We start from the raw sequence: 288358 nt of genomic DNA, 5'->3' as shown, positions 1-288358 counted from the left end.
TGTTGCCCTGAAATCCCACATCATGAAGGTCCTAGAGAGACTTCTCTTGGTTCACAAGCAGGGCAGACCTTGCTTTTTAGGGTGTCTCAGGTCCTTTAGCGTTTGCTGTAAGATGCTGCACATGTTTTTTAAAGCCCTTTTTTAAAGAGTTTGTGTAAAGAGTGTGATCTCTTCTGTCATCATCTGCTGGGGTAACAGCATTAGAGCAAAAAAGCTAGACATGGTAATAAAAATAAAAAAACAGCACTATTCCAAGAACTCCTCTAGAAGCCCTGGGAAAGATTTACAAAAGAAAGCAATTATCTGTAAACTGAAGAACATTTTGGACAACATTATATCTGTTGAAGATTCTCAGTCATCCAGGTCAGTCATTCCAAAATAAGAAAAACAATCCACTGGACTTTGTTCCCAAGTCTGAAGATATTTCACTTCCCATCCAGGAGGCTTTTCCTATTCTAAATGTCAGGAGTAGTTGGCTATTTATTATAGTCAATTGATGGGCTACTGTATAAAACTTCAAACTCAACAAAAGAAAAATCAGGGTCACCACTCTCTTTCGTTGTTAGCCTGAAGGTCAGAAACTAAACATTAAGAATACACTGCTCTAGAAAATGTGTGAACAAAAGCTCATCTAACCTATCAGAGAAAACACAGTTTATCCTTAGAGATGGATAGAGGTCTAGTTTTTTAAAAGATTTTAAAAGAACCCCACAACAATTAATTATAGGTTGAGCTGTATTTTTATTTTAGCGAATAAAACTGGGAATTATATGTTTATAGGTCAAGTGGAACATGCCTACATTAAAAGTGCACATTCATAATCTGCCTTTCTCAGTCTGTGACAAGTTTAACTGGTGTTTAGCTCCTGCAGGCATCCATGTTCTTCAGTGAATAAAATGAATGCTGTTTTCCAAGAAACACTCTGACATCTAAGATCATGTTGCTTTTCTTACCCAGGGAGAGACCTTATCAAGAGAATATCGTGCCACATGTGTAATTGGCTGGATGACACCCTTTCTTTCAGAGTGTATATTAAGCATTCAGTAAAGAATACAGTATGTACTTGTATTATCATTTTAAAAGGCATAAATGTATATTGCAGAGAAGGAGAGAGAGAGGAAAGCACCTTGCCAGTGAGCTGGAGGTAGGACCATGAAACAGTCCTTGTAGATACACTGTGCCATTTGTGGTTAAGTGGAGGATGGGAAGTGAGCTGAAGGCATTTATGTCATATATTATTAAACTTGTCATTTATATAATTTGGGTTATGTAAGTTACTGGATGATTTGAATTAGCATTTTGGGATGAATAAAGTATATTTATTACTTTTCTTCTTATGGAGATGTTCTCACAGCAACAAATCACATGCTGAACATTGCGGAGCAAGCGGCTGTGGGATGACACCACAAACTTGGGTCTGCACTGGCAGCATATTTCAAATGTTTCTACATTTTCAACATGGTGTACCATTTTACATTTTTCAGTACATATAACGTGGTGTCATTGTTATCCAACTCTCTGCAATTCCATTGTATTGCATGTATGCATTATCTATTGCACATCTGCCTGCCATGGGTGAGGGATACTCCCTTTTTTTCCCTATAAAAGGTTTTTGGGAGTTCTTCCTCAGTGGATGTGAGTGTCTAAGGGTAGATGATGATACCACAATGCTTTGTAAAGCCCTCTCAGAAAAAAGTTTTTTAAAGATAAGCTAAATTGCTTTGCTTCGCACATCTGCAATCAAGGCAAATATTGGTTTTACGTATTTGAAAAACCGACAAGCTTGTCTCCAAAACTTGATGAGTTCTACTGCCTCTTGTAAAAAATTTATTGCGTTAATTGTTCTTTTTTTTGATTATGTGACTGCAGATGGGAGAGTGTTGGCCTAGTGGTTAGAGCAGTAAACTTGTGCACTGAGAAGGTGGCAAATACCTCGTTCGATCCCTGCAACCCCACACTGCTTCCCCGGCGCCACAGAATGGCAGCCCTCTGCTCCCCAAGGGGATGGGTCAGATGCACCGAGTGAATTTCTCCATTGTGGGACAATAATAGGATTTACATTTAATTAGGATCAATCCAACCTCTTGCACCAAATCTATCAACTGGATCAATCCAAGTAGCAGGAAGGTAAATCAGAAGAAAAGCAGCAGGTCCAGCCCTCATGTTTCTGCGCTTTTCTGAAGACTAATAAACTTCCAATGGCTTTGAGTCTGTCACAAATGAAAGGGTAATGGGAAACTGTACTTCATTACCAAAAAATGTGGTACATGTTATACATGTTTGAATGAAGTACTACACATAAAGTTATATAAGTTACTGTACAATAATTGGCTGCAATAGTTTTGTGCAATCTGTCTTATCTCTAGGCATCCTATACCTGTTTGAGGTTGTTTAAAATATAGGTGCGTTGTGGTCACCTCAACTTCTATACATTTAACTGTATTAAATCTTATTAAAAAGTTTTGCTTTTGCAGCACTCATGCTGCATTAAACTCATGTTTAACCGAAGAAGATAATCTTACAATTACAATAAAATAAAATAAAGTTTTATGAAAACACAGCTTTTTACTCACAAATGCCATTGCTAGGTAACACTAATAAATTAAATGGAATAAAAGATGTTATAAACTAAAAATACAATTAATGGTCGTTCCTAATCTAAAATAACAAAATATTATTGTAATCTATATGAAACCAAAAACTTTAAATACTATCCAATAATATCCTGTTTTTGCCTGTTATTTACTGTAAGTTCTATAGGAAATGTGTGACAGTGTATGCATGCAGTCTCTTTACAAAATGGCTGTTTTGATCCTTTCTTTATGTTCTTATCATATATCATAATGTATATATGTTATTGAGAACTTCTGTTGTTTGTGTAAATCTGGATTCTTGACTTGCGTTAAGCCTGTAGGTATCCATTCATCCATCTTCCGTCACTCTTATCCAAAGTGGGGTTGCGAGGGGTGCTGGTGCCTATCTCCAGCTGTCTACAGGCGAGAGGCGGGATACACCCTGGACAGTTGACCAGTCTATCGCAGGGTAACACAGAGACAAACAGGACAAACAACCATACACACTCATACCGAAGGAGAATTTAGAGAAGCCAATTAATCTAACAGCCATGTTTTTGGACTGTGGGAGGAAGCCAGAGTACCCGAAGAGAACCCACAGATGCTCAGGGAGAAAATGCAAACTCCATGCAGAAAGACCCCGGACTGGGAATCAGTAAGGTAAATTCCTCTTTAATCTAAATAAATGTTTTAATGCTCGTCAGAACAATTCTTTCTTATTTTAACATCAGTCATTGAATACTCATCAGAAGTTACAACAGTTTAATTCTCCTTTTACTTTAACTGCTTTCTTAGGGTGTGGCGTTTGTGCTTATATTATATGACTCTTGACTTGTTTTCTTTCCTTTGTTTTAAATATGAGGTCCATGTCAAACTTATTTTGTTTTTCAAGACAAAGAAAAAAAAAAAAAAATCTCCAAATATTATTTGAGACTTATTTGTAAAATATGATAAAAACAACAAATGCTCATATAAACCGGTGTTCCATTTTAACTATGAAAGACAGATGGATTCTAGGACATCCGTGTGTGCATTTTTGTCTTCAGAACAAGAAAGAGGAAAAAAGTGTATGCATGCGTAACACTAACCACATCTGCTTTGTGTTTTTTCTTAGGTAGCAACTGCCATATGAAAGCAATGCAATGTGAAGAGCTTTACAACCATGTCACTTTGATATTTAGGAGCAGGTTGACAGAGACACTGACTCATTAGGCCAATTATAAATTCTGCAACTGTCACTATGCCATTTATACCAAACACATCCAGGAAATAGCCAGCACCCGAATAGACTATGTGCTATTTTTTATCACTGCTTTCTTTCTCCATTTTTTCAGTCACATCTCCCCTTGAAATGTTCGTCCAGGTGAATGAATAACATCAATTTTGCCCGTCAATGTCGACTGTAGCTGGAGGTGAAAACTAATGGCTGCTCAGGAAGATGACATGGGCTCTGAACAGGCATTATAATAGATATTAGATCCAAATTGCACCATGTGAGAGGATGGTTTATGGACCACAAAGGGCAAAATTAAATAGTCTTGCAGTTGCATGCATCAGGGCTTCACATTATCTGTTTCAGAATGTAAAATTCATCGCTGCTTTGTGCTTTTTTTTTTGCATTTTCTCTGTATTAGTATAGTTGGTTAACTTCTGCAGAAGTCCAGATTTTTGTTTTTGATTTTTTGCACTATATTATGTATTCATATCGAAATAAAAAAGCAACATTCCATAAAACAATTCAAAACTAACTTAGTTATATATCTAGAAAGGAGGAAAGTCTTGCTGACAGCTTTATTCATGCTCAAAGAAAGATCCTTCTGGAGTCACAACAAAAGTGTCCCATTATATGTATAATGCATGATGAATTCTGATGTAACACAAGAACTGCATACATTTAGCATATTGTATCTGTACTATAAGAAAAATTGCTTAGGGGGTTAAGGAGTTGAAGTTTGTATCAAAAACAGAAAAAAATATTTTTTTATTGCACCTGGCAAAGAAAGTATTTAGCAGCTTTTTATAAATATTTTTTGAATATATTATTATTTATATTTTAGGTATGCTTTATTAGCTTTTGTAAGTGACAGAGTTAACAAACAAGTATAATGCTTTATAGTAATATTTCATACTAAGTTTAGTATGTTGGAAAGTGTTTTCAACCCCTATGAAATCATCTAAAACCTTTTAAACTGAACTCCAAAGTTCTGGTAAGACTTATTCTAATGGCACCATCCTTCACATTTTAAGACATAATAGGGTCTGTGGAAGATGATCTGTAAGGGCTCGACTTGTAACCAGAAAACACAATGAAGCCATTTTGGAATTTATCAAAACGCATTTGGACAAAACTCTAAAGATGTTTAAAAAAACAACTAAAAAAACAATTTTGGACGATGCTTAACAAAAGTTGCTCAAAATACAAGGCAGACAATTATCTGCTGTGGCTGCCAAGGTATTAATTTGGAAAGTTAGATAGGAAAACTTTTATAGAAAAAGGTGGTGCAGCGGTATTCAAGCACAAGAGATAGATCTTTTATTACATTACATCCATATTTTACCTTCAAGGTATAGTGGAAGATTTTAGTGAATCCATGCAAGAGGAGTTGCATGGATATTTGAATCATGGGGTCGGCCTTCTGCAAAAAAGGATGAGGCTTTTTTGTAAAGGTTAAGTACCAGCACTTGGAAGAACCCAGCCTTAATGTGAAATAAACATTTTAGGACAGCTTTGTTGTCTCTGTCATGCACAACCCTGTTTCTTTAAAAGGAAAAAATAAAGTCTGAAGACTTCCAAGGCTTCCTGAAGTAAAACATTTGGCCTATTGTCAGAGACTTTAGCCTTGATTGCAGGTCATGGCTTATCAACATGGCAATAGGCCAAACTACAAGCCCTTTATAAACGAGGATTACATTAAATTCTATTAAACATCTACTGAAATGTCAAAAGAAAACTACAATGATGAGACCTTAGACAATAGGGCGGAAACACTTGTTTGTAAATGCAGACTTTTGTTTAAGAAGTGAAGAGAATTTTAGCTACAAAAGATTTCTACAGAATGTGCTTCCGCAAAATATTAATCCATAGGCATTTTTTCTTAAGATACTTGTATTTTCTTGAATATGATAGGTGTGACTTATGTTAAATATGGAACAACCAACAGATGTGTCAATAGACTTCTGTCAGTACTGCTTTTTTCTTTAGTTTTTTTTTTTTTTTTCATCTCAGGATTGTGCCAAAAAAATTACTTTCTAACTAATTTGGCTTTTGGGTAGAATGAAAAACTCAGTTTCATTTGTCTATACAACCAGTTCTGTTATTCTCAACGTATCTTGTACTTTTACCTAACTTGTCCCAGGCACAGCAGAGGTCAGAGGCCAGGTGTCATGTGATGCCAACAGAGACCTGCTGCCTAAGCTGCTCAGCATTAAGCACGAGGTTGTGGGATCTGACAAACCCATTAATACAGTTCACTCACACACAAACACAGAGGCCTTGATTAGAAGTGAGCTGCACGTGAGGATTTTGCTTGTAGTCGGATTAAAGACATTTGCCTCGTGGCAGACTCAGATGCGTAAAAACAAAACAAAAACAACAAAAAAACACGTGTGTGCATGGACAACAGTTAAGACGGTAATTTATCTCTCTGTTTACCTGTTGATTGTTAAGTGCTGGAACAAAGAGCCCACTATACCCTGCTACGCAGCAGCTTTTAATGTCAAACAAGTCCTCTGTTCTCTTTCTCTGGGATTTGTATTTTTTTTTATCAATTATTTAGCTTGTAATAAAATACATAGGTAGACAGGTTGATAGCATGTCTGCCAATCAAACAGTGGGGATGAGAGCACTTCCATTACAAACAATAAAAAGCATTGATTAATATTCCCACTCTCTCATAGCACTGAGGCACAAACCCTGGGGAAGAGAAACCTGACTGCAATCCAAAAATAGTTCAGTGGCAACTTCTTTCTTGCACTCTGTCTCCGACAAGCCCAGGCACTTTCCTTCCATTTCAAGTGATGAACACTTACATAAGGGCTCTGGAAATAAGGTCAGATTCTGAGTGGTTAAAATATTTATTTCAAATAACTCTGCACAACTGTGCAACATCAAAAGTAAAGACATGAGCTGATTATAAACACACAACCAACTGCAGTTAATTGTGTACATAATGTGGTCTATAGTGGGTTATGACTTCCCGAGGAAAGTATTTGACATTTGCATTTTCCAAGCCACTGTGGCACCTATTGCTGAGCTAGGGTAGGAGTGACCAACCAATTATGTGAGGGGATGACATTAGCGAGAGCTACTAAGCAGGGTGATGATCAGACACAGGTGCAAGATGGTTGGTGTAGAAGGATGCATTAGTAAAAAAGATAAAGTACATTTGTCTTTGCATGAGAAATATTTGTGGTTAGTGTGTACGACCTATGCACAGAGGCCGTAAAAGACCAAAAATTGAATGAGTTAACACAAATTGAGTTGTATACACATGCTGTTGTTCTTTTCTATTGCTGCCAAATCTACACCGACTTGTAATACAAAAAAATAAAAATAAAAACAACAGAAAAATTGTAAATATTTAAAAATCATTTAGCAATAGAACTTTATTAATCTCACAATGGAGAAATTAACTCTCTGCATTTAACACATCGCTTTTGGGGAGCAGCGGGCTGCCACGGTGGGGTGCCCAGGGAGCAGTGTGGGGTTAAGGGTCTTGCGCACAGACCCAGAGTTCCGGGTGTGGGAATCGAACCAGGCACTTGCAACCATCTCAGAACACAAGCGTTCTGCTCTAACCACTAGGCAACACTCTTTATAATATTTACCCCATTGTTCTATTATTATTTAATATGAAATTGCTATAGACAGTAAATCTAGGGACAAATCCAATGATAGCTAGTCCAATGCACTGGGTTTCAATTCTTAAGGACTACAGAATTGCAGCCACAAACTTAGCACTTTTATTATAATTCCCCTGATATTATTACAGTCAACAGACTTTCCCTAAAGCAATTCACCTGGCTTCCCTCCCAATATGCTGGTATCTTTTCTTCACTAACCACCATCAACATTGTACTTTCAGAACCTATGAAGGATCTGAGGTAAACAGCAAGTTTAAAGCAGAAGTCAAAGCAAGCAGTGATATTTTGCATTGACGCAGCACTAAAACTATTTTATTTAACAACACTCATACTGCTAAGGTTATGAGTATAGGTGTGAGCCCTTATTGACGAAGAGCTCTGGATGACAGATCACATGTTGGGTTTGTTTGGGAAAAAAATTCCACGAAACGAAACAAAAAATTCTACAAACTAGCAGGCAGAGGTTGTTTTTTTCATGTTTGAAGGTTAAACATGCTATTACTGACTGGCGTTCCTTCATAAAAGTCTGATTATAAAATGTCAGTAGTAGGAACCTGCTGGTTACATCAGCCGTTTATCCGAAGAACTTCAGAACAGTTTAATTTTCAAACAAGTGTGTTGAATCACTAAACTTACAGAGGCGTTGTTCTCTAAAAGAGAGAAAAAGGTTTTCTGAGTGTCTTTTTTTGTCAAACCATCTTACTAGTCAGGCAAACACCATTCCAAACTAAAGACTGACTTAAACAGCAGTCTAGCACTCCCTCCAGTGTCTGCAGAGCCTTACAGCAATAAAAGAGACATTTATCCCCAAGCTCCACTTGTGCCACACAGTCTGTAAATCAGAAGGAAAAATGTTTGCAGAATTTATTGTCATTCATGGTTTGGCCTTTTTTGTATTTACTATTAAAATTTATGATTCAGACCATTGCAAAAATATTCATATAATCTTTTTATGATTTTTAGTCACTTGAGAATAGTGCATTAAAATATTAAGAATCTAATTTGCCATTCTGAGACATTATAAAGCAATAACAAATATGTTTAATTAAGAACAAACATGCTATTTCTGGCAAACAATATGTTATACAATATGTTTTGTATGGTAAAAGGCTGACACTGCACTCACCCTGTGAGCAGTCAGCATGGTTATTGAGCATGATGGTGGCGGAATCATCATGTGGGGATATGGATTATGAACATAAACACGATTAATTAAGCTAGGTATAGGCCCATTATAATGCTGAGATGTTTGATATTTTAACACTAAGTGTTAAATGCTTAAAAACGCGTCATTATTTAAATTCAGCTATGTTGGCTTTTTTTTTTTTTTTTTTTTGGTTTTGGTCCAATTGCATGAATATTTTTTACAGTCCGGCTGTATTAATTTGTTCCGGCCTCCCCAAACATATTTTTTCCCATTATTATTATCCTAGTTTTTTTTTCTGCCAGTCCAAATAACTTTATAGTCAAACAGAATTCATCTCCATCATCTGCCTTTAAATAAATATCTCCTTTGAGCCTGGAACAACCGTGGAAATGTTAGCATATTGTTACAGAAATCGTGGCCGTAATCTGTTTCAGATTTGATACATTTGCTTGTGGGTGGAAATAATTCATATATGTGCATCCTTCTTTCCAGAAGCTTGCTTAAAAAATATGATTTGCATATTCATGAAGGACACTCAAGTTTGCAAAAGGTATTTCATTTAGTGCAACGCAAGCAACATCAATTGCACCTGATCAGCTTTGTGAATGCTAACTAAGTTTTCCACTGTTTTAAGACATGAAAGACTTGTTTGCATGGTTGTCGTGTTGCCTATTTGGCCTATGAAAAGATTCTAATGACTTTTTAAGGCACAGGAGGAAATAATTTATAAATAGCACAATTATCAATAGCAGACACTAAAGATCACATTTCGCAAACATTCCTCTTTTTAAAAAAAAGGTAGTTGCTAGTACTGTAGTCTCATTTGTGTGAACTGTACACCATCCAGATCATTTTAAGTAGCAAGTTAAAGAAAAACTTAAAGCTTCAGGTGTCCTTCTTTTTCACCTAAATGATTTCTTTCACATGTAATCAGTCATATCCATTGCAGATTGACACTCTTTGTGTCACACTAGGACAACATTCCTGTAAAAAGATACAGTGTGGAAACCTAAAGTAAATCATTGTGAGTCTGGCTTGAATTCAGAACATTTTGTCCAGGCAACTCTTTATCTCAGCACGTCTTTTCTCTTTTTGCCAAGTCACTCCTGTCAGAGTATCTTTCTCTCTCTCTGTATTCTCTCTCTGTATTACCCCTCTCTCTAGTTATTAGACTGGAGTTAAAATGTTGATTTTCATTGTGCTTTCTCTAATTACGTGAATTGCATGTTGCTGTGCTGTGCTATTTGAAACCAAACCAATGTAAATATCTCTGTGTGTATCAGTGATGTGTATGAACACTACGTAGATATGTGGTGCGACATCTAATTAAAGAGACAGTGCCCCTGCTGAAACAACATAGCAAAATTTATATTTGCTATGCTTCTAATGCTTCTAAGAACAGGCATATTAAATTCATTATCTCATCGAATGTCTTTTTTGTATTTCATAAGCTGTAACACTATAACTTTGTTTTCTGAGGCTGTAATTCATGATAAGCTTCTTCTAAATGAGTATGATTTAATCCAATTCAGTTTAAAAGCACTTTATTGATTTAAAAGGAAAATGAAGTGTTCTCATTGCTTTGTTTTTTTAAGTTGTGTATACATTAAAAGCTGTAGCTTGAATCAATCCGTCTTGCTTCAGATCTAGAGAAGCTTTAACTGAATGCATTCCATTTTTGTTTAAGTCTTCTAAAGAGAGAGTTCATGGTTGTCTGTAATGTTCTTCATTTTATGAAAAAATCATTTTGAATTCATCTGCACAGGTTCTAGAGGAGTTCCTGGAACAGAACAGAGCCAACCTTTATTATTAGCTTTTAGCTTATTTAAGTAATTTGCTATGATACTGTTACCCCAGCATCTGATGGCAGATGATTATCTCTGAAAATTACTTTCTTGCAATGTTTCTTGATTGTAGATTTTGGAGTGTCACATTAGAAGAGATTGATAGAAACAGGAACATTTGAATAATTTTACTGAATTTTGCAAAACGAAAAACATTCTATGCTCGGCTATGGCTATGTTTGATCCTTTTTATCCTTTTTTGAAAAAGAGTTAATGCACCAAGAGGTGGAAATACATTTGCAGAAGTTCTGATGGAGAGAATATTTATATCACATGACATGGCTGATCATACATTTCTGCTGTCATGATCTTGAATGCAGGCATTAGAATTGTACTTCTTTCTTTACATCCATGGGTGACATATACAATCTTCAATACTAGCTGACATGCACAACTTGTCCAATTTAAAACATCCGTCCTTTATGAATAAGTGGTCTGGGCTAGCTTGCTACCTCTATTCCCTTTTCATTGAAAGCAAGCATAAGCTAAATGTATGACGACATTACGCTTTGCATTGCCAGGTTAACCACATGGCTGCACTCCCCAAACAGACTAATAGGATGTGTAGCACGTAGCTGCAAACACTGAAGGACCTAAGCTTCCTTAAGGAGTAGTCTATTTTGGACCCTATTTGCAGATGGCTTCACTGTTACATCTCTTGTTGAGTCTGTTCTACAATTATATCCCAAGTCTTTCAGGATGAGAGATTATTATTTCAACAATACAAAGTGATTCACCAGATTACTGTTCTCAGCATCTTGTCAATCTCAGAGGCACCCAACGACTGAAGACTGTATTTCCACAGTTACCAGGTCTCTGATTTGTACTTGAAGTCGGAAGAAATCTTGAACTGGAGACTGGAAAATCCTGCTACAATAGAATTGGGAAACAGCGTAACTGTTAACATGATGAACTGTGTTTTTTTTATTTTCAGTAGGTATCCATCCAAGAACGAACAAAAAGATATAAGATAGGCATTGGATTCACATTCAGTGTCAGCAGAGACCTTCTGAAGACAAAAATGCTGCTGATGCAGAACGCTATGATCCCTCCACTGAAACAGTTTATTATTGCTTAAATAAAGTGAAAATATCAAAAGCTGCTGCTTTTATTATTATGGTGCTTGCAGTTTGAGCCACGTACATGAAAAATATCTACTTCCAGCCGTGATGACCAGTAGGGGAAAATCCCCAAGAGGCGAATGGGTCTGAGTCAGCTGCTGGATGCCCAGTGACAGCGCACCGCCAGTATATGGGGTCTGAGCGGCTCCGACAGCAAAATGATATTTTAAGGCAGAATCGTAATCTTGATTAACTGACTCCACAGATAACATTTTAGGTGGACTTTCTTGCATAAAAATATAATAAAACTACTTTTTACCCACTTCTCACAGCAAATATAGCAGTTACTCTGTCATTGAACACAGGAGCAACACAAGCATTAGATGCATCTGGACACACTTTATTGGACGCACTTCAGGAGCATCAAAGATGCTCCTACAGTGCGTCTGACCTTAATGTGTTCAAGCATAAAAAATGAAGCAGCAGGCACTTTTTTGCAGCTTTTTTGTCAACGTAGTATTTCACTTTTGGATTTTTCTGAATTGACCTATGAAACATAATATTCTAGCTAAAATTAATCTTGTCTTCCTCAAAGGAAATTTCGTTCTAGAGGGTCAAAATTTCAAAATTTTCCGGGGGATAACACCCCTGACCCCTCTTCGCCACTAAAAGCCTAAAAATGTGATACCCCATGGTGTACACCCTATGAAATATCGCTAGCTAAAATCCTGTTCTTAGTACACTCAGAGTTCTAGTGGACAGTGACAATAATGCAATAACAATGGAGGTCGGTGGTAAAGGTTCATGGAGAAACTCTAGCAAGCTTTTTCTGGACTTTGGACTGGAAGCTGGATACCACAAAAGAACCCTAGGGAGCTAAGAACATAAATAAAAGCTGTAGACTTGGATCCATAGAAAAGCTTTGAAAATGCTGAGCTAATGAGAAGCACTTCGAGACTTGGACCAAAGATTTGCTAAAGCTCTGAAGGCTGGTACTCACAGAGGAGCTCAGATGTCAGATACCTTCTTCATACCCTTTTTCAGACAAAAGCACTAAACTCTACATATAACATAATTGTATATATGCATATAATATCTGTATGTAATACATTTGTAATTTAACTAGCAAGGAACCCAAAAGGTGGCTCAAGAACAGCATCACAGGGGGAATCCGCCTGGACTCAAGGGATAGAATACAAAGCATGCCCACCCTCATTGGAGACCATGGACCAGAGGCATAAGATAAAAGGAGTAGCTGAAAGTGACAGGTGCGCTTATGGGCTGTCAGACACGGTGATGCAGGCTCTAGGACTAGAGAGGTCCCAGAATAGATTTTTTTAACGCTGAAGGGACAATTCAGCCTCTAAATCAAAATAAATGGACATGTTAAATAATTAAAAATGCTGGAGTTACAGACACAAGGGGAACTTGGGTACTGGGATAAAAATGGAGACTTGAAAACAGATTGACAAAAAAAAAGAACTTAGATACAAATATCATGAGAAAAAACTACATGGAATACAGTGGCTGCAATTAACTGAAACTCAAAACAAGTGCTATTCATGGCAAGCTTAGCTTTATTTTTGTAAATTAGTGTCTTCCCCTCCTCCTTCTAAGGGTATTTAAAGTCCTGGTTTGCCATTGTTATTTGTTGGATCCCCTGTTACTTCACTCTCGGCATCATTCTGCATAAGCTGCTTTATTTCTTTTTATTAGCCCCTTTAGATCTATAGTTTTTTCTAAGTGCCTCAGGGTTTTGAAGCTGCTGGTTTGCCATTGTTTTCTATTGGATTGTACCTTCTTTACTGTCTGATCAATCCCATTTTCATCTTTCTATTAGACTTTTTTTAATGTCCTCTTCTCTAATCTATGTGCAAGACACACTATAAGATCATTTCTATTTTATAAATCAGATAACTCTATTTTGCCAGTTACATCTTTGCTTTTCAGCCATTCACCAAACCAGAACAGGACAACTGTTTGTTTTCTAGACATGAAGGTTAATAGAAGTGATTAAAGCAAGCATGCTCCAGACCAGGCTAACAGTCAGATTAGGTTGGACCCGATGCGTTATCTGTTTAATCAACGGTCTTCCAACATGCAGAGCTCAATGGCCTTTGGGAAACAGATAAAGCCAGGAAACACTGATTTCACTAGGCCAAGTCTAACTTAATTGCTTATCCTGAATTTATAAATGTCGCTTTTTTTATACAACACTCATTTCTGTTACTATTATCTGTTACTTTAGTCATTAACGTTACTCATATTCCTGGAAGGTTTAGATTTCAATTGGATGTTTTTCAATCAAGAAGGATAGAACTGGGTAAAATGGGTATATATTTTAATAAACTAAAAGCAATATCTGCTTTTATTTACATTTTAATAGGTCATAATTTCTGCCTTTCAAAAGTTAGTAGGGAAACCTTTATTGACATCAATCAAACCCTTTCATTAATTGTTGACCAGGTTTCTTTTATGTCGCCACTGGTATTCTGACCTCTTGCCTAACCCAATCTAATGCTTTCCCCACAGTTATATATGAGATCTAAGTCAGGACTTTGGCTTAGTCACTCCAAAATGTTAACATTTCTACTCGTCAGAGAAAACATTAAAACCAAGACTAATTTCACTCCTAAATCAACCTGGTGATCTTTATATATAATAGTGCAATGGAATGTTAATATAAAACAAGAGCGTAGTTTTACAAGAGCCCTCACAATCTGCCTACTAGAGTTGTGTAATAGGAGTTGCCTGGTTAGTACTAAGCCTAATCGAGTTCTACATTGAAGTGTAATAGAAAATTAAATACAGCTTAAGCAACCTGTCAACTTCTTGAACTTCTGCATTAATGCTGACAGTGCAAATATTTACATTTTCAACATACTACCTCTGAATACGAAGCTGAGCAAATTTGTTGTATGGTCTCAGTCACCTACCTGCAGCTCAATTTCAGAATGAAACCAATCTTGTTGTAGTCTTTGCCATCTTCATGCGAGACAAATAAAATCTGTTATGTAGATTCTCTGAGCGTCATTTGCCAGAGATGCCAAGTTTATTTTAACCACTGATAACAAAAGTGGGTACACTCATGAGTGAATGTCCACACTAAGCACAATCAGCCATTTTCCTCGTGTGGACAAATTCTCAGCTGAATGTGGAGAAGGTGGGTTAAATTTGAAGTTCATAGTTTAACAGTCTCTCACACTGGTCATTTTGTTTAATTGCTGTGTTATTTTGATAAATTAACAAATGTATACTTTTACGTATATAAGGTCTAGGCTATATTATATAGAAAAGTAATATTTTCAGCGTTGTCCAATTAAAGACATGTATTAAAATATTTGCAACAACTGTGAGGGGTGGATTCACTTATGTGAAGTGAAACTTTGATAAAACATGGCCTTTTTTGTAGTTTTTTGTTTGTTTGTTTTTTTGGTTTTTGTTTTTTGTCTTTGCTACAGCCCCCCTCTTACGACGGGGGCTGCACAGTGGAACAGTGGGTAGCACTGCTGTCTTGCAGCAAGAAGGTTCAGGGTTTGACTCCCGGCCGGGGTCTTTCTGCATGAAGTATGCATGTTGTCCCTGAGCATGGGTTGGTTCTCTCCTTCTTCCTTCCTCCACAGTCCAAAAACATGACTGTTAGGTTAATGGATTCTCTAAATTCGCCTTCGGTGTATGTGTGTGAATGGATGTTTGTCTCTGTGTTGCCCTGCGATGGACTGGCGAGCTGTCCAGGGTGTACCCTGACTCTCGCCCATTAACAGCAGGAGATAGGCAACAGCACCCCTTGCGAACCCAGCAGGGATAAGCTTGACGGAAAATGGATAGAAGGGATGTCTCTTACAATGAACGATACTCTAATATCTTAGGTATACTAATTGGGCAAACTTTGATTAAACTTAACTTTATTATTGTAACTGTTTGCAGAACCGAATAATACCACAAAGGATGTGGACATAATAAGAAAATCCAGCTCACAACTCACTATATGATTAATAAACTGGATAAATTAGAATACATTTATATTTATTTATACTAATCTCGGTATATGAGTGTAGTGCAATTCTAATTTGAGTCTGAACATGTATGACTTTCTAGATCTGTGCCTGATCCTCTGTCAGCTTCATTCCACCTGGCAAATTTTTACCCTGAATAGACACCAGATGTGTTGTGCAGAGTTGTGTGTGGGTAGATGTGTGCGCTATTGGGCCTAATATTTATTGTAGCACTCCATTCAGTAATAGATTCCTGCATCCTGCTGAACCAAACTAAATCCATCAGACCATCTGACTGAATGCTATTGTAATCATTCAAATGGCATGTGACATTGTAAGTGAAGAGGTTTGGAAGTGGTTGACAGGAAGTATGGGAATCAGAAGAGAATTGGCTTCAAAGATTTGATAATGTACACTTTAGTCTGCTGCAGAACATTTTTCTAGGATAAAATTATTTTCTTTTAAAAAAATCAACCATATTAAATCTGCTATCACCCTGAAAGTAATCCTGTTCTGTAACAAATTATACTTGCATTGTGAGGTACTTTACTGCCATCTTGTGGACACAATTACTGATTTCAAAAAGTACCAACAACCTTGGTTTCTGCCAAGCAGTCCAAACAGAGGAAGGAAGGAAGGAAGGAAGGAAGGAAGGAAGGAAGGAAGGAAGGAAGGAAGGAAGGAAGGAAGGAAGGAAGGAAGGAAGGAAGGAAGGAAGGAAGGAAGGAAGGAAGGAAGGAAGGAAGGAAGGAAGGAAGGAAGGAAGGAAGGGCATCCTAGGCTGTGTGTTTGGGGTCATTGTCTTGCTAAAATGATTTCATCTTCGTCATCTTCGTCACCCAAACCTTTCTGTTGGTATGGTGTTTTTAGGGTGATGTGCAGTGCCATTTGACCTTCAAACATGATATGTATTATGGCATCCATAAAGTTCAATTTAGACTACATTCTCCAAGACACCTTTTTATTCACCATCATTTGCATTGACAAGGGGCAGAATTGCTTTCTAATTACAGAGATTTCGGCTGGTTTCTTGGCTTTCCATGCCTTTTTGTAGTTTCCTTTCTTCAAATGTTCAATACTTTTTCTCTGTGCCATTCTTTACAAATAACTGATAATTTCTGGACAACTATGGTTTAATTTCTTGGCATGTGTTTATTGTCAATAGCATCGCTATAAATATATTTACTTAGTTATTTTATATTTAATAGTTATTTTATGCACTGTGTATATACATATATATATATATATATATATATATATATATATATATATATATATATATATATATATATATATATATATCTTTTAGTTAGCACTTTACTTACCTGCTCAGAAGAACATTTGACAAATTACATGTGATTCCAGAGTCCCTTTGCTACAGATGTTTACTTTTTTAAGCTTTTTTCTCCCTGTTTTTTTGGGCTTGATTTTAATTAATCTAATTAAATTTTACACAAATATTTATAAGCTCTGTCATGGATCTACTAGGATTTGGCAATACCTGAGCTCCATGTCAGCTGTTATTCCTATAGGTGCAAAAGCTTTCGATATCAACGTTGGCCTGATAACCAGAGATACATTTATATCTTTTGAAGCTATCAAAATGTATATGAAAGATACTTATGTACTTTTTTTTAATACAAAATCAGTACTGTTAGTATGCATCTCTCTATACATTCTGCGGAGAGAATTGTAGCTATGACTGTTAAGTATTTAATTAAGTCATAGCAAAAACATTTAAAACCCTAACTTCTAATATTTAGTTAAAACATATTTTGCAAGGTTTTGAAGCAATTTGATTTTTACATACTAGTCAGTAGCTTGGCTACTGCGGAAGAAAGAAAAACAGGATTTGACAAAAAAAAAGTTTTTTTTATTAATGTTCTCTTTTAACTAATGTTTTTTAATGTGTGAATGTCTTTGTGACTTTGTGAATTTCCTCTCTGGATTCTACTTTTATCAGTTCTTTATCTCTGACTGTGCTCCCTATCTGTACCTGCAACTGCTGTATTATTATAGTCTATATGGCAGGTTGCCTAGTTGGTGGTCTCCAAGTGAACTTGATACTGAAATCAGCAGCCAGCTGTGATTGGAAGAACATCAAGGAGGCTGTGTGGAGTTCAGTCTGGAGGGCAGCCAGTTACTTAACACTTGTCAACAGCTCTAATGAAAGTGACCCTTTTCTCTGTGGCCTCTTTTTCATTAGCAGGGTCAAAGTTCATCCCCCAAGTATGGGTGTCTGTCGCTCCAAGGAGGCAAACGGTTGAGGAAACAAGCTCAAGAACAGGTTTTGTCAATATAACGCCAGGGGGGGAAGGGAGACATCATGCTTTGGTTAGTGCATGCTTCATATATGATAAGCTGGTCCTTCAGACAGATTTTTAATTAATTTATGCTAGTGTTGCATCCCAATCTTCTCGGGCAAAATCTTATTATAAAAAAGATGTAGGAATCTATACTGATATCCCTTACAGCCACCTTATGTTTATGTTCTTTTCAACGCTCTGTTTTCTATTATGTCTTCTAAACACAGATGTGAACTGCAGACTGAATGAAAGAAAAAGAATCAGCCAGCGTCCGCTCCTCCTCCCTTTCCCCTTCACCCGGGCCTCTTACAAATGAAAGAGGCCGCACAACGCGAATGGATGGCCGACGGGGTGTGTGCTATGCGAGGGCCCCAGACACAACACAACACACACTGCTCGGCAGGCCACTGCAGCTGGGCTGGAATGCGACCTGTTTTAGACTTTAAATCTAGACAAGAGCCTGAGTGTTTCAGTGTTAAATACAAGAGTGTGGAGGAGGACAGGGTTGGGAGATTGTCTTTAGAAAGCTCAATGGTAATTTGTCCAAGCACTTGAATTGTTTCCCTTATAGCAGAGGAAGGAGTTTACAGAAATGAAGAACCGAGAATGAATTCAGAAACCAAACCTTTTTTATTTTCTAATCTTGGCTATAGAGGGTAAAAAAAAAATGCTCTATAAGTAATTAGATTCATATCCCTCTTTACTGCATATATTCATTTAACACAACTTGAATATAGAGAAAAGGAATAATAAATATTACAAACATAAGTCCATGAACATATTCAGTGTTGTAAATGAAAAACGATTCCAAAAAAATGGAACCTAAGAGCTTATTTGATTCTGGCAGATATTTGAGGCTTTGTTTTGCATTACTGTGGTCTCAAAGGGGTAATTCAGGAATTTTGAGTTAAGGTTTTGTTACCTGCATTAAAAAGTCCTGTGTAATCCTTATTAAGATCCAGATTAGTTTACAATTTCTTCTACACAGTCTATATCAAGACTATGTCTATGTCAAAAGGGGCCCGATTGCAGCATTATTTCACTTTAGGTGCCCTAAAGTGGACCACTACTGTCTTAAAGAATGCTATCCATACTTATTAATAACCCTTTGTCTCACTAGCATGTCCTTAATGCATAGTAAGCAACTTTTATAGCATCTACATACAGTATGAATCTAGACAAGGTGGTCCTAAAGACTATTGTCTAGAATAACAGGGACCCTCACTTAAGTAGCTTCTTCCTGTTATAAGACAACTACAGTCACAAAATTAGTCCCAGTGTTTTTTAAGCAATTTCGAAATATTGTCAATCTGGAGTATGACAAACAGAAGCTGATTATTAACACAGAGAATGGAGGTAGGAGGCGGTATGTCACCAGTGATCTGCATACCAGAGGCAGGACATTTAAAGCATCCTGTCAGAGTAGCTTCCGGATATAAAAGTAAAGAGTTCTTAAAGGTAAACATATTAGAAGAGTCAACGAAATCTCTACACCTATTCAATTATATGCTGCTGCACTATTAATTTGGTAGATACCTTAGTTTAAATGTTCATGAAATAGCATACACTATCACAATGCTTTGAACTTTAATGTTTCCAGAGGTTCTTACCTTGATGTTATTTTAACCCCTCTTCTATGAGCTGTTATCATAACTCTTTGGGATTAACTAAATGAAGACAGTATAGGAGTTTTCTACAGTCAAATGCAAATATGACTATGGACAAAACCTTAATTAAACAGTGCTTCCATGACTACAATTTTTTTTACAACACTGGAACTGGTTTATTATAGTAGAACCTAGGGATGCACGATATAATCGGCCCCCTATCGGTATCGGCCTGTATCGGCCTTAAAACTGAATATCAGACATCGGCCACCCCACCGATATTTAACCCGATATTTGATCAGCTTCTGAGTTTCTAAAGTCTAAAAAAAAAAATACTACTTCTTCTTCTTCCTCAAAGACTTATTTTTTAAAGACTTAAAAACTTCTAAAGACGAGGGAAAAAATATTGATACATTAAAATATCCTAATATCTTCATATGCTGATATATTGCCATTTAAAAACACCATATCAATCTCTTTTACTAATGAAATATTGCTATATGTCATCGTTATGCTACGAAATCCCCCGAAAATTCACAAAATTCTGCCATATTTTTATATGTTGATATATTGACGCGGTATCGATCTATTTTACTAACAAAATCTCACAAGAATTTGCAAAATATCACAAGAGTTTGTAACAGAACGATGAAATATCAAAAATCTATTTGATATCAGCATATGAAAATATATTTGAGTATATTATTTTTCAAAGTGTCAGAAATGGATAATAAAACTGCTATTTTCAATGACTACTTATTTTTGTCCAGCTTTAACATCGGTATCGATATCGGTTATCGGCTACATGAGTTTTAAAATATCGGCATATCGGATATCGGCCAAAATCCCAATATCGTGCATCCCTAGTAGAACCTCATTTTTATGTGGGCCAAACTCAGATGATATTTATCTAGATTTAAATTAAATGAATTTATAGAAGGTAAGATGCTAACTGCCATTAACTTTTTATCAGGACCTCTTTTCAAAAATCCTTAACTATCCCCTTAAGTTGGTAGTTTGGTTGTTCTGTATGAAGAGGTTAAGAGCAGTAATTGTTTTACTAAAAGGTTTTAGCAGTCTATAGCATGGCAGTCTGCAGAAATACTATTTTATGAACTCTTAAACCATATTAGGAGAGAGTCATGTATAGCAGGTAAAATACCGTTCCTAATCTCTTCACAGCCTGCACACGTCAATAAACTCAAACGATCCTTTTATGTGCTAAAGACAGCTGTCACACAGTGAAGACCTAAGATACTCATCAGAACAAAAGATAAGCTTTCCGTATTAAAAATATTACTAAACAAATAATATTAGTGTACAAAAGATTTGTTAAGGTAAAATATTAAATACTTTGCTCAGGGTAAATACTTTTTATAACAGCTTTTCTAAGATCTGTTGATGAAAATTTGACCCAAAAAAAAACACATTTGAAATGCAACATAACTGGCCACCATGCAGACTTGTGAGGTCACAGGAGCTTTAAGTAATTTGAAAAATAAAAACAGAGGAGCTGTACTGCTGGTATTATATCAGGCTGCAGAGAAATCTTTGAGGAAATCACAGGTTTTCTTCTGAACAAACTCTCTTAGCTTTCTGATTCTGCGAGCACTGGATGTACCCACAAAGCTGTCAGGCTGCAGGACGGCCATCCCGTTGTGAACATCCCCCATGATGATCAGCTGCCCGTCAGATATGGTGATGTTAGGACAGGGGCAGTTCCAGTCCATGTTCAGAAGGGTGACTTCCAGCGGTTCCTTGCCAAAGAACCTTAGACCCATTTTCTCATCCTTCAAGATCTCCTCTACGGTCACCAATGCATGCCCTGATTCTTGCTCTTCTGTCAGCTCAGTTACACGGCCGAGGATCACGAAGTCACTCTTGCAGAAGCTGGAGACCATTTTACCTCGAGGCTTGCATGCCTTGCAGTTGTGGTTTTTTGGAAAGGGGCACATCTCTTCACAGGCTTCTTTAGACACAAAGTTGTTCTCATTTCCTCCACAGCCCCCATACACAAAAGACTGGCACTTTTTAAGGGTGGTGCTATAAGCCCAACGGGGCTCATAAGCCTTGCAGGGACCCTGTAGGCTTGGGAGGCTGCAGGGGGCTGCCAGCTCCCCCCCACAGGACAGCATGCATGCTTCATAGGAATCAAAATGGTTTAGGTTTTTATTGCAATTGCTGTAGGTAAAGGTGAAGCAGTTGTTTCTCTTCGGCTCGTAGTACCAGCTTATGCTTTCTTCTCCGCAGTCATCTGTGTCGGGACCCTTGAGGCATTCTGCCGCTGGGAATGGGAGGTTAGTATTATTCCCCTCTGCATTTTTACCCCTCGATTCTTTCTTGAGCACCGCCAAGGGGAAGTGTGATGACACACTTCCCCCGACATTTCTAGCCGTGCATGTGTAGATTCCGGCATCATCAACTTGGGCGTTGTATATGACCAGCTGGCCAATGTTGGTTACCACAATGTTACCTCGTACATGATTGGGTCTCATTATTACATTGTCCTTGCCTTTCATTTGTTTCTCCCAGGTAATTTCTGGTTGTGGCTTCCCGGACACCTCACACAGGAAGCTGGCCGTCTCACCCACAAATACAGTCTGTTTGATTGGTCCATTGTGTATGGCAGGAAGCTGTATGTCAGTTGGAATGGTGGTTTGAAGGGCGGTAGTGGGATGTAACGTGGTCTCCACAGGGATTGGACTTGTGTTTGGCCAGGACAGGTGATACCTGTTGGTATATTAAATGAGATAATAAAAATACAAAGAATATATTTACAGTGTTTTAGAAAGGTATTCATACCCTCCTTAAAGATTTTGTTTTAGGTTTTGTTGGGATTTGTGTATTAGACTAACACAAAGAAGTGCATCATTTTGTGGAGAAATATAAGGATGTGTGGGTTTAATATTTCTCATAAATCAGCATAACTGAAAAAGATAGTCATACATTTGTTTCCAGATGCTTGAGTCTCTGAAGAAGCCCTAATGGTCAGATTATATGTACAGGTCTTTTGGCGTACATCTCAAACAGCTTTCCAATTCTAGAGACAGAAATTTCTGATATTTTTTCCTCACAAAACAGCAGCAGCTGAGTCGGATTGAATGGAGAATCACTGTGAACTGCAAATCAAATGCTTTTACTCATACACTTTGGTCTAATTTATTCCACTGCAGCTTGATGTCCTTCCTATTTTCTCCATTTTCCATTCAATTCTTAGAAGTTTTCTGCTCCCGTTAAAGAAATTGACCACTTCAACATATCATCACTATGTGCCACCATGAAGATAGTGTCTTATGACAATGACATTCCTTCTCACACTGTTTTGTGCAGGGTCAGTTTGACATGATTATTAGTTATCTTGTGAACAGACTCATGAGGTGTGGGCACTTCAGGTGGAGAGCTTTTATTCCACACCTTTAATATTATAGAATAAGGATGTGATTATAATTTGATGTAGTATTCTAAATACCTTCTTCTTCACTATCAGACCTAAGCCTCCATGATGCACTAATAATAAAATCCAAATGATTGCAACAATGCGTTATCGAGGGCTATTACATGTTGTGGTAAGTCATTATGGTGTTTTTTTTTTTGTTGTTGTTTGTTTTTTTTGTCAAACAAAGGCCACACTATGATGGTTATAGCTGTGGGCAGGAAGGATCTCCTGTAGATGTCTGTGTTTCAGTGGGTCTGAAGAAGCCTCTGGAAGAAGGATTTTATTTAGAAATTAAATTCCGGGGGCTATATCCTATAAAAGTGAGCCGAAAAACAAGCTTGCCAGATGTTTCACATTTCTGTTTGCAATAATATTTGGGAAACTATGAATGATCAAATCCAATTTGTTTTTCTATCACATAAAATTTTGCAAAACACTACATTTTTTGACTGCAAAGTGACAAATGTAAAAGAGAAGACATTTAAAATACTTAACATGTTACCTGCAGGTGACCTCAGTGATTGAGACACCCTTGGAGCAGGCCTCTGCGTCCATGTAGCACTTGTTATAATAAGTCATGCCGTCAGACGCACACGTGAAGTGGGGCTCCCGCTCACAGCGGTCTCTGCACTTACAAACAGGCTGGCCATCCCAGATGTCGCACTCAGAGCCTTGCTGGGTGCACATGAACTTGTCGCAGGTGGCGCCCTTTGGCATTCCAATGGGGCCCTTGTTGCCCTTGATGTCTATATAGCGTGCTGCCACACAGCTCTTGTTGCCGCAAACGTTAGGGCAACATTTTTCAAATGCCTCGCAGTCCTGAAGTTAAAAAAGAAAACACAGGTTTTGGATGATTTTTTTTTTTTTTGCCACCTCTGGTAATGATGTTGAAAAAGTGTGTCAGAAAATGGATGGATGGATCATGGATATATATCACAGGCGCAACTTTCTGAAGGACTGGTGTGGACATGTCCCCACCAACTTTGGCTTGGTGGCGACAGTCCCCACCAAATTTCTAAATTAGATTTTGCTGCGTTTGAAGGAGGACATTTACTAATATAGCTGAAAGGATAAACATCCATCGATCAATCCACATTTTTCTGGATGAATTGATGAATGGATGAAACTAAAATTGTGTGCATACTAGGGTAGGGAGGCATGATATATTGCTGTTGGCATCAGAATTGGCTGTTATTCATCCTTTTTATATATACATTAATGCCCAAATACCTATAATACTGTATAAATAGGAAAACAATAGGAAAGCACTGAATAAATATGTTTGAGCTCATTTTTTGGAAAATAAAAACCCTTGAAAGCGTTTGTGTCGAGTAACTGAAGGTCCATCAGCCCCCACCCTAAGAGTGTCCCCAGCAACACCCCAGCAAGTGACACCCTTGATATATATATATATATATATATATATATATATATATATATATATATATATATATATATATATATATATATATATATATATATATATATATATATATATATATATATATATATATATATGCGCCCTAATGTAAAGGAATGCTGTACATATTTTTGAATTCACTGAGAAGAAATCTAAAAATATATATATGTATGTATATGTATGTATATATATATATATATATATACAGGTGCTGGTCATAAAATTAGAATATCATGAAAAAATAGATTGATTTCAGTAATTCCATTTAAAAAGTGAAACTTGTATATTATATTCATACATTACATACAAACTCATATATTTCAGATGTTTATTTTGTTTAATTTTGATGATTACAAATGACAACAAATGAAAATCTCAAATTCATCATATCAGAAAATTAGAATATTACTGAAGACCAATAAAAACAAAGGATTTATAGAAATGTTGGCCAACTGAAAAGTATGAACATGAAAAGTATGAGCATGTACAGCACTCAGTATTTAGTTGGGCCTCCTTTGGCCTGTATTACTGCAGCAATGCGGCGTGGCATGGCGTCGATCAGTCTGTGGCACTGCTCAGGTGTTATGATAGCCCAGGTTGCTCTAATAGTGGCTTTTAGCTCTTCTGAATTGTTGGGTCTGGTGTATTGCATCTTCTTCTTCACAATACCCCATAGATTTTCTATGGGGTTAAGGTCAGGAGAGTTTGCTGGCCAATTAAGAACAGGGATTCCATGGTCCTTCAACCAGGTACTGGTAGCTTTGGCACTGTGTGCAGGTGCCAAGTCCTGTTGGAAAATGAAATCTGCATCTCCAAAAAGTTGGTCAGCTGCAGGAAGCATGAAGTGCTCTAAAACTTCCTGGTATGTGGCTGCGTTGACCCTGGACCTCAGAAAACACAATGGACCAACACCAGCAGATGACATGGCACCCCAAACCATCACTGACTGTGGAAACTTTACACTGGACTTCAAGCAACGTGGATGAAGTGCCTCTCTTCTTTTCCTCCAGACTCTGGGACCTTGATTTCCAAAGGAAATGCAAAATTTACTTTCATCAGAGAACATGACTTTGGACCACTCACCAGCAGTCCAGTCCTGTTTCTCTTTAGCCCAGGCAAGACGCTTCTGACGCTGTCTGTGGTTCAAGAGTGGCTTGACACAAGGAATGCGACAGCAGAAACCCATGTCTTTCATACGTCTGTGTGTGGTGGTTCTTGTAGCACTCACTCCAGCTGCAGTCCACTCTTTGTGAATCTCCCCCACATTTTTGAATGGGTTTTGTTTCACAATCCTCTCCAGGGTGCGGTTATCTCTCTTGCTTGTACACTTTTTTCGACCACATCTTTTCCTTCCCTTCGCCTCTCTATTAATGTGCTTGGACACTGAGCTCTGTGAACAGCCAGCCTCTTTAGCGATGACCTTTTGTGTCTTGCCCTCCTTGTGCAAGGTGTCGATGGTCGTCTTTTGGACAACTGTCAAGTCAGCAGTCTTCCCCATGATTGTGTAGCCTATAGAACTAGACTGAAAGACCATTTAAAGGCTTTTGCAGGTGGTTTGAGTGAATTAGCTGATTAGAGTGTGGCACCAGGGGCCATCAATTTTGAACCTTTTCACAATATTCTAATTTTCTGATATGATGAATTTGAGATTTTCATTTGTTGTCATTTGTAATCATCAAAATTAAACAAAATAAACATCTGAAATATATGAGTTTGTATGTAATGTATGAATATAATATACAAGTTTCACTTTTTAAATGGAATTACTGAAATCAATCTACTTTTTCATGATATTCTAATTTTATGACCAGCACCTGTATATATAGTCATTTTGTTAAACTAAAAGAAGCACTTTTTATGGTGTTAATTATACAAGCAGATTTGGTAATGAAGCAATAATTAAGTAGCTTTCAGCATGTGAACCTGATTATAGAAAGTCTAACATGTAATTTATTTTTGAAATCTTTGGATAGAATATGCATTTGCTTTCGCCTTTACATTATTTTGATTCACGTTTGCTATTCTAATCTCAAAAACTACCGTCAGCCCTTCTATAGAGATTATTACTCATGAAGCGCTCTGCAACACGGGCGCGCTCACCTGGTCGGATTCGCACTCTCGCATGCAGGTGCTCATCGCATCCACCCACAGGTTCGGGTTCAGATCATTGGGACACAGACCTGCGTGGGAGTACACCACCTTTGCCACGGACATCATAGGCATCGCTGTCACACGATAGTCCCCACAGAGGAATACAGTCCAACAATGTCCAAGAACAAACCAGATCCATCGGGGAAACAGCATCCACCACATCTCGATAGTGGAAGTCCTCAATCTTGGTCTTGCAAAAATGCTAAGACGAGAAAAACGCTTAAAACGATCTGAAATCGGTTGAATTAATCTGAAATGTGCGTATCGTGGGTAATGTAGCAGGTTTGGAGCCGATCTGCAGAGTTTTCGGGTTCACTTGTTGCTCCAGCGTGCAGAGAGGGTTCAGTTTAGGACTGAGCGAACCCCCCTAATGACTACATGAATTACAGTGGCCTGTCTGCTTGCACAGAAAACCCCAGCTGAGTTACAGTCATGATCAACTTCATTAAAAAAAGAAAAAAGTCCGCCAACAGTTTGCCTTTTTTTTAACGCTGCAGCCTTAACCCTTAGCAGGCAAAGTCCTTGGAGAAAAAGGCAATATTTAAATATAATATATTTAAAAAATATATAAAAATATATTTTTTTAAATATCTTCACAACAGATGAGTGATTATGATATTATTTTAGATTTCATCCTTAATCAATTCCTTAAAAATAATTTAAAGGCTCTATTTCTCGTTGTTTGATAAATACAAAAAAGAGAGCAGAGAAAGGTGGAGAGGAGAACATGTCTCCAGCAGATGGCTCCAAACTGAATCCACTATTGTATTTAAATTTAATAAAATGTTAAGACATTCATTTGGATCTTATTTGTCATGCTATGTCTCAGACATCCCTTTATTTTCTTTTATGAGAACACGCCCTCTTGCATAGACCAAAAACCTGCTCAGCCCCTGATCACTGGCATACTTGAGTCCAGAATGTTGTAAGTCCATACTTATGGTAGCCTGTTAAACCAGACTAAATGTGAGATTAAATATGTAATTTAGTCTGGCCCCGATGAATGAGACATCGGAAGATTGTTGATGAGAACAACCCGTTGTTTGCGTTGTGATTGGGCCAATTCTAGGGCCTGGGGCATTGATTGAGGCTAGACCAAACTCAAAGGCAAAAATGATTTTGGCCGCTGGTGGGTGGGGCTAGTTTACTACGCTATACTTAGGGTGTAATTTTATTTTTAAGATTCAGAATTTCGAAGCCTCTAGACTTAAAACAAACAAACAAAAAATAACCCCCAATATGTTGATCATTCAACTAGGACCTGGTCGCGCATTCCAGAGTTCAACATCAAATATGTCTGCACCCGTACAGAATGTAATGAATGTTGCCCTTTAAATGAAATGATCGAAACAGCTAAGCTCCTCTGAGGGTTTGTATCTAATCCAATCAATAGAGAGAGAAAAATAGAAACAATAAATTAGCTTTCCAACTTCAAGTCTCAAAGAAGGGTGTGATGTTGCTTATAGCTCTAAGCAAGGATATGCAAGGAAAGTCAAATGCAGCATTATACCTACATATTTATATGCAAACCCAAATGGATGGATTTATGGTAGACTTTAGTTCCTCAGTTTCAATATGTCTGAAAAAACAAAAACAAGCAAACATGGAATTATTCTTTCCAATAAGTAAAAACATCTTTAAAAGTCCTAAAAATCCTTTTAAGGAATGCATTTTTCATGTCAGTCAGTGGTGTTCAGCATTGCAGAGAAGATGTTGGTTTTGCCCCTTTTAAACAAGATGATTGACCAACAAAACAAAATTGTCACTCTGTATTAGCGTAAAGCATGGTAAATATTGCAGTGTCCTTACTTGAAATACTTGAAACCTATACCACTTACAATATTACCACTAGAGCAGGATTTTTGACAATGATAGATTTCCATACACAGTAGTACATTTGTATGTGAACAGAAACTCATTGCTAATTTATCAATTTTTAGTGGCTATGCAGTACAGCTGCGTTTTTATTTCTGAAGTTTGTCTGATTTCATTGAAACCTGCTACAGAAAGTATCAACTTTAAGTATAAAAGTAGCCTATAGTACTACAGACACCATCTGCTGAGAGCACAATATTGACATGCAAGGAGTCACAAGTAGTGCAGACAACTTGAAGTCATGCTGTTAATAGCGGTGTTGTTCCACAAAATGTGATTCCGGGAAGAGAAAGCTTCAAAACAAACAGCTGGCGGTGAATCCCTCAGCTTTTTTTTTTTTTTTTTTAACAAAACAAAAGATAAATACGTTTAAAAAAAACTTTTTTATATATGTGCGGTATAACAGATAAGATTATCTTAAAGGCTCATTTAAAATATGTATTTGTATTAGGGAAGAAAAAATGTTGATCCTATTAAGAAACAAAAGTGAGTTCAATTTCACAAGATAAATCCAGGTCTAATAACAACTGGAGCTTAAGAATCAAGTAATAATTTAAATAGCACCTAAATAAAAATATAGTCAATGGTCTCTGTCAGTCTTTAAGGGGTCAAAAATCTATTTGGGTTTTCAGTAAATTCTCTTTAAAGGCTATTACCCACAAAAAGAAAAACATGAAACAGCATTTAACCTTCCCAAGAGTCCTGACTTTCTGAAATGGCTCCTAAGCCAGAATAGCACCAAAGGCAGAATTTCACCTATTACCTTTTGTAGTGTCACATGGGAGATTACATCAGTCTCACTCAGCGGGTCGTCACACTGACAACATCATCTGCAGGCCTCACTTGATTGAACAAGACTGACCAAAAATGGCAACCATAGGTAGATTGCAAAGAAAAATAAAATAAATAAACTAAGAGAAATCAAAGTAAAAGCTCATACACACCCAACTCTACTGCTGCACCCTAAATGCACCAGAGAGCGTTATCACAGATCCTTCCTCCCGGCAGCTTTAAGACTTTTTAACCACCACTGTTCCCAACAACCTCAATAAGTTATGTTCATGCTGATTTTTCAGTTTCTGTCTTAGTCACTTAAATAACATGCTGCTGTCATTTAATTTTTTTTCTTTGCACATCTCTGGTTTTGCTACTTTTTTTCACCATATCAATTACTGTAAAATATGTGCACAGCTGTTATTGATTTTTTTACTCTCCAGATACAGAGTATTATATTATAAAAAACACTGTAAAGTACAATACTATTGTTGTTTCATTTTCCTACCAGTTATTTTTATACACTTTTCTAAGGTGTACATTGTGTGTTTGCAGCATTGCTCTTTAATATTTATTATCCTTATTGGAGAAAAGCATTTTGTATTTACTGATATAACAAATTGTTTTATAGTTTAAAACATAGCATGAAAGATACTATGAGGGAAACCAGTGAGAGGATGGAAAAGACATTTAAATGTATGTTAATGTTTTTAAGTTAAAAACTTGTTAGTGCGTTTATGAAGGGTTACAGTTGAACATATGGATTCTGTGCTTCCCAAGCCGATCCCCTGCTGCGTCTAATGAGGCCCAGAGCTGTTCAGACCAAACCCTGCCGTCTCTGTCTGGTCCCTGTTGTCTGTGAGGAAATTTACATTTAAACAGACTACACATCTATAGATATTAAAAGGAAATATGGGAACTACAGCAAAGATGGTGACGTCTATTTATCTTGCAGCTAATTCAAATCACTAATTATTACTAATATTCTGTTACAGGAGAGTGGGCATGCTCACAAACATACAAGTTTAATTGGTTTCAAATGTGCAAACAGTCAAGCTGTGTTTTCACTTTATGCTCACCAACTTGTCCCCCACAACCGTTAGGCCCCCCACCCTATACCCTCACCCCTCAAGAGTCTTGAGCTGGGAATGCAGGGTCTTGAGTCAAGACCCTGCATTCCCAGCATTGTCAGCACTGAGGCTAAAGGGGATGTAGCATATTGAATCAAGCTACATGCAGGACCCCACACAGGGGCCACTCTGTCAGCCTTCAGTCATGCATTGTCTGAAATCAGACCTTGACTTTGACCTTCTTTCTTGCAGACTTACCATGTTTGTGAGCCACAGCAGCTCAAACAGTAAGTATATTCAGAGTTTATTGCAGTTTCATGATGCGGAATAATATGTGGTTAAAATATCTGTTCAAGGATCTCTCATTTACAGCACCATGAAAAAAACTACTGTGCTCCCTGAGCTGGGTTTTGACATTCTGCAGGCACAAGCCATGACATATTGGTTCTAGATTTTAGGAAATGGACCAGCACAAGTCAGTGCATACAAAAAGGAAAACGCTACAGTTTTTTCTTTCTTTTTTTTACAAATAAAATATGAAGATGCATTTCTTTTGAGCCCCAACACCTCAATAAACTGTAACTGTTTCTTTTTACTGTGGTGCTCTCAATCAGCTTTGCCCTTCTAGACACAGATTTTTTTTTCTGATCAAATAAAAAGCATAACATAAATATGTTTTGATCTAAATCTATATTTTGTAGTCCTGTATGCATGTTTCCTATCCTGCAGGAAGGCCACCTCCCTCCCATGCCTCGAATATTTTAGTGTCTGAAAGGTTTTCCTCGATTAACTTGCTCTATCTATCTTCCTGTCAGCTTCGACCCAAACAAACTAAAGCACCCCCCACAGCAAGATGCTGCCACCATGGTAATGAGATGCTACAGATAAACCTGTGCATGTAAGCCAACAAGTTCAATTTTAATGTCTTATAGCGGAGGTCTTCAACAGGGTGTCTGCAACCCCTAGGGGGTACACGGAGGTATTGCATAGGAGTCGTGAAAGTTTTGGTTGATTAGACTTTTTTTTTTATTTCCCCCCTGCAATTTTCCCACTAATTGAAATGTCTTTAAATACACATTAACATGAATTCAACAAACTGTTGTAAACAGATAAATGGAGGCAGAAGATCATCAATGCACACTTTCAGCAACACACAGGGGCTATTTCAAGCTGGGCACCGTTTCATTCACAAAACCTGTCCCATCAACCATCCATCAACCATTCCTAAGTGAGACCACTCACCATGGATAAACTATCCATCAAAAGTTACCACTGCAAAAAATCTAAATCTAGATAAGTATTTTTTTCTTAAAATAAGTGCATTTGTTCATGAACGATGAGGTAAAAGCGACATTTTGCCAATGTAACAAGACAATTTACACTTAAAATAAGAAAACACAATTGCATTGTCTTATTACAAGTGCATATTATCTAATTATCTTATTTTAACGGTAAAATTACCCATTCCATTGGCAAACTATCTCATTTACCTACTCAAATTAAGGGTGAATACACTTAATTTAAGAATTTTTTACTTACAGTATTTCTAGATTGTTTTTGCAGTGCAACTGCTCAGTCACAGTCAGTAGGGGGTGTAATGGGACAGGCCCTTCACCAGAAAACCCTACCTTCTCTAAAAGTAAGTAATTTTAGCCTATATCAAAGCAAAAAGTTGTATAAAGTTAAAATTCAAGCATTAAGCAGGTCAGAGTTAAAGGCAAATGATGGACATACTGTAACTGACCACAAAGCTGTCTGTTCCCAAAACTCTTTCGGCGTCTCTATAACTTATCAAGCTAATTAATCGAGCATAGTCCACCCCCCGCCCGCAGACACAAAAATCAACTTAACTACGTACTTCATTCCCCTTTGCCTATTATTTTATTCAATAATCTGCTGTTTACAGAATTTTTTATTTTGTTTTGCCCTCAAAACAAATGTTAGATGACTTCACTTCATCAATGTGGTTAGACTTGGTCTCCAAATGACAAACTGTGAACTTTTTTTAGGGTTAAAGTCATTTATGATGTCTTTAAAGTCTAATTTCTTGGCAAGCTCATGCTCTATAGACAGCATTGCCAGACCATTGAACCTTTCCTGGGTCGTCCAAGAGCCCAGGCAGTTTTTATTATTATTTTAATTTTACTGAAGGCCTGCTCTCTTCCAGCCAGTCACAGGTAGAGATAGGAAAATATGTTTCAGGTTCCAATAGCAATGTTTGTGTGCACAGTTTCTTTAATGCCTTGGAAATCTGTCATAAAACTCTTTGTTTTTTATGTTGGATATTTTCATTCCATCTATTGAATTTATTGCACTTGTTGATCTTTTCTCCACTTGATAGGAGAACAGCAAGCGAGGCAGAAAAAATACGGCATTTTTTCAACTACTGTATATTAGCCGGTCCCTAACAATTTTCCCCGTCCATTGTGGGAGGTAGAATTGGTTAGATAATTTGGAAATTCTCTGCCCTCTTAATCTGCTGGCAGTTCATTTGCCATCTCTAACAATGGCTTCTTTTTTTCCATTAAATGCACAACATTCACCCGATCAGAATCAGTCATTTTTGCTGGCCGAATCAACAACATTGAGTAAAAAATTCCCGTGGCGCCAAGATGGGTCCACTGTTTTTTTGAATGGGGGCACAGAAAGAAGAATGAAAAAAAAAGAAGATGTAATAAAACTAATAAAATATACTCCTGTTTTGAGACACTGCAATTAGGCCAATCTGCAATGATGTTGAAGTACTGACTGCTTTTTACTTCTTCAATTAGTTCAGAACGGACCATTTTTGCCAAACAATTCAGAACGTAATTCTTAATTGTCTTGCTTGTGTACTTTGCGTTGTGAATGGCTGTTAGTCTGTATTTAACAACTGCATTGTGATTTGCAACTGTTTCCAGAATTTCCCTGAAATTTCCTCTGTTATTTGATTACTCAGATTCATTGTGTCCACTCTATGCTATGTTTTGTCCAGCTGTGAATTATTTTAATATACTGGTTGTTTTCTTTTACCTGTTTACTGTGTTCCTGGTGAAACATATTTTCCTATGTTTTTTCTAGCTTTCACAGCCCTTTGGTAGTCCCTCCATGCTATATTTGTTTGCTCATGCTTATCAGATTTCGCATGTATTGAAAACCCTCCGTCTTTTTGTTGCTTTTTTCCAATTCCCAAAGCCTGAACCCACCTTTCTTTATAGATGTTTGACTAACTGACTGTGACTAACTGTATGTGCTCTCTTTTATCCTCTGTCCTTCCTGATCTCCTAAATATGAAATATTGTCTTATACTTATGAGTAATTACGAGATAAAATCTCCTTATATTGAGATCAGGATCTCATAATTGCGAGAACGGGGAAAGGTGACGTCATTTGTCCTAGTAAGAATTACATTTCAGATATCTGAAATGTTTATTTTAGATAGGAAGAATACTATTAAATATATCTGAAATACAAACAAATATATAATAAAACGGCCAACTAAAATAAGTAAAGATTTATAGATATCTGAAATTAATTTGTAGAAATCCAGAATGTTTATTTCAGACAGGAGTAATGTCATTTCGGATGTCTTAAAGTACCGGCCAAATACACATAAATGGAGAAAAGTGACGTCATTTGTCCTAGTAAGAATTACAGTTCAAATATCTGAAAGGACATTAAAGATATCTGAAATACAAACAAATATATGTTAAAATGACCACCTAAAATAAGTAAAGATTCGTAGACATCTTAAATGTAGGTCTTACTAGTATAAATTTGATTCCAGAGAACTTAAATTTTTATTTCTACTGGTAGAAATGTAATTAGTGATATCTAAAATATGATTCTGACTAGGAGTATCGTAATTATGACTAGGAAGAATGCTTTAGCCCTATCTATAATAGAAATGTGAAGTGGTCTAGTTTTGAAACTTCATGTAGTTTTAGGGCTAGACCACTTCTAGTCTATCTTGTTTTTTCAAACCTTTGTGCGGTTTGGTCTCTCTTGACACAAAGTGCTCCACTTCCAAGGCTAAAGAAATGTTTGCTTGGGCATTGTAAAAATGACCCCTTCATTCCCTATTATTATCTGCTTCTTTTCAAATTAATTCGTCAAATTGTGTCGACAAGTTTTTTTTTCTTTTTCCTTAAAGTTAATCCAGTTATATGACATATATAGATCTAAATATTTTTCTCAAAATTATAGTTTTCTTGTATAAAGCATAATCCAAATTGATAGATTTTTTATTCAAGCTTAATTTTCTGCAATAAGTAGGTTTATATTCTTAGAATGGCCCACACATGGACAGCTCTTGAGGATCCCGCCTGTCTTGGAGGTGTGTGAAGACAATGAAGGAGTTATGGCCAGTCATGTTAAGCTTATTACAAGTTTCTCATTTCCAAACAAAGGAGAGGGACACGTCCAGTCTCAGCAGGACTCCGCTTATCCCCCAGCTTAGTCTAGACATGCAACAGCACACAGCAAGGCCGGTAGACCCATAGTTTTTCATGAGGGAAGATTTTGGGTCCTCTGTGTAGATTTTGTATTATTTGTGCCCTGCAGACTGCAGTGCCTGGACATCTGGTCACCCATTGAACACAAATAGAGCAGTGACTATGTGACTGAAAGGAAGGAGGTGTTTGTGTAATTTAAATCAGAGATGGAACATAACAAAACCTCATGTTCAGTAAGATCATTACATAATAACACAACAGTGGTTTGCTATGCAAATGCATGCCGTTAATCTCCAGTCAGCTGTTCGAGAACTGTGTCCTTACTTAACTAAAACTCTGTAGTGCTGTAAAAATATAGCACTTTGTAAAGAGTTATTCGAATATAAACTAGATCTTCTGGTAGAATAGAAGGGGAAAAAACAAGCTATAAAAAAAACAGAAGTATTCTATACGATGTTATACAATGGCTTAGCAGCATGAAAACAGAGACATGGTTGATTCAACATGAAGGATGAGGAAAAAGTGCTTCATTTAACATGCTTTATCAAAGAACAGTTAGAAGTTTCCAGAACAAAAACACCATTATAACAGTGCCTATTGTTAGATTATTTGTACACAGGTACATGTATACAGGTCCTATTGCATATAAAAATATCACTCTGGATGCATAGGTATTTCCCCCAGTCCGGTGGGCAAATTGAGATAATCGTCTTAGTGTCTTGGTTTTTGTTCAAAAGAGAACCTTTCACTGAACCTTTCAAACTGTTCTCTGGTTTTCAAACAACGGGAATCCAACAAATACAAACATAGGCATCCCTTTTCACACACTTCACTCAGGGAACAATGTCTGTCCGGGTTTACATCTGCTTCATTGTTTCAAGCTTCAGTTCGTCATCACTCAAGGCACGACTCCTTAGGTTGTCCTGCTCTTTTGACTGAAAGAAATTCCTCTTCCTTCACATTGCAGTTCAGAAAAAGCCTTTCAGTAATTTTCCATCATCGGTGGGGAAACCCGTGGACAACAGATTTTTTTTTTTTTTTAAGCAGGTACCTTACCAGTGCCTAACCTAGTTAAAACACTCACACATTACCTAAAACCAAATTAAAAAGGAGTTAGAGGCTCAAGTATACTCAGAGCAAGAAACTCTCACCATAAGGTAAGACTTTGATTGTAAGACATGTTTAGTGTCTACTTCATCGAGGAGTCCCAGTAAAATGTTAACATAAGCAGCGTAGACGACACCGCCACCTAACATAAGCCTCTGCAGAAAATATGTATTTTAGTCAAAGAGTTATTTTTTTTTAAATTGTCAAGCTATAAAAAAGTGTCAAAGGCAAATGTTATTTTCCAAATAATAATTTAAAGAAAAAGGAATCACACTGTGGCTTTGAATAGCAAACCGTAGCCTTGTAATATAATATTCTGGTCTTTAACTATTACATTAAAAACGACTTATCTCTCCATTTTTCTTTTCCATCGGAAAGGAAAAAAAATAAAACAAAGCTACATTCCTATAAAGCAGTGATACGTTGGTGAAATTGATGTCTGGCTGGTTCAGTTTTTCTTTTTTTTTGGTCTCGATTCTCAAAGTGAACAGCAATTGCAAATATGTTTAACAAAAGGCTTGATTACAAACATTTAAGTTGGAACCTCACAACACCAGCTTTGCCACTAGATATGGCTCTGATCTGCCATCAAAGACCAACAAGACTTTAATATTACTCTTCACATTAGATGGCTGCTGAAAATAAGGTAAAAAAAAAGCTATGTAGTGTTTATGTGCGAGAGAATTTTACCACAGTGCACAGCTTTATGATTTTCTAAATCTGTTTATCTAAAATGTCTCTATCCACGAGGATACATGTAAAAACAAAGTTTGATTTGCAGCCAACAAATGCACCACCCATACTTAAATGTTAGAGGATATGAGATAAACCTTGCTCTAATTTGGCTAATAACGGATAACGTCTGTGAGAAGACACTACGGTTTATCAGAGGAGTGTGTTTTCACAACCAAAACTATTTCACATCCTTCCATAGATCGCTTTTTTAGAACCTAAAGTTGCTATCTGCTCCACTGTGCTCTAACTGTGATGAACCGTGATCATCTGATGATGATCTGATTAGAAAAAGTTGTGTCAATCCTTCCTGATGTCCTCTTAGCCAGTTCTTAAGCTCACAGCCAGAGTAGAAACTTGTCCTTATAAGGCGATTGCAGAGTTCAGCCCGTTAGGAAGACACATCAGCTTCCCCTCAATTGACCCACTCGGGCCTTGGCACAAGGTGCAGTGGGAGATCTTAAAAAAACAAAACAAAGAAGAACAAGGGGGTGCAACACTTTGCACATATATTCCGAAGATACCATGCACCAGGTTTTGCTTCGAATTGATTTGGGTACACTAAAGCAGCAGAAGGCCCAGAAGAGGACAGAAGGAGGACAATAGCTACAGTAGAACAAACAAATCCCAGCAGGAATATTGGTAAAACATCAAAGCTGGAGCAAAGCTGGAACAAAGGCGCTGGGCAGGGCCACTATCTGAGGTTGCTTGAGGGAAGCTACAGAAGCCTGTCACTGAGAGCCGTCAGGATCACGGTGGATTTCAGTAAGTGAGGCGAGAAGCCTTCATGTTGTAGCAGGGTCTGTCTGTTAGGCTCCCGGTTCCAGAGAAAAGGGACAGGCCTTCTGCTTTCTCCAGCACAACCTCCAGCTCCTGAAAGTCCTGCAGCCGAGCCACGTCCTTGTCCTGGATAGGAAAGACAAAGTCAAATGCACAAAATTCTACCTCCAATTTAACTTGTATAACTAAAATGGTCTTTTGAAAATTATTTAAATCTTCAAAAAGCTAAAAATGTTGGGGCATTGGATTTACACACTAAAGCATTGCATGATGTATCACTGTTGACAGCAAAAAAAAAACAACTGAACAGCCCACTACTCAACTCAAAGTGATGCTCAACAATAGTGAATAAAACAAAACAAAAAAAAACCAGAAAACTCCCTAAACAACTACAAACACATTAGAAAGCAGCCAGTCTTTCACTATTAACTTTTTCATTCAAATAAAAGTTTGGAAAATATGTTTTTATATATAAATGAGGAAAATCATGTAATCCCCATTTACTGTTGAATTTAAAACTATTATCTTTATAAAGCAACCTTCAGCAAAGATGATTAATATAAACATAATTTCAATATATTTTGAATGCATTGCCAAAAATAAAAAATAAAAACACTGCAAACATTCTACTATTTTAGGTTGTAAATTGTTAAATGAAGAAACTATAAATTTAAACATCCCAAACCTGCAGCACAGTTCCTTTAGTTTTTAGTTTAGTTACATTTTTAAATCTTAGTAATCTAACATTAATAACCCGACAGGCTGTTCAATCTAAATGTGATGATGAAAAGATTTAATGTTTATGATGAAGACGCACATTTTTAACCTAAAAATATACCATGCAGTTTGGAGTCTAAAACAACTCTATCATTAGATTCATTTCTACATCTTGCCTTGAAGAAAATGCTTACTGACAGACTGACTTTCTTGACATGACTTTTATCTATAGGAAAATGTTTAAAGAGGGAAATAATGTACAGCCTGGTGGGCTTTCACTAAAATATGATTGTTTTAGTGACAGTATAATAATTTCTGATCAAATTAGAACCAATCTTAAATATGTCAACAGAAAATTATCGTTGTAAAAGAAAAAAAAAAAACTCAGCAGCAACTACCTTTTCCTATGTCGGCTTCAGGATTGGAAAAACAAAACGTTTATTATCAGGCCTGTGATTGTTTAAAAACAGGACGGTTCTCTTTTTGTTGATTTCCTGCTGTCACCATGTTCCATAATGTTATGGAAGGACCTGGAGATGAAAACTTAAGCAAATCCAGAGAGAGAGAAAGGATCCAAACATGGTCTGACTCAGTAGAAGTAAAATGTGCACAGGTTTTAGTCAAACCAAATTCTCTATTTCCACAACAGCCACTTGGAGAGATTAGCTTCATTTCTGCAGGATTATGTTGTATGTTGATTTATCCCTGTGCCATGAATGGTTCTGACTAAGACAGAGAAAAGGTGATGGTTGCTCTGACTTATGAAAATGTAAACATAAAAAAACACCTAATAGAAGAAAAAGAATTAATAATATAATCTAATAGGATAAAATCTAAAGATATGTGTCCTTTTGATCTGAATTAGATTTTTCTAAATGAAAATCTAAGAGAATTTGATTTTCTTTCCTCCAAAAATATTAATACACATGCATATCACTTAAAACTTATGAACAATAAAATGAGTGATTTTCATCCCTTAAGCATTAAAAATCAATGTTGCCCTACAGATTAGCAAATATATGGGGTGCAGTTTGCAAAAATGCAACTAAAATACATAAAAGCTATGAGTTTATTAAATAAATGGTAGATTTTCAAAAGATAAATATATTCCTCAGGATTTGACTCAAAGTAGCATATTTTGCTGAGTGAAATAATAATAATATTCCATTTTGGTACATTTAAAACAAATACGTTTAAAGAGAGTGAAACCTAAAACCTACTTAATGGATTTAAATGTAGGATGATAAAAAACAAAAAACCTCACTTTTAGAAAAAGGACTAAAATAGCAGCTGACATAAAGTTATAAATGGTTTATAATGCTTTCTACTGGGACTGGGAAATAAAAGGCTATTAGGAGTTTTCACCTGAGACCACTCCACCCCCCCCCCTTCAGTCTTCTGACTTTTCTGTCATATTATACTGAAATAAAATTTAACGATCAGTTAACTTTTTTTTTTTTTTTCAGTGGCCTAATCCTCTTCCGTGGTGTACATTTTTTAATGATAAAGTCAGTAAGATTATTGTTGGGTGAACATTTGGGCTACTTGCACAAGATTTATGTTATGAGTATTTAAATTTAAGTTTTTTTACAAATGTTTTTTAAAAATTCTTTATTTCTGGCTAAATATTTGTTACTTTGCGCAATAGATTTTCTTTTTAATACTTCAATTATGTTTCAGAAATGAAAAAATGGAGGGAAAATAAATCAATAAAAAAAAATAAAAAAAAAATTTTTTTTTTTTACCATATTGCCCAGCCCTAGTAACAAGAAATTCAACTGGACACATGGTAAAATGCATGTGTGTTCTCTGTACCTTCCGTAACAAGGTGTTTGGCAGCTTGCGAATCTTCTCCACATGCTCAGCACTGATATCCAGCTCACGGCAGCAGACTCTCAGAAGGGAGCGGTAGGTGAGCTCCTGACGATCCAGTTCTACTTCGATGAAGTCGTTCTCCCGGGCATTTGGGTTTTGGATACGAACTTTCAGAACCAGCTCTAGAAGGAAAGAATGAGACATACTTCTTTACTACAAACATAATGTGGATTATTCAACAAAAGACAAAGGACATCAGAATAAGTGAGTCACTAATTTATCATACTCCTTTAAAAGAAAGACCAGATAAAATTATCTCTAACTGTCTCTTTAGGAGGGAGCCATAGTTTAAAGCGGGTGACGTTAAATCTACTGAGGGCCTTTCAACAAGTAGGACGCTGCATGTGAGTGTTTTTTAATTGCTCTATTTATGTAAAGTGCATAGCATGATCTAACACACCTTGTACATTGACGGGAAAGGTGCTGGTGAAGAAGAAAGGCTGAAATGCCGGCATGGACCCGATGGCCTGGTTGTAGCTCAGCTGTTGTGGAATAGACTGCTGTCTGCTCATGGTGGGGTTGGGGCTGGCCACTGGAGCTTGAACCTGGCTCGCGCAACTGCTAGCCAAGCCTGGGTGAGGTGAGGCTGACGGAGGTGAACTCACAGTACCATTGTGGGCCACCACGTGAGAGTAGTCGGTGTGGTTGGCCAGATGAGGCTCGACTGAGAGGTCCATAGGCACTGTGCGGTCGACGACAGTGTGACTGTGGGAAGAGGTTGTGCTGGATGACACGCCATTTTGCTCAGGCACAGGAACTAGCTCAGCAGCTGAAGGTTGGCTGTGATTGACGACTGGATTCGTTGGAGGGGCGGGTCCATCACTCTGGGGTTTCTGGAGCTCTTCAGTGGAGGAAAGCGAGGCTGAATCGCTCTGCGTGTCTTCACTGAAGTCCCTTGAGCCGTTCTGTGTGAGGTGCTGGTTTTGGAGCGTCTCTGACTTATTGTCCATCTTGGAATACATGAAGGGTGGGTTGGACAGGTAATTCGGGATAAATGGCAAGTTGGACTCCTTGACCTCAGGCACTTCCTCCACCTCAACTATTCAAGTGCAGAGATGAACATTAATGACAAAAGAATTGACATAATAACACAGACAGACCTTAAACAAACAGCTTTCAATAAATTATACCATGGGTTTTAGCTGAATATACCAAAAATGACAAATAAAACAACAGGATCATTGTGACAAGACATACCTCCTAAGAGTCGCTTGATCTCTGGTTTAGATGTAAGCTGAGAGGCGAGCTCCTCTTTAGCTGTGAGGATTTCTTTGTCTGCTCCACAACTGAGTAAGTAGGACACTATGTGCTTATGGTTCCTCTTGCAAGCCCAGTGCAGGCATGTCCTGGAAAAAGGATTGGAAAAGCAACAGGGTTTATTCCACTCTTTTATCCTCTATAGAACCTTTGTTAGACAATGTAAGAAAACAATCAACAATAACTACCAATAATATGGCTACATTTATCATGTCTGACAACAACCAAGTGTGAGAGTTTAAAATGAACATGCTGCTACTATAAGATGAAGGTTTTAATATCCAACAAATATAGCTTAGATCATATATATATATATATATTAATCTCAAACCTTCTCTTTAAAGGGACATTAATTTGATTTGATTAAAAGTTTCTTAATCATTCTGTATTAAAATCTAAGCTTGACAAATGATATTCATTTTTATCAAGCTATAAATAATGCTTTATAGCTTGATTTATCAATATCTTTCATTTTGTAAAATAGCACTAAGAGATATTTTTACATTGGTATGGTTTTTATTTTCCAAAGCACATTTTAGAATTTAATCCTAACATTTTTATGCCTATTTTATTATTTTTGCCAATCTTGGCTATACAGATCCTTCAGTAGAGAAATGCTATGCTCCGGCCTACACAACTATGGGAGATACCTCTGATTTGACAGTGCAACTCATTAACAGACATCATCCAGAAGGAGGGCAAGCCACACAAGTAATGTGTCTAAGGAGATTGTTGAAAGATGAGGGGAAGGACAAGGTGCACAAACAATAATAACCATTGTAGCTTTTGAGATAGCCTGATAGACAAGACTAAATGTGAGATTAAATGTGTAATTTAGTCTGGCCCTGATGAATGAGACACCGGAAGATTGTTGATGAGAATACCCCGTTGTTTTAAAAATGAATGAGCGTAGAGCCTCTTCCTGCTCACGTTTCAATGAAAACCCCAAGTCTAATCCTTCCAAAACTGATTCCAAAGCTCAGTCAAACGAGAACTGTTCAATAGTTGTTGCCATCTTCCTTTTTGTGCTTTCTCCAGCGTTGTGCAGGTTTGTCGTCATGCCTTCAAAACCCTGTCCGCTTTTGTAACCTATATTAGATTTTTGAAATATTAGGATTATCAAATAAATAATCCAAGTTAGAGTAAATTCAAATAATTCTTAAATTAGGTTCGTCTGCTAGAGGAAGTGGCAAATTGTAAAACACAAGAGACAATCAGATGGTGCAAAATTGGTGAATTGTATTAATATTTACAATATATACAGGTTATCAACAGTTGAAGAAGTCCAGAATGTTTCCTTAATCCAAGGAACTTAAGAGTTCATGCTGGTGAAGAAAGGAAAGAAAAAATAAAATAAAATAATCCAATTCTTTCTGGAGCAGGTCAGTCCAGAGTGAAGATTCTATGGCTGGATGTCTCCAACCAATTAGAAGAGTTATCTTTGATAGAAGGTGTAGTATTTTAGGATCTGCTTATTGGTTAGCTCGCCAGTCTGGTCAGCATACCAGACAATCCATGATTTATCCCAGCAGCAAATTCCTTTGATTGGGAATCTGTAACACACCTGGCCAGTTCCCTCTTGACAAACCGTGATCGCTACAACGTTCGGTCGAATGCTCACACGTCTACATAACAGAGTCCGACAGCGTCTCCTACCTAAGGTGCTGATAAGCAGCCATATATGCGGCAGCTGTTACTTTGGGACGCTGACATGCAGCGGTCACGTGACTTCAAAACCGTGCGAGAACAATATTTTTCTTGCTTGGTTTGTATAGGATAATTGAAGAAAAGGAGGATTTTTAATTAAATCTTTAAATAAGTTAAACAAAATGGAAAAAAAATAAATAAACTGAATCCAACATGAAAATTTATCCTGGTTACACTTTGCATCCAGAAATTCAAAACACATCTCTGCGTTGTGATTGGCCTGCCAGTTCTAGGGCCTGGGGCATTGATAGAGACTAGACCAAATTTGTGGGCGAAAATTATTTTTGCCGCTGGCGGGTGGGGCTAGTTTACTAGGCTAGCTTTGAGAGGTTTCTGACACACAGCACATCCAAGAGCATGGGGGGAAATTTACAATACAAACTGCAGCTTGAATCTGTGTGTCAAGTGCCACTGGACATAAATTATATCCAGGACATTGGCTTTAACTGCTACATCCCACCAGTACACAACAAACATCAGGAATTTCTTCCTATGTTCTAGAGAGGAAAAAACAAGGACTGGACAGTTGTGAAAGTTTCCTTTTATCGTTTAGAAATCGAGGTCCTAGAGTTTGGAAGAAGAAAGGGAAGGCACAATCCTCTGGGTTCAATGTGAAGTTTCCAAAGTTATATATGTTTTTGAGAGTCGTATCCCCTGCTGGTGTTGGTCAACAATGTTTTATCAAGTCAAAAAGTCAGTGCAGCCATCTACCAGGCAGTTTTAGAATACATCCTGCTTCGCTCTGCTGTTAAGCTTTATGGAAATCATGATTTTAGTTTTGGAAAGGAGCTAACACCTGCCCACACAGCAAAAGAACCAAAAGCTGCGTTTAAGCCCCTGGTTATTGCTCTACCTGACTGGAAAGTGGTCTGGCTGAAACCACATAGCGAAATTATAGAGTGTAGCCAAAGCAAACAGAAGCCAAAAGTGTGAGTCCAGAAATCTCTGCAGTTAACTTTAAAGAAGCCAAATTTACTAAGTAACTAAATCTTATGTTTACATTAGCTGTAAGCTATGATCATTGCACGAACAGATATTTAAAAGGTAAAATTATAGATTTGAAAACTAAAATAAATATTTTGAATAATAATATTTGATCTACACCTATTTAGAACCTTTCTAAACCCCTGGATTTTGCTTATTGAATTTAAATAAGTTTCACAGTAAATACTGTCAACTGAATATGATGTCATACATGTTCATGCAAGCAACAACAAACCTGTTTGACCATCGACATGCAAAGTGACAAAAAGGCATTTGGATAAAGCAGATCAAAGCAGATAAAAGGGCAAGGCTGACCGGTTAACAGGATTAGTGTCGCCAAATAGGATAAGGCTGACCGTTTTTATCCCTGTACCAACATACTTGGCTCATTGATTCCCACGAACCTTTAAACTGACACCAATATTCAGACGCAAACAGATGTTTGTTTGTTTTTTCAGAAACACTTACCAACCGTTGATCTCGTTCTGTGAATTGACATTTACGCCGCTCTCAACAAGCGATCGCACTTCGTCGATATCCCCAATAGCAGATGCTTCTCTTAGCCGCTCCTGTAATTCTTTATCCAACGAAGTTGTGGACATTTTGACAGAGACAGGTCGCGGAGTGGGACCATATGACGTCGCCAATGACTCGCAAATAAATTGGCTTTAAGTTATCAGTGAAATATTGCTGTCCTCACAGCTCCACTGACAGAGTGGTCAGCTAACATTAGCTAACCGAGCTAACCTTACCTACTAGTGGCTAGCTTGGTCGGGGATGCTAACCTCTGACAGCGAATAGCTTTTGACTAAAGTCACTTCGTTTATGAAGCGTTCTTTGTGTTAAACCCTAAACATTTAAATGCACTGTTAGTTCGTGTTATACTACAACTGTCCACGGGTCATTCAATCACACAGTAATGACGGTGTTCCGTCAAACCAACGCCTGGTCGGAAGAGTTAGGATGTTACACCACCCCCTGGTCGGAAGAGTTAGGCTGTGACAACAGCGCCCTGTCAAATAGTTCCGTTTTCTCCTACTTTACATCAAAATACATTTTTGTTTTTGCCCTTACTCTTTATAAAATGTGTCCCATTTATTTGTAGACTTGACAGATGAATCCAGTGTAAAAACACAAAGAAAAATATAATTGTTTGATTTATCCAACACCTGTGGCTGTCTGACTTTTAACATAAACAGTGAATCTTTTAAAATAAAACTCATGAAAATAACTTAAATATTAGCTCACAGCTCCTTGTGTCCAACTAATAAGATGCTTAAATTATAAACTTGAATGGCAAATATATTGTTTTATCTCTAAAATATGACGGCTTGACTTAGATGTTTTCATCCAATGATGACTACATTCATTGGGGTTTCCAAATTGACCTGGTCTAACTTTTTTAATTGAGGCCTTCAGACATATAACGTAATTATCGGTTTCTTCAATTATGTCAAATTAACTAAGCAGCAGTCAAAGAACAGTTACAATCCATACAATTACGCCATAATAATTATGCTTGACTTTCAATATAATGATCATTATAATATGTTCTGAAATGCTTTATGATGCTCGCTTTTGAATAAGTTCCTTTTTCCGTCTTGATCAGAACATTTCCCAAATGTTCAGAGGTGTCAAGTAACGACGTACAAATAATTTTTTACTGTACTCAAGTACTCATTACATTTTCACACAAGTATCTAGAGTTAGACTTAGAAAGATTTAATTTGTCATTTTGTTTACACAAGTGTAAAACAAAAAGAAATTTCTTTAGGAAACAGCTCACTGGACAATTTCAGCTTTTAAAAGTGCAACCTTGAAAAATAGAAAAAATGACTATAATTTTACAATTCTAACAACATTTTGGTGATTTTCTTTATATACAAATAAATAATGATAAAATATAATAATAAAATACAATACAATAATCCATTTCTACAAAACATTCAGCAGTCTAATGGCAGTGGGAAAGAAACTGTTGTGGAATCTGCTGGACTTTCATCCAATGCTTCGAAGTCTCTTCCCAGAGGGCAGCAGGGAGAACAGTCCATGGTGGGGGTGTGAGGGGTCATTTATGATGTTACGGGCTCGGGACACGCAGTGCTGGGAGGAAATGTCTTTTATGGAGGGAAGAGGAACCCTGATGATCTTCTCTGCTGTTCTCACCACTCTACTCACTTTCTTCCAGTCTGAGGCGCTGCAGCCTCCACACCACACCACAAACGTTACTCTTGGCTTCGGTTTACTGTTTATAAATATTTATTTCACGTCATGTGCGCCATCCAATGCAGATCATTGGTGCCGTCCACATCTAGTGAAAAATTGTGTAATTGGATGAGTCATATAACGCAAACACTCATTGGTTAGCCAATGGAAATCATCAGAAGCAAGTGTTTTTAAATTGCTAAATAATCCTGCTAAATAAGAGACTTCAGCTGTCATATATATATATATATATATATATATATATATATATATATATATATATATATATATATATATATATATATATATATATATATATATATATATATATATATACCGGTATATATATATATATATATATATATATATATATATATATATATATATATATATATATATATATATATATATATATATATATATATATATATAATGAACATATAAATGAACATATATATGTAACAAGTAAATTTTTCGGCTTTGATCAATAAAGTCAATCGCTCAATCAATCAATTACATATTGGTTTATTATACCATAGATATTAAGTAAAGTAGATAAATCTATTGTGAGTATACTGTCATTTTTGTGTTGCCCTGCCCCAGCACCCCTTGCAACCCCAACTGTGATTAAGCGTGACAGAAAATGGATGGGGAAGGGAAAGGTAGATCAATAATCAAAAATAAAGAAACAGAATTATGGCAAAAATATGGGATGAAGATGAGAAAGGAAAAAGATTATATAGAGTTAAAAAAATCTGTAATTGTTAAAAATTATGGAGAAAGAAGCAGAAGGGAAGATATAATTTATACTAGATTAAGAAATGGACATACCTACTTGAATGAGTTTTTGTTTGTACTAGGGAAGATAAATAATGATATATGTGAGGGTTGTAAAAGAAAAGAAAATGTGGATCATGTTTTGATGGATTGCATTAAATATGCAACTGAAAGAGAGAGAGGATGAGGGAAGTAATCATGCAAAAAGGGAGAGAATTGAGTATTAAAGGAATTTTAGGGACAGATGGAGATAAGGAGGAAATTTGGTTATTAAGAAAGCATTGTTTTTATTTTTTACATAAAACAAACATAAAAAATAGAATATACAGTAGTAGGTGGAACCATAGAAATACGCACTCATGTACAGTAGGTGGCGGCATCTAAGTTGTTTGCAATCCGCCAATCTAACAAAGAAGAAGAAGAAGAAAATCGATCAAAAATCCATACCAGTAGGTGGCGGTAATGCGTCTGTAAATTGCATGCCAACCGCAATTAAACACCCCAGAGGAAAAAAAATGAACGAATGCATCCGGTTCAGACCCAGCTCTTTGTAGAGGAGCCAGAGCGGGCGGTGTTGCTAGCGTCTGCCATTTTGGTTAGAACTAGTTTGCGTTATTAACAGGCTGTTGTGGCACTCCGAAAGAGGGCAACTATATTCTAACAAAATGCTGTCTGCAGCCCAGTTACTCGATGAGTTAATGGGCCGAGACAGAAATCTGGCCCCTGATGAGAAGCGGTCTAATGTGCGATGGGACGATGAGTGTGTAAGTTAGCGTGGTAGCCACCGTTAGCTTCTGATATGTGAGGAGCTAACATGCTTTAAAGAGAGTGGTCATTTTATGCCATGGTATCTTAGATTAGGAAGTCACATTCTCTTCACTACCATCTAACTTTGCTTCGGGTTTAATAAAGATTAATAAGATAAAATAAAGAGGCCTTAGCGTTGCACGGTGCGCTATGTGCGCATGTAATGAGAATTAACCTGGATTAGCTAACAGTTAAGCTAGCAAACTAGCCTGTAGCTCACAATGAAATGTAGCAAAGGCAATTAAACGATTAAAACCTTTGTTTGGGTGCAATGTATTGGGGTTTTTCTGGTATTTAGTTATAAAATCAATTATTAATGTGTCAAAATGCGTGTTGCCTTTAATGTTACCCCACATGTTCACTTGCTCTAACCTCTGCTTCTTTATCAAACTTCATACAAGAGTTATCACAATTGTTTAACCAATGCTAAAAGATGCTAAAACTGTTAAGTCTTTTGTTACACGTAATGTTTTAAGTTATTTAGCCCAATTGCCATATTACTGGATAATAAGTTTTGCCAATAAAACCGCAAGGAAAAACTTTTTTACCAGGACCAGGCATTTTAAGATATCTTTATCGCAACAGTTTTGGTTACAAAGAACTTGTTAGATATTTGACTTATTTATTTATTTTTTTATCAAAGATGGCGATACTGTATCATATTTTGGGAATATTATTATTTTTTTGTATTTCATACAAAGTCCATTGTACAATGTTGCAGCTTGTAGCCTTATCAGCGTTCAAACAATTGGGGCAAAAATGGAAGATAATGATTACTTCTATCTACTGATGCTTTTGTTTCTTTACTATTTTGTCTTAATGAGGTAGACATAGGCTCATATTATCCTTTATATTTCTTGTTTTCTTTGATCAAGGTCGTAGGTTCAGGAAAACTGATATTTCTGTTTTTCCGTTTAGGTCTGTCGATACTATCTATGCGGCTTTTGTCCAGCTGAGCTTTTTACAAACACACGCTCTGATTTGGGTAAGGACCTGTTAAGCAATAATATTGTATTCAGTACTGTATCTAATGACTTTAGTTAAAACTTTGGCTTAATGACACATTTCTGTTTTGTTCCAGGACCTTGTGAAAAAATCCATGATGAAAATCTAAGAAAACTGTAGGTTCACCAAAATGTATAAGAAATTATTTTTTGTTTTTATTTTGGATGTCTTGACCCCGGTGAACTTCTCTGTCACAGATATGAGAAAAGCTCTCGGTTTATGAAGGAAGGCTATGAGCGAGACTTCCTGCGGTATCTACAGTCCCTCCTTGCAGAAGTAGAACGGCGGATTCGAAGAGGACATGCTCGTCTTGCACTTTCCCAAGCTCAACAAAATGCGGGGGTTTGTATATTTATTGTCCTTTTTTGGAAGATGGACTATTCATAACAAAAAAAACAAACAAAAAAAAACATTGGAAAACAAATGCACCATATGTCTGATGTGTTGTGTCCTCATTTTTTAGGGCCCAGGTCCATCTGGAAAGAATGAAGAGAAAGTTCAAGTTCTTACAGAGAAAATAGAAGACCTCGTTGTACAGGTTCGCAACTCATTTCTTGACAGAAATATGCAACCATATGTCTATATAGTTGCAGAGAATAATGTTTGGGAAACCAGGGGAAAAAAAACAAAACAAAAACTTCAAACTCTTCCGACTACTATAAACAAATGAAACCCATCTGATGCTTTCCATCTATGAATTCAGATTCATTTCATCACTAAATCTGAAAACGGTGGTTTCAATTAGGAGTTACTTTTTTTCATAATGTTTGAAATAGTGCTGTCAATCGATTAAATTTTTTAATCGCGATTAATCGCATCAATGCCTGAGTTAACTCGCGATTAATCGCATTTTAATCGCACATTTTTTTTCCTGATTGAAAATCATTTAAATACTCTGGATGACATACAAAAAAATACATACAGGCTAGGTTTGTGCCAATGTTCTTTTTTTAAAATGAAAACAGGTCACAGATACTGATTTATGCCATAGAAACATATGGCAAGAAGATGGGGAGGCATGTAGCAAAAAATAACAAATATGTAGCCAAAAAAAAGGCCCTGAAAACAGGCTGATGTAAAAGACAGTCTTTACAGTTAATACAGTCTTTTGAACAAAGACAAGCATTTTACCCTACTGCTATAAAATTTAGTAGAATTAACATTAGATGTTAATTAACCAAGGTAATAATGAACAATTTTCAATCAATACATCAAAATCAATAGACCAACATCACTAGATGAAGGTAGTCTATGCTCTCTAGAAAGTTACTTTTCAGCCTCTTAACAAAAATGAGAACACACACACACCCACTCACCCACTCACCCACACACAGACACACCCACCCACACACACACACACACACACGATACCGACAAGAGTGCCGTAGCAGATTCCATTTCACCTCAGTAATCTGTTTTCTCAGCGTATTTCAGGTTGCTACTAGTTACCAGACACTCAACTTGTTTGTTGGTGGTGGGGCTTAAAGAAAAGGCACTAGCGCCACCCAGTGTATGAGCGTCTTTTTTCCTTGAGGAGCTCCGCTCTGGAAGCCTATGAGAAATGCATAGACTGGGGGAAAATAGCCCCGCCTTCCCGCAGGCTGCAGCGGGATGCACTTGGAAAATTGTACCATAAAACCACATAGCGTTAATCTCGCGTTAAAAAAATTATCGCCGTTAAAATGGCCTCGCGTTAACGCGTTAATAACGCGATAATTTTGACAGCACTAGTTTGAAACATTTTGATACAATGTATTTATACATTTTGTATAATTTTATAATAAAGTTTTACAGAAACATTTGATCATTTATTTTATGTCAATTATGTATCCTCTTAAAATCCCCCTGATTGCCGGCGACAGTTTTTAAAGCTTTTACAACTAACAACTCAGAAAACATGAAAATTCCAACAGTAACATTTTTACCAATATAGACATGTTAGCTATCGTTAGAAAGCTTTGATGTTTCCATAGTTCAACCACCAAGTTCATTTTATGGATACACCGAGCACAATTAACACAGATATAGCAGCATGTCAAAATGTAAACATGATAAAAGAAGCCACAACAACATGGCTTTAAAGCATCCAGAAGTCATATTATAAATTAAATCCTCAATTTTTTCAACTCCGTTGGTACATAAGGGTCCATAAGATTAAAAGTAATCCAGAATATTCATAATGACAAACTTCCATGATGAGAAAACCAGCACATAACGTCTGTTTTTTGACATCAGAAAAGTTAGCTGGTCATAGCTAATGCTTTTAGCATCTTGCTAATAAGACTGACTTCCTGAAATGTTAGCCTGCAGTGTTTTTTTTTTTAACATCGTCTTCCTACCTACAAGACAAGTGTCCACATCTTTGTATGCCTCGATTTGATTTAGGGACAGCCGAGGAACAAGCTCCTTGTCTGTCAACCAGTGATGCACCGTGTAGTTATTTATCAAATGAAATGTTTTATCTGTATTTTTTATATAAAAAAATTATTAAAGTTATTTTATATAATTTCTTATCTTATCTTTTATATATATATATATATATATATATATATATATATACACATACAGAGACAGCAGTCAGTAAGCAGATTACAATGGGTCAGTGTTATTCTATGGGTCAATTGGCTCATTTGGCACAATCTAGCTAGAAGTTAAAGGCCCCACATCTCTGAAATTAATACCAAGAGGTCTGAAAACACAATGAGACAAGTCTATTCTCAAGCATTCTCTATTGCTGCTGTTAAAAAAGACCTATTATTTTCAGGAGAAAAAAAACAACTTTGAGTCTTGTTTGAACTGATGCAGTTTAAGCTGTGTTCTACTCGCACTATTTTCATTTATATTTCAGAAACTAGAAGGTGTTCACTTTCAAATGATGTATCACACATAGTTTGGGCTTACAGTTCCTCAGTTATTTGCTTTTCCAGTTGGGTATGCAAAATAGGCGAGGATTGCCCAAAATTAGGTGGGTTTTAAGAGGTTATAACATTATTTTGGCCTTACAGCCTAATGCTTTACTTGAGCGCTAATGTGAGTTAGCTGGTAACATTAATGTAAATTGGTAAATTTAAATCTAAAACTCTTGCGTTACTAATAATTCTTCTTTGCCTGCTACTCAACTTGGCCATGTACTTATCTGTCCTTAGATTGAGGAACTGGGTTCAGAAGGACGTGTTGAGGAGGCTCAGGGAATGATGAAGCTTGTGGAGCAGCTGAAAGAGGAGAGGGAGCTGTTAAGCTCCACCCCCTCGGTGAGTCACGTAACGCAGGCTAATCGGCCTACTGATGCCTCAAGATAGTAGGCACTGCTTGTGTAATACCGTTTGTTTTCGAACAGCAGTTTGTCCTACAATGTGCTCAAATACATCAATGTAACATTAACACATACTGTAGTTGGTTGACCAAAATCCAGTTTTTGATGAGTTGAATATTTTGTTTTCTTTAGACCATAGAGAGTTTTGCTGCTCAGGAGAAGCAGATGGAGGTGTGTGAGGTGTGTGGGGCCTTCCTCATCGTGGGTGACGCACAATCCCGAGTGGATGACCACTTAATGGGCAAACAGCATATGGGCTACGCTAAGATCAAATCTACCGTAGAGGAGCTAAAGGTAACAGATTAGATGATATTGAATTAAAGGAGAAGTTCGGTTTTTTACACTTTAAGCCCATTTTCTGTAGTGTCCAGGATGAAATCGAATGAAGGACACCAAAATTTTGACAATTGGTCCTGTCTCTGCTTTTTGGCTCATTTAGAATCAACCCCTGGCTGCTTTAGAATGGCTAGCATAGAGCATGTCCGATAATGTCCTTAAAACAACCTTAAACGTTCTTTTTTTAAAATATGCTACTCACCGTGTCGTCAGCGCTGTTCAATGACGTTCCAAAAAAAAGTTTCGTGAAGAAAAAACGTTCCTGTAGTGTTTTATTTAGCATTTTGTAATCCCATTGAGTTCTGTAGGAATAGTCAATATTCCGCCGCCACCGGAAACGGAAATGGGGCCTGTTTACACAGTTGTAGTCTTTTCGCTTCACTCTGTGTACTCCGACGTCGAGAATCAAGAATCCACCTTTCGTATTCCATTTTCAGAGTTTTTTAAAGTGTTTAACAGAGACGTTAGCACCTCGACGTCGGAGTACGCAGAGTGAAGCGAAAAGACTACAACTGTGTAAACAGGCCCCATTTCCGTTTCCGGTGGCAGGGGAATATTGACTATTCCTACAGAACTCAATGGGATTTACAAAATGCTAAATAAAACACTACAGGAACGTTTTTTCTTCACTAAACTTTTTTTGGAACGTCATTGAACAGCGCTGACGACACGGTGAGTAGCATATTTTAAAAAAAGAACGTTTAAGGTTGTTTTAAGGACATTATCGGACATGCTCTATGCTAGCCATTCTAAAGCAGCCAGGGGTTGATTCTAAATGAGCCAAAAAGCAGAGACAGGAGCAATTGTCAAAATTTTGGTGTCCTTCATTCGATTTCATCCTGGACACTACAGAAAATGGGCTTAAAGTGTAAAAAACCGAACTTCTCCTTTAACTGAGCATTGCTCATCTCTGATGTTTATAAGCGGTTAAATGTCGAGCTTTGTTCAGTTTGGATTTTTATTAAATTTTTTTCCTTTATTTCGGATCTTAGGAAAAACTCCGTCGCCGCTCTGAGGATCCTCAAGTTGAAAGCCCTGCTCTCAAACGGGACAGAGAAGAGCGAGAGCGCGAGAGGGAGGAGAGAGAGAAGAAGCGCAAAGAGGAGGAAGAGAAGGAGAAGGAACTGGAAAAGGAGAAGGAACGTGAGCGGGAGAGAGAGCGAGACAGAGAGCGGGAGCGTGAGAGGGAGCGGGACAGAGAACGAGAGCGGGACCGGGAGAGGAGGGCGAGGCGAAGCCACTCCAACAGCCGGCACTCCAGCCGGGCGTCTGAAAAGAAACGCAGCAGATCCCGTGACCGCCGGAGGTCAAGGAGCAGAGACCGGGATAGGGAACGCAAGCGCAGCAGGTATGCTATGCTACCTTTTTTTCCCCCTTTTAATAGCTTCAATACAACTAGATTGGAAATGAAAATAATCAGATTGGTAAAATGGTGCTTCCTTAATACAGGGAACTAAACATTATGAAATTATTTTTAAAATAAAACACCAAATCTTTCTTTTCTATCTCAATCAGCAGACTTAAAATTACGACAATTAGAATTTTCAGCAATTCTAAAGATAAAACAAATAACACTAGATGGCATTAAGGAGCAGTTATTTGATGTGTAAAAGGGAGGAAGTTATAAGGAGGCTTTCCTATAATGTTTGCTTTGATTTGTCACTTTTTGTTTGTCAGGAGCCGCGACAGAGAGAGGAGGCGCAGTCGTGAGCGCTCCGACAGAAAACGTCGCTCCCGAAGCCGCGACAGGAGGAGGTCTCGCAGCACAGAGCGAAAGTCTCACCGTCACCGCAGCCGAAGTCGCTCCCGCAGCAGGGACAGAGAAAGAGACAGGGACAAGGATAGAGAAAGAACCCGAGACAAAGGGAGGGAGAAAGACAAAGAACGGTCACCAAAAGAAAAAGGTAAGAGCTCGGTTCCTCACTCAGCTCCTTATTGGTCAGTGTCCAGCATGCTGCTGAAGCTGTCACATTTAGTAAAATCTGAGATCTTTGTTTTATTCACCTTTTAGACTAAAGAAATCCTTGTAAATATTTAAGTATTATTAAAAGCTTATGCTACGCTCACACCGCAAACAGCAAGAGTAGCAAAAACACTCGTGCTGCTTCATTTTTGCTGCTTGTACAAGTTTAGTTCTGATGCACGGCTGCGCAATGGAAAAGTGGGTCTGATGCTCGTTGGGGGGCGTTCTTTTTTTTTTTTTTTTTCCTGTAACAATGACAGTTATAAATGCTGTGATCAGTAGGTAAAGAGTAGTTTTAATGTTTTTTAGTGAGAAAATCCACCTGAAACCACTCAGACCCCCGCATACCTGCGGTGTGGTGTAACCATGAACACATGGTACATGAGGACCAGAGAATATTTCTTACTAAATATGACTTTTAAACACATTTTCAATATACATTAAACTTGATGAATGATGCATTTGTCACCGTCTGATGTTCTGGGTTTTATATAGTTTTTTTTATAGAGAAGATATTTCTAAAATGTTGCACTAGATGAGTTTTGCAAAATGATAGTACTCAGTTTTTACACGCTCCCTAAGCCTTTTATTCATTTCATTTTGTAGTAATATCATTATTATATCACTTTGTTTCATATAAGGAAATGTATGATGATATAAGTTTTGGTTTATGGTGGTGCATTAGTGTTGTTTAGATCAAAGCACATGGATATGTAATGTAAATTCTTTTATTGTCCCACAATGGTGAAATTCACTCTATGAATTTTTACCCTCCCCCCGGGTAGCAGTGTACGGTTAAGGGTTTTGCTCCGGAACCCAGAGTGGATGCTGTGGGGATATTAAAGTGGCCTAGTCAAATCCTGATTTAAACCTATAAGTAGACATTGTAACAAGACTATTTCCTGATCCTTGTGTCAGTTGTAACTCTAATCAGGTCATGGGAACTAAATATAAATGAATACCATATTTTACTAAGTTAATATCTTTAAAACTGATGAAGTGGAATCCATTTCCCCGTCCGTCTGCTTCATGATTATTAGGCCTCTCTCCTGGTATCCAAGAAACCAGCTCTTCTAAGTGAGCCATTTGCCCTTGTAATAGATGTTGGACTGATTAATGCATTAATATCTGTAATGTTTTGTCAGACCGTAAGGCGACAGAGGAGAAGAGCAGCTCTAAAAAAGAAAGCGATTCAGCCACCATTAAGGCTTCGTCAGAGCCGGAACCGATGCAGACCGAGGCTGCCGCCTCCTCCCCTCTGCTTAACGGCCAGCAAGAGCTCCTCCAATCTGAAGGTGACACTCAGTCCAATTAAAACTGATCTGATAGGACCTCAGATCAGGCTCAGGTAAGTGCGCCCTCCTCTTCACTCCCCCTGGCTCTCGCCCTACCCTCTCACACTCTGTCCCCTTTCCTTCAACCCTCCCACCTCCCTTCACCCTCCCTTTCTGTCCCTCCGTTTCCCACCCTGTTAATGTTCAGTTCAATGCCTATGATTTTTGTCAAATGTACTGTATGCAAATATCTTTATCCTGTTTTTGATTAGTGCATCGTAAGTATGCACTGAAGATGAAGGACTAGGCCCGATGAATGAGAAGAAAATAGAAAACATTCACACAAAGCCAAGAGGGAAAGACCAGTGTAGCCCTGAGCAAACATGCCCAGAGGTACCCCTCGTTTTGTATCAGTTTTTGATCCTTACAGATGTTTCATTTCACTCTGTGGAAGAATTTTCAGAACCAAAATTTCTTTAGCTGTATATACATGTTTTTTACTTTTATGAAATTATTTTCTTACTTTGAAACAGGAGAACGTAGTAATTGCTGTTTTTTTCTATCCAGGGATGTTAAGTTTTATCTTGGGAATTTGCCCAACACGTGTAAACACAAAGTTTTCTTACTAAAGGTGTTGGCGAAGATCAACTCATGGATTTATTCTCCAGCTTACTGTGCCTGATAATGCCATGCACTGTGTTTTTCTTTGGGGAGGGGGTTTTATAGCACCTGGGGAGGGGGTGGGGGAATACTAAGGACACTAACTGGAGGTGTAGGGTTTATCGGATGAATTGCAGCTGACTTCTATACCTCACACAGCGTTGGTGTTGTGAGCGAGACCACATGAGAAAAAGGGCAAATTAAAAATCTTGGATACTCTCTGACTGTCAAACTGTGCAGGTACTCACCCCAGGTACTCCTTTCTCTACCCACATCCATTTCTGAATGCTGTTGCCTGTCTGAAAAACAAGTAGTTACTTCTTTAGAACATGTATCCATTGTGTGTATATTTAAATGGTCTGCTTTGCTTCTGTATTTGGTGCCATGTCGGGGGAAAAAACTGTAATTTGAATGGATTATCTGAGATTATAGGCAGCTTTTATATCCTTTTACCATTGGTTGAAATTGTCACTGACATGTTTAGAATATTATTATTATTTTACAGTTCTGCTACATGTCAGACACATTTCCACTTTGGTGAAAGGAATATTATTGAGGTTTTTAATTAGTTTGGAAAAACTGCTAAATTTGTAGTTATACAGCAGGTAAAATATTTTAAAGTTGAATGAGAACGAATTTAGAATTTCCAAATACATTGGAACTCGAATGCTTATAATAGGTAAAATTATCATTTTTGTTTTCCTTACTGTTAAGGTTAATGATCTACATTTCCCCCTGTTAATAAATGGCTATATTTGACCAGCAGATAAAGTATTGCCTGCATAGCTGGCTGTCTTTGCTACGATGCTATGTTGTGGGACCCTTGCTAACATTGAATGTTGTGGCCGTTTTGCTCTGCAGGGGAAGCTGGAATATCTTGTGGAGGAAGAAGCAGAAGAGCGCACCCATCTTTACTCTGAACCTGACTACGCTGCTTAAAAACAAGGTGAACCACAAATGTGTAGGGATCGTTTAAAAACAAACAAAACATGTATATATCCAAACGAGGAGAGAAGGTTATTTGATTTTTGTTGCTCTGGAATTGGCTGGATAAAGGCAGTTGTGGTTCATCTGATAGAAACTTAGAAAAAAGTTCTCATTGGGCTTTTTTTCCTTCTGTTAATCTTTACACATCCCCTGTTTCTTGGCATCTAGTGAAAATACAATAAAAATCAGTGCTCGTGGTTTGTATTCATAATCAGGTTCTTCTCCTGCCTTTTTTTTTTTTTTTTTTAAGAGCTTAAATTAAAAGCGTTTGTATTATGTAAGGACCTTGGTAGGGAGTTTTATGTTTTCTCCTCCACTTAGAGCTCACATTTCATGCTCTTGTCCCATAAATGTAAAATATACTGATTTAATTTTGATCTGAAGCTTTTCATAATTTGAGATTTGTTTATTTTTTTTTGCCTTGCTTTTAATGTACATGTCATGATTAATTAAAAAGTAAAAAGTCTTGTTTTGTCTTGTGATGTTTTTTAGCTTCTTGTTAAAATGAAAATTAATAAAGGTTTTTATCATAGGGTTAAATAGGGAAGGCTAGTTCTGTTGTGGAGGTGAAAAAAAAAAAAAAAAGCCTTGCGGATGATCTTCATGAGACCGCAGCACTTCCCTTTCTCCAGCCAGAGGCATCTTTGGAGCTGATACTGCAAGAAGTCATTTTTGCCCACAGTTTTCTTATTTGAAGAACCTTAATGTTACTACAGCATTTCATGTTATTTGGGTTCAAAATGTAAGTCTAAATTGAGGTATATTATTCTAGTCCTGAAGGGGGTTTGGGTTAGACCCATTTTAGCTCCTTTAACAGATCATTTTCAGATCATTTATCACTTTTTTTTTTTTTTTTTTCCCTTTGGGTCTTGGAAGTTTCTAATATGTTTCTGCCATTGAATGTAGTCCTTTAGAATTTCCATAGGTCAAATTATTTGTAGATATTTGACATCACATGTTTACGGATTAGTAAAATTCAGGGCTTTCATTCTATGTTGTCTCATTTATCACTCTTCTAGATCATTAAAACTTAAGTCTTTTTTTTTTTTTGTCCATCAAAGTGTGGCTTTATTAAAGCACTTTTTTTTTCTTTTTGAATATGTTATCTGATTACAAAACTGGTGTTTGAGTGCCTTGTACTTGATTCAGCATTGATTCAATATGAGCCTGTTTGGAATACCTTATAAGAAATGGTTTCAATAAATAAAAATGGAGCCAATGATCAGCTGCAGGGTAATAAGAGAAGCTCTGAAATCACCATAGAGTCCTGGAACGAGAGGAAACCTCATTTGAGAAATGTCACTGGTGAAAGCTACCTCTATGGTGTATGGAGGACCAACTCTGCCATATTTAAAAATGAATACAGAAATAAACATACAACGACTTGCCACCAAAAATACAATAAACAAATGTAAGTATAAAATAAATTATACATTGAGACATAAATGTATAAACTCTTTAATTAGCTTCTTTATTTGCCTTTGTAATATTTACCTTATTTTTTGTTCTTTATAATCTTCAACTCTATTTTTTAATTATATTTTTAAGTATTTATGTGCATGTCATATTTTTGTCGGTTTTATTCTTTGTATTTTTTTAACCTAGTTATCTCTTCGCCGCTATTTATTTCTGCCTGCCCTTTTTACATTTCTGCCTCATTATGCAAATGAGGAGGGGGGGTGTCCTAGAGAGTCGACTTCTGCCCATTGGTTGGCGGTCCATCTTAACTCAGAACTCAGAGTACTAAGTTAAATGTTCTCTTTTCTGTTGCCGTTGTTCAATAAAAGTAGGTTTTAATATTATTTCAGGCGAGAATATTACACTTTTAAGCATCACCATATGGCCCATTCACAGATTTAATGCGTAATTTAAAAGAAAATGTTCCGAACTTGAGATGACGGCGGCAACCAGCGGAGCTCCGAAGCTAACGACAGCCAGGTCTAACGGCAGCCCGTCTGCAGCGGCCCTCTCTCGGCATAGCCCTGTGTGAAGGACCGCTGGCTATGATGCCGATTTTTTTGTTGTATTTGGCAAAGTTTGTCAACACAAGTCCCTACTCGCGTTCTAATGACTTCAGACTGTCCTCTCCTGTAGATTCGACCGATGCAGTAAAATGCTAACCAAGTAATAAGCAGAATTTGACTCTCTAGGATACACCCCCTCCTCATTTGCATAATGAGGCAGAAATGCATACAGAAATGTAAAAGGGGGCATGCAGAAATAAATAGCCGTGAAGAAATAACGGCTAAAAAAATACAAAGGAAGAATAAAACAGACAAAAATATTATAACATGTGCATAAACAAATAATAAATATAAATAATTAAAAAATAAAGTTGAAGATTATAAAGGACAAAAAAATAACGTAAATATTACAAAGGCAAATAAATAAAGAAGCTAATTAATAGAGTTATATACATTTATGTCTCACTGTATAATTTAATTTCTACTTACATTTTTTTGTTTATTGTAAATAAGCATACAATTAATTGGTGGCAATTAATTGTATGCTTATTTATTTTTTGAGCATTTATTTATTTCTGTATTTATTTTTAAATATGGCAGAGTTGGTCCTCCATAATGGTGGTGGTTGGGGACAAACTGCTGGTATTTAAAAGATATCCAAACTTGCCAAAGAGCACTTGGCCTTCCTAGAGTTTAGAGGTAGTTTTGAATCAAAGTATTGTGCATTTCTCTCTTTAGGATTCAAAGCTACCTTCACATGGGAAAGAAGTACATCCTATGCAGTGATAAAAGTAAAAAAAAAATTAAGGCAACTTCTACCCACAAACACTGCTTTTAAGTGGCAAAATGCCACAAACCAATGTCTTAAGGTATTATGCTGATGTAAATGCTTTTATAAAAGTGTTGGAATTTTGACACCAACTAGGTTCCATTTATCAAGTTAAATACATTAAGTCTAAAGGAGGCCATATTGCCTTATGAGGAAATTTCTTTTTGATATACTTTCCTACAGATTCCAGACATCAATTAATTCTTCAAACTCTATAATTAACTTATTTTGCCATATTATTAGTAGGAAATGTGCATACATATCCAAACTTATGCCAATGTATTTGAAAGTTTTTAAGAGCTGCAATGATTTTGCTTTTTATAAATAAATTTAAGATGACTTTTATGCCAACCTGACAGCAGATGGCGCCATGTATCAATTGTTTATTTGGGGGGGACAGGTTTCTCACTAACCAGCAGTGGCAGCAGCCTCACTGCAGTGTAGAGATAGGAGGTGATGGTGTATGTGTTGCTTTTTTGTTTCTTGCATGTTGACACTGGAGCTGAGAGAAAAAAAAAAAAAAACCTTTGAGGGTAACAACTCCTTTCAAGTGAGTCACACTCAGGCATCATTAATGTCCCATTCTACAACACCCAGTCTGCACATGTCATTAGCAAAGCAGTTTTTCCCCAGGGTTAGAGTTGCAGTTACTGAGAGAAAAAAGAGGCTGGAAACAATAGGGAGGCAGGAGAAAAGAAAATGTGATAGCACAGGAAACTAAGAGCATTGAAAGGGAGTTTAATGGGTTGCTAAAAAAAAAAAAAAACGCGTATGCCTTTATTAGTTATGCTGTCTTACACAACACAGACATGCATGGACTATGAAGCAAAGTTTAAGAGACATGGCAGCATAGAGGTTATTCAGGAGAGCATGCAATTCATCAGGGCGGTTAGGACACTAGGATTAATAATCAAAACTCAGTTTATGTCAAATGTCACTCAGGTTGGGACGAGGCAGAATCATTTCCTTCCCAACCTGCCTGTCATTTGGGCTAAACTGCCTTAAAACATACCAATATATTTTTTCCCCCCTTCTCAGTAGCAAAATCAGACATCACGTTCTTTCTAATTTGTTTCACATTATTCACAAGTTAATACAAGCTAAGCTAAGAAAGGTTTTAATCACCATGATGACAGATGTCAAAGGAAACATTAAAGAAAGCGCAGAGCAGAAAATGGGTTTGTCCTTCAGAGTGCTTTACAGCAGATTAAAACATCTGGGCTTCATGACAGAGTGATTCATCCTTAGGTAATTCATGTGTAACAAGCAGCTCATATGCAAGAGTTATTTTTATTTTCAGAATGTATCATACTTTATTGTTTTGACTATCACTATTTTCAATCACATCCATCTCTGGGATAAAGTCTTTGAGCCTTAATAAAGCATGGTGGTGGAGGCATTATGCATTAGGGGCCTTTGTTCATAGGAAGAGAATTTAAAATGAAAGGTGCTAAATACGTATGATATTTACAATCAGAAAAACACATAGTGTAATTATATATATATACAAATGTAAAGACCAGACCAACATCTATTATAGTTATTATATGGCTGGAAATATAGTTTAGAAACACACACATTTTTCATTAGGTGTTGAAATCTTTTCAATGTTCTGAAAAGGGGAATGAGTTAAAAAAAAAAAAAAAAAAGCCAATGGGTTGAAACAGTGTTAATGTAAAGAGAGAGCTGCGTCTGTTGTGTGTCTTTTTCTTCCACAGTCATTATACAAGTAGCAGCATATAATGTAGAAGTACCTTAGGTTTACACAACTGGGAGACACTCATAGTTCAAATGTAAACATCAAAGCAATCCTCACCTGGTTTTATGTTTGTTATTCCTAAATACTGTCAAGTGTCAACAGTTGATCATCTTTTCATCTCTTTTTTATTGGTGTGTGAAACAAACCAAAGCCGTTTATTTAACGGATTTTTCATAACGTAGAAGCAATGTAAAGCTTGAGGCTTTGAGGAAAATACTGTTTTTCACTTTTATTATTATATAACCTTCCTGAAGTTAAGGCTGGTTTTACTTTGATCTGTTTTCCCCCTTATACACGCTTAACCTGTTTGTTTTGAAATTAAACTCTTAAGAACGCAATCAAGGTTAATATCACAACATTAATTTCATTTTTTTTTTTTTTGTAAAACTATTGTTTGCTGGTTACTAGTGTAAAGGAAATCTTCTCAATGATTCAACAAAGAGCATAAAATGAACCTTTTTATTGGCAGCAACTCAGTTCCAACGCTGAAATAAACTGCCTACCTACTGACTTTAGATCAAATACTAGGGTCTTTAAGGGAAAACCTCATAAATGTGTCTAATAAGCCATAAATTCCCTAAATTATTTTCTTTCTTTTTTTTTTACTGCTATGATATGAATAATAAAGAGCTTAACCTTTAATTTAAGCATGTAAGATTGGGTAAAAAACATGCATAACCTTTTTTAAGGGAAATAAATGGACATTCAGTTGCTTCATAGTCAGAGACTCGCTAACAGTAAGTGGACAACCTGCATTAATGTTTGCACTTCACACCACCTAGTTTGTTCTCTCAGCAGATGGTTTGACCTCAAGATGGAAGCCAGAATTACTGACTGTCTTTCTGTTATCTCCCTGTTGCCCTTTTACTCCTGTTTCAGGACCATGGAAAGCTGACCTGAGTCAGGAATTAGCCAGCTCTGTGTTCAGTCTTTCAAATTGAGTTTTAAATACACTCACCGGCCACTTTATTAGGTACCCCATGCTAGTAACGGGTCGGACCCCCTTTTGCCTTCAGAACTGCCTCAATTCTTCGTGGCATAGATTCAACAAGGTGCTGGAAGCATTCCTCAGGGAGTTTGGTCCATATTGACATGATGGCATCACACAGTTGCCGCAGATTTGTCGGCTGCACATCCATGATGCGAATCTCCCGTTCCACCACATCCCAAAGATGCTCTATTGGATTGAGATCTGGTGACTGTGGAGGCCATTTAAGTACAGTGAACTCATTGTCATGTTCACGAAACCAGTCTGAGATGATTCCAGCTTTATGACATGGCGCATTATCCTGCTGAAAGTAGCCATCAGAAGTTGGGTATATTGTGGTCATAAAGGGATGGACATGGTCAGCAACAATACTCAGGTAGGCTGTGGCGTTGCAACAATGCTCAATTGGTACCAAGGGGCCCAAAGAGTGCCAAGAAAATATTCCCCATATCATCACACCACCACCACCAGCCTGAACCGTTGATACAAGGCAGGATGGATCCATGCTTTCATGTTGTAGACGCCAAATTCTGACCCTACCATCCGAATGTGGCAGCAGAAATTGAGACTCATCAGACCAGGCAACATTTTTCCAATCTTCTATTGTCCAATTTCGATGAGCTTGTGCAAATTGTAGCCTCAGTTTCCTGTTCTTAGCTGAAAGGAGTGGCACCCGGTGTGGTCTTCTGCTGCTGTAGCCCATCTGCCTCAAAGTTTGACGTACTGTGAGTTCAGAGATGCTCTTCTGCCCACCTTGGTTGTAACGGGTGGTTATTTGAGTCACTGTTGCCCTTCTATCAGCTTGAACCAGTCTGGCCATTCTCCTCTGACCTCTGGCATCAACAAGGCATTTCCGCCCACAGAACTGCCGCTCACTGGATGTTTTTTCTTTTTCGGACCATTCTCTGTAAACCCTAGAGATGGTTGTGCGTGAAAATCCCAGTAGATCAGCAGTTTCTGAAATACTCAGACCAGCCCTTCTGGCACCAACAATCATGCCACGTTCAAAGTCACTCAAATCACCTTTCTTCCCCATACTGATGCTCGGTTTGAACTGCAGGAGATTGTCTTGACCATGTCTACATGCCTAAATGCACTGAGTTGCCGCCATGTGATTGGCTGCTTAGAAATTAAGTGTTAACGAGCAGTTGGATGGGTGTACCTAATAAAGTGGCTGGTGAGTGTATATTCCTGTGTTGCGTGTGAGTGAACAGAAATGTATTCTCTGTGCTCACATAATGATTTCTGCAGAGAATAGCTGTTTATTATTTTCTTAGCAGGATCACCATGAATTGGAACATGCTGTAGGGTTCAGTCAAACATTTTTATATACATTACATTTCAGAAGGAAGAAAATAAAGCCAGGGGCGGAAGGAGTATCATAAAAGCTTTTAGGTTGAGACTGTTTATGGGCAAACTGCGGTATGTGCTATGGGGATGGAATCAGTTTCAGCTCCCCATAAAGAGCCCATAAAAGGCACATTTACAGACATATCTTTAGATAGGGAGACATATCCAAGCATTTCCACCATTTAACTCTATCCCAGTTTGCAAAATTGATCTTGGCTAATGAAGGAAAGAAGGAACTGCAGCCATGTAAACAATCAACAAAATTTGATTTTATAGAAATGTTTAAGAATTTAGAATCCCATAAAAGAGACAACATAAGCCACACCCTGTTGAAAAGTAAAAAAAATTAAAAGTAGATGAGTACTTAGATAGCTATTAAGATTTAGATATATTTTTAATGAATGAATTAGAGGTTTTTCTTAAAAGGTTCAATTCAAGCATTAAGATCACCTTTCCGGTATTTTTCTTTGTTCCCACAGTAATGAGAACAGGCCTATTAGGAAAATGTACATTACAGAAACCACTTTTTACTCTTAACCAAAATGTAAATAACATTTCATTAGCTGACAATCACTACTCAAAACTATTAAAAGTTATTTGGTCTATTGCTCTAATTAGTTTTCGGGATTTTGTCTTTTGACATTATGTGAGATATTTTGAAGCTCGTTGTCGCATAAGTATTGTTTGTTTACTTTTCCTAGAAAAGGTCTTATTTTCCTGTTAACTTTTTTGTGTAAAAAGGTTTTATTTCATTATCGTCGATATTATACTTTGATAACAAAAAAACACTTTCTTATTTTATCTTGCAAAAAAGAATTATCTGACCTCTTATATAACAACAATATAAGTGGAGATGAAGCTGTGAAACATTTAATTAAAAATCATTATCAGTCTTAATTAGCAGACTGTGGACTATAAAAGAAGGACCAACGTACTTGAAATGTTGGCCTTCATGCATTTGCAATGGCTCCCTCCAAAAAAAAGTATACCTTCATCAACAATGTTGCACTCACACACACAAGGAAATATTTATATGATAATGCACTCCTAGTTGAGATTCTCGCTTGTAATAAAGAAAGCTCTAGTACGATCAAGATGCATTTCATGCACAGTGATGTTTTGAACAATTTCAAGCAGGGACTGAAATGAGACGCCAGTGTAAAGGTGATAGGCTTAGTCATCTAATGTTTTTTTTCCTAATAAATTTTACTTCCACTGCTTTGTCCTTAGAGGAAATTGTTAGAGCAACCTAAAACAGCAAAAGTCTAATGTTGTCCATGCAAGGGAGCCTATTTGATTCATTCATCCCAAAAACATTGACATCCATCAGCTCTCAATCAAATTTGGTGTCAAAATATTCTTCAAAAACAACCATTTAATATGGATGTGCGTATTTTCCCAAATGATAGAGTTCATTCTCCTATAGCACAAGTGATATAAAAATTCTAACTCTGAAAGCTGATATAGGTTCAAGAAACTCTGCAGTAGAGGTCTTCAGTTTTTTCTAGGCCCCCAATCTGATGGTGAGGTTAAATATATAAAAAATATATTATGAAATTTTATTTCTGATTCTGATTCCTGGTGGATGTGACTGGTATTGTGAATGAAACGGTGCCCACCTTGAAAGAGCTTCTGTGTGTCGCTGAATGTGTGCATTGATGACTGAAAGATATCTGCTGTCTCCATTTATCTGTTTAATACAGTGTTTTGAATTCATGTTAATGTGTATTTAAAGACTTCAATTAGTGGAAAAAAATATAAAAAAAGTCTAATCAACCAAAACTTTTGCAACCCCCTTGTAGTACCCCCGTGGACCCCCCTGGGGTCAAGGACGCCCTGTTTATGACCTCTGCTTTACAGTCTTGATTTAAAATCTATAAAGAAGAAGTTGCAACACATAATCCATCCATTTTCTCCTAATCCCAAGTGGGGTCGCAAGGGGTGCTGGTGCCTATGGGCAAGAGGCAGGGTATACCCTGGTGTATCGCAGTCCATCACAGAGACAGACAACCATTCACGCACACACATACATAAACATTTCTGGCGGTGGGACAGCTCCATGAGCCTAGGGGCTCACAGAACCGTCCCTGGCGAAGCTATCCCCTCAGGCGAGGGGAGCTTGACGCCAGAACCGAGAGCCGGCTCGGGGCTCGCCTTCCCGCCTTACCGGGTAAGTGAAAAAACAATAAGAGTAGTGGTATTTAACCAGCGGCCGAGGCCTCCCACTTATTCTACACCTCTCATGTCTCTTCACGGTGCCAGACTAGAGTCAAGCTCAACAGGGTCATCTTTCCCCGCTTATTCTGCCAAGCCTGTTCCCTTGGCTGTGGTTTTGCTGGACTGGGGTTAGGGACAGTGGGAAGGCAGTGGCAGGTCAAGACCCGCTTTCCGTATTATAGTGTACGTCAGGTGGCCATCGGAATGCTACGAATGATTTATTGTAATCATCACGAGACCCCACTGACCCCTGCAATTCCAGGTCCACCGCAGCCCGGGGGATGCATGCAACCCTTACTCGTCTGACTTAAGCAGAAAGTCCCGCAGCACATCCAATGAGTACAACAGGGCTCTCTGGCTCACCAGGCGAGCAAACGTCCTTCTCCGGCCAACAGGTACTCCCAACTCTGTCAACACTGCGTTGTTGCATGCCGGCCACTTTCCCCTTGCCCCGATTGGGAAACCCATCGGGGCACACACAACGCCCTCCAACCTTCTGTGCAATCTGGGCTGCCACTGGTTGGTAGTCAGCCACTTTTTCCGATGCAGCTGGAGTCAGAGTGTCGCCATCTAACTCATAACGAAAAGTCACATCGAGAACAAGAACCGTATCGCCCTTCTTGCAGACTAAGTCGGGGATTCTGAGGCCGCCCTCAGCGTCTTCCACTCGGAACTCCCTAGCTGCCGTCCAGCCGAACCGCTCTGCCTCTGTGGCTAGAAGATCGCACACCTTGTTGTGCCTTCTAATCCTGCTCTGCTGTACGTAGGCACACTGCCCCAAGATATGCAAACACGATTCCAACCTGGCCTGGCAGCACCTGCAGGCTGCCCCTGACTTGTCCTGTCCCTGCACCAGGAACTCCCTGGTGGGGTACACCCTCGCCCTCAGTGACAGTCCCGCAATCCAATGTCTTTGCCTAAACCCGACAGCTCCGGGGTCAGCAAGCCATGAGTTACTGATCATGTCACCTCTGAACTGGTCTGCACCCACACCCTGGACCTGCAGGGCCGACCACGCCAAGCTCTCACCGCGCCACGAGTCAGGGAAAACTGGCGGACTTCCTGCATTGTCCCGGACAGGTTCCCCAGTGCCCATTGCAGGCACCCTGTCCTGATCTCCACCGGCCTTGACCCACATTCCCTTCCAGTCAGATTGCTGCACAGCATGCAGAGTTAGGTTTTGCGTCCAATAGTCGGGTGACCTGGACATCCGCAACTGAATCGATGGAATGAGCTTTTCAAGCCTGAACACACCCAGTCCGCTGTCGCGGCTCCGTAAATACAATAACCCATTGCACGTGGATTGTGGCAAATGCAGCCATTGCTTCACCGCATTCCAAATCATACCATCAAGCTGGGCTAGTTTGGTTGCTTGCATCCCGCCTAGATCGGCCTGGTAAATGACCCTCGGAATGGCAAATGAGTTTAGAATCCTCAACCGCTGTGAGGGCTTCAATGGGGCCTTCGAAATTCTTTCAATCCATGTCTGGACTGTCGGAATAAGATCTGGAGTGACAATGCCGCGGCCAGGTCCCACCTGGACTTCCAAATAATGAACTGATTCACCTGGGGGGATCATGTGGATCTGTGTTCCACCAATCTCCCATGCTTCACAGTCGTTCAACATGCCCTTCTCCATATAGAACTTGTGAAACTTCTTGAGCTGAACCCTAAGCCCAGTCATCTGGCAGAATCTCTCCAAGATCCAGAGATTCCCCCTCATTCCCCCCGTTGAATCACTCACCAGAACCAAATCATCAGCAAAGGCCAGCGTGGCGATTGTCTCATCGCCCCAGCATAGCCCAGACCTGGCCGTTTCGAGGGCTTGGATAAGGGGATCCATAGCCAAATTGAAGAGCAGTGGGGACATTGGGTCCTTGCTTCACTCCAAAATTCATGTGAATTGGTAACGTATGGCCGCTTTCGCACCTCATCCTAGTGACGCAGTCCACATATGAGTCTTTGATAAGCTCAATAACGTGTTGGTCTACTCTGCGTTCACCTAGAGCACACAGGATGTGCTCATGGGCTATGGAGTCAAAGGCCTTCGCAAAGTCAATAAACACCACTGCCAGCAGGAAGCCGGTGACCCTCGAGCGCCTGATGATCTCAGATAAGATCAACAGGTTCTCCGCGCAATCACTCGAACCAGCCAGAAACCCGCATTGCCGGGGATGCAAGGGACAGACTCGCGTTAGCCTCATCGCCATGATCCTCGTGAACAGCCTCAGAACCAGGGAACCTATTGTGACCGGGCGCCAGTCGTTTTCGTCCTGCGATGCATCGGTAGTCTTTGGCAACAGCGTTGTTCGGCACTCCTTGAAGGCCCAGGGAATTACTCCACAGATCAACCACGTCGTGTACAGCCGTCCTAGTTGCTCACCCCTAGGGTCCCAGTCCAGCAGAGCCTTCTTGCTGATCCTGTCTGGAGAAATAGTTACTCCCGCCGTTTACCCGCGCTTCATTGAATTTCCTCACTTTGACATTCAGAGCACTGGGCAGAAATCACATCGCGTCAACACCCGCCGCAGGCCCTCGCCATGCTTTGTTTTAATTAAACAGTCGGATTCCCCTGGTCCGCACCAGTTCTAAGTCAGCTGCTAGGTGCCAGCCGAGGCCACCCGCCAGGGGCCCCTTGCGAACGAGGTCCTAGTATGACATCAGAAATGGGCTAAAATGAGTCATAGTATAGTATGACATCAGAAATAGGGTTAAATGAGTCATAGTATAATATGACATCAGAAATTGGCTAAAAAGAGTATTAGTATAGTGTGACATCAGAAATAGGGTTAAATGAGTCATAGTATAATATGACATCAGAAATAGGCTAAAATGAGTCAGTGCAGTATGACGTCAGAAATAGGGTAAAACAAGTCCTAGTATAATATGATGTCAGAAATTGGCTAAAATGAGTCATAGTATAGTATGACATCAGCAATAGAATAAAAAGAGTCATAGTATACTCTGTCTGCAGTATGTGGTGATGTCATCAGTACGGTCTCTGTACCTCCTGTCTGCAGTGGTGATGTCATCACTACTGCCTCTGTACCTTGTGTCTGCAGTATGTGGTGATGTCATCAGTACAGTCTCTGTACCTCGTGTCTGCAGTATGTGGTGATGTCATCGGTACGGTCTCTGTACCTCAAGTCTGCAGTATGTGGTGATGTCATCAGTACGGTCTCTGTACCTCGTGTCTGCAGTATGTGGTGATGTCATCAGTACTGCCTCTGTACCTCGTGTCTGCAGTATGTGGTGATGTCATCAGTGCTGCCTCTGTACCTCCTGTCTGCAGTATATGGTGATGACATCAGTGCGGTTTCTGTACCTCGTGTCTGCAGTATGTGGTGATGTCATCAGTGCGGTCTCTATACCTCGTGTCTACAGTATGTGGTGATGTCATCAGTGCTGCCTCTGTACCTCGTGTCTGCAGTATGTGGTGATGTCATCAGTGCTGCCTCTGTACCTAGTGTCTGCAGTATGTGGTGATGTCATCAGTGCTGCCTCTGTACCTCCTGTCTGCAGTATGTGGTGATGTCATCAGTACTGCCTCTGTACCTCTGTTTCTGCAGTATGTGGTGATGTCATCAGTACTGCCTCTGTACCTCGTTTCTGCAGTATGTGGTGATGTCATCAGTACTGCCTCTGTACCTCGTGTCTGCAGTATGTGGTGATGTCATCAGTACTGCCTCTTTACCTCGTGTCTATACTATGACTTATTTAACCCTATTTCTGACATCATACTATACTATGACTCATTTTAGCCTATTTCTGACGTCATACTATACTATGACTCGTTTTAGCCTATTTCTGACATCATACTATACTATGACAATTTTTAGCCTATTTCTGACGTCATACTATACTATGACTCATTTTAGCCTATTTCTGAGGTCATACTATACTATGACTCGTTTTAGCCTATTTCTGACATCATACTATACTATGACTCGTTTTAGCCTATTTCTGACGTCATACTATACTATGACTTATTTTAGCCTATTTCTGAGGTCATACTATACTATGACTCATTTTATCCTATTTCTGATATCATACTATACTATGACAATTTTTATCCTATTTCTGACATCATACTATACTATGACTCTTTTTAGCCTATTTCTGACGTCATACTATACTATGACTCGTTTTAGCCTATTTCTGACATCATACTATACTATGACTCATTTTAGCCTATTTCTGACGTCATACTATACTATGACTCATTTTAGCCTATTTCTGACGTCATACTATACTATGACTTGTTTTAGCCTATTTCTGACGTCATACTATACTATGACTCATTTTAGCAAATTTCTGAAATCATAAAACATGACAGTCCAAAAACAATCATGTTTTTGGACTGTGGGAGAAAGCCGGAGTACCCGAGGAGCACACACTTATGCTGAGGGAGACCATGCAAATTCCATGCTGAAAGACCCCGGGCCGGGAATCAGGCTGCAACCTTTCTTGCTGCAAAGCAGCAGTGCTACCCAGGGCGCCACTGAGCAGCCTTCAACACATAATATTTTGACCTATTGCCTTAGAAATATAAATATATACATACTAAATTCTAATCATGAAATATGTTAGCTCGTATAGAAAACAGACAAAATTTTCTTGTTTATACCAAACAAAATTTGAAACCATTCAAGTTATGCTTAGATTCAACCTGTTTTTCTTCCAGCTGCTTTTTATGAATCATTTTAGGTCTACTTATACTTATAATGTATATAAAATGTGTGCCTGATAAAATATGCAAATCAGCAAAGAGCAACATTAACTGATTCAAACTGTATTTCCTAACATTACTGCATAAAGTACAGTAAAAGGAACAAAGAGTGCACAGGGGCAAAATATAAAAAAACACAAGGCATATTAGTTTTTTTGTTGTTGTTTTTTTTTTCTTTTTTTTAATAATGTTTTAAGTTCTGTTTGCAGAATTTTTTGTCTGATTTTTCTTATAAAATCTCAGATTTTAAAGCATTGTTCCTGTACTCAGTCATCTCCACATTTATATATTTTAGTACCTTTTAGAGCAGCTGAGGTGGAGAAAGCTGTCAAAAACTGGACACAAGTAAGAAAACGTCATTTGAAAAACATTACGCAAGAAGAAGTAAAAAGTATGCTGATGCAAAACTACTTCTTAGAGTAGACTTCTCCCCAAAATTTTAGTTAAGTTAATTGAAAATTATGGTGGAGGATTGTGAATTTTTGAAAGGACCCGCCCTCTCCACTAAAAAAAAATGCATATGCACAACCTTGTACCCGCTCCCAAAAGGGAGCGCCTATTAAACTTGTGCGAGAGCATGCACAAGCCCGTTTCTGCCTGTGCACGCTCTGCTTAAAAGTTGCTGTTTGCATCGCTCATTCAAGCTCACTTTCCAGTTTTCCATTTTTGCAATTTTTTCCCTGTGTCAGACTCACCACCAGTAAGTGAAATGGGGAAGAGCACGTAGGACATCCCTACGTAGCCATATCACCAGAATGATTGACAATTAGGAGGACCACTTATTTTGATGATCCACCCAGATAAAGAACATCCTCCACTATATATTTGGCTAATAAGTAGTTACTTCCATCAGAGCTTACCTTCACAGTGTGAAGTCTAAATATTAATTATTTTTCAAATTGTAAAAAAATATTCTAAAACTCAAACCGGTATTTAAAATCTAAAAAAAAAGAACTGAAAGCTATATTTGGCCCTTAATACTCATCCAATGTACTCTTCCAATACGCTGATCACATTGACTTAATTCCCTTACTATTTTAATCTGATCTGGAAAAAAGTCAAAACTAAATAGAATAGCTAAGTTTGACCAACTTGCATAAATTGATCAGATGAATTTGACTTTATTGTATAAACAAGGGCTGTTCAAGTCCAGTCCTCAAGAGCTACCATCCTGTTATTTTTTGATGCCCCCCATTTTTAACACCCCTGAATCAAATTAGTGTGTCGTTAACATCCTCTGCTGAGCTTAATGAGGGGATTGAGCCCTTAGATTCACGCATATTAGAGAACAGATGCATCCAACAATTACAGGATGGTAGCTCTTGAGGACTGGACCTGAGCAACTCTGGTATAAATGTTCTAATTCAGACAATTAATAAAATGATTACAATACAGTGAAGCACACTGGACTGGTTTGCCTTTTTGTTTTTTGTTTTTAAAGAAAATGCATATGCACAACCCTGTACCTTGAAATTATATTTGGTAATTATTGTAGCTATATAAATATAATAAATGAAAATGAATTGATCTTATATGGATAACGAAATATTTCTTGAAAGTAATGGACTTACAGTTGCCTAACATAGTTCCTTAAAGTTAAAAGTTTTCTGCCCATTACCCCCTATGTCATCATGGACAGCGGGGAGTCTTTGATATTTAACAGAAAATGAAAGTCAGTTTTAACACAAAACATTTTCAAAAACCTTACAATGAGTTTTTTTTCTTTTCTTGAACCAAAGTGGTTTGAAAAGGTTTACACCCCAAGGCCGAGAGAAGTAAATTTAAACACATGTAAGGTTCAGAGGTTGGTATTTACATTTACTCAGATACAGTTAATTTGAAAATGTATATTGGAAAAAATAAAATTCTTTTAGCAGTATTTTTTGTACCATATTTCTGACTTTTATTTCAGTAATATTCTAGTGAAGAATTGTAACTCCTACTTGAATAAAATTCCTGGCTACTCTGCCCACTTTTAGAAAGTTGAACTATTCAGAGATCATCTGAATATAGAGAAGTGGAACCTCTTTGCTTTGATATACATAATCCCACTAAGGTTGATCTTAGCCTGGTTCTGCTGGAGGTTTCTTCCTGTTAAAAGGGAGTTTTTCCTCTCCACTGTCGCTACAAGCATGCTTGGTGTGAGGGATTGTATTTGAGTCAATGAGTCAATGCAATCAACTGGTTTTCTAGCGCTATATAAATAAACTGAATTGAAATTGAATTGAACCTTTATCTATATATAAAACTAAATATATCAATTTCTTCTCCAGTAAGTTGTTGTTTTGTTGTTTATTTTATTTATTTATTTTTATTTATGTATTTTAGTCTTTAAAATAGCACTTGCACATAAGGCCTGTCTGACAGCATTGTTTCTATACATTAAGATTTGATGATTCAACAGTCACTCAATACTTGAGTAGCATTTTTATCAAATAGTTTTTTACTTACACTTTAGTAATTTCTTTGATTACTTCTTTTTACTTTTACTTGAGTAGTAATAATGTTGAAATAGTTCTACTTTTACTTGATTACAATTTTTGGGTACTCTACCCACGTCTGGGAAGGTTTAGGTTTTAAGATTTCATGGAAATCAGGAGAACTTAAATGTCTTTCTTCATGTGGGGTTTCGGCATCTGTAAAATCTGTGATGTTTAAAGGAGGGGAAACTCAAAAATCTGAAGTGAAGGAGCACAGAATACACTATATTTGTGCTGTGTGAGATTTTGTGTCCATGTTAGATGCTTGGAGCTTTCTAAAAATCTCTCATTTAAAAACAACTTATACCAATTATTATGTCTTTGTTGGAGTCCTCTGTTTATCAGCATGTTTGCTTCACCCACAAAACATTCTTCAGACTCTAAGACAAATGCTGATGGTGCAGTCTTTCCTGCTCTCTGTTTGTTCACAGAGCACTATCGTATGAATTATGTATCCAATTAATTAGGCTTGTCATTATGGTGCATGGTCAACTGCATACTCCTCTCTGATGTAGTTCAGTAATACAATAGACATTTTTATCTTCCACTTTTTTCCAGCGTCATTGTAGGCTCTTTGTTATGGATGAGAGGGTATTTGTCGTACCTCTCGGGACGCTGCATGGCATTACGCAGGGGAATACAATGAAACAGCATGATAACAAGATAAAAGCCTCGTGTCGGACTTCAAACGGAGGGGCGGCTGCTTAAACACCAGCAGGATGAAATAAAGTCTGTGATGGGGTGGTTTCAAAGGGGGCTGCTCTAGTTGAGCATGTGCTATTAATGCTTTCCTACACCTCAGAATGCACCGGAAATGGGTGGTGTTTTCCTACATTTATAAGGGGTAGTGATTCTTTGATGATGTATTTAATGGAGTAGTCTTATGTGATATAAATATTTCTCTGATGAAGTCTCTATACCCACTTCCAATTCAGTTTGGGGTAGTTTTGGATAATGCATTGCACCAGTTTTAAGCAAATTAGCTTTTTTCCAGCTGAAGTCCCCCGAGGAGGATGTTGTATTAGTTAAATAATGCAAATAAAACTGATACATTATTCAAATAGAATATGTATCTACATTGTAGCCCAAATACAGAACAGTTCATATCATTATCATCCACTCATGGGCCACCTTGCTGATGATTGCAAGATTGCTGCAATGAGTAATATGTAGCTTGAAGTTCGAACTCTGTATTTGGAATAATGTTAAACTCATTATCATAACAATGTAATAACCAATGACCATGCTAATGACTCTTAGCACAACTGGTACGTTCTTGCTAGTTTACCTGTTCATTATATTCCTTTCAACTCTAAAGACTTCCCAAATAGGTGGTGGATATTATTTAAGTGTGTAAAACATGACCTACAAGCTGTAAACAAAATGTTTATTGCTTTAGTTTTCTTTAAATTGATGGCAACCATATTGGATATGCAGTCAGGGTTAAAAAGAAGGTAGGAGAAATTACCTTTTTTAATTTTGATTTTAAGGATCTTTTTGATCATTTTTCTAACCCCCATCCTAAAATTGGATTGCTTAAAACCTTTTGAAGTGATAAAAGAAATTTACGAGGCTGAAAGTTGCAAGGCAGTAGTAGCACACACTGGGGTTGGATCTAGTCTAACTAGTCTGACCCTTCCTCCCAGACCTCCATCCTTTTTTTGATCCAATATTATTCTGACAGCTGATGGTGAGATGCTGACTTCTGTCAGCAAGTCCCTACAAACCCACTTAAAAAAAGATATTTTATCAGCTAACTCTATGTGACATTGCTTTTTACCAACACTATATCACTTGCATGTTTAGCTCACAGTAGGCAAAGTATATATATCTCCTATAAGCCTGTAAGTCTTGACAAAACGTTTGCTCTCTCTGCATCACATTTGCATATATCGCCCATTGATCTATGCAGTACTGGGAGAAGTCAGACAGTCCTGGCTGTGTGAACCCCCCCGCCCCCAAAAAGGAAGGGAGTGGATAATCACTTTTGTATATCTAGACAGTTGTTACAATCAAATTATCTTTCTGACAAAAGGACGAGTTTGACAAGTCAGCTATGCTGCCCTCACAAGATGAAATAATGGAAGGATGCTGTAAGGTGGCCTCTGTTCTCCAAATCCTTCGACTTTCATCAGTTCAGGTCTTCGGGGGCTCCTTATTGATTTCCTGTCGTACCTTGTACAGAGATCAGTCATGCACCTGATTGCTGATGCTCTGTGCACAATAGTGATATCATACAAATAAGTTTGATGACTTAAATGTTATGCAAATTATGTATCAGAGATGGAGCTTCTTAATTGCCTTAAGATTTAAGCCTCCTCAAGCATAAGCCTTCAAATTGCAGCGATTACGGTACGTGTATGTGTGGTTTCATCTCTGCTGCCGCTCAGCTGCAAATACTGTCATATGGCATTACTATGATGTATAGTATTTTGGTGTGTCTGTATGTCAGTGTTTACATCTGGGCTTGTGTATGAGTGGAGCTCTGCTTATTTTCTTCTAATCATCCTCTGTGTGTCCGTGATGAGTAATGAAGCCCTGGCTGCCTGGCGGATGCTGTTTAATCATGCAAATCAGTACCAGACTCGTTCCCTGCAAGGATATTACCGATGCTGGCCGCTGAGCGGGGCCGACCTGATTTACTCTTAGCACTGCCCCTGCTAGTGACACCACAGTGGAAATGTAGAGGACGACAGGGAAGGAGTGAAACAAAGAGGAGCAGACAGGAAGTTGAAAAACAACATTTTTTTTTGTGCAATTAGTAGATTATCTGAGTCGCACATAAGGTTCTGTTCCTTTTCTGAAACTGATATGGTTCTGACTAAATAAATTAGGGCTGTTTGCTATGTTCAAGAAATGTATTTCTGGTGTAAATCGATGGGAAAGTCAGACTCTTTTGAGCATTTTATTTTTTGTTTCTGTATTCTAGGAGATTGAAGCCGATGAGTACTGACATTTTCACTGATGCGCATTGAAATGGAAAATTCAGCACCGTCTGACAAACACCTGACTCTCACCTCACAACCTGCAGGACAGTCCGTCCTATAAAGCTAATGTGCCCCCTCCCCTTCCCCACATACACACACATCCATTATTGTCTTGCCATACCATATGTAGCGAGGACCATAGTTTGACTCCCGTTGATTTTTAGTCATTTTCCACACATTCTATGCCGTAAACCTGAAAATAAGCATATTTTGAAATAACTAAATAACTATTACCAGTGCATACCTCACCCTAAACTCAACTCAATTCACATCTTAGCTTTAAACCTAACCATTAGTTAGCTTGTGAAAATGAGGAAAATAACCTACACTTTACAACAATCAGTCCTCAATATGATGGTGAACCTGGAAAAAAAAGGTCCTCACTTTCATGCTAAGACATGAGCATGCATAAACACACTCACACACACAAGAATACTGAACTCTATCTTGCAAATGCCCAAAGCACTGTTTCTATTGTGCATAATTGCTCATCATGTTCTACTGGTGAAACTATTATGCATTAAAAACCTTTCTTTGATCTAAGGATAAATGTGTTCCATACCTAATGAAAAAATAAAATAACTGCATGATGTTCAGAGATGACAGTGATTGGTCTCACATAATTCCTTCTGGTTAAGCGGATTCTTTTTGGACACACTGCAGATTTGAAACCAATTGTAAAATTAAACAGTTGTAATACAATGCAGCATCATATTTAATGGTATTTATTTATCTGTGCGAGCGATTCACTTTGCTTCATTGGTGAGTGCAAAAACACAAGATTTATCTTTTCTTTTATAATTGCATTTTAATCTTGCTATATTTAGCAGTTGGGTCTCTGCCATTTGATTTATTTTTTCAAGCAAAATAAATAATTGTGTAGGTGGATTATACCATAATGTAGATAAATAAAGCAAGGAATTATTTCCAGGGCTGTTGTATTTTTGCTGGTGCTCCCGTGTTGTATCTCCCTATTAGCTGGAAATATTTGGTTCACTTCACATGAAGGAAAGTGAGAATTAGTTAATTCTGCTGTTTGTAGAAAGTGGACAGATAATGACCGAGCGCATTGTAGAAACAATAGCCCCTTCTCCATCATAACAAACTCCTGAGATTTTTTTTTATTTTTTACCTTGGTTAGCAGAATCCCACTTCATTTGTAAAATTTCTGTTTCCACTGATTCAAAATATCGCAGAGCTCTTATTCAAAGCAGCCTTACTGACATATTTGGATGTTGTGAAAAAAATTGCTCCGCACCTGTCATGATTCTGCCCTTTGTGATTCTTTTTTTCATTTACACTTTGATTTAAGTCATTTTGTGTTTTCTTGATCAGTGGTTTCTTTTCCATTTTGTGTCATTGTAGTGGTTTTATAGGTATATTTATGCAGTGTTGTATTTTTTGACTTACTCTCTGTTGCCCCTTTGTGCCAGTCTCCTTTCTCCTAGCTCCCTTCTAATTACTTCTTTCCTCACCTGCTCCCAATCAGCTGATTAGCCCATTCTTTGTTTTGTCCCCCATATGTACACCTCCTGTGCAGTTCCTCATTGCTGGACTTTCTTCATTGCTTCACTCCTCATGTGTTTTTCTTTCTGGCGTCTCCTGGTTTTGGTTTCCTGTTTATTTTTCCTGGATGTATGCTTCTGTTGTCATCTGCATCGAAATTAAATCTTCAAGAACTCATCTCTGCAGAAACTAAAGGCTTCAACAGATGTAACTACTCAAAGCTTAGCGTATCTTCTTTAGCATAGCAACCCCACAGCATGAAACACAAAGCTGTTAAACCGAAATGAACTGAGAATGATTTGGTTTAGATATATTCAGACTAAATTAAATCGTTCTTTAACTTCCACTCACAGCTGGAGCGAATCAGCTGACAGCCGGGGACAGCTACTGGCATCCATGAAATCTTTACAATTAAGACATATTAATAACTAATAAAGAAGATCTTTGTGTTTTAAACGGGTGCATTTTTGCCTAAATCAGAAATGTGCATACATTCTCAGGGATAGATGTGCCTTCCCCAGGGGCACATCAATACGTGGCAGGAAGAAGAAACTGCAATGAAACTTACAACATTCAAACTGCAAGACAACCAGTTTAGTGTAAAACGCAGTCCTTTCTTGAGATATTTTTAAATGTTAAGAAAATTGTCACATATTTTCCATTATTCTAACTTCGAGCAATGAAAGATGTTCACCTAATCAGACTCACTTAGCCTGATTTAATGCTAGAAAGTTACAAAATAAAGGTAATAGATTATTTTTTGTCCAACATATTTAGATACTACTTCCAGCTAAAGGTTTGACAGCTTATTAATGTTTAAAAGGAAAAGCGATGGAAAAAGAGTAAATGATAGAACATCCATCTTCTTCCACTTTTCTTTCAGGGTTACAGCTGTCTATATTTTGCAACCTATGAGTGAAAGGCTGGGAACACCCTGGACAGAGACAGGCAACCTTGCATACATGCCAAACAACCAGACAGAGAATCTAAGAAGCCAATAATCAAGGTTAGCATAAGGAGGTAAAAGAAGATGCCTGGATAAATAAAAAGTTAAATAAAACATGACCTAAGGCTTTTGAACAGTTTCTTGTTCCAAATTTCCCCACTCCTGAATTACTGCTACATCTTTCCAACATATGTTGCATCTTAACACTTAAAACAACATATGGATACAAAGTGTTGCTGAGCAGTGCTGCATCATGGACCAAACCAGCTTGTGATTTGCATTTACTTTTCCCCAAGCATACACAGTGGCAAACAGAAATGGACGTTTACTTTGTACTTTTTTTGTTGTTGACTTTATACCATCTGTGCAGGAGGGTGAGCATCTGCCATAAAATGAGGGCTTGCAAGTACAATGTACCTGCAACTAGATGCACTCCCTGAGGAGAGCTGCACAGGGTCACGCTACACTATGCCAGCTCTTGTAAAACCGATAAAGCAAGCAAATTAGCCTACAGAGTCCAGTGGGACTTTACAACCAATAAAGCAGCCATCCTAAAAATTATCTGTCACACTGCCATGCCTAAATAAGATTGAGCCAATCTCAAAGGCCGAAATTGATTTTATTTTGACTGAAATTAATTCAAATCACAGCAAATCTGGTTTAATTTTCTTTTACAGCAGAAGAAAATTTGTGGCTACCTTTAGTGTTTTTCTGCAGCAGTTACTCTAAAACAGAGGACACATTAGTTTAGTGGTAAGTCGAACAGCTTTCTAAGAATTTGTACTCCCATTAGTGATCACTTGTGAATTTAAAAAAAGAAAAATCTTCCTCTGGCAATACCAGCTTATAGCTAAATTGTTGTAAGTCTCACTTCAGATTTGTAATTAAATCCACAGACTTATTGCTGATTGTAAAATATGTAGAAGAGAAGAAAATTTAGAAAAAGAAGAGTAGTATTATAGAAAAGGCAACAAACATGCTTAGCTGATATTTAAGAGATTCCTCATTAGAACAGAAGATAAGTGTTTTCTACACAGTCTAGATTACCTCTCCGCACATAAAATATCATCATCTACAGATGTTAAAAAAAGCTTTTACTCCGGAGGCCGTGACAAAAAATGGGGTGTCCATTCACATCCAAGTTAGCTGCGTTCATAGGAGTACCTGGAAACGGTTTGCTGCAGCCTTATGACTTTGGATCTTGCGCTGGTGTGTGACTCTTTAAAACTTTACAAACTACTTTAATTAAAAAAAAAAGCATCAGGTGTCACCTAAATCAAAAATGTTTGACTAAGTTCACAGAAAACCTCAAATAACCTTGTGTGCCACAGGTACTTTTTGCAAACAGATGCAGATGTGTACAAATCTATTAGAGATTGGAAATGTAAAATGTTTTAAAAATCATGCTGGCTTGATTTACGTACTTTATGTCATCTTTCCGGTTTAGGTGTATTACTGAGGCAGTTTAGCAGCACCGTACATACCTGGCATACAATCTAGCAGTGGCGTCTGGTGGAGTTTTATAACACCATAAATTCAAAATAGACCTATACCAAAAACCAGTCAAACATATACTAAGTTATCACGCCAGTGTACTTATATGAATGCCAACAGGTTTACTTTTTGTGCTGAAATGTTGCCTTTCTGAGGCTTTGTGAAGTTAAATCTATGCTTTTCATGGACAATATGGTGTCAGAAACCTAAAAAAGATTACCAGTTTAATAATGGAGACGCTATTATTCAGCGTTATATATTTTTTAATATATAAAAACTATTTATTTTCTGAGAATGTGTTTATTTTATAGCAGCTATGCAAATTAACAAACACAGAAAAAGTACACTATATTATACATTTGAAAAAGGATGCAGGGAAAGCAGAATAAAGCGTTAACCTTGCTGCATGCAGTTAGCCAAGCCTTGTAGCTAAACCAGGTCTTGGAAAAAGACAGTGTACCGTCTTCATTTGTCTTTGGACTGCTGATTAATTTTGACGTTCGGCTGATTAAGTCCAAACGGTTTCACCTCCAGCTTCTCTTGGAAAGTTTGCTTTAAGGGTTTTAACTTCCATGACTTTACCTGTCAATCAGTCGCACTACGATTGTGACAACAGTTCCTGTCATCTCAGGGAGAGCTCAGAGCGCCCCGAGCTCAGCTATCCTTATGTATTGCAGAGGAGCTACAGCGCATGTACAAATTTGAACAAGAGTCAATGGGCAAGGATTTTTTCGCCCTAGGGTGGAAATACGTCACCAATCTAAAGACGAATGAAACGGCTTTACTCGTCATTAAAGATTTAATATTTATCTTGTACATCGAAAAAATACATTAGTATATTTTGAAATATTATGATTTTATAATAAAAGTTTCATTTGTTTTTTTTATGTCTTAATCAAGGTCATTGGGTGGGTGTGGTGGGGTACTATTAGCCATCAGCCGCTGCAATCTGGAAGGGTTTTATTAATCCTTGTGTGGATGCAACCATCTATAGATATGAGTAGGGGTCTATGAATGGTAATGAGATAGATACAAATATTTTCTCTGTTTAGGTCAAGACCAATTTTGGGCAAAGCTGGTCAGTAAAGGAAAATAAAGTTGAGAGAAATGTTATTTACAAGAGTATCCTTTGAGTTGTAGAAATGCAAGAATGTCAAACGTCCACTGAAGTAGATGATTCAAATTGTTATAGAATTCGATTTAATGTTGTTTAATTTTTAGTGAAAGACCAACCAATACCTTATATTTCAGCATGACAAAAGACAGCAATGTGATTCCATCATTACATGATTTTACTTTAAAGTTACATTCTGGACTTTTTTTTTTTGTTTGATTTTAACAGAATACAATATTTTTTTTCAAATTTTTTAAAATGTTTTTTGGGTTTAAATTCCATTATGTTTATGAAATTATTTCAATTTAGCTGCCTAAGTCAATATTTTTTTTCTTATTTAGAAAAAGTAGTAAAAGAGTAAGAATCATTAGAACTATTTGAAACTTTTAAACATCTATGAAGCAGAAGTTAGCCTTGGATATAAATAATTCAATAGGTTATGCTTACTTTAACTGTTCTCTACTTGCTCATCAATACCTCTAAGGTATTCCTGTGTTTTGCTTTAAGCACAATGTCAGAAGGATAAGTAGTGTAACAACCTGTAACAACCTCTTAATATTTATTAGAAGGTTACCAGTGTCAATGAGGCCTTCTTTCACATTTGTTAGATTTAGTGTGCAGGTTTGCAACTTGCATACTGGAATGTTTGCAGACTAACTTTAAAGTAGTGAACAGATTTATATACAACAGAATTGATTATGGCTAAAAAAGGCTATTCAGGGGTTCACTATTCCTGTGCTGAGATACAAGCCCTTCCTTTGCTTCTCTTTGCTCCTTCTCTGTTCCTTTGATGTTGTACCCTTCGTATAATCCTCACTCTCCTTTCTTTTTTAAAAAAAAAAGCACACATGCCAAAGTGTTCTTTCACAGTGAATGGATCTTGTTCACAAAGAGTTGGCTTCAGTCTTACCCCCTCAGCTCCTTTGTATACATTTATTCAGATGTAAAATAGCATTTTTCTTAATCACCTTCAAATTCTGCAGCAGTGAGGCACATTCTGCTTTACTTTGTTTTTATTGATGCTTTCTTAAATGCCCTAGCACCATTCTTTTATGCATCCTCAGGTGCCTTCAGTCTCATTCATCTTTACCACCTGTGTTTTTTTTTTTTTTTTTTTGTCTGATGTGCTGACTCCCTGTCGCTGCACCTGTCTTTCTAGTACTCTCCCAACCTGCTCTGACTGTCAGTGATACTGTTCCTTTATGTGAACACAGACCTAGAGACAGTGAGGATAAATTACAGCTCCAGCTACAAAAGGAGCCAGGTGGGTTCTTGATCCAAGCTTCAACAAAGAACAAGAATACTTGACAATCAGCGGGTTCCTAAAATTCCATTTTCAGCAAAGATTGCTTTAAGGCTAACTCACACACTCAAACACATACAAGTGCACACACATAAGACTATAAAACAACCATGGGAAACAAGCGCCCTAATCGAGGAGGAATATTTGCTCAGTTAGGACCTGCCTGCTCAGCAGAGCGATTAATTGCAGTGATACAAAGAGTGACTGAAATGGCAGATAAAGACTTGCAGGAGGGAGCATGGGGAGGGGAACACATATATGACACGTTCGGTTACTAGACACGGAGTGGTGATCGACCACAGTTCCACTACAGCGGGCCTTTACACAAGTGTACCAAACACATTGGCTCAGTGTGATGTGCAACAAAAGATACAGCTCTATTAATTTCAAGCAAGGTAACCTACAGTGGTGGCATATGGCTGCCACCCGCTGCCCAGCAATTCATTCAGAAACTATTCTATTTTCAAGTGCCCCCACTGATGAAGAAAACATCCATAGCTGTAGAGCAGTAATCTTTAGGTCTCTGTGTAATTCAGCATGAAAAATCAAATGTGTGCCATGCCAGTTTTATACCCCCTAATTCCTATTTTTGACACCAGTGTATGCTAGGAGTCTCTGTGGATGACAACATGCCGAATAGATTTTGGAAACGGCTTGGCACTAAACGCACAACAGATAATGAAGGGTCGGATCATGAGCAGAAAAAAAAAAAAAAAATTATCAACAAAACTGGGTTCAAGGGGAACTGTGAGAAGAAGATGTTTTTTAGAGTATGGATATGCTTCTCTCAGGGACATCATTTATGAAACAAAAAAAACACAAATAAACAAACAACAATCAGGACTTGATATTAATACATATCTTCTTTAGCAGACCATATGAGGATTAAGTAAAAAATAACATCATATTTAGACATAACTAAACACCAGTTCACAAAGAAAGCTTCTTACAGATTGTGCACGTGTGAGATTGGTGTAGAAAAAATTGTCCTGACATCAACAGATAGACTGCGTTTCTTTAGTTTTGCTGGCTGAGCTCTGATGTCCAGGGGTCAGTTTCAGGAAGCAGGTTTAACACACTCAGATGCAAATCCGCAACTCTGAATTGATCCTGCCTAAATCAGGAACTCTGAGCGTTCGGCTTCACAACGGCTGCTATGAATTAGTTCCATCAACACTCTAAGTATAAATCTGACTAATTGCTTCTCCATTATTAAACTGGCACATAATGTTTTTTATGTCTGTGACACCATATTGGACCATGGAAAACACAGACTTACCTTCACAAAGCCTCAGAAGGGCAATATATATGTACAAAAACTAAACCTGTACATTAAATTATGTTTTGTTTTTATAAATGTTAGGATTCCAGTTTGTGTGGGTTGTTTTTGTGTTTTCTTTTGTTCTCCCTTTCCACCACTAGATGGTAGCCTCTCCTCGTTTGGGCCTCCTCGCACACCTGCGGCTCGTTGGTTCATCACCAGAGGAGTATTTGAGCAGCAGGCTGTCACTACCTCGACGCTAGAATGCTTGCCAGTATTGGGATGCCTTCCTGATCCACTGGATAGGCCTGTACCTTCTATCCCTCCGGAAGGAATTATTTGAGTCACATTGAGCAAGGGGAAACCTCCACCAGATCCGTTCAAGTCTGCTTCAGGAGAACCCGGTGACAGTCTGCTCCATTGCTTCTCTGGACCCGACGCTAGTCTATCTGTCCGCCCTCCAACGAGTTCATTCATCTCTGAATAAAACCCTACAAACTGGATCTTAAGGAAAACCAAGAGCCCCCAAATGTGAGTCCCATTCTTGCATATTACAAGTCTCAGTCATATCTCTTACAGGCCTTGAACTGATCATTGTGATCTCCCCTTCAGAGTTTCCGGTTCCGGTTCACCAGTCCGCTGAGGTTCAACTGAGTTTACCCTGCTGTATTACCTCTCAATGTTTTTGTTAACCTACAAATAAACCTGTTAACTTTTACCCTTGGTTTTCTGAGTGTGTCTCTGCATGTGGGTTAGAATCTTAAAACTCATCATCATGACAATGTTTTATTTTGGCATAAGTATACTTGTGTGATAACTTAGCATATGTTTGATTAGTTTTTGGTATACGTTTATTTTGAATCTATACCCCCCCCCCCCCGGAGAAAACTCTAACAGCCGTAACTGTCCAACAACTTTGCAGTGATTTTATCTGAAGTCCATTTGAATGCTTTGTCATTGTGAAATAAACAACCAGACACTTTATTTTTATGCAGAGGGCAAGAGTTAAGGTCTCCTGTTACCCTTTATATGTATGTGTTACTTTTTAAATATCTTCATGGATATTTCTGTAGGTCATGATTCTAGAATGATGCTCTGATCAAATTTTAGACACATGACAGAGACCACGGTCTGTTTAAGACATATTCAGACCAACTGATGCTGTTTGAAATTCATGAGCGTCTCTGGGGTTTGCCCTTCATTGCAACCTTGTGTCATTCATCATGCAAATTCATGTGTGTCTGACTTCAAGCTGATCTCACTGTTTTTGTCATTTTTAGTAACCTCGTAGCGCAGCATGCATGAGAGGCTGAAGCCAGCAGTCCTAAACATTAAGAGCCATCTGTGATAACAGAATCTCCTTTAAGATCCAACAGTTTCAGGCTCAAACACTTTTTCTTTGAAGAACCCGTCACATCTAACATGTGAAAGAAAAAACAGTCTGTGCTTTTCTCTTATCACATGGCAAAGTGATTAAAATATATTATATCTCATTTAAAATACTTATAGTACTACAAATGTTTGGATAACTAGAATAGTGTTAGGATATTAGAATGCTGGAATAGCTAACGCTAAGTTCTTCATATTTATGCATTGTTCAAGTCTAAATAATTTAAATTAGGCAGATATTGTAATCTAGCAGTATGGATAGAAGGAATTTGCATTTGGGGATGCATGAACAGTTTGATAGTTAAAACGGATACATTTTTTCAAGGTATTTAAGAGAAGGTTAATTTTTAAATTTTTTAGAAACAAGATTTTACAACTGATCTTTTCTACTGCTGGAGCTTACTTAAATCATTTAAATAGTGCTCCCTGGTATATACAAAGAATTAATTCTTTGAAACAGAATATACATAGATCATGACAGTAAATAAAAAAGACTGTTGATCTCAAAATTATTAAATCCTCCACGTTTAAAATTGGAGTAATCTTTTACTTTGTGCCAGCTTGCTTCTATCATTGATGTGATTTTGTTTAGAAATGGCCCAACCTGAGTTTTGATTTGAATCTGATGGAGAAACAGTTGATGGAGCTGAAGATGAGGATAATAACAAGGAAGCTTTACAATTAAAACTGCTCAAAGTGTTAAACATATATGGTTATTGCAAATTATGGTATGTAATATGAAACATATGAAGATCTCTGTCAAGTGCAAATTTGACTAAATATTGGCCAAGACTTTCAGCGCCTTTACTATGCTTGGTGGTTCTTATTGTTTAATGCTGCTTAAAAAGTTTTAGAAGGTAAATAGGTGTCAATAGAAAACTAATAATTGTTTCAAAACCAAAAGAGCAGACAGATGGCAGCCAGACGCAACTTCTTTAATAACACCTTGACTTTCTGTATTAAATGTGCTTTTTCCAGCTCAGGCTGGATAGACAGCTGATTATTTGGGGTCTATGCATATTATTTACACCTGCGGTGAGACATAAAAGTTGAATTGAATGTTGAATCATAATTAACTGAAGTTGTATGTACCTTTTAAGCAATTTTGAAAATCGCAGGCAAGGCAAGAAAGGCTTTTCCACTGAGATGGATATAAATATTTTAAAATACTATTTTGTTATGATCTTGCTGCTGATGACTGCTCTGATTACTAATTTTAATCACCTGACTATCTCGCCCAGTTTCCAGCCTCTATTTAACCAGCCTTCAGTCAGTCATCAGTGCCAGATAATTTGAGCCTTTGGTGAGAGTTCTGTAACCTTCCTGATTCGTATTGCCTTATCCTGACCCATTCTGACTGTGGATCTCTGAGCCTGCCTGTTCCCATTCTGATCTGTTTGCCTGACCTGTCTTCGGACTCCTGCTGGAAATCATCGTCCTAGATTTTCCCTTCGGTACCTCTGATATTCTGATTTTGAATCCTGAGCACATCCTCAACACACGCTTTGGCTTCTCCCTCTGGATTATCCTGTCTTCCATCGTCTGCTCGGTTCTGATCTCCTGCCTGTCCTCTGACCACCGGGACTTCAGAGTTTGGGACTCTTTGGCCTCCGCCTGCCGCATCTTGAACCAACCTCCTCCTCTGGGCTTCCACTGAACTTTAACACCAGAGGTTAGATACCAACGCTGTTCTCTACAGTTCCGTCTTACATAAAAGTTTTTTTAAACCTGTCTTTCCACCTTGAATACTGGGTCCCTATGCTCTGAACTTGACAATTTTTTCAATCAAAATTATAATCAAAACAATTTTTTTTTTGCTTTTCTAACTGATACCCTTAACATGCTGTATTCTGCTGTTTATTATAATTTTTTGCAACATCAATGTCCATTTTTACAGGGAACCAACTCCTTAGGCTGAAGTCGCTTTTAAATCCCAATCTGCCATGAGCTTATCAATCTGCTGCATCTTTAGCTGTGTTGTGAGGTTTTTACAGCTTTATTTATAAAGGTATAGTCCAACAACATCCTATGATGTTGCAACATGCTTTTGTGCCTTTTTATTGTGTTATTGTTAACATCTTATCTTATGTCAGGTTCAAACCTGGAATTAGACCTTTTCTTAAAGCAAGAGAATAGTATATTCTGTTTCTTTGGTAAAACATGTTGAATATTTTTTGCATTATTCTAATTATAATTTACATTTAAATAAATATTTTTAGGGTTTATTTAAAGTTAATTTAAGTTCAGCATCTTTTCTGTAGCTCCCTGTTCCTTGACAGTTAAGGTAAAGTGGAAATCCCTTTCAAATACCCAGTTTTCTCAACCTTGAAATTGGTTTTCATGTTAAGGGAAACTGCAGCGTTTTAAAGTCAAACAAAGCCTGAGAGATTTTAAGTCTTGATGTTGCAAAGCCGCTCCCATCACTCTCCAGGACAGAACCGCTTGCTTCAGGTAAATCTTTCAAAGCAAATTCCAGTTGCTTTGCGTTCTTACTATGTTACTTTTCTTTATTATCTTACAGAACATCCGACCAGGTGTTTAGAAAACAAGTCGATCACTTTGAAAATAGCAATGTCAATGCTGTTCCTAGTCCCAACGTTTCAACATGTCAAGGCGTCTCTTTCCCAGCTGCTTCAGGCAAAAATAGCAAAAGAAACTGAGAAAACGAGAGGCACACAGCCTGTTAGGGTACAAGCTTCAGCCATTAGTGCTGACAGCCACCTTTCCTCTGAGAATCAGGTGCAATGAGTGATTGGATCTCTTTTGTTAGTGTGAGGAGTGTGGGGTGGGGGGGCACTGATGCTACTTATTATGGAGTTCATAAAGGCCAGAGAGCTCCTTATTTGAATTTTGAGCAGATCCTGAGTAATGAAAAGATATTGACAGCTTCATTTATGTTTAGAGGTCAGAGAGACAGAAGATGCACAGTTAATAAATGAAGGAAATACTTAAAAAAATAGGAAAACAGCATTTGCTTATACTCTATTTGAGAGGGCTTATTAAGTATTGCATCATGATTGAAAGCCAGTTAGTTTTATTTATACATTCTCCTGCTTTCAGTGGCATTTCATTCTTCCCTTTTGTTGTGCACCCCCTTTCGACCTGCCTTATCTGGCTCTCTTCCCAGAGCCTGAGATAAGATCAGCGGGTCTGGACAAGTCCCTGGACACTTAGCCTTGACAGCTGACAGGAGCTGGTTTCCATGCACAGCCTTGATTTGTGCACGTACCGTCTGTGTGTAGGTTGAGTAAATGTTGGGCAGGCTGATATAATTGAATAAATGAAAAAGAAATAGAAAAGGGGAAGAGTGTCTAGAAGCTGCATTTTCACAATAATAATCCCCTGTTGCTGCATTAGGGGACAGAATAGCATCCATTTATCTTCATTTTCCCACCATATAAGAGAGGAAAGAAAAAAAACCCTCAGAAACATTTCTCTGTGAAAATATACCACACTGTTCACTGACCCTCTATGTTTCTGCTCCCCACATAGTTCAACCCCACATGCCCAATATCTTATGGTTAATGCTACTTGCTCGAAATGGCAGACCACTTTAAAGATAAACTGCCTACTCACAGAACTCTCTAATTGGCTTAACAGAATCCCTTTCTTAAAATCAAACAACAAAAAAACATTTTATCTGTTGCTTAAAAATACCCCAAATGATTTAAGTGTACACAATATTGTTAAGGATCTCTTGCTCTGTTCTGTTAATGTTTATTCCCAGCAGCTAGTTCCAGTTAACTGCAAGCATTTTTTTTAAAGTCGATCTGAATCACCTCTTTGTTATTCATTATTTGAGTTAAATCAATATAATCCTTTTCAGCTGCTTATTTTTACTGTGGTGGAATAATTAACTGCAGTCTGTGGGTATCAGTAACAAAGATTTTGTATTTTTTAATGCTTGAAGATCTCAGAGAATCATTTAGTATTGATCAATTCTTGATTTTTAATTTGACCAAAAATAAATTGATGTTTTACATTTTCTCTTTATCACTTCACATTCCTGAGCAAAGTCAAACATTGAAGCCTGTCGCCTTGACTACTGGAACATGCTTTATGTTGGGTTCTGCCAGCATGCACTGGCGTGTCTGCAGGTGTTGCGGGATGCAGCTTTACTTTAGGTCTTTTCCCGTTACAGAGCTAACTGCACATGATTACCAAAGCACAATTAAAAAATACACAAGGAAGTACAAGGCTTTATGGCTGTCCTAGTTCCTGTTTACTTATGGCCTCAGAGGACCTGGCCAGCTGGCCAGCAGCTTCCTTCTGTTCCTACCGAATGTTTTAATGCATTGTTGGTTTTGCATTTGTTTTCCGTGAAATAGAAAAAATTATGGAACGTTATGTGCACCCAGCCTGTGCCTTTACATTTTTTAAATCTAGATTTAAAAAACATCCACTTTCTAAGTAACATCAGAAAATAGTTACATTTTTAACTGAACTGGATTATAAGTCATTGTTTTTGTTCTTTATATTTGCTTTATGTGCTTTATATTTTACACATTAGGAAATTACTGACATGTGATGCCCTTTGGACAGTTCACTTATAGTTTTGTACAACTAAATTACTAGTTTAATCTTTTTAATTGTATTAGGGAGGGTCAATCTAATTTTAATTTGTGAACCATATTGTTGAAAAATATCTACCATAGGACGTGTCTGGGTAGAATTTTTTTTTTTTAAACTTTTAGTTTCTTCTACAGAGTAACATATTTTGTAATTCAACAAAACATATGTAAAAGTCTATAAGCAACTTTAACAATCTTTTGTGTGCATATATATGTTGAACTTTTCTAGGATGTACACTGCTTTTTCTTACTTACTAGTTCATAGTTTTATATAATCAAACGTTATATCTGTGGCAAAAAAATAAAACAGTATTTCAGAAAGATAACATTCAACAAAAGCCTCTTTTACTTTACACCTTAAAGCTGGGATGATGTGTATTTTCTTAATGTCCTGTGTTGGAAAATTATTTATAGTGGATTTTCTGATTTAACACAAACATATTTAACATACCGTAGATAAGAGGACTTTGCTAAAATATTGACAAATGAATATTGACAATCATACATAAATGTTCAAGATGAATGAGAAAATGTTGATAACAGATAAGAAAGCATGATTATTATTTTTTTTTCAAAGTTTGCTAGTCATTAGTCAGTGAGTGGTATATTACATTGTCTTTTTTAGTAAGGCCTCAAGCATCTTAACTGGGTTTTAGAGCCAAGTTTAACCATGCTAATCCAAAACCTTCATTTTGGTTCTGTTAGTCATTTACAGGTGGACTTGCTTAAAACGGTTGAATCACTTTACTGCAACATAACCCATTAGCATCTGTCCTAAGCATCCCAATCTGATGGCTGAGCATTGTAACTCAGGATTTTCTGCTACAATACACAATCACAGCAGTCCTTTATACTGCTGCCTCCATGTTTCACTGCTAATAATGCCAAACCATATTGTCCCATACACTAAATCACACGAAAAACACAAAAATATTGTATAAACTAAGACAATAACTGCACTGTGGAAAAATCCCAGTTTCCCTTTCTTGTATTATACACTGCTTGGATCTTCCTTTTCAAAATGAGACTTACTGTTGTTGTGGTAACAAAAAACGGGGGGTACTGATTATTTTTCTTCCAAATACCTCTATTTATATATAGAACAGTGTTGTACCATGCCGATTCATAATATCCCTCTTAAAAAGAAAAGTTGATTGATTCCTTTGGAGCTCATTTCCATCTTTATCTTTAAAAATGTGTTCACAAGCTGTATTCTTAGATATCAATGTTTCTATACTGGACCAGGATAAAAGCTGTTACTGAGCAGGTACTAGGTTTTTTCAAGTTTTTTTTTTATCATCCAAGTAGGCTACATGTCTCAGGGGATCTTCTAGTTGCCATGGAAAGGTAATCAAATCCTCTCCACTGGAGGTCATGCAGCAGGATAGAGTTTTAGGAGAACAACTTTCTCAGAAATAAGCAAACCAGTGGAAAAGCCCCAAAATTGAAAATGGCACAGAATTTCCTTTTAAAGATCTGACACATTCAGTAATCAGCAATTGTAAACATTCAGAGCCACCAAGATGCAAAAAAACAACAAAAAAGCAGCTTTCACTCATTACACACATACACCTCCAAACTCTTGCGGTGACATTTGAAGGACAGCGGCCTACAGGGAGAACTGCTTTCGAGAGGTTAGGTAAGCTGGCTGGCTGTGCTGGCTGGCCGGCCGGTGGAGGGTGTGATGTAAACAACACCTCAGAGTTCAGTGTGCATGCCTAATGTGCTTTCTCGCATTGACGGCTCCGCTGGGCACTCTTGCTGATGACAAGCTGTCTGCAGAAGTTCCCTCTTCTCCACCATCTCACCGCTGTTTGTTAACTTCACTCGGCTGTCCGTGTCATCTCTGGGCTCTTTCCTGGTCTTTCGTCTCCATCCTGTCTTCAGCTTTCTGTTCCTTTCTTTAAACCGTTCTGACGAGGCTGCTGTCAGGACAAATTCTCTTTCAATGTAAATATCTATGAAGATGAAGACTAGACATAGAGCATCAAATAGAAAAACAATCTTTTTATATTTTTATAGTCATGTGCTGAAAGAAAACAATTGTTTTTGACTCAGACTGATTTTTTTTTCTGGTTTCATAGCAGCGGTCAAAAACACTGGGGCATTTTTTTTTAACCTTTGTACATTTTCTGATAAGATGCATACTAATTATAGTTCCATGATCATTGGCAGCAATGCATACATGCAGCTCAAAATACATAGATATGTACAACTGTGAATTCTACACTTTGAAAGTGTGCTTAGACAGAAGGTAAAGCAGTTTGGTCCTGGGTTGAGTATGTCTTAAAGAGAAGGGAAATCTTTGAAGGGCATGATTAATAAAAACAAAAGGCATTACTAGGTGGGTATATATAAAAATAGTGTTTTTTTTTGCGCTGTGGTTAAATGTTGCCATTTTAAGTTTCTTTATCTATCATATCCAATCACTTCTCTTTGCCAAAAGAATATATTGTTAATCCTGCCTCTTCTGATAGAGATAGTTTAAGAGAACCTACAACATAAAGAACCTTCTATATCAAACATCATCTTTTCCTAATCTTAAATACAGTTGATCTTATAAACATAAGATAAATGAGACCTTGACTTAAAAGTGATACTCATTACTGTTTTGGAGTTATTCAATACTTTGTGTTCTTAATATTTTACCTGTATGTTAACAATCCAGTAGGATGGAAATAACTGTTCTGTTGCTAACTGCAATTGACGATACAAGAAAATAACAGCATACTTTTATTATTTTTTTTCTGCAGATACTTTAATTCAATCAGGATATTCTTTAGTAAGGATTGTAAAGTCATGTTTATATCTGGTTTATTATGACATAGATGATTAGATGTGAAAATAAAACATTTAATCTTGTAATTTTCATCATATTTTGCATGCTGCAGCCATATTGTATAGGTAACTAATATGTTCTGGTACTTCTGGAAATCAATGCACTGTCAACCTTCTCAGTCTATTTATTTATTTAACAGATTTGAAACTTTAAAAATGTGACTAATGTGTATAAGTGGAATGCATGCATGCCCTTATCCACATTGGATACATGCATTTTACAAGACACGTTATATTAGCTATGTTGGAACCAAGCTAAAGCATTTGTATAAGAGTTCTGGTGAGAAAAATTAGAGGCTTAAAGGGCCTCTTTAAAGTAGAGGCTGTTGCATAGTTATGTATGGACAAATGCACATTTTGATAAAAATAATTTTCACAAAGTATTTCATGCCACTCCTAATTCTATGATCTACTTTGACTGTTTTGTTTATATATACAGAGCCTCCACCAAATCCTTATGCCATCAAAATTAAATAGTTTCCTACAACAGGTTTATTACTGCAATCAAATGTTAAATACGGTCAAATTGCAGTACTGTGGTCTACCTTATATTCATATGTTGTTGAAGTCTGGTGGACCCAAAAAGGTTTGGTTCCTTATAATTTCAGACAACTTTGACGCTGTTGAAAAGGAAATGCATCTCTGTCCATCTACTTTAGGTTTTGAATACATCGTTTGGGTGTCAATAATTTTACAAATGGAATCTAAACAAATTAATACAAATAATGTTTTTTTGAGAATCAGTTTATGAAGGACATGCTTGGGCACAATAATGCACCTACTGAAAATGGATGTAGTAAGAAAAACACTGAGATTAGATCCAAATTTCCTTTTAAAGTCTCACAGAGTTGCGTAGTTGTCATATTTTCAAACTGTAGTTCAACAATACTACAGAACATTTAATTTGAGTTATTTAAGGCTTATTCCCAGTTCAGTAACTTAGCTGAAGCCATAATAGGATATATGACCAAGAAGGTCATTATCAAATACAGGCCTTTCTCAATACTGTCCTTTATGGTTTGGCAATATAATGCAGCTTTTCATGTTTTTTTTTGTTTTTTTCAATAAACAGTTGCTTTCAAATGAAAAATGATCTCTACGTCAAAGTTTCCAAGAATATTCCTCAAATATTTTTTGGTGGAAGGATTGTTAAATCATCCTCACAACCTACTAGATGTTGGATCCTGTTGACAATGTTTTTCATTCTCTCCAGCACTAAAACCATCAGTATTCAATTGATTGAGGCCAAGCCAACAACACTTTAGGCTTCACTATAATTCCTGTGGCCATGTTTTTTTTGGTGCATCCTGCTGGACTCTCCGGTTAAGAGGTTTCCAGCTTCACAATAATTGGTGATATTCACTCTGCAGTGATTAAACACTGCAGTCTTGTTCTGCATCAACTGGTTGTGGTAAGTATCAATCGTAAAAAACAAAAAAAAACAAAACAAAAACTAAATGGACTCTGAAAACTCTGCTGTGTATGATCTATTGTTCTGTGTGGTCAGAGAGCCGAAGTAGTTAAATTACTGAGCACCAAAATAAAAAAAAACAGATAACATGATGGCCAGATCTGTCACAGACCGATTTTTTGTCGAATTTGACATCTTCATTCTTTTAAGTCTTATTACATGATTTCATTGATGACAACACTAAACATCACTAGGGAAAACACCTCTACTCTTTTATCATAAGTTTATGACCAGAATAGGAGAACTTTCATATGTGGACTGTAGAAGTGCAAAACTTGCACAAAAAGCATGCATAATGGTCTGCATTAAGTAGGCCTATTTATTTTTTCTTGTTCTATTAAAGTGTTGTGAAACTTAAAAAAAAATATCTATATTTATATAGATGTCATTTATGCAGATTTGATGATTTGTGGATAATTTAACTAATGGGTAAAGGAATAATTTGATATCACCATCCTTCTAAGAGAAATGTATGTCTTTAGATCTTGGAAGACTACTGTTCTCTATAATCTAAGGAATACCTTTATACCAGTTTGTATAGACTGGGCCTGATGTTGCCTTAAATCATTTATTATTCATTCCTGGAATTAATGTCTTCATATATTTAATTTTGCATTGTATATTTCAGTATTTTTGCCAAATTGAAATGGCAATATTCAAAATTATTAATGGGGAAAAATCCTAAAATTAGTTACTTTTTAAATCAGACTCAGTATGAGCAGTAGCACACATAATGTGTAAAGGCACAATTTTTTTCACACAAAGATTTCACACATTGCTAAAGCTCATGTCTTGTTGTGAAAAGTAAAACAGTACAAACCAATTCAAAATGGGATGAGTCAAACCAGGTGAAATTCTGCTTTGCCTTCTGTCTTAGCACGACTTTGCAGCTATTGTGTAAAATATAACTAGTGGTTTTTACCCCCCGACCTGAGTTAAAAAATGTCATTTGTTCAAGTCGTCCAATTGGAGCCCATCTCTTCTCTGAGTGGTATCTGAGAGGGCAGAGGTGCTTTCTGAATGGGTGTTAGGTTTCCGAAAAATATGAGTGAAAAACGGGCACTGATGAATTCTGTTGTTGAGGAGATAAAAATCACATTGACATCATTTACTCAGAGAACATACATGGAACATTTATTGCTGTGTTGTCAGGCTTAACCTTTGACGCCATATTTATTGACAACGATTCATCTTAAAAAGATATAATAGGACAATATATCTTTGATGCTAAAACAGCCCTTGGTTGCTTTGATTTTCATTTTCATCCTCAGACTACAGGTAACCTCTTCACTGACAAACAGCACACTCCAGTAAAAGGCCTGAAGTTATTTACGCACACACACACGCACAGACACACGTACCTACAGCTGTCTCACCCACTGAAACCAAACTCCTTCTATTAAAACATAGTCATCATAGTGATTTTGCATGATAAATGAGGTAAAATCCTCTTTTTTCTTACATCACCTCCATTTTTTTTTTCTTTCTTGGAAGAAAATCAAAGCAAATTTATCTAAAAAAAAACTGTCTACCCCTAGAAATCAGGCTTCTGGATCTCCGTTTTTGATGTAGTAATTCTCTAAATCCCAGAAACCAAAATAGCTTTCATAAAAAGAGGAAAAACCTTGCTGATTAGTTCAAAAATAAATGGTACAATAAGAAAGGGTTGCTACAAGGAGATGGAAAACATGAGTGCATCAAAATATCATGTCGTAAATTAGCATACTGTTTTGCAAACCCAGAGCCATGCTTAAGGTGCACTAGAGTGCCCAAAACCGATATGTTCTGATGCAACTTTAAAATTAAAGCTTTCATAGTGGTGGTGTCAGAGGGGTTCAGTCATGAGGCTACAAGCAAAGAATAGTGCAGCCATGTCTGTGAGTGAATATGGCGTGTGAATATGGCTGTTCCCATTTCTGGTTGTCCACACACTCCAACTCATGGGAATCCAAAATAAAAACAACCCTCAAATGTCCTTGAGGAGCAAGTATTCACATAAGGAAATGCGCTGAGAGCAATCACTCAGCGCACAAGTTTCTTTGAAATTTTTTGCTTGTCATATTATGTAGTGTCCTCACTTAAAAAACGTTTACAAAATTGGAAGCCACTAGCAGACGAAAAGTCTTAGACAAGTCGAAGACACTGCAGGGATTCAATAAGGACAAACTAATGGCAAAATGCAAACGTGCCTATTCTCCTGTCTACAAAAATAGTGGAATAGGAATCACATGGTTATCACCAAACATTGAAATCTTAATACACATCTGTATATAGATAAAAAAAAAATCCAGGTTAAATGCAATCCTATCATGCAGCCGAGGTTCTTTGCAACAGCGTCCTTTCGTTTAGAATCCTTGAAGATGGTGAGAAAGAGTGCAGTCAGAAGGAGTGCACATTGAGCTGTATTTCAGTGCACAAATGTTGCTCCGTGCACAATTATGTGCTCCCTGACAGGATTCCGAGTTCGTTTCACTCCACCTCTCTTTCACACTTATTTTTCCATGTTTATGATTGAGAGATCCTGGAGATAGAATGAAAGATAACCAATTTCACGAATCACTCCATGCAGTTATACCTCCACTGTCCCTCAATTTATTTCCATTTTCCGCTACCAGTGAAGACCAAGTTGACAGACACACAATGCTGATACCCATATTCTGGTTTCAGAGACACTGAGATGTTGTGCAGAATGAATTAACTCTTGCTTGGATACCTGAGGCAGTGCTTGGACACACAAACATAGACTGGGAGCAAATTATGTCGAACTCTTCTTCCTTCTTCCATTTTAAGCAGGTCTGTCAGGAAAGATGTCTGTTAGATCCACTCCCTGCTTTAAGACCCTCCCTTTGAGTCAACAAGAGACTTAAAAACAGTCATTCATGGCATTGATAGTTGGATTTGTTTTATTTTTTTCCAGTCCAAATCAACTTAAGCCATTAGAGAGAGAACAAAGCTGTTTTAGAGCAATGCTAACTCACTTTTGCATCTAGCTCCTTGCCTCAACTGTGTGTCTTATAAATGCAAGTTGTTGTTTTTCAGTGTGAACACCACTTTCCCTCAGATCCTGTAGAACGAGACCTACCAAGACAGTAGAGGGGCTGCTCCTCTGGCCATGCGCTTTGATCTATAGCCATTTGGCACCATTAGAAACAGCCAAAACCACCACTCTAGATAGTACATACAGTATATAAAGAGGTTAAGGGGGCAAGATGAGGGTTTAGTGTTGAAAGTCTGAGCATCATGTTTCATCAGACCTCTGTCTCCATAATGAAGCAGACTGAGAGGAACAGCAATGGGTTTAGTTCCAAGAAATGGAAAGAAAAAGAACAACTAAACATTATGTTTCATCTGTTCTGTCGACAGGAGCCTACTGTTGTTTGGCTTGAGCTTTTTCCCTTGAAACTGTGCTCTTTGTCTTCTATTACCCCAGTCCCTTCTCCTTTTTTGCTATCACCTAATACTCCTGTCCAGGGGTTGGCCAAAAAAGCTTGGGGTTCCATTAGCTCCAGGCCCATAATTTCCCTGCGGCCTTCCCTGCATCGAGAAGACAACAGAAGACCCCCTTTGTCAAGGCTACCTGTGCTGTTGCACTTCTTTACATGCCCTCCAGGGCATAGGACGTTGCTAGGTGGCAGCAAGGATGTTAGTGACAAGCTGCTTAGTGTCTCTGATAAATGTTCACTGTTGCCTGCTTGGCTGGAGCCACAACCACCAATAGAAGAGCCAATGCCTATACCCAAGTCTTCATCTGAGGGGTCGATGGAGTCTTCTCGATTGTAGCCGGGGCTCGTGCTGCCTCGTCCACTGCTCTGGCTCCTTTGGTGACCCCTGGTGGCCAAAAGGGTTACAGCAGGAGGGTTTGCCCTTGGATTTAGGGCTTGAACTGGAGAGGAAATAGTATCCTCAGGCTGGGAGATAGGGCACATGGGTGGTAAGGAAGCTGTTGGGATTGACAGTTCCATGTTCTGAGGTGGAGAAATGCTAAAGCTTAGTCCTTCTTCCAGAGTTGTCTGAAGGCTACCTTCTGAGCTCCCAGTTGCCAGGGATGAATCACTGTGGGATGGGTACTATAATAAGACAGAAAGGAGAAGTGGAAAGGAAAAGTAAATGCACCAGCCAACAATTTTCTTTTCATGAAGTCAAGACTGTTTACAATTATCTCTTTTAGCTACAAAACCATTGAATTACATTAATATTGTGCTATTCTTCCACTTTTATTTAGTTTGTAACCTCTGTCTGCTTACCTGTGCACAGATCCTCTTTCGAGGGGCTCCAGGGGAGCGGAATGAGACCCAAGAGGCTGGAGAGGTCAGTTTCATGCCTCTTGACAAATGCAGGCTCCTACTGCGAGAGGGTACCGGGATAGATGCCCCTGCAGAATGGAAAAACTCAGCAGGCAAATGAAAGAGGGTAGAAATCCCACTGGCTCCCTTTTCCTCATCTCCTTTGCCTCTCTCCTTGCTGCTGAGGCTGGAAATCGCACCTTTGGGAGAAAACCACAAGTATTCATGTCAACTTTTTCCCCCAACATAAATCTCTTATTTTATCTGAGCAAATTATCTGCTAGTGAGTGAGAGAGTCATTCATTCAGTCATGTATTCTGTTCTTTCTGCTGCTCACTTCAAATCATGGTCCCAAATATAATAGAAGTGGACTTATCCAGCTACACCGCACAGGGCTAATTGATCTCCAGCACTGATGTGCTTAAAATTATTCAAATTTTACATCTATTTACTGTAATAACACTAGACAATCATAAATCTTAAAAATGGAAACTAACTGCAAACTGTAAAAGCAGTTTTCCTGACACCAAGATTTTTCCAGGAATAATGCTTTTATTTTTATAGATCATGTAACGCTAAAGAAATCCAACTTTGGTGAACCTTGCACTCAAAGCTGGATTGTCACGAGATCTGAGTTTTCAGTCTCACAACAAATCCTTCTTGAAAGACTCCTGCTAATACGTCCGTCTCATAACCACCAGCGAGTCGAAATAATGACATGCCAGCAGTGTTTTTTGAGGCGGGACATGTAGGAATGACGACAGTCAGAAGCGCCATGCTGGGGCATAACAAACGTTTAAAAAAGGAGCAAAGAGAACCACTTGTGCATTTGTAGATGGGAAAGATGTCTGTGCTTTTCTTTCGACAGGATTTGGAAAAAGTTTGATTTATCAAGTTACTCTGCTAGTTGTGAAAACACTAAAGCAGCTGCAGACGAATCCTATTGTGATCATTGCTGCTATGGCGAGAAAGCATATGATGGAAGGCGAGTATTAGCTGGCACGTGACCCTATCAGCTCGAAGTATTGCACTAAACGTCGATCCTTTTCATGATCAGACTGAACGGCAGGTTGATAACATAGAACTCCACTAAGTTCTACACATAATAATCTGGCTACCGCCAGGATATCATTGGTAATCCTGTTTTTTCATTTCCTTTTAAAAGACCATTTGTATTGAGTAACTTCTTCCAGTCACTAAAATGTTTATATGTGTAGTATTTAGGCTCTGAGGCATGTCAACATTCAACCGCTGTTAGTTAACCTTCCTTTAATCCTCCCTTCATTAGGAAATTGAAAAAAGACCAGTTTTAGTCTTCAGTCTAAAATTATTGTGGAGCTGTATTGTGTTTTTGAACATAAATAAATGCTCATTGTAATGAGACAGTTTTCTCTCAAAAATTGAACTGACCACTTTTTTATAAGATACAGCTCCATAATAATTTTAGGTAATGTTGTAGTTCCATGCTTTAATACAATGGACATGTGCAGTGGTGATATAATCAAAATATTAACTTTAATAATTATTATTTTGATTAATCAAGTTAAAACATGTTCATTATTATCTCCATAAAATAACCTTGTAGAATTTACTGACCAGGGGAGCAGACTGGTGAGCACATCTTTGTTTGGTATGTTTGTATTCCCATCTCTTGTAGTGTGGTCTCTGTCTCTGTGCAAGAAACCCTGCATTGCAGGGATGCCCCCTGCACCTGACCTTGTTCCTCAGCCTGATGACCTCCTCCATGGCTGCCTTCTCCAACAACAGCCTCCTCAGATTCATGGGAGCCACTGCTGCACCTCCCCTAAAAGAGAAGGGACACAAAACCATAAAAAATATGTAGGATAATCTATATTATTGTAGAATAATTAAATAAATAAACATATTCCAAAGTACCAATTCTCAAAAGATGCCAAGAGGAAGATTTGTGGAAAAAAAAAAAGTGACATATAAGTTTCTTTTTAAAAGGATAACCAGGTGTGTTCGACAGCTTTTCCAAAGGGAATAGTCCACCCTCTAATGATTTAGTAATTCCTGGTTAAAGAACAAAATGACAGAAAATAAAAACGGAACAATCAGCTGAATTTGTAAGCACTATAGGAGTGCTAACACACTATGATGAACGCCTACGCAGGGAGTGGACTTTCTAAAGCTGATAGTGATCCAAAGTTGAGCTGCACCTGTGGCTGTGTGTGGGTATAATTTCTGTCTAAACGTGATGGACCCGCTGCCTGACACATAGTGTAGAGGAAAATTCAGACTCAGATGGTAGAAGGGGATAATTACCTAATACTACTATGGCAAATTTGGAAGAAAAAACAACAATAGGAAATGTATTTTTTATCTAACTAAAAGAGACATTATTTAAGTTTTTAGTGAAAAATATCTTTACAATAGCCATTTTATCAAACTGTTTAAAACATAATTTGATGAGCAGACATTTCTATAGTTTAGCACAGATGCATCTATAATCATGCATCTATATTTTCTTGCATTTACTTAGGGTCGAAGCATTATTTTCAAGATGGACTTTCTGGATACTCAGAAGCAACGAACATGCAGCTTAATTCAGACAAATGAAAAATCCGTGAAAAGTGAAAACAAAAAACAAAAAAAGAAGTAGCGAGCTAAGAGAACAAGCAAAAGAGTGCTGCAGTTTTGTGTTTTCGCCACAGGGTGCATTATCATTAAAAAAGTCTGTGGTTCCTCTTTAAACACCAAGCCTGTACGTGCGTTTTTTTTTACTAAGTTTTATGTTGTAAAAAAAAAACAATCCTTGGCCCTCTGCCCAGAACAAGTCATTTGGTGAGCGTGGCTGTAGGCAGGAAGCGGTCTGTCTCAGCCGCTTTGAATGTTATCATCCCAATAAATGGCCATTATTAGCAGTTACTTGACCCATAGAATAGCTTCAGATTACACCTCTTACTTACCAGTAGGCTCAGTAGATTGTTATCACGGAATTAATCCTAACCCTAAAGTATTTTTTTTCCTGCAGAAATAATTAATGTACTCATGTGTAATCTGAACATAATTTTAGTAGTTCTTCATCTAAAAAAGTTGATCAACATGTCAGCCATATTGAACAATCACTCATTAAAAGAAATCTTATATCCTGTAAATGGAGTTGTTTTTAAATACCCCATTCTTTTTTTAAAGAAGATAGCCTGTAAATAAAATACATAAAAAGTATGAAGTAGGTAAGTAGAAACTAAAACTTAAAGGTATAGAGGATGATCTTTTATTTCCAAGTGGATCATCTAAATAAATGGTCCTCCTAATTGTTAATCATTCTGGTGATAAGTTTATGTAAGGCCGTCCTATGTGCTTGTCCTGTTAGCTATCTTTTTCTGCACAGTCATTGAAGCTCGCCTTTCTTACTGCGGTTCTTTGAAAGGGTCGTCAGAGAAAAAGTGTCTATAAAATGTATGAAGAGAAAAGAAAGGCCTCAGAAGAGGCCAATAAATCCCGAAATACTTTCCGTGGAGAGCTCTCTTCGCAAAGCATTATGGGATTTGCAGTCATAGCGGCCAGCTGTCACCATAGGCTGTGGCTACCCCAGTGTGGCGACTAATAACAAAGATGGTGCAGGCACCACACAGTGGAGGAGGAGTTACCTGACTAACAGGGAACAAAAGCAGTGACTGGACCTACTTAGAGTTGATTGAACTAATTCATAGCAGTCATTGTAAAACCGAAAACTCAGAGTTCCCGACTTTAGGCTCAATCAATTTAGAGTTGAGGATTTGAACTATGTTTGTTAAACCTGCATATTGAAATGGACCTCAGCTCATTAAAGAAGCTAAAAGAAGTCATGTTGACAAAATATTTCATCATAAGTTCATGGTAAACTGTCTTACAGGCCAAGCCTCAACTAAAATAAAGTGTGTGACAATTATGTGTGCCTGCCTGCCTTCTTGCCTGTCTATCTTTTTTTTTTGTTATTCCATTTTGCATCTTTCCTTCTGCATTTAACCCCTTAAAGAGCAGTTTTCATCACCAAGGTAGCTGTCTGGGCCTTAGAGTATTGCTTGAATGCTTAGTGTTAGTTTGTGTTCTCTAATTAGGTATTTTTCAGAATCTAGAGTATGATATAAGTACCCTTTAACAAAAACAACCTTTAGGCACACATTAAGCATAGTTTTTATCAGGCCAATATTTCTAAAAAAGGTCATAAGAAATACAAGCTTGATATCAGGTTTCAGAATTACATATGTTTTTCAAATGATACGTCGTGTTGCACAAATTTACATTTACATATATATATATATATACATATATATATATATATATATATATATATATATATATATATATATATATATATATATATATTGTTTATTTGATCTTCTCCTTCAGCCCCACTGGTTTAAACTTACCTTCCCTTCATGCATCAGCAGCTGATAGCTGTTATGTTCATCCAGGCTTAGGTCGTCAGGGAGAGCAGGGGATGAGGACTTATCCGAGAGTTGCTCCGACTTCAGTGATGCCTGCTCTATCTCTGCCATTCTGATCTGCTGCAAAGAGTTTATTTTACTTATTGATGCCTTTAAAAGCCCATGAAAGAAAAAAACAAACAGTTACTTATTCCATCATGCTGGAAGAACACAATCTCATCAGTATTTACCATAACTATTCATAGCATGGAATACCTCAATAATGTTTCCTTCATTTAAATGTTTGAAAACATAAATAGATCTTGCATGATGCATCTGTTTACTCATTTTCCTTTAAATAACCAAAACAAGCTCTGTAGACAAAACAATAAAAGATAAAACCTCCCCCATGCTGAAATAAGGTGCAACAGTTGCTGACAATCCAGAGGCAATAATGCAATAGGATCTGCAAAGAGAGTATGATGAGACATTTCCAGCAGTACTGGTTTATCCTCCGTTGAACAAATGCGTTCAACTTTATTTCAAATCAAAGCATTCAAAAAATATTTGAAAAACAATTTTCTTGAAATTGCATAGCATGCAAATAAGTCAATATGCTTTTTTCCTCAATATTTAAAATGAGTGGAAGCTGATATCCCAAAAATACTGTTTAGGCTTTTCAGTACTATTTCTTTAACGATGTAAAGCAATAAATACCTAGAGCAAGTGGTTAACCGTGGTATTTAAAGTGGGCCAAGTGAAATTCAGTGGAGCGAGGCTGGTTAGCCATGTAGTAACGCATGCACAAAGCGGCTCATAAAGAGAGATTCATTGCTGATATGAGCCAGTTAATCACCACTGCCACAGCTCCCAGAGAGAGACAGAGATGTAATGAAGCAAAGCAAAGACACAAGGCGCAAGCACAGTGGAGTGACTCATTAGCTGAGAGAACCACTTTACAGTTTTTCCGTTTTGATTGACCCAGTAGCCCTCACTTGTACGGCTCTTTGGCAGCACTGTAGCTGGGACTTGTGTCTCCATAGGTGGTCAATAAATGGCCTCAACAACCCTCTGCAACTCATCTGCATTTTTTATCGACGCACCACGGAAACTACAGTGTCTCTCTTCTTGTTTTCTTCACTGTGCCTTTGGGGAGAACATTGAAGCAAAATAAAACGAGGAAAACTTTGCTACTGCAGAAATACTGCTTGTTTGTTGTAAAAAGATGGGAAGCTACAAAGTCACTACTTCAGTATAAGAAGAGAAAGGCACTGTTCTATTCAACAAAAGGGGACTGTAATAAAAAAAACAAAAAAAAACAAATCTGTCCTGACCAAAGAACATGAGTCATGCTAGCCAACACATGCTGTTTGCTGTATCATATATCCTTAAACCCTGCAGGAGAAATAGTCAGAGGGTAATTTCCTACAACACACATTAAGATTAACAACATGATTTGTAGGAAATGCACTGCTATGATTACAAATGAAGTAATATAGAGGGAAGCTGGTCTAAACAAAGCATAAGGTCAATATATGCAGCTAATTTAATGGTAAAGGTTGAACTGTCACTTTCCAGGTCGTCTCAAGGGCTTGTTTCAGAGTAACATGATGAATTATACTCTTCCCACACACTAAGTCATCCAGATTTTAGATTTTCTTTTGTAGATTTCAACATAACATTCAAGTGGAGACTCAACAATCTAAGAGCAAAGCATAAAGATTGATTTCACAATAAAATCAAAGACACTAAATTTCTCCCTGCAGCCCTTTAGGTAATACACTTAAACTGGGTTTGCTGCCACACAGAAAGCTCAAGTTAAGTAAGTGCTAAGTTAGCACTTTTTCCACACAAAGGTTACAGTAAAGTCATACAACAATGGACTGTGGGCTAGCAAGCTTTCAAGGTCATGACAAACTAAAACCGTAAATTAAGAAATCTACAAGCTTGTGGTTAGTGCAAAGGTAACTTGAAATAAAATTGCAATACTAGGGAAAACTGATCGCAATTTTGATTTATTGCAAAATTATTCAGCAAAATCCTCCGCTACTTTCTCCTTGACCTGTCTGCAGTGTTCCTTGGTCTTCATGATGCCTCTTGATCATTAACGTTTTCACATAAACCTCTGAGGCTTTTACAAAACAGCTGCATTTATACTGAGATTAAATCACACAGTTGAACATTTTACAAAATAGTGACCTTTTCAAGAATTTTTGTTTGCACTGTATCCTAGCTGAGTCAGAGATAGAGGGGAATCACTGCAAATGTGGCTTTTACCTCTAATTTTTTTCCACATAACACACAATCTTGATTAAAATATATTAATGCTTGTTGAAATGTGACCAAATGTAACAATAAAAAAAAATCAAGGGATATGAGAACTAGCGAAAGGAACAGTATGCAAGTCTAGTGTTAAAAAAAAAAAAAAAAAAAAAACTGAAGCAGAGTTGCTCTGAATCAGATATAGTAAATAAGAGACCAAACAGGGATAAGAAAAGGAGTGGGTACGCATACAGACGGGAGGAAGCATGTAAAAAGGAGGGAAGATTGATGCTCTGACAGCAGCTGCAGACAGGCAGAAAGCGAGGCTGACAGGTGAGGAGGTGTAGATCCCAGTTACTTCCTCCTCTGAGCTGACCCACAGCCCTTTGTCACTATGATGGACAACATTTGCACAGGACAGTATGTTTCTAAGTGCATGTTGAATTCAAGACTTTGCTGTTAACAAGACACCTTGGAATATAAACTCAAGGAGATCGTGGGTGGCCATGTGCATGCTCTCGTGCATAAAGACGGTCATGAAGGATGGATGCATTTGTGGGCTCATGCAGGCACACCTCATTATTTCATTAAGTATCCATGCAGGATGCCTTTTATCAACAAATTGTCATGGTAGTACAGTACGTGCAAATACATAGTCCATATTATTGGCCTGTCTTACAGCACACTGATCTGAAGTATCCTGCATATATTTGTGTTCATGAATGTAAATGTTATCTGTAATCTGGGTTTCCAGGAGAAATAGAGGATGAATCCAGGTTTTTTAGCCTAGCTTTTGATGCAAGCTAAAATTGGATGCTTACCTATACAGAAGTCTATTACACTCTGGATTCTATTTTATGGCGAAATCTTCCATATGTTTTACAAATTAGTATCTGTAAGGGCTTATATTTAGGTATAAATTACTGCATTAGGGTCCAATTGTAAATAAATGTACATTTTTAGCCATTTTCTACTTGGGGTTATGAAAAAAGCATCTGCTTGAAATTAAGTGTATTTGAGTAGGTAAATAAGATGATTTGCCAATGGAATAAGTATTTTTACTCTTAAAATGAGACAATTGTATAATGTGCACTTGAAAGAAGACAATACAATTTTTTTTTTTTTTTACCGGTATTTTAAATGAAAATTGTCTTGTTCCATTGGTAACATGTCACACTTACCCCCTGAATTTAAGACCAAATACTTCTTTGAAGAAAATACTTATCAAGATTTTTTCCAGTGTACCGATAAGAAATAGCAAAAAATAGGTAAATAGTAGAGCTGCCTAAATCGTGTATACCCATTAGGTCTTTAGAGTTCCCAGAATTTTATATCAGTAAAATGCAAGTGTAGGAGCATTTCTTACTTTCCTTATTTCCTTAATAAAAAACTTCAAATATTTTTTCACTCTCAAAATTACACATTGATGAAACTAATGCTGGTAAAGCAGTTTAAAAAATAAAATTGTTTCAAGCAAGCACAAAAGCAGTTCCATTGTGAAGTACTATACTCTAATGCTATGTTGGCAGTGCATGGTTTGATGTTCAGTTCCTATATTTGACTGAAATCCATTTGTTCTGCATGGTCTGCAGACTATACTTTAATGCAGCAAGAATTTGCATAATTGACTCCAAACTTTACACAGCTCTAGCGTACACAGAAGGACATTTAGACATCACATGGCAGCATTCAACATAGTAAGAAAAAACCCTGAGACCGCAAAACCTTTAAAAACTATCAGATACCTATCTGATTGAATACCTCATATGGAGGTGAAAAGATCAGAATTAGCCAGTGCAGACTATTCTTTTTTTTTTTTTCTTTTCTTCTCCAGCTTTTATTATCATTACATTGTCACAAGTATAGAGCAAGGAAATACACTGTCTGCATTTAAACCATCCCCTTGGGGAGCAGTGGGATGCCGTTGTGCAGCACCCAGGTAGCAGTGTGGGGTTAAGATTCTTTGCTCAGGGACCCAAAGTGGCAGTCCGTGGGAGTGGGGCTTGAATTCAGAACCTCAGGATTCCAAGCGCAATGTGCTAAACCACTAGCCCTCCCTTAAGGACAATGGCTGAAACAGTCGTGATTAATCGATTATTGAAATAGTAATCAACCAAATAAGTAATCGATTAATTAATCGTTAACTGGAGTGTAGAGGCTCAAAAACATGGCTTTATCTGACACAGCAACCCACTTATAGCAGTAAATATATCAAAATTATAAAAGTTCGTTCTCAAACTTTTTAACTTTTATTTATTTTTTACCAGTTGACTGATGTTCAGCTGACTTATCCTCTAGCTCAGTGTGATTGGTTGAAATGTGCTGCTTTTGAAAAATACACTTAGAATATTTGTGAATACTTCTTTGCATACTTCACCAGCAACAAAAGATGTGCATCTACAGCTTTATTTATTTTAGTTTAGGTTTTTTAAACTTGCCCATTCTAAAAGATGATCTAAATCATTTTGTCATATTTTTAGCTTTATGTTCAGGGTCATTGCCTTCCATCCATCTTTAACTTTGACCAACATCCCTCTCTCCTAAGGAAAAGCATCCCCACAGCATGATACTGCCACCTCCATTTCTTACAGTATGGATTATGTGATCAGGAAAAAAATCTAACCTTGATTTTTTATAGTTATTTTTAAATGACAAATCTAACATTTGTGCTTAGTTTGAGACACAATCAAAAAAGCCTATTTCTTTCTTGCTCTGATTTTGTCAATGTGTTGTGAAAGGTTTGTGATTATAATGAGCCTTTTTTTTATACATAAAAACTTAAAATTTTTCACTCATTGGATTTTTTTGCAGGTTATATCACAAATGGGGCTTTAATTTCACTTATCTTGTGCTGTATCTTATCAAGCAGCCTTGATATGGGACTGACGGAACAAAAATAACACTAATGACTATAAAGGATTTATGGATACTAAATTGTGCAAAAATATGTATTTGCTTCTGTTTAGCTTTTAACATATTAATACTTTCATACTTTCTTACCCAGTCCTGCTTTAGGTTGTGAATTTACTGTATACTGCATTGTGTTTTACATGTGTTCAGGTTGGTACCTCTTGCGGGTGGCCCTTGCAGTCTTTGCAGACAGGTGGAGAGGAGTAATGGTGGAAGACGGAGCCGGAGAGGTTGTCGATCATCAGCATCTCCCCATCTATTGTATCCTTGATTAGGAGAGATACGCTGTCCAACCACTGGCTCTCCTGGAACACATACACGCACACACACAAACACACGCGCACACAAGGACAGAAACACACACGGGACGCAGGCCGGCAGACCAGGATGCACGCAGGCGCAAACATGTGCACATGCGGACATGCGAGGACAAAGAACACGCAGGGAAATGCATACACCATTGGAAGGATTATTAAAGTGTCCATGTGTACACGCAGGTAGGCTTTCGCCGTTCCTATCTAAGTTAACATTTTGCAGCTGGTCATTCATGTGGAGTGCCTTCCAAAAACATCCAGAAGCTCAAATTCTTTCATTTCTCTTATTCAAGGAAGCATTTCAATGTATTTTATCAGAAATTTATGTTAATAAACAGAGCTAAATAGTGCATAACTGTAATTTCAAGGCAAAAGTTACACAGCTTTAATTATGTTTTATAAATAATTAGTGCTTGCATTTAGCCCTTTTGAGTCAATACATAAAACGACGACCTTTTTTGAACTGCTCTTTGTTATAAAGTTTTTGGTTTGCTCGGATTTTTGGTAGAAGTAAGGCCTGGGCTGTAAAAACACATTAATATATTTCGGTCCAAACATTCCACTGCACTGTATGATTTAGGTCAGCGTCCAGTTCGACAGTAAATATATGCTTGGTATTTTCAGAGAATACTGGTATTCTGGCTGAATAGTAAGCTCATTCCAGGCTCCCAACAAATTTGAGGAGCCTCGATGTCCATGATACTGCAACAACAATATATTGTAAATGTGATGTGCTATGTTAGTTTTCAATTTCCGTGAGGCCTTTACAGGACAACTTTATTTACCAGTTTTTCTTAATTAAAGGAAAAACTTAATTACTGTTTAAGCATCTTAGAAGGTGTTTTTCTTATTAAAATGTTTCAGAATACAGTGGGCTGAATACAGTGGGAAAAAAATTTGTGAACTGTGTACCCTTTACCTTTTGCAACACCAATATAATTCATTTTGGGTTGGTCTGCCTGAGGAATTCTAATAAAATCCATTGAAATTTGTGGTTTAAATGTGAAAAAACCTCCAAAGGGTTGAATATTTTTGCAAGGCACTGTTCTCGTTCATACATAGTAAATGTATCATCTAAGCTTTCATGAGACATTACAACAGAGAAATTATGAGTCAAATTATGATGATTTACCAAAATGTGTTGCTTGAGATTATATAATAATCATTCTCTCATTCTTAAAAATCTTCAGAGTAATAAACAAAGAAGAATACGACCCTAAATAATAAAGCTCCAAATGCTCATCAGTGGAGTAACATCTAATTTTACTATGGAAGCTTTGGGTGCTTAGTGTAGAGCAATTACGTTTGATATATCACCTCAATTAGGCTGTCCGATACCTTGTTAAAAGTATTTCAGATATAAGAGTTTGCTTTCTGCTCTGGGTATATTATAAGCTTTAAAGTAATTTGGCCTGTATGACTTGGATTTAAAACACATAAAACACTCCTCAATGATCCCTGCTTTCTTGAATCTCACCTGTTCGCTTTATTCCTGAAAAAAGCAGCTACTGTAGAGGGAAAGGAACATGCTTTTAAAGAGTGATCAAAACATGTTCAGCCTTTTTCGCCATGGTATTTCCCAATGAGTTGAATGCATTGTGCCCATAGTTAAAGTATTGTATTAAATCAGAAGATATTTCCCAAAAGGGTACTATGAAAATAAAGTTACTCTTTTTCAACTCGCCGATAAGCCTGATTTTATAAGAAACCATCTGAAAAGGTGCTTATTGGACTATACTTAGTTCTGTTATGCAAACTCACATCATCTCCTATGACTCACTTGGCTTTATTACATCTACACATGACATGTTTTAAAAAAAGATGAGGGGGTTAAGAGTTAAAGAGCGAACCTATAGTACAGTGAGCTGCATGCTACAGAAATGCTGTTGATTTATGAAGCAACTATGCAAAGGCATTAAGCAAGTCTGCAAAAGCCAGCTTATTTCAGAAAAGTATTAGGAAAAGCACACTCTGCATTTCGTAGGCAGGCTTAGTACAGTTTGTTGAACATGTAGGTGGAAAGCTTAATATATAAATAATGTTTGATTGACTGCTGTTGTCTGTATGCTGGACCCCATTAATAACTGTATTAGTGGACAACAATAGGTTCGTCTGGAGGGACTGGAAGTTGGGAGTAAGAGAGGAGAGAGCTGAAATTAATTACTGTCTCTGTTTGACTGTCACAGGCTCAGCCATTATCTCTCCTTTCTTGTATCTGGGCTGTAGCTGTGTGTGGGCCTGAACATTATGCAGTCTATCCTTTGGTGCTTGAATTGTACTTAAGCAATGTTTCTGCATGAAGCTTGAAACAATGGAATGTCTTACAAGAAAATATCAGCTTAAGATGAAATGTGCGCCTTCCATTCATAAAGCTTCTTTGCACCGGCATGCAAAACTTTGGACACCAATCAGTTAAACAAAGGGAGCTTCAGTCAGTCTAAATAAAAATGAAGAAAACTTCAAATATTGAATGTTAATACTCTGAAGGATTCAAGTTTCAAGAGCCTAATTAGCCTTATATTTTTATAGTTGTTAACTATGCATAAATCTACAGTCTTACCAGTGCCACAGTATTAAGCAATAATAATTGGACAGTTAATAATGTATTTTAGCAATTTTTAAGAAACACGACATTAAAGGTTTGTTGTAAATAAACCTATAATGTTTTGTAAAATACACGCACAATTAAAAAGAAACTAACTCAAACCCTAAAAAAGTAAATAAGTTACTCCTTTTGGGTAATAGAACACTTTGAGGAAAACTGTGCAGATGCAGTAGCAGCAATGCACAACTAAAGTTTGTAGCAAAATCTGCAAAAATCAGCCTTTCTTTGAAAGGAAGGCTGAAAACCTTTGCCACATCATCACGTGAATTAGAATATGTATAAAGAAATTCACAAAGCTGTTTGTCATGATCTGCCTTTCTGGACCTTCTGCTTCTGTTCATGCTTTTACATTGTGTTATCAGTTATGCTTTATTTTATTTTATTCTGTGTCGCTGTCAAGATTTGTATCATTTTGTTGTTTCTTTTAGTTTTCTTTTCAGCATCTTGTAGTACATATTTATTCCTCGGTCTAGTTTTATAGTAATTCTCCCGGTTATCTTGAGGTTATGGTTTTCCATGGCTTCAAAGTCATCTTAAGTTATCCCCCGTCTCTTCTGTTTATCCTGTAGTTTTCCCCTTGGTCATTATTTATTCTGTAGCCATTAGTAGTATTCCCCTTTGGCTTCATTTAAGTTATTTTCTAGTTACAGTTAAGCCCTGTTGTGTTCCCTGGTTACTCTTGGGTGCCCCCTAGTGCCCCTTTCCTTTGCCCTTAGCTCCTTTCTAGCTGGTTCTGTCAACACCTGCTCCCAATTAGCTGATAACTCCATTCATTGTTCTGTCTCCCATATGTACTCCTCTGCAGTTACTCATTGCTGGATTCTCTTCTCTATCACCTGTATGTATTCCCTTGAGTGTCTCTCTGTTTTGGTTTGGCTGAGTCCCCTGCCTGTTGTTGATTGAATTTATGCTTCTGTTGGCACCACTCTAATTAAATTTGCAATAAGCCACCTCAGTTTCCTTCTCCGCATTTGGGTCCACCCAAAACCTCCACACAACCTGACAATGTTAGTGTTAAATGTGAAAAGAAAATGAATCCTGTAAAAGAGAGAATTTATTTTTAATGTAACTGTTGAAAAAATGACTTGAAAAAGTCAACCTAGTTATTGGCTTTGAGAGCTTACTCAATTTACTAATGAACCAGAGTCTGCTGAGGTGTTATTTGCTGATAATTTCTCAATCTATTCAGTTTGTCATTAAGGCAAGAAAACTGTGACGTTATGACAATACACACATTTCTTGCAACAGTTTTTCGATGTGCTTGTTTGGGCCTATATGTAATCAGCAATTTGCCCCAGTGAGTTCAAAAGTTAAGCTGCTATTGTGAACACCTAAAAATCCCAGAGCAACTTGTTAGGTTTTGAAAATTCCCACCTCAATGTATACAAAAACATAAATAAACTTTTGTCCTAAATGTCTGTTATGATGGGTTCACACTGGAGGTGGTGTCAACGCCGAGTGTAGTGGTTTCAGAAAGAATTCCTATACAAACTGGGCGGTGAACTCCACATGATGAGAGCGGTGACGGCTCCACTCTCACCTCGTGCTAATCGATAGAGCTGAGGTGATGTCAAACAGCGGCACTGCATGGAGAGAGAGGGGATCGCTGAAGTTGAAACAAGCCAATCTTTTCTATGAAATTGCGACACGGCAGCATATCAGGGATTGGTTGTAGGTGAAGCTTAAAAAGCTAGAAATAAGGAATGCTGTCAAGCGAATTCGACATGGCTTTTAAAGGAGCCATTTTAATTAAATGCTAAAGGGACTTTTAATTGTCCTCACTTACCTCCAGCACAAACCCCAGTTTGTCATTGCCCACTGCCCAGCATCTGTGCTTTCTGCGTGGGTAGATTTATAAGGAAGTCCCGCCGAAACCGACATAATCAGAGCTTTCTCACTAAGGCGATTAAACATTTCAACGAACATTTTAGCAGTTGTCTGTAAATTTTAAAGGTCAGAACACACCGTTTGCCTACGACTTTTTAATCTCCATTCCGATTATTTTCTATGTCACACTGAGGCTACAATTAGGCAGGGTTTGGCGTATCTGTGCAGATTCTTTTTAACCTCTGTCTCTGTGCTATACACAAATTAAAACAATTTCCCATATTTGACTTGGACAGATTATGAAAAGTCATAAAAAATGCATTCTATAAAATAAAGCGAGTCTGTGCAGGATTTCAAATTAAAACATAATAAGATCTATGTCTAAAGAACACAAAAACAGCAATAAACACCATGGGGCGGTTTCTATGCTGATGAGGAAGTGATATGTTATTTTCAGAGAGATCTGCAAAGTTTATCAGAGTTTTTCTTTTTCTCATAGAGGTGAGAGAGATACGCTATGCTTAGCTGCTCTGCCTGCCTCTCATTATTTTGTTTTTGTGAGGCTGAAAAATGATCACTATTTTACGGTATACATTTTTTTTCTTCTGAAGTCATTTATTTTTCGAGGTGATTGATATACTGCGCTTTCTGTCCCTCATTGTTTTTTGCGAGGCTCAAAGAGGATCACGACTTTATCCGTTTCCTGTCCTCCATAACTCCTATCATGGGTAGAGTATTATATTTTTTTATGTTATATTGATCGCTTTTGCACGAGTCTATCCTGCTTGCTGTGTATGCTCTGTGCGACTCTCAAACTGACTCTTTCCCTGTGTGATTAACATGTTTTATTTTGTATTTTCCCGCAAAGCGGATGCTTTTTACTTTTTAACCACGTCTGTCTTCCTGTCACACCCATGAAGTTACCACTGAATTACTGCGTAGTCTGACTAAAATAGACCTGGGGTCTATCTAAGTCGGACCCACGCAAGCCCCCTTGTTTAAAATCGGGTTGGGTGTGTTTATCCCCATTGACTCTTAATGTACGCTAATTGCCACAACCTCATCTCACTCGATTTTCTATCGAATCGGACGCAAAATCGAAGTTGGTGTCTTCTAGCCATTAGTTTCATCTGTGCTTTTATTGTGAAATGCCGACAGCGAGACCTTGATAGGAAATGACAAAGGGTTACCAGGGGCAACGGAAGGTCCGAAGCGATGGGTCTGGGAGGCTTGTGATTTACTAAATATTAAACAATTATTCCAGCCACTAAATGAGTTAAACATGCCCACTGTTCTATTCAGTACCACCACAGGAATAACATGTGATGTTATGCAATAACTATATATCAGGAAGGAGTGCAGCACCAACATCTTCTAGGCTGGTGAAATCATCGGCCGTAATTAAAAATAATTTTATTTAAAAACAAAATCAGCACAAATGACATTTATACCTGCACAAATCACTGGGTAGCACTGAAAAAGTAGGCTCGATAATTTGAATTCAGTTCGGTGGCTAATATGGGAATAGTTGTCTTCCTAAAAAATAATCTTGTGATCTGTTTTTCATTTACTTTTAAGTTTTACAAATTACCACTTAAAATACACAAACCTGCACTAAAGAAGCAATAACCATTCAGTCTATTCAGCTGAGTTTTTTTTAACGTCGGTGGGATGTCAGCTTTACGCAGCTGAAGCTCATCCTATTTATTGATGCGTTCCATGGTGTAAACACCGTGCATCTGAAATGCAGAGGGGTGAACTACCTCCATAGCTCACGGAAACATTGCGTCCACCACCTCCAGTCTGAACCACCATTATGTATATATATATATATATATATATATATATATATATATATATATATATATATATATATATATATATATATATATATATATATATATATATATATATATATATTAGTGCTGTCAAAATTATCGCGTTATTATCGCGTTAACGCGAGGCCATTTTAACGGCGATAATTTTTTTAACGTGAGATTAACGCTATGTGGTTTTATGGTAAAATTTTCCAAGTACATCCCGCTGCAGCCTGCGGGGAGGCGGGGCTATTTTCCCCCAGTCAATGCATTTCTCATAGGCTTCGAGAGCGGAGCTCCTCAAGGGAAAAAGACGCTCATACACTGGGTGACGCTAGTGCCTTTTCTTTAAGCCCCACCACCAACAAACAAGTTGAGTGTCTGGTAACTAGTAGCAACCTGAAATACGCTGAGAAAACAGATTACTGAGGTGAAATGGAATCTGCTACGGCACTCTTGCTGTCACAGGTCGGTATCGTGTGTGTGTGTGGGTGGGTGTGTCTGTGTGTGGGTGGGTGGGTGTGTGTGTGTTCTCATTTTTGTTAAGAGGCTGAAAAGTAACTTTCATAGACTACCTCCATCTAGTGATGTCGGTCTATTGATTTTGATGTATTGATTGAAAATTGTTCATTATTATCTTGGTTAATTAACATCTAATGTTAACTCTACTACATTTTATAGCAGTAGGGTAAAATGCTTGTCTTTGTTCAAAAGACTGTATTAACTGTAAAGACTGTCTTTTACATCAGCCTGTTTTCAGGGCCTTTTTTTTGGCTACATATTTGTTATTTTTTGCTACATGCCATCTTCTTGCCATATGTTTCTATGGCATAATCAGTATCTGTGACCTGTTCTCATTTAAAAAAAAGAACATTGGCACAAACCTAGCCTGTATGTATTTTTTGTATGTCATCGAGAGTATTTAAATGATTTTCAATCAGAAAAAAAATTTGCGATTAAAATGCGATTAATCGCGAGTTAACTCAGGCATTGATGCGATTAATCGCGATTAAAAAAATTTAATCGATTGACAGCACTAATATATATATATATATATATATATATATATATATATATATATATATATATATATATATATATATATATATATATATATATATATATATATATATATATATATATATATATATATTTATATATATATATATTTATATATATATATATATATATATACTTTGTGGTAATTCAAATGTGGAAAATCAATGTACTTTAAACACTTTAGAAACATGATGTATTTGATGCCTTATTTCCCCCATATCCGTTTTTTTTTTTTTGTTGTTTTGTTTTATTGCAGACATTATCCCTTTTTTTTCAAATATATTTAGTCCTGAATTTCAGGCCTGCAGCATAAAAAGCATAATTTGATATGGAATCAACATGGAGTGCCTTTGTGAGATATAAGTCTTACAGAAAAATCAGTGGAGTGATTGACAAATATTACAGGCAAAGAAAAAACTGAAATGTGAGACAGTCCTCAAAATGACAAATGATTCACTCAAGGAACTTGGTAGATTTTCATTGCATAAACAAACAGCAAGAAGTCACAGTCACAGATCTCACAAACACACTGCATAGAGGACATTCATTCACAAAGTGTGAATGAACAACATTGTCTAGTATTACTTTGAGGACAACTTTCCAATGATCTTCAGAGCAGAATTATAGTTAACTTTAATTTATGTTTTTCTGTGTTAAACAGACACCCTAGTTACCATAAATTAGATATTTAATCAGACGTTATTGTAATATTGGCAACTGTTGAAATGGACAGAGTGGTAAGAGGTATAAAGATCATCTGAACCACAGATTAAAAGAGCTTGGAGCCATTATAAGTGAAAAAAAAACAATGAAGTAAGATTTTGAAAGGAACAGGAATGTTTTTTTGTTTTTGTTTTGTTAACTTCCTAAGGAAAATGAATCCCATTGATGTATATTGAAATATATAATTTAGAAAAAAACAAGTTACACTGATCAAATCTCTGAGGAATACAGTAATTCTAACATTATCAGAGAATAGCCACAGTAAAATAAAGCCATCAGCTTTAAAGCTTTTTTATGTGACTGTCTTTCTTGTGACTTCCCTGTTGTGACTTTTGAGACCTGAAGTAAACAATAATATTTCTACTGATTATGACATTACATGTAAACAAAAAACGTGGTCTTGAAGATTTTGCTTTGAAGGGGCCCTCTTTAGAAATATGTTGCAGGCCAGAAATGATGTTAATCACTAAGCAAAAGTTGTTAATACAGCAAGGTCTCCAATGAAATAATTTGAAATCTCAATTTTTTTATTATTTTTTTTAGAATTCACAACACTGTTATTTAAAATGCATATAGAATCTGCGAAGGATGTTGAAACCTTTCAGTGGCCTCAGTGACCTCTCTGTCTGTCTGTCTGCTTCTTATTTTAGTTAAGTTAGCCTAATTATTTGGTTGGACTAATACACTCCATAAAACAAGTATTTGAGTAAATGTGTTTTTTCAGTTAAACATTTTAATACATTTTCAGGCTAACATGGAAAAAAACCCTATGGTACAAACCTCAGGAAATGTGCTATGTACAAATATGCTGGTCTGCTTGATTTCTTACTGCATCACTCATGAGACAGAGAAAACAGAGCACGGAGGATGGATATAGAAAAAGCGTGGGTGGATCCTGCCACTGCATTAACTTCCTTTGTCAGCCAACACTGAACTAAAAATGGCTCCACGCAGCCAAGATTAGCTCTACAAAGGTGAAACTCCTCACGGCTGAGGGTGAGTCATCTTTATGTGAAGATCTCAGGCTATCATTGGAAATTTATAATAGAAGTGTGAGCCTCTGCGGACAGTCTTAGGAAGTGTAATTATGATTAACCCACACACTTGAACCTTCAAAAACTCAAAATGAAAAAAAAAAAAAGTAATTGAAAAAAAATACAACAATCCTTCTGCCTGTAACAAGGTTTGCTTTTGCTACAAGGGCGAGATGTAGTTAGATGTGACTATATGAACTAACCTAGTTTTTATTCTATTATGTTGCTCTCTACTGTTTTTTTTTTTTTTTTTTACATACTGTTTATATTTTGACAAATGTGTTAATGCAGCTGCTCCCATAGAACTACGCCAGTGTTACTATAGTTTCTTTTCTCTTGTAATTGTTGGGTGCCTTTCTTCTTCCCACAAAAATGTCACAAATAATTTGGTAAACCCATCTACAACTATAGCATATGCCCCAAAAGTATGACAGAAAACTGACAAATCAAATTGTAACTATTTATTTTTCAATTATTATTTAGTAATTCATTACTATCATGATATCCGTCCGTCTATCTACCTATCTTTTGTTTTGCTCGACTTATTTTAATTATTCGATCAGTCTAGAATGACTTAGACTATACACGGAGCAATGCCCATGCAGTATATTGGGATATTTCTTTATTCTGTTACGAAACACATTTATACAGTGGGGAAAACCATCTTATTTTAAGAAATCAATTTATAAGCAAAACTAATGATAATTTGTAGTGTTGCGCCAATGTCATTTTTTTGTCCCGATACTGATATCTGATATCTGGCTTTGCAGTATCGGCCAATATCGATACCATACTAGTGTCATCTGTTTGAAATTAATATGTGTATATATAAAGAACTGAATACTACTTGGATGTAAAATAATTGCCATCATGGCTTTTTCAAGCTGCTGCCTACCTTTGTAAAGCAGAAAAAAAAGACTAATACAAAGTGAATCCAGTAGAACTTTTTTTTTGCCTCACTGGAATCGGTGACAATAGTTGAACAAACTTTTGGCTATCAAAATGGTATCGGTGCCCTATTTTTTTAGTACTCGCTAATACTGACACCACCATTTTAGTGCTGGATCGGGGCCCCGCCTTATACTGGTATCGGTGCAACACTAATAATTAGCATCCTGAAGAAGTATTTAATTATGTAACTGAACCATTTTCCCTTATTTAAGTAATGTTTTTATACTAATTAACATTTCCCTCTACACCAGTATCCCTTAAACAAATTCTAGGTTTTGAATCAGATTAACCAATAGAGCAAATCTAAGCAGCTTCTTGAACATGTCATCTTATAGTGATTTGAATGTTTTTCTGCTTCTATTATTCAAGTTTTACTCTTTAAGTTTGGAAGCATTACTGCAGCCCCCCTTGCCCACTAACTGCAAGCATACAAAGTAAGCCATTTATATTTTCAACCAGCCACAAAGCACTCATACACACATGTGGAAATACTTACTTGTGACGGTGAATATGACTGGGGGGATTCGCAGGAGTTGTAAGGTCTCTGATACGTCAAAGACTGCCGCAACTTCCTCACTCCTTCTCCTGACTCTCCTCTGGCACCTACAGCCCTCTCCCTTCTCCCTGGCACAGCTCCAAGCCCTGAACCAGCAGCCAAGAATCCTTTGTCAACCCCCCCACCCCCACAAGTGGGGGCGCCCATGCAACAGAGGGTGCCCTGGGCCAGCTCCAGCTCAATTTCTGCATCCATCTCCGCCTCCTCTTGGGCCTCCTTGTTGGAGTCGTCCAGGTGCTTCATCAGCACGGCCACCACCACATTGATGAGCACAAACTGGGCGGTGAGCACAAAGGAGACAAAATACATGGGCGAGATAAACTGAAGGCTCGGATTGCAGGCATAGTCCACATCCGTGTTATGGTCTGGTGGGCACTCCCGCAATGTGTCCTGGTGATATGAAGAAAAAAAGTCAGGGAGTACCATAGTCCCGAAAAGGACATCAGAAGTATTGCATTTTGTAGAGATACAGATCAACAAAACAGGCTTAAATCAGAAACAAATAGACTGTTGCTTTTCTTAATTTATTTCAACACCTACCTAGGAGTCTTTGTCAGTTCTGATCTTTTCAGGAGTCTGTCAGTTCTGACAAAGACTCCTGACATGTGTCAAAAAGTAAGAAAAAAAAGTGTGCAAAAGTCCGGTTGCTTGTTTTAGTTGCCATGACCTGAGTGACCGAGAATTTGCACAAGCATCAACATAAATAATTTAAAGATCTCAGTTTTTTTATTCAGTTTTCCCAGGAAATATTTTCTGTCAATAGCCTTGTAAAGAAAAAGAATAAACTAATAGTCTAATTTATAATCAAATTAATACTCTTTATTTTATTTGAACTTGTTTTATTCCAGCTCAGTGTAAATATATTTTTGCTCTGCTTGCTCTGTCAAGTGTGTCTCTCAAAGGAAAAATAAATGAATAAATGAGAGCTTACAGATTATATTAGGCTTTATGCACAGCTTTATCCAGCACCTCTTATTAAAAGCCACTGTGGTATGACTTTGCAAAAACTGGATGAATGCCTCACAAAAGCATTTACACACCTTGAATGTGCTCCCATTTTATGACGTGACAACCACAAAAGTCAGTAAAGTAATTTCCATAGTTTCTTGTGTAGTTATAGACCAACACAAAGTACTTCATAGTTGTAAAGTGGAAGAAAGTGGAGGCATGGTCTAAATAATTTTTCTTCCAATAAATCTGGTCAATGTGTAAGTGGTTTACATGGTACAACTTAATTTTACAGTACAGCAATAACCATTTAATAACATGGGGATAACATAGCAATTTACACTTTATTACTAGGTAACAAGAAAAACTTTATAGGGATTTTTGGTAAGCTCGAGGCTGGTCAGATCTATGAGCTTACATCACTAAACATTAGTTATTAAGCCTTTCTAAGGATTCTCAGATAGGTTTAGATAATTAACTTGGCAGTCATAAAACATACATTTGCTCTGATGTAAACCATCCTATCCAATCTTAGGCTTAATGTTCAGGGTTGCTGTCCTGTCTGAAGCTAAAACATCTAATGTCATGTATGTTGCAGCCTCTAATAAGTTTTTGTTTTCCAGACTTGTCCTGAATGTTGACCATCTGACCATCCATGTCATCCTTGTTAAACAAAATCCTCATCAAATTTATCCCAGCAGCTTGATGCTACAACAAGTGTGTTTTAGTATGAGGATTATACTGTAAGTATTTTTTTTCTTTACATGTAGTCTAAAGTGTTGCCTTCTGAGGAAAGCACCTTCTTGTACATTTTCCTTTGCAGTTTAAGGCAAACTGTTAAGACTTAATCAATGTATAATTTTTTTCTTCCAGTACTTCCACAATAAAACAAACTCATATGGTCTAGGCCAATATCATGATTATTGTTAAACTCTCCTGTTGTTTTCAGGTCATAATGCCCAGAAACAGAGTTTAAAGTCAGTTATAAAGGTTATAAAAGGTGCCTCAAATGACAGTAGACCTTAAAGTCTATATATTTTTATATTTTGATTCAGAAAGGGGATCAAAAGAAGATGGAGAGTAATACAACCCAGAGGAAGCTGATCATTCATCCATAGAAAAAGAATTGTCTCAAGCTGAAAGAAAGACTTTCCTGTCACAAAATGGCGAGTGGTATATTCTGAATAAATCCAGTCTTCCTACCACGTAAAGAGGGATTCTGGCAGTCACTCAATTTGAGGTAAACAAGTCTTCTTTCAGGCACAATAGATTTGATGTTTGAAATTCTATGAAGTAGCTTTATACCGTTGGTTTAGTGTAGTTGAGAAGACAAAGGATGTATACAAAATAAAAGAACCATAGAAGGGGTAAAACTGAATACTTGCAGTGAGGTGAAATTGTTTGTAGAGATCAAAGTAGGTCCATTTTACAGGATTTTGGCCATATAATGGAAATTAATTACTACTTGTATATGATAATATACTATTTAAACAAAAACACAGTGAGAGCAGCAGGGATCAAGATCAACCTGATGCAGAGATATTTATTTTCATTGAAGGGGGGGGGGGGTCTAAAATCTAACCCACAGACTCTACCCTCCACATTCAATGAACAACCATTGTCATTTTGGTTTACATCCTCCTTACCTAAAATGTGCATTCACTACAATCGTTGCTTCTTATTTAGGATGTTGTGCCACCTCCTTAGAGATAATGTTTGAGCGTAGGGAGAGGCAAGCCTTGCAGCATTTCCAGCGTTGCTCAAAATGCTAGAAAAGTCAATTGGAAAATCTGAACTTCTGCAGCTGCATAGCTTCAACCAATTAGACAATGTACTTTATTTTAAGTATGAGGAAAAGTTAGATTATTACCATGCAAAATATTTTCTGAGTGTACTGTGAGAAACAGTTTAACACGTACATTAGCTAAAACCATCAAAACCTGCCAGTGAAAAATACTACATTTTATATTCCTTATATACCACAAATCTTAAAAGTGCTTTATATTCACTTTATATTCTACTTTCTTACTTAAATTAATCTTACAGCATGCAACATTGTAAAAGAAATAGGAAAAAAACAGAGCAGCTCAGCGTATCTGAATTTAAAGTGCACACCCGTCCAAGTTGAGGCTTTGAACGGCTTTTTAATGCTCAAAACGTGTTTCGCTGTGAACAAATGAAGTCTCAGATTTTCACATATATACACAACCTACAGTTTTTTTTTTTTTTTAAATGTATTATGCTCCAAAAAGGATGTTTACACCTCTGGCTTCATGAAGCCCCCCGAGTGATACCTTGGGACCTTTTCTGGGTTGTTTCTGTGGTAATGTTGTTTTTAATGCTTGAATAGATTTAGTAATATTAAAACTTCATTCACGTCATTCACACCGATATAATGAACACACATTTTTACCAAGAGGTTTATTAGGAATGAAGGGTGCTATAATATTAAAGCATCAATTGTTGTGTGCTGCTTGATTTTGAAGATTGCGACCCTGTTTTCCACTCTAGTTAACATGAGTGCTGTGGACTTTCATCACAGCAAAGCTAAAGTGACAAGAGTCTTCTGCAGGAAGAATGCATATATCAACCAGGCTGTGACCACACATAACCATTTCAGCCCTCTGAGCGGAAGCTGGTCTTTTCTGCCTAATTTGGCTTGACATTTACACACTGTGTTCCTTCACAAAACATCTTAAATTTTATAGTACGTCCCCTTTCCATCTTATATCTTTGCATATTTCAGACATTTGCTAAACAGAACCAGACGTTTTCCAAAACACATTTACATCCTCTCTCTCCTTTTATGTGTCTCTCACTGCTCAACCATCATGTTTTTCATGTCTGTTTTCATTGTGTCTCCACTTAGAAGAAAGCATAATAAGTGGAACTTTTAACCACTTAGCTGTCCAGTTCAATGGTCTCTCCACGTAGTTTTCCTTAATATTTTATTGGCTCTCATGACTAACTCATCATTAATTCCAACTTGGTTTAGTCTGCTTCTTATTAATTCAGAGCAGGTATTCTGCACTTATTGTGTTGATACTATTTTTATGTCTTAAACTGCAATTTTCTCTGGATAGCAGCATTTGAAGTCCACCAGTTTTCTTTCTGCTCGCTACAATCTGCCCTGCATAAACAGTTTGAGAAAACCTGCTCCGATATGATTTGCATTCCTTTGACAGTGTAGGAATGTTGAAGAGATGCTGACTGATGTGGAGTCATTATAAAAAAGTGGTTTGCATAGAGAGTCATGTCTCATCTTTTCATAGAGGAGTCATCCATGTGCTAGGCCATCCCATAATTCATCACCAACAGATTTAAAAAAAGAGTCCGTAACATTGTGGATATGAGAAGTACAATGCTTCTTTTTTCTTTCTTTTTCTTTCTTTCTTTCTTTCTTTTTTTTTTTTTTTTACAAAAACAGACCTCCCAGAAATAAACCTGCAGCACTGCACCCTTTCGACAGATCAGAAAACAATTTTAATCGTTTTTTTAAACATTCCTTGAAGTCTTTTCAGACAATCTTAATTGGATATAGGTCTGAATTAATAGAAAAGTTCAGCTAGTTTCAACTTCCGAGATCATCTCAACGTCTCTCCATGTGGTGCTGCTGTTTGACAACACTTCAATTCTATCTAGTAGCACGAGGTGAGGGCGGAGCAGTGAACGCTCATTGTGTGGAGTTCACCAGTGGCTGCTTCACCGACCTTCACTGCACGGTTTGTATAGGGATTCATTGAGAATCCACCGTGTTTGCCACAGCCACCGTGTGCGGTCTGGACGCATCACAAAAGGTTAAGGTTTACTCAGTTCTTCCTCAAATCTTCCTTATATTCTTTCCATGTTGCCCTGTTTGTAGCCTTATCTTTATTTTCTCACCCTATGGAAAGAAGCATTCACTCAACATAATACTGCCACCGCTATGTTTCAGAATTTGTTTTGGGAGTCAAGTTTAATGATACACTGTTTACGTCTATGTAGAATCAAATATTTCCTTTTTGGTCTCAATTGAAAACAGCAAGTTGGATGTTTAAGGCTTTGGATATTACTTTTTAACCTAATCTACTTTATCACTGACCCTCTTCTTTGTTGCTTGGTCTTTACTATACATGTTTGTTCAGAATTTGCTTAACCAACATTTTTCCAAATTCAGCTGTTTATAGTTAATTTAAATTGCACATTAATGGTGTTTTTCTGTAGAAAACTGGCAGAGCTGTGGGTTTACCAAATTTAAGGTGTGTAAATGCTTGTTCAAAGGCACTTCATGTCCTGTCATGTTTATTCTGTGAATTTGTATTTGAAATTATTTTGGTAATTCAAACATTCAGTTTAACCATAGAAAAATCAGACTCAGGAATGTGTTTTTACCTTCATGATGCCATTCCAGTTGTCGCCCGTGGAGACTTGAAACAAGGTAAGGAAGGCCATGCCAAAGTTTTCAAAGGTAGCGTGACGACTCATACCTTCACATGGATAGTCTTCATTGCAAACTGAGAGTGAGGTTAAACAATGGAGGGAAATTAGGAGAGAAAAGGAGAATACATGTAGAGTTGATGACAGGAAAAAACATCAAGGAAAAGAATGGGATTAGATGACAGAAACAATTAATGCTTGAAGGAGATTTTTGCCCAAAGCTGAAGTAGAGACGGACTGATACATCTGTCCGTCCCATGGCTGGTTTTCCAGTTTTATTTGAAATCTGAACTCCTTTTTTATATTTTTATAAGTTTAACCAGCATTATTGCCTTTTATACATCCGTTCAATCAAAATTGCTTTGGAGGAGGTCCTTAAGCTGTCAGGAAAGATAATTTGTCTTGAAACTGGATATTTTTTAAATTCCATTTATAAAATAAATCAACAGCAAATGGTTTAATTCCCAAACGGTCAATATCAAAAATAGCTTTGGAGAAAAAAGATTTAGAACTTGGCCAATGGAAAATACTTGAAGGAGTTAGTAAAAAAAAGTTAACAAACATTGTGGGTGCTCAGGTGGGGCTTGCTATAATAAGAGTAGAGTAATTTGAAGCTATGTAACTGTTCCTTTTTTTCTTGTATAAAGTGCCCCAAAGAAGCATTTTATAGTCTTTAAAATTTACAAGTAATATGTACAAGTATCAAGATATTTCTTTTATGACAGACCACAGGAAGGAGATGTGTTTTTGTTTTAGCCATAAGACTCAACTGACATTTCAACCTGAAGATCAGTCATATGTCAGCTGGAGAAGTTTCTTAAAAAATCCTGAACAGTTTGAGACTCTATATGTTTTAGTTTAGTTTGATCAATATGATACCAATAAATTAGATGTTATTACAGTTTTCAGAAACTTAATTTTTTTGCAATTACTGATAGAATGGGGTGTGTAATACAAAAAAATAAAAAAGGTATCATTCATATATACCCCAATAAATAATTGAGGTTAAAAAGGTTGAGGATATTTTTTTCTAGGTATTTTACTGTGTGTTAAAGCTTACTTGTCTTTTTTTTTTTTTATAATTTAGATGTGTGTGAAATTACAAAGCAAAAAAAAAACAAAAATCAATAAAGTTGAACTCTAGATATTTATAATGTTATTTAGAAACCCACTTGCAAACATTTTTACTTTGAAATGTATGTAACTACCCCCACATAATTACCGGTACTTTTCTTTTTTTCTCTAAGAGTTAAAATATATAAAATATTTTCAACTGAACCAAGGTTAAATAAAAAAACTCACCAAGTTCTCCAAAAAGCTCTACTCCTAAGGCGGCGTAGATGAAAAACAGCAGCATGAAGAGCAGGCCCAGGTTACCCACCTGCAACATAATATAAAAACATGCATAAATGTGCATATAAACATGCAGACATGCACATGTAAATGAGGTAAAGCCTTTTGTGCAGCTACCTTATGTTGTGCAACAAAGTACTAACATCTGCAGCAGCAGATTTTCTGCATAAAAGTATCTCTAATGATCTGAATAATGTGAAATATGTTTGTAATAAAAACAAGAAAATCCCATTAGGCAGATCTTTATAAAGCAAAAATGTAAAACATGGCTTTTTTAATCAGACTTATGATTAACTAGAGATCATTAATTTAGTTCTTTTTATTATTTTTAAGCAACATATAAGAACTTTAGAAACTGCTTTTCTTTATAAAATTCAGTATAAATCTTTTTTTATTCCATGGAGAATAATCCTTTGCTTCTGGTATAAATATTGATAAGATCAGCACTAAATGTTTAGTATTACACAACTCAGCTTGTTTTCACTGTGTTGTCACATTGTTTGGATCAGTAAACTGTAGCACCGCTTTTTAGAAGATTGTGAGTCTCTTGTGCTTTTATGAATTTTTGAGTTTGGGGACCTGGCTCAGTTCCACCACAAAAAGCCTCCTGTTAACAGAACTTAATGGGGATAAAGATGTTAGAAAGTAAACACTTGGGGCAAAAATCTAATCCCATTATAGAGATATGAAACAGTCTTCTAACAGCGCTGCTCCACTGAGAGTGAGGACATATTTCCTGCCGTTAACCTATACCTTTGTTCAAAAACAGAGCTATAGAATTGCACATATTTTGCCAACAACATACAGAAGGCAGCAGTTGCTGTCTTTTGGCTTTGTGCAGTAAGCCTGGAGGTAGTCGATCAGCAATTTACCATTTGATACTTCTCAGGTTAAAAGAAAACATTGTTTGAGCTAATAAGATGTAAATGCTAAGATTTGCACAAAGGTGAGAGAGATAATTGGAAGAGAAGAAAAAGAATGAAGTTGGAAACAGTTGGAAATCGTTTTTCATGTACTGTTTCAAATTACTATAAGATATGGCATTATAGCTGAAAAATATGTCCTGGTTTGGTTGACTTTTGAGTTGCTTTAATAACTAAATATGAGAGGAAAATTTCAGAAGAATTAACCAGAAGGTATGGATAATGGATAATGAAAGCATTGGACTAACTGTCTTCCCTGACTAATATTTTGTGATCATACATAACATGAGGACCTACTGCCTCATACCATTTTGATCCACGTTTGCTGCAAAATGTGAGAAACCACAATGTGCTGTGTTTTTTTTTATGTCAGAAACATTTTCTGCACCAGTCTTTGGCTAATCTGCTGAATTGCACCAATGTTACAGATTAAATTACAACTTCCGCGTTAAGGAAGTTGTAATTACGGCTGTGTTTTGATGCAGCCTGTTGCTCTGACATCGCATCCTCAAGTAGGGGGACCTTTAAAACCACCAAAACCTCATTTTTCTTCCTCTTCCACTGGATCTCTGTATGGATACAAGAAGAAAACCCAGCAAGCCAGCTGGCCACCACGTTCGATGTGGTGCAGAAACTCCGGAGATGTGGTCCATTTTTGCACGTGAAAAGGGTTGAATCCCTCCCAAGTTGAAGACAAACATTCAACTTGTGTGCTTTTCATGTTACAGTCATCATTCCCGTCTTCGTAAAGTTGTGTCTTGACCATTGAGTGTGTCGGTTGATCAACCTTCTTTATTGGAATTAGTTAAACTTGATTGATTTGAATGTTACCAAAGACTACTGTTACACATCTGTTTGATGTATATAATATATGCTGCTAATATGAACAGTTTAGCTAAGGAACTGAACATTATCAAAGATGCTACCTAAGGAACTCATTTAAACTATTTTATGTTTACTGATTCTTTTAATGTATTATGAGTGTATTCCAGTAGCCTGCAGTGTTTGCATAGCTTATTAAACACAATAATACTGTAACAGGGATTATTAGGTTTAATAGGAGTAACATTATTTTTAGTGGGTTGTCTATTATTATTTGTGCAGCAGTGACCGATTGTCTCTAAGAGCTGGATCACCTTCCTTTAAGTTAACAACATGAATAGACAGAGACATATGTTTTCCTTGTGGTTAATGATTAATAAATCTGCTTGAACCATAAACCAAGTTATTGACATTTTCTGATGGTAGAGACAACTTGGATTTTAACAGCCAGTCCAAAACATCCAGCCACAAAGGTAAGCCATTAATAACACCCGGTAATTGAGCAAATTGTTGGTTATAATCATTTAACTAAAGATCATATTTGGTTTTACCCTTGAAAAGAATGATATATTCATTTAATATAATTTACAGTTCTTGTTATTAATAGATATATTTTTTGCTGGTAAAATTGCATGACAGGGGGACACCCTGAACAAATAGCTCTCATAAAGCAATCACAATTTGGCCCCTGTTAGATATGGACTATCTTTATGCTTTCCATTTTTCCTGTCACTATCTTTGAGGACGAAATGTTTTTTTGCTATTAAATTTATTCATCAGATAATGAAGGTGAATAAAGGAAAGACATTCACTACCCCTATAGTCAAGATTCTTTTGCTCAATATGAAGGCTACTTCCTTTAGTACCAAAATGGAAAATGATCTGTAGTTGTATTGTTATTTATGAAGCTTGCGGACCCCAAAGCTTTTCACTCTATAGTCATTCATTGACGTAAACCTATGGTAAGATACATAGTAGCCATGCCTGCTATGCCATTGGTGCCAACAGGCCCTGAGACCACCAATGAGAGGTAAGGTGGGTGAAATGTATTGCCCAATGGCACAACGAAAGGTATGTTGTGTCTTGGGGCTTAAACCACTAACCCAATTATCCAAAATAGTTAAAAACAATCCACTGGACTTTGTTTCCAAGTTTTAATTCATTTTACTTCCCATCCAGGAAGCTTTTTCAATTGAAATTATGAGAATTAGCGTTGAGTTCGAAGCTTTATAGAGTAGCCCGAAAACTTGTTTTGCCTTAGAAAACTGGCAAACCTGAGGCATTTGTGTTCTTTGTTAGCTTGCAATATGCAATACTGGTTTATGCCTTTGAAAGGAGGAATTGTTGGCCTGGCTGCCCAGGCGAGATGTTTTGGTCCACTGCATGGGGGTGGGGGATGAGATGAAAGTGGGAAGTAATTAACTCTACTGCGGCGTTGTAGGTTTCATTTTTAACTTTTTTGGGATGACGATGACCTGGATGAATGAGAATCTTCACCAGCACTAACCCAATGGTGACAGGGAGAACCCTACATCCTGAGCCACATTTGCCACAAACAACTAGCTATACGCAAGGATATAATTAATCTTCAATTATATCGATTGAAAGGACTTGTTGATATTTTTTTCTGGTATTAAATACATATTACAGAAACACAAAATTTTATGAAATTTAAACCGCTACTTTTATCATAGTGGCAAAGCAAAATATTAAAATGTGATCCAATGTGTTTAACAGTTTTATTAATAAAAATTTGCTTAATCTTAACTTCATCCTTCAAAAAGCTGAAAGAAAAATTATTGTATCTGCTATTTACAAATGAGGAAGTTACCTATGATGGACTGGTGTTAGTTAATTGCATTTTACCTATATACAGTTGCCTAATATGAAGGACCTCCATAGTTAAGACAGTAAAGCAATTGAAAGTGAATAAAACATAAGAAATACACTCACCGGCCACTTTATTAGGTACACATGTCCAACTGCTCGTTAACACTTAATTTCTAAGCAGCCAATCACATGGCGGCAACTCAGTGCATTTAGGCATGTAGACATGGTCAAGACAATCTCCTGCAGTTCAAACCGAGCATCAGTATGGAGAAGAAAGGTGATTTGAGTGACTTTGAACGTGGCATGATTGTTGGTGCCAGAAGGGCTGGTCTGAGTATTTCAGAAACTGCTGATCTACTGGGATTTTCACGCACAACCATCTCTAGGGTTTACAGAGAATGGTCCGAAAAAGAAAAAACATCCAGTGAGCGGCAGTTCTGTGGGCGGAAATGCCTTGTTGATGCCAGAGGTCAGCGGAGAATGGCCAGACTGGTTCGAGCTGATAGAAGGGCAACAGTGACTCAAATAACCACCCGTTACAACCAAGGTGGGCAGAAGAGCATCTCTGAACGCACAGTACGTCGAACTTTAAGGCAGATGGGCTACAGCAGCAGAAGACCACACCGGGTGCCACTCCTTTCAGCTAAGAACAGGAAACTGAGGCTACAATTTGCACAAGCTCATCGAAATTGGACAATAGAAGATTGGAAAAACGTTGCCTGGTCTGATGAGTCTCGATTTCTGCTGCGACATGCGGATGGTAGGGTCAGAATTTGGCGTCTACAACATAAAAGCATGGATCCATCCTGCCTTGTATGAACGGTTCAGGCTGGTGGTGGTGGTGTCATGATGTGGGGAATATTTTCTTGGCACTCTTTGGGCCCTTTGGTACCAATTGAGCATCGTTGCAACGCCACAGCCTACCTGAGTATTGTTGCTGACTATGTCCATCCCTTTATGACCACAATGTAACAACTTCTGATGGCTACTTTCAGCAGGATAATGCGCCATGTCATAAAGCTGGAATCATCTCAGACTGGTTTCTTGAACATGACAATGAGTTCACTGTACTCAAATGGCCTCCACAGTCACCAGATCTCAATCCAATAGAGCATCTTTGGGATGTGGTGGAACGGGAGATTCGCATCATGGATGTTCAGCCGACAAATCTGCGGTAACTGTGTGATGCCATCATGTCAATATGGACCAAACTCCCTGAGGAATGCTTCCAGCATCTTGTTGAATCTATGCCACGAAGAATTGAGGCAGTTCTGAAGGCAAAAAGGGGTTCAACCCGTTACTAGCATGGGGTACCTAATAAAGTGGCCGGTGAGTGTATATCATATTTCAAAGAAAGTAACACTGAAATAAATTTAGCTGGATGTCATTTCAAATGCACAGTGAAATATCACTTGAGGTAAAAACTGTGACCAGGTAGGACGCTCTAAGCATCTTTATAAGCAAACAGACCCAGTACAGACATAAAAAAGAGACCTCCTGGAACTGTTTAATTAGCCTTAGTTTTAATAACATGCCCGACTGCCCTTGGGATGGAGCAAAAGCCTGGGTGTTAATGAGGGAGGGATCAATAGAAAGAAAGATGAGGAAGCCTATCTTCTTTAGACCTGGTGGTCCTCTTTGCACCACACCACCTGTTCTATGTGTCTGCTTCATACTTTTATAGTCAAAGGATCAGGGGGTTTGTGCCTTTCCATAATGAGGCACAATGTGTGTTTGTGCCCATCTATGTCGAGACAGCACAGATACTTTAAAGGCTAGTTAGAATTTAAGGAATTATACTCCTGTGCCTTTCTCTTCACATTTTCTTGGAAACAGAAGAGATCACTCATATTTTTTCCAAACACTGTGCAGCAGAAACAACAATTGCACATTGCAGAGCTTTTTGGGTTCATTCATGCTGTGAGACTTGAATTTCCCAGATCAACAAACACATTCTATATTCAGAACAATATAAGCAGGGTAAAAAAAAAGCCAATATGGCATTGTTAACGAGTAGATTACTGTGATTAAACAGATTATTTTTTGTTAGTTTTTGCAAGTTAAACTCCAACCTGATTACTTTTAGACCTATACAATCATAAAGGTCACTTAGAAAAGCCTGTCTGACAACAAGAAGCAGGCTATAATATGAAAAGTAACACTTCATTTTCTAATGTCAAGTCATAGAGGATCAGAAGAGAAATAATGTCAATGAGGAAAATCAGTCAAGGAAAACTATGTTTAAGAGGGATCCACTTCAGGGAATCCCAGTGAAAACCATCATTGAAAAAGGGAGAAAATGTGGAACAACAGTGACGCTTCTGGGGTTGATGGCCCACAATATTACATCAAGGATCTGATCTTCAAAGAATCCCAATAAGCGATGCAAAATGGCATGGGTTAAAGAATTGCATGTACAATATGTTTGCATGTATTTAGAGATTGTCAGTTTTCAAAAAAGTGTTTTGAATAAAAGCCAAGGTTGTCAGGTTTGGTCTAATCTGACCAGAGCAACTTCTTCCACATGTTCTCTGTGTCCCCTATGTGGTTTCTTATCACAGGTTGCGAGGCAAAGGGAAGACAGGGCGCTTTCTGTGTATGTGTATCTGGATACCACCCTTATCGACTTTGAGCAAACTAGAGTTAAACTAGAGAACTAGAGAAAATGAATAGCAGGTTTTGTTTCCCCATGATGTTTGAGTGAGATCAACCTAATGTCCTCCAGAAAACTGAGTTTCTGTGACTATGAGGAAGGAGCTTATACAACAGTGTTCTGGTGTACCTGAGGCAGGGCTTGAACAACTGTATCCAACAAGGCTCTCATTCCGGTAGCCATCTTCAGCAGCTTGAGGACTGTGTGAGTATATAAATACAAAAAAAGTTAGATCAAGGTTAATTTGGAAGGGGAATTCTCTAGGTTTATTTGTATATAGTACAGCAATATTATACAATATAAAGATTCTTATCCTTCTTAATAAGCACAAGCATGTGGACACAGGAAGAAGAATATTGAAGGCTATTACTGATATATGATCTGTGAAACTGTTTAACAGTTATAATGTTTATGCTCTTGTCTTTATGAGAAATGATCCCTGTGAATAAGGATCTCTGAAAGGCTTGGCATATGTACCTCGTGCTATCCTTAGAACCCTCATGATTCTGATGATAGTGGGGTTGATAGGCAAGGCAGCGCTGATCTCAATTTCCTCCAAAGTGATGCCCATAACTGACAGGAGAACAATGGCTAGGTCCAGCTGGTTCCACCTAATGCAAGGTCCACACATATACAATCAGGGTGCAGTTTATACGTCTCCAAACTCTGCTTCTGAAGTGCAACACTTTCTCTTAATCAGTAACAATAACGTGAAGATTATTCTACGTTGCATTTTCTGTAATATATCCAGCCTTGGCACTAAACTCTGCAAGACAGAACTGAACAATTAAATAACCACACATAAATATCAGAAAAATGCATAAAATTGTCATTTGGTCATTGCTGTGACATCTGATCAGCGGATGAGAAGATTTTGCAGCAAATGTATACAGTAAAAAAAAATGTTTTTGATACCCAATTCCTAGAATTTTTATCATGTTCCAAAACTTAATGGCAGCCTTGCAGGAAATTAAATATATTCTTTAGTATTTTTATGTACCTAAAGCTGCATATCTCTGTAGTAATTGTAAGTTCAAAGCTTACACAATAGTGACATTTGGTTTTTGCTCATTACCACCCTGTCCTGTTAAAATTCCTACCCTTATAAATGCTAAGACAAAACAGTCCATCATAAAGCCACCTCCTATTGATGTTTTTACAAACGAAAATTTTCGCAAACGTTTTAAAACTCTGATCTGGGAGCAGGCTTGATTATTCCAAAAGTTTTATGTGCAACGTTTGAACTCAAAGGCTGCACATAAAACATTATTTTAAAAATATTACGGCTTTAAGAAACTACTCAACTTTCCCAAAAAACCTCTTAAATAAACTCAAAGCATATTGTTTTCATCCGCTTCCAGACCAGACACCACCCATAAGGACCAAAAGCATTTTTCATATGAAAGTTATCCTCGGTATTTAGTCATTTAAGTTTAATGTAAAATTCTAAGTCCTTATCAAAAATAAGAAAGTTTGTAGAATACCAAATAAATAGAAATTGAAAGCATCCAGACTCATTAAAGATTTGGCAGATTAACACAATAACAGTGTGACCTCTGTCAACTTTGAATGAACTTGTATTCATAAAGGCAATTTCCCTGTAGTGGGACTTCCTGTCAGTGATTATATGCCTTTTGTTCAGTTCTTCTTAATTCTATATGCTTCACCTGTAGAGAAACTCATGCACATGCAAACTAACCCCGTACATGTATGTGTTAATTCCTACTCCAGTGACCCAATTTTAAAGCTGTGAGTGACCCTGGACTACAAATCACTCTATGCACTGTTCACGGCACAACATAAAACGAGACAAAGCGCTCGGAGATAACTGAGTAATAAATTCTCCTTATATCCGCCCATCTTTTTCTCATTTCATCACTCGTTTGTGCCCTTCCTCTTTCATTTTTGTTCAGTCCAGCTTCCCTTGTCATATATTATCTGTTCTTTATCTCTTCTTCTAACCATTTCTTCCCATCCTCTTACATTCTAAGATTTTCATCAGAATCTAAAATAGGTCATGACATTAAGTTACCATCAGTGCTATCTAAGTTTCCGTATTGCCTCCTGCCTTAATTAGGCAATACATATCCAAGATGAGAAAAGGACATCGGTTTTGTGCTGGTCAAAGCTTTAGTGGTATAACAGACAGAAAAAAAAAATGGGACAATGCTGATGTGTTCTTACCATGGGGACCAAACAACGATGAAAGCATGTTAAATGTAGGAAACTGGAGTCCTACTGCTTAGTCCTATAACATCATGTGTGAAAAACTGTGAGACATGTTGATTTTTATCATGCAAAACATTAAAATAAACACATAACACAATGGATAATTGGTTATTTGATACATCTTTTTTTTTTAAATGGTCATAGAAAACAAAATGGAAAAAGTGTGATTTTGTTTTGCTTTAAGATACAAAATTAAACTTGAAATACGAAGCATTTCTCTGTCATGTCAAAATGAGAAATTCTGATAACAGATTTGAGTTTTGTTTTCTCTTTCAATTACTGTAACAACAAAACTAAATTACCTTAAAACAGAAACAAAATAAGGCCTTTTTGAGACAGGATGTTGTCAATATTTTAAGAGTACCATATTTGACAGGGTGCAGTTATAATGAGTAAGTTAAACAAAAGGGAAAGATCTGCAAGAAAATTTAGATTTTTCTTTCTCATGGCTAATGAGTTAGAGGTTTGTTATTCAACCAGTGGGTTAATGGACTGAGCCAGTAGTGGTAAATTGGTATAATATGCATTTGCAGACATTCATCCTTTGGCCTTAAACAGACGAGTTTACAAAATTCAACATAGTTTAATTTTGATTTTAGGAAAGATTTTTTTTTTTTTTAGCAATGATTTTTGCTAAGACTATAGTTATGGATCATGGGACTGAGTCCATACTGAGGGATTCCCCCAGCCCATGGATTTTAAATAAAGACTGGATTTTTAAACATTATATTAGTGTTATATGCCTCTGTAACAAAATCCTATTTTATATTAAAGACCTAAATACATCTTTAGTAAAAACATTACATGTGGAGTTTGCTGTAAGTCTGTAATCACAGTGAAAAATACAGCCAGCTCAAATATTTGAGCAGACTTTATAATCCTTAATGCTATCAAAACAGTTATACCTCATTCCATTTAAACATGATCAAAGACAAATGGTGATTTATAAAGAAACACTTTGAACTAATGGACTATTTATTGTGGTGCCGGGTCCCATCAAGAGATTAATGTTTGTGCCAGAGCTTTAATCGTCCCTTTAATGATTAATACCTTCTTTTAAGCGTGTTTATAATAAGCAAAAACAAAAATGGAAGCATAAAACTTGCTCTCAACCTCCTTCATGCCAACAGTGCTTGAAATCACACAGGTGTAAACATACAAAATTACCTGTCTTTGAAGAAGCGCCGAAATCCAAAGGCGATGAGCTTCAGAATGGACTCAAGCACAAATGTGGAGGTAAAGAAATAGTTGCAGTATTTGAGGGCAAGATCCAGGGACTGAAGAAAAAGAAGGCAGTGAAAGAGAACACTTATGTGAACATAAATGCATGTGGAATATGAGAGGAGATGATCTGGGTTATAGCCCAGGCTGTGAGAAACTGTAAAATGGAATCTTTCCAGTATTTTCTGTGGTGAAATCAACAAATGCTCAATGTCATATCAGAACGTTCTCCTTTTTATGACACTGTTGCAAAATAGGCCAGCAATTCATACGACAGAATGTGCAAACCTTTTTTTTTTTGCACGTGGCCTTCATCAATATGCAGATCATATTCTAATGACACAGCCGCACAAATCTGTGTATGCAAATTTAAATATTTACCAAAATGATTTCTGAAGACCAAAACTCAACAGCAGCTGCAGTGTTTGCATCTTTTTAGCACGCAGCTGAAAACTTACATGCAAACATTTCTGTAGTCATTGTGATGAAAAAAAGGCATTTATACAAAGACAGACAAAGGAGAATGAGTCTATGCATATGTAAACATATTGTGTCAGCAAAAATAGCAATAATATTATAACATTAATGGAGAAATGGTGCAAGGCAGCTTGATGCAGAAACTTTATACAATTTAACGAAAAAAAAAAGATTATTCAAATTATACGGCATAGCTTTGAAAATTAAACTAAATAAATCCATAACTAAGCCTGTAAGAATAGAAAAAGAATTAGAATTGAACTTTATTGTCATTACATTGTCACAAGTACAAAGCAATGGAATGCACTTTCTGCCTTTAACCCATCCCTTTACGGAGCAGTGGGCTGCCACTGTGTGAAACAGTGTATGGATTAAGGATCTTGCTAAGGTAGCCAGAGTGGTACTCTGGGAATTAGCGGGACTAGACCTCTGAACCTCCGGGACCCAAGCGCAATGCTCTAATCACTAGGCCACCACTCCCCCAAGATAAAGTAAAGAGATGTTTGGGCACTCCTGAAAATAAATATTCCTTAGTTGTGCCAAAAGGAATTTCTTTTATCTCCTTCAATGTTGTTCAACCAGGTCCGCTCAAAGGACTGCTGTGTTTCATTAAATTACGAGGGACCTAACTTGTTTGCAGTATATCATGTCAGAGGTGCTGTTTGGGAGCAGGTGGTGGAGAGCGTCATCTGCTGTAATTCTGACCGCCTTCTCTATGGAGGAGGGGTTTAATGAGGGGTGGGGGTGGGGTGAAGTGCAACGTAAATATTAAGTAATATTGTTGCTATAAATAAATGGTTATCGTCATTAATACCTGAAACTACATGGTTTAAAACTGCCAAGTATCGCACACAATCTGTACATTTCAATGCATATTTAAACAAAACCAAACTGGTTTGCTGGTCTTAACTCTGTAGATCACCTGCAACACGGCCACATATTTCACGTATAAAAAACCCCCAAAATGCTAACTTAGTTTAGTGGCCCTTGTTTTGAATCTTTGAAGAATGGGCCCTAAATGTAAACACGTTAAGGAGAGTTTTTAACGTTAAAAAGCCAATGATTTTGTAATTATTTACATGTCCAGATTTATTCTTTAAACAAAATTTTGCTCTTTTCTTCTTTCACACAGACAGTGGCATCTTCTTACATGTGAGAGGCTGCAAAATGTCAGGACCAACAACTGACAAACACAGGTGAGACCTGTGATATTTATCTAACGCTAAGTCCGTTTGAGAAAGCCTGCGCCATTTTCAAAAGGTCAAATGGGTGTCTTATCTCAAGATAATCTCTTTTCTCTTTAGCACAAAAAGTGTGATCAGTTATTAACCGGCATTTGCTGTGTGTGAACGGACTGATAGATGACTTTGACATGAGCCACATCGAGTCAGCTGCTAAATCACAGCTTTCATGTCAGGTCCACAGCAAGCTGCAATAAAAACAGTAGAGGAGCCTGACCTCTGTATAGAGGTGGTTTGCTGGTGTGATGCATCACTGGACCTTGTTCAGGAGGCTGCTGTTTACAGATGGGCACTGATGCTAAGGAAATTTGTAAAAAAAAAATGAAATAAACTAACCTAGAGTTAGTTGATTTTTTTGCCGACATGAATCATTTAGACTCCCAAATACCAATCAAGCACAAATCCAACAAGCATTACTCCTTACATGAGGTTGATTGTAGTGCTCTAATGACATCGTGATGACATTTATACAGATGATGAACGTAATAATGAGGTCCAGGTAGTGGTTTGTGCAAAGCGTGTGGATCATCAGGCGGATGTTTCCATAACTGGCATAGTAAGGCAGCTTCTGAGCTTCTGTAAAAGAAAAAGAAACTTTTTAAAATCTTGAATCAAGCTAATTAAAAAAAAAGCTTAAAGAATAAAAAAAAAAAAACTATTAATTTAATGTTTAAAAGTGATTTATTAATTAGTCTTTTTACATGATTTAAGAAACAGAAATACACTTGAGTCAATTTCTGTGATCTGACAAAATGTTGAAAAGTTTGAGAGCAGGAATACATTTTGAAAAGCATCATATTAGTAATTTTATAAATGCATAAATTAAAAAAAAAGATTCTACTCTCACTGATTAAACCTCCAGTTATCAGTTTTAGTTGTGTCTGTTATTTCCTATTCCTCTCAGCCATCTTACTCACTCCTTCTCTTTTTTTCCATTCGCTTTTGTCGCTTCTCTTCACGTCTCTTGGCTTCTTCCACCTCCTGATGCTGGCGACACTTGTGGAAGTTTTCCACCACCACACCAACAAACATGTTAAGAACAAAGAAGCTGACAATGAGGAGGAAGGAGATGAAATATAGAAGCATCCATGGGTTGTTGTTGGTTATCGGCTATTGTAGATCAATGGAATGAGGAAAGAGAAAGAGAAAACAAATCAGAAAAGAGGCAGAATATATATAGATAGATATATAATTTCACATTAAAACTGGTCTGTCATATGCCTTTTGGCATAGAAATACCTGTTGGTCAACACCCACTGCATCCAGGCCATGGTACATGATATTTACCCAGCCATCTTTGGAGGCCAGTACAAACAGGGACATCAGAGCCTAGGGTGAAATGTTTTTGGAGACTGAATACATTTAATCATTCACAATTTGGATAATAATTCTACAGTATGTAAAACTGAAAAACAGCTATTTTTATCCCCACCTGTCCTAAGTTATCAAAGTTGTACTTATGATGGACCCACTTGTAGTTTGCTTGAAGACAATCGGATTTGTTGGTGATGTTTTTGACATCAGGGCCGAGACAGTAAAAAAACTTCCCTTTAAAGAGCTGCGAAATAAAGATTAAAAAAGCATTTTGAAGTCACCTTATTATTTATGCAAAAGCAGAAAAATAAGCCATTTTGGTGTCACTCTAATGAGATAAAATAATGAGCTGGGTGAGAAACCCACCAGAAGAAAATTATGTATAAAAGAAGAAAGAATAATAAAAGTTTTCTTGGGAGAAAAACACTTTGGAATTAAAGCTGCTTCACCACAAAATACTTTACCCCTGTAGAGTAATAATAATAATAATAATAATCTGCTTTTGACATGGCAAAATGCAGTCATAAAGAATAAAAGCATACAATAAGTTGAATACAGCTGTTGTACCTGTACTCCAAGGATACCGAAGATGATAAAGAATGCACAACAGATGAGGACAATGTTGCCAATAGGTTTGAGGGAAGTGATGAGGGTCTCCACCACCAGCTTTAATCCCGGAGCTCTGCTAATCACTCTAAAGAGAAATTGCATTACAACAATAACACATATCATTATCTAATAGTTTGTGTTTTAAATCACTTACCACTGAAGTTGCACAAAATATTAAATATCATATACTTTATAATATATTATCTTTTTATATTTCATTTTTTTATATTTATTGGGCTATATGCCTAACTTAACTACTTCCTCAACTTCCGCCTGCTCCTTTGTTTCATATCTTTGATTACTGGACAGACTGATTAATCCAGGTGTGTCTGACCTCACTATCCATAAGAACAATGGCCAGACACACCTGGACATCAGTCTGTCCAGTAAGGAAATACAGGAAAAAGGAGCTGGCTAAAGTTCAAGAAATAGCGGAGATCTTGCCAACTCTAGGGAGAGTCTAGGGGAAAAAAACACGATGCTACACTACATTTAAAAGTAGAAAATACAGTTTTTTTTATTGTGGCGATATTACGGGCCAAATCATGAGTTGTCAAGAGAGGTTAATATACTCTTTCATCTACCACGTATTTTCACGCTGGTTTTTCTGAGTATTTACGCACAATGCAGCAAAATCACGCTGTGCAGAAGCACATGAAATGAATGCTAAAAATGGCTAATTTGACCATGCGGTGACGTGTGCACCTTGTGGATGCATCAAGCATAAACCAGGCTTTACACTCCTTGTTGAGGGTGCTGAGGATGTTAACACCAACAGTCTTCCCACATGTAAATGTTTCCTAATTAAAAACCCACAACAATAACATTTTCCGATGAAGTTTATTGCATTTGGCCGTAAGCGATAATGGGCAAAAATATTAGAACTTAATATGGATAAAAACTCTTAAAATATATTGGCATGTGCACCATGAATCAATGTGCTTATATAATACACGTGTAACTGAGCTAGCGAAATAAATACATTTTTCAATTGGATTCTAATGTCTTGACATGTACAGGTAAAGCATATTTTTTATAAGTTCTGCTTTTATTAATTCTCCATTTGGCTAAAGGATAATCTTATAGGTCAGTTGAATATAGAGTTTATGGAAAAACATCACAACAATCATAGTCAGTGTCAGAGTATATAAATAAACAGCTACATTTATTATTTCTTTTTTGAGTTTTGGATGGATGGAATGCAGAATTGTATATGTATTTGTAGAATTTAATTTGAATAATCTAGAATTTCAGCTTGGAAAAGATGAAAAAGCACCATGGTTTGTGCTATTAAACACAGCAATATTAACATTTTGATATCTGGGCATATTTTCCCACACATCCACAGAAATCTAATATAAGTTTCACAAGTACAACATTTCAATATACAGCAAAACTACAGAGGAATCTACAAATATGATTTTCCATGTGCCTTGTGTGTACCTGAGGGGACGCAGTGTTCGAAGCAGTCGCAGTACTCGAAGCACACCCAAGATTTTCGCCCCTCCCGCCATGGACACAACAATATCAATCAACGACACAAAAACCAGGAATCCATCCAGAATGTTCCAGCTGCTCCGCAAATAAGCCTGTTCGCCCATATACAGTCCCATGGAAACCACCTAAGAAGAAAGGTGGTAAGGGAATATGATAAGAGCATGGAATTGGTTTATTAAGGCAGCTTAAACACAAAAAAAATAGAGATTCAGAGATTGTTGATTCAGAAAAAGTTTTAGGAATATAATAAGCATAAACAAAAACCAGCTATATCATAATAGTAAGAGGAACAATAAATGCAGGACATGTTCTACACATGTAGTGAAGTCGACAAGCATCCCAAGACTATCCATTACAGACAATATGTGTCACATGGATGTACTGTACATTCTACACAATCATGGGAAACTTGATAAAAACATCAAGTAGATGAAATCTATAGGTAATAATGACAATCCCCATCATTTATCTTGAAACATAATTCAGAACTGTAGCTTTTTTTCTTACCTTGTAAAATTAACAGATCATCATCAAGAACTTGTAGGTCAAAAAGTGACACACTGTTTGCAGTACAAACATTGCAGTTTGGATGCACACAGATGGATACTGAGTCCTACAAAGTAGAAGTGGAAGCATGCGTCTAACAGCTGGCTAGCATTTTCTATTTTATCCTTGACTTCACAGGGTGTCAAGACTCTAAAGAGTTTCAGTAATTGCACCTCTACCGAACTGTAAAGGCCAATAAACGTGGAATGATATCCGTCTTGTTCATCTAAACCCCTCTAACCAAGATTTAAAAGCTGAGATCCTAAGAGAAATTTACAGTTAGAGTTTTAATGATGCTGTGAACACCATACTTAATCCGGTTTGGCATCAACTGAGTGGAGCAAAACACTATATTTGCTTACTTTCTACTGACATTACATTAGCTTTTATCCACATATAATCTCCTATTTTAGCTGTCCATCTCCTATATAGTCATAACATTAACCAGAATTAGTTTGCTGGTGTTTTTTTATTTTTCTATTATACCGACTCCAAAGGATGACGATCAGTGATGTTTAATTATCATACTTTTAACTAACACTAGTTCCCCTCAGAGCTGTGTTCTTTATCACTTTTATCCACAAACTTACCAGTGCATAGAGTAAAAATGAGGGCAGACACATAATACATTTTGCAGATGACTCTTTGTTTTATTATCAGGACGTAACCTTGGCTGTGTTGAAAGATTTAATCGGTTGGTGTCTGTGGAAAGGCTGCAAAAGTTAAAAATCAACAATACATTGGTACAATTATCAAGTACTACTTATTTTCTTTGGCTAAAAGTCTATGATAAAGCTAGCCAGCATATATAAGTTTACTGGAAATGTTGATTCTTTTTTGGTGGTGTAAATGCTTTTGTTCTCTTTCATTGAGTCAGTTTCTAATGCTCTGCTATACTTTTCCTACCCTAAAACGCACACTAAATAGCACCACAATGCAGCAAAATCCTAGGCATAAGTGATGTAGAGCCTACTTAACCTTTTTGTTATTAAAGGTGGCAATGTTTGGCTTGTAGATAAGGGATTATAAAACGCAATACAAAAGGATACAAATGTTAATATGTCTCGGTCAATGTCACCCTTATTATTAGAAGTTTGATCTGATAGGCTCAAATAGAGACTGTAAAAGCTCATATTTTTCATTTCATGAATGTTATGGTCATTTTTATTTCTATCTGTTAAAAAATGAAAATAAAAATAGAAGGTCCATAGAGACAATACGGCAAAAGTCTGCTACTGACATTTCTGTCTGTTTGCCAAGTTTTTAGACAAGCTTTGAGAGATCATGAGGGGGTTTAGTATAAACATCAAAAGGGTTGAAAGATCAATGCCTGGAAAAATTCTAATGTCTGAATACCAAAAGCATTAACCAATTTTAATCATAAGAAGGGAAGTGAATCTGTAAAAAGCTCTTGGATTTTTGACTTTATCTTGATGTGCAGTTATAAGTGTCAAGTGATTATCTTTTAGATTGTTTGCTTGTCATTGGGATGCTAAAATCCTATTTCATTTCTTCTGAACTTTGTTATTGTTGGTATTTTTAATACATTTGAAAAAAGTGCCAGGAAAAATAAGAACTTTGGGGCAGATTGTTGGCAATTATGCTGTTTTTATTTTGTTTACCCACTTGTCAAAAGAGAGGCCAAGTATAAAAGAGTAGCAATGGGAAGAAATGTAGCAGATTTTAAAAAAATAACTAACATATCTCTGTTGGGATAAATATTGTAGAAGAGATGTCATTTTAAGAGGGATAGCAAGAGCAAGCAAGCATAAGTTCTTGTGGTTTCTCGTGGAGTCTATTGATATTTTCATGTTATCATAATTGGCTAAAACAAAAGCTGGGTATGTTGGCACTGGGTGTCCCTTTGCTCAATCAGCTCTGACGGAACTGATTAAGTATCTCATGGGAACGGATCAAGACTGATCATTTGTAGGGCTAAATCTGAAGGCCACATATAAATCTTTTTGCCATGAAAGTACGGAAATTATATTTACATTGAGATATAAAAGTTTAGAGTGTTTGAAGTAACAATCATTTTATCTATTGGTTGTCCCACATACCAATAGTGCTTGTTTGCTACTAGGCCCTTCAAAGACCTCAAAAAGAATGAAGACCAGAAATGACCTAGCCTTTAGCAGCCATCACTGCCCTCACCTCAGCATTACTTTGGTCACCTAGCAACTTTAATATAAGGTATAGATCTATAAATCCAGTACACTAAGGTTTTTGATATCATTTACCCTGACACAAAATTCCCCACTTGCACTGTGGGATTTTTTTTTATTTGCCCTTCGAGTTTGGGTCCTCTATGAGAATCCTGGAAGCTTAAGGGTCCTTGGCAGTATTTTAGCTGTTCCTAGGCTTGCACTTTTCTCGAAAGAGTGTCTTAGATGTTTTACCTGGACTCTCCTAATTTGTGGGTCACTACTCTGTGTTCCAATTGGCACAGAGATCACTGTTGCCTTCACCTTCCACATTCTGTCAAGATCTTCTCTATGCCCGTGGTATTTCTTGAGCTTCTCATGTTACTTGTCTCTGCTTTCTGTCACTCGTTATCGCTATATCAATCACTACAGCCTTTTCTCTCTGCTTGTCCATCACTACTATGTCCAATTGGTTAGTCATCCACATTTTATGTTTGAGAGCGTATACTATTTTGACCTCAAGACTTCCAGGTCATACCCAGTACACCTGTTTCTATACATTAGTCCAACCACTCTTATGGCATTCCATGTATGCCCTACCTTCTAGCATCTTGCACACAGGTATGTGCGGGATTGTCTCAGGGGCATCTTTGCATAGCTTACAATTGGGGTCTTTGGTAGACCCCAGCCTGCGTTGATCTTGAACTTAGCTTGTTCCTGTGCTATTATGATAAATGGCCCTGTGTTGGCTTTCAGTCCAGCTTTGTCCAACCACTGTTAGGCCCTTTCAATATCAGACACTTCAGGGAGACCTTTCCCTCTCTTCTTCCTTGGGTGTCTCTGCCTAAGATATTCAGTAAGCACTTGATTAGTGGCGGCCATCCTCCTGTTATCCTCATAGACATTTGTTGGTTCATAATGAATCATGGTTCTGACTTTCACTAATCCTTGTTTTCCTTCTTAGGGTGAAATCCTCCATGCATGGTGAGGTGCTCTCTTATCTTGACATCAGTGGCTTCTGTCTCTTCCTTTAAAGTCATACGGAAAAGGACGTTCCAACCATTTCATTTCTGAATTCTCCCAATTGGTGCAAGACTTTACACGAGTGAATAAAGTGAACGTGATTGGTCGTTTGTTGTCTGAAGGTTCACTAACAAGTTCGCTTACAAGTTTGATTGTGACCGGTTTCTTTGAAGCATCTTGCTAACCAGTTAGTAACTTATTACTAGTAGTTTCCCTATGGGAGAGGTGGAAAGTGGGGACGAACATGTGGAAGAGGAAGCCAGTATCTTATCCATTAGCAGCTGGTTCATTTGTACAGGAACAGGAACTCATGGGATGCATTTACTTCTTTTGCCGCTAGGTGTAAATCATGTCGGGGCCCAATATTCCTCAATCTCTGGGAGCAATAGCCAGCAATTTAACCCCACTGTAGGTTTAATGTGGTGACCGGTGAATCAGAGCCCTTCCCTTGGAGAACAAGATACTAGAGCACTTTTTGGTTCCTAGAAAGTTTAAATTTACAATTTTAGCCACAATCATCCATCATTGCTGTCTAAGCTTGACCATTCCCCTTTGACCCATACTGAATCATGGGGAATAATGGGCTACAAGGATAATCCTGATGCATCCTTCAGATTGGCCAAAGAGTGTACACACTTGTTGGTCGCATTTGAAGAAGTCTTAGGAGGATTTTTGGATAGGGACTGCCTTTGATCAAGTGTGTTATGTGATCAGTTTACAAATGCAGCTTGGAAAGGACACAGCCCCTGAATCGAGACATACACTTACATTTTTATTTCATTCTATTCTATTCCGTCACCGCAGTACAATTAGCCAATGCAAACTAGTTCTTAAGTTGTTTCTAAAGTGTTGAATCAACACTGTTTCATTCTTCAAGTTTAAAAAAAACTTATGTTCGCATGTAAAAATTAGGTGTCCTGCATAAGAAAAAAAAATAATTATCCAAAATTGATCAGGTCAAGTAAATATAAGGATTTTCAAAAATAACTTGTTTGGATAGGATTCCAATAAGATTTAACTTCTTCTTCTTCCAAATATAAGGAAATGAGCGGTTTTTGTTTTTTAAACCAGTGTGCCTCTTTACATATTTTTTTTATCTCTATGGTCTGCAGAAACCATGCAAGAATGCATTATACATCAAACATATGTTTTATAACTTCAATATTTTTTCCTGAAGATGTTTCATGCAGCTGACCAATTTTCCTACTGTGTTATATTTTTCGTTTTCCTTTTTTTGGCTCCATCTCATATGCAGCATTCAAACAGATGATAAAATCCTATGGAGAGATTGATGCTACACAAACAAGCACATCAACACATTTTTGAGATATACGAGGTTCCGACACACAGGCTCTAAGGAAGACTTGTACCACTCAGCCAGGGGACTGACAAGTCTGAGGCTCCTCGACGAGTTCAGATTGGTTAATAATTGATTGTGGGAGTACATAATTGATGGCCCACTTATGCCAGATATTCGCCCAGAGAAAACAGACAAAGAACAAAAAATTCAGGGAGCAGAATCCCAGAAATAAAATGGAGAAACAAACATATTATGATTTGTATAAATTACTCTTGAGACCCGAAAAGTTAAAGCATAAAGGCCATGAGAAATGGTGGAGATTTCAGTGGAGTAGAGGAGTTCTAAAGTGGTAGATGGGTCAGTGGTTAGTGAACTGCATAATGCCTTATTTGCAAAAACAACCCAGTTTTAAATAAAAGAATGGGACATTAAAATATGTTCTATGTGAGCTCTGAAGATGGGTCTATTGAAACCAGCAAACAAAGAAAATATCTCTTTAGAGGCTGCATCAGCAGTAAAGTGAGACAGGTTGTAAAATGTTACCTTGAGAGTCATCTCGCCCACAAAGATGGCAGTAAAGATGTAGTTGGAAATGGTAAGAAAGACTCTTTCCTGTACAAATCAAAGAGAGGGAGAGAGAGTTGAAGCAAATATGCTAATTCTGATTTCTACAATTTCTTAACAGCACCTTTTATATATTAACATTTAATTAATCATCAGAAAATGCTACAATACAGCAAAAACAACATGATTTATATGAAACCTCAACCACAGATGGAGTGCCTGGCAAGAGAAGTCACTAAATTCAATCTACATTTTATACATTACAATCAAAAAACTTCTTGTATTTTATAGGGAGTTATTAGATGGATCACATAAAATATGGAATAATGATGGACACCCTCTGTTGGCAGTCTGGTAACCCCCTTAAATATTTTTTTAATAGATATTTTAAATCAATTTGTAAAAAAAATATGCATGCGATTTCGAGATACCATTGGTTTGTTTAAGAAAATTTATATCTAATAGATTAATGGTAAAATTTACAATATGATTTAGCTTTTTTATTAAATAGCGGTATATTGAGTTATTTATTGTCTTAATTCAATAAGCAGTACATTTAATTATTTAATGGAATAATTAATAGTACATTTATTTATATCATGGGACATTTAAATCCAAATGTATTCAGTTTGTTTCTTTTATGCTTTTGTACTTTACAGGTGTCACAACATGATGATACTATAAAATCATCTTATCTATCTGTGCATTGCAAACTCCAGGGGGGCAAACCTTATGTAGAAAGTTTTAGAATCATATTTCTGTGCAAATAAAGTGAAAAGTCCTTTGGATTATGTCTTCACAAGCGTCACATTTTAAACATTTGCCTGTTCTCTTCTGTCAGACTAGCTCTTACCTACAGTAGTTCAGTAATCTTAAATGGATGGTATCAGATTAATACATCTTCAAACCAAAATGTTATGTTTCACTCTGATCTGACCAGGGTACCTGACTCTACATGCTTGCTGTGTCTTCTTTATTATTCTTATTGCCTTCTCTGCGAGGAGTCGATCCATTAATGTGGAGCGTTTAAAGCCTTTAAATGTTCTTATCTGCTTTCTTCTTTTTCTTATTTATGCTGAACTGGCAGGTAGCTGACTATGCTGGATTCTATTTAGGGGGTATTTTAGTAAAATAAGCCAACATGTATGACAGACACTTATTTAATTCCTTTTTAAAAAACAATTTAATGTCCCATCTGTTTTCATGGTTATGTGAAAAGGGGCATTCCTGTACTCTTTGCATTGTCCTACAAAGATTGAAGTTTACTCTCATTATGAGGTCTATACAAAGTTTCAAGGGGTATGATTACTTTAACAAGACCCTTTACAGATAGAAACTTCAGATGGATTTACCAGGCTGCCTTGAAGTATCTTTGGCCTCTCAAGAGCCACTGTGATGCAGTTGGAGAAGATAAAGGCCAACACGATATAGTCAAAAAGCTTATGGGCGATGATGGACTGGCACATCAGTCTGAACCTGACAGGAGAAATCAAGATAAAAGACTTTTAAAAATGCATCATAAATATTTATTTTCCTAACACTCTGCCTAAACCTATGTGCACTTTTCACCCAATCAAAATTAAATCAGCTCCTGCGATTGCATATGGTAGCTCCTTCACATCTCAGTAAGTAAATAATGTCATTCAGCCTTTGTTTTCATTGCTCCTAATTCAAAACAAATTATATTAACAGCACTGTCGGTATCCGAGGATCTCTGAGTCAAGAGGTCTGATGGGAGAGCAGAGTCGAGGGATCTGAGTGGAACGCACATAAAAAGAGTAGAGGGAGATGCTGATGGCAGATGGAAATAGGACGTTCAGGATAAACACTGAATCTGCTTTTGAGAAGTGAGAGAGAGTGACAGTGCGTTCTGCCAAAAAGCAATTAAATATTTTCACTGAAGTGCTTATCGGAACAGATGACAGGAATATAAAATATATGAAAAAATGATTATTTTGAATAAACATGGAGACTTTTGGAGGCCTTATTCAAAAAAAAATATTTGTGTCTAACGCCCTCAATGCTGATTCAACTTTTCAGTGCAAGACTTTCACATTTCCGATCTCTCTATAAGATGATGATTAATGATCTATTGATATAACATTAACTTTTTATTCCAAATGTCTTTCATTCTGCGTGATGTTGCAGTTTGTTTCCATGCAGTGGTTAGATTATGGCTTAGGATTTTCAAGCATGGAGTTTGTATGTTCTTCCTGTGCATGTATGGGTTCTGACCAGTTCTCTCTCTCTCTCTACTTTGGCTTTCATCCAAAGTCCAAAACCAGGACTTTTAGGTTAATCAGTTAATCTAAATTGCCCTTCTATGTGTTGCATGTGATAGGCTGGCGACCTGTTTAGGGTCTAGCCTGCCTTTTGCCCATAGACTTTTACAGACAGGCACCAGGCCTCTTTCACCCTGATGGATAAGCGACAGAAGAAGGATGAATGGATCTTCATTCAAGTCATTTTGCAGCCTATTTGAAACCATTACTTCAGTACTTCACAACAATATACTCGCCATTTGTAATTATTTTAGAACTCCTGTCATCCAGTCCCTGATCTGATCTCGCTGTCACTTCATCCTACTTGTAATACAATTCTTAAACCTTTTTAATGGACTCCTTAGGATGGTTTATGCATGTGGGTCAGACAACCTATTAAACCCATGAAAAAAGTATCCCTACAAACATGAGTGAGGGGACATACAAAATGTTGAAATTGGAGAATACATTTATACTTTTAATTGCCTTAATCTTGAAATAAAATTATTTGACAAATTGTAGAATTTTGTGACTGTAAGATAATGCATTCTTTAAGTGAATGAAGAACCATTGCTTGCTGGCAGCAGGGTTGCTAAGCAACAGACAACGGACCAGGTATGAAATTGATACTACATTTTCTTTTAAGGTGGCATGCTAAGTTAAAAGAGACTTATGCTTTCTGCATTTGGTTGGACTGAGGACAGTTTGTATTTACACCTGAAGCAAACCGGACAAGAGACTGTTGGGAAGTGAACCAAGATCACCTCAAAAAGGGGGTCTCCGTCAGGTTATTTGATCCAGATCAGAGTTTTCCGGTCTTTGCTCACATCTAAACAAAATGTCCAGAGCAACCAACTCTGTTCCATTTAGAACATACCAGATGTGGCATTTAGGAAATACCAGATGTGGCATAAAGATTATGATAACTTACTTGTTCTGGGGGGAGAAAAGGAAGATGGACCAATCATCTCTTGTTTCGCACCAGTCTGGTCTGTACGCTTCCAACATCTTCTGGATTCGAAAACATAAGCTCTGTAAAAAAAACAAAAAAAAAAAACATGCTGTATCACAGCTCATTTATGCACACACCTTAGAAGAAAAACTTAAAACTTCAGTGAAAAAGTTCCCTCTTAGATTGCCTTCTTTTAATTTTTCAGGCAAATTAAACAGTTACAAATGTGGCACGAGCTTGGAGCATCTTCCAACATGACCATCTGCACAGCTCTTTCCCCTGCTGTCTAAATAGCAGGGGAATTGCCATGATCCTAATTAATTGTTTTGCTCATACAACGACTTTCTGACAGTGATTCCTGGGAGAGAGACATGCACATAGAAAGTTGCTAGAAATCCAACCCAAATGAGTTAAAGATGACAGCATTTTTAAAATCAAATTTGAGTTAAATATTAGTTGTTGAAATGTTAATAACAGACTATGGTCATATGCCCTGTAGTATCTATTTCTATTTAATTTTTAACTGAAACTGGAATATTTCTTATTTGTAATCATTTATGTTATTTTGTCTCCCCTTTTTAAACAAAGAGCAAATTACATATTCTATGTCATCATCCAGATCCTCCCGGTCCTTGCTGCGTGTGTTGACCTGCGGAAAGACGTCTGTCATCAGGTGGTTCTGCGGGTTGTCCCCTCCAGTCTGTTCCAGCTGCCGCCTGGAGGGCGGAAGGAGCAGGTGTGACAGTAGGGTCTTCCCATTACAGTCCTGGTGGATTCCCTCCAAGTCTCCACTATTACTGATCACAAGCCCTCCAGAGAAGCTCTTCTTCCTGTGGTGAGCATGGAGTTTAACTGGAGGCAGAGCATGATGTTGCAATGGGTTTCCAGTTGGAGACTGTAGCATGTTCGGGAGCTCTAATGAGAGGGCTCTGCGGTCTCTACGAGGTGCAAAATAGTTGTGGAGCTTTGAATGTGGAAGCTGAAGACAATGAGGAGCAGCGGCAGGAGGAGAGAGAAGGGACTCCTCTTCATCAGGTTGGATATGATGGTGATGGTGGGGGGTTGAAGAGGCACGAGGACCACGGATACGAAGGCTTCCACCTACCACCCCTCCTAGACCCCCCAGACCACAGCCATAGAAGGGCCTTGCAGATGTAGGTGTAAAGGCAGGACTTGCAGAGGGAGATGAGGAGGAGCAGGGTCGGCCCCCAAGGCTGCTCCAGCTGGAACACAATGGGTGAGGCTGGGGAGGCAGTGGGCGGCCCCAGTTGTGGTAACCTCGACCTGGGTACTGTAAAAAAAAAAAGAACCTTGTAAAAATCTACCACACATTTATAAAAAGCACTACTTTGAAATAATATTTCTGGAACCTCATTTTTCAAAATCCTCACAATAGAAATGTGTTTGAATTGTCTTTTACAAGCCCATTTCAGGATGTAGCAATTTCTAATATATTAATAAAACAACATAATAAAAGGGGTTTATTTGTTCCAACTTTTAGAAGTACCATATAACATGTCAATAATCATATTTTAAAGCTTTTTATTATCCATTTTGAAAGTTTACAAGAACATTAATTAACTTAAAATTTGTCATACACTAACATTGTCCAGTATATACAGAGGATCATGAATCATATATGGAAACTGCCCTATGGTTATATTTGTACACATCTGTTCCAGCTTTGATAAATGAGGACAAGAGTAACAATAACTACAAGTGTCTGCATAAAATAAAGACTGCAACTCAGCCAGGAGCCAATGTAGTTAGTGTTTAGCATTTCTACTTACCATAGCCCTCTTTTCCAGGTCAGCTCTACCGAGAGAGATAACACTGTTTTTTCTGGAGCCAAGTGCAAAAGTCAATCTCTCTCCTGGAAACAGTCCAGTGGGCAACAATGACATGTCCAGGTGTCCATTAGGGGTCAGGGTACAGAGCTTTGGGTCTGCAGAAGACAGAAGGATAAGGGCGGAGTAAACAAAGGGAATTGACAGGGGTGTTAAGAGGAGGTAAGAAGCAAAAGAAGATGAATGTGTAGAAAGAAGCTGTCAAAGACAGAAAGGAAGAGCATTAAACACGGAGCTTGCCTCCCTTTGTTTATGTGGTGCCTGTTGCTGCTATGGAAGCAGAGGTCTCCCCATCACTGTTCACAACAGATGTCCAAAAACAATGTTACAGCCACCTTCAAGGGGCAGGGGAGAGTTTAATTCACAATAAATTGCTTTTTGGAGGATAGAAAGAAGCTCATAACATTGAAACAAACAGATACTTGCCAGTGGTTCATTCATTTTTGAACATGTCTTTGGAAGTAATTGGTCTTTACAAACAATCCAAACATGCTTTATTCCAAAAACACTGACATTTAAAAAGGTACATTTGGACTCAGGAGAACAGTGATCAGCTACCTCCCAAATGTGCTGCTAAATGTCGCTCTGTACTCTGCTGCACTGGGGTCAGTGGTTTAGCAGATAGAAAAGGCATTGCAGAGTGGATGCAGAAGGAATGGAACTTGGGTTATAGAAACTTTATTAAGCTAACATCTGTTGTCTGGAAATTTTCTTTGTGCAATTTTGCTGAAGAAACATCAGGGTTTTTTTTTATTCCTATTTTATAACCTGCATATTTTTGCTTCAATATGATGGTTCCCTTTCACCTACACAGGTCAGTACTGATAAAATAATAATATATATATTAATAAAAAATTAATGTAATTAAGTTGAAACTAAAGTTCCAAAAGAAATATAGTACAGTTTAAACTATGGAAAACTATTTAAAATGCTGATAAAGAAGGTGAATAATACCTTTCCTTTGTCTGGAAAATTGTAATGACTTTTAAAAGATCTACAAACTTGTGAGCGAAGTTGGTACCTGAGAGGTGCAGAGAGTCTTTTAGCTTATCATTTTCATCAAAATTACAGGAAGACCTATCATCATCTGAATAGGAGCGGTTGGCATCACCCTGTTGAAGAAAGGAAAAAGAGACAGAGGAGTCAGAAAGTGGAGCCTTGTAAAAAAGTATATAAATTTTTAAAACAAACAATCTTTTTCCTTTGTTTTTTGTTTTGTTTTTAGTGAGTGCTTAAATTTAACATTACCTCTGCTTGGAAACCTTCAACCAAGATGGCAACAAGTAAATTGAAGAGCACATAGTTTCCAAATGTCATAAGGGCGACGAAGTACAGAGCGGCACAAGGAGAGGTGGATGCCATGCCATTGTACAGCACCATATTCCAGTCCTCCTGAGTAAGAATCTACAGCAGACATAGTGGAGGTCATTAAACATTTTGGGTCATCCTTCCAAAGAAAATGCATGACGGAAATCAAGTGGTTCTTAAATACTGTTACCTGAAACACAGTGACTATGGCCCAGAGCAAGGAGTCAAAGTTCTTCCTGTCAGGAACTGTGTCCCCTGCCTCTGTCTTCAAACTGAACTTACAGCCAAATATGTGCATCCCCAAGATACTGCAATATGAGCAGAACTTTATGTTTAACAAAAACTGAATATGTGCTGATATGGTGTTATATTTATGTTTAATTTAAAATGTTTGATAAAGAACATCAAACAAGGTGTTTGTGGTTAGTAAAAGAAGAGTCCCAGAAAAATAAAAACTTCTGAAATAGAAAAAAATTTAATGTATAAAAAAAAAGTTGTTACAATCAATAATGTCAAATATAATAATGTCAACTATAATACTAGTTAGTCTGTTTAGGAGTCACCCAGGAAAACAAAAATAACAAAGTCAAAACTCAAGTTACAAACTTTTAATAAACTGCACACAACTGGAACTCCTGCGTGACTGTCCAAATTGGGGGAGTAAAACATCAGTTTCATCAACATGGACCAAGGGAAAGTTTGACAAAAAAGATTTTTTTTTAAATCAAAAAGGTTAAAGATGCAGCTGTCAAAATGGCATCACATACATATTAAACTATTTGGCAAGACAAGGACAAGAAACTATTGTTGAGTTGCTTAAAGGGGAATGCTGTTTTTTTTACATTGGGCCCTTGATTTTACGTTTTTACATCATGTTCTATTACATCATTTATTATATTTATATGTTTTAAAAACAAAGCGGAGTGTGTATGACATCATAGGGAGATGTTACTTGGATATAACCGATAACGGAATATTTCAGAACTGCTCCAAATGACACAAAACTCTGCGTGAGTACAACATGATGAAATAACGTAAAATCAAGGGCCCAGTGTAAAAAAAAAACAGCACTCCCCTTTAACATGGGGTGGAATATAATAACAGACCAACTCCAGATTCTTGAACTGTAATTTAAATCCATGGCTATATGGTCGATACTTTAACAGTCCCAATTAGTTTGCAAGGGATTGACAATTAACATTATGCTTTTGGAAAGGCTTGAAATCTCCCTTTTTAAAGTTTGTGAAATATGCTCAAAACATTGGTCCATGTTGGGTGGCTAACCAACTTAAAAGAATTTTGTAAATCCTGAATGTTTAACGAATAATACATATGAAGTGCCTGTCAAAAGTTTAAAGATATATATCAATATAGAATTATTAGATACATGCATTTATAATTATTTTTGCTGTTTTTGCAGGGTTGAAAATCCTATTTCCATTTTTCCATAGTTCCAAAATGAAAATAATGGCATTACCTGAATATGAAGATGAAGAGCATAAGCAGCATACAGAAGGTTGCAACGTTGTCCATAGTCTTCATTAGGACCACAAGCTGTCGCCTCAGTGCAGGCATGAACCTGACCAGCTTAATGACCCTCAGCAGCCTGAACGTCCTCAGCACTGACAGACCACCATCTGCCTGGCCAATGATCTCACACACACTGGGGGTTTGTTGTAGAAATCATGCACAGTTAGAGAGAATAGGAAGATTTGAAGAAATCAGTACAACAGGGCTACAGGAGTTAAAATTATTACTGCTGTGATCTGATTATATAACTTACAATTACAAATATATATATATTTTGAAATCATATATTTGTTCCCTTAGATTTACTGTCAGAACTGAAAAAGCAAACATGTACTTTTCCGATCAGGGTGCATCCTTTTGCACACTCGTGAGAAGTGCAAAATATACCGTACATTCTTTACTTGCTTAGTCAATAATTTTCTATAATTCAATAGATTACAGACCTGATGATAACAATGATGCCATCAAAGATGTTGTATGGGTTCCTCAAGTACTCAAAGAAGCCAAAAGCTGTGAGTTTTAGAATCATCTCCAAGGTAAACATGCTGGTGAAGACAATGTTACAGATTTCTAGTACATTGGTCAGCTCCTCGGGCTTGGTGAAGGGGGTGTCAGTGCAGGGACACAAAACATAAAAAGACAGATAAAAAACAGAGTGTCAGGGAGATGGACTGACTGACTTATTTAAAGACAATTTAAACAGAATAAAATATTAGCTATGTTGCTTTATAAAACGCCCATTCCCATACCCATTGCCCTTTTTAAATATTACACCCACAAAGTTCAATGTATTTCAGTAGTGGAAATGTAAATTAAAAACAGCTGATAGAATATCAGTGAACATTTAGATAAAAATAACATGGCAGAAGGGTCAATTTGAAGTTCAAAGCAGAGTTAGGTTATAAAACTATATCCAGAGTTTAGAAAATCTCACTCATCACTTTTAAATCAACCCACAGAGAATAAAAAGAGTACGACAAAACTCCATACCTACAAAGACATAACCATCCAGCAGGCTCAGTAAAGAAATTAATAATCAGAGCAACAATCACTTTGCTCAGTGTAACTCTGGAGCAGTTGAAGATACTGTATCTACCGCTCATTGAAGAGAGTGTGTTAGCAATGTTTAATTAACAAGAGAAAAGAGAACTAGCCTTAATTAAGGGGCAAGAATAAAAGTATTCAAGCAAAGTCCTGAGGTATCCTGCTGCTTTAATCAAAAGATGGGTGGAGCTAAATATTGAGCAATCCCTTAATAAAATATGTTAAAGAGTCCAACGCTGGTTTGAGGCATTGGTGCCCCTTCCATTAGTAAAACAATCCCAGACATATTGCCCAAGCAACATTGACATTTAAAGCATGTCTTACAGTATATGCCTTAGAATAACCCAGTCCTTGTCAGATATTCATTCAAATAAACAAGCCGTAGCGGGTCATGAATTTGCAGTCCACAATTTTTCCAAGCCAAAAATAAATAACTGCAACTGTGGTAAAAGGTGGTTGGAAAAACTTTCAAGGGAACTAACTGTAATCACTTTTCTAGTCACATTTTGAATTAATCTTTATTGTCTAAATCTAAAGCTGATGGAAAAATTTCTCAAAAAGACAAAGTTGGAATTATTGCAAATGGTTGTTATTTACAGAAGTGATTAAGGGAGCCTGAACACATAACCAGAACAACCTATTTTTCTTTACCTTGGAAGCTTGTATCATTTTTCATTAATGTAACTTGTGTTACGTTGTATACCGTAAGTATTTCACTGTAAATCCAAAATACTTTTACAGTACACTGCATGAAAACAGCACTGCATAAGTAGCAAAGCCGATATACATAATACAGTCACTTAGGGTTTGCTTCCATTTGTGTGTGACAAAACACACTTTATGCCAGCGAATTGTGAATATGACTGTGTTTGCACAATATGGATCAGATGCTTTCACTAATACCCCATGCAAATTTTCCGTTTCAAAGCCAGCAGAGGAAAAAAGGCAGCAGAGCCTTGCCAAAGTTAGCAAACCATGTCAGAGAAACACACATTCTGAGCCCTCCCTGGCTCTAATCCGCTTTTGCCACCGATCTATCTCCATTCCCCTAGTTCTTCTATCCTTTTTGCTCACTTTCTTTTTTTCAGAGTCTCATTATCAAGCTGACCCATCTCTCTTCCAATCGATATTACCCTGTCGATCAGTAGAGAGAGAACAGGAAAGGAATGGAGTGAATTAAGAAGAAGGAGTTGAGGAGAGGAAAGGATGGTGCAGGTGATGACTAGATGGGTTAGGAGAAAAGGTAACAAGACAACATGACAACAAAAAGGCTGCATGGAAAACTGTTTGCTACAGAGGAAAAATAAGTACTTATTTATCATTAATTACCCAGTGTTGGAGGAACATCTACATGTTGATCCATTACAATAACACCATGTCATTAATCCAGAATCCTCCCCACTTATCATGCCTCAACACAAGATGAGAGATTTGTTGCTATCCATATTACTGTTATGACTTGACATCAATGTTTAACTCAGATACAATGCCATCATCCCACCCTGCTCAGGTTTTTGTCCAACTCTTTTTTATAGTCTCCTGTCAGAGCACAGAACAGAGGGTCCAGTATTTAATGCCAGTGGGATTACTTCAAAAGTGTTTACTTAAAATAATAAACACTGTATAGAAGTGGTTAGGGCAGCCAAGGCTGGAACCTCTAGTTTTTAAGTTCAGTCCATGCCCAGAGAATGAGGTAGGATCCAGCCGGTGGGCTGTCAACAAGATATAGTGGTTGCCGCCCAGAATGTCCCAGATGCTGCAGCCCTGTAGAACATGCAGGAGTCCCAAGCCAGGCCAGACAAATAGATCAGAACAGGAACAGGCAGGCTCAGAGGTCCAGGAGTTTGAAGCCAGGTCAGGCAAAAGATTAGACATGAACAGGCAGGCTCAGTGGTTGAGAGAGTGAACAGGTCAGGATCAGGTATTCAGAAACACTAAGGTAATGCTAAAAAACACTCTCACCACTGCGATCAGACAGTACACAGGAATGCTCAGTGGTTGAGAGGCAGAACAGGTCAGGATCATCAAATCAGAAACACCAAGAAACTCTGAAAACACTCTCACCACTGGTTAGCAAGAATAAGAGTAATGTGGCCCAGATGACTGGGAGCAAGCGCCTTTAATAGAGGCAGGAGCAGGTAAACCACATGAGCAGTGATTGGATAATGGGCAGAGTTACACAGGTGAATGGAATTAGTAATTAAGCCAGTCATCAGCTTCAAGATCATCTTCTTCTTGTTTTATTACTTTTTATTATTTAACTCAGTCTACTGCTGTCTTACCCTGTTTAACATAGCCTTATTCCTTTATCACAGGTATTATTTTCTGTTCCAAACATTTTTCCTCAAAAATCATTTCTCCTACTCTTGCTATTTGACAGGTTCCTAAGACCGAACGGTGATGCCTTACGTGACAACAACTAAATTCTTGACTTAAAAAAATAGCCAGTCTTACAAGATTTACTGATTAAGCTAGTAATATTCTAGACAAAAAGCATAAATACTAAATCCTTATTTAATTGGGGTGGAACCAAAACGTGTTTTATTAATTGCATTCACATTATGTGTGCATCACATGCCCACTTATCGCATTGTTTGCCGTAGCTAATAACATTCATTATTTGGATTTTTTTTTAAGATCAGGTCCTAACTAGAAATTTGACATTAATGTAACTAACAAACATTTCCCTTAGATTAAATATATCAGCTGCATGCATTTGCTGAATGCTTCTTTGCAGCAAAAAAATACATGCTGCTCTTACTTTGCCAACTCACAAAGTACAACTCTCCCATTCTGCTCCACTGTATGATCATCATCTGTACCTGTCCAACAGGGTCCACAAGATTCATCATTCTGAATTTATTTGAGATGTTATAGATTTTGGTCGAGAAATTAGCAGCGAAATTTTAATAACAACAACAATGAGCCACTATTTACAAAAAAGAAAAGAATGGACAGTGGTAAACTGTTCATAGAGTGGGCAATAGGGCTGGGTAAAAAAATTGATTTTGAATCGATTCCTTTACATTTTTGCAAACTCAATGTCTAGAGAATGAGATCAATTAGTTTTATTGTGACGCACGTGACGTTCACATTCAAATGAGCAGGAAAGATGCACTCAAGATTACTTCAAGCCAGACAGCTGCAAATGTAGCCAATAGGTTGACTGAAGACATTAACAAAAGGGGACTGACCAGCAAACACCCTGTAATTGTTACAGAAAACGCTGCAAATATGGTTTGTGCAGTGAAGATAATGCAGCTCATGCATGTCTGCTGTGTCGCCGCTGTGTCACCTCTGCTTGCTCGAGTGAGGCTTCACTTTTTCACTTTTCAGAAACAAGTTTACACTTTTGAGACAGTTTTGTTCACATGCCAAGTTTAAACTGTCTGATTTACAAGTTTGCACTTTGAGTTTAATATGACAGGAAAAAATAAAATACATGAGTATTTTGAAACGCAGTTGAACCACTTTCATTATTGCAAAAACAGATTGAATCAAATTTAATCGATTTAGAACTGTATGAATCAAAATCGAATCGATTCAGGACTTTTAGCAAAAATACCCAGCCCTAGTGGCCAACCAGTCCAAAGTTACTTCAAGGCGGGATGGACAACTTATCAAAGACATCATAAAAGAAAGTATCAATACATCTAAAGTACTGCAGGTATCACTTGTTTATGTTGATATTACAAATATCCTTCATTGTCCCACTGTGGTGAAATTTGTTTGTGCTTTGATTTAATAAAAAAAAAAAGACGAAATACCATGCAAGGGGCAGTTCAACTTGCCTACAAAATAGATAAAATATAACAAAATAAATACATAACAGAACAATGTGTTTAATGATCCCCCAACACTATCCCCTCTCATTTATTTTTAGAGTCTTCAGAGATGAGAGAAAAAAAAGAAAGCAAATACTCTGCACACTGTCATAGAGTGAGTGGGTGGATGACAGGGGAAGTGGAAAGGCAGAGGATGAAACCAAAGGAGGTAACAAAAAAGTCATAGATTAGACACTTGGGGTAAGAGAGGAACAACTGTAGGAAGGCAGACGGGGGGTGGGGGGGTGATCATAGAAAAAGTGTGAAGGATAAGCTAAAAGAATGGTCTTATTGGAGGGAATGAGTGAGGAGGAAACAATAATAGGAACTAAGGCAGTGAAGAATAATAGCCTGAATGGGAGAGGGGTACGAAAAGGAATCAAACTGTCTTACATAACAGCTTGTGAGTCTTTGCATGGATGTTTTCAGTTAATGCATTTAGAGAAACACAAAAAAAGATTTTTGTTTGGGCTCACACAAACTGGACAAAAAAAGTGTGTTTGCATGACCATGTTATTAGCAGGCTTTTTCCACTCTTGCTCACTGACACCTACTTTGTTTGCTTCTAAAGAGACTGGACCTATGTTAAAGAGACGGCTATGTTTTGCCTGCTGTGGGGCTAAATGTTTATACCTCTGTCAAGAAACTGTGTGGCACTGATGATCTACGCCTACATTCATCTGTGGAAATCTCATCTGTTGCAGTATTTCTTTCTGTGAATCACTGGAGGGAGAGGGAAGTGAGAAATGATCACACCAACTCACTCTGTTGACACCGTAGTGCTGTGTGCCAATCTAAATAATTGAATGCAATGTTCCAAAACAATCACTATATTTGCTGGCTCAGAGCTTTTCCAGTCAGTGAACAAATAAATACAATACTTAGAATATACCAAAAATAAAAGAAGTGGTAATAAGTGCATTGTACAGTATATGTAAATATATATGCATAAATTATATGACTTTCAGAGAAAAACTGAAAAAAACAACTTAGGGTATTTTCTAGACTATCTAGGTGAAAACCTAAATTTCCAGCAATGAACGGAATTAATTTTTGGGAAATACTTCTAAAAGAGAACAAAAAGTCTAAGAGAAACAAAAATACTCTTTTAAAAAGAGGGACACTGACTTATCCAATACCTAAACACTTACTGGAAAAGGTTACATTGGAGCAGTGGTCTAAAACTCAAATCCTCAAAGGTCCAAATCCTGCAACTTTTAGATACATCCCTTGCCGTATGTAAATGGCTTAACTGCCTCACTAGCTCTTCTAGGAAGGTCATACTGGAGTCAGGTGTGTAAAGCAGAGATGCATCTAAGGCTACATTCTCAATACAGGCAAATGCTAATTCTATCTGTTATTTTTACCAATTTGCAAAGTTGACTTCTTAACAGCAGTCTCAAAAGCCAAATTTTGATCTTATACAGTGCTAAAAAAATCTGGTTTAACCCATTTCCATTTGTGGAACTTCCAATACATATCCAGTAGTTTTACAAAATCTAGGGTCTGAACAAAAATTGTAATTTTTTTCTGACTTTGACGTCATTGCGAGGGCTTCCACAACATTTCCACAGAGATGCCTGTGCAGCAGCAGCAACATTTACTTATTGCTTTTCAAACTACTGTTTTTAATTAACAAATAAATGGTGAATGTTGGCTGTAGCATGGTGTCTGAAATCTCAAAAAGGATGGCACATGTCACAGAATTACATCCAACCTCGAAGATCCTTGTCCTAAACATTGGAAGACTGAATTATATTGCAAAGTGTACATTTGAAATATTTGGGGCTGCATTGTGACACAGTTTGTAGCACTGTTGTCTTTCAGCCAAAAGGTTCTGCCGAGATAGGCACTGACCCCACCGCAACCCTGATGGAATAAGATGGATTGATAGTGGACTTGTAGGAACTCTTTTAGCAGGAGATCAGTCGGCTTTAATATTTTATAGGAAAAAAGAAACCTCTTTAAGATGGAGCGATTTCACCTAAACAGGTGAGGTGCAAAACTTTCCGCTTCCAACTTTTGTATTTCATGAACAAGGAATATGATGTGTATGTGAAAATGATTTCCCTGATGATAAATGTCACCCTGCTGAGGTCTTGAAACAGGAACCACAACGCAATGAACAAAAGGTATGAACGACCATAATGGCAGATAAGGCAATGGCAAAGAGATCAGATTTGTCAATGCTTTGGAGCATTATAACTTCCCTTGGATTCATACAGGCTACTTTGCAAGTCCCACAGAACACCCAACTCCTCTCCAACTGGGTTTCATTAAGCCCTCCACAGCCCCATCACAAGCCTCTTCTCATGTCCTTCTGCCAACTCCTCTATTTCTTTTTTTTGCAGCACTACCTAAAAACTGTAGAGCTCTGACTCTGTCTCCTTCACATGCAGAGAAAGCTGGTGACTTTCACAATCAGGAACTTCAAATTGCTTTTCTTTATTAAACTTTGGCTTCTTTTGGTTATCAGAAATTATCCTCTCCAGGAAAAGCTGGGGCCCATAAAGGAAGAGTTTTAAAATCTCCGTTTTAATACGTGGCAGAAAGAACACAGCTAAAAGGACAAACAGTAGTACACTATCCAAATTGAAAACCTGGCAGAAGCCAGATTGATACATGCAGTCAGTGGCGTTGCTAGGGTTTAATGGGGCTCCAAGCAAGACATTTCTCGGGCCTCCACCCCACCTCTGCACGCAAAAGAAAAAAAAAAAGTTTTGAGAGAAATAAATGCACAACTAGAGCATTTAAGATGTGTACTGAAAAAAAATAGACTAGAATAGATTAGTGGTTCTCAAAGTGAGGTCCAACAGAAGTCCATGACAGCCCAGGCCTATCAATAATCATTGTAAATAATCTGACCCCAACAAAATATATAAAATATGAACTTTAGTTTATTACAAAAGTGCACTGTAAATTGTTAAACTTCAAATATAAAAAGTAAAATCTAGTAAATAATTAAACAATGTAGGAAGCCATATAAAAAATGTAATAGCCTTATCACATGCAGTGGAGATAAATTCTACTAAATTAAATAAATAATTAAAAATTAGGCTCAATATTAGCAGGTTAGCTGCTAATATTGATGTTTCTTGTTAAGCAGCATTCATCATGATTAATTGTTAGCTACTGTATGTCCCTTTGGAGTCTGTGACAATACAGTAAGTCAGTAGGTAAAATGCTCTTACCACTGTCTTTCTTTCGTTTTTCCTCTTTTTCTTTTCTCTGTCTGTTTTTTTCTGCCCCACTGGGATAACTCATGACTCTTCATGACTCTCTCATGGAAGGTTGGGAAGCTTTACCATAAAAGTTCACCTTTTGCAGAGTCGCGCCAGCAGCGTCAGATGAAGGCTGAAGGCATGGGGTGGGGGCTCAACAAGGGTTTTTTTGACTACGGTGTCATTTCATTGTAAAGTAAATCCCCAGTCTTGTCGTTGCTGTGAAGTACAATTTGTCAGCCATTGGGGGCCCCCTAAAGGCCGGGGCTCCAAGCAACTGCCTGGCTTGCCTTTTCACAAGCCCCGCCCCTGCATGCAGTTCAATTTAATTCTACAGAGTATCCATCTAGAAAGGCTCATGTGGAAAGTGTTTGCAAAAGGAAGGACATTAAGTACAATTCTTCAAGCTGACTGGGTATATCACTAAGCGGCACCTGCCTCTCATATTGAGCTTTTAGCCAATCATTATAATGTATCACATTTCAGATTTGTTTTTCAACTAGCGGAGTTAAGTGATAAATCACTCTAAAACACTCAACAAGCAAACATATTTCCCATTCACAAAGGCACAGATTATATTCTATTGCTCACTTTTCCAAAAACGAAATAGAGGATATTCCAGCTAAAGCAGATGGAGCTACATGTCTACAATACATCCACCGGCTATTGTAGACATATAAAATGGTGGATATAAAATGGTGGATGTATTTCTTTTGTTAGCATCATACACATCACTGCTATTCATTGGTTTGAAACATATCTGTATTTGAGGCCAATGCATCTACTGGCTTCTGGCAAGATGAATTTTCGGAAGATTGTGAATTCACAAATAATAAGGTAAAAGCTCAACCAACAGTATGGTCAAAAACCTTACACAAGCTTATCCTCCTGCTTCCACTTTACCCTGTAACTCAGTAGATGAGCTGGTTGATCTTTTTCTCTCTAAAGTTGCATACATCATTGAATCCATTGCTCAAGTTAAAGTGAAAGTTGTCTCCAGGAATATGAAATCTCCAAGGAGAAAAGTTTTAGCATTGAGAAAAGAAAAGAGGGAGTATTGAAGCCAAACGAAGGTGGCAAGAGAATGGACTCCTAGAAGTTACAAAATACAGAAATCTGAAATCTATAAACTTCACAAATACCATTCACAACTAAAAGATCCAAGAGCATCTTTATTCTCTGAGATTATCAATAAAAACATTAACAATGCTCACACCTTATTTGCCTCAGTTGACAGGTTAACAAGCCCTCCTCTCTCTGTGGTCAATAACCTACAATTTTAAAAGGCCTGCAAAGTTCTTTACAGGGAAACTATAAGGTATTAGAAAAACAGTCGGTACATGTACATCAACTCCTTTACTAATGCTGACAGGAGTTATAAGAAACTCTGTTAAAATGTCACAATTCGGCCAAATAAACAGCAAAAGTTTAGAAGAAAATGTTCATCAGTTAAGCTCCACTACCTGGTCTTTCAATGTTTTAACCACAGGTTTTATTAAGAAGGTTTTACCTGCTTTTGAGACTGATTTAATTCAACTGGCTTCTCTAAATTCTCCTTAGGTGTAAGTGTGTGCATGAATGGTTGTGTGTCCTGTTTGTCTCAGCATTGCCCTGCGATGGACTGGCGACCTGTCCAGTGTGTACCCCGCCTCTTACCAGACAGCTCGAGATCGGCACCAGCAACCCTAGTGACCCCCCCTAGTGACCCCACTTGGGATAAGTGTGACAGATACTGGTTGGATACTACTATAGGTTAGAGGATCTGAGAAAACTGCACTACTCTGTCGCTTGAGGAAGCTTCTAGAAGGACACTACAAAATATATAACTTAACTAATGCAGCTCAAAAAAAAGTAATTTAAATATTTCTTTAAATTTCAAGTTTGCCTTAAAACATTTAGCAAATGGGAAGTATTTGTGCAGGTAAATGTATTTGAACAACTTCATGTTATAGTCACAAGGACGAATTCCTAGTTAAGTAATAGTCAAATAATAAAGAATACCCAAACAATATGAATTTAAAGTCGTAGGAAATCGGCTGTTCCAACGGTTTCAGTTCTCTAGTGGTGAATGACTTTACACAAGTGAATAAAGCGAATATGATTTGTTGATTATCAAGGGAGCGGGATTGTTCTTGGAAGGTTGGCAAGAAAGTCTGGTTGTGGCCGGTGTCTCGGAAACATCTTGCTAACCATTTAGCAACTTAGTGCTAGAAGGTTCCCAATGGAAAATTACATTGGGACCAAGTAGCACTTGAAGATACAGACATCCATCCCCGTGAAGACTGGGATGTAACTCAATGGTCGAGTAAACGATTCTATTTTTTCTTATTTCAACCCTTATATTTGCTGCGACATATGAATCAAGATGCTATGACTAAAAAAATATGATTGACAGATGACCGCTGATATATGATTGGCCGAATTTAGGTGTACAAGCTGACGTATAACTAACTAGCCTGCATAAAATAAGACAGAAAAAAAACACAGATTTTAAGACAGGATTTCTTTTTTTTTTATAGAAATTTTCTAACTCTTTGGACAATATGGTCTGATAAAGAGTACATTTATATACATGTTTAAACCAGAATGATTTGAAATTTAAATATGTCTTTCCTACAACTTTAATGTCTAATTAAGCTACATTTATATATCACTACTATCTACTCACAAATAAATCCCTCTACACTATCACCACTTTCACTTAATTGATTATCTGCAAGATAAACTGCTACACTGATATAATCATCAACCTGGGGTTAGATGCCTTGCTTTCTGACATGTAACCACATTTAACAGGGGTAATCTGGAGTCAAACCCATAACCTTGCGATTACAATACAACCACTCCACATTTCAAGCGACAGTCTATTTTAGTTACAGTCTAGTTATTCCAAAACTTTAACATGAACACGCCATAGTAAGGTTGATTTTCTTACCTGGTTGTGGTGCTCAATGCCCATGCTTATAGTGTTTATAAGAATTGCGATCATGATGCCCCTGCTAAAATACTTGCTCTCCACAATACCCCAAAGTTTCCGTCTCATATCTTTCCAAAGATCCCTGCATTTTCCAAAACATGTCCTCCTTCGCCCAATCTCTTCCTCTTTCTTCTCCTTTAAGTGATTATCCTTGTCTGTTTCCTTTACAGCATCCTCTTCGTTTTCTTCCCCATTCTCCAAATGTCCTGTAGTAGTTGCACCTTCTTTTGTACAGATGGGGCACTCCTCAGGGTTCTGGACGGTAAGGCTTATAGAATTAGCTTGGGCCTGGGAGTCATGGTTTGACTTGCTGTGGTGTGGACATTTGAGGGCTGTAGGGATACAAAAACAAAAGTATAGTGTATGCTATCTAGTCTTATGCATTGAACAGCTATGTAGTCTTTATAACATGTGTTTTCCATGCCATAAAAATAGTCCCTTTAGTAATTTCACTCTTACTTACATCTATGGTGCCCTGAATGATGTCGATCTCCATTTACATTCCCTCCACCTCGTCTGTTACCCCTGCCTGCACTGGCTGGAGCGGGCTTGCCTCTCAGAGTGTAGTAGAGTGCTGTTGACCTCCTCTTGGCCTTGCGAAGTACGTGGCAGACCAGCTGAAAGATCTCTTCGTAGCAGTCCCCTGGCTCAGCCATGCTAGCTAAGGTGGAAGAGGACAGGCACTGTGCCCTTTGCTCCTGCATAAGCTGGTGCTCTCGCTGTTTAGTCTCTGAAAACTGGGTGGCAATGACCACCAGGCACAGGTTGATCATGAAGAATGAACCAATCTGTATGAAAAGGGGAATAGAAAGTAATAGTTATTTAGGAATACCAATAACAAAACTTAAAAAAAAAAAACAATTAAAGCTTAGTGTCTACACTAAGAATGTATATATTCATAAGAATGTAAGGAATTATATTTTCCCCAAGGATAAATATACACTTGTTACTATAAGCTCTGATACTTAAATGGTTGCAAATGATTTGTCTAAATCCAAATCTATGCCACCCTTCTATAATTGTATCTATAAAGAATAATAACCAGATAAAAATGTATTATTTTTTATTTCTCTGCTACACAAAATTGCATGTCAAATTATCGAGCCTGTTGTGGGTAATCTAGCTATACACTATACAATGCACAATTAATTTTAGGTGTTAAAGTGGTGCGGACTGCCATACCTAAATGAAGACTTTGTGTTCTACAGGCTGTTACCGTGAATAATTTTAAAGAGCAGAGTTGATTTATATTTTTGTATCCAAAAGGCCACTAAAATTTGCAAAAGCACTGCAAACACATGCCGGAAATTATTGCTATGTGTAGGAGACACAGATAGAGAATAAACTTAAGTAACTTTAAAAAAAATAATAATCAAGACTTTATTGCCTTTAAGATTACTTGGAATCACCAACTAGGCAGAGTAACTTCTGGCTTGAGGAATACTGCTACAATACTTTCTACCGATACTATCCATGTACAATATTGTTAAGATTTTTGTATTATTCTTTTTTTCTTTCATTAAAAGTCACAGTATTCAGTTTATAAAAAGAAAGGGAAAAACAAGTTTGGATGGCTCCAGCACCACAGATGTGTGAACAGTGGCAATAGGATCTGGATTTATAGAAAAAAGCTAAATTTCCATCAATCCTCTTGATGGGGTCACAGAGGGCTGTTGACTATCTCCAGCAGCCTAGGCGGGAATGGACATGATACAACCTGGACAGATCATAGGGAATCACAAAAACACCAAAGGGCAATTTAGAGATGCCACTTAATCCAACAGTAAGCTTTTTGAGTTATGGGAAAAAGCTAATGTAGGCTTGCATATTCATGAATAAAATTATGCCTAATTGATTTCCTCTCATTTTACAGACGCCATCCTTGGTGCACCTAGTTAGTAGAACAGTTTTGCTTGGGCTAACAATTTATTTTTCTTTTAAACCTTAGTATTAAATCAGGCCCATTGAGTTTGGTGCAGAAATGTGAAAAAAATTTGAAAAATATATTTTACAGCGTACTTGTTAGACAAAGAAACTGATTAAAAAACAGGAGAGTTGGCACTTTCCAGAGGTAGTAATGGAAATCATTCAGCAGTGCTGTAAGTGGCCCTTACTGGTTCAGAACAATGATTATATCAATACTTCCTAATGCTGACAAACCTTAAAATCAGGCTGCTGGACAAGGCGTAAAACTCAATATTTTTCTTATAACTCTAAATAGTTTCTTGGTCTCTGTTTTTTTGAGAAAAATACACATTTTAAAGGCCAAATCTTTGGGAACAGGCATGTTCAAAAAAAGATGCACAAATACAAAATCCAAAACTAATCACCTTCTACATTTAGACCTTGATCTGCAATGATCAAAGATTTAATGCAAGGTGAAGGTCTGGGCAAATGAGAGATATCTTACGGAGTGAAAAACACGAAGAGGAAATGTAGTTGGGAGGTGGAAAGAAAGGAGGAGAGACACCCATCTGTGGTCTGTGGGTCAAAGCAGGTCTGCAGGTGTGTGAGGCTTTGATTTCCCTTCCAGGCTTGCATCTGTGCGAGTGTCTATTCTGTGATTCTGATCAGTGGACAGCTTTATGCATAATCAAGGGGGGCAGTCGGATATCACACGTTTAGATCATTGCTGCATTATGCATGCATGGAAGCAGGCGCACACAAACACACACCAGTATGCACAGCTATAGTATGTATTGTGTGATCTCAGAAATATTCCACAAATAATGACAGTAAACCAGATTTGCTACAAAATACTTTTACAGATTTTGTGGTTTCTGCTTTCACATACATTTGGATGCTTTAGAGCTTTTTCATTTTGCAGATTTGACAAGACACCTGAGCCTGCTACTAATGGGCAGTCATCTACATCATCGTCATCATCTGCACCTCCTGTTAGTAATCTACATCTACATTATAGTTGCCATCATCCTTACCATGCTCGCCTTCATTATCGCTATCATCTCCATGATCACCTGTCTTGCATGTGCTGCCTGCATCATACTCCCCAGCGTTGTGCGGCTCACTTTGACACTTTTGTCCTGATTCCCTGATGTTCAATGGATTAGGAACCAGCGTAACAAAAGGTGGTGATGGTGGACTCGATTTTACCAAGTTTTTAGACAAGGGGATAAAGTAGGGCTCATCTCTGCCCCACATTCTTAAAATTGAGAATCAACTTAATTTCTAGATGCTCCTCTGAGCTTTATCAAGGGCCCCCTGCGTCAATGCTGCTCCTAAAGGCTATGTCCAGGTCTCCCTCACATTCAGGCCACTTTGGACCAAAACATCAGCCAGAAAGCATAGGTACTGAGAAGTGGTCTGTGGTTCCCACATGCAGAACCACTCCTCTATCGAGTGTGTCTTACTAACTGTCAATAATTACCACCTGCTGTCTATTCCATTTGCACAACAGCATGTGAAATTGATTGTCAACCAGTGTTGCTTCCTAAGTGGAGAGTTTGATTTCACAGAAGTTTCAGAAGCAAGAATTTCTGCGATCAGCTGACTGTTCCACACTTCCGGTGGAAATGAGAGGTAACTATGCCTGCCACCGTGATGTTATTGTTAATACAATTAGTCTACCCATTAGACTCTGTTTCCATTTATAACACTTCCCTTCATTGTAACAACACTATTGTGGGTACCAAAAGCATTTAACTCACTAACCAAAAAAAATTTATTGGTTAAACTACGCTATTTTTTTCTCTCTTGCCCATAGCTGCCATTGGTAACCATGAAATAACATTGATCAGTGGGCTTGCAATACAATACTTTGCATGGACCATGCATGGTTAAATGTGGGAATGTTGAGGGGAGAACATGAGGTGGAGCCTTAGAGGTAAGCTTGTGCAACCCGGTGTGATTTAAAATGGAAATTTTCTTGTTTACATGCGGTTGCATGGTATCATAAATATGAAACATTTTTTGCACAAATAAATTCCACAAAATCTTTACATGAGACCCTGATTTTTTCCAACAATTTTCCTAGCTTGAAACACTAGGCTTTCCACAAAGCAATACAAGCATCTAATTGTAAAAATATTGTCAGTTAGGAGAAAGACATTAAGAATAACTAGCATCATAAAAGCAGAGAACAATAGAAATAACCTACATATAATAAATTACATGCAAACCCTTTCCATTTCTTTAAAGGTAATCTAAATATTTGTAAATGAAATAAAATAATTCAGCAATGCTGTCAGAAGAGCAGCAGCAGCACTGACGATCTCCTGCAGGGTTGTGCATTTCTATTTCTATTTCAATACAGAACATAAAATTCAATTTAGATACACACTGATATAAAATAAAATTCCTCCTGATTAGTGAATCTTTCGGTTGTTTAAGTTTTTTTTTTTTGAAAAATGAATAATAAAAAATGGCAAAATGGTGGCAAAATGGGATGAGCTAAATTTAAAAGAAGGTTTTGCTTCTGATTTCTATTCAACATAAACATTTTTCTTTTAAAAAGATCCATTTGTCCATTGTCCGACATGAAACAAGAGAACATATATTTCTTACATGTTCAGTCTCACACTGTCTCACACATTTTTTCCTTTCTTTAATTTCCAAAAATAAAAAATACGTATCATATTTCCAATTATTACAAAGTAAGGTTTGTTGTGGCAAGGTAAAGCCAGATCTGTGCAGAAAAAAAACGATTTACTTGGCGGTGTGGTTCATCGCAGCGAACACTGCTGCAAGCCCTTTGAAAGGATGCTTCATTTCCAGGTTTCTCCAAGCAACATTTCATTTAACTCACACGTTAAGCCCTTTAAGCAAACATAGTACAAGTCTTTACTAGTGTTACTTACAATGATGAGTAGGATGAAGTAGATGAAGTTGTAAAAGGAGTGTGCGTCCATCACATAATACATGATCTCAACCCAGCCCTCCAAAGTTATCACCTTTAAAATAGACAGAGACATCTTAAGAGAGTGAAATTTTTTATAACAGTTACATAAGCACAGAATCACACACACCTATATTCCCAATAAACTCTCCCACACCTGCACAATCACACACGTACACACACTATATATATATATATATTATATATATATATAATATATATATATATAATATATATATATATATATATATATATATATATATATATATATATATATATATATATATATATATATATATATATATATACATGCATATTTATTATTTTTTTTCACTGAATTTAGTTGATCTGATGGATCTTTTTTGAAAAAGGGACATACCTGAAAAATTACTATCCAGGCATAGACGATGTTGTCAAAGTTGATTGCTCCTTTGTGGGGGTTATTGCTTCCAGTATGGCACCTGGTATAATATTGGTTCCAATTGATGCACAGACCCAGAGCTTCCCCAGCCCCACTGCCATTAGACAGTGGCTCAGGGCTTAGGCCCAAAGACTGTCGGTGCAAAGCGTCTTCCTTATCAAGACAACAAATGCGTCCTCCTTCCCGCCTTGCTGGCACATCAGTGCATGACATGATGCCATTATCAGAACCCAGGGAGCAGATGAAGGGTCGCTCGTCATCCTCCTCTGGACGATAATAGGGAGCTGGCAGCGTCATACCTGAAGGTCTGTAAAATAAAAGTATGGTTTTATATATATATATAGGTTAAGGCTTGGAAAACAGAAAAGATAAATGCTTTTACATCTCTATTCTGTATTAAAACTTGTTTCATTGATGGAATTTATATTTCGTAGAGATTCCAGTTAATAGTGCGAGATAGAGAAAGAAAAAATAAGGAAAACTGACAAATATATATTATCAGATATTCTCTGCAAACTTTTGTTGACTGTGCTTTCTGAATCTCCCTCTAAAAATGACGTACACTAGAAATTTTAACTTCACAATCCTCTTCTCTTATCATTGACCTCTGTCTTTAATTTTCATCTCTAATTTAATATTTTCTCTCCAGCTAATGGCAAAGCAGAAGAGAAATTAGAATACTTCAGTGGTGCAGTGGGTAGCACTTCTGCCTTGCAGCAAGAAGGTTCTGGTTTCAAATCCCAGCCCGGGGTCTTTCTGCATGGAGGTTGCATGTCTCCCTGAGCATGCATGGGTTCCCCCGGGTACTCCGGCTTCCTCCCACAGTTCAAAAACATGACTGTTAGGTTAATTGGCTTCTCTAATTTCTCCTTAGGTGTGATTGTGTGCATGAATCGTTGTTTGTCTCTGTGTTGCCCTGTGATGGACTGGCGACCTGTCCAGGGTTTACCCCATCTCTCACCCATAGACAACTGGAGATAGGCACCAGCATCCCTCATGACCCCGCTTGGGATAAGCGTGATGAAAAATGGATGAATGGACAGTTATTTGTTTTAGATCTCCTAACAGCAGAAAAGAGGACTTATACCATAAATGATATTAACATTTTTAATTTGTTTCTTAAAAAGTCCTGCAGAGACTAGCTTTAGATAGAATAAAAAAGCTATGAAATAGTACACACTACTAGACAATGGTATGAGGTGCCCCCAGGGACATAAATCAGAATTAACTTGCATATACACATATTAAATTACACTCTTCCATATAATATACTGAAAACCTCACACAAACACTAGTAAAAAGCTCTCACATAAACTAGTGAAAACATTTACCTCTTATATAATATACTCAAAAGCTCTCATACAAAGTAGTGAGAACTGTCATATAAACTGGTGAAAAGCTTTACCTTTCATACACACTACTAGAAAGCTTTCATATACACTATCAAAAAGCTCTCATATACACTACTAGAACGCTCTCATATACACTACTAGAACGCTCTCATATACACTATTAGAAAGCTCTCATATACACTATTAGAAAGCTCTCATATACACTACTAGAAAGCTCTCATATACACTATTAGAAAGCTCTCATATACACTACTAGAAAGCTCTCATATACACTATTAGAACGCTCTCATATACACTATTAGAACGCTCTCATATACACTACTAGAATGCTCTCATATACACTATTAGAACGTTCTCATATACACTACTAGAAAGCTCTCATATACACTATTAGAAAGCTCTCATATACACTATTAGAACGCTCTCATATACACTACTAGAAGGCTCTCATATACACTACTAGAACGCTCTCATACACGCTACTAGAAAGCTCTCAAACACACTACTGGAAAGCTTTCATACACACTATTAGAAAGCTAAAATATATGGTCCCCCTCCTTTAATTTAGGCAAACATTGCTCAAATATCACCGAATCCAGATGGTTTGTTGTTAATGAAGAGAGGAATAAACACAGTTTAAGATTTGCAGCTAAATTAATTTGTTTCCATATTATGGAACTGCTATCAGGCACTTCCCATCATCTTATATCAGTAATAAAAAATTATAAATACAAATTTGGTATTTGTTGACTTGACTTTTATGTCTGTCAGGCTGAAGTGAAAAAACTTGGAAAGAGACTGATTCTCTTGGCGTTTAAAATAACAACACAAAACAGCATAAGAAAACCGCATTTATTTTTTTTATTTTACAATTTTGTGAACAACAGCGGCTGATTAAACTAAATGTCTCAACCTTGTATAATTTTACGACTTTTTATTTAACCAAGAAATGATCCGAAAGGCCTGGGAAATGATCAGATCCGCTTATGTGGCTGCAATGCGCGGCGCGCTCCCGACACAGGTGGAACAGATTTTCACACGGGAACAGAATTTCGCACAACACCGGAAAAGGATCTCTGTTGAAGCAAAAACATAAAAAATAAAGTCGAGTAATGCCCATGCTTCTGTGAGTTGTTTAGCGGATAGCTGAGCATGAATCAAGAATTTTATTTGATACAATTTCGGCCGGAGATAGCACAAAATGTACGAAGCTAGCCAGAATGACCTCCGTTTAAAACAACTTCCGGTGTAATGACGGTCCTTCCTGTTTCACTGAAACACCTTCCGTTTCAACTGAAATCCGCTAATAGCTTTTCAGTAGTGTGTATGAGAGCTTTCTAGTAGCGTGTATGAGAGCCTTCTAGTAGTGTATATGAGAGCTTTCTAGTAGCATGTATGAGAGCTTTCTAGTAGCGTGTATGAGAGCGTTCTAGTAGTGTATATGAGAGCGTTCTAGCAGTGTATATGAGAGCTTTCTAGTAGTGTATATGAGAGCTTTCTAATAGTGTATATGAGAGCATTCTAATAGTGTATATGAGAGCATTCTAGTAGTGTATATGAGAGCTTTCTAATAGTGTATATGAGAGCGTTCTAATAGTGTACATGAGAGTGTTCTAATAGTCTATTTGAGAGCTTTCTAGTAGTGTATATGAGAGCTTTCTAATAGTGTATATGAGAGCGTTCTAATAGTGTACATGAGAGTGTTCTAATAGTCTATATGAGAGCTTTCTAGTAGTGTATATGAGAGCTTTCTAATAGTGTATATGAGAGCTTTCTAATAGTGTATATGAGAGCGTTCTAATAGTGTACATGAGAGTGTTCTAATAGTCTATATGAGAGCTTTCTAGTAGTGTATATGAGAGCTTTCTAATAGTGTATATGAGAGCTTTCTAATAGTGTATATGAGAGCTTTCTAATAGTGTATATGAGAGCTTTCTAATAGTGTATATGAGAGCGTTCTAGTAGTGTATATGAGAGCTTTTTAATAGTGTATATGAAAGCTTTCTAGTAGTGTGTATGAAAGGTAAAGCTTTTCACCAGTTTATATGAACAGTTCTCACTACTTTGTATGAGAGCTTTTGAGTAGATTATATAAGAGGTAAATGTTTTCACTAGTTTATGTGAGAGCTTTTAACTAGTGTTTGTGTGAGGTTTTCAGTATATTATATGGAAGAGTGTAATTTAATATGTGTATATGCAAGTTAATTCTGATTTATGTCCCTGGGGGCACCTCATACAATGGTGTGATATGCAAAAATGTAGAAATAAATAATATATTAAATCTCAACTCTTATTGCAGTATCAGTATGAAGTGTAACATAGCTGTAAAAGGCTGCTTGGTTAATCTTTTTTGGGCTGTTATATTTCAGCTCCCATCCAATAGTCGCTTCATGCAACCGATGATAATAAATTGTCACAGATATCCTAAAGGAGAGTGGGGATGATATTGTAATAACTGAAAAGCGAACAAAGAGTAAGAAAATGTGTGGCTATTAAAGACCAATATTTTCAGTGTAATAACCAACAATATCATTGCAATTTCAAACTTCTCTAATACCATTCAACCTTAGACAGATGTAAAACTTGAATGTCAAGAGAATGTAAATTTTGCCATAATCCCTCTATAAGTTCCCCTGTAAAATACTTACAGAAGTCATGGTCCAAATCCAAATTTTAAAATATCCCTCCCATGCAGACTTATCAAAGTCTCAGATATATATTCATTTTTTTGTGCGTTTCTCCATTTATTTTGTATTTTTTGAAGGGTTAAAATCATATATGGGACTTGACCAACAAATTCTGGAAAGAAAGTAAGGATAAGGAGAAAGACTAGTGAAGCATGAATGAAGGTTGTTGTCCCCCCCTGCTTAGAGACTTGGCATCACACAGCAAGGCACAGAACAACCTGACTTCACACTGAGAACACACCTGCCAATGGAGAGCAAGTTGGAGGGAAGGACCAAGGAATGGGAGTAACAAAAAATGTGCTAAATGTGAAAAATAGGTCAAAAACAATTTGCTAAAAAGTTTCTTGTAAGATGCAAGAATTTGATAGCTGGCTTAAACTTGCAGACAAATAAAAAAAAAAGGACACTCTACACTGTCCCAGTAAAAGGACTTGTCTAATTACATTGTTCAGCTAGATCTAAGAAAACACGTGACCCTCAGAAAAAAAAAAGAACAGACTAGATTTTTTGGAAACAAAACACTTTTAACAATTCAAGCCTGAGTATAAAATGAATTATGCAGACTAAAAGAGGGAGTATAAAAATGCAAAACAAATGCTGCACTTGACAGCAGCACTTAGCCCACCTCATTATAACTTCACAAACATATGCCCTTTACTTAGCATAATAGTCCTCTTGCACTAACTCACACCTTTCAAATCCATTCCATTCCAGCCCCTTGACTATACCTAATGTATAATAGAAATAATATGCACACATAAGGCATTAGTTGTATAATAGGTGGCCCTTGCTTTAAAATTTGAGGAATGCACACATTTCCTGCATAAACAGTGCAAAGGTGTGAGACAGTTGGCATGTTGGAATATAGCTGTTCATTTAGCTTTGGGAATGTAATAAACTCATATCAAATAAAGAACATAAGTACATACGACTGATGTGAAACTCTAAGGTGAATGTGTCTCTGTTTATCTGATTATTTGATTGACAATTAGTGAAGGATGTGTCAGCAGGAAACACATAAGAATATGATTGAATGTAGTTCATACATATTGAGAGCAGATACAGTTTGATTTGCTTTCCAGTGAGCTGACACAAGCATAAAGGAAATGCAATGAAACACAGTTGAATAAGAGTGAGTGTCACTCATGCTCCAAGACACAATAGGTGATTCTATCACATGGAGTTGAAAATATAGTGGGATGCAGCTGGAAACTAATCGTGATCACAGTTGCAAAAAATAAATTTATTTATTTTTTATTTAGGACCCAGATAGAGAAGAGAATCTGCAGGCTGCGATGAAAAAGATTAATGATGAGAGCATGAAAATGGGTTGCGCTTTCTTGCATAATCAAAATATAGAGATTTAATAATAAAAAAGAAACATTCACAGAGATTTGCAAGATTTCTTACAACAATACTGGTTTGATGAGGTTAAAAAAAGTGGAACGCAAATATTTGAGGAAAGAGCATCATAAATCCTGCTTGAACTTTTTATTTTTGTTCTTTGTACTCACATGGTAAAATTCTCTTCAGGGTAACATCGATTCCTCAGGAGTCCCGCCCAAAGCTGCACGCCAATAATGCCAAAGATGAAGAAGACGAAGAAGCAGAGAAGCAGCACGTTGCCCAGCATGGGGAGAGTGTCAAGCAGCAAGTTCACCAGGATGCGCATACCTGTAAGATTAAAGTCCAATAATCAGTTGTAGAAAATTACTATTTTACTACTTAGATGTCATTTTTGTACATTGCTCCATTTAAATTATGTTATAGAAATTTTATCTGTTCTTAAGATATGCTGGTACCCTTGCACAAAACTATCAGTTTGCATACCTGCATGTTATTATATGACAAAGTAGATGGATATGCTGACAGCCCTTAAAAGACTACTATGCTTTCAATAGTACCTCTATTATGATACAATTTAGGTATACATCAATAAGGGGTTGTAATAGCTATATTAATACAACCTATGTATGTCATGATCCACTATGCACTTTTTGGTTCATTGTAAGTTTTCATTTTGGAATCTCAGTTATGCTTTATGTTATTCTGTTTTGGCAGGATTTATATCCTTTTTCTCTATTGTTTATTCCGTGGTCTAGTTTAAGTTAGTTATTCCTTCTCTTATCCACTAGTTTTCCCAATGGTTAATCCTTGTTTTGTGGTCATTAGTTTTGTTCCACTTTAGCCTTATTCTAGTTTTTTTGTAGCTACAGTTGAGCCCTGTTTTCACTGGTTGCTCTTTCTTGCCCCTAGTGCCCTTTTCCTTTCCCCTTGGCTCCTTTCTAGCTCCTCCTGTCCACACCTGCTCCCAATTATCTGATTACTCAATTCTTGGTTCTGTCTCCAATATATAATTCTCCTCTGCAGTTCATCAGTGCTTGTTTCTCATCATTCCTTGTTCCTCATTTCTGTTTTCTCTAACGTCTCCTGTTTTTCTGTGTTCTGTACTTTATTTTTGGACTTTGGCTTCTTTGCCTTGGACCTGCATTAAATTGGCCAAGATTCATCTCTGCCTCTTGCCGTCTCTGCATTTGGGTCCTCCAAAATCTCCACAAAACAGTGTGTAATAGTTTTTCACTAGTTTTTTTAAGAAATTCAGCTAATTTAAAGGAACAAAAAGAAGTCAAGGTATTTCTATTTTCTCTGAACATGGTCCGTAGAACACAGATGTGGAAGATATCAGAGCAGCTTTACATACAAGGTTTATAGGTCTGTAGCTAACCTTCCAGAATGTGGACGATCAGATGGACAATAAGGACATAAGACCCCTGAACATCAGGCAGACGCTATTAAACATTGGTTTTTGGGCTAAATCTGGTCAGCCCTTCATTGTCTTTATTTACTTCAGAAATGGTTGTTGAAAATTGGGTTGGGTTCTTTTGTCTGATTTTGTCCTACTTTAATCCAATAACGGACTGTGAAAAAACATTGCAAACCCAGTTTTCAACATCTTTTCAATGATCGGAAAATTACGGTTTTAAACGTTTTCTTTTTTGACCAAATGTAGACCCCGTTTGGATGTAAAACATGTAATCGTTTCAATGTCTTTTCATCTAATTTTTGCTCGGTGGGGGAGAAGGAGTCATGTAAAGTCCATGTTCCATGGTTATTGTTCTTCACTTTCTGTTCAGAATGTCCATTTCATTTTGAATCCTAATGAGCTTAATGAAGAGAGCTGAAAGGGATTCACTGTAGGTAGAAAAAAAAAACCTGGCAAAAATGTATCAAAACACATTATAAAAACCTGCAAAGGTTCTAGTAGACAACTCATCAATACATGATACTGTATGTCACGCGTACGTAAGAAATAGCAGAAGTAAAGAGGATACTTTTAAATAGGGAAAACAAAAAAGAAACCCTAATGTAAAAGATTAAAAGAGTTTTGTTGTGTCGATTGTTTGCTGTTTATCCAAGTACTTTGAATCCTTGCAAACTAAAGTCTGAATAAGCGATACATTGTTCCTGGTTTCAGTTTTAGGCCCCAACATGATAGTGATAAACACAGATCATAATCCGACTGAACATGTATGAGAAGATCTGGAACTTCTAATACCCAATACCCAATCCCTAACTTTTTGAGAAGGAATAACATAGAAATCTTTTGCTATGTTGTCTTATTGTGAAGTTGGAAAACCTGCTTGAAATTAACAATTGCCTCAAGGGTTGCTGCAACACTGTTTATCTAAGGTTTCGAATTGGCTCCACTGTTTCAGCTTATTATTAGTTTCAAGTCATTTTAGAGACAGTTAAGAGGTTACTTAAAAAGTGTCTGCTTTTGCACTTAACAGACCCTATAAAACTAAACTACTCTGCTCCAATTTCTTCACACATCGAAATTGTTAATTATCCAATTAGCATCAGAGTGCATTTAGAGTGCGTTTATTTTATTTTCTGAAAGAACTTAAAGGCCTTTAAGTTCTTCTTTTGGTTGTTTTTTTCATGACTGTCTGAGGAGAATAGATAAAGCTGAGAGGGTTTCTGAATACTTTGGTGTAAATTATTCACATACAATTTAAAATTAACCTTAAATAAACAGCAAATATTTTATACTACATTCTTAGCAGATACTGTATTTTTACGAAGTGATGAAAACTCGCATAAACTGGAAGAAAACAAGGGTGACAGGAGCTGGAAGGGGGGATTTTTGGGCATCAGCGTGAAATAAATTATTTTCTCAAGTGTAAACAGTTTCATGCTGAAATATCAGTATCATTGATGCATTTCCAGACTACACAAGGTCACAGACATGAAGAGATTAAGCCTAATTGCAGAAACACAAGTGTGTCCCCTGTCGAATAATGATGACCTCATCCCCTGTTGATGAGCTTGTCTCACTGCGATGACATTCTGCACTGATACTGTCATTAGTGAAGCTTAATGACAGCTGATTGGTCTAATGAGTGAGTGAGGCCAGACCCCTTTGATGAGATCACTGCAATCTAAACACATGAAAGATATTGTGTTTCTGTGCAAGAGTACTATCCACTCATAATAAGTGTGTGTTGTTTCTGCAAGCTCTAATTTGTGAAAAACAGCTCAGCGGTTGGTTAATGTGTCTCAACAGCATATCTGAGCTTCTATTGGAATGAGTGACAGAGGCAAAAGCTGCGGGAAAGAGAAAAGGCAGAAGAAGCTGGTCATATTTATAAGAATAAATATACATGTGATTTACTATACAGACAAAATCTAAGTTGACCTATTTAGAAATATTATAGATATATTTAAATTGGTCCTCCTTTTTGTAAAAAATGCTGTTTATCCTCTTTAAATTGCAACATTGATGCGTAGCACCGTGAGGCAAAGAAGGAAGTTGAACATTTCCCATGTGTCAACATATTGTCATTATGAGTGCGTATGAAATCGTACGAAAAGTTATGCACACTATTTCGTACGTTTTGGACGTTTTTCCTCAAAAAACCACATCAGTGCGCACGCGTTCACTGCAAAAAATATAAATCTCAATAAGTTATTTTTTCTTAAAATAAGTGTGTTTTTCCTTGATTTGAGGAGATAAGTAAGACACTTTGCCAATGGAACAAGACAATTTCCTTTTAAAATAAGAAAAAACTATTTTATCGTCTTATTTCAAGTAAATATTATCTAACTATCTTATTTTAAGAGTGAAAATACTCATTCCATTGGCAAATCATCTTATTTACCTGCTCAAATTAAGGCTAAATATACTTAATTTAAGCCATTTTTTACTTATTTCTGGATTGTTTTTGCAGTGAATTGGCAGACAGAAAAAAAAAGCAGATCCACGGACGGACGTAAAAATGGGAAAAACAGTGCAATCATCACTTATTCATGTCTCTAACTACTTTGCTTGCTGTTTTATATTTTAGGGTTAGGGTTAGGGTCAGGGTTAGGGCTAATTGTAATTTATATTCTATATTCGTGAATAGTGCGTCAGATGCGCATACGACAAAAAAAACGTCCAAAACGTACGAAATTACGGTGTATAACTTTTCGTACGATTTCACACGCACTCATAATGAGAATAGGTTGCATGTGTATGTGTTATGCTATAGGCTTTGATATTTATTTTGGACTTTGGGAGCCAATTTCAATACTGTTTTTCTTTTAACATTGCTCTTGTGTCTAACTACTGCATCACGCCATCCCTAAGAGCCTCCACAAGACACTCCCACATGGACATGGAATCCTGCCCCATTGTACTTGGGACAAAGATATCTGTTCAAAACCTCTCATCAGACTCTTTATGGGAGAATTATCCTGCCATAATGCAAGAGCACATAATTTCAATTTGAGAGAAGAATTTCATCTTCTTGCACTCAAAACTTATAATGCTCACACTCAAAACATGCGCTCTCTCTCAAATATTTTCTTTTCTCTCTCAAATCTTTGTTTCTTCTCTCAGATTTAATGCTTCTTGCACAGATATTTTCTCCTCTCGCTTGCCTCCTTCTCTTCGCGCACAAACCGCGCTCTGCTCGGGTCTCAAATACGCTCGCAAACCCTTAGGCTTTGCTTGCGGATTTTTTCTGCTCTCTCTCGGATTGCAGGTGGATCGTCGCCTAGCAACCTTTCCAGCCAATAGAACGATAGCCTCGGAAAGGGTGCGCTTGTTTAACCCTACTGAGTTTGCCTGTGCTACTACGCCACTTATAAGAGCGTCAGCTGAAACTGAACTGCTATTTACAGTAGTTTTGTGGCTCGATTCAGCAAAGTTCAGTACTTATGGATAACCCCAAAAATTCTGAATTAAGTAATTTTAAACAATTAGTGGTTTGTTATGTACAAAAGCAAAGAACAGACTTATTAAATTATTATCTTGAAATACTTTGTTAGTATTGATTTCAAAATGTAGGGGAAAAATCTTTTTTACAAAAAGTTAAAATGTTGGATAGTTATTTCCAATTATTATTATGGTGTTATGTGTCCAGTCAGCTTTCTTATTGACGTGAACACCCAGGTATTTGAAACTCTCCACAGTTTCTATGTCCTGCCCCTGAATGTTCACACGGGGGTCGTCTCCTGAAGTCGATCACCATCGCCTTGGTCTAACTGGTGTTTAAACACAGGTGTTTTTTCTCACAATAGTCCACAAAGTCCATGATGACTGACCGGTACTCCAGCTCATTCCCCTTACACACACAGCCCTCAGGGTGAAGGTGTAGAGGGTGAAGAGAAATTGAGACAGGACGGTGGCCTGGAGGCCCCAGTGCTGCAGACTGCCACCTCTGACTGATAGCCTTGCAGCCACAGGGCTGTCAGTCAGAGAAAAACCTGACTTTGATTTTCTTATAGAAGTCAGGAGAAAAAGATTTGTCTTCCAGGGTCAAGTCATCCACGCCTCCGAAAATTAACGATCTCACTCTTAACTAAATATAAAATTTGAGGTCTGATTAAACATGATAATAATATTTAAATAAATAAATATCAATTTTAATATCATAATACAGTTGTTATTATTTATTAACCTGCTGATATAGCCAACAAACCGCATAGTTAGTCCAATGAAAAGCTCCTTTGAGGTGAAAACAGCATTGGCTTTCAGAAGACATAAGTCTCCTTTCCCTGTAATGTCCTACTTGAGCTGCGATTGGACTCCTCTTTTGGACCAATTGTCCACTCATACAACATTTTAAAACATCCATAACTCACTGACTGGTTAAAACCTAAAGATTTGCCATTATACTAACAAAGTATTTCAAGATAATAATTTAATATGTCGGTTCTTTGCTTTTGTACATAACAAACGAATTGTTTAAAATAGCTTAATTCAGGATTTTTTGGGTTATTCATAGGTACTGAACTTTGCTGAATCGAGCAACAAAAAAATTTAAATAGCAGTTTCAGCTGACGCTCTAAGTGACGTAGTAGCACAGGTACACTCAGTAGGGTTAAACAAGCGCACCCTTTCCGAGGCTATTGTTCTATTAGCTGGAAAGGTTGCTAGGCGACGATCCAGCTGCAATCCGAGAGAGAGCAGAAAAAATCTGCAAGCAGAGCCTACGGGTTTGCGAGCGTATTTGAGACCCGAGCAGAGCGCGGTTTGTGCGCGAAGAGAAGGAGGCAAGTGAGAGGAGAAAATATCTGTGCAAGAAGCATTAAATCTGAGAGAAGAAACAAAGATTTGAGAGAGAAGAGAAAATATTTGAGAGAGAGCGCATGTTTTGAGTGTGAGCATTATAAGTTTTGAGTGCAAGAAGATTAAATTCTTCTCTCAAATTGAAATTATGTGCTCTTGCATTATGGCAGGATAATTCTCCCATAACTCTTTCTTCCAGGAAAGTCCTGTGGGGAGATCTTCTGAATGACAGACCAAGAATCTTCATTATTTAATGCCTGTTCAAGTTAATTGGGTCTGCTGGTTAATTTCAGAACCAGATTCTGCAAAACAGGCTTTCTGCAACATTTTTCTCTGAGTCACAGGACAAAGTGTGATTAGTTCTTCCTCAACATAGAGATATGCAGCCACCTTAACCGAACTGTTATCTTCCCTCTGACATCTAAACAATAGTATTTGAAGCATGTTCTTCAAATACTTGTGTTCTTTAAATACTTGTGTCTTATTACAGTTACTCACTTTTTTGTGGAGGATTTTTTAAAAGACCTGCCCTCTCCACCTAAAAAAATGTCTCCCCCTGCACGCCCTGTTTAAAATGTGCTGTTTTCTTAGCTTATACAAGCTTACTGTGTCCACATAGAGCAGGGGCTATATAGTGGACTTTATAGCAAACTCAGCTGACTGACCGTTCGGACAGATGAGCACAGATTTTTGCTTCGTTGATAACATAACTCCTCCTCTACCACGCAGTGCCTGCGCCATCGTGATTATTAGCCTCTGCTGTCTGATAGCGACAGCCTATGGCGACAGCGGGCTGCTGTGACAGCACATCCCATAATGCTTTGCTAGGAGAGCACAGAGAACGGTCTTACAAAAACATATCACCAGAATGATTGACAATTATGAGGACCACTTATTTACATGATCCACCCTGGAAATAAAAGATCATCCTCTATACCTAAAGGTAACTTTTAGATAAAAATACCCTTAGTTGAAGATGTACTTTGTTATACTTTTATTTACCAATTGTAACTTGAGCTATTTGTTGATCATATACAGTAAACAGCAGATATGGTCACTAGTAGGTCTTTATCCTTTCTATGGTTAAAAAAAGAAATATTTGGAAAAGTGTTTCTTATGTCTACATTTTTATATTTTGTACATTTTTTATCTGTTTCTATTTATTTTTATTTTATGCTGTTAAATACAAGAATTTGCACATTCCTGCTTATCTGACTACATCATTTTAAACATTAAAACAGATGTTATTAGGAAAACAGCTACTCAGTGCTTGAGTAGCCATTTCCCCAAGTATCTTTTTTACTCTTACATGAGTAATTTGTTGGATGATTACTTTCTGCTTTTACTTGAATGAAAAAATAAAATAATAATAATGAAGCGCTGCTCTTGCTGGAGTAAAATTTTTGGGTATTCTACCCAACTCTGATTCTAAGAAAGGACATACTCACTAATTACTACTGTAATTACCTAGCCTTACTCAAAAATCCAATCAGTTTAGATAAAAGCCGGTTTTCCTGCAAAATAAATCATATAATGAGATATAGTTTGCCTTCAATCTTTTTCTCTGGTGCACCTTTTCTAAACGGAATAATTTAGGAAATCTTGAAGTGGAAAATAATTTCATATCCACCAGCAAACTTCTATTTGGTAAAAAAATAAATTAAAATTAGACTAAAATGTTTCTGTCATGGTCTTGGTTCTGCTGTTCTTTACTTTGCTCCTTGTTTTCTAGATTTATTGGTTTAATTCCAGTTTTGTTGTATTTCTAGATTTATATTAGTTCTCATGTTTTTCTGTTGTCCCCTTTTGCCCTCTTGTGTGTGTATGTTCCTTTCCCCTTGACTCCCTCATTGTCTCCTCTCACACCTGCTCCTTGTCTGCTCGTTAGCCCTCCCTTTGTCTCTCTCTGCTATATATGCTCTCCCTCTGCTCTCACTCTTTGTTGGTTCCTTGTCTTTGCTGTCCTCCTGTGCTGTTGTCCACGTTCCTCGTCTCTCCCTGGCTCCTCGTGTTTAGTTTCCCCCAGATGTCTCCATAGTTCTGGTTTGCTTTGATTATTAGTTGAATTTTTGCATTCCTGCCTTTGTTACTGTTTTTGCCCCATTAAACTCCCAAGAAATCTCCTCAGCCTCTCTGCCTCTGCATTTGGGTCCTCTACCACAACCAAACCCTGACAGTTTCTGGTAAATTAAATCAATAGGAATAGCACTATAAGGTAGAAGAGTTTCTTAAATACAAATTAATCTAAAGTTGTATTTGAAACATTTTAAGGTAAGATTTTGGTCATTCAGCAGATAATTTTTGTTTTGATTTTAATATCGGTGTGTCAATAATTGTAATGGGCAATGCAGTTGTGAAACTTTAAAGGAACAAAGAAAACATTTCTGCATAAAGATGAACCGAGAGACAGATCGACACAGAAAGTACTTGAGCTTTGGCTTTGAAAGAGCAATTTGTTTTTTCTTGCTGGTCGTAAAACTAGAAAACCCCTACCCCCTTTACAGTGTTTAAAGAGTTAACGGGACTTACTTCCTGGTCTACTTGTACTTTATAAAACTGGAAAGGGGTTTCTCCCATTTCTATTAATGCATAGTTGGCACTCCAGAAGTAGGGAGCTTTTTACTAAAGGCAACAAGCAAGGCAGGAGTCTGGTTTCCATTGGTAAGTTTAAGTCAGAGCTGTTCTCAATACTTGCTGGACTCTGACAGAGTGTCTCTCTGAATTTAGTTCCATTCATAACTTTCATTGAGGATTTACAGACATAGCAAGGGGGATTTATCGACGAGTCGGAATTGGGGACCTGAGGATTTAATCTCTGCTTTGTACAGAAGGCATAGCCATGCTAACTTTCTTTTCCCAACACCTACTGAATGTCCTAGGGCAGTTTGTAAAATGATGACGAGAAAGGTCCACCATGGCCATGGTCTAATGCCACAGTTTTATATAAACAGAAAAGCATGCTTGTTAAAAAAAACATCTGTCACAGAATTAATCTAAACTTGTATATCATCTCTGGCTGTTTGTTTCATTAACTTAAATGGAGAGCAGTAACTGTGCTAGTGTTCTGAAGGCTGCGGGCGAGTCTAAATGTATTTGTTCCCCGGGCTTCTTGTCATTAGGCCATTGCTCCATTAAGCCTAATTGGCTGGAGCGAGGAAGCAATGGATGGAGAGAAAAGTAGGGGTAGAGAGTGAGACGGCATGTTACAAAAAAGGGTTTATTTATACTCACTATGCAGACAAAAAATCAAATATAGAAAAGAAATGGGGAATAATTAATGTAAAATAGAAATATGACAGTATATTTGATTCTTGCAAAAGGTAAAGTTTTATTCATTATCAGTCTCTTGATTTTTAAGTGTGACATTAAACAGTACATCCTCTTCTCCATCTCTGTCTACCATAATTTATTTCTGAACTTTTCCCTGACTTTTTGTTTTCCAACTACTGCTGTTCTCATATACAGATGGATGCCTGTGCATCAATATCTTCCTGTGTGTGCCTTTCACTAGAGAATGGGAGAATCCTTTCTACTCCTTTTCTCTCCTTTCTTTCCAGTTTCTGTGGTACTTGTTGCCTCCCTGACTGTTATGTCTACCACTCCTTCTTCATCACACCAATTTCCTCAAAACAAAGTTTACCACAAGTGCACACACACAGATAAGCTACACACTGCTATTATCTGCCATTTTGAAGGAGGGTTACAAATTGAGGTGTGTGGAGGGGTCAGGAAGTGTTTGTGCTGCTTTTGTACCTGTCGGCAAGGTAGCAATCCAACTGAGCAAATAACAAATAGGTTTGTCCCCCTGCTTCCTCACTTCAGACAGTCTCAAAACAAATTAGGACTTTGGCACACTAGTTATCTACAGTAGCGTGCATACTTTGGAGATCACAGATCAAAATAAAGTAATCAATAAAAGCCCTTGTAGACCAATCTACATGTGATGTATAAACAATACATTGATGTAACATTAAATGCGTCTGCTTAATATCAGCTATATAATTAAAGATAAACTAATTTATTCTGCACACTAAAAGAGGTACATAAAATCATCTCCAGAAGGGAACATTTATTTGCAACCACTTTACTATTCGCTGATGCACCATGTATAATCTTCTTCATACTTTTCCAAATGATTCCCTAAGTCCTACCACTGTATCAAAGATTTGACTAAGCAGGTTCCCCTTTTTAAGCACCAAGGGGAGGACGGCTTGTTCATTATGGTATATTAAACAAAATAATGAATAAGACTATGTTTAACTTGAACCTAATAATACAATTACACATTTTTGGTGAATACCAAAGTTATTTGCTGCACTTGTAGCTTCCTTCCATAACTCATGTGGAGAATATAAACTTGGGAACAGGAGATAGAAGAGAGAATCACCCAAAAAGGTTTGGAAATTATTAAATAGGAAAAAACTGTTATGGCCAACTAACCTGACATGATGATCACTGATAAGCAGCAAAGGTCCGCTGGTGTGATCAATGTATCTCTCCTATGCAATGGAAAAGGCCTTAAAAATTAACACGTAAAAGATACCACTGTATGAGTAATGGTGATCTCAGGCCAGAGAGGCGCAGTGGAATGCACTGAAGTGCAGACAACATGAACAGTTACAGCTGATGGCAGCAATTCTGGTCAATCAGAGTGGTTCCACCGGGTGCGACAAGGTGTGTTTCTGAAGTGTCCCAGAGATGCCGGCCGCTTCTGTAAAATAGGTGGCTATTCTATTCTCATATATATTTTATTTTTTTTTTAACACACACTCCAACTCCACATCAGTCTAGACCTGAGCGGATTGATAATTCAGGAAGTCAACTCATGAAAAGCAAAGTGGATTCTGTTAAGTTTAGAAGTCAAAGGCTATTTGAAGAATGTGGATCACATTGTCTGGACTTTTATATATTTTTTCATACAATTAATTGACAGCCATAAAAAATATGACCATTTAATTAAAAAATAACAAAAAAACACCCCTGAATATTTGAACTCACCTACCGTCTAGACAAAGAAAAAAGTTAAGAACTCAACATAAATGCAGGTGGTAGTGGCAAAGTAACAAGTAGTACAAAGCGCTTTTAGGAAAAATACCCAGAATATTCACCTTATTCCAAGATAAATGGTAAATGGCCTGTAGGACATTCAGTCATTAACCCCTTCACGCACACACACTCACACTGATAATGGCAAACTACAATGTCGCCTATGCTGCCCATGGGCTCACTGTCAGAAGAGAGGCTGCCATACACTGGCGCCACCAGTCCCTCCGACCACCATCACTATGTAATGTGGGTGAAGTTTCTTGCCCAAGGACACAATGACACTGAAAGCTGGAGCAGAAGACTTGAACCAAAAACCCTCCAGTTACAGGACAAACTCCTTGATCCGATGCCACTGTCGCCCCATACAAGGTTTGGGTCCTGACAAGATACTGTGAAGGACCATCAGTCAGGCTCCAAAGGTTCTAATAAAAAAAACCAAAGTTCAGATAAACATCCAGAAGATTAGTAGAGTCATGAATATAACAGTTTCTTCTTTCCATATTTGAAATATTTTTGAAGTATTTTCATACGAAGATCAACCATCTACAATAAAGTGGTTAGTTATTAATTACATTATTTCAAATTTAGCTTGTTCAAGCTAATTGCTGATTAAAATGATGAAAAGCTTGCATTTAGGACAGTCGAACAAATAAATCAATAGGGCTTAGAATGTTTGCAGGAGAATAGAGCATTAGATAAGGGGAATGGGTCCACGCTCACGCACTGATCAGTGAAGCAGCATTAATGTGTGGTTTGTAAATCTGATAGGGCTGTGACTCAAGGTTTGAACTGACTTTGTGATGAAGCATTAGATGAAAGTTTAATCATGCCCATGGGGAAATGGTTGGATAAGTATGGAGAAAAACTCCCAGAGATGTAGTCAAGAGGAAATTCATCTGAATTAATTTTCAGACAAGTGCAGTTGTGCTTGATGTGTACTGACAGAAAGATGTAACAACATAGAGAAGTGACCCTCACAGTGTGGAAAACTATCGTTAAAAAAATGCACTAGAGAACGACCTGCAATCATAAAATGGATACCAGGTTTAAGGACTGGACATCAAAAGGAATCATTGCTGTGTGCACAATAATGAACAACAAAATCTTAAGTGATTTTAAAACACTTAAAAGAAAATATTCTTTGGACAAACGGGAGTTTTATCAATATTTACAAATAAGAAATTTTGTTACGGTAATTTAAAAATTAGGCCAATTACTGACAAAAATGTAAACCTAATGGAATTTTTGTATTAATGCCTATAAATCAAAAATTAGAGGGAACATTTTTTCTCTTATCTATAAAAACCAAATGGATCTAAAAAACAATTAAACCCTACATATTAAAACAAGATGGGAAAGAAAGGGCAATTTGAAAATAACAGAGGAGGAATGGGCAATAATGTGGAGACACAATTGGACATACAATAAATCTCTACAATGACAAGAATTTGAGTGGAAAAATCTGGTAAGATTTTTTATCACACCTGCTCAGAAATGCCACTATGATAGAAATCCCCTACATGTTGGAGGAAATGTAGAAATCAAAATGTAAACCATTATCATGTCTTCTGGGACTTCCCAATTATAAAACATTACTGGAAAGAGATAAATAATGCCTTACAATATATTTTCAAACAGAACATTCCTTTGGAGATCAGCTTATGTATTTTAGTATAATTCCTCAAGAGGCCTCAAAAAGAAATAAATATTTGATTAACAGCAAGTAAGTAAAACATTTCAAGAAAATGGTTATCACAGGACAAAAAAACTAAGACGACTGGATCGACATAACATTTAACATACATAATATGGAAAAAGTAACAGCCTCTGTCAATCACAAGACTGAGCAATTCTGTCTGTGATGGCAGATTTGAGTAGACTATGTAAAACTTAAAAAATCTGATTTCAATTTTAGAGACCTTGATTAAATCTCCTCAACAATCCAATCTCCTAATATGTTAAATTTAATTAAGTTTTTTTCATTGTTGTGTTTCCTTTTTTGTTTTTTTTCTTGTTCTCTTTTTATTTCTTTATTTCTTATTATATAATCTTTCTCGGGGAAGTGAAATCACTGCTTTGTTTGGACTGCTATAATGCAAATGCCCTAGATGTTCACCTTATTCCAAATGTTGGAGTTAATCCTTTGAAGTAGAGGCCTATGTCTATGTAAACAATACTTTTCTGAGAATCAATAAAGATAAAATAAAAAAAACAACCTAGAGAAACTAAAATCTGAAATTGTTGACGGCAGCAAAAGTAAACCTATAGTAAATGTAACAATAAAATCAATTGAATACTAAAACATGCTCACAAACTGAAGCAAAAACACTTAAACTCTTAATCTCTCACTTGGGACTCTGTTGATGGCTTTAAGTGGTCGAAGAACCCGAACTGTCCGAATGGCTGATAAGTTGATATTTTGAAGGTCCAGCGAGTACTCCACCATCCTGGATACACAAACATTTAGAGAAACACAAAGAAAGACAACATAAATTTTCCACTTCATGTTTAAAATATTTGACCACTTATGCCTTTAAATAATTTAGTCTGTGGTATACGTGGAAATTAGCACCCACACTTGGTAAGTGCAGATAAGTTTATGAAGTGGCGGTGTAAATATTTGATGCAAATGCTACTGGTACTTGGTATAGCCTCCTATTCCAGTGTATTTACAGCTCTTTTCAACCTCTGCTATTCTTGCTTCTGGGAGTGCAATCCTCTCTATGTGGATTACCTTGCCTCGGTTTGTTACCATCCACCCTAATTTCTTCAGCCCAAATTACATACCTATGTACCTACTGTAAATCATGATGGTGTGTATCAATGAGCAATGTTGCTCTCTATAAGCATAAAACTCACTTTCATCAGTGTATAAAATGTGGACGATAGTGGCCCGATTTCTGAGTCTCTATCCATAGGCAGTCTTGTTGACTATTCGGCTGAGGGGGTTCAGGCCTGCAGAACAGGGTATAGAGCATCTCATTGATATATTCCATATATTTAATGGAGATTTGGACAAATGGCTTAAAAATTAGCCTCAAGGATGTGTTATCCACAGCCTTAGGGAGTTTGTAATGGAGGCTCTCAGAATATTGCGTGTCTTGTTCATCTTCAGGAATTCCAGGATCTGTGTGTGACCTTGAGTCATAGGTGCAGTGCACAGGTTTATTTTGCGTTTACACTTTCAGGTTACTGTTCCTCTGGTGTTTTCACCAGTGCCTCTCTTTGCCTCCTTCTTATGTTTATCAATGTGCTGTTGTATCTTAGTCACTGTAATGCCTGACAGAAGCTTCCATGTTGTAGAAAGACAGGTAATTGGCCCTTAGTTGGTTGGGACTTTCCTCTTCTCTTGCATTAGTGAACCATTCAGGGTGGTATTGTTCTACAGCATTTACTTAATTTGTGCAGCTCATGCAGAGAAATCAGATTCTTCAGCCAGTTGTGGATCATGACTAGATCTGGTGCTGTGCAGTTCTTCAAACCCCAGAATCTTTTTCTGAATGCCTTTGTGATGTTCACAGTATTTTTCTCTTTTTTTAAGGGAGATCAGTGTGGTCTACTTCTAGATCCAATAGTCATTGTGCATCAATATTTTGTGATGTTTCTTTCTCCCACATACCTTTCCATTATTGTTTAGCCTCCAGCCTAGGTGGGTTTGCTCATGTATTATTACCCTCTCATTGGAAGTACATTTTAACTGGTTCAGTGGAGAACAGCCTGTTTATTTTTCTGCCTTCTTCTTTATGAACCTCTTCATTCAGACAATCAAGGCTTGGAATCTTTACTTGGCAGCTTCAAGGACCCAAGGTATGGGCATATGCTTGCTTTTCTGGGGTATTTACTTTCTAGATGCAACCTTCTTGAGTACTTACCGTTGGTTTACTTCTTTGCATGTTATCTTCATTTTGACTTCAAAACTTCATCTCCATGGTGGACACTCATGACATTATCTCTGCCATCATCTCAAAAAATCACTAATGCTGTACTGTATAGTTCATCTGTTACTCTGATGGTCACAGTAGAAATTGTAGTTAGTGCTTTATTCACATAATCTTGGAGATCCAATCGAACCATTTCACTTGACTTTGCTTGCTGGAAAATTGTATATTGCCTTATTATGTTCCATTGTCTATTGTCTCCTTTTCCCAAAGGCCTACTTCCCAACATAGTGCCCTGGTCCGTCGACACAAACCTCGTTTGACTGGGCAAAATCTGAGATGGTTTGGTTTCTTTGAGGTAGGCAGACAGCTCTAATGTTCTTGCCCAAGGCCCAGGTCATATGCATATATACTATATATATAGACACAGATAGATAGATTGATAGATCGATAGAAGAAAGAAAGAAAGATAGATAGATAGATAGATAGATAGATAGATAGATAGATAGATAGATAGATAGATAGATAGATAGATAGATAGATAGATAGATAGATAGATAGATAGATAGATAGATAGATAGATAGATAGATAGATAGATAGATAGATAGATAGATAGATACACATGCTAGCTTTTTGTGCTAATGCACTTCATGAAGCCAAGTTTTACATTCCTTCGAAGGCAACCAGAAGCCCAGTATTCAACGCTGTTTACAGCACAGTCTGTCCCAGCACTGCATGCAGTATTACACTAAAAACAGCTATTGCACAACTAGCATCCACTTCTTTGAAACGAAGGGGCAAATAGTCTGACAGCATGTCACAGTAACATAGCCTAATGGTTTTACTAAGAGTGCAAAATAAGGGGTGTCCCGATTAACCCATGAGACCCCCAGAAAAATAATAATAATTATTATTATTATTTTTATTTTTCTGCTGGCATTACCATCTGCCTTTTTGCACTAGCATAAGTGTTGCATATTTTATCCTGTTGTACAATTTATATTTTATTGTGAAATTGAGTGTTTAAATTTCAGTATTACGAACTGATCTTATCTGTTGTGCCTGTGCACTTGATCTGTTTCACTGTTGGTAAATGAGAAACGTCCTCTCGAGTCCTTGTTTGTCTGGTGAATGTGAAGAATTGACATTAAAGCTGACTTTGACTTTGAAATGTTATAGGCCTTCTGCATATTGAGAAGATTTAGATCGGTATTGTGAAACAATTGGGAGACGGAGACCCCCCAAATATTGACAGGTATTTCGCATACTGGTTTTACATATCTGTTTGCGTAAAATAAGAAAAAAAAAAAAATCTTACTCAGTTACTGCACAGCTATTTTGTTCTATCTTAAAAAAAAAAAAAATATTTAAGACAACTTATTTTGTTTACAGAGTTTGTATTTAATACAGCTGGCACAATGAATTGTTAAAATATAATAATGGATTTTTTTTTTTTATCTCTGCATATTATACAAAAAATATTGAGCCCTTTAAGTTATGGAAAGGTCCACCTAATACAAGAGAAAACAGGTTTTTAAGAAAATGCCCGTTTATCAATATATCGTTAGTCGATCCCATAAGATCAATCAACTTAGCATCTATTCATTAATCGATAACTTGCATTCCTAATACATACATACATACTAGTAACAATCAAGCGTAAATAATTCATGGATTTCAATGACCCTAAAGCACACTTACATCAGGTTACCTAATTTTTTTTTGCAGTACTGATTTTTACTTTAATCATTTATTTGAATGAATGGTGGTTTTTAATGTTTTTGAATTGCTGAATAAATTAGACTTTCACTCCAGTCCATACATCTGCAAGGGTCCTAACTAGTTTAACACTCAAGGTTTGGGGATACACTTACAAAACAGTGAGTGGGAGAATGACATGAAAGATATATTGGAAGAAAAGGCAGCAATATGGATACATTTTATTTTAAGTGTTGCCTGCAGGATATTGTGTCTCAGTCAGAGCCTGGCATCTGTTAGCAAGTCATTTTCAAGCCGTGGTTAAGTCGTTTGTGCCCCCCCCCCCCAAACCACTTTCACACTAGAGCAATCATGGTGAAATATATATGTGTCCGCAGAAGCTGTGAGTATTTTTAAATGTGCCGATACTGCTATACAACTCTAATCATTAGTACAGATAAAGTTTAAGTGAGGGAGGGTTTTTTATGTAAATGATACTGTGTAAAACCAATTAAGCATGTGTTTTAAACTTCATCCCAAATGTGATTTTCTCATGGCTATTAAATGCCTGGACAGCATGAAACCAACTACTACACAGCTGTCACACAATTACAACCTAATCTTATCTTCAGGACTCAAAGAACAAATCAATCTCTGTCTATCACATACGATAGACAGAGTTAGTGGCCATGCCATTTATAATATTATGATACTTTATTGATCCCACAGGGAAGCACTTTCTATTTGCCCTTCACAGTCACTTAAGTAGGATTACTTGGTTTTTCCAACACCTATAAGTTCATTCATATGGCAGGGCAAGCTAAAAGAGGTGCCGGAAGATATTTTCCCTCTGTACTTGCATCAATAGTCTTATTCCTTTTATCCCTAAAGCTCCTGTAATCTGTGTGAAGAATATTTCTTTTGCAGATGCAGAAATGCAACAGATTAATTTTCTATCCCTGCATGATTCAGAAGCAGAAATGCTACAGAGAAACTTGATGAAAATGTCAAAGTATTAAAAAAACAACAACACAATACTTGTTTTTATGGTCAAACTTTTTTATCTAGATGTAGCGGACATTTTAACTCCATGTAAGAAAACGGTATCTTCACCATGTCTGGACAATAAAGCACCATAACAAATGGGGTCGCTCAAGGCTCCAGTTTCTTGCCATTTTAATCTTTTGTCAAATCTGCAAGATTATTCTTCTAATGTTATGTGATGGAATGAAAAGACATCTTTTAAAGTATTTATCCCGCATCTAGCATCTAGTTTCTGTGCTCCCCAGCCGCCCTGGAATTAATTCTGGTGTTTTTAAATCACTGTGCAAAAGATTACTGTTTACTGGAGCTCTCCCATACAGGTGAAAGACAGTTTTATCATCTACACTTCAGAATCATGTTTTGTTAATGGTATGCAAAACCTTTTACTTTTTATTTTTGATGCATTTTATTTTTTCATTGTGATTTTTTTATCTATGCTTTTTTTATTGCAAAACATCTCACTTTACTATTTGTGTAAAATTCACAAAAAACCTGCCTTGCTTAAGTGTAGGTCAGTGGGAATATGAACCATACATTTTTAACCATATGTAACACCTTGGAGAACAGCAACAACTTTTTTTTTTCTTTAACAGCGCTTCATCTATTTACCTTAATGGATTTATACACAAGCAGTTTAAACCAAATGTACATGATATGATAAACAAAGTGATATATGAGAATATTTTTGGATTATACACAAATAAGCTTAGTGTGTGATTCAACCTATACAAAGGTATAAAATGTTTATGTAACATCATAAGCGGCTGTATAGTTCATTAATCAAAACTACATTTCTAGTTCAATTTTGGCATTAACCATCATATTTAAGAATAAAAGGATAGTGGCAAAATCTTATTTTGGCACAGATACCTTTCATTCTCTTATAGTTGCGATTATTAAATTTATCTTTGGTTCTTTCTGGGCAAATGAAGCTTTTTTTATTTATTAGTTTCTTCCAGTTTACCCTTGTGGGATATATATACTTATGGTGATATAAAAAAAAATAATAATAACTAAAAGCAAAATAAAGTAGAGCACAATTGGTCATTTAAGTAATGAGGAAGGAAGGACTGTGGAATAGTGAGGTGATACCCATTGGAAACAGAGAGAGAAAAAAGACAGAGCTCATAACCCGAATGCCTGCTGTGATTTGGTCAGGAAATGTTGGACATGCCCTCAAAAAAGAGCTTGGGCTCTGACCGAATGTACAGTTGCTCAGAAGAAAAACAAAGACAAGAGCCATTCACACATACACATTCCTCAATGATAAACTCGAGGTGCCAAGGCTAAGCCTGAAAAGCACACATACAGTCATACTGAAAGGCTCTGCACATCTACTGGGGATAAAGTAATTCGGGTCAAACGAAGATGAATGTCCCTCCACCTACCCTGCTAAGTCTGGAAACCTGTTGTTTTTTTTTCTTCCAACAGAACAGACATACTCCCGTTCAAAATTTCTGTCTTTCTCCCATACAAAAACACAATTCAGTGCTTTTTAAAATTCTGCTACAAATATTGTCATCAAAACTGTAAATTCCTTTTCTTAATATGAAAGCAAAACTATTTTAAATGATTTGATATGCAGGGCGTGTCTTTACAATCCTATTCCAGTGTTCAAACAGATTGATGCACTGCATCATACGTACTGCAAACACCTACTCATATTTGCTTTATTAGCCACGTAAGAGCATCTTCTTTCACTTGGATCAAAGGAGGTGTTTGAGCAGATCTGGTTTATTTCTCTTTGCATGTGAGTGTTTGTGTCCATGCATCGTGTTCCATGGAAACGGCAATTAAATCTTGGGATGGATGTGTGTGTTCCATCCACCAGCCCCTTTTGTATAATGCTGACGTGTGTGGTAAGGTAATTGCAGGCACAAGCAGGTGCATCATGTCACTTAAAAGCATTTTACATTCAACCATTCCCTTACCATTTTTAGTTCTAAGAATAATAGATTAGTGATATTTCTTTTAATATTCAAATTAAAATGTTCACTTTCATGTGTGAAAGGCTTCTTCAGATGCTACTAGCATCTACTACTAGTATCTTCTTTTCGGCTGCTTTGGAAGTTAGTGGCAGCCTAAACTTGTTGAGATGCTAAACACATGTTATTTATCTCATAGTTTCAGTAACGTAAAAGAGCTGTCTGTGATTTAACTATATATATAAAAAAAATTTTTAAAAAGTTTTGCTAGCGTTCGGTTGACACAGGTACAACAAGAACTGTCACATGGTAAATGGAGAAGAAAACATGTAAAAAAGCCAAATTTAACATTCACTTGAACTGCTTTACAATTAGAGGATTTGCTTGACTAAATCCATTAATCCATAAGGTGAATGGTAAAAGTAATAATAACCTTTGAATTTTTTTTCATTGGCCCCAATACAACCACAGACTCCGATGCATCATAAGGAATTTATGCTATGCACATGCAGTGAGATACATATCTGTAAGGTGGAAGAAATCTGATATTTTTCAAGAAATCTTACACATGAAAATGACAAATAAAATTTCATTAGAAGCCACCGGCTCAGTACATCTAGGGAAGGGGTATATTGAAATCATTGGATTTTGTTATGGACTTTGCCTTATTTTAGCTTTACAATACTATAAACTTTGATCTGCCCTGAATGACCAATATCTTCAGGGTTGCTGAACTCCTGTAAGGTGAACTTCCACCCCAGTTCTCAGTTGCTTTTGCAGTCGGTAACAGTATTTTCCCTCTGGCCTGACATGTATTATTTCCATCTTTTTATCAACTCTGACAAGCTTATCAGTTCTGGTTGAAATAAACCATCCTCTACCATGATCCTATGACCTCCATGATTCACTCTGGGAAGGGTATACTTGGCAATGCAAGTTTTACAGATGGTACTTAAATGGTGCTATCATGTGGTATTGTGAATATGGCAAATACCAAAAGTAGACATCAAAATTGCACATTACCACCCACTCATGTCGTAATTTCTACCGAAAGCTGGGAAAATTCTATGATACTGCAGTTGCTGAAATGAGATAAACTTTTACCTTTCAAAATGGCGGAGAGCAGAGAAACTATTCTGTATGGTGAACAGTGCAGCTTTAAGCGTTCTCTCTTGTTGTGTTTGTAGCTTACAAAATGCTTGACATATGTATTTAAAAAAAATACATAAATGCATTTGATTCATCCCCTGATGAATTACTGTACGTAGTTCATTACTGTCTTGCCCAAGTATCAGGTGGAGTTAATCTTTGGATCCAACATGTTTTTCTCTGGTGCTCTGGTAATTTCCACTTTACAAGTTGTAAAGGTTTATTTTTACCAGACCACATAAAGGCAGAATTGCTACTTGTAGACCACAGAGTGAAAATTTGTTCTAATTTTACCAGAACACCTACCTCTATATATGTTCTGTAAAATATTGTGTGGCAAACCTCACACCAGACTTGTGTTTTCACAGAGTACTTTGATTATGCTATCCTTCTATACATTTGATCTTATATGTTTTTATTAGTGGTGGAACTCAATCTGAATCCAAAGTTAATCTTAAAAGGGCCTCCGCTACCGACCTGTCTGCTCCTGTGCGCAGGCGGCAGATGTGCCGCGACTTCATTCAGATGACACTGTTTCAACCCACGTCCAGCCCCTCCTCCACCTTCGTAGCTAAAGCTTCATCAGAGTGTCATTCCTCCCGGACTCTTAGTGCGTTCCCTGTCTCATCTTAACCGGTCTGGCAGAAGACCACCCTGTTGAGCCTGGTTCTGCCAGAGGTTTCTTCCCAACTGGGAGTTTTTCCTCTCCACTCTCGCTTCATGCTTGCTCATCATAGACAGGTTCTTTCAACCTATGTTATCCAACTGGACTTCCATCTTCCAGGTCTTTGAGTGAAGCTCTAGTATCAGCTCACGCAATCCACTGGATCTCCCCATAAAGCTCAGCATATCGTCTCGCTAACCAGCAGTCTACAGACTGACCAACTTCATCTATCTCCACTCCACCACCAGTTTCAGGTCTGGGGGGGAAACAACCCTATTCCTTACTCCTTTTCATGCATATCTATCAAAATGAATTACTATGTTTCCTGCCGAGCTCTGAGCGCCAAAGACAAAGTAATTGTTACAATATATTTTTCCTAATTGTCTTTTCTCTGTATATTTTTTAGATTGAATTAAAAGTAACTTAAAAGAAAACCAAACATTGTCAAAATAAAAAATACCAACAAAAAAATAAACCTTTTTGGTCCTAAATTGCTGAATACAGAATATAAGAGTACAGCAGCATAAAAATAAATATTTTTATTTATTAATCAGATTTGTTGGAAGTTTAATCATTTTGGTTTTTTTTTTGAAATCCCTGATATTTTATGCAAACTCGTTAGAATAGTGTACTGCATTAATGTGCATAAAGCATTGCTTTTAAGAGATTACCGGTAGCCGTTGCTGTTTAACATGTAATATTAGGTGCATTAAAACATAAATCCCACTGAGGCAACCTTTTTTTCTCTTTAGGCCGCATATCAAGAAAAAAAAACAATTCACGTCTATTTTACCAGGGAATTTCATTTAGTCGTATGTGGAAATTCTTACTACAGTGGTGGATACTGTCGTTAGCCATGTGAACATCTTTTGTTTCAAATTGTTTTACACTTCAATGCCTCCAGTGGACCTCTGTAGGGTGTAGAGAATGAAATTTTTTCGGGAATCCCACGGGTCACGGGATTCCCGTGGGATGGGAGTCAGTATTAGTAACGATCACGTGATTGGGACGGTACAGGATTAAACATTAACGGGAGCAGACGGGAGCGGGAGCAAACCAATAGTAACTAAAAAAATCTAGGATCGATGCCAAAAAAGAAAATAAAATAGAAAGAAAAAAAAAATCCAGTACTGGCACGGCGCTGCCATTTTGTAGTTTTTTTCCTTGAAGCCTACACTATAATGCGTGTCAAAAAAACTACACGACCCAAAAACCAACAGTGCTTTCGCTCTGAGTTTTTCACCCGCGCTCAAAAAAAACAAAACAAGAAAGGGAGTGGTGCAGGAGCGGGAGTCATTCTGAATGGGAGCGGGATGGAAGTGGGAGTTATTTCACCAGGAGTGGGACGGGACAGGATTTAGATTTCTACTCTGGCCCGGGATCGGGACGGGACACAATTTTTTTCTGTGGGCGTGGGACGGGACAGGAGTGAAAATCCACTCCCGTGTCAGTCTCTAGTAGGGTGTTCATTTTAGGACATCTTAATTTCTTAGGAAAGCAGATGTCAAAAAGAATTGTCAGTTCTAAGGTATTTGGAAAAACTTTGTCAATTCTGCGGTATTAGGGAAAACGTCAGTTATTATGAAAAAGTTTGTAACTTCTCAATTATTAGAAAACTATGTGAAATTGTTTCCAACTGGGTAACAATTTCAATAAATATTTCTTTAGTACAGTGTACATTATATTTTTATTATAGTCTTATAAAAATTCTCCATCTTTTCTTGTTTGAGATGCTGTACACACTGCTTAAGTAGGGCTTTGTTGTAACTGCACTGGTTGTTTTGCTTTTTTTTTTTTTTACTTATTTTTAATAACCTTCAAAAACCTGTCCCAATCAAATCTAGGATTCTTTTATTTGTGTGGCAAAGAGACAGAAGTAAAAAATAATATGCCTGATCTGCTCACCCTGCTTAGCCTCTCTAAACGCAGTCAGTGTGACATGCAAAAAAATCGGATGAGCAGTTAAAAACTTTGTGCCATCCAGCCTTTTGTCAAGTTGAGGTTCTGCGCAGTATCTTTGCTATTCCTAGAAATGCATTTTTCTGGACAGAGATTTCCATTTTGGGAGTCAGTGGCCGAGTGCCCCAATGACCACAGGTACAACTTATGCCTTGACCTTCCAGGTTTTCTCCAGTTCTTCTTTGAACTCCTGGTATTTCTATAGTTTTTCATGTTCCTTTTTCCTGATGTTGCTGTCACTTGGTATTGCTATGTCAACCACAACGGCTTTCTTCTGCTTTTTTTTGCCACCACCACCACCATGTCTGGTTGGTTTGCCAATAACATTTGGTCCGTCTGTATCTGGAAGTCCCGCAGGATCTCTGCTCGGTCATTCGCTACCATCTTTGGAGGTGTTTCCCACTTTGACCTTGGGGTTTCCAGCCTACACTCTGCACAAATGTTCCTGTATACTATTCCAGCCAGTTGGACAGGTGCTCCATGCAAGCTTTCCCTGCCAGCATCTTACACCCTGCAGTTATGTGCTGCATTGTCTCAGGGGCCTCTTTGCAATGTCTGCACCTGGGGTCTTGTCTGGTGTGGTAGATCTCGGCATCTATTGCTCTGGTGCTGAGAGCCTGCTCCTTTGCAGCCATGATTTGTGCCTCTGTGCTGTCCTCCAGTCAGTTTATTTAGCTATTGGAAGGATTTTCTGAGTTATGTTTTGTTGGTAAATCCCGTGTAGGGGCTTGTCCTCCCATGACAGAACCTATTCTTCTGGTACCTATTGTCTGAGACATTCACTCAGCACATCGTCTGATGGAGCCTTGTCCTTGATCTACTTATGGATCTTGGATATTCATCCTGGATAGTGGCTCTCATGCTCACTAGTCCTCAGCCTCCTTCCTTTCGGCTAGCGTACAGTCTCAGGGTGCTGGATTTGGGGCAGTACCCTCCGCGCATGTTTAGGAGCTTTCGTGTCTTAACATTTGTTGCCTGTATCTCATCCTTTGGCCAGCTTATTATTCCTGCAGGGGATCTGATTACTGGTAGAGTAAGGCTATTTATTGCCCAAGACTTATTCTTGCCATTGATCTGGCGTCTTGGCACCTGCCTCACTCATTGGAGGTACTTGATTTTTTCTAAGTTGTTAAATTAATCAAATTAAACACATCAAATTCCTGGCCCTAGATGTAATAAATAATTCTCTTTTTTTACTGCTAACAGTACCTGACACTCATAAGTTTTTTCTTTTTATATATTACAAAACATCTGAAGGCAGTTGGTTGCCTTGTCTTTTATTTGGAGGTAAGAAAGTAAAGTAAAAAATGTGAAAAATGCTATTTCAAGTATTATCTTTAAGAATTTCCAATAGAAATCTATTATTTTTTTATTCTGTTATACAGGTGTGCAAAACCTTCTGTCAGTCACAATAAAAGTAAATCCCAGCAAATAAAGTTTGCAATTGGAAGTTCAAACAGACACTTGCATTGTAATGTAAATAGAGCATCAAAACAATTCAGTGGATAGTTACCTACACTTAATGGGTTAGTGCAGAGTTTAAAGTGAATATATTTAATCTGATATTACAATAAGATAATTTAACTATGCTGTCTGCTCTCTCTCTTGCTCAGTGTCAGCTTGGATAACTTGAGACTCCCTCTGCAATCATTAAAGGACCAGATAAGAGTAGATGGAGGGATAATTGGCGATAATAACACCTAGGACAAAGATATAATTGGTTGAGTCTTACACACTCAGTTTTAATATTAGCTACAAATATTATTTTTGCTTTCTGTAAAAAAGCAAAAAAAAAAGAAAAAAAAAAAAGAAAAACCTCACCCAGCCATTACGATGAAAAAGTCCAGCCTGTTCCAGGTATCTCCCAGGTAACAGCGGCGGCCAAAGATTCCGAGAGCCACCATCTTTATCACCATCTCCAGTGCAAAGAAGATGTAGATAAAAGCATCAAAGGCCTGGAAAGAAAAAGAAAATATGCAGGTGAGTAAAGAAAAAAGATATAATGCTTTAAAAATATGTTGGTGAAACATTAACAATACTTAGCTCAAGCAAGCAGAAAATCCTTTTGTTTAGGTCCCACCAGGACCATAAATTCTTAAAAGGCTTGAAAGAACATGTCCACTTTGTGCCACTTTTTTAAATATTTTTTTTTTATCTATATCAGTTTTATCTCTTTAAAATAAGCTAGCACTGCTCAATTTCTGCATATCGATGGCCGTAAGGGAAGCAGTTTACTGGAGCTGTCAGGTTCTTTTCCATAATAACTGCCCATTGAATTCCCACACATTTTCATCATATAACATGTTAACAAACCATTGGATTCTTGCTTTTCTTTTTTAATATGTCTAATGTGTTTGCTCTCTTTGACACACATCACATTCAATGTTGATGTTATCTGAGAGGTTTATAGTTTTTACATTCACAGGCAATACTGTATAGTTTAAAGTGATCCAAACTGCAAACAAAAAGGAATAAAGGAAGACAAGAGGGGGGAACAACAAAATAGAAAAATAAATAAAGATAATTAGCATAAGATAAATTGGGACCGTTGTGAATATATCCCCACCTTGAACCGGTTTAATCGTTATGTTCAGATGACTAGCTACAATACCCATTGTATTTATGGAGGAAAATCTTCCCTGCATGTGTTTTGCCCTGGGCTGAATGACTGCATTTACTGCCTTGTTACATTTTCCTGTACAGTATCATTCAAACAAGTACCTCTTGAAAAAGTGTTTCTCAAGGCCTGAACATTCAAATTGACCGATTGCTGCTCGGTGAAAAGCAATTTGTCAGCAATCCATACTGATAAAAGTGCATGCAATGTGCCTCAAATAAGATCATTTTTTAAAGGGTTGGATAAGGGCATTTTTATGGTCCAATAAGATCATAAATAAGTAATGTGAAATGAACTGTTAAAGGGATGAATTTCTAACACAGAGCACATGGATTTTTATTTCATTGATTTGAAGCATAAGAAAAGTCGCAAATAGTGTAGAGTAGATTATTGTAAATGCACAGCAAAAATTTACAATATTTAATGTTCACTTCTGGAATTTTTACAAACAAGGGAAAAAGTTGTTTGTTTTAGTGGTCTAGACAAAGCCTATTACATTTTTATTAATCAAAAGGGAAACTGTTAAATCTTTCACAGATCATTTTACTCTTCCCTTTATAATGCTTGTAATAACTAAAAAATTTTATGATAACTTAACTTGATGAAAAAATGTTCCTAACAAAAATCCATCTTCATAGAAGCTTATGATCAACAGGACATATAAAGGTTTGCTACTTTGTGGTTATTCATCCCATCTTAATCATCTTCCAATTTTCAGATAGAGTAAGAGCTTGAAAACTTCTTTTCATCTTATGTGCATAAAATCTACTGTCAAATATATGACCACAAACTAGCCTAACAATTGCTGAGCAATTGCAGAGCCAATATAGGGTTTTCTTTTGAGTGACAACTAGAAAACAAATGTGGTATCTAGCATGCCAGTTTTGAAAAATGGTATATGCCAGTTGGGAACCGGCTTATGCCAGTTGGGAACTGGCTTATGCCTGATGTCTTTGGAAACTGGTTTAAGCCGGTTCCCAACTGGCATATACCATATGCAACTTTTGGCTCTAGGTGCTGCTGTTCTTTTTTATTTCAGGTTTCATTTGTTTATTGATACACTAGTTTTATTGACAGTAGATGTGATGAACCACATTGGATAGATCAAGATAGCAGGATCAGTAGGGTTTACTACGCAGTGTATTCCATGACTGTAAAAGAAGAAAATTTTATCCTAATCAGACAGTAGTTGGAATGGTAGATTACAGTGTTTTGGCCCCTTTATCAAGTTCAAAATGCCCTCTGGCCAAATATGGAGTAATGCTGAATTCAGATTGCTCTGTGGTTTTCAAGACCATGATTGAACAGTTCCAAATGGAGGTAAATATTTCATCGTAAAGATATTAATAATTAAGACAGAGAAAAGCTGCAATTAGAAAAGTTTTATTCAAATCAATTCAGTTTATTTATACAGCGCCAATCCACAACACATGCCAACCTAACGCACTCATTAGGGACCACTGAAATTGGTCAAAAGTTTTCTAAGGAAAACCAGCTGATTGCATGTCAAATGACTCATTGACTCGACAGTGTACACAGCACACACCATGCACGCTTGTAGCAACAGTGGAGAGGAAAAACTCCATTTTAACTGGATGAAGCCTTTAGCAGAACCAGGCTCAGTGTGAGCGGCTATGTGCCAAGGGATCAAGGAGACAAAAGAAGATATACAGTACAGATATTGAAATAAATTAAATCAGTTCTTTGAGCTTGGGCCCTGGCAGAAGACTGGAAAAATTACATTTGTTCGGATGAGTAAGCTAGGAAAAGGATTAGACTAGTCGCCTCCCCCCAGGGTCCGACACTGGTAGTGGAATAGGCCAGAGTTTGAGTGGGACTGAGAATAGTCTGAGAGATGGAGGTGGAGATGGGGTGAAGGTGGGTGAAAGTTTGCTGGAAAGCGGGAGAGAGAAACAAGGCCAGGAGCTAAATGAAGGGGATCTTGAAAGGTGCTTTGCCTTCGGAGGAGAGACGGTGCTGACATTGATCACAGGTGGTTCAGGTGAAGCTGATTCTTTCAGACTTAATTTTTGCTTAAGCTTTAATATAAAGCCCATTAGGAGCATAAGTTCGTTTAGCTTTTTTCCTGTTCATACTGCTGCACAGGGGTGAATTCTGGATTCATCACAATTATTTTAGCCACATGTACGCAGGAAAACTTTTACGTTTGTATTTTTCATATATCAACATTGAGAAGTTTTGTTAAGCCAAGCTGGGGGCATTGTCAAATGTGTTCTTCCGATTTTTCCTTGACTTCCTCATTAAGTTTTATGCATCAGCTGTTTTTGCAATTTGAAAATAAAACGCTAATTTTGAAAATTAAACTTGGAGTCTTCTTCAGTTTAGAAGTTGTTGTGAATCTACCCTGCTAGTTATTCCTATGCATTATTTGAGTGAAATACACAGTGCATACTGATCACTAAGAGCAAGAGGCTTAATCATGGCACATTATCTACTGACATCAAGGTTGTGGACTAGTTGCAGCAAGTTTTTCGAGTCCTCCTTTTTGTTGGCCAGAGGAGAGGCAAATTGCCAAAAAGCGTACTAATGCAATAAATTAGGTTGAGTACTGACCACTCAGGGTTGGCAGGATGGGGCAGCATTCTTGGAGTAAGGCCATTGTATCTAGTTCTTCTTCTAATTCTTTGACGACCCACTGTGCTATTCTATAATGACCCTACATGATGCCAGTGCATGTTACTATGCTGTACCTGACAGCATCCTGGACCTGGATGTGCTGCTAATAAAATTGTATCACTACCATGCGGATGCTTGGAGCAAACAGTGGGAGAAACTTTCCCACACTCTTTGACAGATGCATTCAAAAACTTCAGTGAGACTCTACGAGGGCCAAGTTCTGGGTGCAGCGCAGTTTTTGTTTGTGTGAAGAACAACAAAATACAAACTCAAATACAAGCTGCAGCGGATAAAAAGGCTTGGAAATTAAGAAAGTGAAAAAGTACTTTCTAATTTTATTTCTGTTCATCAGCTATGACCACAGCAAAAAAGTTTGCAGCTACTTAGAATATGAACATATCTATTTTGATTTGGCAGATGACAGATTTACTTCTTAATTTTGGAAATAGCCTTTTGGTTCATTTGATGTTTTGGGAGTAGCACTAGCACTAGATGGTTTGTTTGTGTGAAGTGTGTAGTAAAGAACTTTAAAAATATACAGCAAATATGAAGTATTGTTAGCACTAATTGTTCTCAGGGAACAGCCCTATGAGAGAGAAAGAACTGCTACACTGCAAAAAATATAAATCTCAATAAGTTATTTTTTCTTAAAATAAGTGTGTTTTTTCTTGATTTGAGGAGGTAAGTAAGACACTTTGCCAATGGAACAAGACAATTTCCTTTTAAAATAAGAAAAAACTATTTTATCGTCTTATTTCAAGTAAATATTATCTAACTATCTTATTTTAAGAGTGAAAATACTCATTCCATTGGCAAATCATCTTATTTACCTGCTCAAATTAAGGCTAAATATACTTAATTTAAGCCATTTTTTACTTATTTCTGGATTGTTTTTGCAGTGTAGTAAACTCATTTGCATTGTCCATGACATCAAACTTAGTCAATAACTCCTCATATTTTTTGTAGTGATCCCTTAATACTGATTCCATCCATCCATCATCTAACACGCTTAATTCCAAGTGGGGTTGCAAGGGGTGCTGGTGCCTATCCCCAGCTGTCAATGGGCGAGAGGTGGGGTACACCCTGGACAGGTCGCCAGTCCATCGCAGGGCAACAGACAAACAGGACAAATAACCACTCAAGCACACACTCACACCTAAGGAGAACTAAGAGAAGCCAATTAACCTAACAGTCATGTTTTTGGACTGTGGGAGGAAGCCGGAATACCCGGAGAGAATCCACACATGCTCAGGGAGAACATGCAAACTCCATGCAGAAAGACCTAATACAAATTCCTTAAAATAAAAAATAAAAATAATTCATAGAAGAACATTTTAAAAATAGGAGATGATCAAAAAAGTCCTTAGTTTAGCAATATTGGTTTGCCGGCATTATGTTTTGTATTGGTCTGTTAGCATAATTTACTGTTTACTGCCATTTGTATCAGCTAATATATCACATAAGCGATCAACATAACTACAGTTTAAATATATTGCAGTCTCAGGAGTTAAAGAATACAAGTTTTGAATAAAACTGTATTCTGTATTACCGTTATTGGCAATGTCAAGTTGTGTGTCTGAGTTCAATGTCAAAACTCAGGGCCCTCCTCTGCCCAGCTCCACCCCCACCCCACTGGTATCGTCACTGTTGCAAAAATGGGTCCTCTCAAACACTTGCTATTCTTCGACATCCTGTTCTCAATGGTGATATAAAATCATCCCAGCTTTTCATAAAAAATGTGAAATTTTCCAGATTTAATCTGATGGACCTTTCCATCATTCAAATAGTGAATATAACTTCACACCAATCTTCACCCATTTCCTAGTCATGACAATTTTACACATTACAAACATATACCTCTTCCCAGTTCTTCTTTGACTGCGTCCCATTTTTTTAACATTTTCTTTGCATTTCATCTTTAGGTATGTTGTGTTGCTTCCTTTGCATTCTTGCAATCCTATTTGTAAATTTGAATTATAAACCTTCCATTTAATGCTTTTTCTTGAAAAAAACAAAGACCCAGGCTATGATTGGCCAAGGTGACAAAATGAGAAAAAAAATGCATCCCAACTATCCCAGATTGAAGGTAAAAGTCCACCTCGGTCTACAGAGCCTAGTAAATAATAGAATCAAACTCTTCACTATGACTAACTTCTATTTAGCATTCTAGGGGGTACAGTGTATTGCAAGTACTAAATGTTAATATTGGTGTATCCCTGCTCATTCATCAAACATCTTTTTCAGGCTCTTCTTGAGGATTGAAACAATTATACAGCCAACAACACTATATTTTGACTCACACATACAAAGCTAAAAAAACAACAGTTGTTGTTACTGTGCATATAAGGCGCTAAACTCACAGTTAAGCAGAAATTATTGTTCTCTGCATCACATCGGTGCTTTCTAATTGGAAAAAAGTGGTGTGTGTGTGTTTGTCATTTACTGGGGAGGGGTTGTTGATATAGTTAAGGTAGAAGACAGTTAACAAGGATTATTCAGAGATGCATGAATCAAGCAAAATACCACTGATTTTGTTGAAGGTACAGCATAATACAACTCAGACATTTTAACAACTCAGCAAAGTCTATTTTGTATGATATAGTCTCTTTAAAAGAAGGGAATTCTTCTATTAAAAATTAGACTTATTTCCTTATTAAGCCACAATTTGGACCTTGCAAAATTAATTTGGAAAGGTGGGGATTCTCTTCTACATATTGTTTAAATTATGTTTTGACAAATAGTGCAGCCAATGCACGTCACATGTAATCTGACAGTGGCTAAAACAATCAGATCTACATCTTTTCCTGCTCTGAGAGGAAGAGAAATGAATTCATCATTGTTATTTATCACTGGTGCCAGCCTTCTCTTCAGTCACCCCATCAGGATCCATCATCTGCATGATTTGTAAAGAGGTTGAGGGTCTCTTGTGATGGGCTCTTTTACAATTTAATGTATGAGCATGTGTGGAAGATGCTTTATATGCTGTCATTGTGCCACTTATTTGCCAGGAGGAAAGGACAGAGTAACTGGGTCATGAAGGTGGTCATTGTAAATAATTTAACAATAAAAATGTTATATATTTGTCTTACTTTATGCATAACTGACAAAATCACCAAAATGCCCAGAGGATAAATGCTAACTTAATACTCCCAGGATTACAGGACAGGAAAAGAAATATTTTGTCAGTGTATCCCTTATATTAAGGGTTGTTTTTTTATTTTATTTACAAAGCTGTCAGAAGATAAGAAGTGCGAAACTGAGGGTTTCAGTCAAATAATATATATAGTAAATAATATAGTAATGTAACTAAATTTCTATATGAAAACTGTAAGTATAATATAGTATAATATAATATATATATATATATATATAAAAAAAACTAAATAAATTGTATCTTAACGTCCATGAATTACTCGAAATCCTACATAGAACAAACTAAGCTACCCCGTCGCATAATTGAATTTAGTTACTTATTGTCTGCACACACTTTTTTTAAAACTGGGTTTATAAAGTCGAAAATTGCTCAAAACACATTTAATGGGTCATATCCTATCCACATCAACAGCATAATACCCAAATCTCTGAAATAATGTAAAGTCATATAAAACCATTAGTGTTACATGTCTTTTTAAATTTAAACAATACACAAGAATAAACTCAGGAAAAAGAGGGCTATGTTTGAAACAGCTTCCCTCATGAAAGAAGAGGGGTGGTGAAGGAGTAAAAAATATTTCCCTTAAAATAGACAGCAGAATGGATATGTAAGAGTGATGTTGTGTAATATGTTGAGTGTTTTGCAGGCGGTTTTTTATAGTGAGTGGTGTAGAATGAAATCTCTTCTGCCTTTATCCATTGGGTTAGCAACATTCAGAGGTATAGAAGCCAGTGATGTAAAATAGAGAAAGTAGCCCTGTTCTTCATTAAATTAAGAACTTAATAGATAACCCTGAGCATTTTCTTAATTAGACAGTAATAGAATAAAACCTTAAGTCAGACTCACTGTAGTATAGATCTCTACAAACAAATCCTTCCTAAAGCCATTTGATTCACTATTTTCTCCACTTACGTTTTAAACTATGGTTATTTAAATATATGTTTGTTTTCATCTCTATCTAACGTATTTTTGCAAGGTGTTTAATCTGGGCCAAGAGGTTTTCTTTGGGAGAAAATACTTCTCCATGAATCAAGAGAGATTGAGAACAGTGTCACATGTACATGCATTTCTAGGTGGAAATTCTACACTTCCCTCAGTGTATCTGTCAGCCTTTTTGTAGGCTCAGTGACCTATATCTGCTGTATATATTTTAATCACTTTGGGAAAGGGCTAGTTTTATAAAATCATTGTTGTTGCATAACATAAATTGATGACTGTAACACGGTTTATATAAAACGATGTGCATTGTTGTAGTATTCTCCTAACCGTAACCTTTGTTAAACATTTATTTTGTGAGGGATTGCCGAAGAGTCAATAGAAAACTGCAAGCAAAAATTCTTGTTGCAAGCTCATCCAGGAGCAGCATGTCTCAATGCAATCAAAGGATTTTTCTTTACCGAAACTTTTAACCAATCTGACTGTATTGTCTCCGTAAAGTGACTTGAGGTGGTATATATGGTAAATTGTTGCTATATAAATGAAGTGAATTAAATTAAATAAAATTGTGTTTCTTCAAACTATACTTTTAGCTTAAGGATGCAAATATGTATACATTGTGGGACAATAAAGGGATTTTCTATGTTTTTTATATGTTGATTTCCAAAAAGTCCTATACTCATTACAATTTTAAACAACTGCCAACATTTTATAAAAGCTTTGAATGTTAACCCCATATACTTTTTTCCATTACTATTTTCCATTGCAATTTCAAGATGGATAAAAAAAAAAAGCAGGGGAGAGTTTTAAAATGTTCTCAGGGATGTGAAGTAAAATCCCCTTTTTAAAAATCAGACATCAAAAGGAGAACATTTTAAGCATCTCACAATAACATTTATGACTTTTTTTTAATGATTCAAACAGGGGAGCTGGCTCCGGTTCCAAAATAAAGATTTAATATTGACACAAAATCTAAAGAAATATAAAATTTGTACTTTTACCTAATATTTTTAAATATGCTACGATTATCCATTCTATTGGATATCAACATTGTGCTACTGGCACCACTTTAGCTGACTGAAATTTATAGAAAACCTGTCAGAAAATGCTGGATCTGGATATCGTGGCGGAGGAAACATGTTTGTTGTAAATCCTAAAGTGAGTTTACACATCCAAAGTTCATTTGACTTTCTTATATCATTGTAGAGTAAATCATTTTCACAGTAATTATAAAAATGGATCCATCCGTCCATGTCCTACTTATGTATATTGAGTAATGTCTGCACCTCTACCAGGATTTTCAGCTACATGAAGTATTTGACTCTCAAGTGTTAATATCCCAGTTGACTTCTTGCAAGTAAAATGTGAGCTCATGCTGGGCAAAGGGCCAGAGATAAATTTTAGGGCCATGTTAACCATGTAAGCTAGATCACCAATTTCCCTCCAGTTACCATTAGCAGTGTCCAGAACAGAACCCCTACCTAGGGAGACAGTGTGCTTGTTACAGAGTAAAACATGGAGCCAGTGCATGGTAGAGAGAGTAATGGGAGCAAAAGAAGGAGTAATCTAAGTATTCTAATAATACTGTTTCTATGCAGGTCACAGCAAAAAGGTTTTCAGTATGAGTGGACATGAAAAATTGGCAGCCTAAACCATGTGAGGCAGAATTAGGTTTTCTGTGTCAGTGCTGAAATTAAGCCTTCAGTGAAAAACAATTACAATCCCAGAGGTACATGCTGATTTTCTCCACCAGCTGGCAACAGCACATTGCACCCTCACCCCCGCCACCCCAAGCCCAACATGGCTTACTGATACAATGGCAGAAAAGCAGCACCTTGAAAATTGTTTTAAATTATAATATATATATATATATATATATATATATATATATATATATATATATATATATATATATATATATATATATATATATATATATATATATATATTTATAGGGAGAGGAGGGGGACTAGTTTGGTGGAGCTCCTGAACTTGAGGCAATCACTGAAATCAGGTGTTTTCTGTAATGTTCAGGGGTCCATTTCACAAAGCAGGTTAATCAAAAAAAAACTGGTGCCTAAACCTGAAAACAGGAAAACTCTTACTTTTCTGGTTCACAAAGACTGTTTATTCAACCTCTGTTTAAGTCACTGTACAGTAATAACATTCTCCCCGGAGCTCCTTTTTCCTCTGTCTCCGCTCTCCTTACTGACAATCACGTTGTTTTATGTCCTGATTTAGTCAGAATTTTGTCGTAGTTTTTTACATAGAAAAAAAATATATCATTCACTAAGTCTCTTACACACATTAGGTTTTAAAACCAAACATTGCATATCCGTTTGACGAGGCTCCTATTAAAGAATGATCGGCGCTTTTTCATAGAGAATTAAATATTTAAAGGTAGAGGATTCTACACATTAGTTGACAGGGCATGAGATCACTTGCTTTTGGTTTGTTTAATATGAGCGAGATGCATATCATTTAATTTTTATTAAGTATATTTACAGTACATGGAGAACTACTGAAATTATCTTTAGATTACACATAAATATATTAATTAATTCCATGGGGGAAAATGAATTACTTATGAGCGGTTATGAGACTGATATCCACTTATAACAGACATTTCTTGGGATGATAACATCTAAAGCACAGCTGCCAACAGCCACGTATTTACTGTTTAAGAAAAGACTGAATCAACATGAGCAGGGACACATGAGATTAAACACAGGTTCTAAATATTATAGCAACGTATTTAGACTTCATCTTCACCAGGTGCAAAAAGATTTCAACCTTAATAGATACATTGATCTACTATCATTCGTGAAATAATTCCGTATTATTTTCACTGTAACAACAGCTATGGCAAGCCGTATTGCTATGTACTAGCTTTACTGAATATGTTTTCCTGATATCTGAAAGGACATTTTTTTCTTTGTCTAAATTACCATTTAAAACAAAATGACATTCTCCACATAAAAAATAAACATTTTGGATGTCTATAAATGAATTTCAGATCTCCATATTCCTAATATTACTGGTCAACATTTGTATTATTTTAACAAGGAAACAGGTTTTTTTTTATTTCATAGACACATTTTCAGTCAAGCTGAAAAATGTCAGAGCGGCCAATTAAAATATTTATACATTTCTAGATATATAAAACTTAATTCGTACTAGTATGGTTTTGTTTTTGTGCTTTCTTAAATTCAGTTTCTGCTATCAAAATTTAATTTATAAAATATGTTATTCCTGTTCAGTCTAAGAGTGTGATTATGATCGGGAAGAATCTTATTTTAGTTATCTACAAATGGAGCAACAGGGAGGAGAGTGCTTTTAATAAATGTAAAATCGGCCTGCCACAGACCAATTCATATAAACCTACTTCTGTTCACAACAACTGTGTTCCACACCAACAGGACCAAAACATTTCCCTTATTTATGTAGAGGTCTGACATAAAGGGTTGAAATAGTCTAACAAAACACACGCATGTTTTTCTTTTAGCATCTACCTTTGATTATACTGTACCAGAATTACTTTTTCTCTGGTAGGTTACCACCTGTTTCTCAGAGCAGGAGGCTCTGTAACAGCAGGGACACTGTTACATCTGAACTACAGATGGTTAACGTTTCAGACAACTTAATTTCCAAAAACATTAACAATCCCTTTAACCTGATGATATCTAGTACCTATGAAGCCAGGGAAGGGTAAGGTGTTGATACAAAAAATTGAGGTTGGGGAACTCTGTTGCCTCAGTTCAGTCAACACTAAGCAAGGATGCAACCAATTAATAAAAAAAATCAAGGGATGCTTTGTTCATGGCTAATTTCAATTAAGAAATAAAATAAATGGGGGAGTGTACAGCACAAACCCCAAGCTATCAACACCACACTTCAGGGGGTATGTACTAAACACAGTTGTAAGACAATTTATTCACAATATAAAGCAGAATAACTAATCTATAGATTATTCACTGCCTTTAATCGTGGGCATTTGGGTTACAGCCCTGACTGCTCTGGAGAATAACAGGACCACTCCAAAATTTTCTCACGTCAATGTTCTCAATAGTTGGGGTCTGGTAAAAGGGGGAAGTGGCCTAAGGCCAATTTATGAAAGAACCGTAACAGCATATGCACATACACAATGAGTGTTATTGCAGATTTCCACATGCTGATGGAGAAACCATCGATTTTGAATGATTAAAAAAAAAATATATCATCTTTGTTGATATTTGAATTATGGGTGAATGTCCTGATGTCACTAAAAGAAACATCTGAAAATGAAAGCTGAAAATCCATATTTAATTTTGTAATTGGAAGAATAAATTGCAGAAGAATAAAGAGTAAGTCTGCAAGTACATTTATTTCCCAAATGGATGCTCGTTACAGGCACCTGTGGCATGGTCTCAAATGCTGTTCCTGCTCTCAACAGGCAAAAAAATCATAATGCTACTCTGCAAGACTTTATTAACACAAACAAAGCCCCAATTCCCTCCTTAGAGGAGGGAGAAAATATAAACATTCCAGGAGGGAAGTAAAACCTATCTGAAGTGTGTTTTTTTATCACAGCTTGAAGAATGTTGACAAGAGGAGTGTGTTTTCTATAATTGGATGTTTTGTTCTACGTCTCCCTCACTGTGATTATACGGACGTACAAAGGTTTGCCTCACCTGGAGTATCTGACAGCGGTCCGAGGTACAGTCAATGTTCTCGCAGGGCTGGTACATGCCAAGCGTCACACAGTTGAGCAAGATCACCATGATGCTAATCCTCTCGAACCATGTGCTGACAGAGCTGGAGTTAAGGAGCGTGGCAGGAGGGAAAGAGCAAAACACACTTCTGCAAGCAACACAAATGTGTACATGCAACAGTTGGCCCTAAAGGGTGGAATAGAAAGGGAAGGAGACACAAGTTAGAAAATTTGTGAATAGATCTGTGCGACTTAATATAATAATAAAGTATTACTTTTCTTCATTAAGTGGGAAAATAATGATTAACACAGTCGTATAAACACAAATCAACAGAACGTTTTGCAAAATAAAAGGACAAAAAAATAAAAATAAAAAATGCCATCAGAGCTAGCGGTTCAAACAAGGCTGTGCTCAAAGAGGGCTGCTGTGGATGGGCTAATGTTAGTCCCGGCTGTGGTTAGCCTCATAGGTCAGCTGGTTGCCATGGTCCTCTGAAAATCAGACTTCAAATTACCCACTAAATCAGTAAATGGGCCATATAGGGAGGCTTAAAAGGATACATTTCTTGCCTCAACAGATGTTAAAATGTACTTTTATAGAATAATGGCAACAGAGAACTTTTAACTTAATACTATGAGCTCTGTGGGTGCTCCACTGGAACCTGCTTCTGCCGCAGTGCATGCTGGGTCAGCTGTCAGTCTGGATAACGTACATGTCTGCTTTGGCGCATGCTGGGTAAAGACAGAGGGGCAAGAACAACATCTGGGGACTTTGTCCGCTTCTCGATCATATGTTCTTGTGAATTGGAACAGTGCTAGGGCTGAGGCTGATGACGTTTCATGCACAAGTACACATATTGAGAAATGGCCATTGAGTTAGACACCATTAAAATTCTTTTAAAGAGTTGGAATACAAAGTAGTGGCTTATCTGTTTTTCTGGATTATTTTTTAAAACCTTAGGAAGATAAACTGCTTGAAAATTTGCAACTACCTAATATTACTTAACATTGTGCTTTATTTAAATTATATATAAAGCACAATGTCAATGAATATAAATAGAATAGAATATACTAGAAATAAGATGCTAAATATGAAAAACAGTATCAAAATTTGTCAATACTTAAAAGGAGCAGTGTTTCAGTTTTTAATGGATGTACAAAGTCAGTAATTGCTTATTATCATCTTATTCTTAATATTGTATGAATCTGCATGCTCTACTCCCTAAAAGGTTGCTTCAGTGCCCTGTTCAACAGTAGCTGCGGATGAGCAACATGCAAATTCAGCAAAAGATTTCTGGAAGAGTCGACAGAAAATAATAAGGTTAACTTAATAAAATGAGATGTCCCCACATGATGCATACATTTATTTTGCATACATAAGCAAAGGACAGATGTGACTTTATCGACATAATCCAGTTTAAAAGTCACAAAGGTTAAAGTCTTTATAATTCAAAGCCTCCAGCAATCGTCACCAAAAGCCACTGAGGATAGTATTTTTTACAGTGTTACCGATCCCACACTGGTGACCATCTATAATGTCTGATTTGACAAAATATTATACTTGGATGATGTCAAGAAATATATGTTTTCTCCCAAAAAAGTACATATTTTATTTGATAGAAACCAGTTTGATTATAATTGACCAGATATATAATTTATTTTGTACATAAAAATAACATCACACTGTAGCAAAACATGTTACTCAGCTAAGCTTACATTTTTACAGTTTAACATCTCTATGATCCTGTCTGTGTAGCCAACTTATCTTTTTACTTCATAGTATCCGGGAGAAAAAAGAATGAACAATAAAGCCTTTCAGTTGTAGCAAAAGATAGTTTTAGAATTCACAGCTTTTTGTAGTATAAGTAGTCCCAGTTATGTAACACATAAATAAACATCAAGAGGAGATGCCACTCCTAGAACAGTGAAAACAGGAAGCAGACAAATTGCCGGATTTATTAAACTTAGTTAAAACAAATTCTGGGTCTTTAATGGAGAATTACTTTATGGTACATAGAATCCCCCCCCCAAAAGAATAATCACAAGAAATTGCAGCAAATTTGTATTTTCTGACCTGATTCCATCCCCTTACTATGGAATATTTAATAATCACCATGTAACAATCTGTACTTGCCATGCTTACATTTACACTAGAATAGACACTAGATGCACTAGACTGTAATATATATATATGTTTTTCTACATTTTGAAACACTATTTAGAATTTTCCATCTTTAGTATTTAACCAAGTACCTAGCAAGAGAACAGCACTTAGCACTAGCACTTTTACAGCAACAGGGCCATGTTTTTTTTTTTTTTTTTTTTTTTTGACAGTAGGCTGACAGGAAGGGGATATGAGAGAGGGGAAGAGACATGTGGCAAAGGACCACAAATCGGATTTGAACCTGGGTCGCCCACATCGGGGACTAAGGCCTCCTTACATGGTTCATGAGTGGTAACCACTACACCACCAGAGCACGACCTTGGAATATAATGGTTAAATAAAACAAATTTCCTAATTTTTTTTTTTTTTTTTTATATTATCTCCAAAGGGATGAAATGGAAACACATTGGTACAAAATGGGTGAACTGAATGGTAGCACTTAAATACAGTAAAAGTTGAGTTAGGCCTGGAATGGTCTCAGCAATCATCCAGAATACAGGTTATTTTCAAGCAGATTGGGTAAAATGCACCCTTTTCCTCTCATCTTTTCCTTGTACCTTTCACACCTAAGTACGCTCTCCAGTTCCACCTTATTAATTTCTACATTATCTACCCTGACATGCGTAGTGACTCAGCACTGGTTTGAGTTCACTTTCTTTGTCATAATGACCCCAGACCTTTCCAACCCCAGGGAATTAAACAGTAGGCAGCTGACTCACACCCAGCTGATTCCTCAGAAATGCAGCTGATGCACTGTCATGTCCCGAGCTTATTGTGCTGGCTTGGTACTCGCCAAGTCTGACATCAATGGTTTGCAAAGAAATAAAAATCTTTAGCGTTCAGTTATAAATTTGTTTGCCCTGTGTAAAGCTACTGCAATCATATTATAACCCACAAAGAACCCATCTATCTGAAACAGAGGATGTTATCTGTTATTTTCTGTCTTTAGCATGACATCTTCTCTCCTCCCTTCATGCCACCTAATCTTCTTAGGACTCGGACAGGGCATCCTATCCATCTTAGTTCCCTTCTCATCTATTCCTTTCTTCGCTTCTCCACGTCTCTACCTATTTCTTTGCCTGTCTCTCTCCGTCAGCACATATTTTGTCAGACGCTTGCCCTTCTCCTTAAACCTTTTTTTTTTGTATGAAGCTTTCTGACCTTATCAAACTCACCATCTCACTTTTTTGAAAAAACATTTCAAAAGCCTTGCTTGCTTTGATTTGGGTTGTTTATCTCATTGATGCAATCAATAGAATTTCCTTTTATTTCTTGGAGAACACAAGAAACATTTCACAAAAAAGGAATGATAGTTTGAATTTGAAAAGGTAAAAATATTGAGCTTTTGTCCAAAAAAACAATTTATAACCTGAGTCAATTTCCTATGTTTTGTGTTATTCTGAGAATATAACTAAAATAACATGTCTGTTAGATAATGTCTCCCAACCCATGCATGAAGCTGTCCCTGAACTGGAAAGCTCCTTCAGTGATAGACTGCTGCTCCCTAAATGCACCAGGGAGCGTTATCACAGATCCTTCCTCTAGGCCGCTGTAAGGCTTTATAACTACCACTGTTCCCAAAAACCTCAAGAAGTTATGTTCATGCTGTTTTTTGCAGTTTCTGTCTTGGTCTCTTAAATAACATGCTGCTGTCTTTTTGCACATCTCTTGTGATGCTGCTATTTTCACATATCCATTACTGTAAAAATGTCCACAGTTGTATAGTGATCATTTATTCTCCAAATGCACAGCATTTATATTGTAAAAACACTGTACAGTACAGTATTTTATTTGTCTATTTTTCTTTTACTCTGTCACTTATTCTGTTATTTTATACACTTTTTAATGTCCATATTTGTGTGACCACTTTTGCCATAGTCTTTTGCTGCTGTAACTCCAAAATGTTGCGGGACATGAAAGGGATTTTCTATTCTATTTTAAATATTTTGTTTCCTACTAACTTCATGATCTCTCACTACCAAATTTAGAACAAAGAAATTAGATGACCTCTAAACATAAAACCTTTGAAGTTAAATCTCTTTGAAAACCAACTTCAAGGTATAGTGGAGGATTTTCGTATAATTTTTTTCAGACCCGCCCTCTCCACAAAAATGCACATGCACAACCCTGTACCCACTCCTGAGAGGAAACACCTATTTAATGCGTGCGTCCCTGTTGTCGCTATGTAATAGTTTACCCGGACATCTCTTAAAACTGTAATGATTTTATGTCATAGAGCAGGGGTCACCAAGCAGTGCCCGCAGGCGCTAAGGGGCCCTCTAGAACCCCACTGGGTGCCCTCAGCATCTTCTGAAAACAGCAAAACTCACCAGAGGGCTAAGTTTAAAAGTTAATTTTATTCTGTTGCTCTTCTTTTAAATAACCTGCAGTTATATAGATTTCAAATAAAAATATCTAAAAGAAATGTAGAAACTAAAGGAAAGATATGTTTATTATGTATGAAGTTTGGGTGCATGATGGCTCCTCCAGTATTAGCAGCCCTTCCTATGACTCAGTACAAGAAGCTGTCAGCCTTAAAAAGGCTGATGGCCTCTTTTATAGAGGTTCAGAAACCTGTTTTGTTAGATTTTTCTGAAGCATATTTGCATTCACCTAAGTCTGCTTTTATACTTGCTTTTCTATCACTATTGTGTAGTTTGCTTAATGTTTATGAAAGAAAAAAATACTGTTGGTTACTCTACAATCTTTGTGTTTAGTGCTGTGTGCAAAAAAAAAAAAGTGCAACCCCTATGTTTCCATTTTTTTTTTTTGCTTTAATAATAATTGAACTTTAATGATCTCACATGACAATGGCACATTGACAATGGCAGCCCACTGCAGCCCACTTTGGGGCACAGTGGGCTGCCATTGTGGGGCTACCAGGGGTTTAAGGTCTTGCTCAGAGACCCAGAGTGTCAGTCTGTGGGAGTGGGGCTTGGACTGAAAACCTCAGGATTCCAAGCTCTATGCCCTAACCACTAGGGCACCACTCCCAATGCTTTGTTAGTCTCCAATGTTTCAGATGATCAAACTAATTTTATTATCTGACAAACATAACCTGAGTAAATACAAAATTCAGCTTTTAAAGAATTTCTTATTTCAAGAGAAAATGTAATCAAAGCCAATCTGACCTTGGAAAAAAAGTATTACCACTCTAACACAATTACATTAATGTATACAAATGTTTGATCACAATTGCTGAGAGGGTTTTCCGGCAAGTCAGCACTTGCGCTGTCATGCATTTCCAGCAAAAAGGCAAGGATGGTACACATGAAGTAGAATGGTGTTTCCCATGCATCCCACCCACCAGCGCTCATGATTCATAGAATCACACATTTTATGTGGTTGCTTTAGATCAGTGTCATCAGTTTAGCATCCAACCAAGTGTAAAATATGCTCACATTCCCCCTCTCTTTCTCTCAATCATGATTCAGAGGGATGGTCATCAAAGCTTGTCAGCAGATGATGTCTGAAAACAGCTTTTCACACGTGAGATTCATTAATGTAAAATAGTGTCAACATTTTTTTGTGCTAAAGATGAAGACTATAGCGTAGCTTCTTCTTTTTTTTTTTTGCTAAGAAAATGATAACTGAGCAATGTATTGTTTCCCCCTCTGACCAGATACATTTTTTTTTTTTAGAAATACCCGCTTTTATATTCAATTTTGCTATTTGCAATTTCTTAGCTGATTTATTAGGGTTTCATGATTTTACACCTGTTAGCATCTTTAAAAGTCAATGTAGGCTTCCCAAGTTGAAGCATTTTAATAGACAATTTGACACTTTGACATATTTAAGAAAGATTGCACACTGTGTTTTCTAATTTCAGTGACTTTCACTAAATAAGGCATGGGATCATAAGCCAGGCTTGTTCTAACCTGCGTAAATGCAGACATGTCTTTTAGAGTTAACTGAAAATTTAATGAATAATAACCCCTTTTTCTTCCAAATGCACCAGTAGATGTAAACTAGTATGAGATTAGTTTTATGTGAAATTCTAAAACATTTTTAAAACAAACAGCATGCATTTCCTGCTAGTGAACTAAATTAAGGACATCATACTGTGGGCATGTTGATAAGTTAAATGAAAACAAAAAAACTTTGGCTTAATGCCACTTTGCATAACTAAAAAGTCAGGCTTTTGTGCTCTCATGTCTGCGTCTGTAGCCATGTAGAGTTTTAAAGTTTGCACATGCGTACACGTATTCCTGTGAATCCCCTCGGGATCAGTCGCATTCAAATTGAATCAAAATGACATGTAGCTTCTAACTGGTGCTGAAGCCTGTCCCTGCCTTTTCTCCTAATGAGAACTCAGCATGATGTGTCACACGCTGTTACACATATTCACACACGCCTGCGTGTTGTTCTAGCAAATACGAGGACTTGTGGCTTTTTTTTTTTACTTGAAAAACAACAGAGATTCAGTCATACATGTTCTTATCCACCGACCTTTTTTGAGGCAGCCGCTGTTCCATCAAGTCATGTGCATTATTTTTGTCATCCTAAAGAGCTAAAGGGGCACTAGTGCTTGACAGCTTACCCAAACTTTGTGTGGCACAGTGTAGAGGGTCACACCTGGTGAAGAAAGAATTCATCACTGAGGTTTGGCAATGTCTTTACTGACCTGTGTTCAAACTGATGCAGACTGTTTCTTCCCCTCTGTTGACATCAAATAGTTCATAACCAGTGTTTTGCCCTTGCTTCTCTCCTTGTCAGTCCCCTAAGTAATGTGTGAGGCAAGTTGCCAAGGAGCTCAACACCTGGCAAATTCAGCTCACGTCTTTCCTTTTATCTCTCCATTAATTCCCTAATATCTTCTTAAAAAGTTGATCAATGTTTGTTCCTGGGTGGTGGAGCCTCTCCTCTCTGTCGTCTGGGCTAACGATTGAGGTCTGTTCATCTTTCTTTAGAGTCTTCCAACGTTATGCCTTTAGTTTTCCATTCACTCCAAGTTTTTCTTTACACCGTTTGTAATCACAAGATTTAACCTTTCCACCAAGTGCAAGCCCTCATATGCCAATAGCAAGAAACTTGCAAACCAAAAGAAAATTGCATGCTCGGGGTTACTGTATCTATGCATCCAGCTGTGCAAGTGCTTTGGGTTAACCTTTAATAATGACAGGAGGCAATGCTCATACTGTTTTCAACAAAGCCCCTCCCTCTGCATTACAGTGGGATAAAAGCTCCCCTGCTAAACTAGCTCCATCCTAAAAGCTTGAAGCATAGGTCCTGTAAATGCTGCAATGCTTGTCTCAGCAAATGCAACGTTTACATTCCTATTTTTTTTCACAAGTTTTCCAAAGAGGAGACACACACATAACCCACTTTCATAACACCATTACAAATGTGAATGATTCGGTTTTTCATGCCTTTACTGATAATAAAATGTGTCTTTACTGGATAACATGTAGTAGGCAGTCTCTAAAGGGGCATAGTCCTTTTATATGACTCTTTAAATTTAAAAAATAAGATCTCACTATGGTTGTATACAAAGTTTTCTAAAAAAGGTATGTGTCCTACTAGGAAATTTGTTATTTTTTGTGTTTAACTTTTTGTTTTTGCTCAGTTTGTAATTGTAATTTAATAAATCACTTCTGTGTGAACAGTAGTCCCTTTTTCTGTCTATGTCACGGCAAAGCGTTAGCTAGAAGCAAAACAAACCCTGAACTGCGGTCAATAAAAACCTGTACTGAGTCTGCTACAGAGGGGGAATTAAAAAGCTCAGACAATTAAAAGTTTTATCCCATACCTGCTGCTACTGCCAGACAAAAAACAACTATGTAAGTTGTGGTTAAATGCAGAATCCTAGACAGCTCTGGTTAAATGCAATAAAATGCACTGGAAAAACGATCTAGAAATAAGTAAAAATTTCTTAAATGAAGTGTATGTACCCTTAATTTAAGTACTGTAGGTAAATCAGTGGTCTTTGCCTGTGCAAAATAGTTTGCCAATGGAATTAGTATTTTTACTCTTAAAATAAGATAATTAGATAATATGCACTTGAAATAAGACAATGCAATTGTTTTTTCTTATTTTAAGTGTAATTTATCTTGTTCCATTGGCAAAATGTCTCTTTTACCTCCTCAATCCAAGAAAAATTGACTTATTTTAAGAAAAAAATGACTTAGCTAGATTTCGATTTTTTCCAGTGTGATGGGAGTGGACAGAAAGGATAAAAAAAAATGCTCATGAATGCAGCGCACATTTCTGAAGACCTAATTTAAAGAAAAGGAAACGATTGTCTGGTAAGGATTGTGGTTTGCTTAAGGGATGATACTCACCCAGCGATGCAAATGCAATTTGCCATCCAAATATACACTGGAAAAAATCTAAATCTAGATAAGTCATTTTTTCTTAAATTAAGTGAATTTGTTCTTGGATTGAGGGGGTAGAAGAGACATTTTGGCAATGGAACAATACAATTTACACTTAAAATAAGACAACACAATTGGATTGTCTAGTTTCAAGTGCATGTTATCCAGTTATCTTATTTTAAGAGTAAAAATACTAATTCTATTGGCAAACTACCTCATTTACCTACTCAAACTAAGGGTAAATACACTTAATTTAAGATATTTTTACTTTATTTGTAGATTGTTTTTCGAGTGTAGTGCTAGCTGTTTGTTCTGTTTGCAATGGCCCAAGTCAGCTACATGGTTGATTTCTGGCCTTGGTAGAACTTCAGGTAACCCTATGTTCTTCAGTTAGCTAGGTGCAGATGGCAGACTACTCAGCCACAGATAATGCTGTCAGGAGTGTTGTGCGTGAACGTGTTCAATGAAAGGCGTTCACTGAATAATTTCATGTTTTTAGTTAACGGTGAACTGAACGGATCAGTTTTGAAGTAATGAACGTGCGTGGGAGCAACATTCACATTGCATCGAGTATTTTCCATTTCTTTCTATATATTATGATCACGCATTTAAGAGTGAAACATGAGGTTTTGTTGTGTAGGATGTGGTTTAATTTACCAAATGAATATAAGCTTGTTTATTTTCATCTGTGTTAACCTTGAGCTTGTTTTCTTTTAGTTATGAACTGGCACAACTTTGCCTGTCCATCCACTGAATTGGTGTGTATGGGTCAACCGATCTAGTGCCATCATTTGAAATATTTCTTACTTGATGCTTTTTGCCTGCTTAGGTTTAGTAGGACATGACTTTACTTTTTTGTTGATGTTTTGCTAGGAGGCTCTGGGGTGGATTCAATAGAACATAGAGTTGCTGTTTATCAAGTTGGTCTTCAAGCACTCAGATGAGTTGCTTCATCGCAAGGCATGCAAGTCAGTTGGGCTCTATTAAGAAGGTACCTCAATTGCCACCATCTGGATTTCTCAGAGTGCCGTTCCTGCAAGCAGATGGCACTTACACCTATTTATATCTAATCATTGCACCCGCTTCTGAAGTTCTATTTAGGTCCAAGAGGGACCATCTAAACAATATCACTATATTACCTTATCTTATCAAGATCAAATGGTTCTTGATCTTTTTAAGTGTATTGTGACTCTGTCCCTTTAACAAAGGACATACTGATTCCTTTCCAGATTTTCTTTCCCACATTTGTTGCATAAATACTTATTTCTTAACATAAGCAACTGTTGTGAAGCTCAATAGGTTTGTTAGTGTTAATGTTGTCTGAAACAAAATGTCATCAAAGTTAAGGTATCAACGCAAAAACAGATTGCACCAAACTGGTAAAATGAGCTGGTATGTTTTTAACTGTACAATAATTTTCCCAAAAGGTTACTGAAAGGCAGGAACAATAGTAAAAGGTTAACTGAATGTTCCTCACCTTTAATTGTTTAAAATGTTTGATCCATGCATTAAAATCATGCCAGAAGCACAAACAGTGTTGTAAAAATAATTATTTTTGATCATGTTCTGTTTGTAATAATCAATAGTAAACACAATTTGCAAACCCCATTACTGTAACCCTTAGAAATAGAACGTGAGTGTGATGTCCTCTGTCACAGCGTTAATACCTGTGATTAAAGCATAGTTAAGTGGCTGTCCTATTTTTGTGTATGAGTGTATAATGTTGAACTAGGATGTTAATGGAGAGGTAGAACAATTGAAGAGAGAAATAAATGAAACTGGGGGTTGTAATAATAGGCTGCAAAAAGTAGTTAATATTAATAAATATGAAATCCCTTTAACTAAATAAGCAAATACAACAAACCCTTTGGTCTCAGTACAATCATTACAATGCAAATTAGAACATAGTTGGAAGACAGTGCCAGCACTTTATTGTTTTTTGGCAAGAGCAAATATAATTATAAAAGCAGAAATCCAGGAGAGTGGCCTCATTACAGAAGCCAAGACAGAGTAATTTAATAATTGACCCTATAATCTGTTTACTACTTGAAAAACTGCTACAAAAGTGCTGCAAAAAAAAAAAAAAGCTTATGCCTAAACATGGAAAATTGCGCAGACAGGGAGTAAAAACAAAACAAGCCAAACTTTCAATTCAACCTTGCAGTTGAAGACCTTCACCACATCTTAAAATAAGTAAAAGAAGTATTTCACCTACAAAACTGAGGCAGATAGGACACAATACATAAATTACCCACAAGCCCCTTGAATGGGTTATGCATCAAAAAGTCTTTTTGGAATAAATATTTCACTCATTGTATTATCTTGTGCCTTTTATCAAAATCAACTATCAAACATTTAGAGCGCTGGTAGAAAATGTATTCATACTTGATAGGATTTCCTTAAAAGCAACAAATGAAAACCTGTAAGAACTAGTAGTGGTTTAGTAAGACACTAGTGTTTATTCAGAATCAGCATTACTTTAGTAATCCCTCGTGGTAAATGCTTTTCTTGCAGTGCACCCGTTTACAGAAGTCAGAAAAATAAGATTGTATGTTGAACAGAGCAAAATAAAATATAATATAGTAAGACAGACAGTAAAATTACAACCCATACAGTAAAATGACACCCCTCCCCTGTAAACAGTGGATTACAACCCTCCCATTTAAGCTGTAAAATAAGATATATACGAATAAGATAACGATCAGAATAAAATATTATAAGATAAGCATAAGAATAAAATAAGGATCTCAGTATATACAATCAGCTGTATTAACAATGTTGCTCAGTACCTACATTACTATTATTGCACATGTCCATGCTATTGCGCATAGTAAAGTAATGAAATAAATAAATAAATAAGGAAATTAAATGACTGTCACAGAGATGAATTATACAGTTTGATGGCCTCAGGTAGGAATGACTTCCTGTGGCGCTCTGTGGTGCAGCGTGAAAAAGTGAGTCTCTGACTGAAGGTCCTTCTGTGGGTGACCAGCGCATCATGAAGAGGATAATAAAAGTGCTTTAGATTTTGGGCCTGCTTTGCTTCTTTATAACATAAGCTGCTTGCATAGAGTTGTTTCACTAACCTAATATTTTAAAGTAAGTCTCACATTTTAGGGGTGTGACTACAATAATGTGAAGTTTTAATGTAAAAAAAGAATGTGAACTTAAGCAATTACTTTGGTCTCAAAACAAACCCCCGGACTTTGTTTTCCAACCTCAAACAGGAGGTGGACTCTGGTTGCAGCTGATTGCTTTCCGCTATCATCTCAATCCTATTCTCAAGGCAGGGGACCAAAAATATCTCTCCTGCTCAGCCAGGCCCACAGTGACCACAATGATTTTCACTTTTCTGCATTAAAAAAAATAATGCACTTGCACAGAACCACACCCACCCCCAAGAAGGAACACCTATTAAACGCCTGCGAGAGCATGCATGAGCCAAAATCTCCTATTACACACTCTGTTTAAAAGTAGCTGTTTGCATCGCTCATACAAGCTTACTTTCCAAAGATTTGCAAATTTTCCACTATGTCAGACTCACCACGTATGTGAAAATGGGGACCAGCACGTAGGACAGCCTCACGTAAAAATATCACCAGAATGATTGTCAATTAGGAGGACCACTTATTTTGATGATCCAACCAAGAAAAGAATTTCCTCTGCTATTCTGTACCCTTAAGTGTTGATTTAGAAGTTCTGATTTTAAACCAATAATTTTCCTTACAATGTAGCACAGTGTGAGACTGCATTGCTGCATGAAATAAAACATTATACTCTGTATTAACAGAGCTGTAGAGGCATTTCTATTTTAGCAAAGCCCTGGATGGGACAAAAAAACTGAACGATTTTTTCAATTAACCCAATGTTCAGTATTGTTTCATTGTTACAGCTCCACATCGGGAACCTCTGCTGTGTGATGTAACTGTATTAAAATACATTTCATCTTATGAGTGACAACAGGAAAGCCGTGTTTTATTGGAATACAAAAAAATAAATATTTTAATTCTTTGAAGCAAAAAAATTATGTCATTTCCAAGGAGATTAGTTCCTTTTCCATGCCTCTGGTACTTGTGTTTCAATTTCTAGTTTTGTGTGGCATCTGCATTTCCAAAAGTCTGAGGATTACATTATCGATCCAGTATATAAAAGCTCATAGTATCTATATGTGTGTGTGTGTGTGTGTGGGTGCGCATGTGTATATTTGTCTCTCTGCTCATATCAGCTCAGCACAGCAGGTGCTGTGCTCCAGTACATTGCTGCTCCTAGTGAAGCAGAATGTATTGCAGATACCATGGGAAATAAAAGCTGATGCGGTCTGTGCCTGTATGTCTGTGTGTGTGAGGGAGGAAAAAGAAGCCAGATAGAGGAAGAACATGACTCGGGAAGATAGAAGGGAAATGAGGGAAGATGGACAGAGGGAAAGCAATGTAAACCCAGAGCTACAAGGGTAAAAAATATGTTTGTGATAAAAAAAAAATGAGTTTAGAATTTTAAAAGAGGAAGAAGGGGAGATAGAAATTGATATATGGTAAAGGATTTCAAGGGGTATCACTGGAAATTGTTGCTTGCAGCAGGGTCAGACAGTTGAAAACGTAAGAAAAGAGGAGGGAGAGGAAGATAAAGAAATGTGATGACAGGACTGTGCTGCCAACATCCACAGGGACCACTCAGACTCTGATCTGACAAGCGACAAACCTCGGCAACCCTCAGCTTCCCTCCTGCCATCTGTCTTTTTGTCTGTTACTCATTCGGAAATGTTAAGAAAAAAAACATTGAAAGTTTTTTTTGTGATTTATAAATCATTAGTTTTCAAGAAAGGCTTTTAAAAATCCCAAACTGTGTGTCTCAAGACTCATGAGCATTTTGAACCTCTTTAGTTTTTCAAAACAGCTCAACCGATCTCATGTGGTGGCACCATCTGCTCTGTGATCTCTCCACCACTTCCCCACCTCCTTACAGCTGCTATGACATGACGTGAATGTCAGAAGAGCAGCTCTGGACATTGTCTGCTTATGCTGGGTAACATGCATGTGAGAGACGATATAACTGAGAATAAAAACAATAGCTGTAATCTTGGCGCTGAGACAACTAATGTTATTAGCAGAATCTTGCATATATCTCTGTTAATTAGGTCTGATCTTGACTTACTGTATAGTGTCCCATAAAAAAACCCAAACTGCTTCTACCTCTTTATCGCCTATTTCATTTATTCTATAATTCTAAAAGCACAACAAAAAATCAGGAGAAAAAACCTTTAAAGATAATTTAGTCATTAGATGCTCCTAAGGTAAATTTTTTTATTCGTGTTTCTAGAAGCTAGCTTGTAGTCCATTATCCTAGAGATCAATATTTTCTTTCTGAGCTGGCCAATTTAGTCTAATTAAGCGACTCAAAAGTAGATGTTTTTTTCTAGTTTTTTCTAAACTTTTTTTTATATTAATGCATTGAAGAAAATATGATTTCTTTTTTGATTTATTCTGCAGATCAAGCCCTTGATGGAGTGATTTGTATCCAGTTTCTGTGTTTGTTGTCACACAAACCCAAAATGCATTAATCATAGCGAAGAAAAAGCTATATGCATGCAGCGCAAACAGGAAAATAGAAGTTGGTTGAAAAAAATATGAAGATGATGCGTTACATAATTTAAACAAAATAAAATAAAATAAAATAAAACTACCAAAATCCAATGAAGTCCATTATCCCACCTCTCTGTCTTTGGTACATCTACTGTATCATGCAAGGGAGTGAAGATTTTAGAAAAAAGCATTTTTCATTACTAACCTTAAAAATAAGTTGCCATTTAAGGAAAATATATTTTTCATATGCAAAATAGCACCTTTTTCTTACTAAGGTATTAAACATCCCCATTTGTATAATATATGTTGAAAGTGCCCTTTGACATGGCTGTTCCGGTGAACCAGCTTCTAAGACACTACACACAAAAAAATTATTTTACCCAAACAAAAATAATATTCTTCAATAAATAAGAAGATAAGGTGGATAGTTACAAGACTTGGGCTCAATCCAATTTCACCTCCTGCCACCCCTATTTTATCACTAATCCACAGAAAGTCTAATAGTAAAGGTGATGCAGTAAAGAGGAGGTCAAGGAGGCCAAGATTTCTATGCATTATAAACTGTGATTTTCAGAGGTACAAGAGGAAGCCAAGGGATAGAGCTACCCTTACATTTACTGAAGAAAAAGACTGTAATATTTTCTTAGTTAAGAAATTTAAATGGTAAAATAACCCCAAAAAATATCTTTTCAATTATTCTGTTATATCACAATTGGCATGGCAATAAATTATTTAATTAATGAGGGTAAAGAGGAGCAAAAATTACATAATTTCACTGCAAAAACAATCCAGAAATAAGTAAAAAATGGCTTAAATTAAGTATATTTAGCCTTAATTTGAGCAGGTAAATAAGATGATTTGCCAATGGAATGAGTATTTTCACTCTTAAAATAAGATAGTTAGATAATATTTACTTGAAATAAGACGATAAAATAGTTTTTTCTTATTTTAAAAGGAAATTGTCTTGTTCCATTGGCAAAGTGTCTTACTTACCTCCTCAAATCAAGAAAAAACACACTTATTTTAAGAAAAAATAACTTATTGAGATTTATATTTTTTGCAGTGTTGATGCACTGAAAAATCAGAAATGTTGGACTCTAGCCATGAATTTTTTTTCATAAACAGCAATAAAACATTTAAATGATTTCTAATTGTTTTTGACAAACTTATAGGGATTTTAAGGCATTTATGTTTAAGTTTAAGAAATAAATTAAAGTTATTTTTGTAGTAAGAGCAGCACAAAGTTAAGTTGTAGAGATATAGCCTGGCCAGCTAGACTGACGTAAGCATTTTTACATGGTGTATCAATCTGATGAGAAACAGGTAGAGTTGGGACCAGGGCTAACAGAGGAATAACAGAGTAAACTGAAATAGGTCAGAACATGCAATAACAGATGTGATGCAAAAAAGTCTTTTTAGAAAACAAAACTGCTACAGCAGACAGTTGTGGAAATTTGAAAGCTATATTAGAGCAGAACCAGGTCAATATGTTAGGTGTAGGGAGGCTGTGGTGGTGGAATCAAGATGGCGAAATTAGCATTTATGTATAAATCCAAGTCCGAAAAAGTTAGCTGGTGGAAGTGCTTCCGGCAAGAGTTCTTTTGTTCCCTAAAAAATAATTCAAGACTCTTTTTAAGTGTAAACTTGACAAAAAAAAAAAAAAAAACTAACAATATCACTCAAGATATCTCTCTTGAAGAACCTGACTTTTTTTCCTCGTTTATGGCAAAGTTGGATCACAGCTATAGCATTTCTTGCTATACAAACTAGAAAGAACTGAGAAGCTCAATATGAAATGCCACTGTTAAGAATCCGTTTTCCCCGTCCAACACCAAGTGGCACCCTCTTCTCGTGGGTCCTCCCTCACACCTGCGGCTGGTTGTCTCATTACTGAGGACTTCTTAATCGGTGGACTGTCACTAATTCAACGCCAAAGTGTTTGCCAGTTTTGGGTACTCTAGCCAAGCTGAGTTTAGCTGAGTCTAACTGAGTCTTTGTTTCTCTGAGTCTAACATGATTTTTGTCTTTTGCCTTTCGGCAGGAAGTCATCCTGCAAACTGGATGTTTGGCCTTCTCCCCCTGGAAGGATTGTTTGAGCTTCACACTGAGCAAGGGATTAATCTCCACACGTCCCGTTCAATTTCTCCTGGAAATCTAAGTGGTAGTCCGCTCCATTGCTCCTCAGGAACCAACCAAACCAAAACCTGTCTGCTCTCCAACGAGCCCCTCTATTTCCGGAAAAACCCACACCGACTGGATTCTGGGAAGAAACCTTTCTCCGCAACCGTGAGTCCCATTTATCTCTGTTTTTGCAAGACGCCATTCAAAGTTCCCATGGACCCTGAACTAACCTCTGTGAACTTCCCTTCTCGCTTCCGGTTCACCAGCTCTCTGTGTTCCCCTGAATCCAACCCATTTGAACTCCTCAATAAACCTGTTGAACTTTTACTCTGGTTTATCTGAGTGGTTTTCTGTACAGTATGTGGGTCAGATCTCTTAAAAACGTCATGACATCCACCAACTACTGTACGCAGGACAGCTTAGCAAGTACTGCAGGAAGATGTTGCCACCAACAAGAAGATTTTAAAAGCGTTAACAGACATATTAGACATGCAAGAAAGAAGGATGGAGAAATTAAATAGAAAAAGGGAGTAGAACTCGAGCTGGATTGCTGTTCTGCTTGAAGAGGTTATGGATCAACTGAAAAAAATGTCTGAACTCGGACACCAAGTGTGCAAACTGAATAAAGAAATGGAAAGACTCACACACAAGGTGATGAACCATTAATTGGCTGTTATTAGTTATTATCAGTCCCATAGGATGGCTTCAGAGCGCTTCCTCTTCCTTATTTTGGGTCTCTTATGACTGATAATATGCAGCTTAGAATAGCAGCTTCAGCCATATCTAAAACCTTAATTTTAATATTTTTATAAAAAAAATTTAAGCTTTAATTCCAGTGAATTCCACATGTTTCAGTCGAATAGATTTAATGTGGTGTTTAAAAACAACTCATTTGAAAGGATATGAGATTCTTTGGGAGGGGTGGTTCGACATGCTGATCAACTTTTTTTTTTTTTAATAGATGAAGAATTACTAAAATAATGTTCAGATTACACGTGAAAAGATTAATCAACTCTACAGGTGAAAAAAAAAAATGAGCCTATTGGTATGTAGGGGGCACAATCTGAAGCCATTCTATGACGGCCATTTATTGGGATGAGAGAGATGTTTCGAGCACGACAGATATAAAAGAAGATGGAATCTTTGTGTGAAAGGCCTGATAGAAAAATAAAATGAAGATACCAGAGAAGCTACGATTTCACTTCTCTCCAGGATCACTCCAGAAGTGTTGCGGTGGAACGCTGAAGACATGGTAGACTCCCTAAAAGAGCAAAACCACACAAGGCAAGTAATCATTCAGTTTGTGAAGAGAGAATGCAGAAATCAAATATGGGGGCTTTCCAAGGACTGTGATGTTTGCAAACAAGCCGACATCAGGGTTGCAGAATATTTGGCAAAATAGGATTAAGTTACAGGAGAGAAGCTGTTGCCAAAGATCAAAGGGAACTTGGGACCAGAAGAAAAGGTCATACTTCAGAGGACCGCTCGGCTTCATTGAGGATGTGCAGATATTTGAACAACAAGCTTTATACAAATCAACAACGGACCTCTACAAAGATGACACACAAAAGGTTTGATAAGAGCCTGTATTTAATTTCTTCTCTAGCTTTCCATACATTCATCAAGGCAAGTTACCGTTAGCCTGTTCTTCACACGTAAGGTTAGCTCATATGAATACCTTCAGTCACAAATGTTCTATTATTTCATTAAATACAAGGGGAGTTAAGGACATTACCAAAAGAAAAGCAATTTTTTTTTTTTTTGCAAGGGACAAAAAGCACTGTGTGTTTTTCAACAAGAAACTCCTTGCAGTAAAGAGGACACAGAGGGGGAACACAATTTTATTAAGCCATGGAACCAATAAATCTGCCGCTGGGGCCATCTGTATCAACAACTGCACAAGAAAAATTATAGAAGTTTGAAAAGATTCAGAAGGTCCTTGGATTGCTGCTGTATTGAATATTGATGGACTACATTTATCCTTTGTAATTCATATGGATATAAAGGAACTTAAAACAAAATACCAAACTAGTTTCCTCCTATTTAGAGATTATATTTGTGTTCCTGATGAATGGTGTGATAGATTCCCTTTAAAATATTCCGACCATGAGTTTGATTATAACAATTACAAGGTTCTGCAAGAAAAATTCTCTGATTGATGTCTGGCTACATTTTAACACCACGCTGAGACGTTTTCATGGTTTAAACTGAATAGTAATTGTATGTCAGAAATTGATTTCTGGCTGGTAACCTATGAAATGTTAAAAATTCACCTCACAGAACACTATCTCTGCAGCTCAAACAAGAAATCCCTGTGTAGTTTGTATAACTCCACATTCTGGATTTAATATTACAGACAAATCTATTGGAAATTTAACACAAGACAAACAATATTGTCGTATGGTTAGAATAACTTTATCAGGTGTTAAAGCAACTAGAGATATGACCACCCATGCAAATAAATGGGAATCTTTAAAAAATGTATTATCTTTTAGAATTTTCTATTAGATATGGCAAGCAAAAAAAGAAAAGCAAAGAAAATTGATTCAGGACATCAATATCTGCTGTAAAAATTCTTTGTCAACAGATGCTGATTAAAAGAAAGTTATTGAATTACAGTCTAAATTAGATTAATTTTATCAGAACAGCGCTTATGGTGCATTTATTCAATCAAACCAGGTGGATTTGAGATGGTGAAAAAATAGCCCAGTTACGTCTCTAAATATTGGAAACAGAAACGTAACAACTCTAAAAGAAATATATTATAAAGTATTTATCAAAATACATACTCTTCAGCGTTCTCTGAAACCACTTCTAACAACTATTTTAGGACAGTCAAACCATTTATTAAACATATTAATTCTAAATTAAAAATTATTTTTGATTCGTGTTTGAAAATTTAGGAGCTGGATGCAGCAGTGAAGCAGATGGCTTTGCGTAAATCACCAGGACGAGATTAATTAATTATAAAACTTTATCAGTTTTTCTGTTCTGATCTAAGAAAATTACGTTATGAGGTCCTGAAAGAATACTTCCAAAATAATACACCATTAAAAAACAATGAGACAATGATTAATTATCCTCATAGTAAAACCTAAAAAACATAAAACAATTATTCATAAATTAAGACAATTACTTTACTCAATGTAGATTATAAGACTCTTACACATGCCTTGGTCAATAGACTGAAAAGTGGAGGACATACAATCATCAGTGAAACTCTTTCTGGCTTTCTGTAAAAAAATTAAGACATAACATCTGCCTTTGTTTCAGGCTAAAAAGACAAAAACTACATAAACTAAATGAGATTATCCTTAGAAGACTTTAGACCATTTTAATTCTAATATGTTAAAGTGTTAAATCTCATATTTAAAAAGTACACAATACAGGAATGAAAAAAAGAATCACATTGTTTACAAATTGTACAATTAGATAACGTAACATTAAAAATATAAGAATCTTAATGACCCTTTGGAGTTTGTGATTAGTTCAACATTAGGAACATTTTATAAAATTTGATAATTATATTTCATTCATCAACTTACATCAGCCTGAATAACATGGCAGACTTGGGGACCAGATCTTTTGGTCTTTGTTCTGAAGGGTGGAGGGTTTATGTCAGAATCTTTCAGTTTATGACTGATACCATGATATCATCCGCTGCCCGAGTAATTGTTTATCATAGTATGGCTGATCTGTACAAAGAACAGCTCTCACATTCGACTGACAGAGATCAGAGAGAGGAGACAGGGATAAAGTAGATCAAGTTGAGAGGAGAACTATAAGCCCCCATCTCTCTCATCTCTTCATCCATATTTCAACACGGGTCTAATGGGCTGACATGATCTTTGTTACAAACACCAAGGGGGGAAAAGGATTCAAGGCTCAAAAGAAGAAAAAAATTATATATATATATATATATATATATATATATATATATATATATATATATATATATATATATATATATATAGTTTTGGAGAGCATCTTCGATGCAAAACTCCAAACTGGGCTTTTATCAAATCAGCAAGGAAATCCAAAAGACATGCAACAGAAGACAGGGATGAGAAAATTAAACGCAAACAAAAACATCACAATCCCTTATGTTGCTGGAGTGTCTGAAAAGCTCAAGAGGATTTTCTCCAAACACAAGATCCCAGTACATTTCAAGCCAAATCAAACCCTTAAACAGAGGCTAGTGCATCCTAAAGATAAAACCCCCAGACCGAATATGAGCGGAGTGGTATATGCTGTTCAGTGCAGCGAGGAATGCTCTGATCTTTATATTGGAGAAACCAAACAACCTCTCCACAGACGCATGGCCCAACACAGAAGAGCAAAGTGGACAAAGGACATTCTTTTGAGGACCAGAATGTCCATATTCTGGATAAAGAAAATAGGTGGTTTGAGAGGGGCGTAAAGGAAGCCATCTTTAAACAGAAAAAACAACTTTAAACAGAGGTGGTGGACTAAGATTTCAGCTTCCAAAAACATACAATTCAATCATAGACATGACCCCTTCCAGATATCACCAAACCCCCCACCCCATCACAACGGAAGGAGGGACCTACCCGCTCCAGCCGGTGAACAATACCTCCTTAACGACCGACCCTTAACAATCATAGACAGGTTTCAGGTATTACAGGACACAATCCCCCCCTTAACGGCAATCCCCCCCCATTTAACGACCGACCCTCAGAATTATAGAAAGGTTTCAGATATTACAGGATAACGATGGTACTAAACGACCCATTCATCGGTTACCATTGCATGTTTCCAAGCAATACAAGACTTTGTCTATATAAGATTCAAACTCACTGCGGATCCAGACATTTGAATTGAGAAAGCTTCCTGGAGAGGTGGCAAAACGTCTTCAAATCTTGGAAACCAAGTCCGGTGGATATTTTTTGAATTTTTACGGAATTTTTATTATTTGTTTTACACATACAGGTTAATTTGCCTGCTCTTTAAATCTTACAGATATGACATAAATCTTCATTTTCTTTACTTTCTTCCCTTTTTTTCTTTAGTTTCTTCCATTTTGTTCCTTTTTCTTTGAGTAATTGCTTTCCTAGTGATTGGATTGGTTTCCTGAGCAGGTGGCTCTTAATGTGACTGGAGCTGAGCTGTACAGGTGTTTCATGAAAGGAGAGCAAACAAGCTGAGGAAGACACAGTAGATGAAAGAGGTTGCATAGAGCAGAAAGAACTTTTGTTGAGAGAAACAATAAAAGGAGAAAAATGCTTTTAGTTCTCCAGTTATATCTGGGGTTGATTACTATTTGTCGTTGGCATCCTTTCATTTTTTTAAACCAAATCTTCTCAAATATACCCCTTGATATATACCACAATATTCTCCATGCTAATAAAAGTAATTTATATTATTGCTAAAATATATTACTTAACAAATACATTGTTCATAGTTCTGATCAGCAGTTTGAATCCACTACTAATGGGTACAGATGGTATATGAGGCTTTTATTTGCATCATCCTTTTTATTGAGTGCACTAATAACACATTATTATAATTTTTGGAAGATTTGGAACTTATGGAAATTCACATTATAATGATCATGGAGGAGACTTTTGTAAAAGACTGATTTAATCTCTAGGTGTGAAAAAAAATACTTGGCATTATGACAGCTCTCATTTTAGGTTGAAATTCAATTAGACTTTTAAAATTTGATGGTCTTTATGTCATAGAAGCGCACTAAATCTACCAAAGAGAAATTAGACACCTCATCACTTAAAGCTACAGTGTGTAATTTTCAGCGACATCTAACGTTCAGACAGCAGACCGCAGCAACATGAACATCTCCCCCCCACCGCTTCTCCCCCCCAACAGTACGGCGAGCGTTATGGGACAAAATGTCTTCCACGACGTCCGCATCACCTACCTTCTCAAGTGATGAGGTTTGTTTACATAGATAATTTTAATACTGCCATCTATTGTTCAGTACCGTCTCAGTTCATCTCTCTCAACTTGCCGTAGTTACTTTCGAGCGTAATGGGCGATCTCGCAATCGCTAGTTTGTTGGCTCTGCGCTGCCGTAGCGCAAAGATGTCTGCCTCCATGGCTGCGAGACCCGCTCCTATGTAATTATAAATAACGAATTCTAAGGCAACGCAAATATTAAGGTTAAGAGGCTGAGCTCGTAGATGATGATAAATAACATAGTTATGTATAATATATTACATTTCTGACTGTATATCCCTGTAATTATTACACACTGTAGCTTTAACTACTTAATCACGATTTAAGAATGCCAGTTTGATAAAAATATATCACAGTTAAGAGATAAGATGTCATAATTAAAAGACATGATGACATAACTGGAAATGTGCCATTAATGGGCCACTGCCAGGAAACATTCCAGATGCATAATATAACTATCAAGTAATCAGTATTGGTTTGATTGCTTCTCCAGGATTAAAGCTACAGTACTCCCAGCAGGTCAGGGTGGGATTTTTGGCTAAATGACCCAATTGACTTAAAATACCTGCACAAATGTAAGTAAATTCCACATTTCCCAGTGTCTCAAACATGAGAGTAAAATAATTTATTTCAAATCTTATAGTCATAAGTCATTCTGGTGCAGATCTAGAGTGGGGATGACTGTGTTTAACTCTAAGGGGAACTTTTATAATTATGAAATCCTGATAACATCATTACTGTACAACATCTTTGCTTATAATATTAATAGATTTTTTTCGGAAGTATGGGATCCCAATTTTGCAATTATTCAATTTAATAAAAGAAATATTAATCCAAAAAGGAAATTACATTTTGCTTAAATTAATCTGCTTTTCTTTCCAATAACTTGTTGAAGATATTGATAGCAGTAGGAAGGAAGAATTTTCTGTAGAAGTCCATCCTGACATCTTATCTCAAATTGATGATCGTAATTATGTCCATTAATGTCACAATTCTCGTAACTATGAGATCAAAATCTTGAAATTTGACTTTTTTTTCTTTTTTTCATTTGAAATGCATCCTTTAGCAGTGACCAGTAAATTGCTCCTTTTCAGTTTACCTCAAAATAATGATTATCTCGTATTTCCGAAATCTTTCCCCATAATTATGAGATTAGGCTCTCATATAATCTTGACATCTTATTTTATTATTTGGACCTTTTCTCTCATAATTACCAGATCGTGATGTGATAGCAGTCGTGAGTAATAAAACTTGGTATGAAATACAGCTAAAGCAAAATGTTTCCTTAATACCTTCCAACATAACATTAATAACCTAAGAGTGAACTGTTCTGGCAGATTATATCCTGAAATAGTGTTTCAAAACGTGTCTAAAAATTCAAACAAAGATAGATCAAGACCTTCTTTTTTTATTAAATGATGTGCAATAGATGCTTTGAAGCTGTGGGGGCCACACTTGTGGAAATACTGCTTTTGACAACACCCAGGACTTAAGATGACATGTTATTAAAAATATATTTAAAAAGGGGAGATAGGATCACTGGGGAAGTAGAAGATTTTATCTGATCAATGAGCTCCTTCAGAAATTGAGCAGTTGTATGAAGGAGGGGGAATAAGTGACTGTTCATAGTTAATGAAACCTTATCAACACAGAAATTTGGAACACTCACATATTTTGAATGAGGCTATCAAGCTGACAGGATGGAGTTTATAGCAATGATGGAAATACGTAGGCTGTGATAATGGGATGAAATAATGTCTGCAAAGAAGTTTTGGGTTTCATTATTTACATTGCTTTGATAAATATTCCAACCATCTTTCAACATGTCAAAGGACACCTAGAGCTTGTCCTTTCTCACCTGTACTCAGCACTCCTGAAAGACTTTCTTTGTAGAGCCAGTGACATCATTCAGCCAGATCTGATGTGTCAGGTTTTCAATTGAGCCACGATTTTACTGCACATGATAAGATACAGCTTGGCATACACTGAGACACAAATCTTCAGTATCAGAATATGTGGAGAACAGTAAGTGATCATTTTAATAAGATATATGAGCAGAGAGGGCAGCGGATAGGTTAAACATATCAGGCAATAAATCAAAACACGCAACAGCAATTATGATGTATTTACTCATACATCCAGACCCTACCCCTGTTAAGAGATTGGAGAGGTCACTTTAAACATTTTTTTATTATGTTTAGATGGTATATCAATGGTGACAGGATCAGGTAAGAGCATTAAACTCAAACAATGGATGTGATCAATACTGAGAGTTGCATGCCAACAAAAATGCTCATTGAGAGTATTGCTATTCCAGCCTACAGCCTGACCTTATCAGGACTTAGAAGTATTTTCAGTTTGGTGGCATCAGCTTTGATAAAATGCTAGACCTACCACACTTGACCAGTGTTTATTCACCAGGAGGAAATCCAGCTCCAGTAGGAGCCTGAGATAGACTCAGACGGTGAGCCAGGGGCCTTCAAAGTAGAACCTTAGTAGTACTCTCTGCTGGTAATTCAAACATGATTATGGGACATTCCTATTTTTGCTCATAGAACCTTTTATAGTCATCCACAATAAACAAAAATCTATAAGTGTTTACTACTCAAATACCAGCAAGGAGTGGTATATTCCTCAAAAATAGTCAGCCAAAGTGCAATCTTAAAAAGAATACTGTGAATAGAGGCAGACAGTAAAGCAAATATAATTGTGCAATCTTGCTTTGACCACATTCCTGAATTTTCCCACTGTAGCAATAAGGTATGTAGTTTAGCTATAAATATATGTGGTGTTGCAATGCTAAAAAAACAATATTTTACAGTATATATAGCATTATTTTTCTCACTATACTCAATGGGTTTATAACTCATTCCAGCAAGTTCTTTTATTAGCAAGCTAAACCTTAAAAATGGCTCACATGTAATTTTGGTCTGACTTGCTACTGATCAAAAGTGAGTTACCTCTGTTAAGTCCTTGTTTTCAAGCACTTAAGGTTTCCAAGTGCTTTCGGGTTAACAAAGTCTGTTCCTCCACTCCTATTGAAACTTCATATTTCTGTCCTTATAAGACTACTAAAACATTAATGTGCATTTTCTTCACTACAGATATGAAGCAGAAAAAAAAGACTCAATTATGCATAGTGTTAGCTTCAGGTAAAACTTAAGAAAAAATAGGACACTTAAATAATTGAGGGAAATATTAATCAGCTAAAAAAGTGTTATTTACTTTTGACTCACCACATGTTTTGACTGAAATAGGTTTCTCTTTGTCTGCAATTCCTGCAAAGGCTTTGGCTTGTGGGACGTTCCTTGTAAGCATCTAAGCTTAGCAGGAGAGCCAATGTTCCTGTCTTTATTAATTACCACCTGACAGGCACAGACACTCTTACTAAAGGGACACGCACACACACATTGTACAAACTCTTCCAACTCCCTTAAAGGGCACTTTAAAACATGTACTATCAATTTTTAATTCAAACATTGAATTACATCTAAAATATACAGTTTTACTGTGACACATTTTAGCCCATACTCTACATACAGACATACACAAATTAGCAGGATCAACAAGGAATCAGCTATTTGTCCTCATATCCTCTCTGAACTTCTTTTTACTCATGCTTGATTTAGCACACAAAGGGCATTGAAAAGCACATGAAGCAGAATGAAGAGCCAAACCTTTACTGCGGGCTGACATGACTTGTAAAAAGCATACTGCACCACACAGGATGACATTCCATGACTCACATCACTAGGACCCAGTTATGTTCCTTTTATCCTCCCAGCAGCAGGTAACATTTTTAAACCAAAAAGAAGTCAACCAAAACTGTAACTCAAAGCAGAATTATTAATTTAGCTCACTTAGCAGTAGCATTTGTTGCTGTCTGCTCCCACTCTCATAACTACCATTTGTTTTAATTTGAGGCTTCTCCCCAGTGCTGACCCTTATACACATTTTTATTACAGTCATTATAGGAGTCAAACAGCCCTTACCTAATTTTAATGGCTTTCATAATCATCCTTCTCTTTGAAGGGCACCGAGTGGGCATGTTTGACAAGTCTCCATGCCAGAAAGCTGGAGCAAAAATATCTGGAATAAACACAGAAGGGTTTGTCTTTCCAAACCTCATACTATGATTAAAAAAAAAAAAAAAAAAACATTGCCTTTTTCACCTTCAACAGGGTAACAAGACCTTGAAGCATGTAGGTGCTTAAATATGAGAGGCTCTCTCTCTGCCATCAAGGTGCTCTGAAAAAAAAAAAAGACATAAATCTCAACAGCCACAGCAGTGCTGTTCAGTAATTATCAGGAGTGTTTTAGCACAAATCACTGGACTAAGAAGATATTCAACAATAACCACATTTTATAGTAATAACAGTATTACGGACTGTTATTTACATTTTCAAAATAACACATAAGTCTACATCAAAATTGGTTGTAAGTTATAACTTATATTACAGCTAGTAAAAAGTGGTTTTAGATGTAAATGTAATAAATATTGCCTGGACTGACACTTATAATCAAGTATATTTTCACTGATAACATAATTAATCAATAATACATTTTTTCTTTTGCAAATGTTAGCCTCAAGTCCCTCATTTGAACAGTACGGCAGCTGCAATGGTCTCTGGCTGCTAATTTCCTTTAAGGTTTGGAGTTAGGTGTTATGGATTCAAGAAATGTATTCCTTTTAACTTATTTGTGAAGAGTGCTGATTTGATATATATATATATTTTTTTTTTTTTTTTTTGCTTTTTCTAACTTCTACCCCAATCACTGGATATTTTCTTTCACCATTCTCTGAAAATCTGCTTGATAAAATCCAAAAAGAAAAGCAGTTTCTAAAATTCTCAGACAACCCAGTCTAACCCTGACAACCCTGCCACTTACAAAGTCACTTGAATTTCCCCTCTTGCCTGTACTGATGCCTGGTTTGAATTTGATAAGGTAATCTTCACAATTTCCAGATGCTCAGATGTTCAGAGTTCCGGTAATGTGATTAGCAGATTCGATTTTAGATTAGCAGAAAGTAAACATGCTTTATTGTTAAACTATATAGTTTGAAACCACTGGAGCTGACAGACTGGTAGGAGCGCATAAGTGAAGAGGAGGATTAACAGTTTTACAACCTTATTGTGATTAGTTTTGCTTTAAGTAAAATTAAAGTTCAATTTGATTTTGATGGCCACCATTTTTCTCGAAAAGACCAATACAAAGAGCAGGTAGAATAGCTAGGGTGCCATACAAGCGGAGAGGCCAGATGCCGGGTTAGTAGATACAGACCTTTACATTTAATATTCCTGAAAAATTTTATAAAATCTGCAAGTAGTTGGTGACTTTAGGACAGCTAAGCTCTTTTGAGTTTTATGTCTGGATCATATAAAGTTTTGTATTATTTCACTGCTCAATTCCTCATTTTGTGTGTTGTTGTTTTTTTTAATATATATAAATCCCCAGTTTCTGAACCTGTCTGCAGATGTCTTTTCCATCTCAGGTTGTGACAAACTAATATAGGCTACATTAGCTCAGATGTTTAACAAAAGCCTACCCAAGATCAGTTATTGCAGCTCAACATGGTCCCAGTCATTTTAACCAGCTGTGGCAGTGACTGCATCCTGTGGGAGCACATCTCTCCTGGTTGCCAAATTCAGGTACGTGTTATTATGCACAAGCACATACTCATGCCCACACTTGGACACAAAAAATACACTCCTGTGCAGATATGCTGGTGTGCAGATATGTAATGGAAAGATGAAAGGATGACTTGAACTTAATTTGTGCAAATATAGGTGGAGTGTTTTTCAAGTGCTTGCCTTAGCCTGTATCTTGGTAATTCTGCAATTTCAACAAAAATAGACAAATTATCAACCAAAAATGTCTTTATAAGGACAGAAAAATGTATGGCAGGAACATTTGTTGTGTTTCCCTTCAAATTAACCCTAGGAGTAAATGTACCAATTGTCTCTTCATGCACACCTGCTGCAGCTTATCATCACTGCATTTAACGTGTAGATTGACGGACGCTCCTGCTCTTCAGCTGAACAGCGACCCTACATTGCACCTTCTCCATCTCCCTCTGCCTCCCTTGATTCTCCAATATCCAATTCACCGCAAGTGTCAGAGTCAGGGAGAAAAAACGTCTCTTACCAAGATCTACAGGCTCATGCAGATCAACTCCTTTCAGCATCAATGTCCTCCACCAACATTTCAATAAAACTTTCTCGTTGCAGCTTTTTTCCATGTTAGTCTCTCCATGTTGAAACAATATTTATCTAATCAAACAACAGTTGAGAGTTTTTCAATGTGAGGAGAAAAAAAAAATTAATAAAAAAATTCACAATACCATACGTTTAAACATCTAATTGGATTTTTTTTGTTTTTAATATTAAGATCAGTTGATAATTTTCTTCCCTCAATTATGGTAAGGCAGCTGCCATTAATAGGTTTGTTGTTTTTATTGTTTTTGCTTACTGCTTTAAAAATAGCCACAAATTTTAAGTTTTAGAATATTTAAGGGATGTTCGATTGACCAACAAACAAGAACAATTCTTAATATCTTCTGTGAGAAAAACTCAAAACTCATTATCTTATTTTTTGTTATTAGAATGTTTATAAAAATGTCTGAGAACAGCTCTTCTGTAAAGATGTTCAGCAGCTTAGGCCTATGAAAAGAACATCTTTTCCTTATCAAGACATGTTAATTATTCTCTTGTATTTACAACACAGTCCAAAAACATGATTGTTGTATTCCCTAATTCCTCCTTAGGTGTAAGTGTGTGTGTGAATGTTTTTTTCCCCCTACTTGTCTCTGTGTTGCCCTGCGATAAACTGGCGACCTGTCCAGGGCGTACCCTGCCTCTTGCCCATAGACAGCTGAAAATAGGCACCAGCACCCCTCATGATCCCAGCAGGGATAAGCGTAACTGAAAATGGATGGGCATTCATGATAGTGATCCTTTTTTGTAAAACATTACTTTATCACAAAAAAATCTAATTTAAAGAGACAAGCTAAATGTTAAATTGACAAACAAAAAAGAAGAATGGCGAACAAAAGCCAACAATAACAATGAGAAACATAACTGAAAGCCTTATTTGATGGTTAAATGTGAAAAAGCAAACTTGCCCGGCCAGAATAGAGCAGAAATTGTCTTTAAATGAAAAAAAAGGACTCTGCATGTATGTACCATTTAACTAGTATTGAATAATGATTCCTAGTTGATCACATTTGTTTAACAATGTATGAAACAATTCCACCTGGAAAGATTCACACAGATGATATGCAACAATCAGAGTTTTATTGAAATGAGAAATATTGCCTTTGGTACTCAAGCCCTGGTGGAAGACATAAGCATAGAAAGTTATGATGTTATGATTAAGCAGATAATATAGGAGAGGTACATCTCCCCCCCAGGGATCTGACACTGGTGGCAGAATGGAGACAGAAGGTGAAAGGAAACCAGATGAAAATGAGGTTGATGGTGGAGATTGGCTGGAAGAGGGTTGCATTTTAATGGCGCAGAAAGCTGTTCAAGGTACAGTCTTTTTTTAAAACACAGACCTAGACAATGATTGGCCATTCAGAGACATGCACAGGGCTGAGAGGTTTGCACCACCGTTGCTGTTTGATTAGAGGTGGGGTTTAAGTTGAGTCTTTCAGTCGGGGTTTTCACTTAAGCTTCATTAAAAAGAAAAGGGGAAAAAACTAACTTATTGTAAGTTAAAGTGAGACTGCCATTGTAAATAACAGATATGTTCTCCTAAATACATATCTGTCATACACTAATATAAAACATAGCAGTAAGGATCTTGCAGAAACAAACTCAACTAGTAACAAGTGTGTTTTTGGCTCAAAATCAAAAAAACATGCAATGCAGTTTGATAAGAAGAATTTAGGCAAACAATTACAGGTGCTGGTCATAAAATTAGAATATCATGAAAAAGTAGATTGATTTCAGTAATTCCATTTAAAAAGTGAAACTTGTATATTATATTCATACATTACATACAAACTCATATATTTCAGATGTTTATTTTGTTTAATTTTGATGATTACAAATGACAACAAATGAAAATCTCAAATTCATCATATCAGAAAATTAGAATATTACTGAAGACCAATAAAAACAAAGGATTTATAGAAATGTTGGCCAACTGAAAAGTATGAACATGAAAAGTATGAGCATGTACAGCACTCAGTATTTAGTTGGGCCTCCTTTGGCCTGTATTACTGCAGCAATGCGGCGTGGCATGGAGTCGATCAGTCTGTGGCACTGCTCAGGTGTTATGATAGCCCAGGTTGCTCTAATAGTGGCTTTTAGCTCTTCTGAATTGTTGGGTCTGGTGTATTGCATCTTTTTCTTCACAATACCCCATAGATTTTCTATGGGGTTAAGGTCAGGAGAGTTTGCTGGCCAATTAAGAACAGGGATACCATGGTCCTTCAACCAGGTACTGGTAGCTTTGGCACTGTGTGCAGGTGCCAAGTCCTGTTGGAAAATGAAATCTGCATCTCCAAAAAGTTGGTCAGCTGCAGGAAGCATGAAGTGCTCTAAAACTTCCTGGTATGTGGCTGCGTTGACCCTGGACCTCAGAAAACACAATGGACCAACACCAGCAGATGACATGGCACCCCAAACCATCACTGACTGTGGAAACTTTACACTGGACTTCAAGCAACGTGGGTGAAGTGCCTCTCTTCTTTTCCTCCAGACTCTGGGACCTTGATTTCCAAAGGAAATGCAAAATTTACTTTCATCAGAGAACATGACTTTGGACCACTCACCAGCAGTCCAGTCCTGTTTCTCTTTAGCCCAGGCAAGACGCTTCTGACGCTGTCTGTGGTTCAAGAGTGGCTTGACACAAGGAATGCGACAGCAGAAACCCATGTCTTTCATACGTCTGTGTGTGGTGGTTCTTGAAGCACTCACTCCAGCTGCAGTCCACTCTTTGTGAATCTCCCCCACATTTTTGAAGGGGTTTTGTTTCACAATCCTCTCCAGGGTGCGGTTATCTCTCTTGCTTGTACACTTTTTTCGACCACATCTTTTCCTTCCCTTCGCCTCTCTATTAATGTGCTTGGACACTGAGCTCTGTGAACAGCCAGCCTCTTTAGCGATGACCTTTTGTGTCTTGCCCTCCTTGTGCAAGGTGTCGATGGTCGTCTTTTGGACAACTGTCAAGTCAGCAGTCTTCCCCATGATTGTGTAGCCTATAGAACTAGACTGAAAGACCATTTAAAGGCTTTTGCAGGTGGTTTGAGTTAATTAGCTGATTAGAGTGTGGCACCAGGGGCCATCAATTTTGAACCTTTTCACAATATTCTAATTTTCTGATATGATGAATTTGAGATTTTCATTTGTTGTCATTTGTAATCATCAAAATTAAACAAAATAAACATCTGAAATATATGAGTTTGTATGTAATGTATGAATATAATATACAAGTTTCACTTTTTAAATGGAATTACTGAAATCAATCTACTTTTTCATGATATTCTAATTTTATGACCAGCACCTGTAGGTGTACTTTTTAAGATTGTAATTTAAACAGCTCTAAAAATTCTAGCTAAGCTTTTGTAAGTCCAGCCACTTTCTATTTGAATCACTGAATGGTAAGGCTAAGATGGCAAATAATTAAAGTCCCTGCACCATAAAGGACAAAAAATACATAAAAATGGGATTAGCAATCTTTACAGCACAGTAGCACAAACAGCTAATTGGAAAACGGAAGAAGCTGAATGTATTATTGCATCGAAATGTGGTGAAGTAACTTGCTTAGGTTGAAACCATTAATGGAATAGAAAGAACATTAAAATTAATTTAAATGTTTCATGGCTTTTAGTGCAAGACAACTTTGCCTTTACTGGAGAAACTGATGCTCTCCAGGAAAGTTCTGCAGGACTAAATACAGAATGTCCAAATATTTACTGGATTTGTATATGTGTCAAAGATTACAGCAGAATATATATATATATATATATATATATATATATATATATATATATATATATATATATATATATATATATATATATATATATATATATATATATATATATATATATATATATGTGTGTGTGTGTGTGTGTGTGTGTGTGTGTTTTCATGGGGACATTTAATTTACTCACATTCATTTTATATGGCCTAACCCAGACCCTTACCCTAATCCAAATTATTATCAACATATACCTAACCCTAACCGTAACTCACAGGACAGAACTTTGTCACATGCGGACCAGTTCAATGTCACTATATGAACCTGTAAGTCCCCACAGCTAGGATATTTTACAAAATACTGCACCCACATTGTACTGTAGGTAAAACACATCCACACACACACACGTAAAATAAAAGTCGGCCAGTGAGTATAAATAACTATACAAAGTCCAAACAGTTTTCACTGTACAACCCCTTACCAACACCTGCAGCTCCTGCCTCCCTTATGATGGCTCCACTGTCCCTGAAAATAAATCATCTGAATATTTAATGGAACAGAGGAGTGAAAATAAAAATATTTCTCTAAAATCGAGCAACCCATCTGGGTGCTTAGAACACTTCAATTAGGTTGGCAAATAGACTGGGTCACCAAATAATGAGCTGCGAACTAATGTATTGTTTTGTCTTTGCCAAATGGACTGAATAACGCAATATGAATAAATAAATAAGCAGGAAAAAAAACAACATAAAAGATAATTCATACTAGAAATTTAAGACACATAATCTTACTCACAGTTGTCAAAATATAAGCATTTGAGTCTGTTCTTTTTGTCATTTGGACGTGAAATGGGTAATGTCCTTGAGAATGTACAAGGACTTGCAGAATTTTAGGCATTTTCTGATCAATAACCTATTGAGCCACAAATGGCTGATGGCCATGACCTGAAGGGTGTTGGGGTAGGGATTTAGTGCCTCTTCCTGTGTGGTATGGTAATTACCTAAAGTATCATCATATCTAGTTGTGTATAAATGTGTTTCAGGTTTTATGACCATGGAAGACAAAAGAGAATTAGGATCTAAATGTAACTTTTTAGTTAATTAATAGCAGGACCAGACAAATATAACACAAATATAATATATATATATATATATATATATATATATATATATATATATATATATATATATATATATATATATATATATATATATATATATATATATATTTTTTTTTTTTTTTTTTTTGCAATCTTTGAGAAAATTTGAATTGTTGGGGTAGGGATTTAGTGCCTCTTCCTGTGTGGTATGGTAATTACCTAAAGTATCATCATATCTAGTTGTGTATAAATGTGTTTCAGGTTTTATGACCATGGAAGACAAAAGAGAATTAGGATCTAAATGTAACTTTTTAGTTAATTAATAGCAGGACCAGACAAATATAACACAAATATAATATATATATATATATATATATATATATATATATATATATATATATATATATATATATATATATATATATATATTTTTTTTTTTTTTGCAATCTTTGAGAAAATTTGAATTGTAATAGTTATAAAAAAAAAGGGCAGGAGATGACGACAAAGAAAGCGAATGTGTAAATGAAACAGATGGAGTGAAACAAATGTATTGTGATGCGATTGTTTAAATAGAGCTCGACCCCACAAGAGCTGCGGTTGCCTTCGCACTCTCTCACACATTCATTTGACTGGGAAAATGGCCAAAAGGACACATGCATTCTCTTTCTCACCCAACACCCCCTGCCCCCACTGTTCCCTGCTTTCTCTTCTCTGCCAACATCCTAAATTGTACAGAACTGTGCTGTCAGGTCTCATTTGTGGGAGAAATGGTGCACTGGGTTTTACCTGAAGACAGCAGGTTGTTCGGGCAGTTCTGATGAGTCAACTTATTTAAGGACTGCAGTTTTAGTTAAGGGACAAAGAAAATGTCTAGGCAAGTCAAATGTCTACAGTGCTGTTATTTTGATTTTTTCAGAAGTAAATTCCTAAAAAGTAATTGAAAATCAACATAAGACTCCACATATCCATTACATCATACTTCTATAAACAAAACAAATATGAAAAAGGACATCACAATAGTTTTAGATAAATACATATTTAAGACATATGATACAGATAGATATTATTACCCATATAGTAATTTTTCAAGTGGGTCCCAGTGAAAAAAGGGCATGTTAGATCAACCAAATACACTGAAAATAATACGTAAATAAAAAGGTATCAGTCTATATATAGATATCTATATATAGATATCTATATATGCACCTTTACAGACATTAGGGTGAAGTTGGCCAAGGCATTCCATTTGTTCCCAAAGAGCACTGCTGTGTAAAGCAATTTCCAACAAATAAACAGGGGGAAATATATGTCTTCCTCTAGTCAAGCATTGTTGATGTTTTGGGAGCACCAAGGAACCACAAAAACTGACCTAACATTTTTTCAAAAACAACATGGAGTCACATTTAATTCATTTCTAGATTGTGTGTGGGTTCACTTGAGGATTATGGGAAACCCTGGATAAATAGGATATATGTACAGACCTCCTAATATATTTAAAAGACAATAAGTAAAATGCTGCAATCTGTTAATGTAATTCATGTAAATATTGATCCAAATATATTTTTTTAGGATTTCTTTTTCAAGTGAAAGATTCTGCTTTGTGTGACTGATATTGGTTTCAGAAAGCCCCGACACAGTTAATTCTATAAAATAATGTTTCCTTTAAAGCAAAAATAAAGAAAAGAAAAAATAATGACCATTACAAAAACGTTTTCTCTTACACATTAGAAGATTTTCTTTATCTTCTAAAGTGTATGAAAATTACTAAAAATTAACAAACAAGAGAAACCCTGAGGGCATTATATAGTTAAATAAAAGTCATTGAATAACAATAACTAGGATCTTAAACAACTTAGTATGAACAACCAAGAGTAACCGAGAGTGACTACAAGATGCTTCCAAGATGAAGCTCCAGCGGTCACTACAAAAAATGGACAAAAAAGTACTTCGTACTTCAACACACACTGCACTCGTAGTTTTGGCAATTTGTTCAATGAGCCGACTGCATAAAGTCAAACTGGAAGCATCAGAACATAAGAACTAGTAGTTCTTCAAAGTCAACATGGAAGGATTTATCCCAAATCCCATGACATTTTCAAACCAGGCTATAATTCAGGAATCATAGCGTGATGTTGACAAATTAACCCTTTGTGGTCACTGGACCTTTTTTTTTCTCATCCTGTCTGTCACTACATTTTAATATTAGATTGGGTTTAAAGAGGGGTGCTGCAAAACAAAATTCATCAAACACTGAGAGAGAACTTTTTATAGATGAATAATGGGCAGAGACTCTAATTAGGAGGTTTAAAGCTCTTTTCAGCACTTACCCAAACTTTGTTTTAACTAATCAAAATAATTTTACATTCTATGGGGTGCTGAAGTTGAGCGTCTAAAGTATACTGAACATAAGATCATACATTTTGTGAGTGCAGACGCCCATAATAAAGCCATTTACTCACAATGACCAGAGGACGTTTATTCAAAAATGCTTTGCCCATTGTACCTTTTCTGGGTTTTGCAGGGGTTTTATGTTGCTTATCTTCATCAGTGGTTTTAAGCCTATGAATTTATTTTATCTTCGTCAGTAGTTACTTGAATAACAAACATGGAACCTTCCAGTATCTAGAAATTGTACCCAAGGATGAACCAGACTTTGTCTGTCACTGTGAGGGGATTGGTGTGAATGATTCCAGAGCTGTACTTGAAGTTTAAGAGTTAGTTCAGAATAGCTGCATGGCAGTGAAAACATTTTTCGAGCAACAGAAAACACACTACAGCTAATACCACAACCAATTTTTTGACAAAACTACTTAAAAATTTTTTTAAAGAGGCATTACGATGTTTTCTAATGACACTGCCATCTGTGACCACACCACAGAACTGCAGTACTCTTCTGCTGGATCTCGTAGCTCGCATTCAAACTTGACTTGAAGGTTTTTGTTTTTTTACTTTTTTCACCTGTCGTGGAGTTGCCATTGGTATCTGAATTAAGCTGGATGCAAGTCACTTCTGAGTTTCCACCAAAACCATCATGAATATAAGGCTTTGATTGTTTGCCAGGTCAGACGCATCCAACATTGACGAGCTTGGCCTCACATCCACCAAACAGCATGGGATCTTCTGACTCAAATAAATTGTAGAAAAGGAGCTACAGGCTTATAGATGCATCATCAAGCAATGTTGTAGTCATAAATGGTCAAATAAAATATTTGTAAATATATTTTTTGGCTTATCTTATGTCTTTTTAAGTCAAATTAAAATCCTTCACCAAACTCAGGAAATGACTAAGAATAAATGTTTTTTCTCTCTTACCATCCTCAGTTAAGCCATGCCTTACATTTCTCCTCTTTACTTTCTTTCCTATCAAACCTTTTCTAAGCTATTAACATCCACACTTGTTGCCAGTCAGTCAGTAATGCAGGAACTTATTCTCCTACACCAGAGTCTTCAGAGGTTTCCAAGAAAATTACTAACTCAGCTACTGGGGAAGAACATCAAAAATTAAGTGAATAAATGTGTGTGTGAAAGTAAAGCCTTTCTTTAATGACCTAAGCTCCAAGGCTCATTTTAGCTGCAGATAGCAGCAGTCAGCTAATGTACAAACATCTGGATGGTCACACACACACACACACACACACACACACACACACACACACACACACACACACACACACACACACACACACACACACACACCCACATACACACACACACACATGCACAAACGAGCTGAGCTTTTATCATTGGCCAGAGGAAGGGTTTTAGCACCCGTCCTGACAGATGCCACCCACACATCAACTCACAGCACCATTGCGGCTTGGAAAAGGATTTGTGCTGAGCGTGATCCATATATATGTAACGTATATCTGACAGCTTGGATTATGTGAATATATGAGTGTTAGGAGCCAAAAAAGAGAGAGCTGTTTGTGTTTGTGTGAGAGACAGCAACAGAGGCAGGTTATTTCATCTAGTCCCCTAGTTGCCTCCTCACCCGTTTTGCTTTGTTTCTCACCTTACTGTTCCTACAGTTTTCTACCCCTTCTTTATAATATTCAATCTCACAACAGGGCCCGTATTTTTGTTTGTGCTTTCTGACAGCCATCCCCACTACGTCTGCTCTGCACCTGTCTTGATTTTCATCCAGAGGTGCAATAAGAGATAGAGCTATAAGAGAAGGTGTCAAGGAGAGAATAAGGGTCACTAAGCCAAATTTGGGAAAAGTCTGAGAAGTCTGAGTTGTGGTGAGATTGGATGTCCACTAGGTCAGCGTGTACAGATAAAACTGCTAAATCACTAAATCATGAAGCAAATCAGCAGTACTAATCTAAAATTTCTATACACTGATTCCTGCACCCTGCTGAACTCTCTATGAAACACATGAACATGGACAACAAATCATGATATCATCATAATTTACAGACAAAGTTTCGGGGTACAATTGTGATCTGTGGTTTTGCAACTCTGCTTCTCATTATTTTAGAACAGTGAAATATTTATATAAATATTGCTGTCATGCATTCTCATTGAAATATTTTTAAATATGGATTCACATACATTCTATCAAATACTAGCATTTGAAAAACACACCAAACAGCCTGCTGTAATTAATTATATTAAATGTTTGTATATATTCACAAAAATATGATGATACAGCCTAAAGCTGCTTAGGAGGTAAAAGACGAGCCCGATTATGCAAATCAGCAACATTACAAGACTGCAAATGCAAATATCAAAATCATTTTAATTAAATTAATTATCATAGTCCTTTTTCTATTTTAAATGAGGACAAATATAAAAACAGAAAATCACAGCCAAGAACTTTCCTCAGGACTATATGATTTGCAGCCAAATGTATTGCAGGCCAGAAGAAATAAAAGGGGAGATTAGTTAATTAGATTTGTTATTCTTTGTGCATTGCATCATTATGTATTTCTTTAGTAAAATTTCTCCACTATATGTATATAAAGATATGGTTCTTTTTTTAATTTCCTGAATAAGTTATACTTTTTTACTTAACATATAAGGCTAATTCTGGTGCTCGGGTAATTTTGACATCAAAACTTTATTTAAAGTGAGTTTTTAGAATTTGAATAGACTATTAATGTATGAATCTGCGTATAAAACAGTCTGCAGCGACAGGGCATGAACGCATTCAACGAACGGGTTTCACTGAACACTTTCATATTTTCAATGAACAGTAAACTGAACGGATCAGTTCTGAAGTAATGACTGTAAACGAGAGTGACGTTCACTCTGAGAATAATGAGTGACACGCTCAGCTCAGGTTTGCATTCAGTTGATAACAACACTTTTCAGTGGATAACGTCAGGTTTTACGGCACTTATTATGGCAAACAGCATGACAGACCAGCACGTCTACTGCTTGTACAAATCTGTGTGACTCAGACTCATCTTCTGGTATTTCTGATGCCAGTTTTGCAGAGAGCTTTGCAGAGTTTTATGAACTAACAATGGAAGACTTGGACAGAAAAAACACAAATTTTTGTGCAAACTGTGCCCACCGGGACTTAAAGGTATTGTGGCGGATCTTTTAAAAGACCTACCTTCTCCCCTTAAAAAGAAAAAATGAGCATGCATGAGTCCATTTCTCCCCTGTTTAAAATGAGCTGTTCTCATAGCTATTTCAAGGTTACTGTGTCCAGCGGGGACAATATAGTCGACTTTATAGCAAACTCAGTTAACTGACCGTTCGGACAGATGATCACTGCTTTTTGCTCCATTTTTCCATGTAGCTCCTGTATTATCTTTGTTATTAGTCGCTGCTGTTGGGTAGCGACAGCCTGTGGCGACAATGGGCTGCTGTGACAGCAGATCCCATGATGACTTGCAAGGAGAGCTCTTTGCGCAAAGCATTCCAGGATACATCTGCCTCTTCTGAGGCCTTTCTTTTCTTCTCTTACATTTCGTAGACACTTTTTCTCTTAAAAGCCTCAGCCATTTTCAAATAACCGTGGTGAGAAAGGTGAGTTTTAATGACTGGTTGAAATCTTAGCTCACCACACATATGAGGCTGAAAGTGCGCATGCGCAGAAAAAATATAGCTAATTGGGACAAGCATGAAGGATGGCCTTACGTAAATATATAAACCAGAATTATTGACAAATAGGAGGGCCACTTATTTAGATAATCCATCCGGAAATAAAAGAATGGCCTCTATACCTTCAAGAAACAAGTCCATACGTCTGCCACGTCCACTTCAAATTTAAAGTGACACATCGAGTTAAAGCATCTCAGTTGTTTTGGGAAAAACTGCTACTGAATGAGGAACGTAAGAAATAATTTTTGATACTGATTTTTTTCAGCAGAACCTGGATGTACCTGTATGTTTCTGAAGTTCTGTGTAATTTGGCTAAATAATTTTCCATTTCTTTGTATATATTATGATCACACATTTACCGGGTAAAATACGAGGTTCTATTGTGTAGAATTGTAGCTTAATTTACCAAATTAACTTGAAGTACTTCATTTATAGATTTCTGACATTAGTTCATTTTTGAAAAACTAAACTATGACCGTGGGCTATTTAATTTACATCTGTGTGAACTGAACTTTGAGCTTGCTCTTTTTAATTATGAACAGGCACAACATTAGTTGAGTTCTAATAAGGGACAATGTCATTATATTTACTCTATCTTTATGTTGCCTCAACACTACAGGTTTTATTCAAAAATGAATAAAATGAAACCTAGTTTATTTATAATAAAAATCAAAATTCAAATAACATTTCTTGTCTTGATTATAATTATTAAATCTCTTTTTGTTAAATTTGGCAATAACCCAGGCTAACAAGCTTACTTGATACTTCTCACAATCAGCAAAGCTTTTGTTTTCAGTGTTAAATCAAAAGCATAGTAGGAGACAAAGCTTGATTTCTTAGTAAAAAAAAAAAAAATTGTAACAGAACCTTACTGTTACAAAGCATATTTCCAAAGTCAATGTTATTTATATTATCATCATGAAATTAATCTTATTTCTTTTTGTTTGGTTTGTTTTATTTAAGCCAATAATTACAAAACTTATAATCTAGTTTGGATGTATTCTAATTTCAATACAGAAAATTATATTTTTTCTTGTGATAATGAGTAATTTATGTCATCATAAAAATTACTATAAAATCATCATATTACAGTTACCATTTAAAACTAGTTTTAGTAAGATAAGTTTCGTAAATCATTTATGTAATAAGTAAAAAGCCTATTTAACAATAATGAACATGTAAAACACTTATTATGCTGAAATACAAAGACACAGATAACAAACTCCAATCTCAAGGGTCAGTGTTTCCAGTGCTTCAAAACACCCGAATCAAATATACTTGTTAGAGTCATTAGCTGGATTCTGTCGAATTTAACTAAATCCAAAGGAGGCAATCTAACCATTTGATTTGATGTACTGGATCAGGGCACATCCATAAGATGCAGGATGCTGGCCATGGAGAACTGCAGTTGTTACTGGACGAGAAAACAAAGTTTTTATGATATTACCACATTTATCCCTTTGTGACTTTAGAGGTCTTTTAACAAACAGTTTGATAATTTAATTAAGACAAGTAAGATAGACTTTCTCAAAAAATTGGAGTTATTATCTGATAATGATAATCTAAGAGCTTTAGGAAGAACACAATGTTTTTTTTTTAACGTAATACTTACTGTATCATTTTATCACATATTGACAAAAATTGTTTGGGGAAACGAGGTGCTACATCATCTATCTTCAGGTATCACAGCTAATTTCCAGATACAGGTGCTGGTCATAAAATTAGAATATCATGAAAAAGTAGATTGATTTCAGTAATTCCATTTAAAAAGTGAAACTTGTATATTATATTCATACATTACATACAAACTCATATATTTCAGATGTTTATTTTGTTTAATTTTGATGATTACAAATGACAACAAATGAAAATCTCAAATTCATCATATCAGAAAATTAGAATATTACTGAAGACCAATAAAAACAAAGGATTTATAGAAATGTTGGCCAACTGAAAAGTATGAACATGAAAAGTATGAGCATGTACAGCACTCAGTATTTAGTTGGGCCTCCTTTGGCCTGTATTACTGCAGCAATGCGGCGTGGCATGGAGTCGATCAGTCTGTGGCACTGCTCAGGTGTTATGATAGCCCAGGTTGCTCTAATAGTGGCTTTTAGCTCTTCTGAATTGTTGGGTCTGGTGTATTGCATCTTCTTCTTCACAATACCCCATAGATTTTCTATGGGGTTAAGGTCAGGAGAGTTTGCTGGCCAATTAAGAACAGGGATACCATGGTCCTTCAACCAGGTACTGGTAGCTTTGGCACTGTGTGCAGGTGCCAAGTCCTGTTGGAAAATGAAATCTGCATCTCCAAAAAGTTGGTCAGCTGCAGGAAGCATGAAGTGCTCTAAAACTTCCTGGTATGTGGCTGTGTTGACCCTGGACCTCAGAAAACACAATGGACCAACACCAGCAGATGACATGGCACCCCAAACCATCACTGACTGTGGAAACTTTACACTGGACTTCAAGCAACGTGGATGAAGTGCCTCTCTTCTTTTCCTCCAGACTCTGGGACCTTGATTTCCAAAGGAAATGCAAAATTTACTTTCATCAGAGAACATGACTTTGGACCACTCACCAGCAGTCCAGTCCTGTTTCTCTTTAGACGCTTCTGACGCTGTCTGTGGTTCAAGAGTGGCTTGACACAAGGAATGCGACAGCAGAAACCCATGTCTTTCATACGTCTGTGTGTGGTGGTTCTTGAAGCACTCACTCCAGCTGCAGTCCACTCTTTGTGAATCTCCCCCACATTTTTGAAGGGGTTTTGTTTCACAATCCTCTCCAGGGTGCGGTTATCTCTCTTGCTTGTACACTTTTTTCGACCACATCTTTTCCTTCCCTTCGCCTCTGTATTAATGTGCTTGGACACTGAGCTCTGTGAACAGCCAGCCTCTTTAGCGATGACCTTTTGTGTCTTGCCCTCCTTGTGCAAGGTGTCGATGGTCGTCTTTTGGACAACTGTCAAGTCAGCAGTCTTCCCCATGATTGTGTAGCCTATAGAACTAGACTGAAAGACCATTTAAAGGCTTTTGCAGGTGGTTTGAGTTAATTAGCTGATTAGAGTGTGGCACCAGGGGCCATCAATTTTGAACCTTTTCACAATATTCTAATTTTCTGATATGATGAATTTGAGATTTTCATTTGTTGTCATTTGTAATCATCAAAATTAAACAAAATAAACATCTGAAATATATGAGTTTGTATGTAATGTATGAATATAATATACAAGTTTCACTTTTTAAATGGAATTACTGAAATCAATCTACTTTTTCATGATATTCTAATTTTATGACCAGCACCTGTATAATTAATCCCCAGAGGTTCCAGAGGACTTCCAAGAAAGGTCCACCTCCTTTATCGGCTTGTTGAGCTTTTTTTTTTAAATCAATTTCTTTGATTCTGTTACCTGCATAATGGCAGAAGAGATCATAATCTCCACAACAGGCTTGTAGAATATATGCATTATTAGATATAGGAGCAGCCATGCTGCAAAATCATTCAAGCTGAGTTGCAAACAGACTCAGGCATCCATAATTTCACTTACTATTAAAGGTAAGTTCAAGTCATGAGAGAAGTCGTTAATAGAAGTCCTTTGGCTTAGAAATAAAACAAATCATATATATATATATATATATATATATATATATATATATATATATATATATATATATATATATATATATATATATATATATAGGGGTATAAAATAATGAATGAATTTGATTTATTACAGTACAACTTTCTTTTTTCCTGATCGCAGTGTTTCCCATGCTCTTTTACCTTTTCTCTGCTACACCAAAGAAGAGGTTGGAGTTACAGTCACCCTTGCAATTAGTGACTTTATGTTCCCCTTCACTGTCAAGAAAAAGCAAGGATACGCACATGCACATATTTCACATGTTGTTGGGCCCACACACACCGACTGTTCTCTGTCAGCCTCTGTGTTGACAGGGACCGGGCAGAAGTTAATTCTGTCACTCTACTAACTATCTCCCGTTTCCCTCCTTTCCTTTTGCTATAACACACTTTCTTTTTCTCATCGTATTCTTCATCTCATTTTCTGTCTCAGAATCTTTTCAAGGAAATCATTTTTTTTATTTCTTTTTTATTCCTGTCTTCATTCAAAGTCCCAGGTTTGTCATTTGTTTGGTGTCTTGCTTGTACGTCTTTTGCAAACTCCTTACCCTTCCCAATGACTCTGGACAGTAAGCCAATTATTTTTTGACAGAAAATCTGTTATCTCTAGAATTTACTTAATTTCACGATGAGGGTGCAGCTCAAGTTAAAACATTTGTAAAAAGAGACTAAACTATTATCACAAAATATCAAGTTCATTTGTTAAATACAAAAATAAGTAGCAAACTGACATTTTTTAAGTATTTATGTATTGACTTACTGTTTCTCAGAAAATGAAAGCATGAAATAAGACCAGTAAAAATGAAATATATATATATAATTAGTTTTGGTCATAATATAGTTTATTCAAACATGAGCTGTCAGGACAGTTGTATTGCAGGCTGGCCTGGACACCTACAAAGAAGTAATCAATCCTAATCGATCCGACAAAAACTGTTTTAAAATATGAGAGCCAAAGCCTTAAAGGAAAAGTCTGGTCACATTCAGAATACAAACTTCTGAAAAGTACTTTAAGGATGAAATTATTACATACTTTTCAATAAATCATAAGTGTATTTAATTAGGAGTCATTTCATTTGAATGTGCTTTACCAGAGGCATCCATGTTTGCCAAAGAACACTGTACTGTCACCTACCGGTTGTTTGATGTCACAGTGTGGTATTGGCTGTTGAGAAAGTCCCAGTCCTGTATCTGGTGTTTGTCACAACGCACTATTATCCATGATGGTGACGACCCGTGCACTATGCGAAGCAGAGAGTAACGGATTAATAACGCGTTTTTTTCTCTGGCTAGAAGTTCGATGGCAAATCCTACCTCGCAAGTTCCAATGATGAAGCTGTCTGTGGAGGATCATGAACCTATCCATCTATCCATCCATTTCCTTACACGCTTAATCCCAAGTGGGGTCATGAGGGGTGCTGGTGCCTATGTCCAGCTGTCTACGGGCGAGAGGTGGGGTACACCCTGGACAAGTTGCCAGTCCATCGCAGGGATCATAAATCGTAAAGGTGAAATAACTAATTATTTTTTCACTTTTACCCGATGTATTACAACATCCAGCTGCCATGCACGTGGGCATTGTCAGTTTAACTACAGCTGTTGCAAATTTCTACTGTGAAGTCCTCTCAAAATATTGTTGCTGTTGATTGTAGGGGTGTCTATTAGCTCCCAGTGACTTTGCTTGTAAAGCGAGGAGAATGGCGCTAGGCCAACCGCACCACAACGTCACTGCTAGAAGATGTCAGGTTATTATATTTGGGCAAAAATGGCCGTTCATCGACTCAGTAATCGCAATGAAAAATATTGTTTTTATTTTTTTACTGATTAACGCTAAATTCATTAAATCACCATGAATGTATTAGTTCTAGGTATAAATAATGAATCATTCCTTGCTGACCGGACTTTTTCTTTAAAAGCCCCTACAAAAGCTTATAAGATCTTCACAGGACATGAACTGCAGCTGCAGCCAGGGCTTCAAGAAACTCAAGAGCTGGAGACGCAGGATCAGAAGAAGAAAATCTAAAGCCATTTTTTTCACGCAAAATTAAGATGATTTTTCTTTGAAGATCAAAGTATCTAGAGGAAGAGATGAGATGTAAGAAAAATAAAGTTGCTTGAGGTCTTAGGCAAATTTTTCATGTTGTGCTGCAATTAGTCCACTGTGTTCCATAGTCTCCATATAAAGTATAAAGTATGCATAGCTCTTCATTTGGGGTGTCTTAGAGTGTCTAAAGTGTTATTACCACAGTATCAGTATCAGCAAACTGGTCATACACAAATTCCCTAAAGTACCGTTCTGGTAAAGAAAGATTGGAGGCCTGATAACTGGAAATGCAAACAAACGGAAGCCTGCCACTGAGCTTCATTAACACCTCGGCTGAGCCACAGACTAATGCTTCCATGTCATGTTACAATGATGCAGTAAACATTGCAAAAAAAAGGACTGAAGAAATATAACTTGCGATGCATGCTATATGTTTTCATTAGCTGAAGGTCCTGAACAATGGAAAAACTGAAATGGATTATTCTGTGTGTAAATAATATCTATTGTAAATGAATTGTTAATTCTTGAATTTAATTACTAAAACAAATTAAACGTAGGTGGATATACAGATGCATCTTGTGCATGCACATATCATCCAATATTACATTTTTCAATCTAAACTAACAGGCAATCTAATTAGAACTCATTCTGCATCTGCCAAACCCCTCAAACCTACTTTGAACTGACTTTATCTTTGATACTCAAATAATTACAGCTTATTACTGTGCATTATTACTTATCTTACAATGGACAAAATACTCTTAGAACTACCTTCATATTTAAGCTCATTTGTGGTCTGGTGCACAGTTAAATACTTTGGATTCATTGTTTAGTGAATGATTCAAGCAGAATGATTCAAGCAGTTTCAAAGCCATTTTTATGTCTTACCGACATAAACTGCAGCTAAACAAAATGTCAATGAAGATCTAAAGGGTGAGTGATTCATAGGAGCAGAAGCTTAAAAAAAAGCCAGTAACTATATTCAAATGCACTAAAAGGGCATGTGATTTAGTGGCCTCCTTGATATTACAATGACTCCTTTTGGTCCACTAATGTGCTCGTAAGTATTCATTACCAAAAGGTAGACCTTGGAGCACACAAACTAAGTAGGCGTATGATTCAAGAGTGAGTCTATCTGAATCTTGTGATCTATAAAACAAAAAAAAAAACTTTGAATTTTCATAATTCAGAATTTGCACTTCCTACAAGAGTGGAAGTGTTCAAAGGATTCATAATAGTTATCTCTACTCTTTGAAGAATTATTATTAACAGACCTAATTCTCTTTATTCGCAATGAGATACAATCAATTTGGCAAATTAAGGGCAATGAAAAGAGTCATTTGAATAAAAAAAAAAATCACAATTTTTCAAAAACTAAAAGTTAAATTTAAGTTGAGTTTAAGCAGACAGAGTTTTCAGTGTGTCATTTAAACTTTACATATGACAAATATGTATTAATAATTCTCTCTGCTTCCTTTTTAGCTATATAGACAGACATAGCTAAATAGACAGTGTTCTGAGATGAGTAATTACTGCCTGGCTTATCTACAGCTGTTTTAGCAGATGTCTCTAGTAATTACCATTAAATTAATATATAAACTAATATAGTACCATGGAAACTTTGGTAGCTTTAGATTTTTTTTGGTGGAACTGATGCAACCTGACAGTTGATCTTGTTTTCTGAAGAAGGGTGAACAACTAAGCATGCTCTTCTAACAATTGTATGATGTGAAGTATCTCAATTTTAGGAGTCAAAATTGATCTCAAAATTGATCACTCTAAAAGTACTTTAAGTATTTTGACAAACTATTTAGATTCATTTAACAAGCTGCTTCTCTTAGCCAATAGTTCTGGACAAGATCTGATTTTGTATTTGTTTCTGAGATATAACAAAAAATGGAAGAAAACCACACATTTCTGCAAAACCATACAGAAATAATATCCGACTTTATTCTTTAAAATACATTTCTTTGCATAAACTAAATCCTTTTGTGTTTTAGTTTGTGTTTCTGATAAAGTTTGTAATCACATCTATAATATAAAGAAATAAGAGGTGAGAGTGAGGCTGTACATAACAGCAAAACTACAGATTTAGTCACTGTTTTCCTGCAATATTGAAGCTCTTGACTGACAGACATGTATGACAGTAATTGCATCACTCTTTTGTCTGCAGTTCTGTAAATGTCTGTTGAGCAGAAATGGAGATGTAAATATGTCAACTCAGCAGTTAAAGGGATAAGTTATACCCTGAACCATTAGATATATAGCAGAAAAACATTTTCTTAGATTTTCCGTCTCCTATGCAGCAATTTTTATATTCCCAAAGTATAATATTGATTAATTTCTTTCTAAACACATGCAATTATAAACTAGCAAATATATTTTCAAGTCCCTTACTTTGTTCTTTTCATTAGTTTCTACATTATTTTGCTAAATTGCATTAAAGCAAATAAATTCTTGTATGCTTCATGGTTTTCTTTTCATGCACATTTCATGTTGAGTTTTTGCACTTGTATTAAAGATTATTAATTATTATTAAAGTTAGCTTGTCTGCATGGTAATTTCTCACATTGTGAGTTTAAAATAACATGAGAATCCATTTTTTACAATTGTACTTCTTGCCAGACACAAAACAGGTCAACCAATCACGTTGCAATGTTTTGGTTTAAAGGAATAGTACACCCAAAACATCATTAGCCTTCATTTTCTACTCACCCCCATGCTGAACAACACTCTGGAGTACTTTTTTGATATCTCAAATGCATCTGGAGATCTGGGAGGCTTCTTGCTGTCTGCTGACATTCAAATAATGGAGGTCTATGGTGACCGAGACAGAAAGGTCCATAAAAGTCCACAAAAAACGTGTCAATATTCCTCCATACTGCTCGTCCAATGTATTCCAAGTGTCCTGAGTGGGTAGCATCCAGAATTTACTCGAAACGAAGTCATTTAGAATGTTTTTAGAGCATAAACAGTAGTGTATAGGATTTCCTGAAAGCGCGCACACGCGCGCTCACGACGCTACGGAAGCCGGCAGATCAAACCAGATGAAAGTGCGCATTCAGCTCGGCAAAGAACTCATGCTCTTCCTCAACACTGAAGTCCTCAGATATTTTTCTTTCGTTGTTTCTTTCTTTGCACAGGTAAATAGCACATTTCTTCTTCTACGCTTGCATTATTGGAAGAGCAGACGCTGAATGCGCACTTTCATCTGGTTTGATCTGCCGGCTTCCGTAGCGTCGTGAGCGCGCGTGTGCTCGCTTTCAGGAAATCCTATACACTACTGTTTATGCTCTAAAAACATTCTAAATGACTTCGTTTCGAGTAAATTCTGGATGCTACCCACTCAGGACACTTGGAATACATTGGATGAGCAGTATGGAGGAATATTGACACGTTTTTTGTGGACTTTTATGGACCTTTCTGTCTCGGTCACCATAGACCTCCATTATTTGAATGTCAGCAGACAGCAAGAAGCCTCCCAGATCTCCAGATGCATTTGAGATATCAAAAAAGTACTCCAGAGTGTTGTTCAGCATGGGGGTGAGTAGAAAATGAAGGCTAATCATGTTTTGGGTGTACTATTCCTTTAAGGAGCAGGTTATAGATGTGACCAAAACAAGAGCTACAAAGCCCACGGTCGAACCAAAACAAATAGCGAGGGATAGCCGCTGCTCTCATATGTATTTTGTCAGAATCCACTATAGTATAAAAGCGTAAGTTGTTGCGGTTTCTCTTGGAATCCGCTGCTATTTCATTTGTCACCATGGTTGGCTAAAACTAAACTTTGGTATGCAAGCGCTAGATGTTGCTTTGTCCAATCTGCTCTGAGCATTCTGCTGAATGTCCCCCCTTCCCCTTAACATATTCGACGTGATCAGTCTCTGACACGTTATCATTTTGGCATGCCAGGTTATTTTACATATTCCCAGTATTTCACCCATCATTAGTTAGAGTAGATCCCAGCCCAATCTTATTTTTTCTTTAGATAAAGTAGATAGAGCTAAACAAAGGATAAAAACTTTAGGCCTGTTCCAGAGAATTTCTAAGGGCGTCGTGAGCAATGAACAGACTCACTGCAGAATGACTCATGCAATTTATATAGCACTTAGTGGATAATAGATGGCAAATAGCAAACTACAAAGAAATCAAATGGATAAAATGTAACCTGTAGTTAGTAATGATAGAGCCTTAAAATTATTTATTAAATTCTCCCAAGAGCTTGAGTTTTAGCAAAGCATTACTTCTGAGTGGAGCTGGCAGAGCGAAAAAAAGAGGATCTGAGTCTTATACTATATACATAAAAAAATGAAGCTGCAAAATGTGATGATGACAGGTGAAAGGAAAAATCCGCTCATACTTGCGTGGGTGCAAGCATTATGTTTAATGCAGATTTCTAAGAGGTTTAAAGTCCAAGATTTTTAGGCAACATATAGAAGAAATCAAAGCATTATTAGCTTTTGTGGATGAAACTTTTGAGTCAAACTGTTTTTTGGATAATAAACTGCTAAATATAATTATGTTGGATATAATTTATTTATTTATTTTAAACATTATAACCTTTATAAAATTTGATTAATTGAACCTGAAATAATGTTAAACTGTCTAAGCACGGTTTTCTGACATGTTTTTACTGCTTTGGCTAAGGGTACAGTTTCCAGACAGGTTATGCAAGATTGGATGATCTAATTACAGGGTTTCAATGGAAAAAATTTAGACAAAATTACAGAGGATTATTGCACAGGTAAATAAAACCTGGATTTTTCTATAGTCCTAGTCCTTAAGTGCTAGATATTAAGAAACATCACTTTTTAATGAAAATCCATATTAAGTAACTTATGTTACTTTATTGGAGTATAGTAGAGTCTAATGAAAAGCAAAAGGACTATTTAAACCAAATATATATGGGATATAGTTGACAAAAACCCAAACTATGTATACCACTAATTGAAAACCATTGAAACATTTTGTTTGCAGCATTAAATTGGAATAGGTGCAGAAACATAAAACCTCCATTTTCTGTTATTAAAGCAAAGAGGGATTTTATTTTAAGCAACACATTGATTCCAGGCATATAATCCGTTTAACAAGACAACATTTTCCTGAGACAGACCAGCCTTCCCAGAACTCAGACCTAAATCTGAAGCATCCGTGGGACGACAGTGGCATTGGACGCAGAAGTTTGCCCTGCAACGGGATGGTTGTTAGCTCAAGCCCTAGCTCCGGCTCTCAGTGTTGTTGTGTCCTTGGGCAAGACACTTCACCGGCCTTGCCAACTGATGGTGGTCAGAGTGACTGGTGGCATGAGTGTACGGCAGCCTCACTTCTATCAATGAGCCCCAGGGCAGCTGTGGCTACAATGTAGCTTGTCACCATTAGTGTGTGAGTTTGGTTGTGTGAATGGGTCTGAATTTAGTGTAAAGTGCTTTAGTCAACTCTCCTTAAAAAAGTGCTTTGTAAGTACAGGTCATTACCATTTACGATCTGTGGAGTCACTTAAAGGGGATGTTGGACAAGAAAAACCCTCAGAATCTATTGAAAAGCCGAATGGACATCACCGTGTGGTGGATTGATGAACTACTTCCAAAAGAAAACTAAGCCCTGAAATTGAATTTAAACTTTTTTAACGCTTTAAAATTATGATGTTGACACTTATGTTATGAATGGTAAATGGCATGTACTTATATAGCACCTTTATTCAAGTTAGGAGACTTGACAAAAGCGCTTTACACTACATTCATTCACCCATTCACGCACACACTGATGGTGGCAAGCTACATTGTAGCCACAGCTGCCCTGGGGCTCACTGACAGAAGTGGGGCTGCCGTACACTGGCGCCACCGGGCCCTCTGACCACCATCAGTAGACAATGCAGGTGAAGTGTCTTGCCCAAGGACACAACGACAATGAAAGTCGGAGTCGGGGCTTGAACCGTCAATCCTTCGATTTTAGGGCAAACTCCTACATCCAACGCCACTGTCACCCCTTATGAGGCTGCTACAGCTTCCTTCTTTCTAACAGATTTCTATTTTAATCTTCAGGATGAATTGTACAGGATAAATGTTATATTGTAGTGCAAAATTCATCACTTGCAACAACCTGGTTGTTGCAAGTGATGAAAGGCACTTGCACACTGTTAAGTCATTTTATTTACCATCAAGAACAAAATGATGATCTATCCATGTGCTTTTATTGTAGCTGAGGTCTAAATAAAAGCCCAGAAGGGATCGGTGTAGAGGTACAGCCCCTAGACTCAGCCAATTGATATTGGTGATGTAATACAGTCTTTGAAATCATGCCAACAAACGTATGTTTTAACCAAGGCTTTTAATTTACGTTAATTATACCATGATGGTTTACTAGTACATTTTTAGTACAGTCTAATTTTTCTGTTTTTTTTTTTCTGCCTATTTTTATTTTTTTCCTATCTTTTAAACAGCTCCCTAATGTCATGGTCTACAGGTGAGATTTATGCTTTGATTTAATCTGTTAGAGCTCGCTATCTTCTGTTATTTTTCCATTTGAGGAATGTCATACAGTTACTGTTTGCTTACATTGGTCAGATATTTCCTAGCTTACTTTCTTCTGTATTTCCTTATTTTTTTTTTGTTGGTTTAGGTAATGTTAGGGTCATTCTCACTAGTTTACCCTGTTTAAGTCATTTCTCCTTTAGCCAGAGTCTTGACTTAATTAGTAGACTCTTTTTACCAGTCTTTCCTCATTTACCCCACTGAATGCACTTGTTCTCTATGGTTTATAAGCCTTCAGTTTGCTTTAGGCTGATTTCAAATAAGACAAATTGCAGCTCCTACCTCCTATTCCCTCACTTTTTGGAGGCTCAGCCATCAGAACACTGTTGTGGGCAGGAATGAAGCTTCGTAATGCTGAATGGGGAAAGCCTTTAGCCTTTTAGATGTCATTACATGACGGAAATGCACATGGATAATGCAAGTCAAAACCAGGATTACAGCCTTCTGAAAATCAACAAAAAAATTCAAGTTAAACAAACATAGCCAATGGATAAGCTCTTAAAACATATGACTGTTTGTACATAAACATGTGTCACACAGAGTACATGTGAAGAAATTGTGTAGTTTGTTAGATTTATTGAGGTAAACTATGCCTATATTTCTTGACATATAACAGATTGTCGTATTCTGTTTAGCTAAATGCCAGTAAGGAACGTCAAGAGGTCCTAAGGTTAGAGCTTATAAACAGGTGCCCTGTAAATCCATAGTTCAGCAACAGGAAAATATAATATATAAAAACATATATTAAATCATGTTTGTGCAACTGGTGGGTGAGTTAATCAATTCAGTGAATTATCAAATCTGTTCTTTAACTTAATACCAAAAAGCAAATCAGTGAAGAGCCCTTTTATTCTCTTTCCAATTTGACTTTAGTTTTGACTCCTCATTAAATTCTGTGCTTTATAATGGGGTGAATGTACTTAAGGTTGTCCAGAAATAAGGGAAGAGCTGTTTGTTTATGCTTTCAACCCTTGCATTTCCACCTGGTCCATGTCTGCTACAGTAAAAACTGATTATTCATACAGAAATTTACTCTAATCAATGACCCAAGTATTACTTTTCATATCATTCTGGGCCTACAGGGTAAAGCTTTAAGTGAATATTTGAAGCATTCTGAACTGGTTTAGTAATTTCACCATCCTGCTTCAGTTGTCCATGTTTAAACCCCTTTGAAGTTTACATTTTCTGCTGACTTTAACTGTAAATCATGGACTTTCTGACAAATAGGGATAGATTCATCCATCCATCAATTCATCCTTGTGCAGGGCTGTGAATACTTTCAGTAGCCATTGTCCAAGAGGCAGGATTCACCCTAGAAAAGGTTACCAGTCTATCACAGACACAGAGCACTCACACACTCACTTCTAAAGGCGATTTAGAGTGATCACCTAACCTAACATGCATATTCTTTGGCAGTGTGAGGAAGCCAGAGTACATGGTGAATATGCAAATTTCAGTTGGACAGATCCACAATCCAACATTAGAACCAAAAAACATTTTACTTCAAAAACGGATTCACTGTATAGCCAACGGTGGAGGACTGAGGAAGAAAATCTTTCATCCATATTCGAACCATTAATGAATATGTCTTGTTTAGGATTTTAAAAAAAATATAATTCATGCTTGCATGCAATATTCTTTAGAGAAAACACGAATATTGGCCTGATTTACTACACATCAAATGGTACCCTTTTAGAAAATGCTGAAATTCACAACTTATTTTTAAATGAACCAAACATTTACTTTTATTATTTTCCTCAAACACCTGTCCACTGCTTTGAGGAGAAGGCTCAAGATAGTTGACAAAATTTATATAGAAGGCATTGCTTCAAATCAGGCTTCTAAGAGCAAAAATGAGTAAAGAAATATTATTCTCTGTCACAAGCTTTTATAAAATGGTGATTTTTTTTTTCCTTTTGATCAATTGAAACTTTATAGTAACTATAATTACAGGCTATGTTTTTTGCCATCAAATTGAATTATATTAAATTTTTCTCAGCTGTAGCACTATAAAGCCTGATTTTCAGACTGTAACATTTTCCTGCAAAGCAAGAATAATTATAATTTTTTGCACAGCAGTTAAAGTTCCAGTTTAGCTTAGAACTGAAATATTCAGATGCAGAGCTAAAAGCCAACTGCAGTAACTTATAGAGCAGGAACATCTTTTTTCCACAGAAATTGGTTGCATGGTTGTTTGTTCATTTTATGATGGGACAGTACAAAATAAACAACATGAGTATATTAGAGTAAACATACTAGATTTAGACACAAGGGCTCATTTTTATCTGTAGTTCCATGGTAGGTTGATGTTTATAAAATACAATAAAAGCACATGAATGCATATATACAAAAAGATGCTCTAAAGAAAATCACATCAACAAATAAGTAAGTACTAGGTTAAGACATCCATTAATTCATGAGGTATGTTAATTATCATTATGATTGCAGTTCTGTTAATTGAAAGCCTCCATTTAGGGGATTTACAGACAGTGTCTAGTGATTAAATGTTCCTAATGAGGCCATGTTCCAAGAATGTGATGAAGAAACTGAAAAAGCCAACGTCAGAAGGTGGGTGCGGCCAATCCATTTAGCATTTTATGTTTTATCTGAATATACAATCATGTATTGCCCCAACTCTAATTTATATTTAGCTAATATTTTACAGTGACTATCTGAATTAACTTTTTTTATCTGGTGTTACTGCTTATAGAGTAGTTCTTTTGGCTGTCCTCTAGCTATTGTACTACTCATCTGGGTCTATGTATGTGGTCAGAAAATATCATATTATACAAATTTGATGTAATCTTTAAGCTTTATTATGAATACGCATAAAATTCCATGAATTTTAGATTATTTTTTTTTGTTGCAAATTTGACCTGCTTTTTAAGGGAGAGTTCTAAGTCCTTAAAAAAGTTAGACAAGAATTTAATAAGGAAATATATATTTTGACAAATTAAAGGGTCATTAAGTGATTAAGATAAAGATTCAGTTTAGCATAAATAAAAAACATTCTAAACACTCTCATTGTACTTCCTAGTTTTTACTGTAATTAAAGAAAACAATATATTTCGTAATGATTAAAATGCAGCTTGAGACAGTTTAGCTTTAAACATCCAAATTTAGTCCTAACTGATTTCTTCTTTAAAGAATGTGAAGATATCGAACCATGAGAGGTCCGTGTAAAGTGCAAGCAGACAACCACAGAGGAATCAGTATGGCCGTACATAGAAAGAGAACATGCAGACTACAATTGTCATTAGAGTCGCTTTAAGCCTTTCATCGTTTCTCATTTATCTCTTTCAGCCCACGGAGAACTAATGGAGTTGGTGCAAAACCTGAGGGAGTGGAACGAGAAAGGGAGGAAGAAGCAGCGCAGGAAACTAAAGAGGGAGAGGAGATCATTAGAATTAGTTGTACAACAAGCGCTATTTATTTTCCAAGCATAACCGTTACTATTCTAATGAGTTGTATTTATTTTAAGCGAGGTTTGTCTCATTAATGTTTACACCTTTTTTTAAAGGAAGATGTTCCCTGAGGTAAAAGGACAACAGTTCATTTCCTGCTTGAAGCAGAGGCTCATTAAAGCAAGTGGAACGCTTGCATTATTGCACAACATGAAGGCATAACCAAAAAAGGGGGAACTAGGCATAATCCTAGGCGAGAGAAAAAGAGATTTGTTTAAAAGAAAACGTGACTATATTTTTGAGTGATGCAAAATTAAAGCGTGTAGGACAGAATGCCAAAAAGATGACAGGTAAACAAGCATAAGATTAAAGAAGAGAAGACTCTTGCTGTGAAATAAAGATAAACTTTTGCTGTTCTTTAATAATAAATCTGTCAGAACGGAACAGTCACTCAGGATCTACAAGAACAAATTTCTTATGTAGAAACACCTCATGTAAAGAGCTACAGCAAAAAAAAAAAAAAAGGTTATTATCCCAGTTTATCCCAGTCTGGAGGAATAAAAGGCATGTAAAAAAAAAAAAAAAAAAACTGAAGCTGGCTCAAGGAGAACAGACCTCACAGGGAAGGCCACTGCTTGTAGTCGAACAATACTAATTATTCAGAGGAAAACAGAAAATCACATTGGGAGGAAAAAGGAAATGTGCGCACACCTTTGATGATGTTTGGAAGAGGAAAGAAAAAGTGCCCTGAGCCATACATCAATCAACACTGCTACTATAAAAAAATCATTCAAACATCCCAAATCTTTCCCTGTCTAAACTGCTGCACGCTGTTAATACATTTTTGCACTAAAGCCTGTTTCAAAGAATTATTTTGTAATCATTCACAAAGAGAAGTATTATGCAGGATGCACATTGCAAAATATTACCCAAATGTATTCCTCATATGACTGTTTAAAGCATCAAATATTTTATACACCAGCATATAAAACTATACTTTCAAAATATATATTGAAATCATGAGCATGACCCAACAGCTACGGCTTTGATTTCTCTTTAAATGTATGGGAAAACAAACTACTGAAAGGTCGAGTTAATCTGGAAGCAGTTCTGTTAGCTGAAGCATACTAGAGTATGAGTGACAGCTTGACTTGCAAAATGAATTACTGACCAGAAATAATCTTCCCTGGGTAACTAAGACATGTGTTCTAAACAGACAAGAACCTCAGTGTACCAAGAATTATACATTAAACATCACATTTCATTTAGCTGTAATCACAGGTATGACCATTGTTAATTTTAGGTCTGCTTGGAAGGAAAATGAAAATTTATGTGAACACAAGTTAGTTTAATTAGATGTAAATATTTCTACAGCTAAAAAGTGTCACAAAGGTAATTTATCTATTTCTGCTAATGTTTGATATTTCCGTCCTATTTTCTATTAAATATAAGGAAAAAAAAATATTCTAAAGCAACATTTTTGATCAAAATCTATAGAAGAACAGCTCAATTTTCAACCGTAAAGCTGAAAGATCAACTTTAAATTCAGAAAAGCATCTTTCATGTTTAGTACTTTAATCTGTATGATGACTTCAACGTTGATTCAGCGAATGTGAGAATGATCGCTTTAAAAATTGAAAACGATATCTTGGTTTAACCATTTCCTTTTAAAACTTTTCCTGATATTCTGCAAGAATTTTACTCATTCCTTTTTTTAAATTTTACCATAAAAAAATAGTGGTAGCAATCAGGGCTTCTGATTGAGACCACAAGGCACTGACATTTTGTCCTTCCTGTAAATCCCACTGTAACCAGATTGGCTGTTTGCTCAGGGTCATTGTCCTTTAAAATACCTGTTTATTCCCAGATTAAAATTCATCCTTAGGTGTGCCTCCATGTCAGTTAAATGTTGAGGGTTATGCATATATATCATCTTGATCTAAACTTTTACTAATCATTTACAGATATTGTGAGTTCACTGAATGTAAATATGAAGGACTATTTAAAATAATTATCTTTCTCATTTATGTACAATTTCTCATTTATGTACAAATACAATTTAGATGATTCTAGCTAACCTACACACACACACACACACACACACATATATATATATATATATATATATATATATATATATATATATATATATATATATATATATATATATATATATATATATATATATATATATATATATATATATACAGGTGCTGGTCATAAAATTAGAATATCATGAAAAAGTAGATTGATTTCAGTAATTCCATTTAAAAAGTGAAACTTGTATATTATATTCATACATTACATACAAACTCATATATTTCAGATGTTTATTTTGTTTAATTTTGATGATTACAAATGACAACAAATGAAAATCTCAAATTCATCATATCAGAAAATTAGAATATTACTGAAGACCAATAAAAACAAAGGATTTATAGAAATGTTGGCCAACTGAAAAGTATGAACATGAAAAGTATGAGCATGTACAGCACTCAGTATTTAGTTGGGCCTCCTTTGGCCTGTATTACTGCAGCAATGCGGCGTGGCATGGAGTCGATCAGTCTGTGGCACTGCTCAGGTGTTATGATAGCCCAGGTTGCTCTAATAGTGGCTTTTAGCTCTTCTGAATTGTTGGGTCTGGTGTATTGCATCTTCTTCTTCACAATACCCCATAGATTTTCTATGGGGTTAAGGTCAGGAGAGTTTGCTGGCCAATTAAGAACAGGGATACCATGGTCCTTCAACCAGGTACTGGTAGCTTTGGCACTGTGTGCAGGTGCCAAGTCCTGTTGGAAAATGAAATCTGCATCTCCAAAAAGTTGGTCAGCTGCAGGAAGCATGAAGTGCTCTAAAACTTCCTGGTATGTGGCTGCGTTGACCCTGGACCTCAGAAAACACAATGGACCAACACCAGCAGATGACATGGCACCCCAAACCATCACTGACTGTGGAAACTTTACACTGGACTTCAAGCAACGTGGGTGAAGTGCCTCTCTTCTTTTCCTCCAGACTCTGGGACCTTGATTTCCAAAGGAAATGCAAAATTTACTTTCATCAGAGAACATGACTTTGGACCACTCACCAGCAGTCCAGTCCTGTTTCTCTTTAGCCCAGGCAAGACGCTTCTGACGCTGTCTGTGGTTCCAAGAGTGGCTTGACACAAGGAATGCGACAGCAGAAACCCATGTCTTTCATACGTCTGTGTGTGGTGGTTCTTGAAGCACTCACTCCAGCTGCAGTCCACTCTTTGTGAATCTCCCCCACATTTTTGAATGGGTTTTGTTTCACAATCCTCTCCAGGGTGCGGTTATCTCTCTTGCTTGTACACTTTTTTCGACCACATCTTTTCCTTCCCTTCGCCTCTCTATTAATGTGCTTGGACACTGAGCTCTGTGAACAGCCAGCCTCTTTAGCGATGACCTTTTGTGTCTTGCCCTCCTTGTGCAAGGTGTCGATGGTCGTCTTTTGGACAACTGTCAAGTCAGCAGTCTTCCCCATGATTGTGTAGCCTATAGAACTAGACTGAAAGACCATTTAAAGGCTTTTGCAGGTGGTTTGAGTTAATTAGCTGATTAGAGTGTGGCACCAGGGGCCATCAATTTTGAACCTTTTCACAATATTCTAATTTTCTGATATGATGAATTTGAGATTTTCATTTGTTGTCATTTGTAATCATCAAAATTAAACAAAATAAACATCTGAAATATATGAGTTTGTATGTAATGTATGAATATAATATACAAGTTTCACTTTTTAAATGGAATTACTGAAATCAATCTACTTTTTCATGATATTCTAATTTTATGACCAGCACCTGTATGTGTGTGTGTGTGTATACAATTATTATTTATTCAGTAATGGTGAGATGTGATTTCCAATATCATTATATTATATTACATCCAATATTATTATTATTATTATAATTATTATTATATACCATACTATATGATAGAGCAACTGTCTTGTTTTGAGAGCAAATATTTTTAAAATGTTTCATTGGAAGACTTTTATGAACATGGTCAATTCATCGTCATACGTTCATACAGGATTCTCTTCTGGGCATTATTTGCAGTCTTTCTGAGGCTTTTATATTGTTATATCCTAAGAACCAAAAGGAAGAAAAATCCGTCCATCCATCCATTCTCTGTCATGTTTCATCCCTGCTGCGGTCGTGAGGGATGCTGGTGACTATGTCCAGCTGTTAATGGCCAAGAGGCGGGGTACACTGTGGCAGGGCAACGCATTCACTCAAACACACATCTAAGGAGAAACCAATTAACCTAACAGTCATGTTTTTGGACTGTTGGAGGAAGCCTGAGAGAACCCACTCATGCACAGGGAGAATAAGCAAACTATGCTTGGGAATTGAACCCAGAACCTTCTTTCTGCAAGGCAGCACTGCTACCCATAACATTGTGATATATTGTGATCATGGTCTGTTGACTTTCCTGAGAAAACAGGAATATATCTCTGTATTTGTGGTTTGCACTGTACACTCTGATCAGACCAATTTAGAAATGCAACCTATCCTGTTGTGACTGGTCTCTCTATGAATAATTCGCCTCTCCCTTTAAGACTACATACGCATAGAAAAAAAAGAAATACAATATACTTTCCAAACGGCTGAGGTTCAAACCACAAACATATCAGGGAATATATTTTTCTCCTTTGGTTGACTGAGAAAAAAACAAAAAGAAACATCCTTTATTTTCTCAGAGAGGCACATCCAGTTCTGCCTAATATCAGATCCATTTCTCTTTAAGTTAGTACTGTTATGTTTTTCTGTACTATACACGAGTCTCAAACCAAAGCATTATAATTTTCTATGAAGACAGACATTGAGCAGAAGCCTACTGTATAACATACCTATTAATATATTTTAAACTAAGATATTATGTGAGAATAGGGTAGATCTCCATTGTATAAGTAAAAAGGAGTTGAGTGGGGCAGAGAAAAATGCTGCAGGTGCTGGGCAGCAGGCATACATGTGGGAACAATGATGTGTGTGTATTCCTTTGTTGCCATGTGTATGACTAAAGGTGTCTCGCTCATGCTGAGTGACGGACACATTTATTGATCTCAAAGAGATGGTTAAAATAACCACTTATTGTTGACCTTCATGCACAATTGGTTACAGTAAAGTGAGCACAACCAAAGCAGCACTTAATGACAATATAATTGAGCTTCCATAAGCAAAACATATCTTTATATGTGTATTGATATGCTGCCTACTTTACAGATGCAAAGATAAACATGAATTTGGGCTGATCTGAAATGCACTGGAGATGGAGCTCAATTGATGAAATTGTGATACAAGCAAGTGGAGTCATTTATACTGATATATTTTCCAAACAGTGTTAATGTAAACACTTCTACTGATTATACCATTCAGATTGAGGCAAACTGATCTGACTGCATGTGTGGGGAGGAAGGGGCAGCAGCGATGAGCAGCAGAGAACTTTGTGGGATGTTGATTTCAACCCACTTTCTCACTTTGCAATGCAGGAACGGCAACAGAAGGATTTAAGGAGGCTATAGTTTACTTTTGGAAATTGATAACCCCTTAACCTCCTGAACCTGTTGTGGGTGCATTTTTGGATTTAGACAACATCTTTGTACCGTATTTTCATGACCATAAGGCGCACCGTACTAAAAGGCACAGTCTCAGTTATGTGTGCCATTTCTGTATTTAACACACACATAAGGCGCACCGGACTATAGGGCGCGTTTTTTATATACAGGTACATGTCCTCTACTACCTTTAAATACCTCTACTGCGTATTTAAAAATACAGCGGGGCAAAACTGAGTATGACTGTGCTTTATTCATGTATTTATTACAAAGTATTAATCAAACCTGGGTGCTGGCCATGAGACAGACACATTGCAGATGACACAGCACTGTGATCACTCCTAAATTAACTTAAAATCCTGAAACCTGCCGACGGAATTTGTTCGCTTTTATTACCGGTATCCTGGTGCCTGCAGCTAAAATTATTTAGATGAAAAACACCTGCCAGCAGCCGCGGTGAACCTGGAGGCTACCCGGCCTAGAGGCTGCTGTTGAAGGGATTTCTGCTGTCGGTGCACCGCTGGTATGTGGGGGTCTGAGCGCCTCCGACAGAAATAGATCATCTGGATGAACTGACTGCAATTATGAAGTTTTCAGGTGGACTTTCTCACTTAAAAACATATTAAAACTACTTTATTCCCACTGATCACAGCAAATATAGCTGCAAGATTTAGATTATTTAGATGAAAAAACACCTGCCAGCCACCGCGGTGAAGAGGAGGAGACGCGCCCAGAGGCTGCTGTTGAATTAAGTTTTCAGGTAGAAAAATAGAGTGGGAGCAAAACTGAGTATGATTGTGCTTTATTAATGTATTTATTACAAAGTATTATTCAAACCCATCAAAGTCATCATCCTCTGTTTCTGAATTAAACAGCTGCGCTAAATCAGACATGCCAATTTCCTCTTCTTCGCTGTCAGAGTCACTTTCCGTGCAGCGCGGCTCCTCAGAAATAATGCCTGCTTTTGCGAAAGCTTGAACAACAGAGCCAGCAGACACGTTAGTCCAAGCATCTACAATCCATCCGCAAACGGTGGCGTAACTTGCCCGACGCTGCCTTCCACTTATCGTGAAACTGTGGTCAGTCTGTCATCCATCGCTCCCACGCCGCTCGCAGCCTTACTTTGAACGGCCGCTTCACACCGATGTCGAGCGGTTGAAGTTCCTTTGTCAGACCCCCGGGATAACAGCGAGCACAGCGTCCATTTGATTCACCATGTTTTTCTCATCAGCTGTGAGATGGGCACGCATGGAGTCACAGATTAACTGCGATGGTGATGCGTGGAAAAAAACACCTGTTCTCCTCACATACACCTCCCTCAGCCACGCTTTCATCATCTCCTCGTCCATCCAGTCCTTTTCATTGGCGTTAATATCATATGTCATCAGAGCTATGTGTCTGTCTCGCTGTCAGCTCCCAGATCAGCTTCTCTGATTGGTTGATGCGGCGCGTCCAGCAGCAAAACTTCAATTTTTCCATCTCGAGCAGCAGCAGCGCGTTGGCAGATGCTTAAACGCTCCTGCCCGCCAAAACGCGCTGCGGGACCTTTTGCTGCGCCTATACGCGCGTCAACCATTGACTTTGCATGTAAACTCGCTGCTTCTGCTGCACCTGCTGCGTCCCGTTCACACCGATGTCGAGCGGTTGAACAGCGAGCACAGCCTTAATTTGTTTCCCCATGTTTTTCACATCAGCTGTGAGATGGGCACGCATGGAGTTACATATTAACAGCGACGGTGATGAGTGGAAAAAAAACACCTGGTCTCCTTACATTCAGCCACTCTTTCATCATCTCCTCAATGAGGTGGTCTCAAAAGTCGCAGTTACAACACACATAAGGCGCACCGCACCAAAGGGCGCACCGCACATTTTGAGGGGAAAAAAAGACGTTTAAGTGCGCCTTATAGTCGTGAAAATGAGGTATGTTGTTTTCTCATTTGTGTTTGTTTTAGGGAAATATGTCCACTCTGTATTTATACAGAACAAATTGAAGTGCAAATAATTGTATGTTATGATAAGTTTATTTGATATTGAGCCTATGTAAAAGAGTTATTCAGATTATTTTTATGTTAGCACAACCAAATAATTGTGAACACATAAATATAGCTAACGATTCAGTAAAATCCATTATGTTTCCTCAGAGATAGTTTAAAGAGTCTATATCATGCAAAAATGTTTTTGCTTTTAAATATGTTATAGTGCTATTCCCTCACCAAAATCATGAACAATGTGGTATTTTGATGATTCATGCATCTCTAATTAATTCTCATGAGTTCTGCTGTCTTAGCAGCAGCCCTTCCTGACCTGTAAAAATGAGTGATTGGAGATTATTTATATAGGAAGGCTCCCTCCAGGAACCAGCTATGTTAACGAGAATGTGCCCGCACTGTAAACAAGATACCGCTTTCTCCATTTAGGAAAAGATGATGTGAGGCACAGCGCCACGATTCCAGCTCAAGGTTGAGGCTAAGTGGCTTTTTTAGCAGCTAATCTCCTCAGGGCAAACATCTCTTTTTAATCGAACGTTTAATTCATGAAAACCTGTTATTATTGGCATGGGAGGTCTTGGACTTTGTGCAACATTCGGAAGTAGAGTAATACCATGGTTTCGTGAAATTGGTGACACCAAGACGGGAAAGGCAGGTTTGCATCAAATTATTTTTCTTTCTTTATTATAATATAATACTATATTAAAACCAATATACCTATATGTATTATTGCATCACATATTTTTCTATAGGTGAGTTAGAAAAGCTTAAAAAGCATGATATAGGACCTTTAAACAATCTTTATGATTCGATTAAATAACTTAGATAACCAGTGATGTAATATGGCACAATACAAATAAAATAAATTCAATCTAATTCATTTAACTAACCTAAAATGGTTAGAGTGTAGTGAGATGCTGGTATATTTATTCTGCCTAGGTTCAACTGAATATAAAAACAAAAGACGTGGTTGCTGTGAGTTTAAATAGGTTTAAGGAGAGGCATGACCACTTAAGTAAAGAAACAACTATCTCTCAAACCACTTCAATCCCACCCTGCCTTTACCACTCTAGTGTTTTCCTCATACACATACACATATCCAACACATAACACATATCCAACAAACAGAATGATTGTTTTTTTTTTCTTTGAGACTCATGCAGCTTTAGCAGCGACCTATGCATATCCAGGCTGATGTTACCGGGGAATTAACAATATGGAGAAAAAAAGGTTTGTAACACTGCTTGCATTAGTTTATGTGTTGTGAACATGAGGCCTGCTGAGATTTGAAAGGGAAAAAGAAGGAAGGTATTCTCAGTCTTACACAGCGGGGCTATGCTTGGGGTAATGATTACAACAGCTGCAGTCACGTTATAAAGTCTGAGAAATGTTAGACAATATGAAAAAATAAAAATCTGCATAATTTAAACGTACATACAATATGTAATTAAAGATTGCTACATAATTCCCTATTACTCATGATAAAAAAAAGACAATCCAAGAAAAGTCTATTTTCATGTCTTCTAAAAAAAAACAAAAAAAACTGGGACACATACCAAAGCTTTCAGACATTTATAGTCAAAAACTCAAACAGATAGACGGTACTGCAGTGTTCTTTTTATACCTCTACTGTGGAGAGAATCATTATCATCCAACTGGCACTGTTAATGTCGTCGGCAAAAAGACAACCGTCTATTCTTATCCGCTAGCTAAAAGCCCCAGCACACACACATATGCAAACAAAAATACTACACCCAAATGCGCAGTTTCCATTGCCTTAGCAGTACAATACTGACTGCTGCAATTAGAAGTTGTATGAGGAATTTGAACAGACTTACTTTGAGAAGATTCAGGCCCGACAGCTAAAATGTGGTTGCAGGAAGAAACATTCGGATTTGATCAGTTATAGGGGGTTATGATAAAATGAATGAAATATTGCACACCAAAGAACACCATCCATCCATCTACAGTATGTAGATGTTATTGCTTAGATTTAAATGGATAATTTCAAGGAAGGAACAGAAAAGGATATGGACTGGAGACCATGCGAATACACCAGTTGCGAGGACAGGTGGTCTGCTTGAGGCAGAAGAAGACCACTGGCGCCAGCTCAGGGAAGGGCAACACAAGAGTGCTTAAGTCACTTCCGATGCTGACGTCGTCGTCACCTGGACCAACTTCCTCGATGATGTCATCAGGGTGCGCCGAGCTGTATTCCTCAGTCTGCCCTGGCCCTGCTGAGGAGATTCTCCTCAGTGGCACAGGACACTCCTCGCTCGTCATGGTACCCCTGCTGAGATCTAAAAACCAAAGAGAAAAAGCTGAAATTTCAGAAAACTTAAGAAATTAAAAATAAAATTTACAGTTAAATACTGTGTTCTGAAGTAGTTTTCTTAAAAAAGTGTTAGATTTCTGTCCATTCCTTTTTAAATTAACATGGCAATATACAGTGCTTTGAGTGCTTATAAAGCAAAAAATGTGTACATGTGGAGAACAAAGAACAAGACTTATCAGGCTAAAAAGAAACTTTTTACACATCAACAGCATCTACAAGCTAAGGCTTTGAGAAATAAATACCAAAATAGACCAGGCATTAACCTAACAAAATAGCTGAGGTATGGACCATACATTGCATAACTTCATACTGCATTGAAGTTTATGGCTAATAGCTTCCTAGAGGTTTCAATACTCCGTGCTATGATACTACACTCTCATTTGTGTTAATATGTTATTTATGTTAAGACATATGGCAAACTGTGTATCAATGAAAAAATATGTAACAGCCAGAAAAGTCATCTTTTTTTTCATGTGTACTAGATAACTGTTTCACAATGGATCATTACATATATTAATAAATATCCTTGTTTGATTTCAGCTTATAAAACTGAAAATGCTTGGGCACTTCACTAAAGAAGATAAAAGAAACCAGAGTTAAAAAATATTCTTAAATGCTTTTTAAAACAGAGCACCAGAGTAAGAATCAGCTCCTCTAAATCTGAGACCAGAGCTCTTAATCAGAAGAATGTTCTCAAATCTGTGCGAACCTGGTTTCTATATCGAGCTGAGAATTTCAAGTTTCTTGAAATTTTGTTGAAATTAGGGCAAAACTCTACCCCATAATAAGTTAAATAGTGTCACTTGTTAAATGTACGGTATGGCCTTTTTTAATCCTTGACCTTGAAAGTGGCTGCCCAAAGGAAAATATAAAGACATAATCAATGAATGAAGATTTTTGTCTTGCATTTCATAAACTGTAAGTGTAAGGCATAGTTGAATCTTCAAATTAACGACACCAAAAATTTGATTTTGATGAATGTGTAGGCCCAGTTACACAAAATAGTGTTACAGTGACAATTCCATGATAAGCCTTGATTTTTTTCCTTCTCAAATATAAAGCCCATACCATTTTCGGATCTTACTTCTTTTGTGTGCATGCAGCTCAGTAGGATTAAGAATTGGCAGGAGAGCTGGCTTTTATGGGGTAATGATATTAAAGGCTATTCATTACAAGCTAAGAAAATAGGACAGCAGTGATTTAGTGGCCTGCACCTCTTAGAGTTTCAAAGATAGTCCTCTGAAGAGATGCTGAACTACAGGAACATAGGGAAACTGAAAAATAGCACCCTACTCACATAGTAACACACTGATACATTAAGTGCCTACGAAACTCTGTCGAGTAAAGCTTTGTATCCATTTATCATCTCATGAGTCCTGTTTGTCCTAATAAATGCCAGCTCTCAAATCGGGTTAGTGTTTTTTTCTTTTTCAAACTGGTATTTTTAATTAGCTTTGCCATGACAACAGCTGTTTCCTTTGGAGGAAGGAAGTTTATTCTTCCTCAGTTGTGCTTTATTTCCCTTGACAAACCTCTTAGGGAAACCCCGCAGCTATTACAAGCAGCTACAATCAAGTAGAAGACAGCTCTGCAGAAATGCTTGAAAGGAGTATTCTCTGTGTGCATTCTGTCATGCGTTTCTATGTGCATTCATGATAAAGACAGAAAAAAAAAATGCCTTTATTATCTTAACTTTGCAACAATGACAGCAATTAATTTTACTTAATTTCCATGATTCTTCTTTTAAACTATTCATCTGTTCTGTTCATTGATGATAACTGATGGATGGGAGTCACACTGCGAGTGTTAAAGACAGACTATGCAGAAGCCTCCAAATGATGTCTCAGCACTGACACATGAACACATTCACACCTTCTCAACGTACATGCCCTCGCACATTAGCACCATTAATTGGGGTAGCAACTATACAGTCACCCATTTAGCTGCACTATGAGCTAAGGCCTGCAATGATGCCACAAAAAACTCACTTCCCCCTCCCACGCACATCCACTGCGACAGTCTGAGTTAGATGCAGGAAGAGGATGGATGTATAACAACAGCAAAATCTTAAAAGTGATGGTTTGAGGCAAATGGCTCTATCTTACAGTTATTTCACAGAGCTTATCTGAGTTAAAAAACTAGAAAGAAAACTGCCAAATAATAGGTTTTTTTAAGTCCTGACTCAATGCTTTGTCTCACAGATCAAAAGTCGGATATACACGGCTCAAGGAATGGAAATAATTTTACGAACCTCAAAGATATGTAAAATGTGTTTTAACATAGGTTTTAAGGTGAAGAATAGAGGGCAATAGAAAATCTAAGATCTCATTGTTTCTGTTATTTTATAGACAATCATAATTATGCTTTCTTTTTATACTTAGTTATGTTGCAAGTTATGTGTTGCAACCTGAGAGTTAGGATTATAAAGTCTGTTAAACATGCCACTTCTATCTTACCTACCGTCAGGACACATGGAATTTTCTAATTCTCGTGGTAAGTTTCTTTAAAAAAAAGGGGGGTAATTCTCTGCCTTTCATGTGTCTAGCTCAAACTCTTTATGTTAAACTTTTACAATGTTTTCTAATGTTATATGAGCTATATTGGGTTAAGGTGGGTTTATTGGAATTTCTCAGAATAAAGACTGGTTTATGCTCAGAAACCAGGTCATGTCGCAGTTAACCTGCGTTAATTGCGACACACAGGTGACCGCAGACAGTGCCGCAGACAGGAAGCCTCTGATTGGTCAAATCTGAATCCACTCTACACTATGTGTATTTCATGTTTGGTACCTTACGGGCTTGTTTTGTTTGTATGACCGCCATTGTGGAAAATGCCTCATGAAGTTGGACCAGCTAGAAGAGAGAGGTGCGCAAGAATGCTGGGACCCTTTTTCCACCTGGATCTACAGTACACTCTTTTTCGACCTCATCTCCCTCTGTTGTTGCACAAACTTGCCCCTTGTGTTTTTTCCACTTCGGCACCGCCTCGCCCATTTCTAGACCCACAGCTAGTTTGTGATTTTCCCTCTTGTGTTGTGGCATAGAACAACATACCTCAGACCACGCTTCAAAATTGGGCATAAATAAAAAATATCTGCATCAAACATCTGCGACAAGCTCACTGCAATACACTGCTGTGGTAGAATTTCCAGCCCTTAAGTCAGACCAACATTTCAAAAAAAGCTAAATAATAAATAAAATAAAGATACATACATTCTTTGAAGTGGTTGCCTTCATTCAAAATTAATCAGACAGGATGTCAAAGGTCAATGGGCCAGGATCTAAGCAGCGGAGGCAGCACCTTTGAAATCAGGTTCTACCCACTCCCTTTCAGACTTAATATGCTGTGTTTATGGTTTAAGTCTGTCTGGCTGGCCAGGCTAAGTGTCACAGTGCGACAGAAGAGCCATGCATGTCCTCAAACGTTCCTCTTTGCCGTTTATAATAATATCCTGTTTTCCTTTTCATCGGGACAAGGTCAAAAAGTTGTAGGATACCGGCCCATGAGGGAGTATGATAACAGCTGTTTGACTGGAAACCTTAACAACTATCTCTCAAGAAGACTATATAGAGTCGTAGTTTAACACACCTCTCTGCAGCTTCCCAACTGTTACCCACTCATTACTCCATCCAGTGTCTTGCCCATGGCCAAAATTTAATAAATTAGAAAAGATTCCAGGAGTAAATAATTATGATCTAATTGAGGAATTGAGGAAAAAAAGATAAAACAATTAAATATGGTTTATTTAACATAAGATCTCTTTCTTCATAAAGTACTCTAGTTAATGACTTGATTTGTGATAATCACATTGATTTATGATGCCTTACAGAAACTTGGCTGCAGCAAGAGGATTTTTTTAATTTTGATATACCCAAAATTCTGGGCGAGGAGGAGTAGCAACAATCTTTAAGCCTGACTTACTGAATACTCCAAAGGCAGTTAATAATTACAACTCTTTTGAACATTTAACCCTTAGTTTCCCTCATCCAAATTGCGAACCAAGGAAACCTCTTCTTTTTGTAACTTTGTAGGGCCCACCAGCGTTCTGATTTGGTGTTAAATACTGACAGGGTCATCATAGTGGGGGATTTTAACATCCATGTTGACATTGAAGCTAATAGTTTAAGTGCAGCCTTTAATAATATCTTAGACAATATTGACTGTTTAAAAATGCGAATAGTCACATAGTGAGTAGTTGGTTAATTTCTGAAAGGTGAGGCAGCATCTGAGGTAGCCATAGAATCTGAACTGTATTTAGACAGCTTTGATCCAGTTGAACTTTCAGAGTTAGCAAAACTATTGTCTTCATCTAAGCCTTTAACTTGTATGTTAGAGCCAGTTCCAACCAGGTTCTTTGAGGTATTCCTTTTGATCTCCTCCTCCATTTTAGATGTGATTAATCTACCCTGTTACAGGGATACAGTATATACCAAAGGCTTTTAAGGTTGTTGTAATTACACCTGTTAGAAAAATTTGAATGTCATAATTTTATTTGTATTAACTTACAGGCATTTGGCTTGCTAGAAATGTTCTGTTGTTTTAACTTCAAACGGGTAGAAAAAATAGTTCTCCCAGAAAAGGAAAAGTCCTGCTCTATCCAGCTGTGTGTCGTTGCAGCTGACTGATCATCACCAGCAATAAAACTGCACAAGGAACTGCCATGCTTTATCATGTGTAAACCTCTGACCCCTACTGACAACTTCTGACCCCTCATGTTACTCGTTTGAAGTCTGATAATAAAGGCAGGGGACAGAGAGGTCCCAGCAGAGTTGACTGCAGAATTTTCAAGGGGTCTGATTCTCTGTCTGGTCTCTTTCTACTTTTCTGCAGTAAAGTAACTTTCTTTGTTTTGGTTTTAATTTCTAGGACAATAAGGGGTTATCATTGTTTAAAGCTACAGTGTGTAATTTTCAGCGACATCTAACGTCCAGACTGCAGACTGCAGCAAAATGAACGTCTCCCCCCCACCGCTTCTCCCCCCCAACAGTACGGCAAGCGTTAGGGGACAAAATTTCTTCCACGACGTCCACATCACCTACCTTCTCAAGTGATGAGGTTTGTTTACATAGATAATTTTACAGATAGTATTTCATTAGTCTGTGTAGGGTATAGATTTCATGTAGACTTTAGATAATAAATATACCCGTTATTTTTTCTACATCGCTGTGACGTTTTGGTGAGCTGCTTTGCATGGTGATATAAACAGACGAAGGAATTGTAGTCATTAGTTTAACAGCAAGATTGTGTTCGCTGGAAGAATATATATTCCCCGTTTACAGAGTCCAAGTCTTGTTTGTGGCACGGGGGTTACAAGGCGAGGAAGAGGGCGAGGGCAGAGAGGCCGGGGTGGGCGTGCAGCTAGGGCCAGGCGAGGGAGGGGAGCCAGCGGGGTGAGAGCAGAGGAAGAAAGGCTTGAAGATCTCCAAAGGAGCCGGAGAGAAGTAACCGAGGTATATATCCAGAAAATTATTTTACAGAAAATTACTGAATCATTACCTGTGAAACGTCAGGGACGTTGCTGAATAAGTATACTGGAGAGTAACAGCATCATCACGCAGCATGTTATTGTTTTAGACAGGTCTGAGCATTCTGTACTCCAAAAACTGCAGTGATATTAGACAATTGTGTGTGTAGGATTAATTACCTGTCCAAGAGAAAACTGGCAACTTGAGCGTCACTTTGAAAACCTTTTTCCTCCATCAGTGACTTCCATCGTGTAAATGCCGTGCCAATGTTGATCCGTGTTTTTTGTCGTTTCTTGTCACGCTTGCGTTTATTCTCGTCGTGTTTCCGCTTCTTAGATGACGGGGGTTCGGTGCCCGCCGCTTTTCGTTGTGATACAGAGTAGGCATGATCCTCCATTCGTCTGATGTTTGGCCACACAGTGCCAAACAGTTTGCAAAGTCACTCACGCCTGCCGCCTTGTTCACCTTTCTTGTTACTGAGGCGCAGTATACCTGCTTCTTCTTCTTCTTTGGTTTCAGGCAGACTAAACGCTTCTCAGGCATAGTACTGCCATCTACTGTTCAGTACCGTCTCAGTTAATCTCTCTCAACTTGCCGTAGTTATTTTCGAGCGTAATGGGCGATCTCGCAATCGCTAGTTTGTTGCCTCTGCGCTTGCCGTAGCACAAAGATGTCAGCCTCCATGGCTGCGAGACCCGCTCCTATGTAATTATAAATAACGAATTCTAAGGCAACGCAAATATTATGGTTAAATGGCTGAGCTCATAGGTGATGATAAATAACATAGTTATGTATAATATATTAAATTTCTGACTTTATATCCCTGTAATTATTACACACTGTAGCTTTAACCTTATCAAAACTTTTACTTAAGGAACCGTCTCTTGACCCAGATGAGTGGGTCAATTATGGACCTATGTCCAATCTTCCTTTCTTATTGAAATTCTTGAGAAAGTAGTTGCAAAACAAGGGTGCGATCACTTACACTATAACGACCTTTTTGAAGAGTTTCAGTCTGGCTTTAGAGCTCATCATAGCACTGAAACAGCTCTGGTGAAAGTTCTCATGATCTCAGATAATGGACTTATATCTGTAATTGTCCTGTTAAATCTCAGTGCTACATTTGATACAGTTGATCATAATATTCTTTTAGAAAGACTTGAAATTTTTTTAAGGAATTAAAAGAAAAGCCCTAGACTGGTTTAAATCTTATCTATCTGATCTATTTTTTGTTCACGTTAATGAAAAATCTTCCTCATGCTCAAAGGTTACCTGTGGAGTACCACAGGGATCAGTGCTAGGACCAATTCTCTTTACTACATATATGCTCCCAATCGGTAGAATTATTAGACAGTATGGCATGATACTCAGATATATCTGTATAAATCCAGATTAAGCTAACCCATTACATAGATTACAGGCATGTCTTGAAGGCATAAAAACCTGGGTGACTCTTAACTTGCTGCTTCTGAATGCAGACAAAACAGAAGTTTCAGGCCCCGTCCACACGAAGTCAAAACGAACACGAAACGCTGATATTTTCCAAAACGTTTGCCGTAAAGACGGAGACGTAAAATAAATGTGAGCGTCCACATGAATGCATGAAAACGCTGCAAAATGTATGCCAGGCCTGTAAGTGGCGCTGTGGTGCCAAAGCAAAAATAAGCGACGAAATGTTGGGCATGCGCACTAATATTTATACATGGTTGCCCTGCGGGTCCATTTTCGTGGTTAAGTCAAATTCAGGTGCTGAACTATGTCGTTGATATTGCTCTGTTCTTCCTGGAGATATTCCAGAAGAAGATGATTCTGTTGTAAGCCCGACAGCAGGGTGAGTAGCATTAGCAGCAACGGCGCCATTGTTGTTGTGATACTGATCGCGCATGCGTGTTTAGAGGCGACGCTATGACGCATGCGTGTAAAAAAAAATATGCGGTTAGAGCGTAAAGATGGAAACGCGAAAACGGCGTTTCGAAATCTTCCCACTCTGAAGGCTGAATAAAAAAAAGATCGTTTACAGACCCCCGAAACGCCGGCTTCGTGTGGATGAGAGGCTGGTTTGGTGAAAAATGTGTGCGTTTAGGCCAGGGTTCGTCTTCGTGTGGACGGGGCCATAGTCTTTGGACCAGAGTCTTTGAAAAAGAAGCTGATTAGTCACTTCATTTGGATGGGATTAACTGATTTCAGATAATAAATTAAAAAATCTTGGTGTTATTTGTGATCAGGACCTGTCATTTAAATCCTATATCAAAGAGGTTTCTAGAATTTCCTTCTTTAATCTATAGAATATTGCAATAATTGGAAATATCCTGTCCAGGGGTGATACTGAGAAACTAGTCCATGCAGAATTAAAAATCCTCCTTCTCACATATAAAGCCTTAAATGGCCAAGCTCCATCTTATATCAGAGATCTGATTGTTCTTTATGTTCCTAACAGAGCACTTTGCTCTCAATCTGCAGCTTTACTAGTAGTTCCTAGTTGTAGTTTTAGTTTTCAGGCTCCTCTCCTGTGGAACCAACTACCAGTTTTAGTCTGTGAGGCAGACACCCTGTCTACTCTTAAGGGTAGGCTTAAAATTTTCCTTTTCGATAAAGCTTGTAGCTTGAGTGGCTCCTGTTATCCTTAGCTATCTCTATGGTTATGTTGCTATAGGCTTAGACCTTTGGAGGACATAGGGACCCCTTTTTCATCATTCTGCTTCATTCTATCTCTATTCTCCTACTCTGAATAATCTGTTAGTTCAGTCTCTAATGTTATACTCTCTCTGTTTTTTTCTCATAGTGGCTTCACCTCATCAGCTCCTGTTTGGCTGTGACACCATCCTGGAGAGAAATATCAGCTGTGCTGCTGCCATCAACACCTTTGTTTATAGATGGTGGAGATATGTCGGTTTTTCAGTGTAGTCCTGTTTCTTCCTCTGTCTCATCTGTCTCTTCATCCTCTGACATGGGAGCTGGCTCGGAGCTCATCTGCCTGGCTGTGTGTTTCCTGGACGGGGACAACTGTGGAGCTGGTTTACAGTTGCCTTTTGTATCTCTGCTTCTTTTTCTATGTCTGCTTCTGTCCCCTTGAATGCCAGTCGGCCTCGGCAGATGGCCGCTAACACTGGGTCTGGTTCTGCTTGAGGATTTTTCCTGTTAATAGTTGTGTAGTGTGAGGGATTGCCTTTGAGTCAATGAGTCGATGCATTCAACTGGTTTTTCTTAGATAGAAAACTTTGAATCAATTTGACTGTAAGATCTGTTTGAATTGAATTATATATATATATATATATATATATATATATATATATATATATATATATATATATATATATATATATATATATATATATATATATATATATACACTATATTGCCAAAAGTATTTGCTCACCTGCCTTGACTCACATATGAGCTTAAGTGACATCCCGTTCCTAATCCATAGGGTTCAATATGACGTCGGTCCACCCTTTGCAGCTAGAACAGCTTCAACTCTTCTGGGAAGGCTGTCCACAAGGTTTAGGAGTGTGTTTATGGGAATTTTTGACCATTCTTCCAGAAGCGCATTTGTGAGGTTGCACACTGATGTTGGACGAGAAGGCCTGGCTCTCAGTCTCCGCTCTAATTCATCCCAAAGGTGTTCTATCGGGTTGAGGTCAGGACTCTGTGCAGGCCAGTCAAGTTCATCCACACCAGACTCTGTCATCCATGTCTTTATGGACCTTGCTTTGTGCACTGGTGCACAGTCATGTTGGAAGAGGAAGGGGCCAGCTCCAAACTGTTCCCACAAAGTTGGGAGCATGGAATTGTCCAAAATGTCTTGGTATGCTGAAGCATTCAGAGTTCCTTTCACTGGAACTAAGGGGCCAAGCCCAGCTCCTGAAAAACAACCCCACACCATAATCCCCCCTCCACCAAACTTTACACTTGGCACAATGCAGTCAGACAAGTACCGTTCTCCTGGCAACCGCCAAACCCAGACCCGTCCATCAGATTGCCAGATGGAGAAGCGCGATTCGTCACTCCAGAGAACGCGTCTCCACTGCTCTAGAGTCCAGTGGCGGCGTGCTTTACACCACCGCATCCGACGCTTTGCATTGCACTTGGTGATGTATGGCTTGGATGCAGCTGCTCGACCATGGAAACCCATTCCATGAAGCTCTCTGCGCACTGTTCTTGAGCTAATCTGAAGGCCACATGAAGTTTGGAGGTCTGTAGTGATTGACTCTGCAGAAAGTTGGCGACCTCTTCGCACTATGCGCTTCAGCATCCGCTGACCCCGCTCCGTCAGTTTACGTGGCCTACCACTTCGTGGCTGAGTTGCTGTCGTTCCCAAACACTTCCATTTTCTTATAATACAGCTGACAGTTGACTGTGGAATATTTAGGAGCGAGGAAATTTCACGACTGGATTTGTTGCACAGGTGGCATCCTATCACAGTTCCACGCTGGAATTCACTGAGCTCCTGAGAGCGACCCATTCTTTCACAAATGTTTGTAAAAACAGTCTGCATGCCTAGGGGCTTGAATTTATACACCTGTGGCCATGGAAGTGATTGGAACACCTGATTCCAATAATTTGGATAGGTGAGCAAATACTTTTGGCAATATAGTGTATATATATATATGTGGCATATTAAATAAACCTTTGTATGTATGTGTGAACTAACAGGACAAGATTTTTTTGGTTTCTTTTTAGTGAAATTTTATATTTATAAAGGAACCTGAAAAAACTGTAAAAAATATCTTAAGGATTTAGAAGTAGACTTAAACAAAATGACAGCCACTGTTTTAAGGTGTCTATTGTGGTTCATATTGGCATGTTCACAATCTTCAAGAAAGGTGTTTCAAGCTATCAAATGGAATTTTAGACACACAAATTTACACATAATAAAGAGAGT

The 288358-nt window shown here is 37.1% G+C and overlaps 4 protein-coding genes across 4 annotated transcripts; 1 reads left to right on the top strand and 3 right to left on the bottom strand.

Moving 5' to 3' along the window:
• Nucleotides 1–20370: 20370 nt before the first annotated feature.
• wfikkn2a (info WAP, follistatin/kazal, immunoglobulin, kunitz and netrin domain containing 2a) lies at nucleotides 20371–26834 on the bottom strand. Its single transcript, XM_038276623.1, has 3 exons — nucleotides 26353–26834; nucleotides 23335–23651; nucleotides 20371–22126 (listed from the first exon to the last, which is right to left on the bottom strand). The coding sequence occupies exons 1-3, from the start codon at nucleotides 26563–26565 to the stop codon at nucleotides 20929–20931; spliced, it is 1728 nt and encodes a 575-aa protein (XP_038132551.1). The 5' UTR covers nucleotides 26566–26834; the 3' UTR covers nucleotides 20371–20928.
• Nucleotides 26835–36114: 9280 nt separating this feature from the next.
• Nucleotides 36115–44693, bottom strand: ankrd40 (ankyrin repeat domain 40). The gene is made up of 5 exons (XM_038276621.1): nucleotides 44183–44693; nucleotides 40964–41112; nucleotides 40167–40805; nucleotides 39707–39888; nucleotides 36115–37300 (listed from the first exon to the last, which is right to left on the bottom strand). Exons 1-5 carry the CDS (start codon nucleotides 44314–44316, stop codon nucleotides 37157–37159), a joined length of 1248 nt encoding a protein of 415 aa, XP_038132549.1. The 5' UTR covers nucleotides 44317–44693; the 3' UTR covers nucleotides 36115–37156.
• Nucleotides 44694–47361: 2668 nt separating this feature from the next.
• Nucleotides 47362–57497, top strand: luc7l3 (LUC7-like 3 pre-mRNA splicing factor). The gene is made up of 11 exons (XM_038276620.1): nucleotides 47362–47460; nucleotides 48422–48488; nucleotides 48585–48624; nucleotides 48706–48850; nucleotides 48972–49046; nucleotides 51655–51759; nucleotides 51954–52115; nucleotides 53150–53505; nucleotides 53835–54061; nucleotides 55266–55468; nucleotides 56916–57497. Exons 1-10 carry the CDS (start codon nucleotides 47362–47364, stop codon nucleotides 55433–55435), a joined length of 1446 nt encoding a protein of 481 aa, XP_038132548.1. The 3' UTR covers nucleotides 55436–55468; nucleotides 56916–57497.
• A 37847-nt stretch (nucleotides 57498–95344) lies between these two features.
• Nucleotides 95345–277959, bottom strand: LOC119777652 (voltage-dependent T-type calcium channel subunit alpha-1I-like). The gene is made up of 36 exons (XM_038276619.1): nucleotides 277709–277959; nucleotides 213277–213388; nucleotides 201084–201217; nucleotides 189294–189391; nucleotides 175855–176014; nucleotides 170260–170608; nucleotides 169843–169935; nucleotides 165489–165813; nucleotides 164984–165357; nucleotides 154403–154554; nucleotides 153907–154092; nucleotides 152620–152737; nucleotides 152370–152525; nucleotides 152143–152233; nucleotides 151065–151219; nucleotides 149873–150565; nucleotides 149254–149354; nucleotides 147414–147537; nucleotides 146041–146109; nucleotides 140431–140609; nucleotides 138946–139072; nucleotides 138497–138622; nucleotides 138304–138393; nucleotides 137982–138174; nucleotides 137489–137640; nucleotides 135293–135402; nucleotides 132374–132507; nucleotides 132026–132096; nucleotides 125618–125696; nucleotides 124271–124392; nucleotides 118892–119341; nucleotides 108224–108370; nucleotides 102897–103034; nucleotides 100117–100324; nucleotides 98482–98720; nucleotides 95345–98304 (listed from the first exon to the last, which is right to left on the bottom strand). The coding sequence occupies exons 1-36, from the start codon at nucleotides 277957–277959 to the stop codon at nucleotides 97582–97584; spliced, it is 7029 nt and encodes a 2342-aa protein (XP_038132547.1). The 3' UTR covers nucleotides 95345–97581.
• Between the last annotated feature and the right edge of the window lie 10399 nt (nucleotides 277960–288358).

The sequence above is a fragment of the Cyprinodon tularosa genome, unplaced genomic scaffold (assembly GCF_016077235.1).
Source record: "Cyprinodon tularosa strain WSP-4 unplaced genomic scaffold, ASM1607723v1 ctg126, whole genome shotgun sequence".
NCBI classification, from domain to species: Eukaryota; Metazoa; Chordata; class Actinopteri; order Cyprinodontiformes; family Cyprinodontidae; genus Cyprinodon; species Cyprinodon tularosa.
The sequence above is the reverse complement of the archived record's forward strand: the minus strand, read 5'-3'. Positions and strand labels throughout refer to the sequence as shown.

Coding starts and splice junctions, on each gene's coding strand:
- LOC119777652 (XM_038276619.1), bottom strand. CDS start 277,959: ATGACGAGCGAGGAGTGTCCTGTGCCACTGAGGAGAATCTCCTCAGCA. Junction 139,073..140,430: donor CGAACACTGCGTCCCCTCAG/GTACACACAAGG, acceptor ATTTCTCTTTAG/AGTGATTAGCAGAGCTCCGG. Junction 138,394..138,496: donor ACTTTGATAACTTAGGACAG/GTGGGGATAAAA, acceptor ATTTCACCCTAG/GCTCTGATGTCCCTGTTTGT.
- ankrd40 (XM_038276621.1), bottom strand. CDS start 44,316: ATGTCCACAACTTCGTTGGATAAAGAATTACAGGAGCGGCTAAGAGAA. Junction 41,113..44,182: donor CAGAACGAGATCAACGGTTG/GTAAGTGTTTCT, acceptor TCCTTTTTCCAG/GACATGCCTGCACTGGGCTT. Junction 40,806..40,963: donor GATCAAGCGACTCTTAGGAG/GTATGTCTTGTC, acceptor GCACTTGAATAG/TTGAGGTGGAGGAAGTGCCT.
- wfikkn2a (XM_038276623.1), bottom strand. CDS start 26,565: ATGTGGTGGATGCTGTTTCCCCGATGGATCTGGTTTGTTCTTGGACAT. Junction 23,652..26,352: donor GAGAGTGCGAATCCGACCAG/GTGAGCGCGCCC, acceptor TTTTAACTTCAG/GACTGCGAGGCATTTGAAAA. Junction 22,127..23,334: donor ATCACTGAGGTCACCTGCAG/GTAACATGTTAA, acceptor ATATACCAACAG/GTATCACCTGTCCTGGCCAA.
- luc7l3 (XM_038276620.1), top strand. CDS start 47,362: ATGCTGTCTGCAGCCCAGTTACTCGATGAGTTAATGGGCCGAGACAGA. Junction 48,489..48,584: donor AAACACACGCTCTGATTTGG/GTAAGGACCTGT, acceptor GTTTTGTTCCAG/GACCTTGTGAAAAAATCCAT. Junction 54,062..55,265: donor ACGGTCACCAAAAGAAAAAG/GTAAGAGCTCGG, acceptor ATGTTTTGTCAG/ACCGTAAGGCGACAGAGGAG.